We start from the raw sequence: 236,241 nt of genomic DNA, 5'->3' as shown, positions 1-236,241 counted from the left end.
CGGGCCCCACCAGAACATTCCCGTCTCGCCCCCTGGGCTGTGGCGCGCGCCCCCGCCTGCACCGACTGGCGCTCTTGCCGCCCCCGGACCCAAATTCACTGCTGTCCTTCCGAGTCTCTCCTCGGAGTCGCTCACACATCGATCGGTATTCAGGAGCTTCCTAACGCAACACTCAATGAATGAATCAATGAACTGTTGGATTCTGTTGGGGTGGGGGTGGGGGGCTGAAACTGTAGAAAGCCGCGCGGACATGAATGGCATTGTATGAATTAGTTTTGTTTATTCATCCGTTCATATATTGAAATCCTGCCTTTCCATGTAAGTGTTCAAAGCGGCTTCTGTATAATCGTACAAACACTAAGTACAGCAGCATTATAAACCAGTAGTCAGATCAGCCAATGAATTAACATAGCATCATTCGTGTATATGAGCTATGCTTTCATAGACTTTTTAAAAAATTGTTCTTCATATTAATCAATCCAAACTGAGAGCAAATTTCTTTAAATTTAATGGAACGTACTTCTAAGTAAGTATGCACAGGGATCAGGCTAAGTAACTGCAAACCTAGTCATGTTTATTGCAGAGTAAACAAAACCAGTGGTGATTTTCTTCTGAGTAAACATGCATAGGATTGAGGCATGCATGTCATCACTTCTCTACATCCATCTTCTTTGTAGTTGTTACAGTACAGAATTCAGTTCAGACCCGGCAGACTGGTTCACACATACATTAATATCCTAGATCCAGAGGAGTTAGCCGTGTTAGTCTGTAGTAGCAAAATCAAAAAGAGTCCAGTAGCACCTTTAAGACTAACCAATTTTATTTTATTGTAGCATAAGCTTTCGAGAATCAAGTTCTCTTCATCAGATGCCTGATCCGAACTGGTCAAATACAGAAGAGGAGGGGAGGGGAAAGAACAGGACATATATCACAAGAAGACAGAATGCAATTAGTGTGAAGGCAATCAAAACATTCCTTTGCTTGTAAATGTAAACATCTCCTTTTGGTGTGGAGTCAGTTTGCCGCAGTGAAGGTATACAATTCCTATGTAGTATAAGCCCTCGATAACCACAGCTCTCCCTGCCAGCTGCATCTGACAAAGAGAACTGCGGTCCCCGAAAGCCCACAGGCACTCAGGCTGAGATAATTGACAAACAAAGCCCACACCAGGCGTCTCTGGGCTCCCCCAGACCACGCCTCTGTAAAGGAAATCTGTTACCTGTGATAATGTGATAACCATTCATAGTCTCTATTCAGTCCCAGCTTGACAGAGTCAAATTTGCATATGAATTCCAATTCAGCAGCCTCCCGTTGGATTTTGTTTTTGAAGGGTTTCTGTTGAACCACAGCGACTTTTAAGTCTTTGGTGGAATGTCCTGGTAGATTGAAGTGCTCTCCCACTGGTTTTTGGACGTTTCCATTTCTAATGTCAGATTTGTGTCCATTTATTCTTTTGCGTAGAGGTTGGCTGGTTTGTCCAATGTACAGAGCAGAAGGACATTGTTGGCACATGAGGGCATATATCAGATTGGAGGATGAGCAGCTGTAAGAGCCAGAGACAGTGTAGTTGATGCCATTGGGTCCTGTAATTGTATTCCCTGGGTAGATATAGGGGCAGAGCTGGCATCTGGGTCTGTTGCAGGGCCTGGTACCTGTGCTGGTGGCCCTGCTGGCCGATTCATGATTGTAAGTGAGAAGTCGTTTAAGACTCTGTCAAGCTGGGACTGAATAGAGACTATGAATGGTTATCACATTATCACAGGTAACAGATTTCCTTTACAGAGGCGTGGTCTGGGGGAGCCCAGAGACGCCTGGTGTGGGCTTTGTTTGTCAATTATCTCAGCCTGAGTGCCTGTGGGCTTTCGGGGACCGCAGTTCTCTTTGTCAGATGCAGCTGGCAGGGAGAGCTGTGGTTATCGAGGGCTTATACTACATAGGAATTGTATACCTTCACTGCGGCAAACTGACTCCACACCAAAAGGAGATGTTTACATTTACAAGCAAAGGAATGTTTTGATTGCCTTCACACTAATTGCATTCTGTCTTCTTGTGATATATGTCCTGTTCTTTCCCCTCCCCTCCTCTTCTGTATTTGACCAGTTCGGATCAGGCATCTGATGAAGAGAACTTGATTCTCGAAAGCTTATGCTACAATAAAATAAAATTGGTTAGTCTTAAAGGTGCTACTGGACTCTTTTTGATTAATATCCTACAAAACTCATTGGATGGACAAGTCACTCTCTCAAACCATCCTCCCTACTGTGAGAATGAAGAGCTCAGATTTAAGTGGAAGTAATACATTCAAAAGTAAAGAAACTTTAGGTAGCAAATTATAATTTAAATAACCCATGGCCATTGAAAGTATGTATAGATTTAACATCCAATGACATGCTTTTTAAGAGAGATCCATATCTATAGTCAGTGGTGTATCACTTTTCATTTCAGTAAAGACAAGGCCTATTTAAAGACCCCTTTATCTACATTCAAAATAAAGTAGGCTGAATTCAGGAAATGTATGCAATTTAGAGCATGTGTTGTGATCAGTTTCTTTGTTTTATATGCTTCATAATAACTATGGTGTTACCCACACAAGGCAACCCCTTTTTAAAGGCAAATGGTTGCTTTGTAGAAATAGGATGTGTGTGCTTTTGGCATGCTTGCCTAAATGCATAGGCTTATCATTTGTAAATGGTTACATTATTTATTTACTGTATTTCTATACCTCTTCTTCTCATTGCTTAAAGCAACTCACAGTACAAGAACAAACTTATATCTCCCCTTCCCAAGCAACCATATTAGCCTCTCCTCCCAGGATTAGAGGTCTTTAAATCCTGAGAGCTCAGCAGGTAGAATGGCAGTTGCTTGGAAGCTGGCCTTTCTGGTACAAAAAGAAGTCTTTAATGTCCTGAGGACCAGTCCAGGAGGAGGCCAAATTGTATCCACATTCTTAGCCTAACAAGGCTCCTAAAGGGCTCACAATTAAAATGCAGCACTTAAGTCATATAAGTTCAATAAAATAAATGTCAACAACAAGCAGCAACCAGACTCATTAAACTATCAATAGTCAAAGTCAAAGTTAAATACCTTTAATGGCATAATAACTATCAATAAAGGAGCCACAACACCTATCCAGTAATCCAAGAGGTTGTTTTAAACAAACATGTCTTACTCTTCAGAAGAAAGCATGGTGGACTTGTCTGGGATAGAAATTTCCAGAGATAATCTGCCATCACAAAGAAAACCAACATATAGCAGCCCTCATATGTATTTGTATGAATGAGGAAATAACAAAGATCTCAGAACATGAAGAGAGCCTACAGTGTAGTGGTTAAGAGTGCAGGACTCTAATCTAGAGAGCTGGGTTTGATTCCCCACTCCTCCACTTGAAGCCAGCTGGGTGACCTTGGGTCCATCACAGTTTCTAGGAGCTCTCTCAGGCCCACCCACCTCACAGGGTGTTTTGTTGTGGGGATAATAATGACATACTTTGTAAACCACTCTGAGTGGGCATTTAGTAACCTGAAGCCAGTATATAAATCGAATGTTGTTGTTGTTATGGGAAGAGGTGTTTCTTTAGATATCCAGAAGCTAACCATTTAAGGTCAAGACCAAAACTTTGAATTGGGCCAGAAAACAAACCACTAACCAGTCCAGTTCCTCAGGGTAAATTGCATGTTATTTCTTCCAGATAGCCTCAACAGGATCTTAGCAGATTAGGCTTCTCAACACTTTCAAAGGCAGTCTTATGCAAATTGAAACATACAGTAGTCGGGTCTAAAATAATCGCAATCATGCACAGCCCCAGCTTTTAGAACAGAAGGATTCTACACCATCCCTGCTTTGATTTTCCAGTTCTATAGACTTTGAATCATCCACAGACAGTTTGCTTTACTCTGGAATGAGTTCTTTCATGCATCATATTATTATTACCCGTTGCTTTTCTTTCTCTGAAGCATAGAATGAACATCCAGAAAGATTTCGCCTTCTGCTGGTGGAGCTTGTCATAATTCTTGTGGCCTGATTAACAAAATCCACTGTGCTGCTAGTGTTAATCTCTAATGCCTGTTTCCAGCATGTAGCACACAAAGGGATTATATAGAGAATTTAATCCATCCCAAACAAAGCCTTCCCTCCCCCAAGCTCAGAAGACCGAAGGTACTGGAAGGGATAACGATGAATGTCAATGCTGCATTCATGGCCATTTTGCATATATGTTGCAAATATATGACTTCTCCTTGGCGCCATTCAACTGTATTGGCTTGCAAACTCAGAACAATGTTCTGGTCTCTGTCCCAGTCATGTCAGCACATCAAGCTTCCCACATCCTCCTGCACATAGACACTCTGCGGTTATTAATGTTTTGCTTACTGCAAGGTCATACATTAATCTCTAGTAGAGAAAATCTGTCATTGTCCTTTTAATTTAATTATTGATTGTGTGCTTGTGTCGAGTGACCCTTCCATTTACTGTAGCATGCATATAAGCAGATCAAAATACTTTACAGAGTCACATTTGTTAATTAATACAATTTAGTTGGGGAAAGTATTCGTATACTGTAAGAAGTTCACTAAACTAGCTTCTGGTATTCTGACCACATTCTGGATTTATTTATTTATTTAGACCTATAATTTCTTTCCCCAATAAAAGAAACAGACTTTGGACATGGCACCACAAGAGACACAGAAAAAGCAAATGTTTCAATTCACAAAGCCATCTTCTGCTCCTACCATCCTAGTTTACAGAGCCTGTTTATAGAAACATGTTAGGGCTAATACCTGGCTAAAGAAAATTCATTGGATATATAAGATTTAGCCCTTTAATTAACCAATTACATTTACAATAAAACAACATCTGAAGAAACCGAGTGGGCTTTAGGATCCAGCTACACAAAGAAATCTGCAGAACTGCAACCTTGAAAATGAGAAGACCCTACTGGATCAATCCAAAGGACCATCTAATTTAACATCATTTCCCACAATAGCCAGCCATATATACCAGGGGACAAAATGCAGCAGGGATATCTTGGTGATGGTGAAAACTAATGGGCTCCCCTGCCCCCAGCTCCTTCCTGACATAACATCAGAACCAGAATATGAGAGACATCTAAACTTCTGTTCCTCTTCCTCTGAGCCTCCTGTTACTTAAGAGAGGAGGGGAAAATAGCAGAAACTAATTTAGAAGGAGGGGGAGAAAAGAGAGGAGGAGTACAGCTCCTTTTAAGTGGTGGCCAATTAATCGGGAAGGAATTTCTAATTCTTTGGAAGGCTTTTGATCAAGTGTTTGGTTAACTGTTTGAACATTGCAGCTGTACAATAGCATCAAACAATAGCTTGCATATATGAATGAGCGACTGCAAATCATTTGTCATTAATGTTTGAGTCTCTTTAAACATTCAGCTGTGAACCATCAAAAACAATCAACAGGACAGGAGCCAGAAACCAAGAGATGTACAGTCAGTCCTGGAGCAAAATTTCCCCCTCTTACAATTTCAGATTTCCAGCTTTAGTTCTAACTGAGCTGTAGTCACTGTAAATGTAGTTATTACTGATATGTAGCTTCCTAGCCAGATTCATACTCCTGATGCCTATCTTGTAACTGAGAAAACATTATAAATACACATAGTTCATTCCCCAGATCATAATACAGAGGATTCAAATGTGTGTTAGTTTCCTTAAGCTTTTCTCTCTCCATTTTAGCGAAGAGCAGTCCCCTATAACCAACCCTCTACAAGAACATTTGATGCTGCAGAATAAGAAGTAGGCTCAGCTGCCATGTTTCACCCATGAATAGCTGGGATGTCCAATATTTCATAGGCAATTGTAAGAATGTGTTTGCAACACCACAGTTCTTATAGCAAAGATCACTGCTTGGATCCCCCCCAGCCTACAAATGATTCTCTGCTACTAAAGGCTTTTTTCCACCTGCTTTATTCGTGTACCCTACAACAGCCAGTCTTTCTAAGACAGCTGTAGCTTCAGTGTATGAAATGTCAGGTCATGTCTTAGAGTGCAATCCTGTGCATGTCTACCCAGAAGTAAGTCCCACTACATTCAGTAGGACAAACATCAGGTAAGTGTGTATAGGATTGCAGCCTTGGGTGTTCACATTGCAGTAATTGTCCTACAGGTGCACCTGAGCTGAGATGCACCCAATGATGCTTTTTAAGTTGAAGGGCAATTCCGAAAAACAATTTGGTCAATTTTTAGAGTTGCTTGCAAAAATAAAACCAATGATAAAAAATAATAATACAACACAGGAATATACTTCCAATGTTGCAAAAATAGCTATAGCGTGACTGGTACTGAAGGAGGAGGGCTGGACATAAGGCACTGTTACTGCAACAGCAATGCATTGTCTAGTTTGGCCTTTACTTCCAAGTGAGTATGCTGAGGCTGGCAAGAGGATCCAAGGTACATTTACTCAGTATTAAACCCAGTTGTGTTCAATAGGGCTTGCTCCTGGCAAGGATCATGACTCCAGTTGCACATGGTATCTTGTAAACAACATGAGGAGACGCCCTAAGAACGTATAGTAGGCAAAGTTGGTGGGATTTCCCTGACTGCATGATATACAACCATACATTTGTGGGTTGCTGCGTTAACTAGTTTAAAATAGTGCTGCCATTGTTAAAGTAATGAGACCTCCCTGGGGGCAGGTCTGAGTTCATGAATTGCTCATGCGGGAGAATGCAGTGTTTGTTTTATACGGTGCCTGTCTATCTGCATCGCCTCACAATAGCAAACAGCAGCCCTTCGGCTCTCCTGAATGTGCTCTAATTGGACTGTGTCAACACGAAACAACCTTTCATTATAGTGCAATCTTAGTCACTTCTTGTCATTGTGATCAATTATTCCAAGATAATGGCAACCTTACCCAGTACATGCCTCATTAAACAATGGTGTTGCTATAGTGATTAGGGTTCTAATAATGATTTTAAAATGGGCTTGATACGGTTTTGTTTTAAGCATGACTCGTATCCATAAGCCACCAAAGCAACACAGAGCTCAAAACATATTCATGGGTCCAGTGATAGGTGATGTTGTTGTTGTTGTTACTACTACTACTACTACTCTGCTCCTAAGCAAAGTTATTTCAGTCTGCTGGAGTCAAAACAACAAACAGTCTTATGGCACCTTGAAAACTAACATATATGTGGTGCCATCCTAAGCTGGGTTGTAGTTGGTGGTGACAGCCCTCAAGTCAGAGGTGGCCCTTGGTGGGTTTTCATGGCAAGAGAGTAACAGAGGTGGTTTGCTATTGCCTGCCTCTGCAACCCTGCTCTTCACTGGAAGCCTCCCATCCAGTTACTAACCAAGGCCAACCCTGCTTAGCTTCTCAGATTTGATAAGATCAGGCTCACCTGGACTATCCAGGTCAGGGCACTAAGCTGCATTACAGTCTTCTAATTCCATTCAATTCAATGGCTTTAGAAGGTTGTCATTGCTTTGGGATGGCAGCATTAGCAAGACATCAAGTTTTGTAAGCTCGATTCTACTACTAGGTACATAAAGTGTTACACTCAGGGTCAAATCAAACAAGAAACCAGTAAATCCATGAATGGATCTGTAGAACATTTTTAAAAAAACTAGTAAACAGCAGATGCAGGAGCCATTGATTTAGACCAGGAGTGGGTAGACATAATCCCTCCCCATTTGAAGCTGCTATTTGATCTGTTGGGGAAAACATATAAGCAACCTGTACATCCTATCCCTTCAGCCTCTATGTATCCTGTCCTACCTCCACCAACTTTAAGGTAGTATTCATAATCAGCATTGTGGATAGAGCTGCTGCAGCATAATGGTCGGGTTGCAAATCAGCACAGTGCTGGTTCAACTCCCACTACTGCCATGAGCTCAGCAGGTGGCCTTGGGTAAGCCACTCCTCTCAGCTCCTCAGCCGTATTGTGGGGATAATAACAACACTAACTTTGTTCACTGCTCTGAGTGGGGTACTCCTATGTCTAGAAGAGCCATATATAAGCACACTGTTGTTATTATTATCTCTACAACAACCCTGTGTGGTAAGTTAGGTTGAACCTAGGGTCACCCAATCCCAGCACTTTAAACTCTACACCACACTGGCTTAATGTTTTCCCCAAAGGGACAAGCAGCAATCCCCAGAGTATGTTTGAGGCAGAGAAAATAACACAGGAGAAAGTTCAACTTTTCTCCCTACAGTACCATGGTCCCAGACTGAATGTGGGGTGGGATGGAGGGGCTTGGATTTAATAATAAAAATGCCCAGAAGATCTGTTGATGAATCTTCCAGCATCTCATCTGGTGGGCAGAGATACGCATTTGAATATAAACAGAAGGAGGAAAGGGGATATTATTACAAAGTCAGGCTAGAAGGTCCAGCAATCCAAGAGAGAAGTGGTATTGCATCACTATTTAAAGCACAGATAAGAACAAGATCCCATCAAATTGGAAGTCAACAAAAGGGGGGGAAAGGGAGGGGGTTAGAATTGGAAAAATTAAAGGAAACTGATTGTAATGTACAATTTAATGATATCTAATCCAATAAAATTATTTAAAAAAAAAAAAGATCTAACCAGAATGAGTGTGGATAACTCCCAGTAGGTGGGGAACGACAAATGTGAATACTATGTTTAAGTATCGATTGTGCAACAATTATTTTCTGTAGCTATGATCCATTTCCAGTCTGTATCAAGCCAGTGTATGACAGCATTATATCTGCCTGTGAAGTCCAGCTCAATTGGTTAATGCTGGAGTTTGTTTTTCAAACTGGGTATGAGGTGTTTTACCTAACTTTACATAAGTAAAACAGGCAATTTCTGTACAGGTGAGCTTGCTTGTTTAGGTGGAGACATTAGAGTTGGCCAGATATCCTTTATGTATCCTTTTTCTGCACTGAGATGCAAGCTAAATTGAAACAAGGGTTCTACACAGCACTTATTATAAGCATTATATCCCTCCCCCCCAAAAACTGAACCCCTGAAATAACACTTGCTATTCTTCTATTCAGAAGTCTCCAGGTAGCAGTGTGTTCCCTTTTTAGTGTTATTTATGTCTTCCTTTAAAAAAAAAAAGATGACTGTCTTGCAACCCTTAAAAATCAGTAGTTAAATTTGAATTTTTTTCCCTTTAGTTGGAGGGAGGAATACTGCTTTTAACTTTGTATCCAAAGTCTCTGCTCATATTCCTATGTCATTATTTATGATCAAAACAGCAAAATTATTTTTTTTTAAATGAGCAATAACTTAGGCTGTTTGCAAAATAATAAACAGTACGTGGGCCCCATCTCCATAAACAAGACTTGATAATTGACCATTGACTAATGAATGCAAAAAGGGAGCCAGGTGACAGAGAAAGAAAGAACTAATTAATTGAACTGGAAGTGAAGGAAGGGAGGGAAATTTAAAGGGGCAGTAATTGTAGAAACTTCACGGGTGCATCAGCTGCCCATATAAAACAGGGCAGTGAACTATCTGCATTTTACATTATAAAAATGGCCCTATATTAAGTCTGAAAAAGATGTGGAAAATACAGAAAACATTGGACTATGATAGGGTTGCCAACTCCAGCTTGGGAAATTCCTGGAGATTTGAGAGTGGATCATGCAGATAGATCTCAGGGTATAATGCTTTAGAGCCCCCCCAAGCCCCCCCCCCCCGCCACTGCCGCCGCCAAAGATGCCATTTTCTCCTGGTGAACTGATCACTAAAGTTCTAATTCTGGGAGATCTCCAGGTGCCACCTGAAGGATGGCAACCTTGGCCTGTGTTGCCAGCAATATAATTTGGACTGTCTGTCAAAACCGAGCAAAATAATAATAGGAATAATAGGAATAGACTAATCTGATAGTGTGGAACCTCTCCTAAGCAAGGGTATCCTACTAGCTACTAGTAACATACTCTTAGGTTTCACTTCACTTGGTGACGAAGACTCTGAATTTGTCTAATCCCCTTTTTCAGCCATCTATACTACTTGCCACCCCTACATCACTGCCAGCGCCACAGGATCTATATATAGTTTAAAGGGGATTAGACAACTGCATGGTTAACTGAGACTGCCAAATGGAGCTCCCACATTCAGAAATAGTATACTTGTAAGTACTATTTGCTTGAGGTGCAGGCAACAAGAAGGTGATATTGTAGCTTTTCTAGGGGCAGTAAAGAAAAACAGGCAGACTAAAGGCTGCAATCCTAAAGACACTTTCCAGGGAGTGAACCCCATTGAACTTAATGGGATTTACTTCTGAGTATACATGCTTAAATTTGCATTGCATATGACTATATTAAGGAAATAGGAGAATTCTGTGCAGCTGGGAGTGGTGAAGAAGTAGGGTTGCCAGCTCCAGGTTTGGAAATTTCTGGAGATTTGAGGGGTGGGGAAGGTGGGGATTGGTGAGGGGAGAGACCTCGGCTGGATATAATGCTATATGGTCCAAAGCAGCCATTTTCTCCAGAGGAACTGCTCTTTGTTGCCTGGAGATAAGGAATATTCCACAAGATAACCTATGAGCTGTGAATGATTTGAGCAGTCAGGTTCTGAATGAAGGTGAAAGAACTGAGGGGAAACAAAGGTTCCTTTCTGGGAGTAAGCCCCCAGGGCTCATTTTGAGGGGGAACGCACAGGAACGCAGTTCTGGCAATTCCCCAAAGAGGTTACATATCAGGTGGCCATGCCCACCTGTCTCTCAGACATTTGGGCCTGTTTTGGCCTGGATTGGGCCTCTGATGGGTGGTGGATCACTCTCCCGCTCAGCAGTAGCCTGATCCTGACCATTTTGGGCCCCTTTTCAGCCATTTTCAGCCCCTTTTTGCCATTTTGGGCCCAATTTCAGCCCCGAATGTCCAGGATTGGGTCCAAAACAGCCAGGATAGGTGATGGCAAGGGACGTGGCATATGCAAATCAGTTATGCTAATGACACACTTCTGGTGATGGCAAGGGACGTGGCATATGCAAATCAGTTATGCTAATGAATACCCTGAGCTCTTTTTCTACAAAATGACCCCTGCCATTGACTAATCTGGAACTTATTTTTGAGTAGATCTGTTTAGGCCTGCTCTCACAGGAAGGAGGATCATAGATCTTTTCTCTTACTACAGTAGTTAAATGCTTGGAAAAAAAAATAGGGTTGCCAACCTCTAGATGAGGCCTGGAAATCTCCTGGAAGTACAACTGATCGTTCCACTACAAAGATCAGTTTCCTTTGGGAAAATGGTTGCTTTGGAGACATTTTACCCCACGGAGTTTCCTCCCCTCTCTAAATTCTGCTCTCACCAAGCTTCACTCCAGCGATTTCCCAACCCAGAGTTGGCAACGCTGATTTAAGAATGTCCTTTTCCTACACCTCTGAAGATGCCAGTCACAGCTGCTGGCGAAACGTCAGGAACTACAATGCCAAGACCACGGCAATACAGCCCGGAAAATCCACAACAACCATCGTTCTCTGGCCGTGAAAGCCTTCGACAATATATCGAACACCTCTACGGGGAGGAAACATTCCAACAGACCCGGAGATTGGAAACACTTCGGAACAAGAAAGCACATCTACTCTGTTCTTTAACCTTTCTCCTACGCTGCAGGGACACAAGAACCATTCCGTCTTTTCTCACAACAAAAAAGCTACACCTCTGAAGATGCCAGTCACAGCTGCTGGCGAAACGTCAGGAACTACAATGCCAAGACCATGGCAATACAGCCCGGAAAACCCACAACAACTGTCCTTTTCCTTTGATCACATCTGTGTGTGTCTGCTGTTCTCATGATACAATAGCTGTTTGGTGACAATCTCCTACACCTCCGGCTTAACCAAGAAATACTTTCTTTTTACATAAAGTGCTTGGAAGATCCAGAGCAAAATGCAGACATTGGAACAACAAACCATTATGTTACTGGAGTTTTTCATTTGGGCCAAACTCTTCCAGAGTGTTTTAGATAAAAACTAACCACTGCCAAGAAGCAGCGTGTGCCTTATTGAATCGTAGTGCTGCAGAAGTGCTGAAAAGCCAACAAAAAGTACACTCCTGAAAAATATTGCAAGACATAACAAAAAAAACCCATAAGAGTTTGTTAAAATGCCAGAGTAACTATCATTGGTTCCTTGCATCAGGAATGCAATGTCTTTTGGCTAATTACAGTGCAATTCTATGCAGAGTTGTTTCTTGGTAAACCAGTGGAAACGAGTAGCTCCGAACAGAGAGGCCTATAAATTTCTCTGCTGCTTCTATAAACAATGTAGTTATGTGGATTACAAAAACATCTAAATTAGTAACAATGTTTTGTGTTCTGTTAGTTTATTGGTAAATTCTTGAAGAAACCTTTCTCTTGGGTCTTTTATATAACAGGCAATAAAGAAGCTGATGACCAGAATTTCAATTCTGTTACAGCCGTAATGGAGATGCTCATTTTCAAGGATACTCTTGAATTTCCCATCTAGGGCATACTCAGGACATTGTTTTGAGATTGTGATTCCATGAAAGATTTCCTTGGAGGAGGGTAAGTTCCGGTAGAAATCTTGGCAGACAATGACCCATCATAATACTATCACAAGAAACTGGTGTTTTGGATATTTGTGAGATTTAAGCAGGGCTTTTTTATGGGAAAAGAGATGGTGGAACTTAGTGGGTTGTCCTTGGAGAAAATGGTCACATGGCTGGTGGCCCCACCCCCTGATTTCTAGACAGAGGGGAGTTTAGATTGCCCTCCGCACTGCTCGGTGGTGTAGAGGGCAATCTAAACTCCCCTCTGTCTGGAGATCAGGGGGCGGGGCCACCAGCCATGTGACCATTTTCAAGAGGTTCCAGAACTCTGTTCCACTGCGTTCCCGCGGAAAAAAAGCCTTGGATTTAAGTTAGTATTGTGTGTATCTTTGAATAGTTTCTTTCTCTGATCAATATTTGCAATGCTAATAGAATATACCAAAATACTTTATGACATCAGCATCTTCTACTGTCATAGGCTAATCATAAATGATCAATTGTTCCAGAAAACCCTCTCCCCGTCAAATTGCCACTCTTATGATGTAGGCCCCAGTTAGGGAAGATGCTGGGAGATCTGTGACAAGAACCACATAACAACAACCACTATTTGGATCTGGCGGTGGGTGGGTTGGGGGTATTTAACCTTTCCTTCTCTGCACAGTTTTGCAGATCACCTTCTTCCAGTAGTGTTGTTAGCCATGAAAAGGCGGGGGGAAGCCCACCAAATCCACATCTGTTTCCCCCCTTCAGAGTTTCAGCAATATAATGCAGAGTTAAAATGTCCAGTGTCCTCTCCCCCCTCATGCCATGGCCTTGATCCTGATAACTGTTTGCCTTTTAAAACCAGCTTTTGGAGTTCAGATCATACTCCAAAGGGATTGACTTTTATAGCCAGTGGTCTTAGCAGCAGCCAGCATTTGGGGAGGGGTGGCTGGGGCTTACAGTTTTGGTCCTCTAGTTCCTTGTCAATAGGCCCTATGCAAAAAACTTGTGGCTGACCACTTAATTGGCAGGCAGCTATTGTTGTCACCTTACTGTTTGCAAGACTAGCTACAGTAGCTAAGGTTGTCCAATGGCCTGGAGAAAAATGGGTTTTTAATAGAGGCTGAATGTGTGGGAAATGGACAGCTGAAGTTTTTTATGACAATCCCATTAAGCCTCTATTAAAAGAACAGGGCATTTTTGTCCAAGCAGTTCTTTGAAGATTGTCTAGAATCTCCAGTCAGTGGATGTAGAATGCAGCCACTCCTCTTCTCACAGGAGCTAGCTGTTTTCAACATACAACAGCTGTTTTTCAATATCTCCATTGGTTGCCCAAGGTTTAATTCAAGATGCTGGTGCATCCTGCCCTGGGAGGGTACCCACTTATCTGAAAGACTGCATCTCTCAATATGTACCAGTTGTGTCCTCCATCTGCCTGAAGTTTGGAGGGCTCCTTCTTAACTGGGTTTTAGATCTTATTTTCGATCTTATTGACTTCCACTGTGTAATCCACCTTGAGTCTTGGTGAGCATGTCGGATTATAAATAACATAAATAAAAATAAAAAATAAACTTCCCATCCATGTATAGACCGAAGCGACTCTGTCAAGGAAAAGCTTCTTTACAGCACCTTCCATGTGCATTGTGTTTTACAGAGTACAAGGAAGTTCAAGGACTTTACCATCTAAAACTTTACTGCAAGAGAAACAAGAGGGGAATAAGAGGGGGTGAGTGTAAAACAAAACACCCTGTGAGTTAGGATAGGCAGAGTGACTAGCCCAAGGTCATCTAGCGAGTGTCTGTGCCACAATGGCGATTTGAACCTTTAATGAATAATTTGGCAGTTTACTAAATGTTACAGTCATACATCCATACAAACTAATGTAAGGATTTCCTCCAGTAGGAATGTTTCAAAGACTGGCAACAAATTTCACAAACTGAATAACATTTGGGGCTCATTAATCTTGGGAAGAGAACAGGTTTGGTGGGGGAGTTCTGTGTAAAGTTCAATTATTTTCCAACTCTCAGTAATTAAAGAAAAAATAACTTTGAAGGTAAAAAGCTGTCTTTGTAAGTCTGTCTTTCCTCACCCACTGCATTACATTGTATACTTACAGATATTTTAGGAAGTGCGCAGACCTTGATTTATTATCACAGATATGTTCTATATCAATTATCTGTTTTGCCCCCCTTCTTGTGTGGGTGAGTGTTAGATTCAAAGACTTCCTCTCTGTGAGAGATTCTGCATTGATACCCTTAAGTTCACTTTGGTAAAAGCTTTGTATCAACAAAAATAACTGATTCTCCCAGTAAAACGGAATGCTCTAAGAAAACAGGTTGGTACTTTTTGACCCTTGTTCAGTAACTCAATATGTTTATTCCATACTGTAACACACATTCCACATTCACATATAAATATTGTTTACCTACAGCAGTGGCTTTCAAACTTTCTGCTGTCTTTCCACATCAGATTCTCTACATGCAATGCAGATTTCTGCATGCAATGCAATCCATGCACATTACAGGTGATGTGGAGTTGTTGAGGGCACACATTTAATTCATACAGCGTGTAGGCCTTGATCTTTTCTGGTGTGAACTAGGATTTCACTTTTTAGCTTTGCCCAATATTTGCTGTATGACAGAGGAAAGTAAGAGCAAGATGCCCGTTGGGAACATAGATTGGAAACTCCATGAGACTGTAAAATTTCATGGTTCAGGGTGAGGAATACACCTTTGAATACTCCCCCATGTGCAAAAATCCCTTGGCTGAGAAAAGCAAATGTGAAGGGGAAAGCCTTATATATTGGGCTAGCTTCAGGTAAAGCTAGGTTCCTCAGGCCTGAAATCCTATTGAGTAGTAAATTGGCAGCAGCCAATCGATTCTCTGGGATGTGGGCCAATTGCTGTTTGGTAAACAAGTTGTATTGTATTCAGGGTATGCAAATGAAGGATCCTAGTTGCATGTGTTCCTATTGGTGGGTCACTGAAAAGGGGTGTAGTTTGTGTGTATATATCTGGCTCTTTCGGGAACGTAGTAATCAATTGTACTTGCAATAAAGTTGTTCTGATGAGCTAAAATCACTGCCTGGCTGAAATCACTATGGGCCAAAATCACAAACTTAATAAAAAGATTCTGGTTTCATCTTGCCCTGATGGGCTAGTTTTCTCTGTGTAGGGAGTTTTAAATATTTTATCCAAACCTTCAATCTGCAATCTCAGCTGGTTCCATTTCAGAGTGCTGGCTCTGAGCTGCACTGTGCACAGCATGACACCAATCGCAACCAGCCAATGTCAGGGCTGACCACAGCCAGTATTCATACATCAGCCTCAGAGCAGCAGGGTGACTTCTAGAGCCCCATACTTCACCATGAACAAGTTCACAAGGACAGAGAGGGCTGCAGCATGAGGCAGAGTAAAATAGCTCTTCCTCAATGTAGGTAGGCAATTAGGCTGCACTGTACTTTTGCATCCTGATACCCTTCCTTGTAACACCTCACTCATCTTTTGCTTGAGATATAAAGGCTCTGGGATCTCCATTCCTACTAATATCTGAAGAAGGGAGCTTTCACTCTCAAAAGCTTATTAATCTTGTTGGTCTCTACCCTGTCACTGCACTCAAATCCCGCTGTTCTACTGGAGACCAACATGGCTACCCACCTAAAACAGAACCGAACATAGTATTCCAAATGAACCTGCATCATGAATCTATACAAGAGCATAATAGTATTTACTATCTTATTCTCAATCCCTTTCCTAATAACCCCCAGCATGGAGCCTGCATTTTTTTCATTATTATTAACAACAACAACAACCATCCTGTGAGGTGGGTGGAGCTGAGAGAGCTCCTAGAGCTGTGACTGACCCAAGGTCACCCAGCTGGCTTCAAGTGGAGGAGTGGGGATTCAAACCTGGTTGTCCAGATTACAGTCTCACACTCTTAACCACTACACCAAACTGGCTCTCATTGTTTCTGCATGATGAATTGACATTTTCATTAATCTATCCTCTATAATCCCAAGATCTCTTTCAATATTGGTCTCAGCAAGTTCAAAATCTATCAGAATATTATTTAGGATATTACATTTACCAACACTGAACTTCCTTTGCTTTTGAAGAGCTATAGGAGAATCTATAATGTGAGAAAGAGAGAGAGAGAATTCCAAAATGATTCAGCCAACTTCACAGCCCATAGATGTGCAGCAGTTCTGACAGTATGCATGCTGTGAGATTTGGAAAGCTATTGATACCTCATTTAATAAACAGCTAGAATCACAGAAATGGAAGGAGAATGGGAAATATGCTCCTTAGCCCATTACTGTGGTGAAAGTGGAGAATAAGTGGACAGGTGAGTGACAGTTATACAACTCAAGGAGCAGGTGTAATCCTAAGAATTTCTTCTGTGCAAGCCCTGTGGAAGTGGACAGGATTTCCCCGAGGTTATGACCATATGAAGCTGCCTTACACCAAGTTAAATTGGCGGTCCATCTAGCTCAGTATTACCTACTCTGACTGGCAGTGGTTTTCAGGGTTTCAGGTCCAGAAAGGTCTTTCCCAAGACCTGCATCTAGAACTCATTTCAACTGGGAGACAAGCTCTCTGTCAGTTTCACCTCCCCTTCTAAAAGGTGAAGAGGAAATAAACCTTCTGAGCAGGGATCTCCCTGGCTCTGTAGAGAGGGGAAATTGACAAAGCCTTCTGATCTCTTTTAAAACTCAGCTTCCCCAGCTAACATTGCAACTTCCTTCACCTGCTCCTCCTGGTGTAATTCATCTCTTGTAGCTTTGTTCTCAGATGCCTGGAATTGAAATTTGGACTTCCTGTACAAAATTCAGGTGTGCTCTTTTGCTCATCCATTTCTCTTCCCTTGAGTATAAAAAAAAGATCATTTGCTCATGTCAACAATACACTAAGGTCTGGAGGCTTTTGGGAAAGCCTCCTATGGCAGCCTGCATCCCCTGGAACAGGAGGGGTGTTCAGCCAGAGAATTCTCTCCTACTTTTTCTGGACTTCCTGGGAGCAAAGTAAATATGACAGCATTGTTGGGGCAGTGGGGCACAGCCCATTCTTTCTGCTCTCTGAAGTCAGTCCTGTAGTAGCAATGGCCCATGGAAAAGTCTAGTAGATTTTGTCCAGTGCAAGATATTTTTAGGCCTGGTTACTAAAAATAGTAACATCAAGTGATAGAGCTTTTCCTTGACTTTTCATGTGACAGAAGTTTCCCATCAGGCTGCAGGTGTCTTTTGCTTGTTTGAATGTTCTTCCATTAAAAAACAAACAAAAACAACCTTCCCTGCATGTAGAAAATGAACATCTCGGCCATTACATACTATTTTTGTCTGTGCAAGGAATTTTTATTTGTAGGGTCCGGGAAGAAAAATCTTTACTAGATTATTCTCATGACTGTACAGTTTGGTGTAGTTGTTAAGAGAGACAAAACTCTAATCTGGAGAACCAGGTTTGATTCCCCGCTCCTCCGCTTGAAGCCAGCTGGGTGACCTTGGTCAGTCATACCTCTCTCAGAGCTCTCTCAGCCCCACCCACCTCACAGGGTGATTGTCATGGGGATAATAATAACACACATTGTAAACAGCTCTGAATGGGTGTTAAGTTGTCCTGAAGGGTGGTATATAAATTGAATGTTGTTATTATTGTTGTTATTATTATTACAAACTGGCTATTAGAATTAAATGCTACCGTTAGGAAACTTGGAATTTTAATTGGATATAATTATTGAGGTGCTCTTAGCTATGCCTATTCCTGCAGCAGATTACCAGTAGAGGGCACTAGAGGGCTGGGTAGAAACAACCAGCAAGGACGAGTCACATTTAACATTTATAACCTTGTTGATATTCAACAGTTATCTCCTGTCAGAAGTGTTTCATTTGGGGAAGAACCATAGCACTTCAGAACAGAAGTAAATCTGAAATCCATTTTATATCCAAACCCCGTCCATCCCTGACAGACTGTGCCAAATCCCCCAGAAGTACTTGCGTGACCATAGATTTAATGTTTCGAGAGTGATGGAGGAGGCTTCTAAGCATCTCCTCTGCTCTCAGAATACATATAAATTTTCCTGTCATGGGATGAGTTAACTGCAAGTTCCCACTAAATAAGAAAAAAGTGAATAAGAAAAAAAGTAGCATGTAATGGGCACATCTTGGTGAGTGCTCATCAGCTGTATCGTCTCATGATTTTTAATCCAAGTCCGGTTGCATTGTTCATTAAATGACTTATGCTGACTGATTGCATTTTTAAAAATATTTTGTAACCCACCTTAGGTCTCAGTGAGAAATATGGACTACAAATAAAGTAAATAAATAAGAAATAAATTATCTCCTCTGAATACTCTATTTTTTAAATGTTTCGTTTTTAAAAAAATAAAGAATGAACACATATCTGCCCTAGCTTGTGCCTAGTGAAAAGCAAGAAAAACAACATGTACTAGACAAAAAGCAAGAGTAAAATCTCTAACTTGTTGGAACGTAGTGTATGTATATAAAGCAAGTTAAAAGTGGGTTTAGTCTGAGGTTCCTTATATTTCAGCTGGAGGAAGTATAATATAGCTACTTGGTTCAACTGGGAGGGGGAAGGATTTTCAAATTGTCAAAGGCTATAATCCTAAGAACACTTTCCTGGGAGTAAGTCTCATTGAATAAAATGGGATTTACTTCTGAGTAGACATCGTTAGGTTTACTCACAAAATCTAAGATGCCTAAAGTTTTCTTTCTTTTCTGCACATGAAATAGCTATCTAGAACTTCAAAAGTCTTTATTTACTTGGATTTCTGTCCCATTGCTGAGGATGGGTAGTGGGTGTTGGGTAACTTTTCCTGACTTATCTCAAACAACAGTTCAGACTTGGCCTCTGGTGGGTCTGCTCTGCAGTGGGAAGAAATTCCATTACTAGAGGACAACCACTGAGAAACATCTACATTTGTGAGCACTTTGAACTGAACTTGACAAGGTTGGTATATTATACCCGTTCTCTTGGTGGCGATCAGGGACAGCCACAGGGCTGCCTGGATCCTGGCTAAACGGGCAGTCTTCTCTGATTCCCCCTTCCTGCTGCAGATCCCTCCTTGTGACCTTCCTCAGGGTCTTCTATCCCCCAGAAGAAGTATTTTGTAGAGATCAGTGAGGCATAGTGGGTGGGAGGAGGCAAAGAAGTTCCATTCTGCCATTGGAAACAGTCTGGATCCAACCCTCAGGATACAAAGAAGGTGGCAGACTTTCAGGTGTAATATGCCTAAGGAACAAAGTTCATGTGAGTTGGTGGGAGATTGCTGAACAGATCTTCTCTAGCCTCCAAAGCCCTCTACCCCGTTCCATTTTGATCCTGGCTCCAGTATGGAGTGGAGTGGGGCTAAACCCTTTCTCCTCTGGTCATTTTTTCCTAATCTCAATCCATCTTCTCCTAGAGTTGCCATTTGCCAATGTGGAAGCCTCGTGGGGCACATAAAATTGCCAGTGGATTGGGAAAACTGAGTCCTGCGCTCCAGCACTTATTAAAATTGGGATTCCCTGAGGTTGCTATTCATACTTTAAAATAATGCTGGAGATTTTACCACAAATCTCTTGCCATCACGTCTAATTTGATCCTAGTTCAGCTATGAAGACTTTATAGGATACAACCAGCATTGTGAATTTTGCCAAGAAAGGAACAGGGAGTGAGTGCAGGCAGATGCAAGAGCCGAAGCTTCTGAACAGTTTTCAAGCCAAGTCTCATGTAAAATATGTGGTAGTAATCTAACAGTGCAATCCTAAGAAGAGTTTCACGAGTCTAAGCCCATTGAAAGCAATGGGCTTAGACTGGAGTAACTCTGCTTAGGATTGTGCTGTAAGTTTGAGATGACAGAGGCATGAGTGACAATCACCAGTTCCTCATCAGATAGAAAACCAGATTACCCTTCACCCCTGTGTTAATGCCATGATTGTTTAGTTTGGTGATCTGAGGTGCCAATCCCCCCCTCCCAGGCACTTGAAGAGCACTCCCATTTTCCTGATAACTAATAGCCCATATCTTTAATTCAGGTGACCTAGTTTTTCATTGGAAAGGAAATATTTACAACAAAAATTGCAATGTTTTAAATTTGTTTAATATTTTTCCAGTGTGTTGCTATCTACCCCCACCCTCCAGACACCCATCTACTGAGTTCTTGGGTTTATGGAACATACAGAACTACATTTCCCAGCATGCTCCAGAGATTTTATTATTCTATTTAAGTGTAGACATTATATTCTTTCCTACACCTTTTTTTACCACCCGAGTACTTTTCTCTCCCTCAGAAATGTGGTTTTGTGCTCCCCACAAAACATTTCAGTAAGGTTTCCATCTGACTCTGTACCTATCGCTGATCAAATATATTCCCAGGATTTTAGTACTTTATAATGTGTTTTCCTCCCTCCCCCAACTACTTCAGCTATGATTGTGTTTAGATTATGTACAAGTGGGTATTTATAAAACAGTTCACACAAATATCAGCGGGGAAAAATGGCTAGAAGAATAGGCCTAAACCAAGTATTTATTATTGCAGAAACAATAAAAAACATTTCAGGGCTGACTGTGACAAAGGCACTGGCACATAATTACTAATTTGGGGGCAAAATAAAGTAACATGTAGGAGGGCTCTGCCAAGCTTCCTGAGACAGAAATAAGCACAATGACTTGGAGAAAAAAAAATCTTTACTGTGCAGAGAACCAAAAACTGTGATTCAGAATACAAAGATGGGCCATCAGACATACTTCGTGCCGTTTTCTGGAGAAGAGTTTTTGCTGCATAATATACCTGTCAGTATTTATCTTGCCTGCACGAAAAATGAAACAACAGCATTAGTCACACACACAGGGGTTGTTTTGCGTGACTAGCCTTGAACATTGAAATGTGTAGACTTTATCCTCTATGGCCATTCTATATTTCAATTCAAACTCCAAGTTTTGTTTAAAAGTTGTTAGTCATTCAATTAACGTAGTATTAAGACATTGTGACTTCACTGTTCAGTGAACACGGCACCAGATTTATGCAACTTAAAAATTTATTTGCGTGTATTTATATAAATATTGATGCCTGCTTTCCACTCCATTAGGAATCCAGCTTGTAACATCAGAGCCCCCTCCTTCACTTTAGCTTCACAAAAACAACAACCTTGCGAGGTAGGTTAGGCTGTGATAGACTGGCCCAGGATCATATAGCCAGCTTCCACGGCAGAGTAGGGGATTCATAAGCCATGGTATTTCTGTCCCTTGGGAAAGAAATTTGCTGTACAAAATGCTTCATCACTGATTTTATGGCTGCAAATTTTAATCAATAAATTAATGAAGCTAAAGTTTTAGTTGATTAAACAATGGAGCAATTGGCAATGGGAGGAGCTGTAAGTTGAAAACATGAGGTGGACTTATACCAGTCAGACCACAGGTCTATCTAGTTCAATATTGTCTACTCCGATTGGAAGCAACTGTCCAAAGTAGAAGGCAAAGAAGAGACTTTCACATGCAACCCTTTCACTGAAGCTGATAGGATCCAAAACCCAGGAACTTCTGCATGCAAACCAGATGCTTTGTCCCTGACCCATAGCCCCTTTAAGGCTTATGGGATCCATTGAGAGCTTAGTTTTATTATTTTTAATGCGATTTGGGAGCTGTGTGTTAATGGAACCAGTATGGTGTATTCAGTACTGTGGTTATCCTCCAGGCAGGGAGAGCAGGCTTTCTACCCTTCTTCAGCCATAAATCTCATCACTATGTGGCCCTGGTTCCAGCACTCTTTATTAACCACTAATCTGCCTCATAGGTTTACTGTAAGGTTGAAATCAGGTGTCCCTTCTGTACATCTCCCTGGCTTGTTGAATTGAAAGGTAGATTATAAGTAAAATGTGTCCCATTTGAGAGAACCCATACTGGTATAGCACACATGTTCCATATAAAGAAGGCAGCTTATGTATCCAGTTACAATTCGCTTGGGCAGCATGGCTGGGAAAGACTTACCCTGCCAGTCGGGATAAGCAGAGCTGGACAATGAACATATGGTTTGTAGCTTTGTTTGCTATGGAGGGGCCATACCCTGTTCATATCTCTGCCATGTTTAGTTTAAAAAGAGGAGATCGTAGCAGCAATGATATCTGCCTGAGCCCTCATAGAGGCATTGTCATTCAGAGGATACAATCCTGCACTCAATAGTCCAGTGGTTTGACTTGAGATAAGGTTGTTTCATATCATATATGTTCAGTGAGCGAGAGAGAGAGAGATGCTCATATCTCGCTTTTCTGCTTCACCAGGGATTCAGAGTGGCTTTGCACATTGGTTTTTCCTTTCTCCACTTAATCTTCACAACAACCACCTTGTGAGGGCAGGTTAGGATGAGATATTGTGACGGGCCCAAGTTCGCCTGGTGGGCTTTCACAGTCCAGCAAGGGATTCTAACCCAGTAATCTCACCTAGTCTGACTCCTTAACCACTATACCTCACCAATGCCTTTATTAACTTTTACTGAGGGAATCAAAGAACTGGAATCTGCTACTTAGCTACTGAAACGCTGCCCACTGCATCTTTGCACAATTTGGCTTTGCCTCCATCTATTCCATTGTATTTAGTCTCAGTCCAGAGACATTTACTTCACTCTGGCCATTCATTAAATCTCTTGCTTCCAATAAGGAAGCATGCCCCAAACAGACTTGTGTTGTGCAGGAACTCAGGGTATGCATTATTTTTTAAAAACATGTAGTTCTTCTTCTTTCCTATGCTAGTCTACAAGGAAACCTTTTGGGTATAGGACTGAAGGGTGTCTCCAGTTTTGATTCAGAAAAAAAGTCATAAGTTATCGAGTGGTTTGGTTTTGTACTTGGTGCTCCAATCATGTTATTTCTCTTCCAGGACCTATAATATTTTGGGGGGGGGAGGGGGCAGTACCTTTTATAAAAACTATGGTTATATCCATGTTTGTATTCTTGTTAAGTGGAGTCTGCCCTTGTCCATTGCTCTCTTTCTGGTGGTGGGAAGTGCCGTCAAGTCATAGCTGAATTATGGCAACTCCTGCTGGGGTTTTCAAGGCAAGAGACTGACAGGGAAGGTTCGCCACTGCCTGCCTCTGCAACCCTGGTCTTCTTTGGATGTCTCTCAACCATTTACTAACCAGGGCTGAACTGGCTTAGCTTCCAAGATCTGATGAGATGGGGCTTGTCTGGACTATCCAGGTCAGGGTGCTCTTTCTAAAATCCTGAAATCTGTCATGGGGTCCCTTTCATACTCAAGCAGGGGGAAAACTAATTACAAACAATTGAAACACTTTTTCCTTCCCTTATCCAGTTGGATTAGAGACCACCTGGTAGAAATAGGTTCTAGAATAATGATTAAAAATAATGATTTTTAACCAGAGTAGCTTAATGATATATACTAAACAAAATAAGGCTGCAATCTCTTATATACCCTGAAATGTAAAAGGAGTTGTACATTAATTATTATGTAGTTGCTGCCCATAATTTTTCATTGGAAACAAATTATGCAATTTATATACATTTTTCTTATTTTACAAAAACTTGTTCTATATTCATCAATGGGCGTAGGTGTGCCTAACTTTACCTAAGCTTGAGCTATAAACCTTTCCATCATCTCTTTTCAATGCTGTGATAAAAAAACCTAACAAAATTAGGAAAAAGGAAAATGTATTCCCATCCATTAAAAAACTTTGCTTTCAATGACTAATCCTCTTTTGCAAAAAGATTACCAAGTTTGGCAGAAATCCTAAAACAGCCTACTCATTGATATAATCAAAGAGGCGCCCGATAAAATGTTTTCCTTTGCATTTACTCAAATTAAAAACCCACAAGCAGAAGACCTTTAACCATATTACAAACTGCTTTTAAAATTCCTCCAAATTTCAAAAAGTCTGCGTGGCAGGGTGGACGAGTGTCAGAGAAACAAGTCAAGAGGTGGAGCTAGCTGCATGATTTCTTTGAAAAAAGAGAGTGAAGTACTGCTTGATTAGTTATAGTCTAGTGTGCATTAATGTGCTTTGTGATGGCAATTGATTACATTTTTGTCTCACTTGGAAATTCTGGTAGTGTATGTACCTGGCTCTCTTCTCTGCAATTTCATCCTTATAGCCAGGGGTGGTCATTTCATAGAAAGAGCTGGAGGAATGTATTAGCATAGCTCATTAGCATAACTCATTAGCATATGCCACACCCCTTGCCATCACCGGAAGTGTGTCATTGCCATAACTGATTTGCGTATGCCACACCCCCTGACATCACCTATCCTGGATGTTTTGGACCCAATCCTGGACATTCAGGGCTGAAATTGGGCCCAAAATGGCAAAAAGGGGCTGAAAATGGCCAAAAAGGGGCCCAAAATGGTCAGGGCTGGGCCGCTACTGAGTGGGAGTGATCCACCACCCATCAGAGGTCCGATCCGGGCTGTTTCAGCCTCAATCCAGGCCGAAACGGGCCCAAAATGGCTGAGAGTCAGGTGGGCGGGGCCACCTGACATGTGACCTCTTTGGGGAACTGCTGGAACTGCGTGCCTGTGCGTTCCCCCTTGAAATGAGCCCTGCTTATAGCCCTGTGAGGTAAGTTAGGGTAAGAAAGCGAAACCAGCCCAAGGTCATGTCAGAACCTCCTGGCTGAATAGAGATTTGAACTTGTGGTCTCCCAAGTAAGATGTTTTATCCTCTACATTATACTGGTTCTCATGTAACTCTTGCTTGAGATCAGCTGAGTAGCCCTGATGTTGAGGAGAGGTGGAAGGCTGCCATTCTTTGAATTGTTCTGGTACAGAAGGGGAGAGGAGATAGAAGGGTCTAGAAGGAGCAGAAAAAGAAGGGACCTTGGACAGAGGAGGCAGCAGGACAGAAGAAGGGGGTGTGTTTTAGACTGCAGAGTTGGGAGTGGTTCAGAAGAGGAAGGAGGAGGCCAGATAGAGGCTATTTCTGTATTAATAACTGGCTGTCTATCATGATATACAATTTGATTAACTTTGAAAACACCACCTTTCCACTATATAAAACCTTCAGAGCAGGTTGAAGTATGAGAGTGGAAGGAAAAAGGAGAGAGAAAAAGTGTTATATATTTGAATTTGCAGTTATGTTTCACTTAGTAGCTGGCTATGTTGAATCTGATGGGGTTTTGTATCTACTAGTTTCACTTATTTAGTTCATTTACTTATTAAATATTTATTACTTAAGAACCTGGAGCTGGGTAGCCCAGACAAGCCTGATCTAATCAGATCTTGGAAGCTAAGCAAGGTTGGCTTTGGTTAGTAATTGGATGGGAGACCTCCAAAGAAAAACAGGATAGCTAGTCAGAGACAGGCAATGGCAAACCACCACTGTTAGTCTCTTGCCTTGAAAACCCGAGCAGGGGTTGCCATAAGTCAGCTATTCCTTAATGGCACTCTTCACCACCACCACTTAAGAACCCACTCTTGTCTGTGAATTTTACTGACTTAGTTATAATATAAACAGATAATACTTCACAGAAAGAGTAGAGAAAGAGCACATGGCCAGGAGCTGCATACTTATTAAAAACGTACAGATCACTATAAATTTACTAACTAAAAATGTCTTTATTATGGGGCCTGTCGTGAGGCCAATGCAGCTTCATAAACAGTGAGCAAGATTGGGCAATGTCAGTTATTGCTTCACAGAGCAGCATGGACTTTAATGTACTGAAACTATACAGATTAAAGCATCTGAATTAACATTAGTAGCTACACCATCCAGAGACCCTGCCACTCAGATGCCAAAGGTAAAACAGGGTAACACTAAACTGTAACATTCCCTTTTCCCAGCCTTTGTTTCTGTTGTAGGCCAGAATTTGGTTCTTTGTTACAGGAAGCATTACAATTCTCATCTTTGACATGAGTTATGATCTAAATGGTTTTAGTTTATGGCTTTAAATAAGTAGAGAGTATGACTTGGATGTATGGGCATGCGTGTGGAATGTTAAATAGTTGCATAGAAATATTTTTCTAACCTCATCCCCCTAAATGTAGAGTCTTTGGCCGTCACTGGGTTGGATCCAAGGTACCTTTCTGCATGGGGAAGGCATCTTCTGTCTTACACTAGAAGAAGCTTGACAACTGCTACACCACCTGCTATTACAACACTGCACAAGCATTTCTGCAATCTCTGATACAAGTGCTTGTGGAACGTGGTATGTTTGCTCCACTCCATTGCCTATATTTCCACCTCTACAAGTGTTAGAAAAAACTTAGCACAACCCTGAACATGTTACTATGATTATTTTTTATTTATACAGAACCATCAACGCTCACGCACATGTTACAAAGTACGGGACAGTTCCTTACCCTGAGTAGCTTACAACTGAAAATTTGACATGTGAGACAAGGGAAGGAAGAGGGAAATAGAGGTGGGGATAAACAAGGGAAGAATATGTATTTGTTCAGTTACATGTACTTAGCCATTGTCTCTGCAGGGGATGTGAAGCTAAAGGTTTCACAGAAAAAGTGGCCTTTGAGAGAGTTGATATTATTCAGGTGTCCCAGGAGGTAGTTCCGAGAAAAAACGGGCAGCAAGGGAGAAAGGGCAAAGTCAATTGTGGGAGCAGGAGTCTTTCTGAAGATGGTCATAGATCCAGGAGGAGTTAGCTGTCTTAGTCTATAGTAGCAAAATAGTAAAGAGTCCAGTAGCACCTTTAAGATGAACCAACTTTATTGTAGCATAAGCTTTCAAGAGCCACAGCTCTCTTCGTCAGATGCATCTGACGAAGAGAGCTGTGGCTCTTACCTGCATGATCAAAATGATGAGGTGGCCAGATTTACTAGCAGAGTGGTCCATAATGACCTAGCTAGTTCCTTTTCAAGCTCCATTGAAAGTGAATCATAAATTAGCCTATCTTTGCTATTCACTCTACAAAAAAAATTTATTGATGATCTTCCTTGATTTCTTTTCATGCCATTTGAAAGACCAAAGAACACAACTTATTGATAGGGTATGAATTATCATCTAGATTGCTTCTTTAGGCACCAGAATGGTTGAAAAGCATATCGTCGTACTGAGATGTCTTGTTCACTGTTGACAAATCAGAAGCAATGGATTTTAGAGGACTGTTTAAAGGGGCCAGGGCATGCTGGAATCCAATAGCATATTTCTGAAGGTCATTACTGAACCAGTTCACATTTCCTTCATGGAAGTAACTGTGTTTGAAAAGGCAGACAGATCCTTCAGTGTTAGTTGGATTTTTGTTGTTGTCTTTTATTATAAAGAGACCTTAGTTTAATCCATAAAGACAGTCACAATCACTGGACTGGCTACTGGATGCCTCAGTTTTCTGACCTGTATCTGTTGTATCAAGGCTGGAAATATTGACAAAGCAAACCAGTTTCCGGTCCTTATTGAATTTCTGTCTGTCACGGTTATAAAGGTTTACTTTACATGGTTGTGCCTGGCAGTGCAACCAGTCAATATCTTGAGACATCTCAATGACTTCAGCTCAGAATCCTCTTGCTATTGAACAGCTTCAATGACCATATTAGACTCAAGATGATGATTCTTCTTTCATCTTTGCATGCTCTCCAACTGGCAGATGGCACCTTCAGACAGGTGGACACATGTTTGCTGTGGCAGCAGTGATGTCACAAAGTATCAGCACAAATCACTGATGCTTGGGCTGTGCTTTAAAAAGAGACTATGCTTAACTCCATAACTGCACAACTGCATTAGGATGCTGATTGACTTGTCAATGCACGTGAAAGCCAAATCGGTGCCTTTGTATTACACCTTTAAATTGAGTCATGCTTACAAGACCTGCCTAACAGACCTCATCAAAGGTCCTTTCAGGAAGGCTTTAACCTTACTATTGAATGAATGGATCCCCACTGCAGTCTTAAGTGGTCATTACAAGGATTTCCCTTTAATCTACGAGTTTGTATTTGGTGCGAGGATGTAGCAGTGGATTTAGCTGTTGAGTTGCCTTGTTTAGAGAGAGATACTTTAATTTCTTGTTGGCAAATTAACAAAACTTTGAACCCTTCCTAGCTGACAGCAAAGTATGGCTTGATATGCCTTTGCTGGAAAGTGCGTATGTTGAAAGTTTCCTTCTGTGAATGTAGTTCTAATGATTCATGACTGTATAGATTGATATTTTGTTCTTTGGTGTTCTACTTCTTTGTATATTCATCTACAGTTTCAGTTATGACCTGTGATTCAAACAAAATACAATTCTGATTTTAAAACGTTAGGATGCACTGCTCCATGTTTACCATGCCCACTGATGGTTGTATAATCACATCAACATGAGTATATAATCCCATTTTCCATGTGTTATTGATAAAACAAAAAGTCAGAATCAAGGAGTCTTGTAAAGTGCATTGTGTGAAAGAATCAGAAAGGAACTACAAGTGACAAAAGACACAGGTTGGACACTTGTCAGCTTCCCTCAAGTTTTGATGGGAAGTGTAGGCATCCTTTTCTTGCAGCTTGGCTCTCTGACTGCTGTCCAATGGACTTTTCAACTGTCACTTGTCCAACATTCCGCCAAGCTGCCTACATTTCCCATCAAAACTTGAGGGAAGCTGACAAGTGTCCAACCTGTGCCTTTTGTCACTTGTAGTTCCGCTCTCAGTTAAATTAAAAAGGAAATGAGCCCCCCCCGCCCCAATACCACAGACAGTCTCATTTCACACACTGTCCCTGGACTCCACAATTCCCCATTTGGTAGAAAATTGGAGAAAAGGAACTGGCACTAACTACAGCTAACACTTCAGATACTTCCTTGATGTAGGCTGGACCTTGCAAACCAGAAGCATAGCAATGGTTATCTAAAAGTTCAAAGACACATTACAAAGTATTTTTTTATCCCATACTAACGTGGTTGTCTGCCAGCTCCCTAAGGCATCATCCTTTGACTCTTGTCATAGAATATGGGCATTTTTTTAGTTATGTGAAACACATTTGTGAAGCAGACAACGTTTACCAAAGATGAACTTTCCTAGAAATCGTTAGTTGATTCTAATTAAAACAGGATTGTTTTACCACCCCCTCACTTGCTCAGTTCCAGGGGCAGCTGCTACAGGATCCTTTTTCTTGTGAGACAAGAGAATTCTCATGGTTTATTGTGCTTTTGGAACATCTGTTTATCCACATATTTACGCGTTGAGCATAGGAAAGCAGATAAGCACTGGGACTGATGGTGGGAGCCTTCAAAGGGTACATCAGCTGGAGCTCAGTGGGACAGTGCATGCTTTGCATAAGATCACAGGTTCAGTCTCTAGGCTCTTGTTAAAAGGATCTCAGCTTGCAGGGCTGGGGGAAAACAACTCTGCCCAAGTCTTTAGATAGCTACTGCAAGTTGAACTAAACACAAGATGGCTTCATGAGTTCACAATATTATGAATTTGCTGTCTGATTAATGTGAATGGGTCTGCTATTATAGTTTTGCCTAAAGTCATCAGAGTGGAAGTCAGAGATTTTATAAAAGAGGGTTCAGGTTCTGTTAATGGCTATGAAGGTTTCTTTTTCCCCTGCAGAGGTAGTGATCACATTGCACATGACGTTGGTATTCCATGACTGAAATGGCAACCTGTCTTTTGGCTCTAAACAGTTTTAATTTTATTTTGCTTCATTTATTCCCTGCCTTTCTCCCCATTGGGAACCTAAAGTTGCCTACATCATTCACCTCTTTTATCATCTTAACAACCCTGTGAGGTAGGTTAGACTGCAAGTGAGTGACTGGCCCAGGGTCACTCAGTGAGCTTCCCTGGCAGATTGGGAATTTGGACCTAGGTCTCCCAGATTCTAGTCTGACACTTTCAGCACTATACCACACGGGATCTAATAAGCAGCCGTAAGAGGCATCCAGTATGGATCAGGGTCATAGCACTGGGGGAATTAGGCTTTTAACTGTTCTCTCGCACCATTTCCCTGACCAACCCCCCACCCCAATCATCTTCAACCACAATAAGGAAGAGACCCATATTATACCTGTCTTTTTAGTCCAGAAAAGCCACTGTGGTAAGAAATAGCATCTGGCTGTTTTGAAGACGCAGAGATGGAGGCAGAGTGAGAATTGTGGCTGAACAAAGAACATTTTGGGAGGCACAACATCTTTCTCTGGATGTCTAATGTCTTGTCAGAGTGCCTCTTTAGTTCCACTTATTGCTCAGCTTGTATATTTATTTGCTAATAAAACAAATATTACAAAGACCCTGATGGCTTCCATGTGGCAACATTTTCCTGCCTTTTGCTTGTTGCCAAAGTGGTTCCTGAAGTGCAGGTGTTCCACACATCATTTAGTACTGTGTGTCTTCTCCGTTCCTATGGTGAGTCTTTCCTTATACGCATTCCCGACTTGATGCCTTTATGTTTGTGCACTATAGCAATGTACTGGAATATGGCCAGCAAGGAAACCACTGAAAAGAATGATTTGTGCCCACAAAAAAAAGACTCTCTAATGAGTTGTTATTGCACTGTAGCAATGTATCACTGTTACACTAATATAAAAGAAAAAATGAGGATACCATTTTGTGACTGTGATTTTTTTGGTCTAAAAATTAAAGGACAGAACCAGATTGGTCCATTACCAACTATCCACTCTATGTCCCATGTGACTTGCATAGCAACACAAAAAAATTCAATATATAGATGGGAGACCTCCAATGAAGACCAGAGCTGCAGAGACAGGCAATGGCAAACCACCTCTGTTAGTCTCTTGCCATGAAACCCCTCCAAGGGTTGCCATAAGGCAGCTATGACTTAAGGGCACTCTCTGCCACCAAATGCCATGGAAGTGGTTTTGCGGAAAACATCAGATCAAAAAAGGTTTGACAAACTGGAAAAAACACAGGGAAAAAGTAGAACAAGTTTGTAACGGAAACTAAGTAGTGTGGAAGTTTGCAAAACAAAATTAGTTTGGGACTGCAACATTAAGGCCACGTGCTCTCTCATTCAAAAGAAACAAAGGCCGTTTCCACACGGCTTACCTTTGTTCATAAGGACCCGGAACATCGCACAAAAAATGCGGAAGATCACGTTTTCTCGCGCGAGATTTGTGCGAAGTTGCGCGACCGCACAAATCTTGCGCAAGAAAATGCAATCTTCCGCATTTTTTGCGCGATGTTCCGGGTCCTTACGAACAAAGGTAAGCCGTGTGGAAACAGCCAAAATCCAGTTTCATTGCTCCTGGAACATCACACTGACTGGGGAAGTGGGAAAAGTATAGCAATATGATAAAAGCCACATCAGTTCCTTAAAAATCATATCCTCTACCCCTGGGTCAGTGATGACTTGGTGCTTGCACCTTTACCTTTACCTACCCCTAGCCACTACAGATACTCTAGACCATGACTGGTAGATATATCTAGTATGTAGAACTGTCCAATCATAAAAAGCAATTGAACAAAATTCTCTAGTTTTTAGTACCCATGATGATCCATATTTAGCTGTTAACAAAAGAGTCAAGGTCTTCTCTGCAATAGTATTTAATTAGTACTAAATGCATTAATTTTGTTTATTTGAAGATTTTTTATTTCATCAGTCATCCGGCAGAAGGTTTTACTGTGTCTAACTGTAAATTGAAACAGATATAAAACACAATTAAAAATGAAATGCAGCTATCAAAACCACAAATACATGTAAATGACATCTGTCTTCTTAATTCAAAACACAATATAAAAGCTAATTGTATTACTTTGTTGTCATAGGGACTCTAGGTTGAGGGGGAAAAGAAATTAAACAAGTGGACATAGGAAGCTGCTTTATGCCAAGCTAGCTCATTGTTCCAAGATATCTTACTCTGTTCTCTAAGGACAGAGAGTCTCCTTTCCTAGCATAGTTACGGCTTCTTCAGACCTTTTTTTAACAAGACATATCAGGGACTGAATGAAGTTATACAACATAGATACAATACCTGTTCTGTACCCATTGAACTACCTTCCTTAGGTCAGTATTTTAATCCTTAACCACATTTTATCTAGCTGTTTCTCCAAGGAGCCCCTCCCATTTTGTCCCCTCAGTAATTTAATCTGATGAAGACAACTGTGGTTCTCGAAAGCTTATGCTACAGTAAAGTTGGTTAGTCTTAAAGGTACTTCTGGATTATTTACTATTCAACAATTTAATGTCATTCAATATTCCACACCCAAAACAGCTTATTCTGGCACTGAGGATTGTAGCCCAAGCTTTCCTTATCTGTTACGTATTGCTTGAAGGTTCTATTCCATTCATTCTAAAATAGTCTGGCCTGAAATGAAAAAGCCAAAAGATTGATTCTGGAATCTGTTATCATTTCCGATATAACCCTCACCTTCCTGACTCATTCTCACAGCCTCTACACTATAGCAGCTCTCATAGCAGCCAGTGCGGAGCAGTGGTTTGATTTGTGTTGGACTATGAATTGGTAGGCCTGGTTCTAGTCCTTCTGAAGAAAGATGGATTAAAAAAATGTTATACATAAAATAAATAACATAGTGAACTCTCTGGGGGTGACCTTGATCGAGTTGCTTCCTCTCAGCCTAATCTCCTTCACAGGGTTCGTGTACAAGGAAAATGAAGCGGAAGAACCATTGCACTTTGCACACCTGAGGAAGGGCAGGATTAATAATTTTTTTAAAAATTAATCCTGCATGCAGATATGCATGCAATTCTAGATGCTTTTCTACTTCTTCTACAGAGCCGGTGTAAAGTGGTGGTTAGAATGCTGGGCCAGAATCTGGAAGTTCAAGGTTTGAGTCCGCACTCTGCCATAGAAGCCCGCTGAAGCGGGGCGGGCGGAAAATAAATGTAATACATTAAATTAAATTAAACTAAGCTTGCTGGGTGACCTTGGGCCAGACACACACCCCAACCCTCCTCACAGGGTTGTTGTGAGGATAAAATAGAAGTGAGAGAAACAACGTAAGCCACTTTGTGTCTTCTTGGGAGGAACAGTGGGAATAAATGAAGTTAAATAAATGAATAAATAAGTACTCTCCTTAAACCCCGTAGACACAATAGGAACACGGAAAAACTTGTTTGTGACACGTGTGTTTCCGTGGGTCCTTTAGGGAACTAAACCCGAACCACAGCTTCCTTGCTGAAGGGACTGCAGCCACCTGCATAACACATTGAGGCAACAGTTTTAAGGGAATAGCCATGCTGGTCTGCGGGAGAACAGCAGGCTTTGAGTCCAGGGACTTTTCAAACTCAAAGATATCTGAGTAACTCCCGGAAGCTCATACCATGAAAATCTTAATAATCACTTCAAATCCTGCTGTTCTGTTGAAGGAGGAGATGACTTGGATATATAACTAACGACCGTTATGGCAGTTGGGCAGCTTTGGCCACGCCCCTTCCAGTGAGCGCTCATTTCTTGCAGTGAGAAATCCAAAGAGCGTGTAAAGGCAGCTGGGCGCCGCCCTCCTTCAATGACATCACCCTCTCAGCGGATTGGTGGAGATTTTAAGTCTCAGGTTCTCGGAAGGCGTGACGAGTTAGGGCGGTGACGTGTTTGCTTGTGGTTTCTGTTCGAACCGGATGGCGGGAAAGCGGGAGGCGCTGCTCTGAGCCGGTGGGTAGGTTCTGCTGCGAGAGCGGTGAGCGAGGGGGCTGGGGTTGTTCGCGTGGCCGAAGTCCACCTTTCACTGAGTAGGGCGCCTAAATGGACTGGGGAGCGGTCTAAGCAGTGTTTGGGAAAAGAGGGGCGGGAGCTAGTACTTGTCCCGTTGTAGGGTGGGCACTCGGGATGCTCTCATGTCATGAGCGCTCGCTGCCTATATTGTGACTCATGAGAGCCACTGTGCTGTCTTTGTCTAGGTTCAAATCCCTACCCAGCAACTGAGCTCGATTGAGATGGCTCCACAGGGTTGCCAACCTCCAGCTTGGCCCTGGAGCTCTCCTGGAATTACAACGGGTCTCCACACTACAGAAATCCATTCCCCTGGAGAAAATGCCTGCTTTGGAGGGTGGGCTCTTAGGGCATTGTACCCTGGTGAGGTCCCTTCCCAAGCTTCTTTTTCCCAGGTTCCACCCCCTAAATCTCCAGGAATTTCCCAACCCACAGCTGGCATGCCTACCCAGCCATGGTCTCTTAGCTTCCTCTAGCTAACAGGTTTTGTTGTAAGGCAGAAACAGAGGAGAACTGTGAAGCTCCTTAAAGGAACTGTGAGCTCAAAATATAACAGATCCCTGAATCCTAAAAAGCATAGGAAGGGCCTGTGCGCTGAAAAGCTGAATAGAGCAGAACGTAGAGAGGAATTTCTTAGTGTCTGCCCACCATCTCTTTTAAAAGTTCAAAAAACATAGGCTCGACAAGATTGAAGAACCCTTTGGTGGGGGAAGAAGATGGTCCCTGGTGGTTCAGGAGATAGAGTGTGGTGAACATGGGCTGACAGAGTGAATGCCAAAAGTTCTCACGCTAAACAGAATAGACTGGCTGCTTCTCTGGCATGTTGTTCTCTAAATAAAGAGGCTAAAACCCTGCAGCTGCAGGTAAGCCCCTGAGACTTGGCAGTCCAAGTTTATGTTATAGCTGGGTGTAGAATGAGGGGGAAAGTGCTTCTCCATCCCCTAGACTTTGGAATAAGAGTTAAAAACAAGACATGATTCGTACCTCTGGAGTGCATTTTCTATGTCTTCCTGGAAAATACGATAATGTCTATGAGCATATGCAGCATGTTTTTCCTGCACAATTGACATATACTACAATTGATTCTAGGCACTGTTCTCTGTGTCTAGTCACAGCTTTGAGATGGCAACAATCAGGGCTTTTTTCTGGGAAAAGAGGTGGTGGAACTCAAGACCGCACAATGATGTCACTTTGGGTCAGCTGAAACAAGGGGGGAATTTTTTTCAGTTTAAAATGCCCTTGGTGAAAATGGTCACACGGCTGGTGGCCCTGCCCCCTGATCTCCAGACAGGGGGGAGTTTAGATTGCCCTCTGTGCCACTCCAGCGGCATGGAGGGCAATCTAAACTCGCCTGTCTAGAGATTGGGGTGGGGCCACCGGCCATGTGATCATTTTTAAGAGGTGCTGGAACTCCGTTCCACTGCGTTCCTGCTGAAAAAAAGCCCTGGCAACAATAATAACATTCGATTTATATACCACCCTTCCGGACAACTTAAAGCCACACTCAGAGTGGTTTACAAAGTGTGTTATTCTTATCCCCACAACAATCACTGTGTGAGGTGGGTGGGGCTGAGAGAGCACTGAAAGAGCTGTGACTGAACCAAGGTCACTCAGCTGGCTTCAAGCGGAGGAGTGGGGAGTCAAACCCGGTTCTCCAGATTAGAGTCCTGCTGTTAACCACCACACAAAGTGCTGCTGATCCTCCTGTCTCTTCCAGCTGTAGTGTGGACTGGCTTCTTCCTTCAGGATTATTTAGGTACTCGTATTAAAAGAGGAGGAAAACGTGAAGGATAAGTGCCTGCACAGGGCCTCCCTTCACCAGGAAGTATGGAATATGGATGCATCCAACATGGTGGCTTAAGTTTTAAAGATGTGCTTTAGCTTCTTGAAGCAAGCTAGTGAACACCACCACATAGTGTGTAAATTGCTGATTTAAGCATGGCCAGTTAGTTTATGCCTCTTTTGAAGGGAAAGTGTAGGCTGCCAAGGAATGCCATAACAAGCTTTTCGGTATCTTGCCATACTGCTTAAACTCTACTTAGGAAATACATATTTTTAGTACATTGCCTGAATTTCTGAACACATGAAATTGCATTACAGTGTCATTTTGGTTTTTCTTGATTTATTTCATTGCGTTTTTATCATGCTCTTCCTCCAAGGACCTGGAGAACAGGGTTTCCCCTCCATTTTATCCTCAGAGTAATCCTGTGAGGTAGGTTAGGCTGAGAAAGAGCAACTAGCCCAAGGTCACTCAGTAAGATTTTTATGGCAAGCAGGGATTTGACCCCATATTTCCCAATTCTCATGCAATGCTGACGACACCAGCTACTCAGGTAGGTTAGCAGCTTTCCAGGGTTTTGGGCGCAGAAAGATGTTTTCAACCTCTGCTTTTGGAATTTTTTTTTTAAAAAACTGGAGATTCTGGGAATTTAATCTAGGACCTGCATCATGCAAAGCATGTGCTCTGCTTCTGAGCCATAGCTCCTCTCCCTTTAAAGGTATTTTGTAGAATTGTAGAACTGAAAGCCAGACGAAAGTTCTCAAAACTTGAATGTTAATTTTACAAAATTTATGTTATTTATAGTCTGCCTTTCTCACTGAGACTCATGGCAGATTACACAGTGTGAGTCAGGACAGTAAATTCCAAAGATATTTTAATAAACATGTAAATTGAGTATATACATGCAAATTTGCAAAGATTTAAACTAGCAGAAATCTAATACAGAGTACAAGAAACATTGAGACAGAGCATAAATAATTCTAAGACTGACATATTAAACAACATGGGAACTACCCTGTATGATCACACTTACAGCAATAGTAGTAAAGTCCGTAGTCTATCATACTTACAGCTTTCATTGCAGGTGGATTGCAGACATGCTGAAATTTAAATATGGTGTGCATAAAGGTGTCGAAACAGGCATCATGGAGCCAATTGCCAGTCGTGCTTCTCGACTTAACCTGCTCCTTCAGGTATGTTTTCCCCCCCTTCAAACTGTATAAATGTATTGGTTTCACATCACCAGCAGCCTGAATTGACAAGCTTAGCCCAAGCTTGGAAGCTAAGTATGGTTGGCTATAGTTAGTACTTGGAGGGGAGACCACAAGGAAAGACTGGAGTTGCTATGTGGAGGAAGGCAGTGGCAAACCACCTCTGCTTTTCTCTTGCCTGGAACACCATATGGATGGAGTCACCATGAGTCAGTTGCAACTCAATGGCACCTTCCTCTTCAAATTACCATCCTGCTGTATTAAAGGGGCAACCTCTCTTTTTGCTATCTGATTTCAAGGTTCTGTACTTCCCTAGAAATAAAGTGATTGGTGGTCATGGGACCAAATAAAGGCCACTGATTGGTATCTTGTGTCCTTCCACCTGCACTGTCAACTCCAGAGTCATGGATGGGGTAATGTCTGTGACAATGGGAATTCACAGGTCATTTTGAAGGATGGGGCATGGGACTTCGGTTAACTCTTTCCTGGAAAACCCGGTTGCCAGCTGAGTAGTAAAGTAACTCAGTGCAATCCTATGTGGAGTTTCTCCGCACAGTAGCCTAATGATTGATGTACAGTCAAACTTCAACATCTGTGACTTGAACATATTCCATAAACTTGGCCAATACATTAAAGCTCTGCCCCCCACCCCCACCCCCAACCAAGGGATGCATTTAATTTCTAAATCTTCAGTTAGTGTGGATGATCTGCTGGGGGAGCAAAAGAGGTGGTGATGACACAGCTTTTCCTTGTTTGCTTCTTTGTTTCTTCTTGTCACAGTGCTGTTGGTTTTAAAAGCCTGGTATGAGGGTGGAGGGCCCAATTGCAGCCACAGAAACAGCAACAGTTGAAGGTGACAGTAATAGGAGTTCTGCTTCTTCAGTGATTCACTGTAAAGTAGAGGGAAATACTTGGCATAAAGCAACCTTCTGTAATATTAATTTCTATAACATGTATATGGATGTTAACCTGGTCTTGTCTGAAGCTTATCCGTTCTTGCCTTTTTCACCAGGGGAAGCTACCTTCTGTGGCCCAAGACCAGATGTCTCCACTTTCCAGGGAGGGCATCTTGGACTCCCTAATGGTGCTTTTTGAACAATGCAGCAACCCTGTTTTAATGAAAATGAAGCATGTGGGCAACTTCATTAAAAAGTGTACGTTTTTTCACCTTTTTGAAATTTAAAGTGCAAGAACAAATTAGTTCTATGAAGGGCTTGTAGTAAAGAAAACTTAACAGTGTGTCCTGATCTCATGCATGCTCTCTTCTTGCCCTCTTTGTGTAGGAGTTGTGTTCTCAAATTGGAAGGAGTGTGTGTTTGTTGAAGGTGATTCCAGCTGGGCTCTGGTTAGAGGCGGAAGCCTGTATGTTGTAAACTGTAGTACTGTGACTTAGCCTGTATGGTTCGGCTTGTCTAAAACATAGAAAGAGATTCAAATATAATATAGCCTAAAGCAAATGCTTCAATATGATAAATAAAACCGTGGGTCTTGAAAGATTGCCTAAGCAAGATTATACTTCTCTTTCTGGCTTGCAAGGTGCACCTGTAATATCTAAGAAATTTACATATGTTTTCTTTGAAAGCATATCTTTTGGGACCCTGAATTGGGTGAAATGGTAGCATAGGGATGTAAACATCAACTCTGTGTTTAAGAAGGCACTCGTGTTACTCCAGAAGCAGCTATGGGGGCAGCTCAAACTAGGTTTCCTTAAAAAGAATTATGAATGGTGGTTTTCTGTTATTAACTAAACTATATTGGTGAAGTCCCTGTTGCTTAATTATTCACTTAACTACTCACTTCCTGTATAAAACTGAATGGTAAAGATTAATATTGGAGGACAGGCATTTGCAAAGTTTTTGTCAAGCCTAATTTCAAAGGTACAAATCTTACTGAGGCCCATTTTGATTGGAGTGGATGGAAACTCACTTTATGTGTTAATGCATCAAGTTTGCCCACTGTATTCTATTGGTCCTCATCAGCTAGCAGGTCAGGACCCAGAACTTGTTAGTGGCCCAACTGAAGGAGAGGTGCTCCAGGTATATCACTACCCCTTTCTTTTTTTATGTAAGATTTTTAAAAAGGAGATGTAGGAACATGGGATGCAGAGATGAAGTAATATTAAGAGGTGGTGGAAAAGAGAAGCCAAAAGATGTACTGCAGATTATATGCAATTGATGCTGCTGATGGAGGTTAAAAAGGCAGACTTTATCTCCTTCATCACTGTTGTCACAGTCTTCCTATGTGTTTTCAGTTAGACTTAAGATGTTGCAGGATGGCTGTGTACATGTGCTTTTCTCCAGTGTCGCTCAACATTTTTAACTTAGTTCCCTGTTACATCCCATTTTGAGGTGTCTTTAAAGTCTTCACCTCAAGACTGTTTATATAGCATCAGCAGTATATCTGAGTACACTGAGCTGGGCTGAGATGGTTACAGTCACAAAATTCTAGACTCCAAGCCCATTTTTATTCCCTAACATAAAATGCCTTCCCTTGTACAGTTTCAGATGCAATAGCAGAGTTCCGGGAACTTCAGCCAAGCGTGAAGGACTTTGAAGTCAGGAGTCTGGTGGGACATGGCCACTTTGCAGAAGTGCAGGTAGTGAGAGAGAAGGCAACTGGTGACATCTATGCCATGAAGGTGATGAGCAAGGAGACTTTGTTGGCGCAAGATCAAGTATGTTTCCTTCCTAATTTTATACCCTGCCAATCGCTCATAAGATTTTAGTAGCAGTGAGAATTCTTTCCCTTATCAGAATATGTAATTGCAGGGTAAATCACAGTGTTTCCTGATCTCATCTTGCATATGAAGCCTGTCTTATTATCTCACCATTTCCACTGGGGAAATGCGCATGGGAAAATAGAGGCTTTCTTCAGGCCCTCTAGCGATCTCATGTCTGACATGAATTTTCAGTCAGGGACTTTCCATTTCATACTCTTGCCACAGTGCTGCATTAGCCATTTTTACTTTTTAAAAAGCCTCTTTCGTTCTGCTTTTTTCCCATGTAACTATCTCTTTAATAATGGTTTGATGTGTATGTTATTGTTGCTCTTTGGGTTGTAGGCTTTTTGCCCTACTCTGTCTGGGTCTATAGGCAGAAAGCAAAAGTCAGGTACTGGAGCTTGTAGAGGTTCTCTGTTGCTAAAGTTGAGAAGGGCAGTAGATTTACTGGTCGGTGAAGTTCAGGCAGGATGTGAGATGAATGACTCTTTCTTTCACTGCCATGATAGAGCGTGGCATATTAAAAAAAAGATTAGGAAGTGCCTCTTGAAATAAGTCCTGTTAGAGGAAGAACACATCCAGTGGTCTGTCTCCTAGAACTGTCTTCCAGAAATTCTCCCCTGAGATTTGGAAGTAAATGTAAGTTGCCCTCTGATCAAAGAAGTGACTGAAGATAATTTACTGAAATGATTTGTCTGAAGTGCTAAACTGTATGTACTACAAAACTCTGCTTGTGCAAAATATTTTTGACTGCTGAATTCTTCAGGTTCATCATTAAAGAAATGTAATTTACAGAGAACTCATTATGAATTCAAATTATGCTGAGTAAGACAGTACATGCAAACTTCTCTCATGGATTTGTTTAGTTGATGTGTTGTCTGGTAACTGAAAAACTTCAAAATATGAGTTTTCCTTTTTGGTAGGGCACTAGTGGTGGTAGGAGAAAAGGCATTCTATGGGGAAGGGAGGAGCTGTCATAGTTATGGACAGGGGAACGTGACCAGAGGCTGTAAACACTGGTAGATTGTAAATATTACCTGCATGCTTTTCAAACTTAAATCCACAATGACAAGAAATTTATTTTTAAATATGTGTCAGAAATCTCTAGAGGTTCAAAACTTTTGCTGGTTACTGTGTTCAGAGTTGCTGAAAGGTGGTTGGTTGGACCAGCTGATTATTTCTACTAATGGAAGATGGGGGAATATTTTCTCCAATTTGCCTCTCATGCTGTTCCTGGAAGTGTTCTCTTGCCCCGCAAGGGCAGCGTTTTGGGGAGATCTACGTGCTACAGTGGAAGGGGTGGGGGAGGCTGGAAGTTCTGCTTGCTACCAGAAATGGCTTCCATTAATGGAAAGGACCTGTAGGATCCATTTCTTTGACTTTAGATGTAATTGTCTCTGCTGTAATTATAAAATGCTAAATCATACATTTTTTTTTACAAGGATGTACTAGAAAAAGTGGAAGGTAGTAGGAAAAGAGGAAGACCTAAAATGAGATGGCTTATCTCAGTTTCAGTTTATTTGTATTTTAAGTCAAATCAAGTCAGATTTATTGTACGGTCAAAGACCAGCATAGCTGAGGTACTAACGCAAAGTTAACATTATTAGTAAAAAACAGCAAAAATTAAAATAGGCAATAATATGAATAGACAGTAATATTAATGGGTGGTATTTACATAAACCCCAATAATGAAAGCAGCTGATAGATTTTATAGGCTGTTGCACAAAATTTTGCGACTGAGGCTATAGTTCTTGGATTTCTGTCTCCTAATAGTAGCCTAACATATTCCAAGCTCATTCTTCCAAGTATTCTATTGATCAAAGGGGTGATAGTCTTAATACGTAGAACAATGTGAGTCTCAATTTCTCCTTCACTGCAAGGGCAAAGCCTTTTCTTGTAGGGAATTCTATTAACCCCTCCCTCCATCTAAAACAGCAGAAGGGAGTGCAGCACACCTTGCAAGCGTAAAGGCCCTCCTGTGACTATGCACCTCCAAAAAGGACAGATAGGCAGCCAGCTTGACTATATATCTGGTGTTCGTAGGGGACAATAAAGTAGGAACCCTCTCTAAATCAAGCTGGTGTTCAGCGTCCAGTGTTTTATGGCCCGTTTTGCCTGATCAAAACTGATGATTAAAACCACGGAAGATGAAAAGCCGAGGCTCGCAAGTTTACAAAGTCTTAAGCCATTCAGATTGATGTTCATCCAGGAGAAGCAGTGGCGTCAGGACTTGCTGAAAATAGCCCGTAATTTAGGGAGGCAAGGCACACCTTAGCTTCCACTCTTGACAGTGCTGGTCTCCAGATGTAGCAACGCATTTGGTACACAATTAGGGACAAGTAAAGCTGCTCTTAGGAACTTTGATTGAACTTGCTCAAGGTAGGGGGAGCAAAAGAAGATCATGTTGCCCCTATCATAGTTCTATATAAGAGTTGGGCCAAGACTTTAGCTTGGAAGAGTTTTCGGGCAGCAGGGATGTATTGTCTGCCCTTAGTTCAAAGAAATCTAGTATATTGTGAGCTGACTTTTGTCCAATACCTGCTGCATGGGCAGTGTGCACTTTTTTTGAGCTGGAGGCATAGAATACTGCACCAAGATATTTGAAGGCCTGCACCTGTTCAGTCAAATGACCATCGGTGGTCCAGGTTCTAGACTTCAGTTTCTTACCGAAGGCCATTTTTTGGTGTGGGGGGGGGGGATAGTTTATGGTAAGAAAGTCTCTCTCTCTCTTTTTTTTTTGCAGTGCTGTACAAGAGCCTTTAGGGCTCTTCTGAGCAAAATTGGGTCCTTGACAGAATAACTGCATCATCTGCATATAAGAAGATTTGTAGTTTCGGAGGATGGAAGGCCTGGTCACTTAAAGATTTGACCAGGTCATTTATGTAAAAGTTGAAGAGAGCCAGTGCTAAAATACAGCCCTGTTTCTTCACGCCTCTCGGAGTGGGAACAGCATTTGAAAGGTGTCCCATCTTGCTGCACCTGACCTTTAGAGAGGTATTTTCATGTAGGGCATGGATCAGGAAGAGTAGCCTGCGATCAATATTAGTGGCCTCCAACTTACCCCAGAGCTTCATTCTGGAAATAGAGTCAAGTGCTGCCTTTAGATCAATATAGGCGACATATAAAGATACTTCTCTCGTTGAAGAGTATTTCTCTGTGAGGTGCTGGAGGATCATACAGTGATCTGTAGTACATCTACCTTCTCTGGATCCCACCTGTTCAACAGCAATCAGATTTTCCTGTTCAAGGATGGCTTGACTGAATAAAAGTAGCCACATCTTCCAGTTTGCAGGATCTGAGCAAATCTCTTAATGATAGGACATTTTGGAGGTCTTTCTTTCATAGGGTCGCCATAGGTCGGAGGTGACTTGATGGCGCATAACACAACACAGTGATTGGTATTTTCTCTTCCTAGGTAACATTCTTTGAAGAAGAGCGGAATATATTATCTCAGAGTACCAGCCTTTGGATTCCACTACTGCATTATGCATTTCAGGACAAAAAGAACCTTTATTTGGTGAGTTTTTAGGCTAGCAGGCCCATTTCAGGGGAGAGTGATAGTTTTCACCTTCACTATATGTAGCTGATTGCTGGGTACTCTTGACCAGTGTTCTGATTATGCGGCATTCACTTCAGAACAATGACAGAGAACAGTGCATACTTGAGTGCTTGAAGGAACTTGCATTTTTAGCCTTACTCTAGTTTAAATTGGCCTTTTTTTTTTTTGTAATAGACAAAAATTGGGAAAGAACTCCAGGCCTCAACAGATAATATTCCCTCCTGCCTCCCTCAGCTCTATGTGGTACAATTAAGAGTGGGATTTTGGTTTTGTGTACTTTGACTGTATCTTCTTGCTTACATAGAAGTGGAGAGTGGAAATTTTTGCATCGACATAAACACATTTCTGCATTGATATACTCCTGTTTGAGCATTGCCTGCAATGTGGGGGTGGGGCTGGAGAGGAGTAGGCCATTATGTAGTAGGACAATTTGTTTTGATGAGGGTCTTGTGAATTCATCTCAAAATAGCTTGAAGCAATATTTCAGGTAGCTGCGGTTTCTTTTTTGTTGCCCTTGTATTTCTAGGCAGGAAGCACCTAGTTAAGCAATTGGACTTCAGTTCATTTGTCTTTTAGTTATATGCATTGTCTGCTGGATGCCTTTTATTTGGGTTAGTTTTTATAGGAGGTAATAATATTCAGCAGTACTAGAGAAGCAACATATAAAAGTACAATGGCTGTGTTAAAAGACTAATCACAATGAAAACAAAATGTATATGTACCTGGTTTGTGCCAAGCTTGTGTAAATTCCTGGGGTTTTCCTCTCACCCTACCCGTGTGAAGTGTAATGAAGGAATGATGGTTTAAAACAACTTCTAGTTATCCTTGATGTACAAATACAGGTGCATGGCTTAGCTGGAGTTAGTTTTTCTTTCATTAACTAGCACCCTAAGTTCTGGTGAAGAATCTGGGAAGGTCCCAGGGTGGCTAACTAAAGTCTATATTTTTAGGTCATGGATAACTGAGTTCGTTTTATACCACCATCCCTTCATTGTGTTTTGTGGAAGAGGGAAGAGCCGGGTGTATTCATGAAACTAGTACAAACTAAGTTTGTGCACATTTTAGTTTAATTGCACTTAAGTTGCATATGAATACAACCAATGAGTCTACAATCCCATGCTTCAGCTTTAATTACTAGATTGCAAAAATATATATTTTCTGACCAAAACTGCCAGCTTTTGAGCCTTGTTTTGTGTCACTTGCATGTCAAATGCATACATTCTTCCACGGACACTTTTAATTCACTAAGTTGCAAGGTTTCTTACTCTACAGAGGTGTAGATATTTTAGTTTTCATATTGGTTGTCCATTAAGTTGAATATACTATGAACCCTGTCTACTTCTTAAGTTATAGTGCATTTGCTTACACTGTATGCCTGTGAAAGTCCTGGAGTTTCCACAGAGTTTAAGATGGTGTTTTTGTGTGTCAATTGTATGCAGGTTATGGAATATTGTCCTGGAGGAGACCTACTCTCGCTCTTAAACAGATATGAGGAACAGCTTGATGAAAACAGCGTTCAGTTTTATCTGGCAGAACTTGTTCTGGCTGTGCATAGTGTCCATCAAATGGGCTATGTTCACCGGTAAGTTCTGTTTTCCTCTGACCAGTTTAATTGAGGATTAGGAATAATAAATTGAGATCTATTTTTATTTTTGGATGACATGAGCAGTTTCGGAAAGCAATTGATATTCTTTTGTACGGGCTTTTGGAGGCAGTAGTCTTAATATAATTCTAGGATTTCTGTAGATCTTGGCTGGAACCCAAAGAGACACTTTAAGTATCAGAAAAGGTTTGAGCATGCCCCTTAGAACTATGGGTTTTGAATGCCATACCCTATTATTGTATCATCTTCATTGTTTTTGAAACTCTTGATTATAAAACCCACTTACAAGGGCACCAGCATGGAACTCTCAAGCTAATATATGTAGAAGATAATAAAAATAATTCTTCTGTGAGCTATTTCCAGTAGACATTGCATTATCGGGATAAAGGGGTCGGTGCAGTCTTAAAGCTCTTGATTCATTAACTATGGTTAATGAACTGAGACTAGGCCATTGGATTGTATGCATCACCATTCATACCCCACTGTTCTTTACAGTGATTAAGGCTTTCATCAGCATCATATATAGGTAGATAGAGTTTGCTATTCAACCAGTCTGTTCAAACCATCTTCAACCTCTGGTTGCAAAGCCTGGTTAGTGTTAGCAATGGTAGAGTGCTATGTGGAATGGGGATTTGCGGGCAGGAGTTTATCCTGAACTCCTGGCCTGTTCCCTCTGCAGCACTGAGCCTTGAAAACATCAAGCATTTTCCCCCAATTGTTACAAGTGTTTTCTGATACACATGCTTATTGAATGAAAGGTGAGAATAATAAAAAGTGTGCTTTATCTGTTCTCATTGTAATATTGGTTTACTGTTTCCTAATAGCTGCTTGTTGCTTTGTCCAGAGTTACGTAATGCAACAATGGCCCCTTTCTTTTTGTTTGGCTCATTATATGATACTGGCAGTGTTAACTTTAATGCTTGAGAATGAAGTAGGAAGAAGAAATACAGATGTACCAGCATAGAATGCTAAAACTCTTGGTAGAGTTGAAAGGTTGATCAGATGACTCAAGCTTAACTTGTTCAGTCTTCTGTACTTCCTTCAGTGGATAAGACTATTGTTATAGGTGTTATTACTTCTGCTTGCTTTGGAAGGTTATGTGCAAGTTATGTAGACAGGGTTTTGGCTTACCCTTCCCTGTGAAATGGGACCTTCCCACTTCTGGCCCTGCTTGCTCTGAAGCTCCAACAGCAAGAGGATGAATTCCGCAAGGCAGGACAGCCATCCTATGTCGTGTCTCTTCCCCTGCCATCACACTTTCCTTGTGGGCTTCCGGCTTGCTCTAGTGATTTCTGCAAGATGATGCAGGGCAGGGAAGAGGTTGTATATGGGTTAAGGGTGCTATATTGATTGCTTTCTGCTTACTTACAGAGATATTAAGCCAGAGAATATACTCATCGATAGAACAGGACACATCAAGTTGGTCGACTTTGGATCAGCTGCCAAAATAACAGGGAACAAAACGGTAATAAAAACTTTGGGTTGCTCAGATGGTATGCAGAAAATAAAAATGTCTAAGTCTGCTATTGTTGCCTCTTGTAATTGTCTCTAACTTTTATGTATGTTAGTATGAAGGCGCTAGTGTCTTTGAAAAATGTTTCTAATGTTAACTTGAGTCTTGTTCTTTTCTGTAGAAGACTATAGTCAATTGCTTACCAGTTCCTTGACTTTTCTTTTATGTAAGGGGAATTTTAATTTTTGTCTCCCTATATAGTGTAAATATATTAACTTATTCATGACAGAAAGACAATGCTCAGTCTGGTTCAGTAGGTTTTTTCTCTGATCAGGTTTTAGTTAATAAACACGCAAGTCTATGAGCAGTCCTTTTTCTGTCTTTGTGTTATAATGGTTAGAGTACTGCACAAGAGACGACAGTTTGAATGTCTACTTCACTAGGTGAACTTGGGCTAGTCTCTCAGACTAATGTACTTTACAGGGTGGTCATGCGGCCAAAACAAGGAAGGGAGAGCCATGTATGCTTCTCTAGCTCCTTGGAGAAGGGGTAGGGCAAAAGTATACTAGACAGATAGGAAATTTTGATGTAAAACTGTTTGTAGCCATTCCCAAATGGTGTCTTAAAAGAGCTGCTATAATGTTGTAAGAAATAAATAAAATGCTCCTATGATGCTGAAGTACCCATTCATAAAGGAGAGAGCCCACCATTTGTTTCTTAGATTAACTGCTCTTGTCTTGGCCTTTCCAAATGGCTTGCGGAGGGGGGGGGTCATTTTGCCACATTTCTGCACCAGGTGTGACTGGATGCAATGCAGAGTTTCAGTACAACCTCTGTGAGAAGAGGTTGCATGTTGCATCTCTACATGATTTGCTGCTCTGGGCTTCCAGCCTTCCAGTTAGAAGTCACACCTACAGTAGGGACTCATGAAGATGTATGGGGTGGATGTCTGCGGGCAGGTAGTATACAGTATAAAAGTATTTTGAGTAAAATATGTAGTGTCTGATCTTAATTTGTATAAAGGTATCCTTGGGCCCTTGGGAAACTCACTCATAAACTGAAGAGCGAGTGCTCTCATCTAGGGCAGTGGTGCCATGGTGCTCTCCAACACTTTTCGTGGTGCATGACAAGTGTTTTTAAAAAGAAGGCTGGGCCAGGTGAACCTTTTGCCCACCAGGGCTTCTGATTGGCAATGCAGATTTTTAAAAATGTTGCTTTGGCACAGCTGCCACCATAACACAAGGATCTTAACTGTGTGAGTGAAGGTAAGCTACAGCAACCACTTTATGGCTGGTTCCATCTCCTGCGGCATCTGTTTTCTGACTTGCATTTCCTCATGTGTCAGCTGTTTTGTGGCTGTGCCACCATGCTGTGTCAGAATTTCATAGGTGCCAGAAGGCTAAAAAGGGTTGGGGTGTCCTCATCTAGGGGCAAATAAACTACCCCTGACGTACATAAAATTATACAATAGCAAACATGAAAAAGCTATGCCGAAAACTTGGGCAGGCAGCAAATTTAATGATTAATAACTCTAGCAGAGGCTTTACTTAAAGTGCAAGCTTTCAAAATTCCTTACTACCATGTTAGAGAACATCTTAATTATTAGAAGGAATGCTCATTTTTGTTTTTGATTTGTTTTGAAACATACCAAAATGGTGTCATATATATAAATGTATATTCATGGCTATTTATGGATCAGATGAAAGAAGCAAATAGCAAATAAAACTAGCAGCTGCCCTAGTTCTTTAATGGCAACCCTGCTAAATTAGGAAGAAACCATAATGGATAATTAGATAGTTGAGATCTTGTGGCTGGTGAATAATGTTTTTGATTAGTGTTAGAATTTTGTCTTTTTTGATTGTGACAAGCACTTCTTGATTAAACTAATGCAATTGATATGATTTGATATAGGGATGAATATTATCTGATTGTTCTTTCAGTTTAATTTGAGTGTTCTGGCCTGAGTTTTTTGCAGTGCAAATTACAATTATGTATATTAAAACAGGGTACGTTATTAAATTCTTTTGACAGGTTTTCTTTTAGAAGGCTTTTTGGAAGTATTTTTTCAGTTACACTAACGACACACATCAATGTGGGAATTAAAGTTTTTCAAACTATTTCTAGGAACTATGGAGTTCTTTGGAAGCTTATCCAGAGTTTCTTAAAGAGAATTTGCACAAAGCCCTCTATTTCAGATATAAAGTAGCCTGGCAAGTGGCAACCAATCTTTTAATCTAACATATGTTTGAGCTGTATTTTTCTACTGTGGGTGAAGTAGGTTTAACTCAAGCAATTAATTAATATAAGCAATGAGAGAAACGAAAACATTAATTAAACCTAATCCTTTTGATTATGTCACAACAGTGTCAGCTATGTTAATTTAGATATTTATGTTTCACTTTTATTCCCCAAAGGACTCAAAATGGCTTACAACATCATTTTTCCCTCCTCAATTTTATCCTCCACAACAACAAACCTGGGCCTTTTCTGACACTCACCACTGCACCAGGCTGGACGGTATTCAGTCTCTGATGCAGACAGTTCTTTCCATTTGTTAATTTCTGTCACTCTTCTTCCTTTTGTGATGTCCTGTCCCTATCCCATTTCTTCTTTCAGTCCAGGGGTGGCCAGATGCTGTGCCAAACTTGAGTTTTTTTATTCATGTTTTTTATGACTCCATAGACTTGGGAAAGTGGTGCTTTCAGTTTAACACATGGTCTGATTTCAAGATGATGGCCCTAATTCAAAATGGCAGCTAAAATGTTCCAATAGTCACTTCTTAGGCCAATATCTTAGGAAGTAATGAGGATAGAACCCTGAAGCAGAAATAGAATTTTTTTTAGGTCCTTGTGAGTATTTTAATGGCACAGAAGTAGGATATCTAACTGTTTTACAAGAAAATACAAAGTTTAAGGGTAAAGTTAAAAATCATTTAGAAACTCGCCACCCCAGTTTTTAGACCCAATTGTTTTGCTGATACACATGGGTAGGTAACAACTGAAGACTGTCCTAATCTATTAAGCAGGCAGAAAATGAGAAACATTTAATATTATTGCTGAATCACTGACACTTAGTTTACACTTCTTGTATATGACTGTAATGATTTGAAGTTAAGTGTGTGTGTTTCTTTAAATGCTTGGTATGTTACAGAAGAAGGGGGGGGTGAAAGAGAGGGATGAGTGAGTGAGGTGATTAGTTGATGACTGAATGGGCAGAGCTGAGAAGTGTGTGTGGAGAGAGGCAGTTAGCTGTATGAGTCGGGAGTTAACAGAGTGTCTTCCAGTTAGAATCCAAAATAGTGCTGTGAAAAGCATTGGAATTCTAGGTGGGAGATAATATGCCCTCTTTGATTATTCTGACTAGAGACAGTCAGATCTTGATATTGCCAGAGTATTATGGGAGAGTGAGATGAATAAGCTGACAGAAATCTGAGTGAGAGGAGAGAGAAGAGATTGTGACACTTAAGCCAGAAGAATAAGATACCCAGTTTTATTTTCTGAGGAAGTATTATCCAACATCCTGAAACCAATATGCTTCATGTACTGATAAAAGGTTTATTTTGTTTTTTGTTCACCCCAGAGTTTTATGTGATTTCTATATACCAGTCTCATCCTTAGGGCCACATGGTCCCACAAAGGAGCCTTAATGCTTGGGCACAAATATTCAGGGAAAAAATGATCAACCAGATTAGAATTGTATTCCTGGTGGCAGCGTTACCTACCCAGAGGGTGAAATAACATAAGGCACCACATCTAACCGCGTGATAAAAAGGGAGTCGTGTGACAGTGACTCTCAGCTTTTGGGCTTAGTCAACCTGGCAACTATGTTTGACCAGCAAATGAGAGAGGTAGAGGTTGACAGAGTTTCAAACCCACACCTACAAATTTATTTTGAAGACATGCTTCTGAAAACTATTGGATGTTGGTTTGAGGTGGCTCAGATTAAGGTGTGCTCTAACGGATGAGTAATATACCCTGTACTGCTATTCAGTCATGGTTGAGCAGTTGCCAGGGGGACTCAAAATGTCGACAGCAAATCACTCCACTTGTTCAGCACATCAGTTGCACTGTAAACATCACCTAAATGTTTGAGGAACTGTAGTTCATGTACTGTAACAACCAGTTTAAGAGCTACATGGCCTGCTACAAATTCAAGTTTCACGCAGGAAATTAGCAGACACATGCTGTGATTAGATGAGATGAAGAGGTTCTCTTGTACCAGTAGCCAAGTAGATGACCGAGTGGCTTTCAACTCTATGAAGAAATAACATCTGTTTTGTCTTTCTTTCATCTTTCTTGATTGATAAATTATATCTGACTCCTAGTATGACAGTGTGGGACTCAGAAACGCCATTATATGCTGAAACAAATGACTGTAGAAGAGGGTTGGTAAAATCAGCTTTATTCTACAGTTACTCAAAGTGATTATGAACCGGAGCCATATCAGCTATGCAAACAGTTTTGCTGTGGTTCTAAATTGCTAGTAGCAAGCTTCACAGTCTTCCTGTCATGATTAACTGCTATGATGATGGGCTTCTTTAAGGAACCATCTGCATAGGCTAATGTAGGAGGGCATTCAAAGCTGAACAGTTTCTACATCTATCTTCTGTGTACCAGATGATTAGCTTGTGTAAAGTAGGTCTGGGATCTGTAATGTATCTGAAGAAAGACTTCATTCTGTATGTATATATGTTTTTTGAATATTTGTTTGGTAGATCAGAGCCAAGAGAGGCTTTGTTGTTTCCAGCAGTGCACTCAGTACAAGTTGTACTTACATATCCGAAACATTGGTGAAAATAACAAATCTGAGCTTAACTTTGGGAGACGTTGTAACAGACATGACAGTGGCATGTATCCAACCCCATAGTTCCTCTGATGGAACATTACCATTTCTGCAAGGGGAGGGAGCAGTCTACCAATTTTGCCTTCCCACTTTGCCCCATCTTGCTGCTTAGGGTTTGGTGATCCGAAGGAGAGAAATTTTAGCGGGCGAGGGCAAGTGGGAAAGGTTTTGCTAAATGCAGAGATGGTTTATATGCACCAACATTGTGAATTCTTCTATCGGTGTATCTAATGGGTTTTCTTGGTATTCAGTGAATTCCATGATCCGTTGGACTTCTGTTCATCTTTAGCTGGTCTACTTTTGGCCCATTCCTTGTGCCTGGTGGATAAATCTGTAGGCTGCATAAATGTGCATTCTGGTGACATAAAAAAAAATTCTCAAACTATACATGATTACATCTCATGTGATACTTCAGCTATCACGGGAGAACAGTTTTTGCCTTTATTTCAGGATACCACCTCTAATTTTTGATGAATAATATGTGCCCGTTGGTTGAATATTCTATAGGACTTCTAATGGAAAAAGTACAAGCATGGAGTTGAGTGTTTACATTTGGTGCCCTTTTAGAAAACATGCATATCTGTAAAATAAATTGTTGCCCAATAGAGAGAGAGAGTTCCAATAGCCAAATAAGAAGAAAACTGAGTTCAGCTTCTGCAGTAATGACAGATGTACATCAAATATTGTTACATTATTCTTGGTTAAAAATTAACACTGTTGCATCTAGAGATCTGCTTGACAAGGGTTTTATATCTTTACTCCCCCTGACATTCCCGACTGTGGGAAAGTTGACTTCAGGGCTTGTGAGACCTACATGGAGTAATAACTGTGGGTCAGTGGATTGCATTGAGAAGAGGAAAGGGGGTAAAGTTGCTCTCTGTATTGTCAGCAATGCTCTGCTCACAAAAGTAGCTCTGCTGTTGAAAGAGGCAAGAAGGGTGATTTGGTCTCTTTCCTGTCCTTAATGCAGCCTTCCAACCCATATGGCTATTATTCCATGAATCTGGGAATCCACTTTCCTGGAGGTGGAAATGGCTGCTGTGTGGAGGGCTGGAAAACAGGGGAGATCTATGACTGTCACTGCCTTCCATGGATGCATTGCTGGATCTAGCCTACTATCTTAATCATATCAAGATATATATTCCAAAATTGTTGGTATTGCAGGGGACTCTGTTCAGTAAATTGATCCAGTTGACCCATTAAAAATGTCACTTTCCCTGACAATATTTTATTTACTAAAATACTTATCCTGCATTTTGGCATGTAGCATTCCCTAGGAGAGCTACAAAAATGAGTCACGATTCAAGTAATAATTAAATACAGTAAACAATAACAGCACTGAATTAAAATGCAAACATTAAAGTTGACAGTCAGGAAAACAACACAAAATAGTTATCTAGAAACAGTTTATACTCCAACTCTAATAGGCCTCACAAAAAACGTGGTGGAAGAAGTACAACACTTTGCCTGCCTAAAACAGTGAAAGCTGAAATGGAAGCACCTCCCAGGAAACGATGTTTCATGATCTTAGTGAAATGGCCTGTCATGCATAGAGTTGAAGCTCTAACAATGCAAAGCAGGGGCGGGGCAGTCACTGATAGGACTTCTGTTCTGAGTTCTCGTGTTGAGCAAGATAGACATTCAAGTATCCTGATCCCAAACCATAAAGTCAAAGCTAACACTTTGATTTACACCTGGGAATTGCTGTGCCCATATACCTCTGTGAATGGTTCCTAAAGGCACACCTTGCCCCTCTTGCCGGGTATAGGGTTGCCGACAGACCTGGAAAAAATGCCCCATTCCTTTCATAGGGGCTTAATGGGATGATATTTACCAGGTGATGTCATGTTTATTATTACAGTCTGCGACTAGTACATATAAAACCATTTGCAAATCAGTTTAAAAACAGTTGAGACTGGATACAGGGGAAGAACAATGATTAAATATAAGAGTAAAAAAATATCATAAATTAGTTTGTTTAAAATCAGGTGATGTCATTTACCTTCATGACATGAAAAGCCATTTCCACATATTCAGCCTCTGATAAAAGGGCAGAATATTTTTTTCCAGGCATGTTGACAGCTTTAGCTGGGTAGCTCTCTTGGGCCTGTCTTAATGTCTCTGTTAGTTCTTTAAATGTTTTCAGAGACCAGAGCATGTAGCTTGTATTCTGAGTAGAAACATCTCAGCTCCATCATCACTTTTGCTAGGAACTTTTCTGCCCTTATTCCTCAATTGTATTGATTGCTGTTTAAAAACTGAGCAAAGCATATTCTGTTTATAACACTTCAGCTTAGTTGGAACAAGTGTTAGCAAAATGTACTGGTTTTAAATTTGTTGTGGTGGTGTGCTTTTGACTGGAAGGGAAGTATTTTGCTTATAATTCCCATCTTTAAACTTTTTGTGCACTTAATCTGTCAGCTAGACATTCTGTATTTGTTCCATTAGAATACTTTCACAGACTGATGATGCTGGGGATTGAACCTGGAACCATCAACCAGCATGATTGGTTAAACTAGGTTCTGGGAGACCCTGGTTTGGATCCCCCACCCTTCCATGCAAGCTTGTTGGATGACCTTGGGCTAGCTGCACGCATACTCAGCCTACCTCACAGGATTGTTGTGAGGATAAAATGGAGGAAAGGTAAACCGGTGTAAACTGCTTTGGGCCTCCAGTGGCATAAATGAAGTAAATTAATCTTCATGCAAAGCAGATGCGTTTGTCACCAAGCTATGTTCCCTTCCTTCCCTGAAGGAAGTGTCATGGCCCAGTCTGGACTCAGTGAGGATGAGGTCTCCTCTGGAGGAGAGAAGCCTCGTGTAGCCAGCCACGATTCCTCAGGAGAAGAGGAGTTCTGTGTAGCCAGCCCTAGCCCTGACTCAGCAGAAGCCGGTGATCAGGAACAACAGCTGCTGGCTGATCAGAGCTTACAGCCAGCAGCTGAGGCACCAGCACCCTCTGGCCCCAATACCACAGGGGAAGCTCAGCCAGGGACATCCAAGGCTACAGGTGCAGCGCAGCCAAGGGCCTCCACCCCCCCCCCCCAGGTTCACCCATGCCGAAAGAATGCCACAGACAACACCAGAGATTGGAACTGCAGGAGAGACGGTGCAGTGCTTGTCTCCTGAGCTAACGCCAGCTGCTGGAGAGCGATGATGAGTAGTGGCAGGATGGAGCCTCAGCAGCTGGCTGAAAACCACGCCTGGCTAGAAAAGCCAGTCTGGAGAAACTGCCAGGCGTGGAAGCACTGTGTTGATTACCTGCAACCATTTCCTGGAACCTTGCATCTTGTTCTTGCCTGCATCTTGACTTGATACTCTTGTGCTCTGACCTACGGAGTGGACTTGACTTGGCTTTTGGATTCTGGACACACCCCTGGTGTTTACCTTGTGCTCTGACTACAGACTGGATCTGGCTTTTGAATCTTGAACACTTCTTTGGCTTCATGTTAGTGCATGGACTATCAGCTTGAGCGGGCCCAGCTCATGACAGGAAGTATGCTCACAACCAGCTTTTGTATTATTTCACTGTTCTTCAGCTCCTTCTCAAACCATCACTAATCAAGCTCTGTTCCAGAAGCATTCTTCCTCCACCCTCCACTTGTCCCACATTTGGTAACTCTTTAAAGGTATAGAAATAAGCGCTACAGTAGACAGGCTTCTCTGAAGGAAACATGTCCGTCACTACTGATCTTCCCCTGCAGCTGCAGAACGGTGAGGGTTGTACAGGGGTTCCCGGATGTCCTTCAAACGAACTGATACTTGTTTCACAGAGGGAGTATAACGATATGGTAATGAGATGGGGGTGCCCTAAAGTAATAGAATGCGTTATACCCCTGCAGGTGGTGGATTCTAATTCCAAATGTTTTTATATTAAAAAAGCCCCCCAAACCTCCATGAAAATGTTTGTTTATAATATTGATTCCTTCCCTGTTTAGAAAAATGTAGCTGAAGCAGCTTGTAACACATTAAAAATACAATAACCAATTAAAAGCCTTAAAAACACCCTGCTCTAAAATCAAATGAATCAGCTAGTCCTCTGTAGAGACAAGTTATACCCCCTCTTTTTGTTTGCTGTGCTGGTTTTCTGTTTGCATGCCACTTCTCACATCTATGGGTGTTCTGAAAAGTGATCTTTCACCTGCAGTTGGAAGTGATGAACCCATTCTACCGCTATTATTCTTCATGCCTGAACAAGGCTTAATTTTAATTTGTAATGGAGAAATTGCTTTCAAACCAATCCTGTGAATAGTATGAAAAATGGCTGGTTGGAATATTATCACTGGCAGCAGTGGACTGGCCGTTAAGGCTGCTGGGTAAAGTCCTAATGGGCTTTCCTCTGAAGTGGGTGGAAGCCCACCATCACTATGAGATGTAGCTTCCACAAGCAGAGTGGGAGTTGATACCGCCTCACCCAAGGTGGATATGTATGAAGTGGGTAAGAGCAGCTGCAAGCTAGCAGCCCCTGTCCTGCGCAGTGTGGGCAAGCGTGAACTTGGTTAAAGCAAGTCTGCTCCTTCCACTCTTCCCTTTCTTGGGAGGGAATTAATTCTGGCAATTGTGTTTATATATTCTAGGTGAATGCCAAGCTGCCTGTGGGTACCCCAGATTATATGGCTCCGGAAGTACTAACGCTGCTGAACGGTGACGGCAAGGGTTCATATGGATCCGAATGTGACTGGTGGTCTTTGGGTGTGGTTGCTTATGAAATGATCTATGGGAAGTCTCCATTTACTGAAGGAACGTCATCTAAAACCTTCAATAATATTATGAATTTTCAGGTACGAATGATGACTGCTGATAGGCCCATAGAATCTGAATCCTTCCTTTAACTCAAATGGTGAAACCTGAGAAGCGAAATCTGTGACCAATGTAAACTATGCAAATCATTATTTGCTTTGTTATTTAAGTATAATTTATTCTGTTTCTGGTCTTTGGGAGAGGCAATGAGGTCCTGTCCCCTCCAATTATATACGATTTTTCCTGTGCATCCAAGAGACTTTGCTTTTCTTCTGAAAGGAATCCTGAATGCTCTGTGGCAAGCTGCATTTAAAACTAAGAAATTTTAAAAGCAGTTTATATGGCGTAGCATAGCGGCTGAAAGAATAAGTGGTGATCTGGAAGACTGCTGGTTCAGATTTCATGTCTGCCACAAACTCACGAGCACTGGGATTCTAAGCAGCCTTATGCCCTTCTGTCCATTGAAGCCAGCGGACTTCATAGGGTGTCAGTTGCGCTCTAGGTCACCTTGGCAAGCAAGCTACACCCTTTCAGCCTTGGTTCCCATCTGCAGTACCGAGAAATAATCCTGGATTTCCTTATATGGCTGCTGCAAGGATTTCTGTGATGATGTATGTGAAATGTTTGTAATTTTGAATGTGTTCTGTAAATGCTAAGTATTGCAATAAAACGTGCTTTTGACAAAGTTCCTCATCAAAGGCTCCTAAGTAAGCTCAGTAGCTATGGGATAAAGGGCCAAGTCCTCTTGTGGATCGAAAACTGGCTAATTAATAGGAAACAGAGAGTGAGTATAAACGGGCACTTCTCACAGTGGAGGGTGGTGAGCAGTGGGGTGCCACAGGGGTCGGTATTGGGTCCAATGCTTTTTAACTTGTTTATTAATGATTTGGAATTGGGATTAAGCAGTGAAGTGGCTAAATTTGCAGATGACACGAAATTGTTCAGGGTGGTGAAAGCCAGAGAGGATTGTGAGGCACTCCAAAGGGATCTGTCGAGGCTAGAAGAGTGGGCATCCATGTGGCAAATGAGGTTCAATGTAGCCAAGTGCAAAGTAATGCACATTGGAACCAAAAATCCAAAATATAAATACAAGTTGATGGGGTCTGAACTGGCGGAGACTGACCAAGAGAGAGATCTTGGAGTCATGATAGATAACTCACTAAAAACGTCAGCACAGTGTGCGACTGCCATAAAAAAAGCTAATGCTATGCTAGGGGTTATTAGGAAAGGGATTGAAAACAAATCAGCCGGTATCATAATGCCTCTGTATAAATCGATGGTGAGGCCTCATTTGGAGTACTGTGTACAGTTCTGGTCGCCACACCTTAAAAAAGATATCATAGCACTGGAAAAAGTACAGAGAAGGGCAACTAAAATGATTAAAGGGTTAGAACACTTTCCCTATGAGGAAAGATTGAGGCGCTTGGGGCTCTTTAGCCTGGAGAAAAGACGACTGAGGGGAGACATGATAGAGGTTTACAAGATAATGCACGGGTTAGAGAAGGTAGAGAAAGATGTGTTTTTCTCCCTTTCTCACAATACAAGAACTCGTGGGCACTCTATGAAATTATTGAGCAGTCGGGTTAGAACAGATAGAAGAAAATACTACTTTACACAAAGGGTGATAAACATATGGAATTCGTTGCCACAGGAGGTGGTGGCAGCTACAAGCATTGCCAGCTTCAAGAGGGGACTGGACAAATATATGGAGCAGAGGTCCATCAGTGGCTATTAGCCACAGGAGATAGATGGTATTCTCTTTGTGGGGAGGTGGTGCTCTGTTGTCTTGGTGCTGGAAGGAAGGCAGTGGGAGGGCTTCTGGTGTCCTGGCCTCACTGACAGTCCTTTAGATGGCACTGGATTTCTAGCCACTGTGTGTGACAGAATGTTGGACTGGATGGGCCACTGGCCTGATCCAACATGGCTTTGCTTATGTTCTTATGTTCTTATGAGGGAATGCTTTTCAGTTTTTTAAAAATAACCACATGTTGCACTGTGTGCATGTGAACTTTTGGTTTTGGCTAAAGTAGCTCTTTGGATATCAGCTGTTTGGCTTTTGGTTTCTTTCCTACGGAGTAAGATTTATTTTTGTTTCAATGGCAGAGATTCCTGAAGTTCCCTGAAGATGTGAAAGTCAGCAATGAATTCCTTGATCTGGTGCAGAGTTTATTGTGTGGGCAGAAAGAGAGACTAGATTATGAAGGCCTCTGCTGTCATCCATTTTTTTCAACAGTTGATTGGAATTGCATTCATAACTGTAAGTCGCGTGGTGCCATTAAAATTAGTCCCTTGATTTCTCTGCATTATAAGATAACTCAAAAAGGTAGTTTTGCTGAGGTTTTGCCATGTGTATGTGGTTGCGCAGCATCAGAATGAACCAAAACTGAGGATTGAAATACTCTGCATATTGTTGGGTTTAGCCCTTTTATGCAACTGACTTTGTGCAACTGACACTCAGGAAGTTGAAAGAGGAAAACCCTTCCCAAGTGCAGATACTATGAAACAAAAATGCGTAAGCCGTTCTTTGCAAAAAGTAAGCCCAGTAAACACTTTAAGAAAAACCTGTAACCCGTCTGCCCACATATATCTTTGTTAGTTGTTTGTGACTTAAAAGAGAGAAAAAGTCCATTTTTGTAAAATTTGTTTGCCTGGAAGACATTAACAGTCACCATAGGCAACCAATTGATTAGTTATGTACACAACTGGAACCAAGGGGATTTATAATTTGTAGCATAACTATATAATTAAGGAGCTGCCAACTGCTGCCCTCCAGGCATTGAACCCCTGTGATAATTGCCTTCATTCGCCTAAGTGTTCATAATGAGCAGAGTTTGTGGCCCTTGGGAAGGGTGAAGGGCTATGAAGCCATGAATGGAGAAGACATGTACTCTTTGAGCACCCTCCACTCATAGCAAACCCAGGCTCTTATAATATAGTGGTTAAAGTGTTGTATTAACATCTGAGAGACTCGGGTTCAAATCCCTATTCTGCTATGGAGGCTTGCTGGGTGACCTTGGGCCAGTTACAAATTCTCAGCCTAATCTACATCACAAGGTTATTGTGAGGATAAAATGGAGGACAGAGGAATGATGTAAGTCACTTTGGGACCCCTTTGACAAGAAAGGTGGGTATAAACAAAGTAAAGTAAATAAACAATATAGCATGGATAGGGCAAGCTTCAGTGACTCATTTGAGCTGGAGGAGTTAGCCGTGTTAGTCTGTAGTAGCAAAATCAAAAAGAGTCCAGTAGTCTTAAAGGTGCTACTGGACTCTTTTTCATTTGAGCTGGGTGTGCTAAAAAGAAGCTTAATATGTTGAGCAGTTGGGATGAAAGGGCTATAATACTGAGCACTGACTGCATTAACAATATTTGCCATGTAGGTTCAGCAACCAAAAAAGAGTACAATAATGTCTGCTATTCTCTGTAATGGGGCTAAGGGGTTGAAACTAGTGCCATCTAGTTTCCCTTGCAGTGTGCATGAAGCAACAAGTCTGAAGGCACTGTCTGTACAACCAGTTGTGGCCTTCTTATTGTACTCTGATGGAGCTGGTTAGGGACAATCCTGAATTGAAGCTAAATACCTTGGAGCTGCCAAGTTATTAACTCATTTTAGGACCAATGTTTTGCTGGTGGAGTAAACAATCTTGGGCTAGATATGCTCATGATTTCAGCATAGGGGAGCTTCATACATCTATAGAAGATAATTTTGAGGCTGATGAGCATCTTTGAGACATCACTGTTTTAAATTACAGGATAATTGGCTCAAGAAATTCATTTTGAGAGCTCTGTGGGGGAAAATCTTAATTAAAAATGCGTAACTCACTAATCCAGGTGTTACTGGAGCTTGCCTCTGAAAGATGTAGAAAATGTAGACTTCTAGCCTTCAGTACTTAGAACATGTTATCTGTGGATGCAGGTTTGAGTTTTAAACTGATGATCTTTGTTGTTTCACTTAAATTTATTTCATTTTTTTGCGGAAATATAACTTGTTCCGAAAATAATGTAGGTTTATTGATGCTCTAGATAAGCCAGGTGGTGGTGATCATGAATTTACTTAATTATGTAAGTAAAATGAGGGTGGTGTGTTTTGCTTATGTAATTGGAATGGGGATTTTGTGAATGATATGTTTCTTCTTGCTCTGATGATTTTTTGTTTCAACAATGATATGGCTTTGAGTGGTGGTTCTTGTATATTGACAAATCTTTCTCAACACTGGTGTAATAACAGATTTCTTTTTCAGTACAAAAGAAAGTAGTATAGACATAGGCACAAATCGAAATATGAAGCAAATTTTGTTACAAAACGGGCCGTTTCATGTGTCACGAAACAGTGTTTTGTGGGGTCACTGTTATAAAATTCACAACTTTTTGGCCTGTTTCGTTAGCTTCGTGAATGATTCATAATTGTAGACACGCTGGTGCTGATCCATTGATTCCCTAGGCAACAATGGGCCCAGACCTTTTGTTGCCATTGGAAACCCCAATCATAGCCCACTTACACTTGATTGGCAGCTCTACTAGCCATCTGGAGAGCTTCCATTCTGCCCTATACAGCCAGGAACTAGGGGTCAATCCCCTAGGCAACCAAAGAGGTGGGCCTTCTGTAGCCATGGGCACACCAATCTCACCCCTCCAAACCCTGTTAGGCAGGTCTGTCAGCCAACCACAGACCTCCTGTTCTGATCTATGTCAGCATTTTGCTGGAATTGGAGAGTGTGTGGAAGGATTTAGGATTGTGCTTTTGGCTGCTGCTGCTTTAAAGAGACTGTAAGAAGCTTCTTTTTTCCAGTTCTTGGCCTTGCTGTGGGAAGGTCTTTGGGTGAGGGTGCCTTTTTTCTTCCACCCCACCCCTCACTCTGTCTTCCCGGCCCAGCTCCACCACGGCTGAACCATTGTCCTCCTCTGATCCAGCACTCTGGCAGCACTTCCCTTCCTACCCTTCCCGATCAACGTATTGCATACTGGAAGGGTGAGTGGAGGGGAGCCTGCTGAAGTCTCCCTGCGAGTTTGGCATCTCCGGGTATGAAGGGGGCTGTTGAAATGCCCTAGGTTCTGGCAAATCATGAAGCTAATGAATTGTTTTGGCAAATGTGTCAATTTCGTGAAATTTCATGATTCGCGATTCGTGGATTGTGACGAAACATGAAACTCGTTTCGGGCTTTTTCCGTTTCATGCCCATGTCTAAGTAGTAATAAAAACTTGCTTCCCAAACATGGGCTGCTTTTCACTAATCATTTTACATGGTTTACTATTTGTAAGATTAATGCAAATGGATGCTTCGTATGTTAACACTTTTTTAAAATGGGTTTTCTTCTACAACCTGCTCCTTTAAGAAAACTATAGGCTTTGTGCTTATGGCTGTGAACGCTTTGGATGATTTGAGAATTTTTATTTTTATATTTAAATATTATGTGAGAAGCAACGTAAAATGGGTCCCATGGGGACTTCCTTGTAGCACAGTGGAATTTAACTAGCTGGCCCAGGTCTCAAGCTGCTAGATTCTAATGGGTTCATCTCTCCAGCTTTACCTCGCCCTCCAACTCAAGTAAGAATCTTTTTGCTTCTACCACCTGAGTTAGAGATATGCTTGTCTATTTGTCTGGACTTAGTCTCTTTTATTTTGCAGTGCAATCCTAAGCAGAGTTACTCCAGTCTAAGCCCATTGAAATCAATGGGCTTAGAGTGGAGTAACTGTTTAGGGTTGCACTGTTTGTCTCTTAATAGAATCTTCAGAATTAAGAACCTGGCAATGTGCGTCAAATCACCATAGAAATCAGAGAAACCTTGAGGATTGTACTTGCTAGAGTAGTTCAGATTTAGACAGGCATGGGCCAAGTTAGGCTTTTAGCTAGTGCAGACAGACCATCATAATACTAGTTTCAGAAAACTTTTAATTTTGCATTTTTACACTTCCAAGAGTAAATGAAGCTGCTGTTTCAAGGGGCACAGTCCTGTTAGGAAAGGAGAATCTGTATCTCAGTCAATCATCAATCAGAAAGAAAGGCTGATGCTACAAGAACAGAAACAACTTCGCCACGTACAGTTACATTGGACTAGATTAAGGACCCAAGAAAGAAGGGATAACTGAAAGGCCTTGGGAGTACCCAAGAGTAGAATTAATGGTAGTGTAATTGACAAACACAAAGAACTTGGTGATGTATACATCTTAAGGGTCCACATACAACTAAGTGCTCAAGAGTATGCATTAATACGTATTTTTTTCCCTTTACACGTTGTCCTGGCAGTGGAAAATGAGAGTAGACACCAGTTCATGGGATAAAATAGCAGTGTGTCAGGTGCTGTTAGGCCAAGAGTAAGGCAAGTATCTTAAAGGTTCACTAACTGTAGGCCAGAATTTCTCTTTCTGTCTATTGGTGGATTCAAAACTGAGCTTTCATTGCACTGGTTGACAATTTCTGTTTAAGTTGGACAGGGAACAGTTAACTCTGTTGATTCTGTTAGATCTCTCAGTAGCCTTTGATATAGCTGACCATTCCATTGTTACCCTAATGGGGGGGGTCTCCTTGTGAGTTAGGAGAGTTAGCATTCAAAGAGATGCAGCTGGGGGAATAACTGGGAAATCTTCTGTGTATACCAGGATTGTTCCCTTAGAGAATTCTCAAATAAACAGGCAGGTGGTCTACAGGAAAGGTTTCTTTTATTAACAGAGAAATAAAAGGCAAATGTACAGAGAACCACATACAACGTACACACAGAGCTAGCTAAGACAACATTGAGGAAAAGGGGAGAGCAAATCAGGGTAGGGTAGGATATTTACCAGTCCTGGAGAGGGGGAAGGTCCATGGGAACAGCAGCAAAACAACCAGTGCTTCATGGAAGAGGAGGGAAGGCTCAGACATAATCCGAGGTTGCGTGGATGGGTCCCAGAGCACACACACACACTGAACACATGGCTGGGCAGCCCAGTTATAGAGTGAAACGTGCCCTGGGGCAAGGCTAATGTCTTGCAGCCAAAAACAACAGCTTGATGATTGTCTCTGGAGGTGGAATAATGACTTAGGAAAGGTGTGATATGACTATTTTGGCTTGACTATAGATAAAAGTATTGCTTGATGACCTGGTAAGTGTTGGGTAGGAATGCTATCAGGTTGCTGAATAGCCTGATTAGGTTAGCTGGGTGAGGGGAAGAACAGAAGGGCATTAGAATTAAGCTGGGAGTCTCCTCAGGAAGCCTCGTTATCTCAGCTTCTTTCCTGGGCGTGGGGGCTGTTCAATTAGCCATTCTCCTATGACTCATCCTTTGGTAATTTTCCAATCTTCAGGCCAGCTGGCATCCACTCTACCTAGGGCCAAGCAGTGTCATATCCATAAACTGCCCTTCTGGTGTGAGGAAGGGGTCTGACTGCTAACACCGTCCTTCATCAGGTGGAATATAGAAGTGGTATTGGAGGAGTAGCTCTTTAGTAGATGTGGACTTGGTTTTTACTAGAGGAATACCAATCAAGTTGGGACCTGTCTTGTGGAATACATCAGTCTTCCGTTTTGTCACTCATTCTCCTAAATATTTGAGGCTATTGAATGAAGTTACCTGGTGTTTTACAGCTAGGTGTTATCATTAAGCGGATGAAACTCAGATCGAAGCCTTCTGTGTTCTGAACCAATACTTTGAAACTGTGGTCAATTGACAAGGAAGAACAAGCTGATGATAACAATAAAATAATAATGTTCTTATATGCTGCTCTTCTAGACAAATTAGTGCCCACTCAGTGGTGAACCAAGTAAGTGTTATTATCCCTACAATATAGCAGGGAAGCTGGGGCTGAGAGGAGTAGGTTACTCAAGGCCCACCTGCAGATCTCATGGCAGTAGTGGGATTTGAACCAGCAGAGTGCTGATTATTGGCCCAACTGTTTAACCAAAGAAAGAAAACTGCACTTATATACTGCTCTTCTAGACAGTTTAGCACTCCGCTCAGAACGGTAAACAAAATCAGTGTATTATTATTCCCACAATACAACTGGAGAACTGGGGCTGAGATGATTGGCTTACCCGAGGACACCTGCTGAGCTCATGGCAGTAGTAGGATTCAAACCAGCAGAGTCCTGGTTCGCAACCCGCCAAATTAACCATTATGCTGCTGCAGCTCTCTGCAGCATGGAGATAATGTTTTTGAGAAGGTTGATGTTTCAAAAGGACAAAATTTTACTTGCAGAGCTGGTTAAGAGTTTGGGGGAAGCACTCGTAGACCCATTCTTGTTGTTTTAAAAGCAAGTTGGTGCAGTAGCCAGAAGTGCTTTCCTGCTTATATGTTTGCTTTGCCAACTGGCCCCTTTCTTAGACTTTGCCTGCCTGGCCATGCTTTTGTAACCTCATGGCTGAATTGTAATGCACTATATGTGGGGCTGCCCTTAAAAGTAATCTAGAAACTGCAGCTAGCTGTAGCCTAATTATTATCGAGGGCTAGCTAATAGGAATAGGTCTTGTTTATTTTAAAACTGTTGCACTGGATGCCAGGGTTTTCCCCCAGTTCAGTTTAAGGCGCTAGTTATACCCTTTAAAGCTTCCATGACCTAGGACCTGCATATCTGAAGGACTGTCTCTCCCCATGTGTCCCTTTTCATCAGTTGCAACTCTCTATTGCAAGTTGCATCTTGTTGCAACTCTCTATTGCCCTGCTTAATGTTGTCTATTTGACATCTATTGGAGCCCAGTCCTTTTCAGTAGTGGGTTCCTCCCTTGTATAGCAGGCTTCCTGAGGGCTTGAGGGAGAGACTATTCTTTTAATGCTAATTTATTTGCTAGGGCTTTAAATGGGGTTTTGGCTGCAGACGTGGGTTTTCATTGTATCATGTAAGGTTTTTAACTTGGAATTGTAATCCACCTTGAGCTGCAAGGAAAAGCAGAGTTTAAATGTTTAAATTGAGTATAAATGTTTATATATATATGAGGATGCGGCCAGGGCTCAGTTGAAGAGTACCCAGGTCCCAGGTTCAGGCCCAGGCATTTCCATGAAAAGGACTAGACGATGTGAAAGACAGCAGACCCTGGAGAGCTGCTGCTAGAAAAGATAGTACTAGCCATGATGGACCAGTGTTCTGATTCCGCATAAGGCAGCTTCATGTGGAGATGTGTCAATAAACCCAGGTCCAGATGCAATGAGCAAGTGGCAGTCAGGACCATGGCTAGTCGAAGGCTTGGAATGCTGTGTGACTCCCCGGTCTTTTGATTATGATTTGAAACAACTCCTGTGGGATCGTGCCCCTTCTGCATGAATTCCCTTAATCCCTTTCCTTTTCAGTGTTAACCATGGTTGTAGCATCACCTCTTTTGTGATGCTAATGCCTAATTAGTTTTAAATCAAAGTTTGTAATTAAGATTTGAAATTGTTTTGGTAAACCTCAGACAAAGAAAAACCATCATCTTGTTTCTGCTATAATGCTAGAAAGAGAGTGGAGGGAGTATTCCCAATCACTTAACCTGTAGTTAAGAGATTAACAGTGCAATCCTAAAAATAGTTACTCCAATCTAAGCCCATTGAAGTCAATGGATTTAGACAAGAGTAACTGTGTTTAGGATTGCACTGTAGGAAGTGTTACATTTCCAATAGGGCTTGAAAAAAGTTCCAAAATCTGTTCTTAATGTATATTCCATATTGTGTTGGATCTAAAATTTGTTTTAATTTTTATATATGTTACTTTTTATGAATCTATGGGAAAATTTAAAATCCAGATTAAACCAAAGATTTAAGAAACCCACAATTAAACAATTAACTTATTGATACCCCACCCCACCCTGTCATTCAATATTAACTAAGAATAACCTCTGGGAACAGCATTTTTCTCCTTCCTTCCCTTTACCTAAAAGCAGTACTCACATTTGCTATTTGAAAAGCTGCCAATATGTCTTTGGGGTGATTTGAATTGGGAAGACACTTTTTTTAAAAAAAAATTATTAATTCTGGTCACTAGTGATGGCTTAAAATCAGCTGAGTAGAAAATTACAAGGTTAAAAACCTGGGCTGCAAAAGGCTCTAGCAGCCTAGAGGGAGCTCGCAATCTCCAGCAGTGACTCATTCTGCTTGTGGCAGTAAGATAAGTATCAGCATCTGTCAGGCGTGCAGGGAAGCCGTGTCAAACTCTGGAGCATGCACAGAGTAAGGAACAGGAGGTTTGCACTGCAGGGGCTGTAATACTTGTCCCCAGTTTCTAAGTTCCCATCATCCCTTCAGCTACAGGAGATCTATACGGAATCCATGGTAACAGCATTAGCACACTATACATCCATCAGCTTGTGACGATGAGCAAACCAGCTTGAAGGGATGTCTGTTTCATAGAGCAAAAGGAAACCTGATTGATTTGCATTTTATGAGGGCTTACATTGAAGAAATGCATACTCAGAAAAAAAAAGTCCAGTGAAGGTGCATAATTGTAATAGGGGAGATTCTTGCATTACAAACAGACTGTAGGCAATTCTGTTACTGAACATGGTTTAGGAAAACTTGCCTCTTTAGGGGGTTTGTTGCTTTATTTAGCTGCTGTAAAAGAAGGCTATAACTATGCTGCTGGATACCAGAAGCTTCAAGGGTGTCATTGGAGAATGGCTGAGAAAAAAAAATTGTTGCATTTTTGATAGAGTTGGTAGTATTGAAGCTAGATTGCAGTGGTGTCCCATCAGGTATTTAGCGAGCTGAGATTGAGGTAGGGTATATTAATTCCTAAAGGATGCTGAGATTTAGCAGCTGCAGCATTTCCAGAGACAAGATTAATTTAGCAACTGGAGGCAAAGGTCTGGGATCCGAACTGAGAACACTGCTGCTGTTCAGCACAGATCTTCCCCTAGGTACAGGGGAGCTGATTTATGTCATGTATTTTTGGTGCTTGTGATGGATCTTTCCTCTTGCAGAAAAAGTGCCCTGCAAATAGACAAGATTGAAACGTGACACTTAACACACACACACAAAAACTGTTTGAAAAAATTAAACCTGGCTCAGAAGCAGTGAGAGATGCTGTGCCTGCAGAATGGTAGCCATCTTGGTATCTGTAGGGTTAATCTCTTGTTGCTGTAATAGGTTGGAGAGCAGTGGCTCAGCCTGCTGGTGTTAGCAAGATTAAAAGCAGGAGCTGCAGTGCCATTGAAAATGCTGAACGAGAGGGACTTTGACAGCAAGCTGTAGCTAAAATTTTTTTGTCTCGTCTCTTTCTGTTTTTAAAAAATAACCAGCTCCTCCCCCCTTTGTGCCTACCATCAAGTCTGATGATGACACCTCAAATTTCGATGAACCAGAGAAGAATTCACGAATTGTATCCTCTCTGTGCCAGCTGAGCCCTGCAGGTTTCTCAGGAGAAGATTTGCCGTTTGTGGGGTTCTCTTTCGTCAAGGCGTTGGGGATCCTCAGATCAGAGTAAGTAGGAATTGCTGTCTGTAGAGGATGAATAAGAGAAAATCAGTGTATACTTATCAGGCTGGGGGAAAACCCTGATCTCCCTTCTGCTATAGGAAGATGATTCAGGCTTCTTTATAGCTGTGATTCATGTTGGTTCCCCCCTCTCTAATCTTACTACAGGAAAGGAAATGTCATTCTGAAAGTTACATTACTAGAATAAAGATAAGGCTTAGTTGGCTGAAATCTGTTCACTGCATCTTGGAGGGAAATGAATGGTTTGAATTCTCTCTCTCTCTCTCTCTCTCTCTCTCTCTCTCTCTGCAGGGATTTAGGAGAAACCTAGAGGAGTTTCAGAGGGTGGAGGTGTGTTCTATTGATATGAAATGGCTGAGATTGGGACATTGCTTTAAACCTTACAGATTTGTGAGGTTGTACCAGGGAGCCACAGAGGTGTAGAGTTCATTCATCTGGGAGTATGCCAGTGGTTCAGGTTAACCACAGAGACTGGGAACAGGGTATTGACAGAATTCATGGTCAAAAGAGGCATTGGAACTGCAGAATGGATGATGCAGAGGTCCATAGTGATTGGTTGTCTTTGGGGAAGACAGAAGATCCTGTAGAATAATATTGAGACTGAACAGTGAAGAGTATCAGTCGTATAATGATGCCCCTTCTGGTCTGGTGGGTCCTTGGTTCTTTGCTACTAGAGTTTATAAGGAAAGCATGGAGCGTAGTGCATCGAGCTGAAGAATACTCATTTTGAGTAACAATGTAAAAATGCAGAGGTTTAGTTGCTTGGTGATTCCATGTACTCAAGGTTTGGGGTGGGGGCGGCTGTGTGTCTTGTTACATATCAAAAATTTCTAGTGAGTGTGAAGGAGATGCTAACCAAATCTGTATTTCTAACGTGGACTTGAACGGACAGTATGCATGGATGATGATGTGCTTAAAAGTGAAGCCTGGAAACCAAATGAGTGTCTATACTGGCACCAATGATGGTTCCTGATGTTATGAGTCAGAGAGGAATCTTAAATAGGCCAGCAATTAGAAGGGAGCTTCTTGACTGCCTGTGGTGTCCTCCTACTCGCAGGTGCCGCTTTTTTGATGGGGGAGGAAGGCAAGGGAGTACTGAGCGGGAATTGGAAGGTGGCAGTGCTGCCTCTGCAGCAAGCCGATGATCTTCCCTAGAATTCTGAGTTGAGTTTTGGTACTGACTCTTCTTAAGAGCGCAACAGAACCCAGATTTTTAAAAAATGTTATAAGAAAATCTATTGGAATGGTTGCAAGTTTGGATATGTTTCCTTTATCATGAGTATCTTGAGACAATTGGTTGACTTATAAGTTCTTATCAATATGAGTAAAAATGGCTTGGGAAAAGATTAGAGAAATTCAAGGGGGATGGGTTCATTTGTGCTAGGGCTTCCATGTTCAGAGGCACTGTACCTCTGACTACTAGATCCTGGACAATGAACAGGGAGGAGCTGTTGCCATCCTACCATGCTTTTGGGCTTCTCAGAAGCACCTTGCCGGCTGTGGTTGGAAACAGAATGCTGGACTACATGGATGGTTTGAGCCAGCAGGGGCAGTTTCCACATTCTTACTGTTTCTTACAAAGATATTTTTGTTCTAATACATAAAGGTGTGTGTGTGTGTGTGCACGCTTGTATGTATGGCTGTAAATACTTATTGCTGAACATTAGCAATAAGCAGAACATTAATGAAGAAAATGTAAGTATGTGGAAAGGGTGTGTTGTAAATAATCCATCATATCTTTAACAGAAATATTGGACTAATTTAGGGAAAGTAATTTTTTCCAGCGTGGTCTTGTCCAGAAAGTTAGCTTAGACAATAATTTTTGATATTATAGATCTGGGATTGAGATCTGCAAGCCATCTTTGCCAGGGTACTTAAGCCATTTCTGTCACAGTGACACTAAAGCCACCTTAGCCAAATGCATGCTGTCAAGTGATTTGTGTATCACAGCGGGAGTCAGTGACAGCAGTTGATGAACGAGCTGTGATATACTCTTGGTGTCGTCATGGTATTCTTCATTTGTGCCTTCAATATATAACTTGGTGAAGATGATTCTGGGTGCTTCTCACAAAGGAGAATGGGGGCTAACTAGCTCTTTTCATGAATACTGTGGTTATAGGACAGTTTTGGTTGGATGATTTTCAATGGTAGACTGCTTTGGAAATGATTCAGTTGGCACGTAGGTTTAGTAACTGCAATGTTTGTTTGTAAGAGCTGAAATTAGCAAAGTTAAAATACACGCTGCACCAATTTCGTGTAGGTACTAATAGGATTCCAGTAGATTCTGTGTAGATTCTGTGAGTTTACGAACATTTGTAAGCAGAACAAGTCGATTAACTGTCTGTCTCTAGTTGGTGCTCAGCACCTCCAAATGACACTATTAAAACATAATTATAAAAGTAAGCAATGTAAGGTTAGTAAATTAGGGTAGAGCTGTTGGTTCCCTCAAAAACAGGAGAAACCTTTTTATATTCCAACGACGGTCACTGTGTATATTAAATAACTGGTTAATTGGCTAAGGGTGATGATTGAAACTGAATCCTGATAAGATGAAAGTAATGCTGGTCGGGAAGACTAAGGTTTTGAAGGACACTACTCTCTCCACTTATGATAGGTTCTGTTATTCAGTTAAGAGGCCAGGAGTTATACTGGACCCAGCATTACTGTTGGAGAAGCAAGCCAGCGCAGCTGCAGAAGTTTTCTGTCAGCTTCATCTAGCCCAGAAGTTGGCCCCCTACCTCGATGATCTAGCCATGTGGATCCAGACCATAGTTATCTTCAGGCTAGACTGCTGTAATGCATTCTACTTGGGTCTTCTCTTGAAGTCAACTCAGAAACTCCAGTAGATACAGAATGTGGCAGCCAGATTACTAGCAGATATCAGGCAGAACTCGCATGTCATACCCCTTCTGCAGTCACTCCATTAGCTACTGATTAATTATTGGGCTGAATTCAAGATATTGAATTCATGGCCTGGGTTCCACATACCTGTGGGTCTGCCTCTCCTACTGTGCTCTGCCACAACAGCTTCAGTTGTCTGAACACAACCTTTTGAAGGTTCCTTCATGCAAATTGGTTAGATTGGCAATCACCCACCTGTTCATGTACATTCTCTGTGATGGCTCCCACTCTGTTGAATGGCCTGCCACACTATCAATACAGAAATGTACAATGCAGTAATATTTAGTAGGGCATGCTTGTAGTAGGATCGATCTTAAGTGGGACCAAATGGTCCAGAAGGTCGCCTTCATATGGAAGTGGGAAGTGGATGCTGCATGGTCTTGCACCCTTGTAATCCCACACTCTTCCTATACAGTTTGCTATTCACATTGTCTTTTAATTTTGTATTCCTAGTTCTAGTACATTGGTACTGATGTTTTGTATTCCGAGTTCTATTGTATTGTTCCTTTACGTTGTTTATTGGATATCTTATACTCTATGACTACAAATTTGCTCACGTTGTCATTCAGGTTTGTACCCCTAGTCCTATTGCATCATTCATTTGATGTCCTGTACTGCATTAATACATTTTTTTTCTCTTTCTGTACTCTGTAATTTACCTTGAGACTCAGTGAGAAAGGCAGGCTTTAAATAAGATAAACTAATAAATAAGGGCATATCTACATTATAAATTTGGGCTGATTTTTTCATACCAGTTTTAAGTGAAATTGCTTCCACCAAAGAACCCTGGGATTGTAGTCTGGTGAGGTTGCTTTGAATCCTGTTGGAAATCCTTAGCTCTTCTCACAGAACCACAGTTCCCATGGTTCCCTACAGAAACATGATAACTGAAGTCTATATTAATTTTGTATTGAATTTTAATTTCTTTTTTTATTCCTGTAAGCCAAGGGCTAAACATATAATTATAGAAGATTACATGGATTGTATAGATGTGACCTATAGCTTGTGATGTGTGCGGCTGTAGTCAGGAAAGAATTTCTGATGCTGCAGTGGATCCTTCTGAATTGCCTGATTCTTCCAATTTCTGGGATGAACTAGAACATTATTCATAGAAAACATCTGATAAAGTTGCTCTTCAAAATAATGAGAACGTTTTTTATGGGGTGGTTATACATCTGGATGGAGTTAATTGCTCTACTTGTTTATGATTTGTGAATATGCTGCTGTTTTGTTTTAGTTTTATTAAGGAGGATTGTGCACTTTAGTTTGGAAAACAAACTGAATGTCATGAAGAATTTTTGTAGGTGTCGCCCTCTGTGGGCATTTGGGTAACTTGGAATTATAATTGAAACTGTTTTTCCATTGCCTTTTTGCTTGTTAGCAGACCCTTGCCACTATAATGCTTATCAACTAGAGTGGATAAACACTATTTTTTAAAGGATTAATTTTTATCAGATTTTCAATTTTTAAGTTTCAGCTATAAAAAAGTTTGCTCTTTTAAAATAACCTGAATTTAATGCACACATGAACTCTGAACTTAATGCACACATGTGGTTTCTTAAAATGGAGGTTGTGACCCTGTTATAAAAAGCAGCTTTTTTGTAAAGCAAGGAGTGAAAAGAACATTCTTTGTCAGATGTCATAAAGCATAATAGTTGATGTATTTATATTGTCACTTAGTTCTGAGGGCCAGGAACTGGCAAGTCACCACTGGTGTCGCCTACTGATCCATCTGTGTGACCTTTTATTCCTGATCTACCCAGTAACCACTACCCACTTTTGAATCTGGTTGAAATTAGCTTATATTGGGTGGGAGTGAGGTAAGGCAGATATGTGACGAAGCAGCAGACTAGAGCAAACTGCTGGAAGGAACACTTTTGGATGTTGATGCCTACCAATGTCGCCTACCTGGAAAAACTGCAGGTAGTTAAAGAGACCCAACTTGGAATCATGAGCACCAAGTTGAGGGGTGCAAGGCCTTGTTGCCTGTTACTGCTCCAAGTGTTGCCAGAAGAAAAAAATACTGCCAGTGTTGTGAGATGTTACTTCTGGGGGAACCCCAGCTGTAGGAATTTCCAGAATAAATACCATAGAGTTTCCAATGACTTCCAGAGCACTGTGACATCACCCCGCCCATGTTCCTACTCCCCCAAGTCACACCGATTGCCAGGTACAGCCTGGCAACCATAACTAAGTTGACTGCTGGAAATTTTTTTATTTGATTTAATAATTCAAAGATTTAAATTGTTTTTTCCCTTGATGATTCGGATCATGATTTAAATTGTGTTGATTTAAATAATCAATCACCCTGTGGTCTCCCTGAAATTCTTCAAATATAGCTGTTATGTTTTGTTGGTGATCAAAATTTGGGTATGAGCAGGTTGCTTTGGGGTTCTGATGCTTATGAGCAAACAGTAAGAACTGTTTATTTAGGAAATTTAGAGACTTGCTTGAGGCAGCTCACAAGTAAAAATGACAGAATAAAATCATAAAAACAAGCACCATAAGCTGACCAATAAAACCACAACAGGGCAGGGGCATAAAACAATATTAAACATCCTAATATGATATTCCTAAACTGCTTTTAGGCTAGATATAGACAAAAATGACCAGAATGCTGGTTTAATGCCAGTGTGTGCCCAGAAATGTTATAATATGCAAATTCATTGCATATAGAATAAAGTTTACAAATTTCATCTATGCACATGCCCTGATTTACTTTAAGAAAAAAAAGTCTCCCTTTTTAGCCTATGGACATATCCTGGCATCATCTGAAATGGCAAGAGTCAATGCAAGAGCAGACCACTCAGTCTACAGTGTGAAATGTGTTCTTCTAATTGCAAGTAGTTCAGTACTAGGAGCAGGGGACACTAGAATTGTGAGTTGCAATTAGCACTTAGTAAGGAACGAAGCAGTGACTCTCAACAGTAGAAGTTCCTTCTCGGCTGCTATAGTCTCAGGCCTAGTTCTCACTATGCCTATGCATTACAGATTGCAAATAGGAGTTCTTCCATACAAAAACAATTCCCTAATGTAAAAAGCTAGCCTGTCAAGGAGACTATGAAGCTAGAACACTTGTATCCTGCATGTGAACGGTCTTTGGGTAGGGCATCTGTATTTTGTTTTTGGTATGGAAGCCCATTTTGTAATAGAGTTCCCGTCTAAAGTCTCAAGTGGTACTTCTCAGATACAGCTTGATCACCTTGGTGATCAGTAGGCCATGGACTAGCTAGTAGTAGAAATGTGTGTTCACATGTATTGGTGAATTTTGCTTGCGAGTGAACCACCCTTGTTTCCCAATTCTAGCTCTGAAAATAATGCTATTACATCTGTTAATGACTGGCTGTAAACTACTCCTCCACATTTTGCATGGGCTGGACCCATTGAACTCACAACTTACATCGAAGTAAATAAGCTAAATTCCAGGCTGTAAATTCTTAAACTTCTGACTAGAGATGGGCACTAACTGGAAAAAGAATGAACCATGCGGTTCATGGTTTGTCGCATTTCATGAACCATGAACTTTCACGAACCTGCCCTGGTTCATGAATCGGCTCGTTTGGTCAGTAAATAGTCACTTCCAGGCCAGCAGAAGGTCTGCAGGAAGTCCATCCCCTGTTGCCTAGGAAACTGATTGATTGGCGCCAGGCTGTCTGCAGTGACGAACCAAAAAACGAACCAAACAAACCAGCCTAAAGTTCGTGGCAGTTCATCAGACATGGGCTCTGGCAAACTGCCGGTTCGCAAACCACGAACCGACCCGGTTTGTGCCAAACTTTGGTTTGTATTTCGGTTCGTGCCCATCTCTACTTCTGATTCTGACTATCATATTCACTCGTACTTTACACTATTTCTGTGTAACTATTGCAGCGCACCTTACAGCAGAGATTCCTAGCTGAAGATTGGGTGACTGTTCCACTTCAAAATGGGAGCTTGGATTCTGAAGAATCATTACTGGAATGCATTCTATACTGTAAACTTTCCGTTACCATGGTCATCAGGAAAACTAGCAAGAACACAGCCTAGATAAGAATATAAGAAGAGGCCAATCAAATGAATGTTTGAAGAAGTATCGTTTTTGTTAAGTAAACACTGAAAAATTTATATCCCACTTTTCTCTCCATTGGAACTCAAAGCAGCTTTTCACATAGTTCTCTCCTCCTCTGTTTAATCCTCATAACAACAACCCTATGAGGATAGGTTTGGCTGAGAAATTGACAGGGTCGGAGTCACTTGGTGAGCTTCCATAGCAGAGCAGATATTCAAACCTTATCATCCCAGGTCCAGATGTGATATTCTAACCACTATGACACACCAGCCCATGGTATAGTGAGATTAGCCCCTACCCCATGACTTGGTATTTTTATTTCTTTCCTTTATTTATACCACACCTTTCCCCCCAGGAAGGACCCAAAGTGGTCCACATCATTCTTCTCTCCTCCATTTTATCCTCACAACAACCCTGTGAGGTAGTTTAGGCCGTGTGTGCGTGTGTGTGTCTGGCTAAAAATCACCCAGTGAGCTTCCATGGCAGGATGGGGGTTCAAATCTAGACTTCCCAGATCCCATTCCAGCACCCTAACCACTACACTATACTGGCATATGCTTGTTAAATTCTGCGCACGAGTACAAAATGAATGGATGGGGCTGGCAGGTGATGTTATGCACTTCCACCCAGGATTTAATTTAAACACTTATGTGAATTTTAATAAATTTACATGTCTTGTGCTAATAGTGCTGGAGGATCAGCGTCCAGGCTGAAATTATGAAGTAGGTTCATATCTGAAAACCTCTGGCAGGATTCTGGGCAAATCTTTTAATTAGCTACCTCATTTATTTAATTTTTGTGTTAATTTTTTACACAGCCTTTCTGCCTCTAAACAGACTCATAAAGAAGCTTGTGAACAATCAAAACTATGTCATCTAAAAGCAATGCAACAATAAAAACAATTTATTCTAAACAGCTCAAATCCATTAAAAACGTAAGACTGCCAAGAAAAGCAAACAGAATCCAGACAATTTGCCAAAGGCCTGTTGAAACAAAATGGTTGCAACCAATTTCTAAACATGTGCAAGTAAGTCATCATTCGGAACTTTAAGGGAAAGAGCATATCATGTGCACTAGGTGCCACTACTGGAAAAACATTATTTGCTCATCCATCTAAAGACCTTAAAATCGGAGGCGGCATCCATAATGCATTCATTTGGACACTCTTTTTCATGTTGTCTGTTTCCACAAAGCTGAAGCTACTTATTTTGCAGAGACCTGAATTACCCATGAATAAAAGGTATTCCAGGTATGGAGAAGCAGCATTGAAGATGAGGGATAGGGAAGGAACCAAAGGTGAGCTTTTGTGGCTTGGCAGGAGTGATGAGGGGAGTGATGGATACAAGGGGATGATTAAGGCTAAAAAAATCTATAAAAGTAAAAATCCAAAGCTAGAGTTTGTTGGTGAGACCTTCCAAACAAAGACTGATGGATCAGAATGATAGAGGAGAGGTGGAAGAGGAGGTTAGTTGAGGCACTTTAAATCTATGAAGCAGAAAGTTCAGCAAACAGATAGTGGGAATAGCCTGTAGACTGGAAGTTACTTGATGGTGCAAGAGTTTTAATAGAAGATAAAAGAAATGGAGGGAGATATGTGTGGGAGGAGTCAAAGATTGTTGCTTGATTCCAAGTCTGTGAAAATGTGGGCAACCAATAAAAGTCAGAAGGACCTCCAGCAGTGCCAGAGAAGAGTGGGAGTAGAGACAGCTTGGGTGGAAATATTAGGAGCTATGTGCCCAGCTTTGAAATACAAACAGGACATTGGGATGGGGGGATATAAGTGATAGATGAGTTTAGGCGTAAGGTTGGAGGTTAAGAAGTAGATGTATAATTGTATGAAGATGAAAGAAGCAGCGGTAAGAGAAACTGAGGTCATTGAAAGATAGTGCCGGGTAGCAAGAGTTGTTGTTTTTTTAAGTTTACCTGATGCATTTTAAGCCGCTGCGCACTTTCATGGTGAGTAAATAGTAAGGATACAAAGATACCTTGAAGAGTGTTTTTTCCAGTTGTCATTTAAAAAGAATGCCACTTATACAAACTTTAAAAAAAAAATCTGTTATAACGTTGGCTGCTGTCCCAAGCCTTGACAAATTTTCTTTGGATCTAGGAGCCACCCCCAAAATGTAGGAGGATCCAGCTTTCAGGGTTTTGTATTTTCATCGACATGTTTTAAAATTATTGATAGCAGAAAACTTAGCCTTATTCCCTTTTCATATTTTTGTGTAATTTTTTTATGAATGTTGTGGGGAAAGTGCTATCTATCCATCCATCCATAGATAAGTGTCCTGACTGACTCATCAACACTCAGCCCAAACCCCTGGACCTACAAACATGAAATTTGGGGAGAACATTCCTTTCATGATGTAAACACACACTAAGAAGGGATTTTAAGAAATCCGCCTCCTAAGGGGGCAAAAAGGGGTAACGTGTTTTCTCAAAGGGATACATCTTCCGTGTGTATGTGTGTCTGGCAGGCCCACTGCCAGCTCAGCCACTCTTCCCTGATTGGGCCAGCCTTTCAAGGTCATTTGCATATGCAGGATGATTGGGGCTCACAACATTCCACACCTCCCCCCTCCCCAAGACCATTGGAACACAGAGGTCATTTGCGTATGCAGCCTGATTGGTCCTCACATCCCACATTCTAAACAGTATGCAGTTGCTATTGGGAGACATTGAATGTGTCCTGAAGTAAAATGCACCTCCCAATTTTCCCCTAAAGTTCACTAGGGTCACCAATCTCCCTGTGGGGCCTGGCTTTCCTGTGTGGCTAGCAGGCTTCTGCTTACTTGCACCCCCCTCTCTCTGATTGGTCAGCTGTGGAACTTTGTGTTCTGAGGTAAAAATCAAGTAAACAAAACTACAGACAGTTGAAGAAAGACAGAACAAGACTCGTGAATGGGATAACACGCTTTGCTTTATTCAAACACCTTTGTGAAGTTCGGGTACTATGCTATTATACTACAAAACCAACTCTAAAAAACCCCCAAAATGTTACATACCAGTAAGTATTACAACTGGATTTAAAGTAGTTAAATACTGTAGTGAAGCACAGGTATCAAGCTAGTAGTATATAGGGGTAACTGTTGCCATTACTACAATAGAAAGCTAATCTTTAACCATGATATAAAACATCCATTTATGAGGAACTGTTAGAAAACAAACAAGTGAGACCCAGAGGATAATTTACAGATAGTCCCAGGGGGCTGTTAGAAGCTCAGTGACACTGTTCTCAAGATATATACTATTCTCAGGGCTTCAGCTCCCATTACTTACGGTGCATGAATACAATATAAATACATATTATGGCTTTTCATTCCATGAATATCTGCTGTCCCCCTAACAATGAGGATGGGGCAGAAGTTTGCAAAGCTAATAAGGTCCTTCCAGTAGATGGGGAGAGGGACTGCAGGGAACTGTAGGGAGCAGTAGCAGTCAGCTAAGGGGCAAAGGGCTTTAAGAGACAATAAGAAATGAAGGGTTTACATCTGTCAAAAATGCTGGAAAGTATGGCAATCTGGTGCCCAGAAGTTGTCGAGTGCCCTTAAACATTTTTTCCATTTAAAAAAAGTTATGACTTACGGGGAGTTTATTCTCAAAGAACTCTGTAGGCATTTCCAGATGACAAACCCTTATTTACAACAGAAAGTAAGTGATTGATATACTGTTGAGCAGTAGAATTATATGAATAATTCTTTTCCCCGTCTTTATATAAGATGCAAGCGTTGTTCCCTTATGTGCTTTCCATCCTTAGAAATGTACTTTTCTCCCTTATATAATTACGGTTCTATGTCCTGCTTCCAACTGAGATGTCTAGAGTTATCTTTATAACAAAGGTTAGAGATTCAAAGACTCAACCCTTTGGATGAAATTCAGAAGGTTTCTCTTTTTAGAACATTCTTTTTCATCCTTATAAAATATATCTCTCTAACAGATTTTAACTTTTCAGCAGTGGATGCACCTGAAAAGTTTCAGTAAGGGCATACCTGTCCTATTGTCTTGGTTACTGCTTCTTTGTTTTTCCTATTCTTAATTTTATTCTTTTATATGAGTAAAACCTGTATAAAGCTTAGAACAGGGACATCAGATAACATAAATTTCGTATTTGTTATTGTATGTAGTGAAGAACTCAATTTTGCTGCTTTTAGAGTCTTACTAACAGCTCCTGTACTACTTGAGGGTAACAAGTAAGGGAAGGGGGCTTTTCTTGAAGTTTTGCTGTGCCTTGGAGATCATCTCTCTGCTTTCCAAAGCCTGCACAAGATCAGGAAGAGTTCTTCATTTTTCAGGAGGTACTCACATTTTTAAAAAAATGCTTGCCAAGTGGTGAGCAGTTAACCATTTTTGTGGACCTCTGCATTTGGCAAATTCCTTGTTCTTTTTTTAAATATGCAACCTCTTTGAGTAGCAAATGCTTGGTATTAAATCTGCCACAAGGTATTTATCTGCATGGCTAGCCCATCCCTCCTTGTTCCAGGGATCTACAAGCAGTTCACTAATTGCCTAGTTAAATAGGTTTGTGCTGCTGTGATTGAGTTTCTGTTCTTTTTTAAAAAATTATTTTGGACTGCAATTAAGTGTAGGGGGAGGAGGAAGCAAAGGCATACATTTGGACTTTCTAATGTGCCTTACAATGCATAGTTCATTTCTGAAAAGAACATTTCAAATTTCTTGAAGATGGGAATATTTATGTGCCAGTCTTGCAGAGAACCAAATAAGCTTTCATGTGCTTAGGCAGCTGCATTTATCAGGGCAACCAACTGCCGGGAATTTGTTTCCAGCAATTTATATCTTTGATTGTCCTTTTTATTTATATTAGATTTTGTAGCCAAAGGTTATAATCCAGGTAACTTTTTAAAATATTGTAAAATTATTTTTGTTCTCAAATGTTGAAGGTTGCTATTTTGCTGTTTTAGGATAAGGCTAGCATAAAGAACCTTCAAGGTATTTCTGTAATGTAGATCTTTTCCCTTTTGCAAATGGTATCTGAGTCTGATTATTTCCCAAGCCATGTAGTAAGTTTGTAGAGGACTCTCCTTTCCCAAGTACAAGAATGCCACTTTTCTAGTGCTTTATCAAACTGCATGCAACTTGGTAGAAAGGTCTTAAAGCTAGGTTTATGTAAAGTTCTCTGAGTGCAGTGTGTATTTAGTGCCTGTGAATCCCATCTGCTACTATTCTTATCAATAATTTTTCATATCTTTCCCACCCTTTCCTTTGTCTGGTTTCTATGTTATAGTTATTTTAAGGGATTCTTGTTTAGAAAATTAACATGTTGTGTACTTTCACAGCTCTTGTACGAATGATAACAACTTTCTCTAAAAGGGATTTCTAAGGGATGTTTTACAATGACACATTTTGGCTTGGATTTTTTGATGGTCTTTAGCTTGTCTTGGCTGGGTTCTGAAGGATGGTTTTACATGGACTGTTGCAGCTGCTAAGCCCATATTCATACATCCTTGTTTTGTTTTTTTTAGGTCAGCTTTGAACTTGGATTCTCCAGCCAAGGTTAACTCCATGGAAAAGAAACTGCTTTTTAAGAGCAAAGAGTTGCAAGATTCCCAGGATAAGTGCCACAAGGTATTTATTTACATGGTCGGCCTCCTTCCTTGCTCCAGGGATCTACAACCAGTGTATGCCAAAGGATCTGCCAGATGCAGCTGTTGAATTCAGAGCGTCGGTGGAGCAGTTTTCTCATCAGTTAAATGGAGATGAGTTTAGGCTGTGCCTTACTCTAGTTCAGTTAATGTTAACAAAAGGAAACTCTGGATTCTGTCTAGATCTTTTCTTGGCCTGGCATCAACGGTGGCAGCTTCCAACAGGTGGCATTTCTTCTTCATCAAATGCTCAGCTGCTCTGGTTCTATTTTGAGTGCTGCAAAGTCTCTCCTTTCCTAATTCTTCAGTTTCTGCTTTATGTAACTATTGCCACTTCATTGATTACAATGAACATGCTCTAACTGTTCCTCAAAGAGAACTCACGGGAATACATTTAAACTTTCAGACTTTTGAGGGACTTAGTGTGCAGTTATTTTTCTTTCTGTTCTGGACTTGACCTCTGCTTCCTCAGAAGGACATGGGGGAGAGCCCTCCTCTGGTCCAAGATGGATCTGGGATAAAGCTAAAGTGACACATCTCTGGAAAAAATCAGGTGAAAAAATGATTGTGGCTACTTTGCTAACTGGGGTTCGAAGAGTGACTGATTGTGAACAAGCGGCTTGAATGAATGGGGTGACTTAGACTTACTGCCTTTCCTTGCGAAGGAACTGTGAATTCCCAGGAGCAGAAACAATGGTATTTGAATTTTAAAGATTTTTAGCTTGGTCTCTCCTAGAGACATCTTTCCTACCAAGTCATACATTGAAAGTGTTGGCTGATACAACCGTGGAAAGCACTTTAAACCTTTCAATATTTGTTGCAGATGGAGCAGGAAATGACGCGCTTGCATCGCAGAGTGTCGGAGGTGGAGGCTGTACTTAGCCAAAAGGAGGTGGAACTGAAAGCCTCCGAGACCCAGCGCTCCCTCCTTGAACAGGACCTGGCTACCTACATCACAGAATGCAGTGTGAGCCTCTACCTGTTCTCCTGCAATTACCCACTGCTGTTGGGTTCTGTGGTTTTATCAGTGGGACATATGGCCGAGAGAATGTAAGAAGGAAGGCTGTCTCATTAAATAGGGAAGGTTAATTTGCAAAGCTCAGTAAGTCTGTTACGTGGTTTTAATTCATTAATTAGCTGTAGAGGTGACAGCATGACAGAGCAGGCAAAGGAAATTCCACTTGATTCTAGCAAGCTGAAGACAACAGTGAATATCGTGCTTGTATTGGTGACATTTGGAATTATCTTCTTGGTTGAATCCAAAGCAAGGTGGTAATTACTTTGAAGCAATTCTTTGGCTGCAGCATTGATAAATGGGTATAATTTATATAGATCACGTTGCTAGCATAGGATTAACACGTGTATCTAAACTGTCAAATAGTTTCAGGCCATTGGTTTATCTGCCTCAATGCTTTCTACTGTGAGTTAGCTATAGTCTCTCCAAAGTTTTGAGCAGAAGTCTCTGATACAGTTGGAAATGGCAAGGATTAAACTTGGGACCTTGTGCATGTAAAACATGCCTTCAGCTACTGAATTTTGGCCCATCTCCATTCTGCAGGCATAGTAGTTTTGCAGGCGTTCTCTTTCAAGTGGTTTTTATTTCCTTATCTATTTGTATGTTGCCTTTCTACCAAATAGGATCCTCAAGGTGGGGATCATTAAAAAATTTAAAACAACACTTTAACAATTTAAATCTAAAGTAACATTGAAAATAACATAAACATAGTTCAAGAAACACACACACACTACCAAAAACAGGGATGAGGGCCAATAACAGTTATTGCATAAATCTCATATTTTAAAACTGCGGTGCGAGCTGGCTAATGCTGTTGAGCAAGACTGTCAAAGGTTAACCTGCAGGCTTCGAAGGGATTGCAAGGTTGTTGTTTGTTTCATCCTTAACTGGAAATATTTTATGCGGTACAGCTTTATGCAAAGTGGTCTATGTATCAAACATTGCACTTTTGCAGAGTTTAAAGCGAAGTCTGGAGCAGGCTCGGATGGAAGTATCTCAAGAGGATGACAAGGCGCTGCAGCTTCTTCATGATATCAGAGAACAGAGCAGGAAGCTTCAAGAAATCAAAGAGCAGGTATGTGTGACTATTGCTGAGAAGCAGAATGGCTGGTGATAATCGACTAGTACTGCTAGCAATAAATCCAGGATATTTACTCAGTTTGCAGGCTCTTGGTGCTTTCTGTGTCTTTTTTTCCTAAAAGAAGACTTTTAAAGAAGGGACGTGGTAATCTGTGTTGGAAAATGCAGCCTATGAGCCTATGTTCTTTCTATATACATTTCCCTGTATACGGTGGGTGGTTCTTCTGTGTTTTTTGAACTGTGAGACAACCTTTTCCTTCCACAGGAATATCAAGCCCAGGTAGAAGAGATGAGGTTGATGATGAATCAGTTAGAAGAAGATCTTATTTCAGCTCGCAGACGGAGTGATCTTTATGAATCTGAGTTGAGAGAGTCTCGATTGGCTGCCGAAGATTTCAAACGTAAAGCTACGGAATGTCACAACAGGCTCCAGAAGGTAGTTAAGGTCAGGGGTCTAGAATTCTGTTTTGGAATTCATTTTAGAAATTCCACACATTTTGCAGTCAATGTATACAAATTAGAGAAATGTTGTATATGTTTACTTTGCATGAGCTCAGGCTGCAAAAAGTGGCTTTGGTGGGATTTACTCCCCCCCCAGTAATTAGTGGAATAATCAATCATAATGAGAGAGAAAATTAATCTGCGTGGTAGAGTTTTTAAAGTGAGAACTGACTAAATCTGACACTGCCATTTGAATCTATTCTACGAAAATATTCTACATTTTCCTTTTGTGTCCAGGCAGATTTCTTGGCCTGGTTATTATGGGGAAAGGGACAAATTTCTTTATTAAGCAATATACAAGTGGATCAGAACATTTGCCTTTATGCCAGATGCTCATATCCTTTATAGAGGGAACAAATCCATTCTAACCACTCTTGTCAGTTTCACCTCTTCCTCTGTTAATATGGCTCTACTAACAAGTTTTATTGGTGGTTTGTAACTGTAGCAGTTTTTATTTTGAATTTGTTAATTTGTTTTGAATGCAAGTAATTTAAAAAGCAGTTCATGACCCACTGCAAACTGTACTTTTAATGTTTATTTGAAGAACACAGATCGAGATACCTTTGAAGACTGTTTAGACTTCAGTACCTGAATCCTATTGCTGAATTCTATGTTTTGTTCAATTTTTATGTTAAAGGTTAAAGATCAAGGGAAAACTGAAGTAGGAGAGCTGTATTCCAAACTGGAGAAGGTATTGTTTTCTTTATATCATTCTTTTTCTGCAGGAAACTCCAGCATGGCCTATTTGTTTGATTGGTAATTTTGACTTTACAGTAGAACTAACCCATATGGGTCTTTTTTGAACTTGTGAATGTAAAATGTCAGGAGAAAATCTAGGCACTTATTTATTGCATTAGTAACAACACTTTTGGCTTCTATTGGCTGAGCTGATGCAGTATCATGAAACAATCAGAAACATTTTGTCTGTGAAGTATAAAAGCCAGTCTTAGAATGTTCATGACATTTCAAAGAGAAAAAAACTTAAAATATTTTGAAACAAATTCCTCCAGTCCTGAAGATGTCCAGTAGACAGAGAAGATGATGATCTTCCCAGGCAGCAGAAAGTAGAGCAGAGCAGCAACAGCAAGCAGCAGCGTACACCTCCAAAAAAAGCTAGCTCTGAAATGGAGTCAAACTGCTTTTATCCTCCTTTGCCCATGATCAGAGCCATGGAGGGATGTAAGAATCATCATAATTGGGCAGACAGGTCAAGTACTCCCACTAACAGCTGATCTTCTTGCCTGGGACAGCTGCCTTGCCAGGGGAACCCTGAGAAATAGGTGAAAAACAGTCCTGGGATATTTAAAATATCATCCCTAGATATTCCCAAAATATTTCTGGGATTTTTCTGGAATTGATATTTCTTATTCTGACCACTTTGGGTAACTGGAATATTCTTGAAAAATACCTTTTTGGTATTTTGAAAGGTATATTTTTGGATAGGAAACATCTGGCTGCACATCCCTAATAGAGAAAACTCTCTCCCCCCCCCCATGCCCCATACTAATTGGAACTCAAGGCATCCAATGAGGTTGATGGGTAATAGATTTAGGACAAGAAAAAGGAAGTATTTGTTTGGTCTGCAAGTAATTCAGTTCTTGAATCCATTGCTGTTGGATGTAGTGATGACTATGAACATAGATGACTTTAAAAGGGGATTAAACTGATCCATAGATGACAGGTCTACCAATGGCTGCTAGCCATGTTGACTGAAGGGAAGCAGCGAATTTCTGAATACCAGTGCTAGGAAGCAACATCTGCTACATTTCTGGGTCTCAGGTTGTCAAAGGCATACAACAAGTTTTTTTTTTAAAGAGGCCAATCTTTTATTGGAGGAAGGAGGCATAACAAAAAGTGGGTTGAAAAACAGGAATTGGGTTTGTTTTGAAATTAACTCAAATTACATGGGGCGCCGGTACACACAAATGTATTCCCACCCAGCTTGCTCTTCTGGCAACAGTTCTGTAATGCATGAAACAGTTTAGAACACTCACAGATCACTTTCCAGCTTAAAATGCAGTGCGGGGAGAGGATGAACCATTAAGCACAGGAGTTGGTTTAGTACGGTTGATGTCTCCTCCTTTAGCAGGGATTTCTTGTGCCTTTAAAAGCTGCATGGCAGGCAGAAATGGAATAGCTGCGGTTATTCCCAAGTATGCAGAGGCAACAGTGGGGGGAAAGCTGCACCAGTTAATCTTCTGATCATGGAGCTTTTAGAGGCTCTGGAGCCCCGCTGATAGTATAAGGAAATGGGAATTGTCCCTAGGAGCGAGTTAACGACAGGAAAGTGAGGAAGAGAAACTGATTCTTTCTTCAGATGTGTGCCTGTGGGCCTTGCAAAGAACAAGCAGCAAAGTGCAGTTTTGGCAGGAAGAGTTCTCTGTTCTGGCTCGTATGGCGTGAGCCCTGTCACCTTCCTCTTTACTAGAGCAATTCTTCATGCCATAACATAGACCAAATTGTTTATCTGTTTTATATGCTGTCTTTCTGTCCCATTCCATATATAAATTCTGACATGGTATAAAATCTTATCAACAATAAGAATAACAGCATGAAAAACTCCGACTCATTAAAAACTCATGCTAGGATTACAAAAGCATGGAGAGCTACAGTAAGTGATCTCTGCCTTTTTCCAGAAGAGGCCACAGCTGGCATATGAAATGGTGCTGTTCAGGCGATGTTGTTGGATGCTACTTGTGCATCCAAAAATGATCTGGGCTCCAACCACACCTCCAGACTGTGAAGTTGACCTTTTGGAAGATTGAAGCATTACTTGGATACCTCATCCTTTGAAGGGGTGTGTGCGCGCGCGCACACACACACACCAGTATTATTCAGGTCTGGGTATCTGGAATAACATATATATTTGGTATTCCAGATATTAGGGACCAAAAATATCTATTTAGTATTCAGATCTGGGTTTTATTTGGCAATCTGAATACATTTAGCTCCATTATTTCCTGTAGGAGGAAAATATCCAGGGTGCTGAGGGGGGGGCACATATCAAACAAACTACACTAAAATTGCAGGAAATCTAGTACTACTTGTTCATATAGATCCTCCACATTTCAAGAAGATTGGACTCCGGGGTCCAATTCTATAGCCCCCTGGACAAGTTGCCTCCACCACTCTCCATTATTCCCTATTGGGAGGATTCCAAGCTGGCATTGAGGCAAAATAACCTAAGCAAACACATATGGGCAACCACTGGCAAACGGCCCAGTCCCAAGGCAAGCTGAATCTTAGCAGAACCACTGACAAACTAGAGAACCTCAGCAGAACCATTGTCAGCAGAATCAAAGTGAAGGAAGGGACAACCGTTGCAAGCCCAACAGAACTGGTATAACTCACAGAAGCCGGGCAAAACCCAGGGCCAATATGGTAAAACCAAAGAACAGAACTAACAGCAGAACAACCAACCCAGCACTGGCAATGGCAAGCACACACAATAGTGACCTAGTATAAGTTCATTGTCTTATCTTTTTGTGCAGTCCCACATGGGACTGTGCATGCGCAGGCCTGTCAAATGGCACAGTTATACAGCTTTAAAGTCTAATGGCAACCCGTCTCCTCAGAGCGCATGCACAAGCATTTCCTGCCCGAAATGCCTGCCCTCTGTGGAGACAGTGCCCATTACCCTCAGTTCCTCCTTTGCCACTGGACAAAGAGGTTCTACAGCATACGTCACAGCTTGGAAATCAGCATTTCTTCTTTTACCGTGAACGGAGCTCTAACAATTCTAAATTGGCAGAAAAAGCATTATTTAAAAGGTGCACTAAGTGTTCCTTTAAAATGACCCACACCGATGGACACAATTTATGCCTTGCTTGTCTGGGCAAAGGCCACAATGTCCAGGCTTGTAAACTATGCCAGAAGTTTACCCCTTAGGCACGGGCGGAGACAGCTACCAAATTTAAAGCCCTATTGTGGGAACGGGCACTTTCTCATTTTACTAGTCCCGCTACTAAGACAGCAAAATCTTCCACTCTGTCGGAGCTGGCCATGCACTTGGATCTAAACCCTTCGGAACCATCGATGTCAAGGATAGACACTTCTCTGAATCCGACAAGGTCCTCTCAGAATTGAAAACACATCCCGACCGCAACTCCAGTGGCGGAGTCAGTGAGCCCTGCAGACCTGGCTCCATCTCAGTCCCTACACCCAACGCCAGAGATGCAGTGCTTGTTGGAGAGACATTGAAGCCGGCATTCCCACCCGACTCTGCTTTTGCCCAGCCAGTCGGAACAGGTCAGATCGAAGTTGAGGCATCACTCGCTATCAACTCTAAGGGTGGATCCGGGCAACGCTACAGAGTCGTTCACTAAACCTGATAACGAGAGGGACTCGCAGGCAAAAGACCTCACTGAACCTCCTAAGAAAAAGGCACAGTCAAAGTCGGAGTATGAACTTAAGAAGAAGGGAAAGACTAGACATCCCCTCGGCATCAAGATGGAACCGGAAGTGCAAATGGTAGACTCCCAAGATTCCGTCCATTCCAGATCTCAGTTGAGTTACTCTTCGGAGGAAGAGGGCGAGCTCCCCAAAGCCTCACCTGACAGATTCAGCTGGGAACTGGAGAGAGGTCATTCTCATCCTTGCTACTCTCATAGGTGCTTGCTGTGGTTTCAGCAGGATAATGCATCATCCCATGGAGTTTACCTGAGGGAACCATACAGAACAGAGTCAACCTCTTCTGTTTATGAGGAAATTAGCGCCCCTAAGAGACACATGAACCCGTATTACATCCCAAAAACTTGTATTACATCCCGCTTCCAGCAGCCTTACATCTGCCAGAATCGGGCCCGGAGCCATTCCAGGTGGAAGCGAGCCCGAGTATGTCCTCTGACCCCTCTCTGGAGGAGACGCTGGCGCCAGACCAATTGGTTTCACCAACAGATGAGTTTCGCTTATACACACAGCAGATGCTCCGAATGGCTAATGCTCTAGATATTGATGTCTCTGCCACCGAACCGAAGCCGAAGGATAAGATCCTCCGGTATTTATACTAATTCGTTCTCTAATTTGTTCTCTGAATTAGTCTAGGAACTTAACTCCCTGATAGAGAAAAGAGCTGTCCAGCATGTACTCATGCATGAGTCTAGATGGGGGTTTTACTCCAGGTTTTTTCTGGTTCAAAAAAAAGATGGGGAGGCTGAGACCTATACTGGACCTGAGAAACTCCTAGATTGCAGTTGTGGATCTGAAGGATGCATATTTTCATGTATCTACTCATTCTTGTAAAAAGTTTCTAAGGTTTACCCTTAATGGAGAGATATACTAGTACTGAGTATTACCTTTTGGATTGGCCACAGCAGCCAGAGTATTTACTAAGTGCATGGCACCCATTGTAGCATACTTAAGGCCTCAGGGCTGCTCCATTTACCCATACCTGGATGATTGGCTGGTTTCAGCACACTCCAGGGATGAACTGCAGCAGCAGGTAGAACTTGTAGTAGAAACATGTCTGAGGATTGGCCTAAGGCCTTATAAATTTCAAGAAGTCGAACCTCAACCCAACCAGGAGGGTCCAGTTCATCGGTACAGTCCTGGATGGGTCAGAAAACAAGGCCTCCCTCCCTCTAGAAAGAGCAAGAAAGATAAAAGGCTTGTTTACTCGGCAGAGGTTCCAGCCAGCCATTACTATTCAGACGTTTCTGGGACTCATGGCCGCCACCACTGTGGTGGTTTCACTTGCCAGATTACACATGAAGGAACTCCAGTTATGGTTCCTATCAGTCTATCGCCTGACAGTCCACTCCCAGAGGAAGAAGTTTACCATACCCAGAACAGTGACCAAGTCACTGGACTGGTGGATCCATGACTCCAATTTATTAACGGGCATGAGCTTTGGGTCACTGAACATAGACATTTCTATTACAATGGATGCATCATCATCCGGTTGGGGAGCGTGCTGTAGTGACAGATTTGCACATGGGCTATGATCAAAGTCTGAAAAGAAGTTACATATTAATGTATTAGAATTACGAGCTATACGTTATGCACTTACCTCGTTTACAGATATAGTATGTCCAGATACTTACCAACAATTTGACAGCAATGTTCTATTTGAACAAGCAGGGTGAAAGGACATTCAGAACACTATGGAGGGACGCCATATGGATGTGGGAGTGGGCTAATGAGCAAAACGTCACCCTACAGGCCATTCACATTCCAGGGGAAAGCAATGTTATTGCGAATACTTTAAGCAGAATAGGCTCATCCCAACACAAATGGTCCCTAAAGGAAGGATATAGAAAGCAGATCTTCCATCTGTGGGGTTTCCCAGAAGTAGACCTTTTTGCCACTGTAGAGAACAAGAAAGCCCCCGTATTCTGCTCCAGGTGAGGTCTAGACACGGAATCCATAGGGGATGCATTCCAGATCAAGTGGTCAGGGAATCTCTTCTATGTCTCCCCCCCTCCCCATTCCTCTCACAGCGAGAGTGGTCAGCAAATTACAAATGGACAGGACCAACATGATAGTAGTAATTCCCTTTTGGCCGCATCAGCCGTGGTTCGGTTGACACAACTCTCCAACAACACGTTTCTACACCTACCACTGGCTCCAGATCTCCTCAGTTTCAGAGGAGTTTGGCACTATGACATAGACTCAAGCTTACAGTTTGGCAAATTCTGCAGTAAGGAGGAATTCACTGACGGGGTGGCAGAGGTGTTATTGAATGCAAGGAAACTCACCACTAGGAGATCCTATTTGTACAAGTGGGGGAAGTTTACTGAATGGGATGTAAATTAGGGGGTTGACTCGTATGAATGCCCAGTGTCCTCTGTTTTAGAATTCTTGTTGCATTTAAAACACAAGAAACTCTAATTCATCTATCAAGGTTTATTTGGCAGCCATATCGTCATTTCATGCCCCCATAGACAAGAAGACCATATTTTCTCATTACATAGCCATACTTTTCCTTAAGGGATTACAGAACATGTACCCACCAGTGACAAGAACTGTGCCACAATGGTCTTTAGAGTTGGTTTTAGCCAAACTGATGTACCCACCTTTTGAACCATTGGCCACTTGCCACCTGAGATAGTTAACTATTAAGGTGGTCTTCTTAGTAGCAATCACCTCTGCAAGGAGAGTGAGCGAGTTGGCAGCCCTCCGTGCTGATATACCCTTCTTGAAAGTACATAAAGAAAAAGTGGTATTGAGGTCTAGCATAGAATTTCTACCTAAGGTGGTCACAAAATTCCACACCTCACGAGAAATAGTATTGCCAGTGTTCTTCCCATCACCGACATCGGAAGCAGAAAGGAAGCTTCGCTCCCTAGATGTTCGCAGAGCACTTGTTTTACTTGGACCGATCAAAACAATTCCAGAAAAACGATCAGTTGTTCCTTTGTTATTCAGGACCGAAAAAAGGCCACATAACAAACAATCGGGTCATTCAGAACATGTTATAGAAAGACTAACATACCTTGTCCATTAGAGATTCATGCTCATTCCACTAGATCACAAGCCTCATCAGCAGCAATCCTGAGAGGGATACTTATCCAGGACATTTGCCGGGCAGCCACATGGGCATCTCTGGACACGTTCATCAAACATTATGCTTTGGATGTGGGTAACAGGAAAGAGGCTACAGTGGGCCAAGCAGTGCTCCAATCATTGTTCCAGTGAGAACTTGCCCTCCTCCTTGGTGATCTCCCAAGTGGGACTGCACAAGAAGACCGACAATGAAAACAATGTTGCACTTAACTGTAACTGTTGTTTATTGAGGTCTTCTGTGCAGGAACATGTCAGAAGAGAGAACCCGCTAGGTTCTGTCTTCTGAAGGGAGACCGTTGGCTCAGGAGAAACTGAGGTTAATGAGTGCCGTCTCTGCAGAGGGCGGGCGTTTTGGTGGGAAATGCTCTGAGGAGACAGGCGCCCATTAATAGATTTTAAAGCTGTATAACTGCACCGTTCGGCAGGCCTGCGCATGCACAGTCCCATGTGTTCCCGCACAGAAGACCTCAATGAACAACAGTTACAGATAAGTGCAACACTGTTGCCCCTCCCAAGAAACACCACAGAAAGTGAGTGGGAGAGGTAATTTCGAGTAATCTAAGTTACTCCCTGCAGTCTGCAGCTACGCTGTCACTCACTGAGTCAGAGGAGCCTAGAGACAGAGCTGCAGAAGCTGTCCTTAATCACTGGCCCTTCTGTTCCTTCCCACCCTTGCAAAGAAGAAAGTTTAGTTAACACAACAACAATACAACAGCATGCTGCACTGGCTTCATTTTTGGTGCCAGAAGGGCTGAACACATGCCCAATGGCTTCCATCTCAATAAACATCTAGGGACTGGCCATGAGGGAACCCTGCTGAGAAGGAGATGTGTGGGGAACATCAGAATTGGTCTCCCCTTCCTCCCCCTGTGCTGGCAGGGTGCCCCTCCTGGCCTGTATCTGCTGCATCTCTCAAGCTGGTTTGCTTCCCAGCCCACTTAGCGATGCTGCCCTTGATGGCACAGGTTGCACATGATCACCAAGATGTATATCTTGTTCTCAGTGAGAGGCTGCAGGCGGTACTCAGTGCCCTCTTGCAGCTTTTTCATGAGTATGTGCACTGCTGAAACAAGGTCTGCACCTCCTGTTCCTGGGTCCAGAAAGGAGGCCATCTTCCTCTGAAATATTTGGATGAAAGGAATGACCAGACCCAGGGTTGCCGTTTCAGACGAGATCCTCATGGTGGCTTAAGGACCTCTGCTGTCTGAAAGATAGCCAGTCCTCTGGGTTGAACTGACTTTGATCTCTTCCAGTGTTGCTCTCTGAGAGCTGTATTGTGAGGGCGGCCTACTACTACACTAAATGCGCAAGCATGGCATGAGTGGAGCTCCAGCGAGTGCCTACATTGCTGGTCAGGTGATACTCTTGCACACTTGCCAGGACCTGCTTTTGGCATGGCTGATGGATACCTTCATACTGCGTGAGAAGTGACCCGTGATGAGACATTGGAACTCATGAGTCTCAGCATCCAGTCTGGAATCCTTAGGATTCACACCCAGACCCGGTGCGTTCCTCACCACAAGGTGAAGTTTGTGGGCCATGCAATAAATGAAATTGAGGCCCACTTTCACTGCTGCGGCCTGTATGTTTTTGCCACCATGGTGACGTCCCTGCCTACCCACTGCATTGCTTACCTCTCGATGGAGGTAGAGATGTTGTCTACCATATGTGCCTCTTCGAGAACCTCGCTATGGAGCAAACCCTGGCAGTGGTGGTCCTAGTGGCCCCTTCATCTTACCCTGTGTGACACTGCCCACGCAGAAGGTCGTTGGGTTGCTATCAGTGCACAGTCAGTGAGAGGTATGCATGCTGTGACTAAGAACAGGCCCAGATGTCAGATATGAAGTGTACATTTCTCCCAGCATCATGGAACAACTGTGCCTTCACATAGTCCTTGGCCACTCTGTAAAGGGAGAGCATTACAGTACTGCTCAGTTTGGTGCGAGCAAGCAGCATGTACCAAGGATAGGCATCCTGGAGCAGACGGCGAAAGCAGACGTCCTTGATTACAGAAAAGGGATGTCTGTCTAGAGTGATCATCTCGCTGATGAGGCGAGTGACTGTGTTCACTGCCCTCTGGATTCCCCCTCTTGGCACATCTTCATGAGATGACACCCCCCCCCCCCCCGGCTTGCAGGCAGTCATGCAGCATCAGCCTCCCTCTGAAAAAGTGTCACCTTCAAGTATGGTAGTCAAGAGATGGATTTTCCCTCGACTGATCCAAGTCCTACACATCTGGCACCATGCAGAGTGGAGGTCCTCTGTCTTCTAGAAGTGCTCCCAGGTGGCAGAGGTGTAGGGGAGGCCATGCTGTCCTGCAGGTGTGGGCACCCCAGGAACTGCCTTCTGTGAGGTGCTTAGGGCAGACATACCATGTCCAGGGGTGGCAGAATCCCCCCCCCCTGTTTTTTTGACACCTAGACAAATAACTTTAAAAACAACAACTTTGACTACCTACTCCAAAAGCTAGCTAATTGTTGTGGGCTTAACACGGTTATAGAAATATGTTCTCGTATTAAAAATCCTTATTTGGGTTGTCTTATTATTCTAACAGTACTAGCAAGAAGCTTAATTCCTCTTCAAGAATCAAGCAACTCCCTTCTTGAAACCCAGAGGCTAGTACAGGTCAGCCTATGGCTACAAACACTGCCTTTCTAAACAGCCTGGCCTTGCTTCACTGCTAAGAGGCCAAGAGGAAGGTGTGCAGTCTAGTTAATTTTTTTTTACTTTGGGGCTTTGCAGCAACACCTGAACCCTTAATGCCTGCAGAAGCTTCTTTAGAGGAAAACTCTGTTGGTCCTTAAGCTAGAAATTAATTTGTGTTTTTCTTAACAAGGCCCATACCTCATCTATGTTAAAAATCTTATGAAAAGTTTACATAGCGACAACAACTCGGAACAATCCAACAGGAGAGCACCCCAAAAGTCCACTAGAAGCAAAAACAACACCTGCAGTGCAGAAGAACAACTCTTAACACCTCATTCAGGCAAAAAGCAATCTGCCCCCCCCCACAGAACAGCAAACAACTCTTAATAATGTGTTAATAATGAACAAAAAAGCAGCTCTTTAAACCAACAAGAAAAAAGCAATCCCCCCTCCACTACATGAACAGCAACTCTTAACGGCAAGCAGCTCTTTAAAGCAACAAGCAAGCAGCAATCTCCTCCACACAAGAAAAGCAATTCTTAATAATAAAAGCAAGCAAAAGCAATTTCCCCTCCAACAACAGCAAGCAACAACAATGACCAGAAAACAAGCAAAGGCATGCACCCCCCAATAGTAACAGCAATTATTAAATAAATGTTTAAAAGAAAGTTAAGAAAACTTGTCCTTTTCCTCACTCTAACTGTAACCCCCCCCAAAACAGGAAAAAAAAGTTCATGACTCAAACCAGGAAGAAATTACTCAGGTTGGTCCTCTTGGTCAGCAGCAGTTACTTGGTCTTGGTCATCGTCTAGGCAGGCAGTAGCAGTAATCTAAAATCCAAAGGCAGTAAATCCAAAGACAGACTCACTTCAAGAGCAGCCAGATGCTAAAGAGCACTCACAGCAGTTTCCAGAAATCTCACTCAAAATGGAGTCTACGCTGATCCAGACCTGCCTTTATGCCCTTGCAAGAATTCAAAAAAAGGCTCTCCCATCAAAGAATCCTTGTGATTGGCCAGGCAAGTAGAGCTCCTCCATCCATTGGTCACTCCCCCTCCCTCCTGCCTCACTCCTCCATCCCCACTCCTGCCTGGGGCAGGAAGGGGGGAGCCCAGGAAAAAACAAAGGAGAAGCCTGCTAGCTTTAAAATGATCTGCACAGCAATTCCCCAGTAGACACAAATAATTCAGGTTTATTCGGGTATCCAGTATTTGGTATACCTGAATATATCCAGATTTTGGGTATGCCAAATGTAGCAAAATAATACTGGTAAGGTATTATTCAGGAATACTGAATTGCACACACCTAATCCTTTGTATCGGGCCCCCGCCCACCTCATGCGGTAACACAGTAGGTTTAACTATCATTGTACCAGGGGTCCCCAACTTTTCTGAGCCTGCAGGCACCTTTGGAATTCTGATACAGCATGATGGACACAGCAACAAAATGGCTGCTACAGCTTACCTTCAGTCAAACAGTGAAGATTCTTGTTTTGTGGTGGCAGCTGCTGCCAAAGGAATGTTTTCCAAAAACTGCACAGCTAATCAGAAGCCTTCCTGGGCAAAAGCCCCACCTGGCTCTGACAATTTCTAAAAAATATTAGGCAGGTGATAGGAAAGGTGTCAAAAATCACCATGGCTTCTACAGGCACCCCACTGAGGACCCATGGACAGTACTCACTGATACTCACATTATAGCAAAGCTATAGCAAAGCTGTAATGTTACCTGATTATGAAAATCACATTTTGAATTGATTGAAATGAACATGAAATAACATGCTGAACTGAATTGCAGTCTCCAGGATACGGTTGTGGTTTCCAGATCTGCTGCTAACTCAGCCTTAGTCCACTATTCAGATATTCAACGAGCTAAGAATTGCTGCTTAGGAAACATTGCTCTAGAAGATGGTGTGAAAGAGTAGAGGGCGGCTTAATCATTAGAATGACCTGGGAATGAAAGGAAATCTTTAGTGGGAAGAGACATCAAACTAAATCTGCCTCATAATTCCCATTTCCCCCCTCTTTCTTCCATTAATTCCTGTTGTAGATCAATGCAGAGCAACAGGTCAAAATCCAGGAGCTACAGGAGAAGCTGACAAAGGTAAAGTTTGATTATGAGTGGTTATGAAAATCAGTTGTTTCATTTTGAGGTTAAAAGTTAGAGTTGAATAAACTACATAAAAGATCTCTCCTTCTTAGACTTTCCTACAAGTCGTAATGCAGAGGAGGGAGGAACAGCGTTTCATGTTCCAAAACAGAGTTAGTCATGGTGCTGTGGATAGGAAAGAGAGAAGGGCGGGGGGCTGGAATCTGAAATCGTGATGATCTCAGTGCTTTCTCCTCTTCACAACATGTCATCCATGTTTATTTTTAAAAATGAAGCAGAGCCAGAATTGGAATATTCAATAGAGTTTTAATTTTAAAAGGCCAGATCGGGTATACTGCACAGGTGTGGGCTTTTCAGAACTGAGGGCTGCACATTGCAAAAATACATTGAACCCTGAGGCAGCAACAGATTGCGGCTGCCTAATTTGGATGTAGTTTTCATGAATGGGGTGGGTGCCAGATTGTGAATAATGTTGTGCATTTATTCTAGAACTGTGTATTGTGAAACCTCTAAGTTCAGCCCCTAAACATGAACAATCTTTGATGTATGCTTACCAGTAATGAAAGACTAAATTTGGACTTCATGAGACTTGAAGAGTGCCATTGTGATGGGAAATGGTTTAGGATACAGCCTAGGAGCACCTGGTGGGCCATGAAGCTCAAGTGAATTGGGAAGAGCCACTCATTTCTTCTCCTAATGTAATTGATGGAGCTGTTCTGTACAACAGGACAATTCCAACCTGATCTCCATAAAGAAAAAGTAGGGCCGGTGTGGTGTGGTGGCTAGAGTGTCAGACTCTGGTCTGGGAGACCCATGTTCAAATCCCTGCTCTGCCATGGAAGCCCACTGGGTGTTTTGTCACCTACCTCACGTGGCTTGTTGTGAGGATAAAATGGAGGAGAGGAGAATGATGTATGTTGCTTTGAGTCTATATTGGTAAGAAAGTTAATAAATGCAGTTAATAAAAATAAAATAGAGGGGGAAGAGAAGGCTGCCACACTGGGTCTGGCTCCAGCTCAGAGCCCCTTTCTCACAAGCTTCCATCAAGGCCAGAGGAGGAGAGCCAGAGACTTTTACTCACACACAGACCTTGCAGATAACATCCTCCCTGACCATCTTTATATTAACATTTGTTATGTATATTGATATAATCCGTTTTAGAAGCGGAAATGTTTTTCCTCATGGCTAGACTTTCCATATAAGCATGTAAGCTGAGATTCAGAAAGGACCTTGATACTCCTTGTCTCTTCTTTGGAAACAGACAATCACATCTTGCTGACTGGGTAGTAAAATTGTAGCCTAGGTTCTAATTGTCCCAGAATACTTCAGGCATGGCTTTTTTTTTAAATGTATATTTTAAAATATTCTATAATGACCCTTCTCAGGCTCAAGGTAGTTTACAAATACATACACAATGCCAAAAAATTAAAACCAACAACATCTACAATTAAAAAAAATCATAAGGTAAATAAAGCATTCAACTGGCCAAACAACAAAAAGGTGTGCTTTGTTTTTCACCCTGTTCTATAATGAATAGAGAAGCACTTATTTTCTATTGTTGCTTCCTGCTATATAGATACAAAGATGCAGTGTCATGATGTCAAAATTACTTTTTTATTATTATTTATTTATAGTCCTCCTTTCTGAGTAAAAGTGAAAATACAATATAATCAACAGTTAGGACATTAACTGAGCAAAGTACAGTAATGAACAACAGTAAGGACATTCAGTGAAAGAGAGACAATATGGTATGATAGATTCAGAGGAGTTAGCCATGTTAGTCTGTAGAAGCAAAATAGAAAAGAGTCCAGTAGCACCTTTAAGACTAACCAACTTTACTGTAGCATAAGCTTTCAAGACCCACAGTTCTCTTCATCAGATGCATCTGACAAAGAGAACTGTGATTCTCTAAAGCTTATGCTACACTAAAGTTGGTTAGTCTTACAGGTGCTACTGGACCCTTTTCTAATATGGTATGATAGCAGAACATTTTATAAACAAGCATAAAGCCAAGCACAGAAATGAAATCTTTCTGAAACAAAGCATAACTATTTTACATGGCATGTTTCACAATGTGAAAAGCTCCCTAGTAGGAGTTGGTCTGAATCAGCAGGCAGTATCCAACAGAGTAGCATACAGTCTCTGCACCTACCAATGCATGAATTGGAAAAAAAAACAGTCTCCGAAATGGCAAAGAGACCTCTTCTCTTAGTTATGGTGCTTTAGTCTTAATTACTAACCGAATGAATAATGCTTTGTCCTGATAATCCTTTGCCTACTGTGGAAATGTTGAATAGTGTATTAGATTATGGTAGGATTAAAGAGCAGGAGCAGAAGTTAATCTGTAATGAGAGGAGTAACAGCTCCTGTTACATTGATCAGCAATAAAATATTAGCATAGATGTGAAGAGGCTAATTTCTCCTGGCTGATGGCTGGGTAGTTCATGTCCATCTGAAAGTTTATGTAATCTCTCTAAGACAGAGCTTTCCCCTTTCCTATAAAACATTTGCTCTGAGTTGTTCCTTTGGAGTTTAGTAATATGGAAAAGGAAAATTAAAGTATGTTGATCGTGGGGACACACATTTCCTGTTGTGGTCAATCAACAAAAGGCTTGTCATGTTTAGTTTAAGACAAGCTAATCCTCTGGGCCATGGTCTACCAAACCACACTAAAGAGACTACCAATCATCCCTTCCCTCTCTGCAAATTCCTATTGGGCTGTTTCCACTGTACATGGTGGCTATTAGTCCTAAGCAAACTGGAGTAGCAGCAATCACCACAAACCACAGTGAGCATTCACAAATGAGGGTCTATTGTAAAACAAGTCAAAATATTTACTTGTCCTGCATTTGAACTGGCACTCCTTTAAGCTGTTGTTACCTAAATGTGTATATCTCTTGAATCTGTAAGTAATTAAGGGTGAGTTCAAGGTTTGGACAGCTGCTTGGAGTAGTATAAAGCAGTGGTGTTCTGGCGCATGGTTGAAACATGGAGCACAACATGGAGCAATGTGTTGAAGGTGGTTTTTTTTACATAATAGCAAATTCCCTGTTATGTGCAGAAAGCCTTCCATAGATTTGTTACCGAAATGCTGAGTATCATAGCTTAGTAACATATTAAATGTTGTCATTGACTGTTATTCTGTTTGTTCTTTATTAAAGGCTATGAAAGCCAGCTCAGAGGCCACTGAACTCCTTCAGAATATTCGCCAAGCAAAAGAGAGAGCAGAGAAGGAGTTGGAGAAATTGCAAAACCGAGAAGATTCTAATGAAGGAATGAAAAAGAAATTGCTTGAAGCAGAGGTCAGCAAAATCTTAACTTGAGGACAATTAAATAACCTAACTTATGTTAAATGAAATAATCATTTTAAAAGAACATCCAGTTGATTGATTTTTTTTTGTTTGACAACAAATAAAGTTTTTTTTAGAGTCCTTTATTCAAAACATTTTAATTGTTTATCAGAATTTGGCAGAGTTGTGTAATCTGGGAAGGATTTTTTAAAAATTATTTTATTAAAACAGAAAATAGCATTGGACTGTAGAAAGAATATCAAAAGCAGACTATAACGAAAAGTAACATTAGAAAGTCCACATAATATCAAAACAAAATATGTAACAAAGTATTAAAACTACATAATAATAACCAAAAGTAATATTAAAGAATAAACATAATATCAATAACAATGTATAGCAGATTACTAAAACTACATAACATTTCTCCTCTCCGTCCCTTCACTTATTTATATTAAAATACGTTATACTCACCATTTTATATTCAGCATATTAAAAAAACTTATCTTTCAGCAACATAATCAAAAAAGACGTTCCATTTTTCCTGAAATTGGTGTATTATGCATATAAGAAGTTAATTTAGCTATTGTCATGTAAACATACAATTTATTCATCCGTTCAGTTACATCTGGACAAAGTTCTACATTCCATTTTGTTGCATATACTGCTCTCACTGCTGTCATAGATTTGAAGAGTTTGCTGTGTTCTTTTGCAATACTACTTGGTAAAATATTTAATAACATTTTTTGTGTCTAGCACAAAGTGGAGCTTTAATACCTTTGCATCTCTTCATGTATTTTTATCCATATCTTTTAGCTTTCTCGCATGTCCAGTACACGTGATAGAATGTTGCATCCATATACTGACATTTCCAGCACCTTCCACTATATAGTCCTTACTGATTTTTGCAATTCCCTTAGGAGTAATATACCATCTAAAAAACATTTTATACCAATTCTCCCTTAACATTTGACAATTCATAAATTCAAGGATTTTTGAAGTATCTGAACTGTGACTATTTGTGTGAACATACTGACCTGTTTAGCTTCAATTACACTTTCCTGGTTGTTGGGCAGGAAAGGCGCCATTCTTTGGAGAACCAAGTAAAGCGTTTAGAGACTGTGGAACGCAGAGAGAACCGACTGAAAGAAGATATCCAGACTAAATCTCAACAGATCCAGCAGATGGCAGATAAAATTCTGGTGGGTAGTGATTTAAAAAATAAATAAATTGTGAGCTCTGAGATAGGAGTGCGGTGGTGGGAACAAGCATTGACTCCATAAGATGTGGTGGGAAGTGTTAAATACAAGAACCATTTGTTTGAAATTACTTCTGATGCTAAATGTTTACAACGGGAGAGAGATGAAAACTGCCAGAGATGCTTCATGCAGATAACTGTGTGCTTGAATTTGGGGCCTTGACCATCCAGTTCTTTGAGGTCTTTCTGCAGATGTAGATGACTCAGTTGCTACTATGGAGGAGAAAGTATCCAAACTTCCTTCTTTCTCAGTGGTTGCTAAAAGCAAATCACATATGCATGAAAACCTGTATTAATTATCAGGTTTTGGATGTTCTTGTATGAGTAACTCACAGCTGGTGATGCCAAAGAAGGAACAGAGGCCATCCTCCCTTCTTGTTCCCTCTAGTCTGACACATAATCAAAGTCCTATATTATTATTATACAAACCCCCGGATCATTTTTAACCCCTTGCAATTCAGTCAAGCTCAATGAAGTGGCCAACCTGTGTGTCCTGGCTGTACCACTTCAAACTGAAGGTGAGTGTTCACATGACTGAAAGATTCTCTATATAAAATCAGTTCCAAACTAGCATACCAGGCCTGGATTCATCTCTGTCTGCTATGGCTTTGGAGGGCACTCTTCCCTCTATGACATTCCAATGTGTTATCGTGCTCCTGCTTGCCATGCCAGGGAGATCAAAATTCCAGTTGCTTCAACAGAAGCTTTTCAAACCAAACACAAGCATGTTTCGTAAACTCCTTACCCATCATGTGTTCGAGTTTTGTGACAATAAAATCTGCAGAGCCCAGCTTGGGAAATCTTGGCAATCGTGCCTGTGTTCCAATGTCTGCTGTATCTTCTGTGTCATTAGTCATCTTAACTCTTCTCTAAAGATAATTGTTAGAGATCCATTCTCTCCCATGCATCTTTTCTACAAAATAGATGGAAATACTTGTTTGGTTTTGTAGTAATTTATTTAGTAGCCGAGCATCTATTGCTTGATCTTGAGTTTATGTAACTCTTTTCTAACCGATGGCTTCCAGAATTAAAGTCTGCTGAACAGAATTCTTAGAGGATTTACGTTTAGAAGGCCCTGACCTGCAGCACTTCAGGAGGTTGAGAGAACAAGCATATCTGAATACGCTGGGATATGAGCAGGCTCTTCTAAATGGGCATCTTATTTGCTTCTGTTATGACGGTGATGCTTAGTGGCTTGAGAAGCGCATGTGCAGGTCTTTGATGTGCCACGCATGGCTCTTCTGAGCACTGTTCCCAAGTGTGATACCTGCCCCGTGTTTCAGGAAGGCGGGTGAAGCCCTTGCCTCGTGGGTCTCATGGTTTGTAGGGGCACCTACCTAGAAACATCTGCTGCCAGAGGAACGGATAAGCTGCGAGCCTCCTTGAGGTTCATGCTGCGTATCAGGAGTGGAAGTCAATGTGACTCTCTACAAGCCACAGAATGAGTACCACTGGGTTAAGATATCCTTTCTCCTCCTAAGGTTTCATCATTCTCAGCTGCAAAGGTTGACAACAGAAAGGAGTAAAACTGGCTTTGCTATAGAGTAGCTGCTACTTAGATTAGGTTACCACAGTTGGCCTTCACATTTTTAAAAAGTATTTCAGTTCAGTGGATGGCCAAAACTGAAGCCAATATCAGGAACATTCTTGGTTGGAAGGACAGGGCTTGGCTAAGGATAGTCATGTACACCCTTTTTTCCCACCATAAGCCTCCATGGTTAAATAGTTAGTGCGTAAACTCCTTAAGGTTTGTAAATTGAGCTTTCCCAAGGAGACACTGTGAAAGTTTAAACACCCAGAGTATATTTATTTACAGCAGAAGTGGCTAATGTTAAGCATGCATTCCAGATCAAAACAAAACCTGTATCTTCCTGCAACTACAAGATCGTCTTCGTCCTTCTGTGCAGCCCCACATTGGGACTGCGCAGGCGCAGGCCAGCCGCGGAAAAGATTTTTCTAGCTTTTAGAGATGTGAAGGGGACGTTCGGATCCACCGCGCATGCGCGCCGGTGTTCCCGCCAATTTTGAATGCATATATATCCGAACGTCCCCGGCATTCCCTCAGTTCCTTTTTCGCCGCCGTCGAAAAGGTTCTTCTTCTCTAGCGTTATTTGTCTCTCAGCGTCTCTTCGGAGTTTCTTGGTCTTTTTCCTGTGCTGTTCGGTATTTTCTTGTGTCCATCTGTCGGGGAATACCGTTCAAAATGTCTCAGACGTCCTTATTTAAAAAGTGTCTGAAGTGCGGAACGAAAATGACACACTCGGATGGCCATGAGCTCTGTCTCATCTGCCTGGGCGAGGGGCACGTCGTGGAGCGTTGTGCGGTGTGCATGTCTTTCACCCCGAAAGCGAGGAGCGATAGGAAGGCCAGGCTCCGTGCCTTCTTGTGGGATGCCAACCTTCTCCCCCCCAAGCCATCGGGCTCTTCGGGAGATAGGCCCCGCTCCGCCGCTCCGTCACCGGCGCCGTCTCGTAAGTCGCCAGAGCCGCTTCCATCGGAACCGACGGGGCAACCCGTTCCGGAGGCCCGATCTGACTCCGGTTCCGGGGATCGTCCTTCGAGTCGGAAGGCCAAGAAACGTCCATCATCCAAATCGAAGCCCTCGTCCAAAACTTCGGCCACAGAGGCTTCTTCGGAGCCCCCGCCTAAAAAGGCCAAGGCCAAGTCAAAGGCCAAGGGCCGTGCTCCGTCCCCAGCTCCAACTGTGCTTCCCGGTACTCCGCCCAGACCGGTCCTGATAGCTGACGATGTGGTGAGTCTCCACACCCCGTCACCTCCTTGCACGCCTCCTCCGTCGGTTCCGGAGGAATTCCTGTCGTTCCCCGCCTTTTTCGGAACCATATCAGCCATTCGAGCGTTCCCTGCCGTCTGCCCCGGTGCCTTCGGAATCCTCCGTTCCGATGCCGTCCGCCTCGTCGGTTCCGGCAACATTCCGCTGGCCTGCCCCGGTACCTGCTCCTCTACCTCCTTGCCAGTCTGTCCCAGGAGTGGGGAATATGGCCTCCTGGCAGGATTTTGTGGCCTGGTTCCAGCAGTCCGTGCCCTTCCTGCAGCATCCTTCGGTTCCGCAGCCTTCCGTTCTGGCTCAGCCGATTGTGCACCCTGCGCCTGCTCCTCCTGCGGCTAGCGTGCTGGTCCATTCCTCGGTTCCTATGCCTCGTCCTTCAGCCCCAGTTGATCGCCGGACTTCGGTTCCGACGCAAACGCCGGCAGAATTTTCAGATTCCGAGGATGAGGAGGGCCTGGCTTCCCCGTCAGAGTACTCTTCGGATGCGGCTTCTGACCCTTCCCCGGATGACACCGTAGGTGGGTCCCGTTCGTCGTCCCCGAATGACGACTACAGGCTGTTCTCCGAGCAAATGATGCGGATGGCCGCCGCGCTGGAGATAGACGTCTCCTCCACGACCTCCAAGCCCAAGAGTAAGCTGCTGGAGGCACTGTATTCCGGGTCCCCCGCGTCGGTGGCGTTTCCCCCTGTGGAGGATTTCGTTGACAGCGCTCTCGCGCTCTGGCAAACACCGGCGTCCGTGTCCGCAACGGCAAAGAAGGTAGAGAGGTACTACCGTTTAAAGCAGGATGATTGCCCGTACCTCTTCAGTCATCCGAAACCCTCGTCTGTTCTGCTCCCGCTGTTCTGCTCCCGGGCCGGAGTTGGCCGTCACTCCCTAGGGGATGCTTTTCAGATACCCTGGTCCCCGGGGCTCTTTTATGCCTTCCCGCCCTTTCCACTCCTGCACAAGGTCCTCTCCAGGATAAGGGCCTTCAACACCCACTGTATCCTGATTGCCCCACGGTGGCCCCGCCAGGATTGGTTCCCGCTCTTACTCTCCCTTTCACGGGGACGGTGCCTAGCACTTCCGCCGGCCCCGGACCTACTGACCAGGGACGGGGTCAGACACCACAATGTGGCAGTTCTGAGCCTGGCTGCCTGGCTCCTGTGCGCTCCGGAGTAGGCCTCTCCTCGGAGGTTCTTAAAGTCATTCTAAATGCCCGGAAGCCATCCACCAGGCTGTCCTACCAGAGGAAGTGGTCACGTTTTTCCCAATGGCTGGCCTCAAAAGGGGTCTCTCCCTTTGATTGCCCTTTGCCTGTGATTCTCGACTACCTCCTATATTTGTGCTCACAGGGTCTTGCCTTCTCCAGCATTAAGGTCCACATGGCTGCGATCTCTGCTTTTCATAAGCAGATTGATGGAAAGACCGTTTTCACTCACTGGCTTTCCAAGCAGTTCCTAAAGGGCCTGTTTAAGACCTTCCCTCCTAGGGCCCCGCCGATTCCTCAGTGGAGTCTGTCCCTGGTACTCTCCCAACTGATGCTCCGGCCCTTCGAGCCCCTATCCACCTGTCCCCTGCCCTTGCTCACACAAAAGGTGGCCTTTCTGGTGGCGGTCACGTCCTCTAGGCGTGTTGGGGAGTTGTCTGCTCTGAGGTGTGACCCTCCCTTCCTGCAGTTTTTCCCTGGTACGGTCATGCTCCACACTAGCATGGAATTTCTGCCCAAAGTGGTCTCCAAATTTCACCTACAGCAAAAGGTGGTCCTCCCTTCCTTTTTTCCAACGCCCTCATCCCCAGGGGAACGAGCACTACACACATTGGATGTAAAGCGTGCTTTATTGTTTTATTTACATCGCACCAAATGCTTCAGGAAGTCTCCTGCCCTGTTTTTATGTTACTCTGGCCCTCGCAAGGGCTCACCTGCTTCTGCCCAGTCCATCTCTCGCTGGATTGTGTCTACGATTAAACTTTGCTATCAGCATGCTGGAGTCCAGTGTCCCTTGTTGGTTACCGCTCATTCCACTCGAGCGCAAGCTGCTTCTGCTGCCTTCCTGCGAGGAGTGCCGCTCCGGGACGTCTGCCAAGCTGCGACATGGTCCACTGCAGACACTTTCATCAAACACTATTCTGTGGACGTGAATGCACGGCGTGAATCAGCTGTTGGCACGGCTGTCCTGCATTCTTTGTTCCAGTAGACACTCACACCCGCCCCCATTGGTGAGATGCTAATTATTCTCCCAATGTGGGGCTGCACAGAAGGACGAAGACGATAAACAGGGTTTCTCACCTGTAACTGTTGATCGTCGAGTCTCTTCTGTGCAGACACACATTCCCTCCCACCTACCCCGCTGTGAGTGCTTGGTTTCTGAGTTTCTCCGGCGGCTCAGGTGAACTGAGGGAATGCCGGGGACGTTTGGATATATATGCATTCAAAATTGGCGGGAACACCGGCGCGCATGCGCGGTGGATCCGAACGTCCCCTTCACATCTCTAAAAGCTAGAAAAATCTTTTCCGCGGCTGGCCTGCGCCTGCGCAGTCCCAATGTGTGTCTGCACAGAAGAGACTCGACGATCAACAGTTACAGGTGAGAAACCCTGTTTTTCTTACGTAAATGGTCTAGGCTGAACAGGTGCTTTTTCTGTAGTAGAAGAACTTTTATTACTTTGCTTGGGCAGGGGTTGGATTACTTCTTCCTAACTCATGTGATTTGGTGAGATTCCATGTTAGATAGTTCAGGATGGCATTCATTTATATTCCTTTGTTGGATTGAAGAGAAAAGACACACTGAAGAATTTTTAAACCAACTGAGTGGGTGTAGGCTGGTTAAGGGGAACACAAGACTCCCTGGGGAAATCAAGTCAGTCCAGTCAATCTTGCAAGCTTCCCAGATTGAGTTTACTTGCACTGGAAAAATTATGAAGCCTCTTATGATATACAGAGCTTTAAGGGCTACTGCATGCAGTGATTTGCATGTGAATTCCTACTGTTGTCTACAAAGAAGCATTTTTTGTGTAGGAAATCTGTAGTGTTTGAAGTGGCCCTTGTAGAAAGATTAACATTACTTTTCATGTCAGAAAGGACACGAACAGATAAATGAAAGGCTCATCTTGCTTAATGAGCCAGTGAGTCAGTCAGACAAATCAGCTTCAGTGCTGCCTCATAACATAAAGCAATTTCTTCACTATATTCAGTTGGTGTTCACAGCATACTCATGTCCTGCAGGAGAGATGGAACACAGCAGTTGCTGATGGTCAAAATGAAATTCCGTTATAAAGCAGCCAAATTTCTGAAAGAAGCTGTGGCTGTGAGCAATATAAATTGACAAAGGAGCATTTCAAATTCTACAAGGGCTGCTAGGGGTTTAAAAAGAAAAAAACAATGGGACAACGCCCCCACCCCCCCCACCCCAGATTGAGGGATTCCTCCTCTGTAAGGCCTAATTTGACCAAGATGCTATGTGGTGAGTGTTAAGTCCTACAAGGAAACTCGCCTTTTTATCCTTCATAGCTGAATGGTGGTCCTTCACTTAGATCCTGTGGCACCAGGGCGCCTGAATCCTAACACAAGATGGCCTGGTTTCACTTGAGATGGACTCTGGCTCAGTGTTCATAGAATTATTGCAGATGGACAGAATGATGGACAGGTCCTCTCTATGCTGCTTCCTCTCACAAATACAGTTATTTCATTTGTAGTGGGGAGTTCAAGCTTATGTTGAAGTTGGCTTGTGTTCTTCAGCATGAGAAAAATGATGTGCGCTGAGTCTGTCCAGTCACCTTGCTGTGTTGTTGATCTCGGTTTGTTTGGCTGTGTTGTTTCTGAAAGCCTGGATGAAATGGGGTGAGCAGCAATATAGTGTGAGCCTACAGCACTGAACACTGAGGAGGAATCATATTCTTTAAATATGTTCCTGCATTTAGGAAGCTTGGAGACTTACTGTGGAATGGAATCTACAAAAAGAGAGACTGGGAATTATGCAGAGGGCAAAATGTTTCCTTCTGTCTCAGCTTGTTATCCATTCCTATAAATTGGTTAAAAATTGATAGCTCAGGATTCTATGCCATGAGTGGTGTTTTGTTAATACCACGCAGATTCCTGTTAAACTAGGAATGTGAGGAAACGTTATTCACCCTCCCTCAGTCAAATCCCAGTGAGTTTTCTGATTAGCCCTAAGAGACCCTGTATGATGTGGTTTTGGTGGGTTTTTTCCCCTCTTGGGATTTGTGACACAATGGAATTGCAGAGGAATTATGGTTTGTGTTGGTGTCCTGGAAGTATCTTGCAGGACTAGATAGACCATTTATGGCTGCTTTTACATTATTATAATCCTTTTCCATTCTTACGAGATCCAATGTGGTGTAGTGTTGGTTAGAGTGTTGGTTAGAGTGTTGCACTAAGATCTGGGAGACCTAGGTTAAAATTCAGTTCTGCTACAGGCATTTGCTCAGTGAGCTTGGGCAAGTCTTCCTTTCTCTCTGTCATGATGAGCAGGGAGCAGTGCGGATAAAATAGAGGAACACAGAAAAATGATATGCTGCCCTCAGATCCTTGGAAGAAGATTGGGCTGAAAATGCACCAAATAAATATGGTGGTGTAGGGGGGGAAGGAACAATGATATTGCATTACTAAAGAAACTGGCAATTTATTTTTCTAAAAGAAAGAAAAACCTTGCTTTGTTTAGGATCTGCATTTTTTTTTAAACAAGAAGAAAGAGTAATACTGAAAGAGAGAGAATCACCAAGTATGCATTGTCTGGGCTTTGGGGAGTGTAGGTGTATGCTGTGAGTGGCTATGGTAACAGCAGCAGGGACAGCTGAGTAGGAGCTACTGGTGAATGATCTATCTAGCAATTTATCTGTGTCCCCAAGTCTGTCATTTCAAAGTATGTGTCCTTGATGGAAGGCTCCTTGGTATATGTACAGGTGATATTTGTGCTCTTGGCACTTAACAGTTCTCAGAACTGTTACCATATGATTTCTGCAGGAACCAGTTTTAGCTTCTTGGGATTGTCTGAGACTTTTGCCTTACCAAAAAAGACGGTCTCATTCAGGGACATGGAACAAATCTGGTTTTAGAGATGGTAATGGTGCTGCTTGAACAGTAAAGGTGAAGTTGAACTGTGGTCTAGAAGCAGGTGTTCTGATGATTAAAGATGTGGAAGATCTAGGTATTGTAATGATGCCTTAACATTTTTAGGGCTCAGTTCTGAGGGTCCCACTGAGATGACTGACCGGTTCATTTGGTATGTTCTTGGGAAGGCAGCTAGATACCGTAGCATTCATACATTCATTGATGGATGCTCTTTTCAAAGGCCTGGCAGTGACACATGGGTGTCCTCTTTCTTTTTTGGCAGCACAGCTCTTCCTAATTTGTGAAGCTGGCCAAATCAGGATGGTGACATGTGGTCCTTGCCTTGTCTTAGGAACAAATGATTGTGGTATAAGTCATAGTTTTAAACCAAAAGTTAAGTTGAGATGATGAAGGCAGGGGGGAAAGTGTGTGGCTGCTGCAGATCTAAAAAGAATTATCTAGTGTAGCCTCCTCTTCTAATGAGGAATGGCTTGAAATCTGTCTCTGTGTGAACAGCTCTATTCTTACTCCCTCTGAGTTTCCCATCCACTCTACAGATAACTGTACTGTAATCAGCACCCCTTTGAGCCATTAGCTTGGCAAGAGAATGGGAAACCAGACTTGACAATTTTTAATATCCACTCCAACCATTAGGTATAAGGTACAAGGCTGCTGGAGTTTCTCTGGTTCCTCTTGGGCACGGATATTCCAGCTGAAAGTAAATGTAATTAGACTTTGAATAACATGACGGCATTGTTGTTACTGTGTAGAAACTCTTGTTTATATACAAAGGTCCTGCTAGATGGGTCCCCCTTGATGGCCTTGATTGGCCTGGGAAGCAGGATATAAATTGTATAAATAAATAAAATAAATATGGGAATTGATCCAAGTCGGAAATTGGAGGAGAGCACCCAAATCAGCCCATGCAAGTTTAAACAGGTTTCTCCCATTTTCCTTCCTTACTAGGACAGGGCACTGATATGTGACAGAACGCATCTTCAGCAATCCACCTCCTTTGCTGGGATCATGAGCTTTCAGGATCAGGGATGTGCTTGCTTGCTAGGAGTGGGTCTTCAGGCACCCAAGAACTTTGGGTTAATTTAAGTTATGTTGTCTAAGATGTTCATGGTGGATGTCCTCAGACAAGGATGGACTATCTTCACACTAGCAGTGTTGCTAAGTAAATAGCTTGGTGAGGTTTCCTACATTACCATCGAGCAAAGAAGGCTGTGTGACAGTTTTTAAAATCTTTTGTTGTTTGGTCTCAGCTTCCTGTGTAATCTAAGATTTATGATTGGACAACTTTGTATTTTACACTTTGCAGCTGATGACCCAGCCATTGTACATTGGTAAGTGGTAGCATGTGTATGTTTCATGGGTGTTTTCTTTTGTTTTTGCATTTTCCTTTTCCTTATTCTTAGATGTGCTTACATCTTTTACATCTAGGAGCTAGAAGAGAAGCATCGGGAGGCACAGCTTGCAGCACAGCACCTAGAGTTGCACCTGAAACAGAAGGAGCAGATGTATGAAGAAAGGATCAAAGTAAAGATGCCTTTTATCTTCAGATGTAAAAAATTCATAGTGTTCAGGTGTGGTTTTGGAGATGTGTAAGATGTAACTATTTTTTCACAGGTCAGAATGATAAGAAACCAGTTCTACGTACTGATGCTACTAATAAATCATAACTGTTTCTTGGAGAAAATTGGAGGATTTTTTTTTTCATTTTACATGAATGGAACTGATACCGACTTTGATGCCATTAGATACCATACATATCAAAAGCATTTCCAAAATGCTGCTTCTTTTAAAATATGGTATAATAATTATATTTACAATCTATGGATTGGGTCCAACCAGCTTTTTCATTGGTCATAAAGAGTGGAGGAGATTGTCTTTGACCACCAAAAATGTTATGGCGGGTATCATGGGACCTAAATGGAGAAAAGCCATGTGGGATGGAGGCTGCAGTGGGGACAAAAATTAAGTGATATTGAGTGGGAAAGTTGGTTGGATCCCTCTCTGTATGCTGTAGTCTAAAAGCCAGAAAATTGGTGGCCGGGGCGGGTGGGTGGGGGAGTGAGCGAATAAAGCTTGGAAAGGGAAACAAAGAAAAGAGCTGACGTGTTTTTCAAAATTAATTTCTCAGAGCAGCAGCATCTGCTAATGAATCTGGTTGCTGCTATTGGGAACCATCTTGATGATCTGAAATTATGGGCATCTCCTAAATTTTAGTAAACCAGAGTAAAACAAAGGCCATTCTTTATATCAAAAAAATCTTTCGTGTGTTATCCATCAAGTTTGCTGTAGAAGTATCTATCCTCTACCATCCTTCCTTCTTGTTATTGATAACGTGCTGTTGTAAAGCTTTATAGCATTTTGGAATGTGAAGAAGCTCAATGGGACTGTGGGGAGGGAGGCACAAAACTCTTCGCTCTAAACTGTGAGTCAGGATTTTTAAAGATGATCATTAGGAAAAGAAAGTTGTCATGAAAAGAATGAATGGCTGCTTGGAGAACAGCATAAGGAGCACTGTGACCCATTTGAAAATGCAAGATGTCTTATTGTAAGGTAGTGAAAGAAAGATAAAATAGTCAGATGGGGGGGGGGTGATATAAAATATCAATGTGACAGATACTTGACAAGTAGTGGGGTTTAATGGAGAAAAAATGGCATCTGGCGTTTGCAGAATACTGAGCAGTTAGACTTCAGCTTCTCTGTCATCTTTCAGTAGGGAAACAACTATTTCCTTTTCAGTTTTTCAATAAATGTTATTTTTGTAGTATAAATTTACCTGCTTAAGTTATAACCTGCTTAGGTATAATGACAATTTGCCTCTATATCAACATGCCAGAGGAATACTCAAGCTCTTCAATGTCCACCTCTCCTGGCACACTGCCAGCCAATTGGAGATTCTTGTTGGTGTAGCAAACTAGGGATGTGCACTTCGGGCTTCCAATTCGGGTAGATTTGGTATTTTCAAATCAGCTCCAGCATTGCTGAGCTGATTCAGAAATATTGAAGCAAAGGTTTCTGAAAGCTTTGGAGCATTTTGGAAAGCTTCGGGCAGCAGCCACAGCACTTTTCTTGCCGTTTGCAAATGGGCAAGAAAAGTGTTTTTAACTTCGGTGTTCTCTGTAAATATTCCTGAGTCTTTATGGAGCATACTGAAGTGGTTTAAACATCCAAAATCCGAAGTGAGAAACCTGATTCTTTTTCAAGTGCACACCCCTATAGCAAACCATAGTTTACTGATGTATCTGAATCAACAAACTGTGGTTTGAACTTTACTCATAAACAAGCATTCCAAACTGAGAATGGACTTTGGTTTGGAATCTTTGTTTGCAGGGCAAGTACAAACTATAGTTTGCCAGTTCAGATGGAACAACATATGGCTTATCAACACAAAAATGTTTAATGATTTTCCTACATGGGAGGAGGGGGGAAGGGGCGTGTAAGCATCATAGTCCTTGTTCACCTCTACTGCATCTGAACGTAGCCTATGTGAAAATGGGGGAAAGATTGCTCTCCGCCCTGAGCCTGCTGGAAATGTGGGGAGGGCGGAATAAAAGTCAAAAATAAATAAATAAAAATCAAGCTATAATGAATATTTGCCAGTGGGAGAAAAATTGCAACAACATCTTGCAAATTAAAAATAATAATAAACAACTGGTGTTGAGTTTTCTCATATGTGCACTCAGAACTCTGAGAGTCAAGCTACAAGTGACGCCTGACACAGGTTGGACACTTGTCAGCTTCCCTCAAGTTTTGATGGGAAATGTAGGCATCCTGGTCTTGCAGCTGTAATGGAGAGCCAAGCTGTAAAACCAAGATGCCTACATTTCCCATCAAAACTTGAGGAAAGCTGACAAGTGTCCAACCTGTGTAAGGCGTCACTTGTAGCTTGGCTCTGAGTCAGGAGTTTCCTAGGCGATTCTAAAATGCAACAAAAAGGCAATCTTGTATTTTGTATTGCTTAGCCCATGGTTGTCCGTCCCCTGGCTTTTAAAAAGAATCTCTTGGTTGATGTTGCTTTACTCCCAGCGATTACAGACTTTTAGGGTGCATTCGCTTAGGCAAACCTGCAATTAAATGAACACAGACTGTTTAGTAGAGGTGGGCACGAATCAAATTACGACCCAAAAAAACACATGAACCGGGTCGGTTTGTGGTTCATTAACACATGGTTCGTGGAGCTGCGTGTTAACGAACCCTCACGACTTTTCAGGCCCAGTTTGTGCGGGTTGTGAGCGTTGTGACCACAGACAAGCTGGCGCTGCTGAGGGGTGTGTGAAATTGAGAGCCCTGTTCTCCTGCCACCAGTGAGCGGCAGGAGAAGGGGGCTGTCAGTTTCCCACACACTGCGCAGGGTTCAGCCCATGAGCTGAAGCCAGTGCGGGGTCTGTGAAGCTGACAGCCCCCTTCTCCTGCCTCCGGGGAGCGGCAGGAGACTGGGGTTGTCAGTCTGACAGACCCGGTGCTGGGTTCAGCCCATGGGCTGAAGCTGGCGTGGGGTCTGTGAAACAGAGAGCCCCTGTTCTCTTTCCGCCCAGTGTGGCAGGAAAATGCGGGCTGTCAGTTTGACAGAGCCCACGCTGGCCTCAGCCCATGGGCTGAACCCAGCACCAGGTCTGTCAAACAGACAGCTCTCGTTTTCCTGCTACCCTGGGCGAGAGGAGAATGAGAGCTGCCAGTTTAACTCACCCTGTACTGGGTTCAGCCCATGGGCTGAGGCCAGCGCGGGCTCAGTCAAACTGACAGCCCCCGTTCTCTTTCCGCCCAGGGTTGCAGGAAAACAGGAGCTGTCACTTTGAGAGACCCTGCGCTGTCCTCCGCCCATGGGCTGAACCCAGCGCTGGGTCTGTCAAACTGACAGCTCTTGTTCTCCTCCCATCCTGGACTGGAGGAAAACGAGACCTGTCAGTTTAACCCACCCCATGCTGGGTTTAGCCCCTGGGCTGAAGCCAGTGCGGGGTCTTGTGAACCTGACAGCCGCTGTTCTCTTTCTGCGCAGGGCGGCAGGAGAAGGGGGCTGTCAGTTTCAAACACTTTGCACTGGCTTCATAAGCCGGTGCCAGGCGTTTGAATTCCACGAACTACAAACCACAAACTGATTCGTGAACTTGTACAAGTTCGTGGATTTTGTGGTTTGTAGTTTGTGGAACAGCGACGAACCACGAATCAGGTGGTTAGGATTTTTTTCGGTTCGTGCCCGTGTCTACTGTTTAGTCTAAGTGTTCGTACTCATACTCAGTCTGGGTATATTGTAATCTGTGTCTAGTGATCTCAGATCATGTGCCGTGGAACAGAGGCTGCCAGTCTGCAAGGCAAGAAAAAGTGTATTTCATATAAGATGGTGTAGTAGCAAAATGATTCTGACATGGCACATAATCTAGTGATAGATTTTTTTAGCAGTTCTTCATTTCAGTTAGGCTTGTGCAGGGGACCATCTTGGCTGATTGTTTTTCATGGGTCAGACCTGTCACTCACTCCAGCGTGCATTAGTAAAAAAGCATGGCATTTACATATGGCGCAGCCTTAAGCTGAGTCAGACCATCAGCTTGTACTGGTAGCAGCTCCCCAAGCTCTTTTCCAGTGCTGCAGCTTGTGACAGTTTATTTCAGAAATTTATATCTCACCTTGACAATAGTTGAGGAGCCCCCACTGAGAAGGCTCTGTTTTTGATAACCACCCACTGTGACTTTGCAGTGTACAACAGCATTATCTTGGTGGGAAGGATCTCAATTGACTGGCAGGACCGTGTAACAGCAAATCGTACTTTAACTGGCAGTGACAAGGACTGAATTTCTGCATGCAAACCATCTATTCAATCCTTGTTATGATACCCTCCTCTTAACAATTTTCTACTGTCAATGTGAAAATACTTAAGGGGTTAGCCTTGCTCTAGAACAGTACCCTTTACTTACCATGCTTCTTGATGAAACAGATATGAACTAAGGAATATTGTTTCTTTTATTTAGGTGCTGGACAATCAGATGAAAAAAGATCTTGCAGACAAAGATGCGCTAGAGAATGTGTTGAGGAAACATGAAGAGGAAGCTCGTGAAAAATGCCAGATTCTTTCAGAACAGAAAGCAGTATGTGAATTGCCGTTAGACATCAAGAACTGGGGTCAATTTGGATAGCCAAATGGATCATAGTGATAATATATATAGATTTGAGGGTACACAATAATGGTTTGCATTAACTTGGCAAGTCTGTCCAGCAAGCAAGTTGAGGGTTGTAATTCCATTACACAGTGCGGGGGAACTGTCCCCAGTAAGAAGCGCCCTTCCGGATCAGACTAAAGGGTCATCTGGTTCAGCATTTTTTCTGTAGCAGTAGCCAACAGGATGCGTCTTTTTGGCCACCAGTCAGCAACTGGTTCTTGATGCCATATTGCTTCTGACTTTTAGGGTTTTTAGATGCTGAAGTTAATAGACCAATTTTCTGTCAATTTGTGTAATAACATTAATTGAGTTGCCCTGAAGTGCATGATAATTTAAGGCTTATATACGCCAGTCCCAGGTGAATTAGGGCATGTGTGCATGCATGTTTGCCTTGGAGCAGAGCAGTTTTCAAATACCCTTTATCGTATATAGTGATGTAAGTTTCTTTGGGTCCCATGGGGTGGGGGAAGCAGGGCATAAATATCTAAATAAATAATATAGCAATGATTTTGGGGTTTTTTTTTTTGTTTGTTTTAAATTGTTTTCTTTTAAAAAACATTTTGCTGAAAAAGCTTTACAGAATTCGATTATCACATTACAGAGCATGTAAAGATTATGACATCAGGTAATGGGCAGAGTAAACAATTCAGAAAGGTGGGTTTCTAACATCTACATCAGCAGCTGCCTTCTCTAGCCAGGCACCTCAACAGGACCTTGCCTAACAGTCTGGCTTGCAACTGCATTCAAGGTCAGAAAAATTGCCGCAGACCAATTCTAAGACACATTTTAAAAAAATCCCAAGATATATTCAAATACATTACAGGAAACAAAATAAACAGATGTTCTCTTTTTAAAATTAGCACCTGAATATTGCAATGATTTGTTATTTTGTTTGCCGTTGGTTAGAACTCCTCCAATAATCCTAAAATGTATGCTCAGTTTACACAGGACGTTTTGGGTTTTCTGTATCATCCTTTATGAATTGGAAATTTGCCCTGCCTGCAACGTGACCTGTCCCTTCCCATCATCTGTTCATTTCAGAGAAGATCAATAGTGCTAGGCAAGCTGTCTTTCAGGGAACCTTGTCTACCACTACTCACCTTATTACAGACCCTCTGATAAGCTTCCAAAGAACCTCGGGGTTCATCAAAACATTTTGAATGCTACTGTTGTAAAGTATTGATAAAGGATATCTGTCTTTCAGATGATCAATGCTATGGACTCAAAGATTAGGTCCCTGGAACAGAGAATAGTGGAATTGTCTGAAGCTAATAAGCTTGCAGCAAATAGCAGCTTGTTTACACAGAGGAACATGTAAGTATGAGACATGCTTTTAAGCTGTCTTTTGGTTTACCCTGCTCTGCCGAAGTGTTGAGTTTCTGATTCTGAAATATTTTATTTATTTGTCATTTATAGTCTGCCTTTCTCACTGAGACTCAAAGCGGATTACATAGTGTGAGATTAGTACAATCAGTATTAAAGACGTTTCCATACAGTGTCAGGACATTTCCATAGACAATGTCATAGGGTAAATAAATACAGTTTACAAAGACACAGCATTAGCGAGGATCCAATACAGAGTTGAAGAATTCCTGAAACAGAACGTAATCAATTCGAGGACAGACATTAAATAACATGAAGCACAGGTGATATATAGGAGTACAAATTTAAAGCAGCAGATAATATGTAAGACAACACAGCGGTGAAGTCTATGCTCCCTAACACATTAGCGAAGCATCTGAGACCCCCTCCCTACAATACTGCCCTCCTATCTAAATAAAAAGACTTTTTGAATAATTCAGTTTTGCATCGTTTTTGGAAAGCCAGGAGAATGGGGTCTTTTCTGACCTCCTCAGGCAGGCCGTTCCACAGGGTAGGGGCCACCACAGAGAAAGCCCGTGTACTGGCTGCTCTTGATTTCGCCCATGTACAGACTGGCACCTGCAAGAGACCCTGTTCAGATGAGCGTAGCTGCCATGGAGGGACATAGGGAGGGAGGCGGTCCCGTAAACAGTCGAGCTGCTGCATTTTGCACCAATTGGAGCCTCCTAGTTAACTTAGATGGGAGACCAATGTATAGTGTATTACAGTAGTCAAGTTTTGATGTTACCATAGCATAGATCCAAGTGGCCAGGTCAGCTGTGTTGAAGTAAGAAGCCATCTTCCAGGCTAGTGTGAGATTGTAGTAAGCATTTTTTGTGACAGCCTTAACTTGTTTTCCTAGTAGCTGCGCTCGATCCAGTATAACCCCAAGGCTCTTAACTGAGTCTGCAAGGATCAGACAAACTCCATCGAAATAATAAAGTAGCTCCTTTTCACAAAGAAGCCCTTTTTCACATGAGCTTGCTGCCTTGTATGTGATCGGCTGCTTCACCAGTGTTAATTGCCAATCGGCATTATTACTTTGCCCTGAGGTGCCTTCACAAGTTGGTAGTATTTCCCCTTCTTTGGTGTTGTTTTCATTTGGTAACTTTCATTTTGAGGGTTTTGGCGGGGTGTGTGTGTGTGAGATCCTGAATTTTTAAAATTCTGAAGCCTTTTTGAAGGGGGGGGGGGCGGTAATGAGGATTGAACAAAGTTCACATAATTGCATAATTCTAGCTTGAGTTGGGAAATAATAACTTTTCTGAATGTAACAGAATATAATGGTTATATGGGATGGGAGAAGACGACAAGCTGATATTACTCTCGCTGGGCTTGTTTTCAGCTATGGGATGTGCTTGGTTTTTCTGGAGTGTTATGGGCCCAGTGCTACTGGTCTTTTAACTGTGGAAATAGGTTGTAGCCCCCTGCAGATTCTCCTTGCTAGTTACACTGTGGTTAATGTTTATACGGTCAATAGTTGTTAATACAATTCAAGCTTCCCTCTCAGCCAGCTAACCAGCAAGCACTGGTTAAGGTGACTGCCGATGTAAATGTTAATTGCATCAGGAAACAGAGTGCCCCTGCTGTCAATCAATTCTTGCAGTTCATGACCAGCACATCAGTTTACACAGATTAAACAAAATCAGAAAGATTCTGAGAAATAAACAATAATAGAATTTACAAAAATGAGCATAAAAACTTCATTAATTTAAAAGCAAGGCTCATTTTTAGCAGCGCAAAGACCAGGAGGACTCCTAAATTCATAAATCGAATACCATCTGTAATTGTTCCTTGCAAATTCTATAGACAAGGAATCTGGCGCAGGCAAATGAAAGCTGAGAACCAGATAAAAACGTATTAATAATTTCTGATGCAGGACGTATAGAAAACTTCCTAAGCAAAGGTTGAAAGATCTTCACTTGAGCTTCTTGATAAAAGCTGCAGTAAAGCATAATATGCTCAGCTGTCTCAATCATGCTTGCTCCACAAGGACAGACCTTCTCTGCCATTGGGATCTTTTTATAACGACCCTTGTCAACTGCAGAGGGGAAGATATTCCATCTGGCCAGGGAGAAAGCCCTACAATGAGATGGAATCATCAACAATGACAAATAGGCTGCTGGAGTTACAACAACATATCTTGTTTTCATAGGCGCCTCTGCTGTTCTGAATCGCTTAATCTGCATTATGTTTACAGTTTCAAAGCAATGAGGAGTAATTGCTTCAGGAAGTCATGTGATCTTTCATATTCTGATTTCAGAAGCCTCAGGTTGCTGAAAATTTCATGTGTTAGAGAGGTTAAAAGAGGCAAATTCAGCTCCTCTAGAGCAGAGCATCATTTTTAATTACATGTTCAATACCTCCTTGTTCAGTTGTAGAATTAACTAATTTTTAGAATTATTTTGCAATTATTTGAGGGAAACCTATTCAATAAGCATGGGTAGACCCTGCCAATGCAGCAGCAGTTCCTGGCTTCAGAATGATCCTTTCCCATTGCATCCCAGTGAAATACTAGGCTTTTGGGGCTAGGGTTCGAATACATCTTTCTCCCCCTTCTCAGGAAAGCCCAAGAAGAAATGATTTCTGAGCTCAGACAACAGAAGTTTTATTTGGAAACTCAAGCTGGAAAGTTAGAGGCCCAGAACAGTAAATTGGAAGAACAGTTGGAGAAAATCAGCCACCAGGATCACACAGACAAGACACGCTTGTTGGAGCTGGAGACTCGGTTGCGAGAGGTACAGCCTTACTTGAATACTTGCTGCTGTTACTGTTGTTGCAGCTTCTGCTTAGCAATATTTAACAGCTGTATAGAACCAGGAGTGTGGTGGCCCTAAAATTCTCGAATGCTGTCATAATATCCCACAGGCCAGTGTCCTTTCCAGACCCAGGATCTATGCTAAGAGGAATAACATAGTGAGGAACAAGCCAAGGGCAAGAGCCACATAGGAATTCAATCCACCACTGTGTGACCTTGCCCTGTCATCTTTGCAGCTTTTCCTAGCAAGCATGCAAAAAGAGGCACCACTGTTCTTTATGCAGCAGGTCCTTCCAGAAGTCAGGCCACTCTAGAGGGGCTCATGATTTAATAAGAAGTTTCTGATTGGTGGGTTGGAAACCACTTCCCTAAGCACATGAAGATAAGAAGTCACAACAGACTCATGGGAACCTCATCTACAGGGTTTTCCAGGCAAGAGAGGAGAGTAGGTGGTTTACCATTGCCTTTCACTGTGTAGCAGCCTCAGTCTTCCTTGGTGGTCTCCCATCCAAGTACTGACTGTGGCCAACCCAGCATAGGTCTCAATGTGGGCTACTTGCATGAAGATAAAGCTGAATTCCCTAAGCTCTGAATCCACAGCCACAGCGTAGGACTGCTCTGACTATGAAAAAAGCCTGGGAGGATATTTGAAGAGGTGCAGGAAGTACTTGTAGCCCCCACGGTTCATCAGTATACCAGAGTAAAGTAAAGTATCAGTATACCATAGTAAAATATCTGCCCCCTGTGTCAATCTCTATAGGGCCACCCACAGACAAATTAGGGGGCTCTAGAATTTGGGGGGTTCCCCATGCACGAAGAAAACGTCAGAAGAAAAAACACTCCCTTCCCCCACCTGCCTGATGAGAACTGAATATGGTCCAGGAACACTGAATGTTATGATTTAAGTTAAAAGAAATGGGATGGGGGTGAGAAAATTAGCTTGCTCAATCATTTGAGAGCTTAGAGGATTCTGGAGGGGGAGCAGGAACATTTAAAAATTGTTCCTTCCTCCTGTAATTGCTCATGGACTCCCAGCTTGTCAGTTTCTGATACAAGTCTGGAGAGCAACTTGCCAAAATAAGCATTTGTCTGTATCAGGTTTTTTAATGTTTTGCCTCAGTTGGCCTCAATCCTGTTAAAATCCCTTCTATTTTTATTTTGTACAAGGTTGAAAATAAATTCTATTCTATGGCTTGTGAGGCTGAATAGTGGCACCCAGTTTAGGAAAGTTTTCTGGGCCTGTGTTCCTTTTGCTGTCTTTAGCCGTCGTGCAGAATTAGGGCACTAACTGTGGATGGGGGGCCTGGTCAGTTTGGCATTTCTTTGCGTTTTTGACCTTAATGCTATAATGGGCTTCTATTGCTAGAGAATTATATCTGGAATTACTTTTCTGAGGCTAATGCAAAAAAAAACAAACCCAAGTTAATTATCTTTCATGTTTTGAAAACACACACACACACACACACACACACACACACACACACACACACACACACACACACACACACACACACACACACACACACACACACACACAGTCTTTCTCTCTCTCTCCCTGTATATATACAGGGAAATATATGTATATTCCTGTACAAGCCTGGCCATGTGGCATTGAGTTGTGATGCTTTTCTAGAATTACACTGTTAAGCAACGTTACCCTTTTGAAGTACAATAGGTATCAATAGTGTAATTAACTCTTCAGGTTAGCCTGGAACACGAAGAACAAAAATTGGAACTGAAACGACAGCTAACAGAACTGCAGCTCACCCTCCAGGAGAGGGAATCTCAGATTTCAGGGCTGCAGGCAGCACGCGCAGCCCTGGAAAGTCAACTCCGGGAAGCGAAAACTGAGCTGGAGGAAACGACAGCTGAGGCAGAAGAGGAGATTCAAGCGCTGACGGTAAGCTCTAGCATTCTGGGTTGGCACAGAATCTGTGCCTGTGGAAGTGATGCTCTGGATCAGTTTGAAAATGCAATAGTGAAATAATGTAACCCATAACAAACTTCTATGATATTAGAAAATCCCATTAGACCTGGTATTTTTCCTCACCAAGTTTTGTCTCTTTAAGGTAATAGAATATGCCTGAGCAGGTGATATGGTGACTTTCTCTTAAGAACTAGTAGAAAGTAGCCCGCACCCCTTACCATGGTACCTGAAATTTGAGGTGGATCCATTTCCCAGATTCCTTCAATTCACTTTATTGCATGCAGAAAGGGACCCCAACTATAAATGGCCGCTTGGTTTCCACAATTTCTAAGGCAGTCTTTTCAAATAGACATGCAGCTAAGGTGTCTTGGAACAAGAGAGAATTCCATACCAGTTGCTATTTCTGATCATAAGCAGGCAAGGAGTTTTTATAGCCTGTCCTCAAAGGGCAAAGAAATGTTCTATTGGTGAGTGATGATATGAAAGAGCCTACTCGGTGTGATACTGGATGTTGTTTTAACCAAAAGTTCTTGTGCGATCTCAGAGTAAGTATTTCAGTTCTGAAGAACAAGCTCAGAAAACCTGAATAGTCAAACTCCTAAAGGGGAAGAATGGTCTTACCCAGAAGAGCAAGTTTCTCTGTATTCTGAGTCAGACCTTGACTTCAGAATATAACCTGGTGCTGAGATCTTTTAAGGTGCAGTCTCACTGCAAGTTTCCCTGCATTCTAAAACTCCGTACTCTCTGATGCCTTTTGTACCTTCCTTAGAATTGCAAAAATAAATTTGTCCCCTGAGTTGACAGCTGGAGCATCATGCCAGTTAGAGGCCATAGCTCAAAACAATATGACTGTCTTGTAACCCTACTAATCTTTAATAGATCAGTAGCTTGGTGAATGAATGCCAATTGATGTAGGGATTTTCCTTGTGGAAATCCAAGATGTAGGCATCAGCCTCCCTCCTAAATATAGCATCTCACTGAGTCAAATATTTTTAATTTTGTGTACATTCCCCAACAACAATTTTCTGCTCATATATTAATGGCCAGCTTAGTTACATGTAAGTAACAAAACTTTCTCATATTGTTGTTCCAGAAGATATGTAAAGGAATATGGATGGTATATTGTGTGCTTTATCTATACCGTACTCTTTTTTTTCTAACGTGATATCCAGTTTTAAGCAATGAAAGGAGTGCTGCCTTAAATTTGTCAGTTTTTATGTCATGCTGTGTGTGGCAAGTGTGTAACTCATTAAGACAACAGTTCCTCTTGTTACTCTGAACTGAACCTCAATGTATACCGTATACTACTGACTATTTTAGTATTGTCCTGCAAAAAAAGTGCTTGAAGAAGTTGGGTCTTTACTTCAAACATTTTGTCAAATGTGTTGGTGGTAGAGGTTGTCGGCTGTTTCTCACTCAAGCACCAGTCTTCGGTGGTGCTTGCATCCAGCTATATTGGAAGTGGGTTGTGTGTCTCAGCAGAATGTTATGAAAGGAACGGTACTTGTCTGTCATTGGGGACTCCCTTTGTACCTCTACCGCTTTTCCTTAGGGCTTGGGAATTTAGCAGGAGACTTGTGCATGTTTCATTCATGATGTTGATACTATGGAACAGTAGATATTATCTCTCCAGTTTTCTAAAATGCATCTAAGCTGACTGTTACCCATTGGGAAGAGCAACATCAGTATGGAAAATTTGCAAGTAATGGATGTTGTGCTGTACTTAGTTGGTGGCCAACCTGAAGCAAGGGTGCCATAAGCAGCACAGGCAGAGGCGATGTGTGGCTCAGCTGCAGCTTAAGATGACTTTACATGAGTGGTTGTGCTGCTGCTTACAGCAACACGACTGAAAATGACTGTCCAGAATGCATAATCTTCCTTGTGCTTTAGAAGTCTCATGTAAAACACCATAAAAGAAGTTCACATGTGTTAGAAAGTCTTGTGTGAAAACACCCATGGATTCAAGTTTGCAGGCTTGCCAGCTCTCTCATACTGTGATGCTGGTTGCTGCTCAGTTCAGTAAATAAACCTGAGACAAAACTCCCACAGGCAGAGGTGGCAGCAACATTGGGGGGAGAGCCTGCATATAAACTAGACTGTCACTTTGGACTTCTGACACACTTGCCAAAAAGATTAGCCCCTGCTTTTTTGCCCAGTCTCGTCAAGTGCAAATCAAATCTTTTTTGCTCTGTGCTGAAACGGTGTTTCGGAGACATCTGGCTTCTTGGCCAATAGGAGAGGGACACATTTGAGTTTATATTCTACTTTGCAATGCAATGGTGAATGAGTAAAATCTTATACCCTCAAAGAGCTGCTGTTTTGGTCTGTGGACTAAACCACTTAAAGTTTGGATGTTAAATCCAGTCCAAGGATGGGGTTGGGGATGAAAAGTCTTGTTTGAGCCTCTTTTAAGTTGATTGGTAGTGGAAACAGTCTCTGTGTTTTCTATTTAAGCACTTTTGACTTTGGCTGAATGGGTTTTCCTTTTGTTTATTTTTGAGCATTTTTGGTACAAAGCTTGAATAAAGACAGAATGTCCTATGAGTCCCTACGGTCTGGACTGTGACTGTCAGTCACATTGATTGGGGAGGTCCTGTTTGCCGGAAGATGAGCCTTGCTTTTGTCCTGCTTTCTTTGTAAAACATAAAAATGATGCATGCCTTATAGCAGCTGTCTTAAAATGAAATGCTTAATGTTTTTGAATGGGTTGGGCTTCCCTTTTCCAAAGATTTCATTAGTCAGCTTTGTTGCTGCTTGGGATGGGATGAGATTGCTAGGTAGGCTTAATGACAGACTGACAGAAGTGTTTGGAGGAAGCCAATCTAATTCATTCTCTCTCTCTCTCTCTCTCTCTCTCTCTCTCTCGTTTTGTAAGAATTAAAGCATTCTGGGAAGTATTAGTTCAGATATGAAAATAATGCATATGGCAGACTGTTTTAAGAGCGTTGATATTAAGAGGCCACTGTCTTCTGTGGATCACTTAAAAGGAATATTTTGTTAACATGTGGCATTTGCCAGAAAGCAGTGCATAGAATTGTACATTTAGCTGCAGTAGCTGAGAATTTCGGATCTCAAGGATGCCTCAAGTCAATACAACTTCTGGTTCTTTTTGTCCTCTTTGTAGTCATAGCCCGCAGCATCTGGCTTCTAAACTTTGCTTGCTGGTAGACTGTTCTGCAGTTCATTTAGAAACAGCTGTTGGATTCTGTTGTAAGTCTAATATATGAAAAAATTGATGATCAACTTCTTACCTCCTTTAGGCGCATAGAGATGAAATCCAGCGTAAATTTGAAGCCCTTCGTAATAGCTGCACAGTGAGTATTAAATACAGATCATTGAATTATTTTGAAATTTAGGATGAGGAAGGAAACTAATTTTACTCCTTGAAGACAAGGGTTCGTGATGGAGGCTTTTTGCCTTCAAGGAGTTAGCAGGACTAAGATTGATTGGATTGCTTCTTTAGACTTCAGGTGAATCTCAGCTTGGAGGTTTTAACCTGATTTTAAATTTGGCAGCGTTCCTTAAGTTTTTGAAGAAGTGAATCTGAAAATCTCATTGTAGTGCAGCTAATAAGAATGGTGAAGCAGCTGCAGCAAATGATGTATATTTAACATCCCCTTCCTTACAGGTAGAGGGAACTATCATAGTATTGTATTGTAGAAAAATAATGGCGGGCATCCAGACGTACCCAAACTTGGCTGTGGAAAGGCTTGTAGGCTATGATAACCTTAGTCTTTCATCTCCTTATAGGAAAATGCTCATATATTTGCATATATACATAAGTGTGTGTGTCGCCACACTGGACAGTTGCTGCAGTTTTCCCTTACAGAAATCCCCTGGATAGGAAAAATACAATGAATGAACCCACCCTAACATTTCCGTGGAAGAATCATGTATGCAAACTCTTGTACCTAATTTTCTTTCTCTGCCATCAGCATTTTAGTGACTCTCTTTAAGATTCTTTTAAGGGCATTCAATACTAGCTACATCAGGTGCTGAAGCGGAAGGTATCAGATATAATAGATAAGAGTTGCTACATTCACAGAGAACTTTCTCTAATTGAATGCCTTCAGGACAATCCAGAGTGTAGGCTGCCTTGAAAGGAACAGTTTGCCATTTTAGCTTGTTGTTATACTTCATATAAGTTACCAGCTTATGGCTGAATGCTCTCTGTAACGAAGAGAAGCGAATGTTCCAAAAAACTCTGTGGTTATCGTTCTACTTGAGATCCCCTTCATTGTCCCAAGATGGGTTAGCACCAGACAATCTTACATCTTTTTGAAGACTGGTGATTACAGAACCTTTTCTTCCTCTGCCATCTTGCTGCTTCATGTTTCGTGCTCCTTCCTTGATATGAGCACGTGGAAAAGGCCAAGGATGCTCTTTTGACATATCATTTAGTGTGGCAGAGAGAACCACTCTACCACATATTTGACTCAAAGATTATCTGCTAGCTTGCCTGTAATCATTAACTGTTTTTGAAGCTAGCATTGATTTGCATGCGACTGCAACAAGTGATGACTTGCATGTATTAATAAGCCATCATTACTGCTGCATCATAGATCGAATTGCCATCTTATCTCACATGTAATGCTTTTCAAAGAAGTCTGTGCACACATTCAGCTACCAGTTGTCTAGTACACAAAAAGAAACAGTGTATATATGCATGTATGATCCAGCCAATTGCATATTGGTGGAAAGAGTAGCCACTGTTTTAAAATATGTTAAAGAGCTTGGAAGGACAACTTATTGAGCCAAAGGATGATTGGAAAGTCCCCTTCCCCACTTTGCTTGGTGCTATTATGATTAGTCAGAGGTACTAGGTAGGCTCTGTGTGTGTCTATTACGTAAGAAGGGCACTGCTGGATCAGTCTAGTAGTCCATCTAGTCCACAGTCCTGTTTCACACAGTGGCCAAAGAGTTGCACTGGAGGGCGAACAAACAGGGCATAGAAACAAAGGCCTTCCTCTGACATTTCCTCTTAGCACTGGTATTCAGAGGTTTAGTGCTTCTGAATGTGCCCTTTAGTGACCAAGCCTAATAATTACTGATGGATCTTTCTTCCATGAATCTAATTCTTCCTTAAAGCCATCTAAGATGTAAGTAGGAAAGATGGGAGAATCTGCATGGATAAGGCAAAAGGAAGAAGGAAGGATCTGGCCCAAAGTATAGTTTCCTAAGGCTGCCTTGGAAGATGCCAAGACTGGAAGTAGAAACCCATTTCTGACACCAAATTTCACTGCTGCTTTTTTTTTTTTATAATGGGAGTTAGAGGATCCATTCTCTGTATAGTTGAGTGCTTTTGTGTCTTTATTGATAATCAGCACTCACTCTGTAATTTGTCTAAAGAACTCTTAAAGGGCAAGAGCAAGTGAGGGAAATAAATCAGTGGGAAGTCTGTTAAAATAAATAAGGACTTCTCCTGAATGTGAGTCAGTTCTCTAGTGAACAGCAAGGCAAGGAACTCTCCAGGGGAGATGGTGATTCTGATATTGCACATGGAGCCTTCCTTCCATGACCCTCCCACTCTCTGAAGAAGTTGAAAAAGCTTCCTGTTGTTTAAAAGGGGCCTGTGGATTGCATTGTGAACAGAAATATCATCCCTTTCTTTTGAGAGCCTGTTTTCTTCTGGCCCCCTGGTTCCTCAATCTCATCCGGCCTCTCATCAGCTGTTGCGACTCCTAGCTACTGTATTCCGTTTGGCGTTGAGACCTACCTGCTACCCTTTTACCTGCTTCTTCTAATTACCTGTGTGGCTGGATTTGATGCTTGATAATGAACAATGTTGGTTGCTTTTTTCTGATTTGTTGTTGTTCCCTTGCATGTTGCTTCTGATTGGATCCTGGCTAGAAGCCAGCTTCCATCTTGGTGCATCCACCCTTCAGCTGTCATCTCAGGTGCTTATCCCTACTCTACCCCTGTTTTTTTCCACTAGGCATGCACAGAATACATACCTGCAGGTAACCTGAAAACAAAGTTGCATAATTTCTTCTGTCTTTATATGGGAGTTATGTGTCATTTTGTCAGCTGCAGAGAATAACCAGGAGTTTATTTTTCTATACAGTTCACTTGAACCCAGAGCCAAATCTGTATGACAATGCCAAGTGCCTCACTGGCATGCAGTCTTGCAAGCTGAGAAACAGGATATAGATGATATATAAAAGCTTAGAAAGTAGCGACTGTGTTTTAAACTATTAGATAAGACCTTTCGCAAGCCAGATATGAACTCCTGTTATCACAAGTCTTTCATTGCTTTTGATACATGCTCATTCCAGCTATATAAGCTGTTGCTTGTTGTCAGTCCGGCTAATATAGAAAGGCTTGGACACTCCCCATTAAGAATGGTCTCGCTGTTTTATTTGCCGTGCCTAAACTGCTGATGCATTGACACTGTCAACCTGGCTTCCAAACTCCACTGTTGTTTCTTGATTAGAGAACAGGAGGTAGCATTTTTTTAGTTCTTTTCATAGAAGAAGGATTTTAATAAAAAGCAAGAGTGAATTTGGGGTTGGGTTAGGTTACATAAGCTTCCCTATAATATAATGTCTCTGCGTATATAATGTTTCTACTGCATTAGGGAGTTCTAAACACTGTTATCACCCACTGGATAATATGTCTGCTGTGGTAAAGTGTAGTACATCTCCCCCAGAGAGTGGAGGAGAAGATAGTGTGTCCTCTTTTAGCTTAAAAAAAACAATTTGCTGGTGGTTCCACCTTATTTTTCTCCTTTTATGGAGTCAATGTGGTGTAGTGGTTACAGCGTTGGACTAAGATCTGGGAGACCCAAGTTTGAATCCCCACTGTGCCATAGAAGTTTGCTGGGTGACTTGGGCCAATCACACGCTCTCAGCATAATCTACCTCATGGGACCATGGTGTGGATAAAATGGAGGATAATGTAAGTTACTTTGGGTCCCCATGGAGAGAAATGAAGCAAGAAAATTCCACATGTGTGTTCAAAAGCCCAACGATTATGTGGTCTACCTCCAGTTCACTTATATGTCTTGGGGTTGCGGGGTGAATGCTGTTGGTTTTCTGCTTCAGTCTAATGTGCTTTAGAGTTTTGTGGTCTCTTAAACCTTTCCTAGCTTTCTGACAGACAGGAGTTTGTGGGGCAGGATAAATGAGTAGTATTTTGAAAGGGAAATCATAGACACCTTAGCTTTGTCCTTTAAACTTAAATGTATGGTTCTAATGCTTTGAGATACTTTCATGATTATGGCAGTGCAGAGTTAAAGCCTCCCATAATTATTTGTAGTTTCTGTGAAAAATTGAAATGTTCTCCTGGTGCTTTATGGGTTTTATTTTACCCTCATATAATCAGCAAAAGCTATTAGCACGTTAGAGTCTTTTTTTACTAGTCTCACCTTTAAGTTAATTATTTCTGGCCTGAAAGCAAAGAACATTCAGCTGTCTTGCCTTGTTTCTGATAGATAATTCCTGGGCAAGTGATTATTTATAAAACAGCAACGAAAACAGCAATGTGTGCCTCCTAAATATCTTGTCCTCCAATACATTGGCTATGGAAGATGAAGTATGTTGGTTCTGTTTTGTTACCAACAGTGCTTTCTCCAACCCAATATTTGTGTCTTGGTTTTTCTGCAGTCATTTAAACATGCTCTTCCACAATCTCGAATTTATATCATTTAAGCTATCTGTTTTTATTATTCAGTCCTAGAAGAAACAGAATGAAATAGAATCTTTGGTTTCTCTTGTTGTTTCTGGAGAACTGGACTAACGCTGCCTATCAGTTTTGCCAAGTTTCTGCTGAGATGGTTACTTCCCCTAAAAGCAAAGCAGTCATTTTGCCCTAGTGATACAGGATTCTGAGCTAATTCGAGTATGCCCAAGTGGCTGGGGGCTCTGGAGAAGGAATTCTGGCTTTTCCTTTAGCAGACCTGCATCTCAAACTGCTTTTGAAACTCCTCTGAGACATTTTTAAATCGTTTTGATGTGCTTGATGGGAAGCTGCAGGTGAAGAGTCAAAAATCCATGGCCCCTTTGGGTTTGGAAATACCTGCAAGGTGGTTTGGGTCCTCCATTTTAAATACTATTTGTCTAATTCTCTTCTATATTGTCATGGCAAGAAATGATAAAGTTACTTTCCTCATGGATGTGCGAGGGTAATACTTTTAAGAACCATGCCTTCCATTTTTTCTTGGGCTGTGAATGTAACCAGCTGGTGCTTATTTTGCCTTTTAAAACTTGATAACCTGTCTTTCTGCTAGGTCTGTCAAGGCAGTATATCAATATAAGCAATGTAGATGAGAGAGCTTAAAAGAACTTAAAATCAGTAAACACCCAGCAAAGTAGCGAAATATTAGGAAAAGAAGCACTACGACTAGTAATAACATTAAGGAGCCAGTGCCCTGAGTGAATGAGCAACCTATATGAGCCTGTTAAAACTATGTAGGGAGGAACTCTGGTAGCTTCCCTGGGGAGACGTCCCAGAGCCGTTACCCTAAAGTTTTACATTGGGATACTACGTTGTCCTGTTGGTAAGTATTTTCTTTATGCTGATTTACAAAAGTAATTTTGGTTCATATAATCAGCTCCAAAGCTCTTCTGTAGGTTCCAAATCTGTTAATCCCCAAAGTGGGATCCCACTTCCACTTCCTATGATCTAGAATGTGTCCTTTTTAAAAACTATCTGTCTACCATTTCCCCAATTTCTTCATATACCTCTACATGTCTTTTCTCAGTTGCAATTACTTGATTATATATCACTGAAAGACTTCTTGATGAGGAATATAAACCCTACATAGAAAATTACATTTAATAGTTATATATATATTATAATAGGTTAGATGATCAATTAAGGATTTGTAATCAAAAAGCCATCCTGGTGGATCAAATGAAACATTCATTTAGTGGATCAAATGAAACATTCATTAGTGGTGAGTGACAAGACACAGGCATCCAGGAAGAAGGACACGGTGGTGGTTGTCAGCTGCTGTTTTTGTCCCTGGCATCTGTGAATCAGAGATGTGGTAGCTTTGAGTATAAGAGTTCTCATGTTAGTTACGAGTGATAGCCATTGATAGACCTATCCTCTTATCTAGTCACCATGACAACATCTTTTAATGAATTCCATAAGCTAATTATGTACTGCATTATTTCTTTTTGTATGCTGTACACCTACTGCCTATCAGTTTTGCCAAGTGATTTAGAGTTCTGGTGTTCTGAGAATGATATTTTAAAAACAAAACCTTACTGTTCTTGATGTTTCATATCCCTTTTTAACTGGGTACCAACTTAGGTGTGTCTACCAAGGACCTATTGACATTTTTAGTCTAAGCTATTTTTGAACTGAATAAAATCTGGATCTATACATAAAGGAACGTGCATAAAAGAGTCCCAGGAAGCAAGTGCTTAATTTGCTATAGTTTTTCCTGTTGACAATCATGCTGCAATAATATTCTTGGCTGGTAATTTCAAAATGATAATGTGAATCACCAAGTGAGTTGACGCTAACAGAAATCCCCATTACCTAGGAGGGGAGCCATTTTCAATCAACTGTTTTGTTAACCTTTGAAAGCCTCAAGCAATTGGTATAAATTGAGGAGGAGCAGAAGAAAAAGCATTGCACTCTGTAGAAAAAAATACGTGTCATTGTTTTCCTCCAATTACTGGAAGTTTCTACTCGGTTTTTATGTATTTATGAGGAATACGAGCTTTCCTCTATCCTCTCACCTTCTAGCTCTGATTTTTTCATTGCATAAATGAGTCATCACATCTGACTGGTTAAGTACAGTAAGAACAGTGGCTGGCATTCAGTCTTTTCAGATTGGAAACTTACTTTTTACCAGTAACATTGAAACCACTTAATGATTTTTACCATTTAAGTCCATTGTTCTGCTGTCTTTCTACCTCTTCGCCTCCCTGCCCCCTTTTAAATTCCTACAAAAAAGGAAAGAAAAAAAGATGCACATGCTGCTAATGTTGAATCTTAACTCACCAGTTGAAGACCAAAGTGTTAGAACAAGTTTTTTAAAGCATTCTTCTAATTACACCTAGTGTTAATTTATGTATGTTTGAATTGTGTGATTAGATATTAAAATTGTTTATTATTTTGATGGGTTTTGATATTAGAATTTACCTTTTGTCTTTATGTGAGCCAGCCTGAGTGCATGGAACAGCAGGATACAGATCCTTAAATCAAAAAGAGTCCAGTAGCACCTTTAAGACTAACCAACTTTATTGTAGCATAAGCTTTCGAGAATCACAGTTCTCTTCGTCAGATGCATGAACTGTGATTCTCGAAAGCTTATGCTACAATAAAGTTGGTTAGTCTTAAAGGTGGGTGCTACTGGACTCTTTTTGATTTTGCTACTACAGACTAACACGGCTAACTCCTCTGCATCTAGATCCTTAAATAAATGCATTCTGGAATTAATGCGTTTTCAACTTTAAAATTATATGCTTTTGTTTGACCCCCTTCCTTCAGTTTTTGTGGATTTTTGCACCAGTTGGTATGGCAGAATGATTATTTATGAGGTAGGGTGCATTACCACAGCTGCATCACTGCTTTAAGTAATGGGCACTTCTGTTTTCATACAAGTGATACTATCCTGTTCTTTTATCTTTCATTTTCAACAGCTTATATTGGCTTTTTCTGTATAAACTGTTTTGCTGCAATACATTTATTCACACATCTCATCTTGCTATCCCTAGCTGTACTGAGTCAATAAAATCAGCTGTTCTTAAAGCCGAGCACCTTTTTCCTGTCAACTTACGGTTTTCTTGTTGATTTAAACCATCCTAAATAAGGGGCATTCCAGATAATGTACCTCAGTATTACCTCTCTTCAGAGTTCTCTGGGAGCCGTTATTATGAGAGTTCCTTTCTACAAGCTAGCTTCTCCTTTTGTTAGCGTAATTTAAGGTTTAAAGAGGAAAATCAAATTTTGCATATGATCGAACCACAATGTAACAGACCTACGGTGAAGACCGTTAACTGCTGTTGCCATGCAGAAATGTTCTTTCAAAAACTCATGCATGCTAACTAAAATGTTTTGCAATGAGCCGTTGTTCATTTTGGTTAATTAAGTCCAGCTCTACTGAAGGTGACAGATCTTCAGGCTAAGTACTGTATTGTATATCTTCAGCATGTTCCAGTCTGGAAGACTGCATGATGAATTTTAACAAAAAGTAATTGGTTTGGGTCTGGGGTGGTTCAACAAAATAGCAAGACAGAGATTGATTCTTTTCTGGATTATTTGTTTAGGTGATTACAGACTTGGAAGAGCAGTTGAACCAGCTGACTGAGGATAATGCTGAGCTGAACAACCAGAATTTTTTCCTGTCAAAACAGCTAGATGAGGCTTCAGGAGCAAGTGATGAGGTGGTCCAACTGCGAAGCGAGGTTGACCATCTTCGTCGTGAAATCACAGAAAGGGAGATGCAACTCACAAGTCAGAAACAAGTAAGTATTCAGGAATTAATCAATTTGTAAAGATTTTGTCCAAATGAAGGCTGGTGTAATAAAATATAATTTCTTTAACTATAAGAGAGTTTGCCTCCTTGTTGGAGAGAATGAGTGACTGACTGTACAAAGTTATTGCTAGCCAGAGTTTCTGTCCTAAACCTCCAATATATCTCCCCAGCTCCCAAAAGTTCAAAACTGCCTTGGTAGAACAGCTTAAGACTGCTGAGGGCATCAGAATGCCTTATTCTTCTAAAAGGGCCTACGAACTACAGTATTGCCCTGGGAACAAACTGGTAAATGTGAGCTAAAGCTGAGCAGGGTAAGCAGTGTGCAAGAAAAGCCAAAGTAAAAATGTTACATTGAAGTTAGTACAAAGAAGAACAGTTGACATAATTTTAAAAGGGCAAAAAGCAGAGCCCCAAGATGGGAGGAGCTGTATGGTGTCTTCCATAAAAAGTAACAAGACAAAATAAGAAGTCCAAACCCTGCTTATAGAATCAACTCCTATTTGAATCATCCTGCAGGATGAAAAACTTGTCTGATTGGAACGGGCAGCTAGGACTTGTCCAATGAAGCAGAGGATTGCGAAACTAGCTAATCACAAAGAGTATGTAAATCTTTTGAAACCTGTCACAAAGGCAGAAAGAGGTGGTCACCATTAAGATTGCCCTAGAACATGCATTTCACTACCTGGGCAGAGACAGAAAAATTATGTATGTATGCATTCACATGCGCTCTCAGATACTTTCAGCAGATAAGTTAGAAACAAGGAGGAGAGTATAATTTTGAAACTTGTGCTGTGAGAGACAGGCATAAAGGAACTTGTGCACAACAATGGGAGTTTCTCTGATTTTAGCAGTTTGGGAACTGGTCAAGTTGTCAGCCAGACTTTAAAGTTCCTCCCATATAGGTCTCTTTTGTCACAACCCATGACTTCAAGCAGAACTGTCTATGTGCCTGCTCACGTTCTCCTGATGGAATACACATGTGTGCCGAAACTGGAAGACAGAAGCCATAAGCCTAAATTTGCTTTGTTGGATCAGACTAAGGTATCTGTAGCCCAACATTGTTCTTTCAGCTGTAGTTGACTGGCCAGCTCAATTTCCTTGACGACATGCAAACAGGATGGGCATCCATTGTTTGTCCCCATCAGTTGGTATTCAGTGGGATACTGTCTCAGTATAAGGAAGTTCTATTTATCACGATAAATACATAGAAGCCTATCCTCTGAATTTAACTTAACTCTGGTTTTTAAAGCCTTCAAAGCTAAAGACCACAACTACAGCTTATGATACTGAGTTACAGGCTGCGTGGCAAGAAAGGGTTTTCTTTCATCAGTTCGTAACCCATTGCCAACCAGCTTCATTGGGTTATTCTGTTATAACGAGAGAGGTGGAGAAATGAATAAGTTTTCCAAAACCTTCGGAGTAAACATCTATTATAGTATCTCTCAAACTATTTGTCAGTTTTTTAAATTAAAGAGGCTCAAGCTCTTAAGACTTTTCCTGTAGGAAAGGTGCCTTAGCCCTTTGATTGTTACTCCTATCCTTGTGTCTTTTTCAGTTCTGACTTCCTTTCAAGATAGAGCAACCAGAAATATAACGAGCATTCCCAGAAATATAACGAGCATTCCAAGTACTTCCACACCATACAGCAGTGGTCCCCAATCTTTTCGAGCTTCCAGACACCTTTGTCATTCTGATACAGAGGGTGGAGCCAACCACAAGTGGCTGACATGGGGTGATGGAGCCAACCGCCAAATTGTTGGAAGCAAGGCTATGCATAACTCTAATAGTAACTACAACACATCAGACAGCACTCTTTGCAAAGGATGTCTTTTAAAATGAACATATGTTTTAAAATATTTTTTTATACACACAGCTTACCGTTAGTCACAATATGAAGCTTCTTGTGCTGTGGGGGCACCTGCTGCTGAATCCGCTTTTTGCTCTTCTGGGCAAAAGCCCCAGTTGGCCTCACCCGCTTTCTAAACACAATTGACAGATACCAGGAAAGGCGCCAGTGGCTGTCATGGTGCCCATGAGCACACTTTGGGGACCCCTGTCATAGAGAGCGCATTCACACAATAAAGGTGGCTTCAGAGGAATGAAGTGAGTGATCAAGTCCCCATGCCCCATGAAAGGCAACATCCGTTGCTTCGTCTCTCCCCTCAGTTTACTAGGCAAATCTGACCTGCAGAAACAATTCTTCCCAACTCCAGGAAAGCAAGCCCACTTTTTTCCTCTTCCCTTTGACTTTTTATTACAGTTTGAGAGAGACTGGGTTGGATCCCGCCAGCCTTTTCACTCAGTGTTACCTCCTTACATACAGGAGTAGTACAGAGGAGTACATCTCGTTACCTACACCTCACCTTACTACAGCCCCTGTCCCCAGTGGCCTTTGTCCGTACAGGTCCCAAGATCCCCAGGGTAGCCTTTTTGGTTATCAAAAGGTACTTCTCCTCCCTTTTTAACCAGCAGAAAAGTAGGTGGCGTTCAACCCACTGTGGTCTGATGGGCAGGATATTTAGAACAGAAAAATTCACAGTCCATCATGAATTTTACTGGCCATATAAAAATCTCTTTCTTAACTTAATCTTCCTCTAATGCAGTTTGTGAGAGTAAATTGAGACAACTCCGTATGTGCTGCCCTGATGTCTCTGAAAGATGAGTGGGATTCAAACATGTAAAATAAAGTTCCAAAAACTCCTACTCCAATTATGTTTTCTTGTAGCAGCCCCAGATAAACAATAGTGGAAATCCCCAAAATCTCAGTTCAGCCTGAAGGGGGTTTTGTTTACCCTTTCACAGAGGTGTTTCCTGAAGTCATTTGATATTCCATTTCCACCAATTTTGTTTTTCAATTTTTCTACCACTGAGGACCCCTTCCCACCCTGGCTCATCTGCAGAGGAACTTGGTGTACTGCAGACGATTTGGGGACATACTCTGGAGTGCACATTCAGTGACTACGGCGTGCTGGACCGGCTTGTTTGCGATCGTTTTCATCTTACTTGAACTGAGGGCGTTTTCTATAACAATCCAGCACTCATCTTCAGTTGTGTATTGCAGGAAATGTGCAGTCGCAATGGGCAGGCTTGTTTGCCATTATTGAGACTCTCACTGAGAAACCCCATAGTTCTCTGGAATGCAGTTTGAAAAAACTCATCATGTGGTGGTCCTGCTATTCTGACATATAAAAGTAATTGGGATTTCAGTGAGAGATACTGCAGTACCCAGCATGTGTTATTTCTGACTTGTGCACTGTCACCTACTCCAAAAGTATTTGCATCATAGAACTTCTTTTTAAAAAGAGGCTTGAACGTTTGCTACGAGGAATGTCTCAGTTGATCTAGGAGTTGGGGACGTTGCTATCATCTTGCATCAATTCCTCCATAGTCTGGTTGCCTCCATGACATCCTTTCTCTTTCAACCTCAAAGAGTTCCACAGTCCCAAATATCCCTGATCCTTCCTTTTCCTTTGTTTTAGCTGCCTATTGGCCCAGGACATGAGTGAGTACCACCAGCCAAACTTTCTTGTCTGTGTTCTTGTATATTTGGAGAGGATCAGACTGTGTGTTCCCTCCCCTTTGATTCCCTCCTTTCTTTTTTCCCTGCGTCTAGGAAGGCTAAGCGTGATAAATGTTAAGAGATGCATCGTAACGACTACGAGGGAGTTTTGCTTTAGAATGGTACAATGGTTTTGAGGTGGAAATTGGAAAAATGATTAAAGGGATTTGTTTTTAGACAATGGAGGCCTTAAAGACAACCTGCACAATGCTGGAAGAGCAAGTGATGGATCTGGAGGCTCTGAATGATGAACTCCTAGAGAAGGAGCGCCAGTGGGAGGCATGGCGAAGTGTGCTAGGAGATGAGAAGACCCAGTTTGAATGCCGGGTTCGAGAATTGCAGAGAATGTTGGATACGGAGAAACAAAGCAGGTATGGGTTTTCGCTTTGGGGAGTTAGCAATGTGGAAAAAATGCAAGGGGCTGGGGCAAGGTGGTCTGACATCAGGGCAACCCTGATCTGCCGAACTGTGCGATTGCTTGGCATCATCTTTGAGGAGCTCTCCACTGGGCTGTGTCCCTGCTGTTAGGTACAGAGACTTCCCCAAGACCTCTTCCAGGGATTGGGCTGGCCCGTGACTGCAGAAAAAGCCTGTACGCAGGTGAGATGCTGCAGCTACTGTCTTCCGCTGCCCTTTTGGATACTGTCTGCTGGTGGTGCTGAAGTAGTGGAGGGGGAGACTAAGCATGCCAGTGGCTTCCAGCACAACTTTCGCTTTCGCTTTCCTCATTTTTCTTAACCCGTACTGAACCACAGGATCCTGAGGAAGCAGGTGGTCAAGCAGTGGGCTGTCTGGCAAAAACTTCATGATCATTTAGAGCTTCTGTTCATTGTCGTATCTTCTGTGCAGTCCCATGCGTTCCTGCACAGAAGAACTCTCGATGAACAACAGCTACAGGTAGGTGCAACCCTGTTTTCTTAAAGAAGAAAGCTAGACAGATCAAATGCAACTTGGAGCACCATTATGCCTTCCCCTGCTGCCTACATTTCTCGGTATTGTTGCCCTGTGTGGTTGGGAAGACAAGCCTGTGCTTGACTCCTGTCTGTGTGTATGAGCCTCTTTTCTAGTCTTCTCCAAGTTCACTCTAAGGGAGTGAAGTATAAAAGAGATCTAATATCTCTCACTCCTGTTCTAAAAGGAGCTACAGTCCTAGGTTTTACCCTGAGTGTGCAGGAGATATCTCACACACATTCTAAGTGATTGTGTTGGCAAAGGGATGAAGTTCCTAAGCAAGTTTGAAAGAGAGAATTGAGATCTGGATATATTGAAATCAGAGAGAGTTTGGGTAGAAAATAAGATACATTCAAGCAATCGGAGTAATATTGAGCAGATAAATAGCACTAAATACTAGAATGCCCACAATTATATGTAAATATTCCAAATGCCCACATATTGAGGGAACAGAAGTAAAAGAAAAAGTTTATATTGCCCTTCCTGGTAGGATCCTTAGCGATGATTTGTCTGGAGCCATTCCCAAGCACCTAGAGAGCTGATAATCTAAAAAGGAACCGAAACCGGAAGAGTTTGGGCCAAACTCCTCTGCCATGTGACTTCTGCCCTTTGAAAAGGGGGGAAGTTGATTCTGTCCCCATTCCTAGGAAACTGAGAAGGCTCTATTTTCACATGAGCCAGGTGGGCTTGCTCTCTGTCCTTACAAAGGACTCGCAGACCACTGAGGTCCCTTCGCTTTTAGAAACAAAGGAGATTTTCCTATGATTCCCAGGACTTCAGTGAGGTGTAGTTTAAGGTAAGTCCTGTGGGTTTTTTTTTAATTTAACAAAATTTATACCCCCCCCTTTTGCCCTCATAAGGGCCACCAAGACAGCTGAAAAGTTAACATATGCATAATAAAATGACATTTTAAAGCCAACCAAAACAATCGCATCACATCATTGAAACAGTTAAACCAGAGCTAAAAACATACAAAGGCATAAGATCAAAATTAAAATATTTAAAACAATTAAACATTGGGCACAATCCCATCACTGAAGGGATCACTGAGGGAATGCCAAACAAAACAGAAAGGTCTTCACCCACTGGTGGAAAATGTGGCAACAGAAGGAGACCGATGACTCTCCCTGGAGAAAGAGTTCCAGAGCTTTGGTGCCTGACTGAAAAGGCCCTCTCTTGGGTTGCCACCTGCCTAATCTCAGAAAGTGGAGTGGGGGCACCCAAAGCAGGAGCTCCAAAATGACAGCAGTGGTTGGGTAGGTTCATAAGAGAGTAGGCAGTCCTTCAGGTATGTTGGTCCCAAGCCACATAGGGCTTTGCAGGTCAATGCCAGCACCTTGAATTGTGCCCAGAAACAAACTGGGAGCCAGTATAGATGGGGCAAGACCCACTCCAGTCAGCATCCTGGCCAGCCCCATGTAGAGTGTATTGTAGTAATTTAATCTAGATGTAACCAGGCCATGCACCACAGTGGCCAGGTCTTTCCTGCCCAGGAAAGACCACAGCGGGCTAACCAGATGAAGCTGGTTAGCCAGGTGCTTCTGACCACAGCTGCCATCTGCTTATCCAGCAGTAGCCGTGGGTCCAACAGCACACACTATGGGCCTGCTTCTCCAAGGAAAGTGCAACGCCATCCAGAAGAGGTGACACCTTACATCTCGGGTCAGACCTTTAGGTTAGTAGCAGTTCCATCTTTTTGGGATTAAGCTTCAGTTTATTAGCCCACATCCACTCCAAAACTGCCTCCAGGTGGTTTCTACAGCCTCCCGGAGATCAGCCAGAGAGAGAGAGAGAGAGCTGAGTGTCTTCTGCCCATAGGTGATAATCCAGCCCACATCTCCTGATGACCTCACCCCCAGTGTGGATGTTAAATAGATAATATGGAACCTCAGGCAAGGGCAAAGGTCAAGGGGCTGAACAGCAGTCCCTCAGCACCACATTTTGAAACCTACCTTCCAAGTAGGGCTGGAACCACTACGGAATGGTGCCCAGCAGTCCAGAAGGAGACCATGAATAATGGTATTGAAAATTGCTGAGTGGTCCAGGAGAATCAACAGAATTGCACTTCCTTTGTCCGTCTCCCGGTGCAGGTCATCCACCAGGGCAACCAAGGCTGTTTTGGACCCATATCCAGGCCTAAAAACAGATTGTCAGGGATCTAAGCAATTTGCCTCATCTAGGAAAGCCTGAAGCTGTCCAGCTACCACCTGTTCGATCACCTTGCTCAGGAACAGATTGTCTCTGTTCTATACTCTACTTTTTCTATTGAGTTGTTCAGTGATATCTCTTCCTTTCCCAGTCAGAGTTTGCTTGTGGTGTTAACAGTTCAAGGTCTAGTTGTCTTTTTATTGTCCCAGAATTGGGACATGAAGACTTCTTCTACTGGAAAGACCCTAATTTGCAGACAGGAAAAATAACCCTCCAATATGTCCTCCAGACACCAGCGGAAAGAAGATGCACAGTAAATCAATGTTCTTTCCTTCTTTCTTCCATCTGAGCTCCTTTGCTGCCCACCAGCATTGTTTCTTCATAATTTGATTTCAGTTTAGCCTCTTCTTTAAGTGCACTGTGAGTTTTTTCTGCCTCCCCAACAATTGGTTTCCCTTCTCACACTCACACACACACACACACACACACACAATTCTTGAAACTTTTGTCTCTGGTACCTATTCTTCTCATAGGTCTCCATAGGGTAGTCCACTGCTGACTGGCCTTTCCTTCTAGACTCCTTCCCTTCACTTGCCTGTCCCTTAGCTCCTCACTCAGCCCCTCTGCTTCGCTTGTACAACTCTGTTGTCCCTTGTGCTTATCAGTGTGCTCTTTTTAGTCCCCAGCAAAGCTGACTGCTAACAAAAAGCTCTGAACGTTCAGTTTCACTGCTTGGAATGTTCTTGAGCATTCCAAGACATGATATCAGTTTGGCCTATCAATCCAGAGATTTTACCACTGCTCCCGATCTGCAAATGTGTTACAGATTGTGTCAAGCTACAATTCTTGCTTATTCCTGTGCCAAAGGCCATGAATTCAAAATATAGCAACTCTGAGTCTTTGCTAGCTGTTTTATTAAAACATGGTTTCTTATTCTGTACCACCATATGGTACTAAGCTTTGATTCCAAATTCTTGCTGTGGAATCTACTCTCTCAGCACAGCCAGTTTGAATAAATTGCATAAAATAGGGGAGGGACATTGCAGAATACTGGCATTCTTAAAGCGGAACTTTGGAAGTCTGAATTGGCTCCCTTCTGTTGATTTCCTCTGTTATCTTGGGATCCTTGGAAGATGTCAATCCCCGAAAATACTAGCAAGAAATGTATTTCTCATTTTTTGTATTAGGGTACGAGCAGATCAGCGCATTACTGAATCCCGCCAAGTGGTAGAACTTGCCGTTAAAGAACACAAGGCAGAGATCTTGGCTTTGCAGCAAGCATTAAAGGAACAAAAACTCAAGGCTGAGAGTCTTTCTGACAAGGTCAGTAATGTTTAACCTTTAAAGCACTCACCATAATTTGGTTGTAATTCAGATGAACCACAGTGAATGGAAGTAATGATCTTTGCAAGCTAATTTTCAGAATAAATACGTTTTCATAACCTTCTTTGGAAGGTGCACTTTTTGCACAGTTAATTTAAAAGTTAAAGCTTTTGTTGCCACTTTCTGTCATGATGGCATGGAATAATAATAATATTCGATTTATATACTGCCCTTCAGGACAACTTAACACCCACTCAGAGTGGTTTACAAAGTGTGGTGTTATTATCCTCACAGCAATTGCCCTTTGAGGTGGGTGGGGCTGAGAGAGCTCCGAGAAGCTGTGACTGACCCAAGGTCACCCACCTGGCTTCAAGCGGAGGAGTGGGGAATCTAACCTGGTTCTCCAGATTAGAGCCCTGCCACTCTTCACCACAACACCAAACTGGCATCCCTGTTGTGGCATTTGCTTGTAGATGCAGTTATATGTTGTTAGACCTTGTTTCAGCTGGAGATGAGTTAAAATGAAGGCTTCCCAAAGGTAGGATCTGAGGACAGACTTGTAGGAGGAGAGGAAGCTTTGGCTGGGTTTTTCAGGCATAAGGGGCAGTAAGGAAGAAAGAGTGGCCTTTTGATATAGCTGAGGGTAGGGGAGTTAGTTAAAGAGAGGTACATGGATGAAGCTGCAGGCAGCTTTAAAGAACAGGCATTTGCACTAGTTAAGCTGGAGTGAGCTTTGTCTCACATGATTGCATTTTACATCTATACCCTTTTTAATGTGTCCGTATATGCATTCTATTTAGCTTAATGACCTGGAGAAGAAGCATGCCATGCTGGAGATGAATGCTCGTAGTTTGCAGCAGAAGCTTGAGACAGAACGTGAGCTCAAGCAGAGGCTTCTGGAAGAGGTAATTCCTAATCCATCGTGAGTCACCAGACTCCCTTGTTGAAAGATATGAGGAAATTGTAAAATAGTGCTGTGAAGTTAGGCTTCTACATGTTAGACTGCGGAGTAGTAACTACTTTAACGTTTACGAGCCATTAAAGAAGTTTTGGAAAATAGGTAATTCTGTTCAAAACATAGGCTGTATGGGAAGGTTAAGATCAAGAAGTCTGGAGTACTAACAATAATAATAAATAACATTTGATTTATATACTGCCCTTCAGGGCAAGTTAACACCCACTCAGAGCGGTTTACAAATTATGTTGTTATTATCCCCACAACAAACACCCTGCAAGGTGGGTTGGGCTGAGAGAACTCAGAGGGCTGTGACTGATCCAGGGTCTCCCAGCTGGCTTCAAGTGGAGGAGTGGGGAATCAAACCTGGTTCTCCAGATTAGAGTCCCAGCACTCTTAACCACTACACCAAACTGATGTATTACTACCAGATTCTATCACTGAAACATATTATTATGCTTAGTAAATTAATTATACACAAATGTACTTACAGTGTTTTTTGGGGAAGGGGGGGATTCGTATAGCATTTTTAAGACTAATGGATTTATTGAAGCAATTAATACTAATAAGTGCTTATCTACCTCACGTCTAGACAGATTAGTGCCCTACTCAGAGCAGTAAACAAAGTCAGTGTATTATCCCCACAATATAGGCGGGGAGCCAGGGCTGAGAGGAGTGGCTTATCCAAGGTCACCTAGTGAGCTCATGGCAGTAGTGGGATTCAGACTAACAAGAGTGCTGATTCACAGCCCAACCAATTAACCACAATGCTCTAGCAGCTCTGCTAATTAATATTAGACTCCAATGTATTTATTGAAGATTTAAATTTGCTTTATTTAGGCACACTTAACCCTGCTTTTCTCCCCAACCCCTAAAGTGGGTTTAAAATATCAAAATGCTATTTAAAGAAAACACCTTAATTAAAAAAACCAAAGATGCTGCAGATTTTTTCTTTCTTTTTTTAAGAAGAGATATGTTGTATTCAAAGCAAATACAAGAAACAAATTCAAGAAAGGTGGCCATGTAAGTAAAGGCCAAAAGTCTCCAGAGCCCTCCCCGTGGCAACCTGAGGCCCTCGAACATGGCACAGCAGCTTAAAACCAGGCTCCACAAGTCCACAGTCTTAAAACCACAACTCCACAGTCCAGGAGGGGGGAGCAAAGTCTCCAGTCAAGCTGGTGGTGATCTCTTAGGTCACTAGATCTCTCAACCCATAGGAGGTGGCTTTGACTGGAGAAACTGGTGCTGGAGATTAAGCCTCTTTTCCCCTGAGCCCCATTCCAAGTAAGGGGCCTGCACAGCTGCTTCTCAGCCTTTTGGCTATGATCAAGTGTAGTGTAGTCTTAATGAGCCCTTCAGTTTAACAAGATGATACTGCCCACACCTGCTGTGTGAGGTAGTGAAAAGGTACAGTCCAAAATATTACTTTATTTTATTTATCCTATTGATAGTCTACTTTTCTCACTGAAACTCAAGGCAGATTACACAGGGCAAGTGTTACCACATTCTGCATAATGCATAGAACATCTGAGACCAATCCAAGAAAAGACCCACAGCATTTCAAGGACCGTAGTTAAGAGCCAAAACAGCCCTGTTATGTAAGAGAATATTGTTTCTGGCAGCCAAACATGACACTGAATGGCTTTAAGGATCTTTGGAATTTGCTTTCTTACCAACAGCAAGCAAAGCTGCAGCAACAGATGGATTTGCAGAAAAATCATATATTTCGCTTGACTCAAGGCCTGCAAGAGGCTTTGGATAGAGCAGACCTTTTGAAAACTGAAAGAAGTGACTTGGAGTACCAGTTAGAGAATATCCAGGTGAGGGAAAAGCAACAACTAAAGGCTTTTGGAGTTCGGCCTTGGATACCTTCCGGTCCTACTGGGACTGTTTTGGTGTTTGAATGACCATCTCTCGCTATATCTCTGCTTTTCATTTTTTTCCTATTTCAAAGGTTCTCTATTCCCATGAAAAGGTGAAAATGGAGGGCACTATTTCTCAGCAAACCAAACTCATTGACTTCCTGCAAGCAAAGATGGACCAGCCCGCCAAGAAAAAAAAGGTGAGTAAAACAAAGATTAACCAGCCAGTTATGCATAGTGTTTTAAAAAAAATATCTATGACTGAAATGCGAAGAACCCTTCCAACCAGTTCTTTGTGTCAAAGGCAGCTTTGGGCATGTGTTTTTGGAACAGCAGGTCCCTGTGCCTTAAGCTGTTTCTGAAATAGGGGTAAGCATCAAAAGGCTGTTTGCAATAGTCCATGGATAGTGAGTAGTTTGAATCTGCTGTTCCAAAGAGAAAAGAATCCATTGGGTGGGTGCAATCCCCTGAGAGTATCTAAAGCAGGTCTTTGGATCCTGACCTAACAGATTAAGCATGGTGCCTTTTATAGTTAGCCACACTGAATGACAAACATGCCCTAGCTTGAGAGAATATTATAAAGATAGCATAAGGTCTTCAGTTAGGCTGTGTGACGTCATAGTATTTGGCCTTCTTTTATTTGAGCTGGCTGCTTGCAAAAATTAGGGAAGCATGTAGAATTTTCCTTGCCTCAGTTGGAAATGCACACAGCACACGAGTGGCAGTTCAGGATTTGTTGGGTCCTTATCCTTACTTAATGACTTGGAAACAGCTTAACTGTTGCAATGCTGTTTAAACAGAGAAGAAACAGCAGTGGAGACTGAATTTCACTTTCTGTGCTGGTGGATGAATTTCTCCAGAGAGAAAAGCAGATGCTTCTTTAAAACAAACTGGGGAGGGGGGGGGGACCTTAAGGGTTCCCTCCCCCTTTTCTTTACTAAGGTGAGGAATACTATCAGACCCTCTGGTCTGAAGTTAGTTAGATTTCCCTTACTCTAGTTGAAACCATCACTTACTAGGAGTTAGGAGCTGTCTGTGTGTTTCTGTTGCTAGGGCCTGTTTAGTCGACGGAAAGAGGACCCTTCTTTACCCACACAGGTTCCTCTGCAATACAATGAGCTGAAAGTGGCACTGGAGAAGGAGAAGGCCCGTTCGGCTGAGCTGGAGGAGGCCCTTCAGAAAACACGCATTGAGCTCAGATCTGCTCGAGAGGAAGGTAGGGGGCCGCTGAAAAGTTGCATCTGAAGAGGAGGGTCATTTTTAGCCCAAACATGTCTCATATTTATGTGTTCTGTAGCGGTGAAATGTTTTTTCCTCTTTCCCCCCTTTGTTTGCTGTTGAGGATCCAATATAGCAACACCCTTGCCGCAGGCTCTAACTCTTAAGGTTACATAGAACCACTGCTGCTCCTCATGCTGGGAGGAGTTAACTAACTATTTATGTGTATCTGTAGCTGCCCATAGGAAAATTACAGACCACCCTCACCCATCCACTCCTGCCACGGCCAGGCAGCAGATCATCATGTCTGCCATAGTCCGGTCACCAGAACATCAGCCCACGCCCATCAGCCTGCTTGCTCCTCCCTCAAGCCGCAGAAAGGAGTCCTCCACACCAGAGGGTAAGGCTCTGAAAGGTGGGGTGGGGTTACGAAGAGTATCTTATGGAAAACACTGCCTCGTCTCATTCAGTTCTCACCCTGCTTTTTAGATGGGCACATCGTAATCAAGTAGGTTCACAAGTGTGGCAAACCAAAGGGTTGGCTGGTAAACTCATTTGAGAGTATGTAGAGTAGTAATCAGTATGAGCACAGAACCATTCTTTTCCATCACTTCCTCTTCTCTCGTGCCAGAAGTCTTGTATGCTTCTTACTTTTCAGCATGAAATGCTGCTTTGACCAAGATTAAAGACTACTTTTTGTAAAATGCTGGTCAACTGAAAACAATGACGTCAAGGCAGCTTCTGAATCGGCAGATTTTCCCACTGCTCCCCAGAAAGAAAGTGAGTGAGGGTCACAGTGGCAGAATACATGCGTTGCATGCCCAGGGTAATAGATTTGGTCCTTGGCATGTTCACTAGCACAACTTTCTTGCCCAAGTTGAGGCACATCTTTGGATTTAGTTTCTCTTTTTTTTCCATGCAAGGTTCAGATTCAAAATGTAAAAATGGCCCTTCATTATTCTCAGTAGTGTAGTAAGTGACCCTTACTGTTCAGTACAACATGATGTGCCATTTAATATAGCTCATTGCTAGAGATAAATCCATCTTTAGTATTATCTTCATAGAACATAGAATGTGAAAAGCATAAACTGAAGGTTCTTTAGTATTGCGGAAGCTGGATTCTGCTGGTAGAAGAGTCTTTTACATCAGCTGAAGGCTCCTTTCACCAAAGGAAAGTGATGCTATTATAATTGGTGGAATGGATCGGTCAGATGCAGCCTTAGGTGTAAAATACAGATTTCAGTTGAACGCTATCCACTTAGTGCCAGTGGTTTTTACCGTTAGAAAATCGTAACAGATTCTTACTGAAATAACAAACAGTATGCTCCCTCTCAGTACAAACTAGAAGGAAAAATACTCTTTTCCACAATGTCTGGTTTGCTTGAAAGTGAATCAATTTTTTTTTTTTTTTACATTTTAAACCTTTTCTCCAAGGATTCTGAAAACACTGAAGAAATTTCTTTTTGTGACAGATACTTTGTCTGGGGAGCCTGCTTGCAGCTAAGTTTTCCTCGGTCTGATATACTCTAAGGAAGAATTTGCATTTTCAGTGCCTTTTTAACATTCTGTGAGCAGCATATCTCATACTGAAAATCTGGTTTCATTACAATCGGATGTGACAGAGTTCTGAATTCAGAGGGCTTTAATGTGCCGCACATGGTATAGCAACGATGATAGAGGATGCACAAATGATTTGCCCACTTTCCTGTATTTCTGATGTCTTGTGCAAAGCAAGAACTCACAAAAGGGATAAAAGGAAGCAAATAAATGAGCACAAAAAGGAGAGAAAACCTTTTATAAAGGAAAGGATTTACAGGGGAGGGGTGAAGAATGTTGACCTGGAAGCCAGTGGCTTATTAAAGCAGGTCTCTTACAGATGGCATGCCAGTGACTGGACTGTCAGAGGACAGATTCCTCTGCTCATGGCAACTTGTGTGTGTATGCTTGCAGCAGCTGGGGACCTGCTGATGGGGCAAGAGTTGGTGCCCTGACAGGTCCGCTGGTAACAAGCAATTGAAGGGTGGCGAGTTGGGAAATAAGGGGTGACATCCCCGTAGAGATACAGAATGTCCTGGAAATGGCGAGGCGAGAGAAATTGCAAGGTATCACCAAAGCAATAGTGACCCCAAAGGAAATGGGGAGGTGGCGGGGGAGAGGGGGAGAGAGAGGCAAACCTTGATGTTTCTCAAGATTTCTCCATGAGACAAAGGGCACAGGTAGACTGCAGAGATGTATTTAAACCCTTGCTTTCAGGGTGCCAAAAAGGAATTGCCTAAGGGAGTAAATCTAAGTGCAGGATCATCCCAGAGAGCAGAAAGAGAACTTGAGTGCTGTAAACCCTACCTCTTCCATTGATTTTGATTAAGGGGGTAACATTTCTGGAAATTTTGAAGCCACAAAATCCCCCTTCCCCAAGAAAAGGGAATTTTGGGGGGGGAGGGGAATTATTTTTCTATCCAACCTGAACTGTTTTCACTGATATAAGAAAGTAAAATGCATAATTTATAACTTAGCATATAAAATTGTACTATTGGTCATATATTTAGGTTATTTAAAAGTATAAACATCTTGTTCCCTGTAAGAAAAATTACCAGCATACCCAAATATTTGAGGAAGTGTTGCAGTATGCTGCACCATATTCTACCATAACTCACGTATGTTAATTTTTTGCCATGAGAGATATAGGAAAAAATAAAAGTTGAATACAGATGACAAATTCTGTAGCGAGCAAAAGAAAGTGTATTGTTTGGATAGAAATATTCTCACTACCTTCACAGTAGATTGAACAAACAGCATATTTGGATATTGAATTAAACATTGTACTAATGAAAATACTGAACTCTTATTATTAGTATATTAATTGCATCTGCACAGTGTAATCCACTTTAGAGCTCAGTGAAAAGGGTGGACTATACATAAATAGTTGTCATTTTTTATTTAAATAAAAATATTCTTGAAAATGTTGCATATGTTTGCAGTTTACATAGGAACTATCGTTGAATAATGCTGTAGAATACATGAAATGTTCATACTACACAGTTTGAGTAAAACCTCGTCTTTCATTTTACTCATCCAAAAGGGGGGGGAATCATAGATTTTCCTGAGCTGCCTCAAATATCCCATTGGAAAAATATATTTTGAATAAGAAAAACCTTGCTTTTCTAAAAGAGAATATTTCATAAGGGTTTTTTTCCCAGTGCTCCTCCAAATTTTCCAATTTTTTGTTGGAAAAATTGAATAAAAAATCAGGGGAAGTACATTTTCCCCTGGTTTTAAAAAAATTATTATTTCTGGACTTTTACATCTCTAGGATGGAAAGAAGAGTCTAAATGAAAGTTACCTTAAAAGGCTGCTGCCTCTAGTAGAAATCTCATCACACCAGGTTCTGAATAAAATTTGAATTCCCACCCTTCTCAGCTGTAATTTAAATTAGAGGTTAGAGTGGGGAAGAGGGGGCAGTTTGCTCTCATGGAAATGTGTTGGTACAGTTAGAAGTCTTAGTCAGTCTTCAAATCAGAAATGAGTGAACACAGAAATTGTGCTCAATCCTCTGCCATCCTTTTTCACGGTCCCTGTATATCTTTCCCCATCTCTGAGGTTTTTCCTTTCCTCATTCAATGTTTTACAAGAAGGTTTGAAAATATTTCCCATTACTTCCATTGGTAATTTTTTTCCAGTTATTAGTGGTGAGTTTGATAAAAGACTTTCCTGTCTTTACCTTTGCATCCTCCTATTCTTCTTGGTCAGAACTTACACAACTTATACAAGTAGCAATCTTTGCTACTTTTATCCAAAGGATCAACATTTAAACCATGGAAGACACATTCTGGTGGCTCGACAACTTCCTCATTGAACCATATGTTCTGAAGTGGACTTGGCTGTGCTAGTGTGAGATGACTTTCAGGTATCCCCATGTTTCTATAGCTAGTGTGGATCTTGCATTGTCTTCCTTGACTGTCCAATAGTCAAAACCATAAAAGGGAGTTAGATTTAGCAATGCTCTCTTTAGATATCTTTGGCTTTCCAGGCCCGTCAAAAATCTGCCGGTGGAAGCTAAGCCCTGTACCATCTAAAATGCTACCTACAACAGTAATTCCTAGTCAAAGATATTGATTTGCCAAAGTTTTCTGCTTTTCAGTGTTTCACTGTAGTGGTTGTCTTCATTTTATGGATGTCTGCTGTTAGTGTAGGTATGTTCTTGTATTTGTCCATGTGATGTAGTCATGTGGTCTAGAGGTGGTGTCATGTTGTGGCCAACAGTGTGAACTGTAAGCTGCAAGAGCCCTTGGTTCAAACCTCACTTCACTGATGAATTTACTGTATGACTTGAGACACCTGCCCCTGGATCTCAGACCTAGGTCTTCATATTTGCAATATTCAAATGATAAAACTAACCTGCCTTACAGGGGTATGGCAAGCAACACTGAGATAATTGTAGGAAATGCTGAACACCCAGAAATACTGTACAAGCTCTAAGGGGTAGTGGTCTTTTTATTTATTTATTTATTTTATTTATTTTATTTGTCTGCACACCCCGAAAAGTTTTTTTTAATTGGCTGTTGCATAATGTGACAATACTTCCTGCATATCTGCTCTCCCTTCAAATCCTGAATATATACCAAGGATAAACAGCCAAGCTGGCAGAGTTATAGTGTTTAAATGGCTACCCTTTTGATTTTTATTGTCTAAAACAACTTCATTTAACAATCATTTTGGCTGGATCTCGCTTTTTTACGATTTGGCACAATATTTGTCAGATTTGGATGAATATTGCTCTGGTGAATAATGAGTTGGAAACAGCTATTACAATTATTGCCGCCTTATCAGAATCAATTATTGAAATTTACTTACTTGTGTTAGGGGTGGCCATAGCTTAAGCTGAGGGGCTGATATTAGATTTGATTTCCTTGCTCATCACCCATGAGTGCTGCCCTAAAGATCTTATATATGGTGCTGCTGACATGTGCAGAAATGAAAAGCTGCACCTTGCATGAATTAATGACCTTACGCTACCGTTGCTGCCACTGGCAATATACTTTTGTGGGCATGTGGCCATACGAGCCTCAAACAGGATTTAATAGCTACAACTTTCATGTTCAGGGGTGCCACAGATAAGGGCTTTTTAGTAGATATAAGTAAGTCACACCGTCTAAACTAGCACAGGGATAGTGAACTTGGAAATACACAAAGTTCTTTGTGCTGCTTTGATAACATTTTGGCACTTGCTCATTTCTCCAGAGTTCAATCGGCGGCTGAAAGAAAGGATGCATCATAATATTCCTCATCGCTTCAATGTGGGTCTGAACATGAGAGCAACAAAATGCGCGGTGTGCTTGGATACCGTGCACTTTGGTCGGCAGGCATCAAAATGTCTTGGTAAGAATTTCATATGGGAGGAAAAAAGAACAAGGATGAAATAATTGTTCTTCTCTCACCGAGTGCTCTGCTCGTGTTTTGTACCTGAAACCGTGTTTCCTAGCCAGGATTCCAGAAGACATTGTTAAGGGTCCTCTGAGGAATCATACCAATTTGATTTGGTATTTTGGTATTTGAAAAAAAAAAATAGGTTTTTTTCCAAATATGCTTCAGTTTTTTTCTTATAATGTAATATTACAAATAAATTTTCTTTACAATAATTTAGCAGTAATTGAATTGCACTCCCCGCCATCAACTTTTATTGCCCTGTAAATGTTTCTATACATACGGGTTCCTTGGAATTTGAAAATTAATTTAGGGGTTTCTCCATGGGAAAAAAAGTTGGGAAACACTGATCTAAAGCTTGATCTGGGATGCAATGGAATGAGTTGGCAATGAGGTGGTAGAATGCTGAGACAGTAGAATTTCCCATACCATTTCAGATTGCAGGGAAGGGATTCTTTTTTTAATAACTCCCTGTAAGTAGAAAATGAGTACAGTATGCAGTGAAATGAGGTGGTAGAATTCTGAGATAGTAGAATGAGCTAAACCATTTCAAACACAGATAGAGAGTTCAAATTCTTAATACTCCCCATGTAAAAACTCCCTACAAATAAAAATGGAGCCCATCATGGAGGAAGGTACTAGGCAAGTCTTTCACATAATGTGCTAGTTTTCTTCTTAGAGGGACTAAGGCAGTGAGGGAGGAGGGACTGAGCCTGTTCTACCGATTGTCTTTGGCCACCTATCTGAAAGCCTTTCCTTTCCTTTTACTCAAGTTGTAGAGCTGTCTTTCCTAGTTCCCGCTGCCTTTTACTGTGAGGAGATGCAACAGGCTGGATTCTTTTAAAGCTGATCATGGGGGCATCTGTCATTGGCAGTCTGGGAGGAGAAGGAATCTGCCACTTAGCAATTCCTTTAATACCTGGTTTGCAACTATAAAGGGAGAGAGCCCCAAGAACTCTGTCAGTGTTGTTGTCCTGGAACCTTCAACCTAAGCTGATGACATCCCAACTTAGCCTTAACAAGAGGCGAACCTATCTTGCAGGGCCTCATCAGCCCAAGGTTCCAGTGCAGCTTTCTCTTTTATACGTACAAATGAAGAGCTGCATACTCTTCAGGATCCTTGGAAATTATTTAAATTCACAGTAATGGAAACTCAAATAAGATACATACTGCAAATCAGAGGAAGTACTACCAAATCTAAAAGGATGTCTGTATAGTTAATGAGCAAAGTCAAGGAAACCGTAAAAGTTAAGGTTTTCTTTAAAAAGCTGAAGTTTGTCCAAAGAAGGAGCATCATGGTTTCTGGCAAAGCAATTGTAAGTTGATGATAAGAGAGGCAAAAAAGAAGGGCCGAAAAAGAATGTGAGGAACATATTGTTAAAAACATTAACATGGATGATAAGAAGTTCTGTACACTTAAGATTACGGAACTCGGAAATCAGCCGGAGAGGTGATGGCAGCCTTGGATGACAAAGGGTTAAAAGAATTACTAAAGGAAGGGGGGGATGCAATTAGTTTTCACTAGGGAAAATATAGGATAGTTACCCACATCAGATCCACGATTTTAGGAATAGCGTTGGAAGAACTGAGCTAAATAGAGGAGATCAGAGATGAAATTTAAAAGCTAGCAAATCATGCCGTCTGGGTGGCATATACCTGAAGGTTCTTGAGGACCTCAAATGTAAAAGTGTTGATTTCATAAAACAAATATGTATGTGGTCATTGAAATTGGCTTGTCTGCTGGAGAACTGGAAGGTAGCAAACCTAATGCCAGCTTTTAATATGGGAAACTGAAGCAAGTCAGAAATGGTGGAAACTGTTATTAAAAATAGAATTATTAAGCAGATAGAGGAACAAGCTCTGTTGAGGAAGAATCAGTACAGTTTCTGTAAAGGGAAGTCTTCTCACTCTCCATCCTTTTTGGAGTTCTTTGAGAGGATTAAAAAACATGTAGAAAAAGGGGTCATCCAAGAGACAGAGGAGTAAATGAACAGTTCTTGCAGTGAAGGAAAGAGTGGTGTGGAGTTCCACAGAGGTTTGTGTGCTTCTTAATTTGTTCATGAATAATCTGAAATTGGGAGGTGAGCAGTGAGTTGGCCAATTTTTTAGGGGACATCGAATTATTCAGGATGACAAGGACCAGAATAGATTGTGAACTGCCCCAGAAGGATCTCTCCAAACTGAGTGAGTGGGCAACAACTTGGCAGATGAGGTTCACTGTGATTAAGTGCAAAGAGTTGCACATTGAGTTCAAAAATCCTAACTTTAAATATATGTTGATGAGCTCTGAACTGACAGCAACTGGTCAGGAAAGAGATCTTGAGGTTGTGATGGACCCCTTGATGACAGTGTTGACTCTGTGTGCATCAGCAGTAGAAAAAGAAAGATGCGGAAGAGAACCAAAATGATCAAGGGGTTAGACCTCTTCTCTCCAAGCAACATATTTGTGGCTTTTTAGTTGAAAAATAACGGGGGGGGGGGCACAATTTTATAAAATTATTCATGGGGTGGAGAAAGTGGATTGAGAGAACATTTTCCTCTCTCACACAATACTAGAACTCACAAACATCCATTTAAGTTGATGGGTAGTACTCTCAGGGCAGAGAAAAAGTAGTACTTCAGGCAAAGAATAATTACATTGTAAAATACACTGCCACAGAATGTAGTAATGGGCTGTACTTTAATTGACTTTAAAATGGGGTTAAACAGACGTTCATTCAAAATGACATATCCCACTGTATCTCTTTATAATCAAAGTGGCTAAAAAGGCAACAATTTGAGAATGCACAAAAGTGGTATATCCATCAGTTAACAAGATAAAAACAATACTAATATTTTATTTCCATGTTTAAAGCAGTGATATGGATTTTCTGGAATTATTTCATCTGGAAACTTTTCCAGTGCTTTAAATTGTGTGATTTAATTTAACATGTTTATTTAGATATAAATTAAAATAATTTAGTAAAATTTTAAAAAGTACCCCAGGTTAATTTTTGTTGCCGTAGAAAGAAATATGTAAACTGAAATATTTGATTGAAGTATGGCTTAAATGTCCTATTCAGACAAATCCAAAGGTCCATGTGGAAATTATTTTATTGGAATAAAATTTGTAAATATTTAAAGACAGTATAGCAAGTAGCTCCCTTACACTGCTGACATGTAAGTCATGAAAACCATTGACCTTCTTTCAGAATGCCAAATGATGTGTCACCCAAAATGCTCCACATGCTTGCCAGCTACTTGTGGCTTGCCTACAGAATATGCCACTCATTTCTCTGAAGCTTTTTGCCGGGACAAATTGAATTCTCCAGGTCTGCAGCTGAAAGAGCCAAGCAGCAGTTTACGGCTGGAAGGATGGATGAAGGTGCCAAGGTACAAACGTGAGTCTCTGTGCTAAAACGCCAGCCCAGCGCTGGTGCGGCTGCAAGAGGAACGTTCCGTAGACTTAGACGAATCTGCTGAGGCCATTTCTGTTGTTGCTGGTGAAAGCCCCACGGGGTTGGCTGATGGCACTAATTCTCAGAACCCTGACAGAACCCTCTAGTACAACTTTATCCCTTCTTTCTTCTGTATTTTCAGAAATAATAAGCGTGGACAGCAGGGCTGGGACAGGAAATACATAGTTCTGGAAGGAACTAAAGTGCTTGTCTATGACACAGAAGCACGAGAAGGTAACCTGTTCCATCTGATTCGTTTTCCTGTCTTCTCTGACATGCGCACTCTGCCTCTTAATGCATAGTTTGTCTTTTGCACAAGTTTGAACTCTGTGAAACAAAGAAATGGTTTAATCTTCTAGTTCCCTTGATTTCAAACTTATTTTCAAGGGAGTCATTCCGCATGTAATCTCCAGAGAAAGCCACTGCGCATTTCAAATGAACCTCTGTGCTTGGCAAAGGATTCTGGGACATAGTTGCAATAGGCAACCAGGACTGAGGTAGATGTCTTTCCAGAGACAATGAGGTGTAGTTGTCAGAGTGTCAGACTAGGCATGGGTGGACTGGCAGGTCAAAATAACCCTGAAAAGAGCACATTCTGAAAACTTCTGGTTTCATTCAAGCCCTCACAATGTGAAGTTCTGTTTTCCCTTTGCTCTCCCCTCCCCCTGCACTGCCACTGTCTTCTTTCTCACCTGTGTTTTCATTTCCTTTTCATGTTTGTCTTCCACTTTTAACTTGGCCAAAGCTGGACAAAGACCTGTGGAAGAGTTTGAGCTGTGTCTTCCTGATGGAGATGTTACTGTCCATGGAGCTGTGGGAGCCACTGAACTGCTAAATACAGCTAAGACAGGTGAGGCTATTCAAAATTTCACCTGATGGATAAGAATGCCTAAAGCATCAGTTTCCAAATGGTTGCAGCAGAACCAGATTTTCCAGCAGCTACCCCTTTAAAAATGGATGATCTTGTAAAATATAGACAGGGAACTTGAGGCTAGATTTTACTTCCCAGCGCATCTTTATTTTGCCTCCACTAGCTTGCTTATGTATACTATCAGTTTGATATGCGTAACCCTGCCTTTGGCCTGATCCGAAATCTCATCTCCATGGGCCATACTGGGAATATGTATGTGGAGGTGGGACCTGAGGTGGTTTTTCAAAGTAGTATATTTCATATGCAAAGGGCTCCTGTATATAGCAGAAAACATTAAAGCTATATTTGGGTTGCAATATATGTTTGTGGTTTGGGGGCATCATTTTTTTTTGCTGTTATAAACTTGCACTTACATTTTTAAAAAATTAAATGAATGACACTCTTCTGTGTGTAGGCGCGGGAGGGGGGGGAGCCTGAATTCTTAAGTATATTTGGTGTTTTCCTCTGAAAGTTTGTATTTTTAAAACTTTTTTTCCAACATTGGTTTACAGTAGGGGTCCCCAACATGGTGCCCATTGACACCTTTCCTGGCACCCACAAAGTGTTTTTAGAAAGTGGGTAGGGTACATGGGGCTCTTGGCCAGCAGGGCTTCTGATTGGCCACTGGAGACCTAAGTGGCTGTGCAGATTAAATGAATGTTGTCTCAGTGGCATCTGCCACCAAAGCATTTGTTTTATACTCTCTCGCTCTACTTTCCCAGTATATTTTTAAAATTTACCCTTCTCCTCTGCACTTGGGCTTCCTCTGTGTGTTTGGCTCCGCCTCCTGTGGCAGCCATTTTGTGCCCACTACCCTGTGTCAGAATTTTAAAGGTGCCCAAAGGCTCAAAAGGTTTGGGGACCCCTAGCAAATTATTGTCATTACCACTCAACGCATTGTCACTTTTGTTAAACCATCTCTCGTTTAAAAGAACAAATTAAATGTGCACACCAAAATATGGAATGATGTCCTTTTCCTAATGCAGTCACAGCTCCATTTGGCTTGGCTTCAGCCGGGGGCTAAGCTAAAGGCTTCACTGACTGTGTGAGTTCATTAGAGAGAAATCCTGTTCAGTAGTGGCAAGAACATGCAGCTCAAGGGTGTTTTTTTAATGGCTACTGCTTCTGGTTCTTCCCCTCAATCAGAAGAGTCTCTAGGATATAAAAATACTGTCAATTTCTATCTTTAATGAGTGGTCCTATTTATGGGGATCTTTCGATCTGAGTATATTTTCCTTTGTGTATAATGCTAATTCTGGAGTTGCATGTGGCTGGAAGCATGTCAGCAGGGAAAGGAGGTGGTGTTACCTGTCCTAGTTAGTGTGTGAGTTCTTGCCTGCAGGTTGGAGTGCTACTTGATTCATAATTTAAGGGGATGGTTAGCATTCTTTTAATCCATTTTCAGATCATGGAAGGTTCCTGTTCTGACAGCGCCCTCGCTAAAAGCAGAGAAATGGTCTAATGAAGCAGTTTGGAGCACTAGCCCAGTTCATGTTTGTTATTTTTTTTTCTTTTTTCTTTTTAAATGTAACATCTTAGATGTGCCATATATCTTAAAGTTGGAGTCTCATCCCCATACCACTTGTTGGCCTGGTCGGACCCTCTATTTACTAGCACCCACTTTTCCTGATAAGCAACGCTGGGTCAGTGCGCTGGAGTCCATAGTCGCTGGAGGCAGAGTTTCCAGGGAAAAAGCAGAAGCTGATGCTGTAAGTATAAGCAGGCATATAACCGGGGAGGATCAGATGGGACAGGAAGGAAGCGGTCGCCACTCAGTGACATTCCGTACCATTTTTAAAAAATAAAAATTTACCATTTTAGCTTACAAGAGATGTGAAGCAGCATTCTAGCCCACTGCTGAGTTTTGTAGTCAACCTGCTCAGGCTAACGTATTGTAAAGTAATCAACTACACTGACAAGCACTTTTAGTGAATATTGCAGTTACAATAAGAAGCATGATTTTACTTTTATTTACGTGCTTGTAGTTTAATTTATGACGCTGTCTCAGTGCATCACTGGACAGCTCCTGTCTAGTGATGCTCCTTCTCTTTCCTCCCTCCCACAGTATGCACTATAACATTTCTGGCTATAGGTCTGAGTATAAGAATGCTTCGTTCTAACCAGACAGAATTTTCTCTAAACACCAAAACGGATTTTTAAAAAAAATTATAGGAGTTTTTTTTTACATGTGCACATAAATGTACATGTAGAAGCTTACTCATTAAATTTCAGGCACTGTAGAAGGCACTGACCGCATCTGCTCAGATGAACATCAAGGGAACAATCCATGCTCTTCTGGTTTGCAGCTGAGAAGGCTGTTCAGAGGCTGTTCCCTCCTCCTTTCTTGCAGTGGTATTCAACTGTGAATGAATGAATGAATGAAAATTTATTTGCAGTCAGAGACCAATGGCAATACATCCTTAACAGTCAATAAAATAGTTAAATCCAGTGTAAAAGTGTAAAGGACATAGAAAAATACATTTAGCATTTAAAATTTTATCTTAAAATGTATATAGTTCAACTGTGGAAAAAAAGATTTTTAAAAAATAAATAAAACATCGAACAAATATTTAAATAGCTAAAGGTTCTTGAGTGCACGCATTCTTGAAAATTCATGAGTGCACGTGGCACATGTGCAAAGCTTAGAAAGAGGGCTAAAAATTCTTGTGTCAAATGTTGTTTGAGGGTCAAAGAAAGGAGGGAGCAGAACTCCTCTTACACTTGTTCCTATCCACTGGTACACCTGAATGCAATCTGCCTTACTGTGTTAATAGTCTCACTCATTACAAAAATTAATGCTTAGCAACTGGCTTTGGGTGATAGGGAAAGCAAATTTGTCCTCAGTGTGGTAGCGTAGAAGGGGCCCATGCACTCATGTATCTTTACCTTTGAACAATGGGAAATTTGCTGTCACAGAATAAAGTAGTTTTAGACTTCATACCGAGAGCTCTGAGGAGAAGGAAGAAGAGGTAAATCCTTGTCCCTTAGCAGCCATGTGGAGTTGCAGGCACATATTGGACAGGCTTGGATCATGGCAAAGTAGACAGGATAAAGGTTGCATTTGCTATCTGAGCCATCTGTTCCATAAAAACATGTAGCCAGCTTTAGGCATGGGTGGAATTAATAAAATAAGTTTACTTCCAGTAATTTCTGACTTGGCCTCCCCCCCCTGGCTTTTACTTTTTTATACACAGAAGCTACTTGGAAATTCTTTGCTGAAGTTAGAGGGAGAAGACCGTTTGGATATCAATTGTACATTGCCCTTCAGTGATCAGGTAATTGTCTTGATGCTATGCCACCCTGGAGAATAAGCAGTCTAATTTCTTAGACAGAGAATGAGATTAGTTTTGGATCTCCTGCTGAAGTTTTCTTCTTCCACTAGCTGGCGATTGCATTTGTATTTAGAGCACCTTCGCAGCATCTTTCTGCATTTGTTGACTAGTGGATTCATAAATTTCATTTGTAGGTAGTTCTGGTGGGTGCCGAGGAAGGTCTTTATGCCCTGAACGTGTTGAAAAACTCCTTAACGCATGTCCCTGGGATAGGTGCTGTCTTCCAAGTGCACCTCATCAAGGATCTGGAGAAATTGCTCATGATAGCAGGTAGGGATCAGGAAGACACATTTCCTTTTTAATGGCAAGCTCTTACAAGTTTATCTGCTAGTGGATCCCACCACCCCACCTTGCCTTGTGTCTACTACAGTAAATGTTACTCACCAATTCCTCTGGTTCCTAAGATTGCACTGCCCTCGTATGCTTTCAACCATATCTTTACATTTACACAATAAGGGTAGAAACTTGCCTTTTTCTTTAAAAAGATGGTTTTGATGTTAGGAAACAGAATTCTACAGCCAATGCCACTTTCCACAGTTTTTCTGCACTCTTTTGGAATTGCTGCACACACAGAGCTCTGGTTGTCCCGGAATGTTAGGCTGATTTTTTTAATAGCACTCATTCCTTTGCATTTAACCCCACAGAATTTCATCTGCAGGACATATTGTTTGGTGTTGGAATTGTGCTACTTTTTGTAAGACACTTCTGTAGCTTTTGGATGTAACTGTCTTGACCTCTCTTTTCATATCTGATTCTTCAGCCTCTAACTGTTGCTACCTCCTTAAGTTTTTAATTAATATAATGAGTTCCAGTACTAATGCCGGCTCCAAATTAAGGTTCATCTTGCAGCCCAAACCATAACGATATGGGCAGAAGGGGCCAGGGAGTGGGAAGAGCTTTGACTTTGACTCCTTTGCTCCTCACTTTAGCTGTTTGGACAGTTTCTTTTTTCTCCTTGTTTAGCTTAGATATTGTTAAAGTTTCTGTGGTGCTGTTCTTACTCAGGAGAAGAGAGGGCTCTGTGTCTCGTTGACGTGAAGAAAGTGAAGCAATCTCTGGCCCAGTCTCACCTGCCAGCTCAGCCTGATGTTTCGCCAAATATTTTTGAGGCTGTCAAAGGGTGCCATCTTTTCGCTTGTGGCAAGGTAGGCTCCCCAGGCTCTGTGTTCATCTGTTAACAGAACGATCCCAAGAAATTTTGGGTGTCATACCAGAGGGGGGGTTACCAAGCCTATTCTCGGATCATTCATTGCACTGAACAGCCAGCAGGCACGTTTGCCCTTGCAGGGCCTGTGTGGAAGGGTGCAGAGGGTCTGCTCGTGGGGAATAAGTAGGAGGACTGGAGCATCTACTGATGCTTGTTAATGTTGATATCAGCAGCAATAAATGTTGATATTCAGTCCAATCCAATGTACTTTATTGCTTCAGCACAGCCATAGCAAATAACAAAAAAGTACAATACTATTAATACAAATTACTACATCCTAAAATTTAAACCGAAGTTAACAAAACTCCATCTAGAAATCTAAATCCATAAAATCCATACAGCATATAATATAGTGTAATAAGTCCTACTAAGAGGAACTTATTGTTACCTTTAGAATAAAACTTACTTCAATAGTCTTAACTGTATTTTGTTTACCAATGTTACGAACTTTGCCACTTGCATTGTAATCCATTTATCTTTATCTGCCAGCAGCACCACTAATTTGTCTTGCTCTGACCTCCCTGGCGCTCATTGCAGAATATTTCTAAGATACTTCTCCCGAATAGTTGCAAATCTCAGGCATCGAAACATAACATGGGGCATATCTTCAGTGGATTTATGATCACAGGGGCACACGCAGTCAACAAGTGGGGTCTTGTTATAACAGCCTTTCAGTACTGCCAAATGAAGTATATTAATCCTAGCTCTAGTAAACAACGTCCTATATTCTGTGACTGTTAGGTCATCAAAATAAGCTGCCCGGGCTATAGGATGAGATATAAGGTGTTTATATAAAGTTGCTGAACTCATAATACCAAGCACCCCCTGGTCTTGTTGTGCACTTATGTCCAGTAATCTTTGTTTAATTAGACATCTAGCAGCTATATAGTCATAGCTCCTTAAATAATCTTCAGATAGTCCTAATTTAGCCAATAGAGACAATACCTGGGATTTCCATGATGTATCTTTCCAATGTTGATATTAGTAGTAAATGTTGATATTAGCAGTAGCATATTAACAAGTAGGTTTTATGTGAAATGATACCTTGGTCGGCTCTGCTGTGTTCAGCTAGAAAGCAAATTTTGCCTTCCCTGCAATGGTGTCCCTTTTCTCACACAGGTGTGAATGGCAGCCTTTCTCAAGTACAGGGCCAACTCAATACCCCAATGGCCTTAGCTGTTGGGAGTTCCTGCTCCGATCTGCTGCATTGGGCTGTCCTGGATCTTGGCAGAATTTGAGTGTGGCAGGATGTTGGAAGACTATTAACACTTGCAGAAAAATGTTGTACATTTGGGGGGCAGGAAAAATATACAAGGGGCCTACGTTGCTTACAGTGGTAAAGATGCTGGAAATGTAATGAAGGGGGAACAAAGGAAAGCTGGAACAACAGATTGTTTAACTGAGACTTCAGTTGAAGTATTATTTTAAATAAATTTAGATTTGTCCAGAATTTTTTCAGTTTGTGTAAAAACAAAGCTTCTGGGGACAAGAGCAACAGCAGTGACCAAAACAAATAGTCACTTTACAAATGAATGCCAACTTTTTAATCCTCTCTCTTTCTCTCTCTCTCTCTCATGTAGATTGAGAATGGGCTGTGCATCTGTGCAGCCATGCCCAACAAAGTGGTTGTTCTGCGCTACAATGAGAGCCTCAGCAAGTTCTGCATCCGGAAGGTAACGTTCACCAAGTCTAACCCATCTGTGAGAGCTGATCCAAGCCCTGGAATGATGTATAGGGTCCTGGCTAGCGGACTTCCATTACTCCACTGCCTGGCTTCCTTCTCCCAACCATTTTTATCCTTGCAGTGGTGCAATCATGACAGTGCAAGGACATCATCCTACCTCCACGTCTTAATGTATCACAACACAAGAACTTTGTGATACAGGAGTACGTAAAAGTGACCTTTTAGGTTATCTTCCCACCAGTATAGTGTGAAGGCTGCCTTTTTGTACTTTTCTTTTGTGGTGGGTCTGTGGCTCAGTAGTAGAGCATCTGTTTTGTAAGCAGCAGGCCCCAGGTCAATCCCTGTGCTAACTCCAGTTAAAAGGAGCAGATAGTAAATGATGTGAAAAACGTCTGCTTGAGACCCTGGAAAGCTGCTGCCAGTCAGAGCAGACACTACTGACCTAGTATAAGGCAACTTCATGTGTTCATCTTTTTTGGTTTTTAAATAGTATTCCAGAGAACCTTGGATTTCCTCAGAAGCTAACCAGAGATCCCTCTATGAGTAGTTCAGTAATGGTAGACAACCGTCCCTGATACATAGCTTGCCTGTCCAGTCATTTTATTTCTGCTGCAGAGGAAAGTGTCTTCTAGAAGACGAACTTGTTTAAAGCAGAGCAGTGAAGAGACAGGGTAGGTTTGACCAGCTCTCCACATGTAGCCAGAATCCTTGGGAATGGGTAGAGTTTCTGTGTCCAAAGCATTGGATGCAGAAAGATTTCCTTAAATTAATTAAAGTATAACCACTGATCCCCGGTAGCAAATTGTACCAGTGTCCACATCAGCACAATTCAAATTCTGTCATTAGATTTAGTTGTTTAGTTTATTCAACTCTTAGCCCGCCTGCCCGCCCTACAAGCAGGCTCAGGGTGGGGTTTAATTATTTAAGTTCCTGACCATCATTACGCAGAGTAGCATATGAATTGCTAGCTAAAACTCTTGAGCAGTTGTTAATGAGAAACAAGATTCTCCTGAAGTTATAAAAAGCATGAATGAAGGTTCTGGATCAATTGAAATGCTTCATGGTTCTGTCTGTGTGGCACCTTCATTTAATATACCTTACTTGGAGTATTGTGATATGTTCTGGGCATGAAATTCAAGAAGAATATTGCCATTAGAAGGATAAAGTGGATGGCTGCATCATTAAAGAGCAAGGATTTGAAATATTCCTTTCTCAACATTTAATGAGATTTTATTTCCAGTAGCAACCCTGAAGCTTGTTCCTAAAAGTGAAATCAAATCAACCTTAATGCCAGTCGAGAAATCCCAAATCAATGTTGCGTTAAGTGACAGAAACCAAACAGATTCCTAGGGCGGCCACCAATACTAGCCAACAGGCAAAATACTGTATCAAATTAACCTGCCTAACTTAAGCTTGTATTCCTTTACTTTATCTTTTCTCTTGCAGGAGATTGAAACTTCAGAGCCCTGCAGCTGTATTCATTTCACCAATTACAGCATCATCATTGGAACCAACAAATTTTATGAAATTGAGATGAAGCAGTATACCCTTGAGGGTAGGATTTGCTTGCTATGTCTAAGTTCATTTTCAGAGGGAACGCTTATAGTGGGGTAATTAGCAGGGGATGGCTGTCACCTTCATACCTGCCTTTTCTGGATCAGTTGAAGCCCATGGGGCAAGACAGGGGATTGGTGGAACCATACAGGTCAAAACTGGAGGCCATAGACAATGCTGACTCAAAGATAAGGATCTAGGCTAGAACTGGTTGAGATCCAAAAAGGAAGGCAGCAGGTATACCTTTCCTCCCCTGAGCCATGTCCCCATCCCAGATGTTTTTATTGTGAAAAGTGGCAACAGTGTGGTATACCCTGCTTTTTCCTTCTCTAATGGACTTCTTGCTGAATAATACATATGGAGGATTCGATTATTTGAAGTGGGGCTGTGACTTAGTGGTAGAGGTCTATTCCGTGAGCAGGAAATCTCAGTTCAATCCACTTTCTGTTTATAGGTGATGTGAAAGACCTCTGCCTGAGACCTGAAAGAGCTGCTGCCAGTTAAATTAGATAACATTGACCTCACATAGACCAGTAACCTGACTTAGTATAAGGCAGCTTCATGTATTCAAGTGGGTGTTTGGGTGGGTTTAATTAAATTGATTTACACTGAGTTAGGAGAAGAGGTGACTGTGTTCCCAATCAACCTTCCCTGAGCTAAGAAGAAGGGAATTTGAGAACAACGGCAACTTTTTTCTAATGACGATTTTAGAAGAGGGTCAGAGATGTCCAGAGGTGCTGCCAGTCCTGGACAAATGTCTCAGTATTCACATCCTTGCACACACAACTGTACGTGAGGATTTGTGTGTTCTCACCAACTGAGACAACAGTAGAAGGGACTGTGGGGAGGGGGGAGGGAGCATAGCCAGTCTGGTTTTATAAAGTGCGAAATTCCAAGCTAGCAATTAATCAGTTTTATAATGTGGAGACTGATCTTACGTTTCTTCCTGTGATTTTAGAATTCCTAGATAAGAATGACCATACCTTGGCTTCTGCTGTGTTTGCATCATCCACCAACAGCTTTCCAATCAATATCATCCAGGTGAATCCTACCGGGCAGAGGGAAGAGTATCTGCTTTGTTTTCATGGTAAGCCCGGCATGCTGCTCTTGGCCTGACCTATGTTTGTCATGCGCAGTGAGGGATTCTGTTGGCACTGATTTTGGAGGAGTGATTTGTTCATCGTTGTGTGGATCAAAACCTTGTTAGTAGCCAACTGGTGAGATTGTCGCAGTAAAGGATGTTGCCGACGCAGCTGTTCCTTCTGTTGGGTCTGATCAGGATTTTGTAGTAGTTGTTGGGTAGTATTACACTTGCTATTCAGATGCTGGATGGCAGCAGTTAAAGAGTAGGGTGGTATCTCCAAGCCCTGTGTTCTAAAATCTCACTAATCTTTTAGTTAGGGCAGCAATGGAGATGTTTCCTGAGTGTCAAACAGCAGTGGGAAGTAAGGGCATAAATTGTGCCCCTCTATGGACAGAAAAGGCAGTGTGTTCTATCCAGTGAATCCTGAATCTATTTCCTTCCCTGCTGCCCCCTAGCACTGACTACAGGAAAGCCAAGTAAAAAGTGCACCTCCCAGGTAACACAATTCTTCCTTGAAAGGTGTGAAGTATGCCACACTTCCCTCCTGGTGGTGTATCTCCTGGTTAAGTGGCTCAAAGGAGGCTAAAATGAAAATGGGGATTTGGCAATCTGTGGTTCTGTTTGAACGCTCTGAATGTTCCTTCAGTTTACGGGGGCAGTGGTGTGGGGGGGGCGCTGTCAAGTCACATCCAACTTAAGGCAACCCCAGAAGATTTTAAAAGTAAGGGACAAACAGAGGTGGTTTGCCATTGTCTGCTTCTGCATAGCGACCTTGGACTTCTTTGGTGGTCTCCCATCCAAGTGCTAACCAAGGCTGGCCCTGCTTAGATTCCAAGCTTGGGCTAGCTTGGAGCATCCAGGTCAGGGCACTGTTGTTGATACTAGATTGGAAATAGCTTAAGGGGAATTTTATTGGACAGTGCAGCTTGGACACAATGTTGAACTCTTTAGAACCTACATTGCTTTGTTAAAATTCTTTCATTTCTGGAGTTCAGAGTTCATACACGGGCTTTTCTTGGGTGCCCAGACCTGCTAGATTTTGAAAATGAAACTATATCAAGCATATTTTGGTCCGTGCTCTAAGCCTTTCAAAAGTATATTATTCCTCTGTCCAACATAATTTGCAATTGCTTTTTCATTAAGGATAGATGACCTTAGAGGTCCCTTCCAACCCTATGATTATATGATAACTGAACTCATGACTCTTGGTAGAAGCCATCTGTATTTATTTCTTCTAAAAAATAACCGCTTCATACTGAAGGGAGTCTTGTGAATATTTTAGAGATGTAACAGATCTGCAGGTATCCCACTAACCCATGAGCTTTGTGGAGCAGCCCATTTACTCCACCCTCCCCAGTTTTGTTCCTGGAGCTAGCAGACCCTCAGGAACAGCATAGGGGGCAAAGTTGGGGGTCTGTAATTGGAGGAAGGAATTGATGGAAGTTGCCACTCCATCTTCTGAAGACTTAAGTGTGTTTAACTCTTCAGAACTCCATAGTTGAATAGATGCCATGGTGGCCTGGTAGTCTATAAGATGCCACAAATGTTCTTAAATCTTTTGTTGCAACAGACAAGAGCAGTAGCTGCGTTATAACTTGAAACAGAATTGGGGCAGCTGCACCACAAGGCAGACTGAGCAAGTTTCCTAAGGCACTAGTTTTGGGGATCAGCATCTTCTGCCTTATCACCTACTACTTTCTCTTACTGCCCAAGAGGCAGAGCAAGTCCATTTCCTTCTGTCCTGTCCCAAAAAACTAACAAAAATGCAGTAAACTAAACTCTTGCAAGAGGAAGAAACATTACAGGGGGTTAGAAAGCCCTATAAGGGCATGAATCAGGGCTCTTTGGCTCTTTGGGTGTGGTGGATCCTCAAAATGACGTAAGATGGCACTGAACAGAAAGCTCGCTTCTCTGCAGAGTTTGGTGTCTTTGTCGACTCATATGGGAGAAGGAGTCGCTCAGATGACCTGAAATGGAGTCGCCTGCCTTTAGCCTTTGGTAAGTGCTATGTGATTTCTTTATTGGTTTCATTGTTCTGTATACCCCATTCTGGGTTCTGAAGTGCTGTAGAAATCATTGATGAAATAATCTCACCTTTTCTGGAAAAAGCTTCAGCACAGTTTTTTAAAAAAGAGAACATTGAGTCTAAATGGACACATTGACCTTTCCAGATTAAGACCCAAAAGTGATAGGCTGTGAAAAATTAATTGGAGACTTTATACCAGTAGAATGTTTTACTGTACCTTGAATTTATCAGAAACTCCTGAACACTTGACCTTTTCGTGCCAGAGGAAAAGTGAGAACTTTTTGCATTTCATAATGGGTTTTGTAACTTGCTTGTCTTTGATACTTAATGCTATGGGTATTAGCACAAAATTATAGCAGCACATGCACAAAAATTGTGAGGCATTTTCAAGGAAGAGGAATCTAGTGGAGACCCTAGGGCCAAGTCTGCTTCCTAACTGAAATTACCAACTCCTATTATGTCAAGAATGTTTAGTTCACCTTTATTTTGTTTAGAACATCAGTGAAATTTATAATCTCGGGATGACAGCATCTGGAGTATAGGGCAAAGGCTTTGGTAACGGGGCTTCTTTTGGCCCACCAGCAGCCATCTCTTCCTCAAAGGCATCATCTATAAAACTATTTAGGATGCCAAACTTTTTTGAATAGTTGAGTCTTAAAATAGAATGCTTAATATGAATGGATTTTATTGGGGCTTGAGCTGCCAGAAGCTGTAGAAAGAGGCGACAGAAAAAAATCATATCGAATATTGGATTCAGAATTTAGTAAGCAAGCTAAGAACCTTCTGCAAACAGCAAGGTTGCTTGTATAAGGCTTGATTTGCATAATTCATTTTTGAATGTAGGCTCTAGATTTCCTTTGAGGACATTGATGTATTTTAGTGCAGAGTTGACAGACCTCCAGCTAAGCAACTTTCTTACTTTTGATAAAAGTGGATAGGATGGCAAGAAATGATTTGGCTAAAAGTGGACATGGAAACAAACAGAGAGCGATTTAGGTCCAAAGGTCCCCCTGCAAACAGCAAAGCAGTCAGAAATAGAGCTCAACAACCAAGAGGCATAGGAACTAGATTTTTATTTACATGCATGCCACCCTTCAGTGAGAGTCTCTGTCTCTGTCTCTACATAATACAGAGATATATACACATATAAATATATTTTCAAAGATGCCATCCGGAATCCATTCTGTATTAATCGAATGTCATGTGGAGATAACATACCTGGTCATACATTATGTTATCTTTGGTCTCCTCTGGCTTCTGGTAGGCATTCTCAATTCTTCAGGAAAAAAATCTCTTTGGCAGGGATTGTTTCTACCCCACTCACTGTCACTGTCTCATAGCCAAGAAGCAGAGCCTGCACACAGTTTATATCTCTGGTGGCTTTATAGGATTTTTCGTTTGCCTCTCTCTTCTCCTCCGAACACGTTCCCGCTGAAGAGCCCTTCATACAGGCTGGAAGGGAAGAGTTTGGCAGTATCACATCCCTGTAGCTGAGCCTTTCATTAGGGCTGGGCCCTGAGCCAAAGGATGTGACAAGATGCTGAAAAACCCAGCAGCAGGATGGCAGAAGATCTGGAGACAACGTCATTTGTCCTAGTCCTCACTCTTCTCCCATCCCAGGAAGAAGGAGACAAAGTTGCAGTATTTCCAGCTAATCCTTTCTTCCAGGGATGCACCAAGATGCCTGGCCTGCTAACAATAGTGTTAACGCCCAACACTTCTTTCAACTTTTCCTTGCCACTGCAGGATGAGATGATAGCATCACACCCCACCTTTTTTCCAGTTCATGAACTTGAGGGGCTTTTCTGGTCTGATTTGTAGGCCAGGGAGCCCCCTCCCTCAGAGCAATCAGCCTAAGAGTTGGTTCCTGCTCCAGGAGGAAGGGGATTTAGAATGTCTTCCAGAAGCCACAAGGAGCAAGAATTTACAGGAAGAGATGTCTTTTTCTTCCTTTTGGTCTGGAGCCAGGCAGGTAATGTTCTACTGCAAGTTCCTTGACTAGGATCCACTAACATTTGCACTTGGTGCTGTTGCAGCCTACAGGGAGCCTTATCTCTTTGTGACACACTTCAACTCTCTCGAAGTGATTGAGATTCAAGCACGTGCTTCCCTTGGGTAAGTAGATGCCCAGCTTGCACTTGCCTTCCCATAACTAGGGAGGGGGAAATCAGTACTGGATCTATAAGGGCTAGCAGTCTAAAGCCTCGGTATCATTCTCTCCTCCTGTCAGCACTCCAGCCCGAGCCCACTTGGATATTCCAAGCCCTCGTTATCTGGGGCCAGCGATTTCATCAGGGGCAATTTATCTGGCCTCTTCCTATCAGGATAAACTGAGAGTTATTTGCTGTAAGGGGAATCTAGTAAAGGAATCGAACAATGAACACCATCGAGGATCCTCTACTACACGCAGGTAGGAAATCTTTCCTATATGAGTAATATAGATGGGAAGCATTTAAAACGTGTGTAGTATGCTCACAGCTTAAGGAGAAATTCTGAGTCCATGCCCCAAGGAGCCAGTAAGTTAAAGTTTGGCAGTAGGGAAAACAGCAAAGTCAGGAGAATGAATAACAACTGATGCTGCATCTACTTTGTTGCAGGTGGGTAGCCACACTGGTGTCTGATAAAGAATCTTGATTCTCATGTTTATACCCTGAAAATCTTGATGGTCTTTAAAGTGCTCCTGGACTTGAATCCTGCATGTACTTTAGCTTTTAGTGTGAATGGGAAGAAAGGTTTGAGAGGGCTTTTATAGAAAAGGGCTTTGAGAAAGGATATTGAAGGAAGAAGCCATGCTACAGAAGTTCTGGACAGGAAGAGTTCCAGGCATAATAAACAACAAGGGAGAATAGTCAAAGTCACTGAAAAGAGCAAGAGATCTCTTCAGTAGAATGATGAGAAGAGCTGGAGAAGTGTTTGCCATAAATATGAACACAATAGGAAAGTAGGAAGATTGAGCGAGGGCTAAAAAAACCTGAAGTGATGGGTGAAGAATCTGTATACAGAAGCAGGTGAGAAACCATAACAGGATGACATAGAATTCAGGATATATTATCTTTTGGAGTAGAGGTTGAGGTGTAATAAGAGGAGACTCTTGGAAGAAGACCAGTGCATAGATCTGAATTTTAGTTTCAGGGAATGGGAAGACCTAGGTTCAGTTTCCCACTTACTGTGAAGCTTGCTGGTTGATCTTGGGCCAGTCCCTTTCTCTCAGCCTCACCTGCCTCACAGGGTTGTTGTGAGGATCAAGCAGGGGAGGGGAGAGAACCACCCAGAGGTATTTGCAGAAGGACAGGATCTAAATAAACCAGTTTAGGAGGCCAGATGAGTTTAGTCTTGGACAGGCTGAGTTTGAAACAGTCACAAGATATCCAAGAAGTAGTATCAAGAGAGTATTGAGAAAGGAGTCTGGGGTAGAAAGAGCAAGTGAGCTGGGTGTTGTCATGAAAGTGACCCCTGAAAACTGGGATTTGATATCACCCAGTGGTCAGAGGAAATAATAGTTGCTCAACAACAGAGCCCTTTGGAATACCCGCAGTAGAGCAAGGCTGAGGAAGACCTGCAATGGAAACAGTGGAGGATAAACGAGACAAGTACAAACTGAGAGCGGGACCACAAGTGACGCCTGACACAGGTTGGACACTTGCCAGCTTCCCTCAAGTTTTGATGGGAAATGAAGGCAGCTTGGCGGAATGTTGGACAAGTGACAGTTGAAAAGTCCATTGGACAGCAGTCAGAGAGCCAAGCTGCAAGACCAGGATGCCTACATTTCCCATCAAAACTTGAGGGAAGCTGACAAGTGTCCAACCTGTGTCAGGCGTCACTTGTGGTCCCGCTCTGAGAAATCCTACGATCTGAGAGACGTCAGTTAAAAGCACACAATGGATTCTTATCAAGGTGAGGGCTGAGTGAGGACAGTTTCAGTGGAGGGCTGAGAGTGGAAGCCTCTTGTCAAAATAAAAGAGAAAGGGGAGATATTGGGAGTAAATTGTAAATCTGGAAAGGTGAAGGTACAAGGAATCAACGTGAAGATAGAAGGCAGAGTTTTATGAGATTGGGGCCCTATTTATGTTTGGAAGGAAGGAAGTTGGTGAAGAGGATGATGCTGGTATAGTGGGGAGTGCATAATGGTGGCCAGACGACAACCAGGTAGCACAGCGGGGCAAGCTCTAAAGGGCATATGGTGGGACTTTCCATCTACAAAAAAGCAATCTGTTTATCATTCTCAAACACAACTTTTACAGAAGATAAATTATACAACGAGTTCATTTTATTACTAAAGTCCATGGTTAATCTAGATTGCTTAGTAAAGCACTTTTTGGCAAAGGAAGGCAGGGGAATTTTACTCCTGTAAATAAAAACATAACTTTAAGGTTTTTGTCACTCAGCTGTCCGCGTCCATTGTTTTTGAATGACAGCAGCCCGAACAAGAGAGGTCCCCCAACATATAACGAGCACATAACCAAGCGGGTAGCATCAAGCCCTGGGCCTCCGGAAGGTCCAAGCCACCCTCGAGAGCCAAGCACACCCCATCGCTATCGAGAGGGGAGGACGGAGCTGCGTAGGGACAAGTCTCCTGGGCGTCCACTAGAGAGAGAGAAATCTCCTGGCAGGGTTCTGAGCACCCGCAGGGAAAGGTCCCCTGGGAGGCTGTTTGAAGAGAGCAGCAGGGGACGAATGCAAGTGGGGGGTGCAAGGACTCCCCTCTCCCAAGTCAACAAGGTAAGTTGTGGATTTGGATGAAGTCATCCTGCAAGGGGAGAAGGGCTTTCCTCTGTTGCATATTTGAGTCTCTAAACCTTAAATTGTACCATGTGCCAAAGGGTGAGGCTATACCACCCAATGAAAGATCTGTTCCATGCAGAACAATATATTGTGGTCTTATGGACAGTGGGGGCTATGGCCAGAGGGACAGAAGAACCTTTGTAAGGAATGAGGAGGCTGGGAAAAATCACACTCTGGAAATCCACATCATCTGTCCCAGAGAACTCAAAATGTTGCTGAAATAGTAGCCTTTTATACTCCTGGGCAGAGCGGGCATTAAATCCCAAACTAAGGCTCCTGAAAATAATGCATCTTCTAGAAACTGCAGGGTCCATCTCCTAAAGTGCCTGTCTTTTCCTCCCAAAAAAACGCCAGGTCTGGGACCAATCGTCAGTATAAGCTACACAAGCCACCCCTCAACCTTGAACTGCAGGAAGAACCAAGGAAATGTACTGAGTCCACGCACCTTCGTACTTGGCAGTCCGACTGTCCAACCCAACCAAACTGCGCCCAAGACAGATCTGGCAGCAGGATCCAATCCATCAGGACTCGAGTTGCTTGCACGGATTCTCTCTCTCTCTCTCTCTCAGTTTATTTTCCTGCAGCTTCCTGCAGTTGGATTCTCCTTTTTCCCCTCAACCCCCCCCCCTCCTTTTGGGCACTTTGTACTACTGTTGCTCTTTCAGGCAGTTCATGAACTTTTTATACTTCGCTTTTAGCCTTTTACCAGCCCCATCGAGGAAGTCGGACGGGATGAGGATCTCTCCCCAAGTCTGAAAGTGGCTATCAGCATTTAGGAAAGATGCTGGAATTCTGAGAAGGCCTTGTGCACAGGCCATAGCAATTGTGTCTCGGTACCCAGCATCACTGGCTTCTGCTGCAGAGCTTTAGAGAAATCCTGATCAATTTTATCCATCTGCCGCTTCCAAAGCCTTTTGGAATTTTAGTATTCCCAGAGAAATAGCCCTAAGTGCAGCTCTGTGGTCAGCTGGGTCATGGGGAAGGGAATGTCCTGTAGCTGCATCCCCAAACATCCCCTGATCCCACAGGAAGTGGTCACACTCCAGTCCCCTCTCCCACTGCATTAAAGCAGTACTGAGGCATAAGACTTCCCCCTACCCAGGTTTTCTGCATGGCAGCTCCCTGCATGCTTACTGCAACACCATCATCCTGGCTGCGGTCTCCTTTTCAGTTGCTTCGCTAGATATTGTATCTTGTACCTCCCGTGTTAACAAAACTGAAGCCTTTATAGATTATGCTGCAACAATAACCATCATTGTTTACTGGGGAAACTGGCACTGAAGGAGAGCAACTGAGCTACAGTTCTTGATCACATGACACAGAACTTTTAAGAGGCATGATGACATTTCCATCCCCAGCCAGCGCTCGACAGGATCCTGTTTACAAACTGGATACTGGCCAAGGCAAAGCTATGCCACCTTGCTCCAGTGGCATTACCAGCGCTCAATCACTGTTAGTAAGCAACCACTCTTTTAAAAAGAGCAAGAGCAGGAAAAAAAAAACTCACGCCATGCCAAAAAGCCTTTCATGGTGTGAGCCATATCTTTTTATACACCATAACGAATCACCCTCTCCTGGCAGTAGAGGGCACAGGCAACTCAATAGCTTTGGCAGATTCCAAATATCTCTCCATCTGTTTTTGCCTCCGGTTGCAAGCCCTTTATTGCTTCTCGCTCTTGGGTGTTGAGCGCACCAAGCCAAATTTACTTCCAAGTTAGGCTTTGGCCATTCAAATTTGCTTTAGCCACATTTCTCTCCAAGTTGGCAAGAGCAAGCTGGCCCTTCTCTCCTGCTTGTTCCTTTTTGCCAGCTGGTGCTGCCCTACTGGAGAGATGCCTAAATCTCCTCTGCTTTCATCAATGCCCTTCTGGAGGGTCTTGTGGATAACAGGGTCTGGTCTGTTGCGTATCGTGCTATTTTATATCAGATGGTTTGTCAGGAAACATGCTGAGATGTCTGCCTCCGGGTCTGGGTGTCCTGAAAGGTATTTAGGTCTTTGCATCTCATGGAAAAGTCCCTTGTGACCTGAAAACTCGGCTTGTCGAGTCCTGAGAGTGTATATCTTGTGTCTTGTTTGTGAAATGCTTCCTGCTATAGAATAGCTCAAAGGACTGTACATATTTACAAGAAACTTTATATTCGTAAAAAAAAAAAAAAAAGAAATCGAATCAGTTTCTACTTTTTTATTGTAAAGTGTGCATTTTTTTCAAACCGCTAGCCCTTTGTTTTAACGGTGGTTGCGGAAAGGCGTCCCCAGGCACTGGAGGGGCCTTGCCCTAATCCTCCACAATCCCATGAAGAAATAGTGTTAACATTTTAAATTCGCAAGCAGGCGCTTGTTAGCATTAAGGAGGTCTTAGGCATTATCACAGTGCAGGATTTGTCTTCATTACCTTTTTATTGCAGACAAGACAAAGAAACAGGAATAATTCACACTCCTCCTGGAAAATACTGAACTTGTTGTTGACAAATAACCAAATAAAAAATTAATTCACTCTACTGACCAGCTATTGTGCAATGGTCTTTTCCTTCACTCTTGACTGCCAAAAGTTACTCTTGTGTGGGCTCTACTTCAGCTGTTGTTGTCTGAAGGCATATGGTAAACTAAGCATCAAAACGGCCTCCCCCTTAACTACACAACAAAGCTGTGTATGGTCTTCTAAAATGTAGCAGCAGTAACGGCAGAACTTCAAACTCTTCTCCCCTGAGCCAGTCACCTAACGCTGAATGAACAAACAGACTCACTGGCTCGCTGGGCACATGTTGACTCAACAGCACTAAGAATTGCGGCCGGACCAGCCAATTACCTCATCGTTTTCACACTTGAGGCTGCAAAACCCCAAAGCTGCTACTTTTTGCTAATACAATTTAGGCTGGCCACCTCAAAACAACACTTGTCAGAGAGATGGCAAGCTCAGACTACAATGTAAATACTTCAGTTCTTAAACCCAGATACGTTTTATATAGGGTCTGATATATTCTTTCACTGGGTTTACCAATTACCAGCTTGCAGGAGCTCAAGTCTGGCTCCTGCTGCATCCGATCTCTCAAGCTGCTTTGGGCAGGTTGCCAGTGAGCCAAGTCCTCTGCCCCCACCCCCGTCTACCTATAGCTGCTTAATGATGCTCTGCATAATAAATGCTTTGATTTATGTCATGCCTAATCTTGAATGTATAAATGAACTGCAAGCTTGTTTACAAATGTTCCTTTATTTTTCTTTTAATGTGCATAAAAATATACTACTTTAAGATTCGTTGCTTCAGTCCTGTGCATGGGAGTTTGTAACCAATTACCTGAAAACCAGAGAATTTACATAAGCATTCACTCCTCCTTTCTACAAAGTGCCCAAAGCTTACCAGTTATCTCTTTCTCCTCTTGAGTGATCCAAAATATATTTTGAAAATGGTGGGGCAAGGATGGAATGAGCAGGGCTGTGTGTACTTGGCTGGGAAAAAACTACAATTATGCATCCTTTATCAGTTTGCATTGATGTGCAAAATTTCTGTGTATACCTCTACAGTTTAAACTAGTTTACATCATTTTGTTTAGTTGGGAGTGGGAAGGGGCGCAATGCCCAATATCGAGTCCTTACATTTCATTCAGTTATCTCTTTGGCGTCTGAATCTTCATCAGACAGCGCTCATAGAATGTCAAGTCCATCTTTGAATTTTTAAGAATTAGAAACTTGTGTTTTTATCTTCAAATGAAAGCTAAATTACCATTGAAAACACTGCATCGTATCCCTACTATATTTTCCCTTCTGCTGCCCAGTTTAAACTTATTTAAACTACACCCTGCTGTCCCAGTCAAGGTTCTTGTAGCAGCAAGCAGGGTAAAATTTATAAAACTGTAATAAACCAGCAATATAGAATTTCATCAACCAACAGTGTTAAGTCATAAAAGCAGTAAAAACAGACCATTAAACATTTACAGGCCACAGCTGGTAAAATTAGTATCTGCAACTCTGCTAATGTTGCTTTATTTTAGCTTTTACTAAGACACCAAGGAAATAAACACTGTTGAAAGGCCCGGGTGCAAATACCTTAAACTACTGCCCCATCTTTCTACTTCTGAAGATTAGGGCACACAGTGAAGTCTGTCAGAAGGTGCAACCCCCCCCCCCTTCACATTTTATGGCTCGTGCCAACTCCTGGTATATTAGATTCTCAGTATATTCAGATGGGACCACATGTTTATTGTTGTAAAGATAAGGCAAAGCCCTTAGAACTCTACCTGGGAGTAAATGTGTAACCTGTAACACAGGCCCACTTTCAGCTGCATTCTGAACCAAATGAAACTCCCGGCCTATCTTTGACCAGCAGCCCCGTCTGAGACACGTTGCAGGAATTTAACAATGAAAATCTTGCTTTTTCAGAAAGGGATACATAAATGCCAAACAGCATAACCTTCTTGTGTTGAATATTTAGGGAAATCAACAGGCGTATACTTCCTCTTCTATGGGCATGTCATCAGTCAGGGTAACCAATGAAACTTTAGTGCCAAAGCTGGGTTGTAAGCGGCAATGAAATGGTCTGAGAAAAATAGTCTGATGCAGGAAAGTCTACATAGCCGCCACCTGTGAAAAACACTTTGGCCAAGAAACAGGTCTTTGCAACTGGTCCTTACCCAAGTTCTTTCAGGTCCAGGTCTCAGCTACCTCCTTCAAGATATAATAAAGCAAGGTGAACATAACCTGCTGGATCAGACACTGCTCTACCTACTCCATCATCTTGTTTCACACAGTGGCCAACCAGTTGCCAGAGAGAGCCAAGAAACCGGACACAGAAGCAACTGCTTGGTCAGTGTTAAATGGGATGCAGAATTAGACCATAAAGGTAGGTGTGGTTTGAGCATGGAGGTAGCAGGCCAAACCCTTTCCGAGCAACTTGGCTCTCTCCAAGCTGCAACAATTGCAACCATTCAAGTCAGAGCAGAGAAAGGTCTTACAAATAAATCAAGTGTACCCTCGCCCTGTCTTTATGCCTACATTCTTGAAGGCTTTGATTCAGAAAGCCTCTTTACATGCTAAAGTCATTCATGAAGCAATAATAGTGAAGAAGTGAACTGTACTTTGATATAACTACCACAAGGGTGTGTTCTGTGTTGCTGTAGTTCTCAAATCCCAAATGGTTGTAGAGGAGCACCATAAAACATCCTAATTCGCTTACTACAAGGGGCTGGGGGCTTTTATGATAAACATGTAGGGAGAGGGATAGTAGGAAAACAAATAGCAATATTAATGGATGTAGTTCTTTGTCTAAATCAGTTTTCTTAACTTCAGGCAGGTCAGGCAAGCCTGCCTCCCCTGCCAATTGAGAGCATGCTATACCTGCAAAAGGTTTACTTTTAGTGTGAATTAGCAGCCTTGAGGGTCCCATTGGGTATTCAGAGAGAGATTAAACTGAGCTTAGTGTAGCTGTGCAGTGGTACATCACCCCTGCTACACTGATGTAGCAGGAGGAGGCAAAGCCAAAGCAGAGAGGTTTCCTCTGAGTTGGTGTTCTGGACTTACAGGAAACGAATCTATTCCTCACAGAACACTAGAGCAGCTTAGCCCCATTGTTTGGGAGGAATCATTAGCTTACACAGCAAGCATATATAGCAGGTTTTGTTGCAACATGTAGCTACCCAATCAAAGTCCCTTTGCTGCCCCTGATTGGTATGATCTGAGTACTGTTGGCAAGTATCCATCTTTTTATACTTGCTAGTTTAGCTAGCTCTGCCCCCCCCCCCCTGCATGACATTCCATCATCTTCAAACAGTAGCCAAGAACACCTTCCAGCAACTGGCCAGTTGTGGCATTGCCATGCATCCCACACCAGTTTCTCTGCGGTCTTTTCTTTAAAGAGATGTGAACTTTTACCACCAACCTTTATACAGCAACGGGGGCAAAAGGTATAGATTATAATCTTAGCTCGAATAACAGGTGTTCAGTGGGCAGGGTGGGGGGAGAATAGATCCTAATTTGAAAACCTTTGACGTATACGGTGCAAATGAACATTCGTTATTCATACCACAAATGCTTTATTGTCAACATTTCTGAAGAGGGCTAATAATACAACAGAAGACAAGACTGGGTATGAAATACCATTCCCAACAGCAGTGCGTGTGTAGCCATATACCCATTAAAGCAAAACATACAAAGTCTAAGATCAGTGGGGCTGCTACAGAATCATGATGCTACATGGCCTCGCTTGGCTAAAAGGCACAAGCCGGCTCCTTAGCAGTGTCTGCACCTTAAGTGCTCCAGCACATTAACTGGAATTAAACAAGAGGCAGGTGTGGTTTTTTCCTGTCCTTTTGACTTCAGGCTGAGGTGGTCCTTCGGACAGTTCTCTGCCACGTACTGCAGCAAAGGAACACATCAACTATTTTAGAGGAGAGACATCCTCCTGTTGGAGTACAACAGCACCATCTCCATGGGTGACAATCTTTGGGGAAGAGATGGACTGTGTTTCTTGCCAATATACAGAATGGCTTGGGATACATGAGTGATTAATAGCCCAGGTGGCAGGGGGCACGCTTGTAGAGAACTAAGGGGTTTGGTCCTAGAACTCTGCAGTAACTCGGACCCCTTCCGGCCATTGTGGTGAGTGCTGCTATGAGAAAATCAGATCCACCAACTTACAGCTGTCAGTTTTGTTACTGGATTAAGATTGCTGGGCAGCACTTACTGAAAAATGTAGCAGAAACTAGTTGTCTCTGCCAGCACTTTGAAGCTTGGCAAAGATTTGGATGACAAAGGCAGCTATCTGGGGAAGAGAGCAGAACAAGTGAATGTATCTGAATTTAACCCCAAGAATTTTTAGCAGAAAAGGCTTCTCTCGTACACCTAAAAAAAGAACCAGAGAAAGTGCTTTGGGGGACCTCAGTGTTCATGAATAAAGTACACCCATTGACAGCCCCTAAAATTGGCAGAGCTCATCCGGGTGAGCTATTCAACTGAAGGGCTCCCCCCACCCCAAATACCATAAACAAAATGTTCTCAGCAGTTTGTGCGTATGTTTTCTTTGAAAGAACAGGCAATTAGGGATTATGGTCTGTTTTTGAAATCCCACTGGCAGGACCACAGTGGGTCTGTTGGTTGATCTGAAGAACATCCACAGCAGGAGGGAGAGAGGAAGGCAACTATGCAACAGGTCTGGACTCTTTAAAAAAAATGGTACGACTTGAGAGCAAGTCTGCTACTGCTTCACCAAAGTGCACATTTTTTGGTTTGTTCCCTCTGCTACTCCACAGATTAGGCAACCCAGAACCCGCTTCATATGGGTTTATACAGCAATGTAGTCACATATTTCTTCTTGTAACGGTGGGTGGCACTGAGAACCATCACCCCATCCTAGAAAAATCAGAGAGATGTATAAATACAGACTGGAATGTTGAATGAGAGACAGCTGGCCGTATTGACCCCCTACACTCACCTTGATGGACAGGGCATACAAGTGATTCAACATGACATGGTTCGGTTCCGGAAGTAGAGCTGGATCACACTAAAGAGGATCACAGAGCAGACGGCCATTATTTAGGAGCTGAATTCAAGAACAGAGAAACCGTGAAATTCACCAAGGGAACCCCCTGTGCTTCTGCCAGAAACTTTTTTGTACAGATTTCTAACGTTCATGGTTGCAGCAAAAACGCTCATGCCTTCTCGCAAAATTAAGCTGCCTTTATTTTCAGGGTAGGAATGCCACATCAAAATAAGCTTCCACTTCATGGATGACACCAGTTTAAATTGCTTTCCAAACAAGAGATGCCCCACAACCATCCATGAGATTACTATACCATGTTAACTATCAAGGCTTTGCAGTCTAAAGAATTCATCTCGCTACTCACCGAAATGCCAGTGTCTTTGTTTAAGATAACCTGCAGCAGATGTGGAGGAAGGATAGGGGGAGACTTGAAACGCTCCTCTGGCTTACAGATGTAGGGCTCCTGGTGATAGGGCCCTGGAGGTGAACTTGACAGCTCTGCACCAAGAACAGGCAATACGTTTAACTTTGACTATTTGTCAACTTACAAATACTTCCATTTCACTGCAATAGTTCGAAGCACAAGAAGGTTTCGAGTCAACAGCGTAAAACAGGGTGACAAACTGAAAGGTGTGGCTGGTACTTTAATTAGAAGTTTTTGTCCCTATCAAGCCCAGAACTCTCCAGCAGGAAGGCCAGGAACAGGTGAAAAAACCCCTGGTGGTGATTCCAAAAGGCATCTTCTGCTTGTTTTGGATAAGGCATGAGCATCCGGTCATGGCACAAGTCAGTAACCCTTAAAAGGTAGCATCTGAGCTGGCAACTATACTTAAGTCTGGCACCATGGCAACTCACTGATGTCTGGTACTTCCTGCCCGCTGGGACCATTCCTGTTTAGAACCTGCAGACTGGGAAGGCATATGGAATCCATGCAAAAGGATGCCTCGTCCTCTTCTTTCTTGAGGTCAGGATTTTTTTTTTAAAAAATAGTCCCTTTGCCCTACTGCCAGTCTCCTTTATTTGTAAGTCGGCTTCATAATTCCTATGCATGGTTTCTTAATAGAGCAGCCATCAGCCTTGCAGTTTCTTACTCAGTTCGATGGCAAGTTAGTAAACAAATAATGCACCAGCCTGCCCAACTATCTGTCCACAACTTACCCACTCCTGGCAGTCACCCTGCAAACACAGAACGGGCCACAAGCTTTGCTCTCGTCAACTAGAGGGAATCCAAGGGAAGCACCAGTGATAATAGTCCTGCTGCATTCCCTCAGTCAGATAAAGTGGCTGCTGTTTCTACTGAGCTTGTAAAAGCGGTGGGTGGGTGGGGAGGATGCCAAGCAACTGAAGCACAGAAGGGGCACCTGGCTGCCCTCTTTTTTTCTTTTTTGCAAATCTAGCATACATGAAGGCCAGAAGGCAAAAAAAAAAAAAAAAAAAGGATGTCTCTTGGCTGGCAACTGGATATGCAACTTGAAGAGGCTCTTTCCTGCAACTTACTATGTATGTAATAAGTCTCAAGCTTATTTGCCCAGAGACTCCCATGTCAACCCTGCATGTAGACCTCACTGCTAGAAAAACTACTTGTATTTAGGGATACCAGTCCCTCAAGCGGCAGGGCTAGCTGTCAAGTCTTAGAACAGGGGTAAGCAACCCCAAAGCTGAACGGTAGCATGCTGGATGGCTTTACTTGGCACCCAGGTCTGGTCCTCTGCCCAAGTTCTACTGAAATTAGCATCTCGGGTGCTGGCAGCATGACAGAAGGCAATGGACATACTTTATGCCTGTTGCCTTATCCTGGACCTCTGCAGCCACTAGTTGGGTACAAGACAAGCTTCTGAGGTGCTGGGGCTCAGTGGGTCCCAACAGGCTTGGCCCTTGTCAAGTGCAACTGCTTCCCCCACCCCTAATTTTTGTCTGCCAGCACCTCAACAGCTTCACAGGTGGAGAGTACTTTGTGGGGGAACTTGGCCAAAAAGGTTGCCTACCCTGTCCTAGAGCATAGCAGATATGAAATGCTGATCCATGGAAATTAAAAAGCATGAAGACAAGATGCACAAGCATACGCTGTATTATTGCAGATACATTCTAAAAAATTAGATATATTCCTACCAGACATGTCAGAGCACTTTTGGGAGTCCACCATTAAAGCATCAAATACTTCAAAATCTGTTTTCTTCACCTGAATAACATTGTTGAGAGTCCCCAGTTGGCTGGTTACTACAGGCTAGGAAGAAGCAGATAGGCAGGCCTTAGGACACAAGAACCACATTCACAGTCCAACTCAATGGGGAACTCAACTGCCTCGACACAAGCTTATTGGAGTTTTTATGTTTAGCCTTGGGGCCGGACATGCCAAGGATGTAGGAGGGGTTCAAGAAAAGATTCAGTCAAATATTCCATGGGTTCATTACAGAAGGAGAAGCTAAGTAATGTCAGTTGTTAAGAGCAGGTTCACCCAGGCATGAAAGTTACTTTATGATGTGGCATCACTTTACGGCTGGTACAAGCCACCTTCGGATGTATCTATAACTTCCGTGCCACACAAATCACAAAGGGCTGGCTTCAACAATTCACAAACAGAATGTTCCTGATGGAATGGAACTTTTGCACCTCCTTCCACACACTGTAGTATATTGCATCTGCCAAAGCATTAAGCCTGGAGGGTTCTGGGGTTCCTAGAAACAGCATTATATACGATCCAGTGGTCTGCAGTGGGACAGGGGATTAGCAAACTTTGTCCCACACATACCTCCTCTTCTGGGGGAAGTATTCTTGCAACACAAGAAAATGACAGAAGTATACTGCCAGATGCTTTTCCATGGAAGGAGTTCACACATTCAGCTTGCCAAATCTCAAGTGATGTTCATGCATGCAGGAAATTAGGCCTTAATAATACAAGACTACTAAAAAGAAACTATTACCTCTGAAGGATCATGTGTCCACTGACCATCCACATAGAACTTGTACTGGTGTTCACCTTCTGGGAGGTCTAAGATGGCTACGAAATTATTGTGGCTATGATATAAAGACCAATAATACTGTTTAAAAAGAGGATCAGCTGCAGAAACTGAATGCAGTACAAAGGCCAGGAAAGGGTCACATTCTACAGCCAACATTTCATTTTGTGCATTTTCTGCTCTTCAAAGAACTGCAGTGTCCTGCCTACACTTACAGCAATTGGTCCCAACAAGGTGATGTGCCAGAGAATCACTGAAACTGCTACAAAGACGCTTACCTCCGCGTAAGTGGAAGTTTGCTCCAGTTGTTAAATGAGCCTGATAAATAAACTTCTTTGCCTCCTCCAGTCCAGCGGAAGACAGTGGGCCGAGCTTGGGTTGGAGCTTTATCGTTCACTTCCACATCATGCTGCCAAGCCAAGAATTCTTCTTTCTCCAAGGGAGCCTAGAAAACAACAGACTTTCCTCAATGGGAATTGTATAATAATTCCTGAACAGCAAAGGGAATAAAAGGATGCCTTGTGACTTCAGGGGCTACTTCTCAGTTTCCAAAGGGACAGGGTACCTACAAATTTCTTGAGGCTAGGGGTCAAGATTGCCACGCTTCTGGGGAGAGGAAATGTGCCACAGTGGCATAGTTAGAAGGCACGGGATGAAGCTGGCCATCTCCAATTTAGAGGAGAGATGCTATGAAAAGACTTAAGCTATGAATCAGGAAGTACCCAGGTTTCAATTCTGCTACAAATTCATTAGCCTACCCATCTATAATATGTGAATATTACTAACATACTCGATATTCAAAAGGGTCATATAACTATATAAATACTAAATTTTACTTCTAATATTAGAGTAAGAAGCCTACAACAGATAGGAGAGAAACCAGAACAAATGTTCTGCCAGAAACCAGGCAGCTGCTTGCATTTCATAAGGACTAGATACATAGCTGTCTCAATCTTCCTCCTCATCTCAGCTTTGCTTCCTTGGACCCTTCCCCCCTGGGTAAAAAGGGTTGATGGACTTGGACTAGAAGAAATGACATTGCGGTGGAAAGAATGAGTTTTCATTAAAACATGAAAAGATTGGAGAGCAGGGGTAATCTTTCAAAAAAAATATTTGCATTAATGTATTGGTAGGACTATCAGATTTTCATCCCAACTTTTCTCCAAGCAACTTAGTGTGGTTTCCTCCGTTTCCTCCATACTTGGTTTTCCTCCGTTTTATTCTCATAACAACCCCATTAGGCAGGTCAGGCTGATGGACAGAGAAGAATTAGCCCTAAAATAGCAATCTGAGTGGCAATCTGAACTCAGGTGTCCCCTCACCTAGCCTGACACTAACCATACCATACTCATTTTCAATGTCCTGAATGTATGCAGCTCACACAACTCTATTAAATAAATGAAATACGTCTCCATTCTCCGAAACCTGCACAAAAACATCCCCAGAGGAAGTAACTCCCAAACATAATTCAAAAACTAAATTAAAAGGTTCTCCGACAGTAAACTGCTCTCTCAGATGCTCAAGAAACAGGATCCCTGAAATTTTGGCTAACTTTCTTAGCAAGCCAGCACTCATTCTCACCTACCTTGATTTCTTCCCCGTGGAACAAGTCAGCATCTTCAGGGCTGTCCATCAAGATCTTGGGCCTGTCCCCTTCCTTTCCAGAGCCATCCCTTCGAGGAGTCTTGTGCCCTCCTTGGCGCTCCACTCCAGCACGTTCACTGCTTGTGTTGCCCATTTTAAGGTTCTGAAGAGAAAGACAAATTGCTACTTCCAGTTAAGTGCTTATACAACCAGGCGCCATACAATCAATAAAGATAGCCACTGGTCCGGCCCACAGACTCAAGTCTTGATTTAAACATAATGCTGACTGAAGCAACAGAACTCACCTGTGAGATTTGGCAAAGTGTCCTGCTTAAACCTGGATACTCCTTGTGCAAAGCAGCTATGTTAGTGCGAAGTTCCACAGGTGAACTCTTCTGCTTCAACCAGCAATGCCTCTAAAATCTAGCCCTGCAAGCTAACAAACACTGAGAAGGAAAACAAGGAAGAGAAATGGAAGACTGATGATGATGACTTTACAACTAGCAATGAGCCAGGTAAAAGAATTTTAAAAAGAAATAACCCAGGTTGATTAACACAGAAGAAATTCATAGTAACAGCAAATGTTCAGCGAGGAAGTTTTTTTAAAAGATGAATTATAGTAATGGCATAAATCACTGCTGATGGACATAAATCAGGATAAATCATTGTTGATGGGCTAGTTCCACATAAAATGATTCAAGCCAAACACAGTGACAGTGTCCAAGCAGCTACCAAAAGGAAGGGACCCTTCAGCATATTCCCAGGAGCTTTATACTGCATGCTGTTTTTAGAAGGCAGTTGAAAAGCCCTTGAACGCAGGTAAAGCAAACCCCCTTATCCCCCCCTTACCTCCTTGTTCCACAAAAGAGCCCGCTCCCAAAACTGCATCATCCTCTAGCATGACAAACAGAATAGATGGAACTGGTTCAGCACATAATCAGAACAGCGGGGGTGGCGGGGGGGGTAGCCACCACGCCAACTGTGTCCCTAATTTAGCCCTTCAGTGGTGAAGGAAAGTGCCATCAAGCCATAGCTGACTCATGGAGGACACCCCTCGCCCCCACTGAAGTTTTCAAGGCAAGAGACTGATAGAGGTGGTTTGCCTTTGTTTGCCTTGGCATAGCAACCCTGGTCTTCTCTGGAGCTCTCCCATCCAATTACTAACCAAGGCCAACCCTGCTTAGCTTCCAAGATCAGGCTTGTCTGTACATGTCACTGAGTCGCAACTGACTTGTAGCTAGTCCATCCACAAGGTATACCAGACAAGAGTCAAGCAGAGGTGGTTTGCCACTGCCTTCCTCTGCACAGCACTCCAGTATAGCACCCAAGTTCTATTTACTTTGTAGGAACAGCTAAAAGGTAGGCACCTCTCCAAGTCATTGAAAAATATTGCAGATATCAAGAAACCAGCCTTAGGATATAAATGAATTTCAAATTCCTATATTTCTTGTGCACAACAGGGTCCTAATACAAATCACAAACAAGATACAAATTTAACAGTTTCAGGTGGGTAGCTGTGTTGGACTGCAGTACAAGGGCAAGATCTGAGTCCAGTCACACCCTTAAAAGACCAACACGATTTCCAGGGTATAAGCTTCTGAGAGTCACTGCTTCCTTTGTCAGGTATCTAATAAAGGGAACTTTGATTCTCAAAAGCTTGCACTCTGAAATTTAACAGTGTCAGCCTAAGCAACAGTAAACCCATTGAATTCAGCTCTGCTTAGGATATCACTGTAAGGCACTGTGTAAGTTGTGCCCTGCAATCATCAGTCTGATGGGAGAGGGGTTCTTTTCTTTTGCTTACTGATAGAAAACTTGATGATCCAATGTCTATAAGAAAGTGCTGTTAAGTCACAGTATCAGAAAGTGCTGTCAAGTCACAGCTGACTTATGGCAACCATGTAGGGTTTTTAAGGGAAGAGGTGGATTGCCATTGCCTACCCCTGCATAGCAACCCTGGACTTTCTCAGTCTCCCATCCAAGTACAAGCAGGGGTGACCCTGCTCAGCATCTGAGATTTGATGAAATGAGTACATACAATCTAGAAATCGTACAAGAGCAGAGGCTGGGATGATCACCAGGGAATTCCAGAACGAACAGATTTTCTGCCAGAGCTGGGGAGGAATTGCAAACATAGATTTGCATGCGAACCACTGCTGTTCTTGGTGGTTAACTTCTACAGCTAATCTACTGGTAAGAACAGGAAAAAAATAAAACTTGCCCTGCTGAATCAACACCCACCAGTAGCCAACCAGATGCCTCCAAGGCATAACCCTCCCATATTGTCTGTCTCCTACATCTGATGCTCAGAGGTAGACTACCTCTGTATATGGTGGTCCCATTTAATTATCATGGCTTACAGTAGTTGACAAACATAGCCTCCATTAATTTAACTAATAAGTTTAAAAGTCACTTTAAGTTAGCATTCATCACCATATCCTGGGATTATTCTTACTAATTATGTGATCAACACAAAATTATTCACCCTTAATATATTTTATTCCATCCTTCCTCTGAGGAGCTCGGGGATCCCACTCCCTTTTTATCCTAACCCGCCTCATCTGAGATAGTATAAACTGAGAGAAGGAAACTGACCCAAGATTGCCCAGTCTGCTGAACAAGGAAAGATAAATCCACCACCAAGTCTACTTTATCAGACAATTTATTGGGGGGGGGGGTGAGGAAAGTGTCCATCACCTCCTCCCTTAATCATTTTAAGTAACCAACTTCCAGCACATCTTCCCAGGCTATTTCTTTTCATGTCCCCAGTCATTTTAAACTGTGGTTTTAAACTCCCCTAGAGAATGCAGCTTTATCTGTACTTTGCTGCCCACATTTGTTTTTAACATCCCCTTATGGTTTTCTTGCTGTGATGTTTTTAATTCTGTTTTTCAGACTCTTGAGTTTATTGAATTTTTTAACGCTGTTTTAATTAGCTTTTGCTTTCCTTTATCATTATATCGCTGTACTTCACCTTCAGCAATTTTCGTCTGAAAGTGCACCGCATACAAATGATTTAAATAAACAAGGCAACAGACAGGAAGAGCCCAATCACCACACACCCCACCCCAATGGGTGACCTTGCCTCTCGGGACACCACCTAAGAACCACCTAGGAAAGAACCACCTAAACCGGTCTGAACGTGTTGAAAGAAAAGTAGCACAGAATGGGACAAAATAGAAAAGAGTCCAGTAGCTTCTGATAATACTGACTGCATCTACTCCCCCCTCCTCTCTCCACCTGTGTATCTGACCAGTTTCTTACCCTCCATGCATCTGACGAAGAGAACTGTGATTCTCACAAGCTTATGCTACAGTAAACTTGGTTAGTCTTAAAGGTGCTACCGGACTCTTTTCTATTTTGCTACTACAGACTAACACGGCTAACGCCTCTGGACAGATGACAAAACAGATCCAGGATGGCACTTTCACGCATTGCGTTTTACCTTTAAAGACGCGCCGAGGCGAGACTGAGCTGGGAATATTTGCTATATAAGGTGGTGAAGAAAATGCACTCTGCCTATGCCCAAGAGCACTCTTGCCGCGCCTGAAACTGATGCAGGGTCTAACCCCGCCCTCCCCGCGAAAGAAAGCTCCAGGGTTCCAGGCTAAGACCGTGCCAACTTTCTTCCCTCCCTCACCGACCCCACGGCAACAGCCACAGCCCTCGAACCACGGCGCCCCTCACCGCCTGAGTTGCTGCTTGTGCAAAGCTACAGTCCAGCTTCCTCCTCCCGGGCGGCCTCAGAAGCCACTTCCGGCGGACTCCCTCGCGCCCTATTGACTTCCTGTCCTTAGTACGCACGCGCGGATTGAAGGCTGTGACCGGCGGGGGCGTGCGCTAGAGCCGGCGGGGTTTAAAGGGGCTGCGAATGTGTGCGCGGATTGAGGGCGTTTTACTTTTAACCTGGGAGTTCCTGCCTTCCTCCTGGTCATTCTCTTTTCTGCTCTGAAAAATGTTCGCTAAATAATCCCAGGTCTAGGTGGGGAGATTCAGTGGAGTGGGGAATGCACTCTGGACATGCTCCGAGCCTCTCCTTGCACAGACCTATGCCTTTCGACTTGGATGTTGATCAGATTGTCCCTTTGGGTTTCCAACTCCAAATTGAAAAATTCCTGGAGCGCGAGAAGGTGGGGGTTTGGAGAGAAGAAGGTCCTCAAAAGGGTGTAATGCCATCCTCCAAAACAGCCATTTTCTCAAGGGGCTCTGATCTCTGGCCTGCAGATGCCAGGAGATCTCCAGGCACCACCTGGAGGCTGGCAACTCCTGACATTATAAAAGTGAATAGCATTGCAGTCTGCCTAATAATTGCTTATTTCAGGGCTGTTCCCTTGGCAAGCTGACATTGAGGAATGGGGTTCAGTCCTATCCACTTGTGGATGTGCAACGGCCCCCAGGAGGATGCATACTGCTGCTTTCACACATTCTGAATAATGCACTTTCAGTCCAGTTTCAGTGCACTTTGCAACTGGATTTTACTGTGTGAAATGAGAACATCCACTTGCAAACGATTGCTAAAGTCGATTGAAAGTGCATTATCCAGCGTGTGTGTAAACAGACTGCTCCACCCTCCCCTTGCACAGTGGACCCAATTCACATCTGATGGCCTAATAAATAATTTTTTTTAAGTAGGTTTCTGTTCTGGCTGATGAGAGTTAATGTTAGAAGGTTGCACAATAGTTCTTTTCAGTTCTCAATGTAATTTTACTAATTAATAATAATAACAGCATGCTTATATGCCCCCCTTGGACAGATTTGTGCCTCATTCAGAGCTGTGAAGAATGTTAATGTTATTAGCATCCACACAATATAGCTGGGAAGCTGGGGCTGAAAGGAGTGGCTCACCCAAGGCCACCTGCTGAGCTCATGGCAGAACTGGGATTCAAACCAGCAGAGTGCTGATTTAACAGCCCAGCCACTTAACCGCAATGGTGCAGCAGCCTGAGGTAGAGCTGTGCTGGTTGGCTTTTTAGGATGTTTTTGGAATTTTGTTTTTTTTGGGATTGCAGATTTATGAATAATATGTAAATTGTTGTTGGGGGTTTTCCGGGCTGTATTGCCGTGGTCTTGGCAATTGTAGTTCCTGACGTTTCGCCAGCAGCTGTGGCTGGCATCTTCAGAGGTGTAGCACCAAAAGACAGAGATCTCTCAGTCTTTTGGTGCTACACCTCTGAAGATGCCAGCCACAGCTGCTGGCGAAACGTCAGGAACTACAATGCCAAGACCACGGCAATACAGCCCGGAAAACCCCCAACAACCATCGTTCTCCGGCCGTGAAAGCCTTCGACAATACATCAATATGTAAATTGTCTGTGCCATTTTGCGTGAGAGCTTTTTAGGATGTTTTTGGGATTTGCTTTTTAGGATATTTTTTGGGTTTGAGTTGTTTTGAGATTGCAGATTTATGGATAATATGTAAATTGTATGTGCCATTTTGTGTGAGAGCTTTGTTTTTAAAATGACCAGTGAGAAATAATACAAAAATAGAAATTGGCCCTTCACTCCGCTATTGTGACTGATCAGGTCACCGGCATCTGCTGGAAAAACAATCAATCAGGGAGCAGCATGTTCATTTCCCACAGAATAGCCGCCCGGAAGCCCATACCCCGCGGGTTCCCTGCGCCTTTTAACTTCTGCACAACAGGTAGAAATTAAAGTGGAGAACTTCTCCTTGCCTAGAAAAAGTAGTGACAATTTCTGATGATGGACACAATTTACAGTCTAAAAGAAGACCATACCATTGGAAACAAAAACTTTTACTTCCTGGACTTCTTTGTGACTTAACACTGTTAAAGGCTTAGGAGCCCTGCCAGGAAAAAATAGTGGTAGACCAGATTGGGGCAGGAGGTTCTTGAATGATTTTTAGACTATTTCTTGCAGTCACAGATTTTTCTGGTTTCGTTTTTTATTATTTTGTTGCTGTTGTTTTAAACAGGATGACAAATCATTTAGCAAAGAAGCCAAACCACACCAACAGGCACCAGAAGAAAAGAGTAAAGGCAGAGAGTCTGCGCGAATATCTCTTTTAACTCCTGGCTAGCTTGGTCCCTGAAGGTAGGTAAGGTTAGCCCTGGTTAGTACTGGGATGGGAGACCACCAAAGAAGTCCAGGTTCTCTACACACTGGCAGGCAATGGCTAAGGTTCCCAACTCCAGCTTTGGAAATTCCTGGAGATTTGGGGGTAGAGCTTGTGGAGAGCAGAGTTTGGTGAGGGGAGGAACCTCTGCAGGGTATAGTGGCATAGAGTCCACCTCCAAAGCAGACATTTTCTCGGGGGGAACTGATTAGTGTGGTCTGGAAATCGGTATAATTCTGGAAGATCTCCAGGTCTCACCTGGCAGTTGGCAACCCTAACAATGGCAAAGCACCTCTGCCTCTTGCCTTGAAAACATCTTGAGGGGGCGGTCACCATAAGTTGGCTGTGACTTGACAGCACTTTACACTGCTGTGTTCAACAGCAGAGACAGCCCCATTGCCACAGAATTGCAAACCAACACTCAGTGGATCGTGGTATGGAAGCAGCTGATCCCTTTTAAAAGACAAGCTGTGTCTCCTCTTCTGTTGCCTTCATTTTACAGTTTCCCAAGCATCCGGATGACATTTCACCCCTTAAATGCCTCATCCACCAGCAGGATGGGAGCTGCTACACTGAGCCGGAAATGAAGAGGGTGACTGATTTCTCCAGCAGAAGTTTAATATCTGCAGTGGCTTTTGGCATTGAGCCACTCAGGGTATAATTAGAGACTTCCAAAGTCACTCTCGTTGGCCAGAAGTAGTCCACAGCCTCTGCTCAGTGAAGACTTTTGCTTACTTTGGGGGTCAGCTGCTGCCTAAGGGCAACAGGAAGCTTCGAATATTCCACCTGAACCTGGCCCAAGACAGAGAGTGCAATCCTAAGCCTTTGAAGTTCATTGACGTCAGTGGGCTTAGAAGGGTGTATATCTGCTTCAGATGGATTGCATTGCCAACAGCACCTAGGAGGGGAGCATCTTCAGTACCCCTGCTGCCCCCTTCCCCTCCCCCCCCCACCTCATATTCAGCTTTTGCCTATCTCGTGTTTTGATTGCATTTGCAGCCTATTTCACAGTTTGTTTGCGTGGTTTGCATGATTTTTATCCTAGGCAAAAAAATGAATGCTGTGTGGGTTTGCTCCTTAATAGTTTCATGAGGTTCTCTTATATTTATAAATCCAGAGGAGTTAGCCGTGTTCGTCTGTAGTCGCAAAATAGTAAAGAGTCCAGTAGCACCTTTAAGACTAACCAACTTTATTGCATTCATCTGACGAAGAGAGCTGTGGTTCTCGAAAGCTTATGCTACAATCCAGTTGGTTAGTCTTAAAGGTGCTACTGGACTCCTTATATTTATGGTACTGCCAATACCACAGTCACTCGACTCACATGCCATTTGTTGAATGGGCACAATGTAGATTTTCCCACAGTGATAAGGGAAATGGCTATACTGTTTAATACTTCCAGCGTTTCAAATAAAAATGAACTCTTTCCTCTCTTTGTTTCAACTGCTGAATGGCTATAGCCTCTTGGCAGGCCCCTCCAGGTTTTCATCACTTTTCAGAGGCAGCACTTCAGATGTCACAGAGAGTTATGAGTTGAAGATCATGTAGTCCAGCCCCCGGATTGCATCCTTGATAGATGGCTATCTAGCTTCTGACTAAAGACCCTACATAATCTCCATGGAGTATACATGTAACAGTATTCTTGCAGCAAAACACCTGCCTGAAGAAGCCACAATGATATACCTATTATACCACAAATATTATCTGTAAACCTAGACCAAAGTCTCCCAGGGCATACTGCAGCCACTGGGAAACCATTCTTCAGTGCCAAAACCCTCCTGTTCATTGAACTCTGTGTGGAAACTCTGTGGAGACAGAGAAGCTCAGAGGCTGCAGGACTGCATTGTTAGGCTGCTAAGGAAATTAACTCATTAAAATTTGAAGCAAGTTTCAAGCTCTTAGGCTTAGGGGGAATACCTGAGGGAATCTCAGAAGCCAGAGATCTTGCAGAATAAAATTCCCCATGGCCAAATGGTGGTGTTTTACTTTAATCATATCTATAGCTCTTGCCACCCCCACCCCCAGGACTACAGGAGCAGAACAAAGAGCCAACGTGGTGTAGTGGTTAAGAGCAGTGGGACTCTAATCTGGAGATCCGGGTTTGATTTCCCACTCCACCGCTTGAGGCCAGCTGGGTGACCTTGGGTCAGTCACAGCTCTTCCAGAGCTCTCTCAGCCCCACCCACCTCACAGGGTGGTGGTGTAGGGATAATAATGACATACTTTGTAAACTGAGTGGGTGTTAAATCATCCTGCAGGTGGTATATAAATCGAATGTTATTATTATTAACAAATTATGCAAAATAAGAGACTCCAGACATATTTACTTAATTTTGATAATATGCACAGGTAACAGCGTTTAACTCCTTTTTGCTGAATTTTGATTTTATTTAATTTTATTTTGTAGAATGGCATATATGTATACTAAGAACATGTTGGCCAAGTTTCCAGTTCAGAAATAACTATTCCCTTGAAGAAATATAGCATGCAAATAAATTCAAGTGAGAGAGATATTTGTAACAAAAAAATTCGTAAGTCTCTTGATGAGGGTATGAGTAGGTAGAAATTGTGGCATGTCACTGGTGAAGTTGTGATTGGTGATGTCCCAAGTACTGTCAAATAGATGCCTATGACATGCAACCAGATGCTGGACAGCACCCAAAATTGAAACAGTCCATCCACTGGAGGGAAAAAAACTCATTCTTTCCCAGCAATAATATATTGCAATTGCTGTGAAAATGCCACAGACTCAAAACAGAGCTTACTCCTGCAAAACAGATCCAGAGGAGTTAGCCGTGTTAGTCTGTAGTTGCAAAATAGAAGAGTCTGGTAGCACCTTTAACCAACTTACTTGTAGCATAAGCTTTCGAGAACCACAGCTCTCTTCATCAGATGCATCTGATGAAGAGAGCTGTGGTTCTCGAAAGCTTATGCTACAAATAAGTTGGTTAGTCTTAAAGGTGCTACTGGACTCTTTATTATCCTGCAAAAGAAATAACTGTGTGTTCATTGTATTCCATTATGCCAGTATGAATATACTCCAGCTGCTAAGGAAGTGATGGTCTGAGAAAGAAGAGGCAGGAGTTATTACAGGTCAGAACTGCAGAAATTCCCCAGTGACTTCAAGTCTCTTGCACTAACGCTCACAAATGTGACTGAGCCTTTTCCTTTTCTTTCGTGATGGCATAAGCGTTTATACTAGTGCAGAAAACTAGTTCAAAGCTCAGTGGCAGAGCACCTGCTTTGTATGTAAATGATCTCAAATTGAATTCCTATTATCTCTGCTCTGAAAGATCTGGGAAAGCAGAGCTGAGAAGGACCCTTGCCTGAGGCCCTAGGTAACTGCTGCACAGTAAATACTGAACTAAATAAACAAACACAAGTCCAGTGGCACGTTAAAGAATAACATTTATCTTAGAGACAGCTTGCTGCTGTAATGTGCATGAAGTGTAAATCCATTTGTGTACAAACATGTAAATGCATCTAATAAGGTGAGCTCTGACTCTCAAAAGCACTTGCTGGAACACCTGTTAGTCTTTAAGTGGAAATATGTCAGTGTTATCTCACGAACGAGGCAGCTTCATATACAGAATGTGACCTCCAGAATGTGCAATGTTTATGAACACCACTGACATAAGAAAGGATCCAAAGATCGTTCTACAGTATGCTTCCTGGCTCTTTCTATAATCCTTCAGAAGGAATTGGACACTGACTAGTTCATACAGAGAGCAGAGGAGATGATTTAAGCTCTTCTTGGACTAGAAGACACATTCAAATGCATTTCCCCCTCCTGCAGTCTGCAATGGTACAGTCAGGATCAGTTTCACCATATCATCTACGCAAACTAGGCTTCAGGAACAAGATGATATGATGCTTGGGAGACAGTGATGTTGCCAGCACACAGTCTGCTAGATAGCACCTGCTGCAGTAGTTTTACCACCCCCTTCAAAATGAAGTGAGTTTCTGAAACCAGAAAAGACAGCTACATGGTGGCCCAGGAGGACTGGATGCACACTGAAAGCATGGCTGGTTTTTCTCAAAACAGTTTGTTCTGACAGACATGCCTTTGGCCAAGAACCTATTGGACAGTGCTTGTAACGTCATGCAGTGACGTGGGATGTCTGTGATTTCCCATGAGCCACATGCCCCCCGTGCTTCTATTGTTTTGCAAAATGTACAAAATGTAATTGTTCAGTAGGCCATTCTTGTCAAGGGAGTAGAGCTGCATGATATAATGGATCCGCTCCTGAGGTGACTTCTGGTTCTTTAACTCCAGTTCCAATGAATTATGCTGTTTTACTAAGAATCTTGGCTATTATATTCAAATGGTAATTGAAATGTTTTGTAACTGGCTTACTGACTGACTGAATAGTACCATCTTATTTGCAATTTGCCTTAAGTCCCAGTGAGAAAAGTGGATCGTAAATGAAAATAAATTCATCTAAAGACACTACATGAGTAGGAAAAAGCAAGAACAGGGAGTCAGTCCTGTCACTCCTTAAAGATGAAGAAATTTTAATTCTAGAGTAAGAATTATTAAAAAACATGCCATGGGGCTGGTTATGTTTCCTGCAAGAGACTAACACGGTGATCCACCTAGAACATTTTTGCACGAGTAGAAGAATGAAGTCTAGCATTGCTGGATCACACCAAAGGTCTATTCAGTTCAGCACAGTATTTCCAGCCGGGAGCAGCCAGATGCCTCTAAGAGAAACTCACAAGCTGGACTTGAAGACAATAGCCCATCTCCACTGTTAATTCTCCAGCATCTCATATTCTGTCTTTCTCCTTGGAGATTCCATTTAACTTTCACAGCTAATGGATATACAAAGACCTTTTGTCCATGAACCCATCCGATTCATTTTAAAAAACTAAGCTAGCAGCGGCCAGCAATTATATCTTGTAGCAATTAATTCCGTTCTATTGTGAACCTAAGAGATGCTTTATAGGCAGGCAGGGTGGCTGGTAGGATTGGGATTACACACCATGATTAAATTGCCCCATTAACACCAGAAAATACTGCAAGCAATTGCTCCCAATTGCAGAGAACAACAGGAAGGGGGGTTTGCCTGTGGTTTTGTCTGACTGATGACAATTTGCAGGCTGTTTGGAGGAAAGTGTCTGCAGGCTGTTGCTTAAATGCCCATCAGCCGTTCTCTGCAGAGCCACCTCTTATATTTAGCTGCCCTGTTCTAGGGTTACATATCAGGATTACACATACATTGCTGTTTTGCAGAACCCAGCTGTCCTGAAGACCTGAAAGATGCTAATCCAATCCAGGAGCTGAGGACAGCAATTTCAATCTCCATCTGTTTCTGCCCATAATGCATGCAAGGAGGTGGGAACTTGGCTGCTGGGTGCAGAGAATGGCCAAGTAGAACTAGGAAGGGGGAGGCTATTGCAAGACAGTTGAAGTCAGAGGAAGAAATATGGTCCTGTTCTTCTAAGCTGAAGCTTTTTCACTTTATCCCAGTAGTATTGGAACTCAGGAGGCACTGAACAAAGTAAATTCAGGACAGACCAAAGTAAATACTTCTTTACTCTGTGAATAATTAACTTGTGGAACTCATTGCCAAAAGATGTGTTAATGGACAGTATCTTAGAGAAATTCAGACATGGGTGGATCTATCAATGGTCATAGTTGCTCAATGCTCAGAGATACCAATTTCTTGGGGGGGGGGACAGGGAGAGACTGTGGCCTCTGTGCTCCTGGAAAGTCTCCGAGTGAGGCTTAGAGAAGAGTCACCCAGGTGTTGTCCCCTCCCAGCATCTAGTTTGGTGGTATACTGCCTGTGAAGATGGAGGCTTCAGTTACATATTTGCATCCTTTGGAAATCTTAACCTAAACCACATGGATAGGCAACTGATCCCCCACAGGCAAAACCCAGCCCTGATCAGGTTCCACATAGTCCTTAAAATGGTCTCAAGGACCCTGATCTCTTATGCACGCCATCCTGCTGATTCCAAACAGAAACAGAGAACTCTTGGGCTGCCTCCTCCCCAGAGTGAACCAATACACAGGCTCAGTCAGTGTTCATTATACACCTTAGCGATTCACGCCCATGAGCCAGCCAAGGCAATGGGAGAGAGCAGGCGTGCAAAAGGTGGAGGGCTTAACTCAAGCCTCTGTTGCTTCTTATGCTGGGGAGAAGATGGGTAAAGACTCCTTGGTCCACGAATTTACTCCAGGTGGCCCAACCTGGTGGGCAGGGCCAATGTTGCTGCCCCTTTAGGCCTTGCTCAGTTCAAAATACATTAAAAATTGGCTGCAAAACAGCCGCTTGACCCTTAGCAGAAGTCTTATAATAGCTAGCATTTGTGTGGCTTCTGCTTTACAGTCAGCTGCCTTACTTAACGTTTCCAGCAAACCTATCATACAGATAAATTGGTTCCCATTTCACAGATGAAAAGCTGAGGTTTAGCAAGACAGGTGGCTGTTTCCAAGAGCAATCTGGGAGGTTCTCTAATGATGGTCTGTAAATCTTGGATGACACCAGCACTTCTTCCGATGATTTGTGATGTGGTCATCAGGCCAGGAAGGTGACCTAGGTCAGGATTTGTTTTTCAGATGCTTTCAGGATGTTCTTAAGCAGGACATGCAAATATCAGCTCCCTTCTCCTAATTTCATGGAATACTTCATGCTAAAAGATTCATTGTCGCTGAACTAGTGGCTATCACTACTCCTTGTGGCAAAGAATTCCATAAGCTCTGTTTCTGCCTTCCCCTGTTCTAAAGACTGTCACACTCTCCTCCCTTTTGACTCGCTGCAGAAATGGTATTAATAATATTTAGCATTTATATAGTACAGTAGAATGATCAAAGCATTTCACAAACATTATTTTTTGTAATCCTTATGACCACCATGCAGGGTAAATCATCTTACTTTCCCCACTTTGAGGCTGAGAATGCCTTGTCTAAGGGCCAAGCTACAAGTGATGAATGACACTTGCCTGGCAAGTGGACAGACTCACGTGTATTCCTCCCTGTTCACTTGCCATTCAAGTGGAGCGCAAGTGAATGACAAGTGAACAAGGAGGAATACACGTGAGTCTGTTCACTTGCCAGGCAAGTGTCATTCTTCACTTGTAGCTTGGCCCTAAGTCCATCTACCGAGTTCATGGCACAAGTGAGATTCACACTCAGGACTTCCTGATTTGTAACTCAGTCACTTATCCACTAGGAAACACTGACTCTCCAGCGGGCTAGTAGAAGAGTCCTGCGCTTCCTTAGACTAAAACCACATATGCCTTATAAAATATGGAGAAGTTGAAATGTAGTTATATGTCAACCTTCCTACATGAGACCACCAGTTGATTCAGTCACCTGGTAGTATCTTACGGAAAGATGCCTTTCCATTTATTTGCAAGTGCATACCAACAGTGTTAAGTGGCTTGTGTGTAGGATTGTAGGCTTCTAGCTGTCTCTTTAATAGCACTTTAATCTGCAGCAATTATCAGGTGATTTTGTTTAGCTCCTTTTCATAAAAAGCTTTAATCCATATTTTTACATATTAAACTTCTGTTAAAGGCATCTCCCCTGGCCAGCTGGCAACCTTAGTGGGCTGTGTTTTGTATGCCAGGACGCAGTTGTACATGTTTAGGCTTCTCCTATGTAGGGAATGGAGCACAGGTGACTAGATGCCATACAGATACAAAGAACGCATACTCCTGTTTCCCAGGAACAACCTATGTTTTCTGGTCCTTGTACCTGATAAACTGAGTTACTAATTTATCTCTGTTTTGGGGCTTTGGGGGAATTCCTTGTAAAAAAATTAGAAGGGAACATCTTTTTTTTTCCCTTCAAAGTTTGGTCCTGCACCAAGGTGTTTAGAAATTAATTGGCAGAATACAATGTATGATAGATACAGTAGTATTGAAATATTGTTAAGAAGTCAGCACTACAATACTGCTAAGAAATATAAAAGTACAAGGCAATGATAAAGGAAATAGTATTTCAATTTTCCTAAGATGAGTAGAAGTAGGTTTGAATTGTGAACGTGTTATTTGAAAATAGTTATCTCAAGCATTCTCAAAATATTATTCTGACGTTTTCAAACACGTTTGTACTGTACTTTGATAATCCTTGTAACACATAGCGCTGTGTTTTTTCTCTTAATTTTTGTCCCCCTCCCCTTTTCTGTACCTTTTCTATTTTAAAAAAGAAATTTGAAAAAAGAAATTAACTCTGCATTCCTAAACACCGCTATATCCTTCTAAGTTAGGTCAGTAGGGCTTAGCAAGATTTTGCTTTGTTTAGGATTGCACAGTCAAATCTGAGTGTTCACATGTATGCCAATGCAGGCACATGACTGTAAGGATTCCACTGTCTTTGGTTATGCACCCTACAGCTACAGAGGTCTATTTTGAATTGTTGGTAGCCGATTGTAGGATGTTATTCATCTATGTATGTTGGGGGAGGCCTTGGGATAGGAATTCGGGTATTAAAAGCTTGTCCTTTTTTGTATCTGTGTGATTTTTGAAGAGTATGACAAGGAATCTCAGCCTCATAGAAACAGAGCTGATAGGGAATCAGGTGGTATTGAGTCGGGGGGGGCGCTTATTCTGGCTCACAGATGACACCGAATGAAGTAGAAGACTTCTGGTTAGTATCCTTTCAGGCTGAAAGGTGGGAGTTGCATTTGTGCTTTTTTTCTGTAAAAGATTTCATGCAGGTTAGTAACTAGTACCCCAGGGAGAAACATTTAGCATTGCCCTCTCATTGGTGTGCTAACTTACTTACCTGTAGGGCATTTGTTTTAAAATGGAGGAAATCATTCACCAGTTACCAATCATTTTGCAGTGGAGATGGGGAGATGATGGTTCAGACAACAACAGAAAGGCCAGCAGGCTACAAATTAATCCTACAACATCGGAACCAGTGACATGTTTACATGGAAAACAGAAGCTCCGCCTCCTGGCTGCTGAAACCCCACATTCTGAAGTGATAAGCCACACCTCCTTCTATATCCCCTAAGATGGAGAACAGTTCATCCACAGAAACCCCATAAACGTTTTAGTTATTTGAACCACGAAAATATACAAACAAATACAATTTTATTGTGTTTTTTTTTCCAAGCAAGACTTAATTTGTTTAAATAAATTATCAGGCATGGGTGGCTACCAGTATTACGCTTCCTCCCTTTATGAGAGGTTTTTTCCTGTCCGTGATTTCTCCGAAGAGATTAAGGGGGATGAAACTATTCATCTTTCCTCACTTGTAGAAATTGGGAATATATTTTCCCAAGTCTCCCCCCTAAAATTCTTATTCCAACCAGGATCCAATGTGTGATTTTTGTATTTCCTCCATGACACCAAAATGCCAAGCTTAATTGAATTTCACCTCAATTGTCAACCATTCTAACGGCTGCCAACTTTCCAGCAACCACTGTTAATTATGCCGATCACAGCCTCTTAATACACAGAACTTAGCAGGCAATCGTTATTTTCCATTTTGGGGAAAGCTTTTAACTACTGACTTAGGTAACTCAGGAAGTCATAGGAGCGGCCAGGCTGTTATTCCCCCCCCTGGTCAGTTGGCAACCACCACTACCATCTGAACTCATTCCTGACTTTCAGTTGTCCACTGTAACATATGCAGTCATAGAATGGGACCAACACAAACATTCACCGAAGCACAGTCAAGCCAACTGTTGCGCTACAAGTTTCATAAGAGATTTGCAAAAGCGCTGTAGCAAAATAAGAGTGCATGCATGTGGAAACAATTGCCTTGCCTTTGGGCTGGAGGGAAGTCAACATGAGAAGGAAAAATAATTGAATGTTGGATTAAGTAATGGAAGAGGAAAGACTACAGATCTGATGCAAGCCCCCTCCCTATCAAAAACGACACGATGCAAATCATCCTTTAAGAATGTGGTGAAAACTCGGAAGGGGTGACCTGCAGAGAGGGTGGTGCAGACGTCCATAACACAGTACAAACATGGAATTATTTTCATTTTGCATTCTGAGAGATGTTAATACAGCTAAAGAGCCATGACGGTCCAAACTGGCATTGAGGAACAAAAGGGGAAATTGTCTGACACGTTGCAGTTCTGTTCTTCCAACGGTCACTAGTCCAGAAAGTTCAGCCAGTGAAAGCCTCCAGCCTGGGAGACTTTCCACATGGGAAAGGGTGAACATACTGCAGTACAGTGCATTACGGACACAGGTTGCATCTGACATACATTAAAATGGAGGGGGAGTGTTGCTCTAGAATAGCATTATTTAAGAATACCATTTACTTATCACAGTACGCTGTGACTGGCAATAACGACCAGTATGTTCACTTGTGACATGCCTCCACGTTACTTGATCGGTCTGGACTGGAGGATCCCTCCTTTTTCGCTTCGTTGGGGATTTGCTTTTCTTGAAGACGGCAACCCTTCATATCCACTCTTGGTCTTCAGATGGCATGCTGCATTAGCGTAGAAATAATGATTGGCGTGTATGTTTGTTTCAAAGAGAGGTGAAGGGAAGGGGAGGTGGGAGAGAGAGACAGAGAGAGAAAGTTTGATTTCAGATTTAAATTATTCATCTTGAAGTCCTAATGGATGCTTTACTTAATGGCCCTTGAGCCTATTAAACAAACAAGCCATTGCATTAGTGGTTCGATGCGCTTTTGAATCGGGAGCATTAAGCCTGCATCAGCGGCTGTCATCTTGCTGCCCACCAGGTCTGAACGGCACATCGGGGAGATCAGGGGCTACTGAAAAACTGAAAAGATTCCTGATTGTCAGGAAATGACTTGATGTTTGCTAATGGGTTTTTTGTTAGTCTCTTTTATTTTCTTTTTTACCTTTTACATAAAGCCAAGGGAGCTCTCCCTTCTTTAATCACGGAAGAAACCATCTCACATATTCTGTCTGGACCATTAGCAAAGGTGCTAGTCTTTGACCTTGTGGCACCAGAACGTGGACCAGCGCCCAGTCTGATGGGGAATCTGTACAGCCATTCAGGATGCAGCAGGAAAAAAAATACCCCACCATGTACTAAAAACTCCAGCTGCTGATTTCTACACAGTAAAGCATGACAGTAGGCTGGGTCCCATTTTTTTCCAGGCAGTTGGCGACTCTGCATCTGGTCTCCTGTCAAGAAAACCTTTGCCTCTGTCAAGAATCTAAATCCTACAAAGTTTTAAATAATACTACAGGCTCGACATGATACCCGTCCCTTCTCTCTTCACTATTCCACTCTCTTACCCTCCAAAATTCCAAATTCTAACATTGGATTTAGAACAAAACAGGTGACTTGAGAGAAGTCTGGGCAAAAATAAGCAATTTTACATAGATCTACATGGCTTGCAGAATTTGGACACAGCACACGGAATTTCCTTGGTACCAAGCCTTGATTCTTTTTGGTTGCTAAGAAAATCCAGGATCTAAAGCTATGGCAGTGTTTGTGGAATAAGCTGAGCAGAGAACGCAAAGCTCTCCCCCCACTTCCACTGGCATGACCTCATTTCACTGGCTGTGGAACAGAATACGTTTAAGACTCATGGGAAGTTGATCTGCTTTGCTAACTTGGAAGCGCTGAATTGGAGGAGGTGTTAGGGGAGCAGTGCTGTTGTGCCAGTGAGACAGCTGCAGCCCCATGCCTCCTTGTGAGCTGCAGATTGGCCTTTGCTTTGCTTTGCCATGGCGTGGAGGGCAATCTAAACTCCTGTCTGGAGATCAGGGGGTGGGGCCATCAGCCATGTGACCATTTTCTCCGAGGGCAACCCACTGAGTTCCACCACCTCTTTTCCCAGAAAAAAAGCCCTGGTCAATAACAGGAATCAGGGTATAGAAAGAAACCCCCTGTGCCAGCCACTTTCAGTTATGCCTGCCTGCTTGAGGGCACAGGCAGGCACTGAATTTGGTTTTGCCTAGTGCAGGACAGTTAACTCAGAGGTTTCTGTGGGGAGAACACATTTTAAGGGGTTTGAGGTAAAGGAATTTCAGCCAGTGTAAACTGCCATGTCACCGTTATAAAAACCCTTTACAAGTTGACTCTCCTGAAAGTTCTTTACAAATGTTGGGGTTGAATATTCCCTAGATGATCTGTGAACCTCTTGCTTATTCTCTGCATACATAATTCCCGTGATATCTGACAATAGAAATTTTGCAGTGTTTGAGAGGGTACTCGGCCAGTGGAAAACACTGATGGCAAGTATGTATCACTTTCTATCACAGAGCTGTTTGAATTTTCAACCTGAGGAGTTGTCAGACACAGAACTATAGCATGCTGCAAAGGATTCTGGGCCATTTCCTGAGCTGCACAATCAGTTCACACAGGACAGCACTGGGCCTCGATTCTTGTCAAGTCACCTCCTTAGTTCTCGTTTCTTGTCAAGTCACCTCCTTAGATTCCTCCAGAGGATGCAATATAGTAAAGAGTCGAGTAGCACTTTTAAGACTAACCAATTTTATTGTGGCATCAGCTTTCAAGAACCACAGTTCTCTTCATCAGATGCAAGAGAACTGACGAAAAGAACTGTGGTTCTCGAAAGCTTATGCTACAATAAAGTTGGTTAGTCTTAAAGGTGCTACTGGACTCTTTACTATTTTGCAACTACAGACTAACACAGCTAACTCCTCTGGATCTCCAGAGGATGCATTCTAGTCATGGGCAGGCTATGTTTCAGCTCTTCTTCCTAAGGAATCCTGAATAAGTTTCCAAAGAATCCAGGATTCCCTACAAGACAGCTGGAAAAAAATGGTGTATGACATTTGACAGATGGCCATCATGCCACAGTATTTAATTTTGGATAATATTTAATAGTTGACAAGTGAAGTATTTTTACTATAGCACGCCACATGCAGTGATACTTGACCTACAACAGCATTAGCCAGATAACATGCCGTGGTGACTGTATAATTGATGAATCTCATATTTTGAGCCTGCTGAACTCAAAACCAGTTGAAAAAATGGATGGTGTGACCATAATAATAATATTTGATTTATATACTGCCCTTCAGGATGACTTAACACCCACTCAGAGCAGTTTACAAAGTATGCCATTATTATCCCTACAACAAAACACCCTGTGAGGTGGGTGGGGCTGAGAGAGCTGTGACTGACCCAAGGTCACCCAGCTGGCTTCAAGTGGAGGAGTGGGGAATCAAACCCGGTTCTCCAGATTAGAGTCTCGCGCTCTTAACCACTACACCAAACTGGCTCAAGATTTATTTAGTCATTATGGGTTAGGTCCAGCCAGCTTTTTTACTCAATTTCAACCAACTTCTCTTCTTACTGCAGCATCCGTTCCTCATAGCTTTTGTCCAAGCAGGTCCCAGGATCTCTGGAATAAACTTTCTAGTGGTCAAAGGGGACCCCTCTTCCATTTTTCACCAACAGAAAAGCTGGCTGGATTCAACCTAATATTTATATTCGCAGGGCCTTACAAAACAGAAAGACATGCAGAAGAAATTAAGTGGAGGGGAAAATGTTGAGGAAGGCGTTCACATTTATCTACCTATTTATCACATTTCCATTCGGTCCTTTTTGCTGGAAGCTCAGGGTAGCAGACATAGTTCTCTCCTCCATTTTATCTTAGGTTAGGTTAGGAATTATTTGCTTACTTCATTTATACCCCCCTTTTCTCCCCATGGGGACCCAAAGGACCTTACATCATTTGGTTCCCCTGCATTTTATTATCACAACTGTCCTGTGAGGTAGGTTAGGCCAAGAGTGTGTTACTGGCCTAAGGTTTTCCAGCAAGCTTCCCTGGCAGATTGGGGATTTGAACCTGGGTCTCTCAAATCCTAGCTGGACACTCTAGCCTCTACACCACACCAGCTCCGGATAAGCAACAGTGACTGGCCCACAGCCCAGTGAAGTCGACTGTGTCAAAATAAAGTGGGCAATTCTATGCAGCTGAGGATGGGGTCTTCATTTTCTGGGAGGTAAGAGATGAAGTCTTTCAATGGCCCTCAGATTACTGCCTGATGGCTCGGCTGTTCTTCCTTGTTTATGCAGTCCAGAGCTACTGGGAACAGGTAGGAGGGGGGAGCATTCTAATGCTCCTTACTCTAGTGTGGAATGGTAACAAATGGGATAGCTACGGTCAACTAGGAATGCAGGAAATTCCTGCTTCTCAGGGGTAGGAGCTCAGGCCACAAACCAGTATTCTAGCTGGGAGGGAAAGTGAACAGAAAATGGGGGTTGGGAGGAGAAGCAATCTGAAATGGGCCAGAGAAACAAGCTTTAGTTTCTCTGGCTGGCTTGCCATAAGCAGTGTGAATGAGAAGTTTTGCTTTTGAGACTCATGTTACTTCAAGCCAAGCCTCCTGTATCATGTCTCTGGGTCTTTGCTTGCATTCAACTTTCAGAATTTGTCAATAAGCAGCTATGACTCCCCAGACACAACACAAAAATTAGCAAGACTAATATCTGCCCTATACTGATGACCGAAGGGAGATTTCAAACAGGCAGCTCAGACTTCTTTAACCAGTATGCCATGCTAATCCCTTGATTAATAATACACACTTATAGAAATCGCATAAAATATTAAAAACATTAGTACATTTGGGCTGCTATTTACATTGCTGCTTCATTCTGCTGTTTTAGTGTGCTATATATGTATATTTTAAAATTTACAGATTGTTTTCCTCCCAAAATTCATGGTGGCTAATGAAGTTCAAAACTCATGAAAACATTACAGCTCTGGCTCCCAGGAATTAAGCAAGAGCACTTCAGCTGCATGAAACTTCTCAAAGGTGGTATGATACTGCCCGTGCCCTGCCACAAATACTTGGTATTGGTGCTTCTGAAGATTGACAGGGAAATGTGGCCCAACGGTGCTTACCGTAGTGAAATGGACTGTACAGTACAACGCTATGATCACAATGCCAATAATAATCGATGCGATGGCCACCCAGAATGCATTGTGGGCCAGCCTTTTCGATCCTTCCACATCTCCATCGTTGTAACTGTTCACAGCCTATGAAATAAAAATTTTAAAAAATTATGACTAAAAACAAGCAAACAGTGCTGATCCTATTTTCAGAACTGGGAAGGGGAAGCCCAATTTCACACGGAATCTCCTCTTAAAAAGGGACCTGAAAACAGGTACCAAATTTGCTACTGCAAATTTGACACTGAACTCACCACCTTTTAAACTCACCCCAAGTTACAAAACCTGCAATATAAACAAACAGGAGTTCAAATATGTATCAAAATATTGTGATTTAAGAAATTAAAGGGACTGTTGAAATCATTTTAAATTCTGTATTGTTCGCTATGTATACAGGCTTTATTAACTTTATGGGGATAGGCAAATGACAGCCAGTGAGAGAGACAGTGTGGTGCAGTGTTTAGAGTTTCACACTAGGATCTTGTCCCTAGTTGGCTCCTACCTTGAAACAGCTGCTGCCAGGGATGTAAATATGAATCTTTGGATATTTATGTTATCAGAAGACAGGAGCTCTGACTTTCAAAAGCTTACACCCTGAAAACCTTGTTGGTCTCTGAGGGCCAACCTACAAGTGACGAATAACACTTGAATGGCAAGTGGATTGAGTGGAGGGCAAGTGAACAGGGAGAAATACACTTGCCGTTCAAGTGTCATTCGTCACTTGTAGCTTGGCCCTGAGGTGCTGTAACGAGCTTTTGCCCGTGTCTGAAACTAAGCTTCTACTAGCCAAAAGAAAGATGTATCTTTTCTCTTGGAAAGCTTTCAGCAATTAGTTCTCAGACCTGTCAAACAGATAAGTTCTTTGAACCACCTGTTTGTCAGTACATTTATTTATATAGGGTTCAATATTGCTTTGCAACTGTTTATCAAACACACAGGCACTTGTCTAGAGTTTATTTCACTTTATTGAAAATACACCCTAGTTTTTTAATGAAGCAAGTAATCAAAATATAAATGGTTATTAATATAAATCCTATAAAAAGATCACAGAAAGGCAGTAAGAAATGTTTGCTAACATTTCCTAATAAATTCCAAGTTTAACATAATTAAAGTTTATATGAAATACATAGGTAAAAATAAGTTCTCACCTAAATTCTCTCAAGAGATTTCTTCCGTCAGAGCTCTGCCATTCTATCTGAATTTGCAATTTTTTAAGTCATCATATGCAAATATTTAAGGTCTATTCACATGATAGCACAAACAAATGATAACTGGTCTGATGCTTCATTGAATATTCATAATTTCTATTGTACAACCTTACAATTAGTAAAAAATTACTCAAACTTGCAAAACAAAACTATAAATCTCTGAGAAGTGTCAGAAAAAGTTAAGTTGAGAGATCACTATTGGTTGAATCTCTGATAGAGGAACATTAATCTCGATAGAGTGTACTATTTTAATTAACTGTCAAAAGATTAAAGCACACCTGTTAGAATTACCTAACACATAGAAAAAACACACAGATGGTTCATGCAAAGTCTGAAAGTTCATCTAGAATACAAGTGCTTGGCCTAGTATTGCTCAGTATTGATTATTTCATGTGCTTTTATCTATATTGGTGCAACAGTGCCACTGGACCCAAATCCTGCTGTTCTACTGCAGACCTACATGGCTACACACCTAAGCAAATTAAACACTGCTGAAGAAAATATAAGTTAACAATGGTAGTAATTGTAAATGAGACCCACAGAATGACTACTGCTGTATTGTCGAAGGCTTTCACGGCCGGAGAACGATGGCTGTTGTGGGTTTTCCAGGCTGTATTGCCGTGGTCTTGGCATAGTAGTTCCTGACGTTTCGCCAGCAGCTGTGGCTGGCATCTTCAGAGGTGTAGCACCTCTGAAGATGCCAGCCACAGCTGCTGGCGAAACGTCAGGAACTACTATGCCAAGACCACGGCAATACAGCCCGGAAAACCCACAACAGCCATCAATGACTACTGCTGTTTTAAACTATTCTGCGTTCTGGTAATCGTCATGTGTGAATCCAGAATTATTACACTGGGTCTCTGTGTTAGTTAAATTACCGGAATACTGTCGTGGCCAAGTTAGAGAAGCTGTTATAACACCAGGTATAGCAACAACGTTGAAGAGGAAGGATTATCATAGCTGAAGAATTCCAGTTATCGATTGCGCCTAAAAAATTGGTCTCAGCTTTTGGGTTGCTGAAGAGAGCAGACTGGTTGATAGCTAACTTAGAGGGCTTTTTGGACCCATGACATCTAGGCTATATTGCACAGTATCCCAGCACAACAGTTTAATCTTCCACTTAAAAAAATCTTCTTCCAGCAGCCAACAGTTCTCAGGAACTTACAAATCCTTTAAAAACAGTTGGTCAACTTAGTGTCTCTAGAAATAGAGCGTGCAGATTAACATTTTCTTCCAGAAAAGAATTTGGGTCCACATGGTACATGTTGGATATACAGAAAGATGAAAGAAGTGGACATTCAAGCAATCCAGGTCATGCAGGAATACTTGTGGCTCAGTGGCAGAGCATTTGCTTTGCATACCGGTTTAATCCCCGGCATCTCCAATCCCCTTTGCTACTTGAGATTTTTTTTTTTTTTAGCCAGAGTGCCTGGGCATTGGAACTGGGACCGTTCATGTGCAAAGCAGGTGCTCTTCTATTGAGCTGTGGGCCGCTCCGCGTAAACATTATATCCCTGAAGTCAGCCCTGCATGCTTTAATCCACCAAAGAAGACAACCTGTTTCTTCCCAGGCACACTGGAGAAATCCTTGGCCCATTGATGTCTAATTAGAGCAGACTGGATATCCAATATTGAAGCTTGCCTTCGGCTCCCAAAGGATATCAAAGTCCTAATCTTGGATCTCTCTTGCAGTTGTCAGCATTCAGCCTCAAAGAACAGCAGCGTCAGGAGGAAAAGCTTGCCAAATCCTTTATCTTGGCTTCTGATTGGTCAGGAGCCATTTCAATGTCAAAAAAAGTTCTCTCCTGGTGCATGTCTGCCTAGTTTGCTTGGTCTCTAAGGTGCTACTGGACACAAATCTTTCTCTTCTATTACAGAGCAACACAGCTACCCAGCTGAATCTAGATTGCTGGAGTGTCAGAGGCTTCACAGCACCCCTTGCAATGCTGCAAATTAAAATAGTTCTACTTAAAATACCCAAATCCCCAATCTGCCACAATGTTCACTAGGGGGTTTTCCGCATGGTTTTTTTCCCCAATTGGTTCTGGCTCCATAGTGCTTCGATTCATCCTTTGATTTCCGCACACATTTTTTTGGCGTTAGTTTTTTCCCAGGTCCTCCCCCCCCATACTTTTATGAGACCACTTTTACTCCAATCATTTTCTGGAACCTGATTTTGAGTTGACTTTTTCCATGTGACCAATGTTCCTTTTGATTTTGTTTGTCCTGCCCACGCCCACCCACCTCCAATCCACTTTTTGACCATCGTCAAACCACTCTTCCATCCACTTTCCTTCTCCCCTCCTGGTTTTATATCTTTTTTTAAATCATCATTTTCATAGCATCACATCAGCCAACCATTGTAACAATATATGCAGCAGATTCTCTGCATCCCCAGGTTTCATTTTCCAAAAAAGTAAGTTGGTAGCCCATTCCATTGTAAAGATATGCCCTTTTCCTTATATCTCTATAAGGGAAGGGGCCAAAGACTTACTTTTTAAAAAATAATAAATCTAGGAATCAAGAGAATCTGCTTCATGCATTATTACAACAGTAGGCTGATATAATGCTATGAAAATGACAATTTAAAAAAAAATCCAAAAGCCCTGAGGGGCAGGAAGATGGCCGCTTCTGGCTCCAGAAAAAGCAGCATGGTTTGAAAAGCAGGTAACCACTGCTTCTCTGGTCTCCATCCCATCTGAGGTGAGCTTGCTTCACCAGTGCTGGCCTTCACCTGCTAGCTCTGGGTCAGCCCAGGCAGGGATCTCCAGTTTGGACTGTGGGGAGGAGCTTAGGTCTGGGGGGTAGAGCTGCTCCCCTTTTAGGCTTCCCCATGTAGTCATTTTCAGTCTTTAAAAAAAAGCAGTCCTTGTTATCAATACAAGGTTATAAGAACGAGCAAAAAAATAAAAGAGGGGGGCGCTCTGATGTCACTGATGATGTCCCTTGAAAATCCTGATTATTTAAGGCACGTGCAGAACAAAATAAATTGACTCCACAACTGTAAAAAAGCAAAGGGAGGGCAGACATGCAGAAGGCTTGGAGATCAACTGCTAAGAAAATCAGGAATAAGCTGAGTGTGCGGGAAAGCCCTGGGTTATCTTGGGCCAGGCACTCCTGCTGAGCCTACCCTACCTCACAGGATTGTTGTGGGGCTTAAATTGTGGAGAGACAAGCATGTATGCTACCCTGAGTTCCTTGGAGCTGGTGTGGGATAAAAATGTAGTAGACAGAAACAAAATGGAGTCTTGTGACACCTTAAAAAACTATTTTCTAGTAGCAGAAGCTCTCAGGGGCTAGAGCTTATCAGATGAATGATGTATTAACCTTAGTTGGCAGCTGTATATAACACAGAGAGATATAATGTATAAAATGGGATCTCCACTTCTGTCACGATAAATCGGTTGGTCTTTATGACAATACTAGCTTGATTCCTGTGCTTTGCTACAGTATTTAACTACTTTAAATCCAGTTATAATACTTACGAGTATGTAACGTTTTTTTTGTTTGTGTGGGTGGGTGGGTGTTGCAGTATAATAGCATAGTACCCGAGCTTCCCAAAGGTGTTTGAAAAAAGTGAAGCTTGTTGATGCCGAAAACCAAATAAGTAAATTTTGAAATGTAACATTTATTGAAGAGATTTTAAAAGGAAAAGATTGTGGTGCAATAAAGTGAAAAATATGTATAATCGGGGTTTTTTTTCCTACTGAAGGACCTCTTTGTAGACCACACGGGTGGTTATCCCCTCAGGTGCTAGGATCACCTAGGATATTGTGAGCCCCAATCAGCCCGCATATGCAAATAACCTTGAAAAGCTGGCCCAATCAGGGAAGAGTGGCCGAGTGGGCAGGGGCGCAAGCAGGCAGCAGCCTGCTAGCCAACACAGGGAAGCAGTATCCCTTTTTAATCTCCTTAGGGGGTGAATTTCTTAAAATCCCTTCTTAATGGGTGTTTACATCATGAAAGGAATGTTCTCCCCAAAATCCATGTTTCTAGGTCCAGGAGTTTGGGCTGGGCATTGATGAGTCAGTCAGGACACTTGTCTTTAGATATAGATATAGATATAGATATAGATATAGATATAGATATAGATATAGATATAGATATAGATATAGAGGTTTTTTTGTGGCAGTACTTGCTGGTATTGAGTTGGGGCACCTTTGTGGGGGGTCTCCCAAATCCTGAAGGGGGAGGATATGTGGAAATCAGTGAAACCATATATAGGAATACTGGCACTTTTTTAAAAAAGGCCCAGACAACACAAGACTCTTTTTTTCTTTTTGCTGCATCAGGCTGCATGGTTCCCCCTCTGGAATTTCTCACTGTAGCAGACAGTGTTCACTGAATCACAGGTCTGCAGAGATATAACAGGGGATCAGGTTTCTCTCTGAATGCTTTCAGAAGCAATGCAAGAAATGAAAGAAAAGTAACTGGGTTTTGACAGGCATTCCTCTGGTGGTCATTCCAGGTGGGCTACCACATCAGTTGGATGACAAACGTACAAAAAAATTAATACAACATACAATGTGGAGGAGGGTACAAACAACTGTTAACCATTTTCTTAACAATCTACTCCTGAGCCAGTGTGGAAGAGTGGTTGAAACATCAGACACTGGAGACCCATGTTCAAATCAGCCATGAAGGTCACCAGCTAACTTTGGGCCAGTCAGGTTCTCTCGGCCTAGCCTACCTTGCAGGATTGTCAGGAAGAGAGCATGGAGAGGGGCAGAACTATGTATACTTCCTTGAGTCCCTTAGAGGAAAGGGCAGTATAAAAATGAGATAGGTTTTTGAAGCACCAGCTCCCTTTTTCCATCTCCTATTGAAAACAAACCACATTTTCAACAAATGAAAAACCAACATGTATATCCAGTTGTCACTCATTTGTATCCTGTCAGGAGCTCAGGGTGATATAGATCTTTTTCTGGCTGTGAGGGAATTTGAACCCAGGCCTCTCCAGTCATAGTTCACCTCTCTAACCAGTGGCTGTTGAAGAATTAATCATTGTTCACTATAATGCATAGACTAAATTAGACAGGATGATGAAAAATCTCTGAAGAGAGCTCTCCGTATTCTCAAAGCGATCGAGCCAATCAGTCACTTTCAGCCTATCCTACCTCATAGGGTTGGAGGAGGCATACTGGTGACTCTACAACCCACATTTCTGGACCACCTCCCTCAGTGGCTTCCTGTAGATATTAAATAGTAGAAGGAGACCAAATAGAACCTTGCAGAACCTCATAGCCTCCAGTCACTTTCTTCTGGAATCTACCCTCCCAGAAAGAGAAGGAACTCTCCCATTCCCATCCTGGCCAGGTAATTTATTTATTTTAGTTATTTATATTCCACCTTTCTCACTGAGACTCAAGGCGGATTACATAGTGTGAGATTAGTACAATTAGTGGCAAGGACAAGGACAGGCATTTCCATGCAGTTTTATTGTTTATTTCCATAAACAATGTCATGGGGTAAAAGAATATAGGTTTACATAGTATTAGCAAGGATCCAGTATGGGGTTGAGGAATTGCTGAAACAGAACATAATCAATTCTAGGACTTACACTGAACAACATAAAGCACAGGTAGGATATAGGAGTACATATTTAAAGCAACAGTTAATATGTAACAACAACAACATTCGATTTATATACCGCCTTTCAGGACAACATAAAGCCTAGTCAGAGCGGTTTACAAAGTATGCCATTATTTTCCTCACAACAAAACAACCTGTGAGGTGGGTGGGGCTGAGAGAGCTCCAGAGAACTGTGACTAGCCCAAGGTCACCCAGCTGGCTTCAAGTGGAGGAGTGGGGAATCAAACCCGGCTCTCCAGATTAGAGTCCTGTGCTCTTAACCACTACACTAAACTGGCTCTCTAGGCAACATAATGGTGAAATCTATGGTTTCTAACTCATTAATGAAACATCTGGGATCCCTTTCCTACAATACCACCCTCTTAGCTGAGAAAAAAGGCCTTTTGGAATAATTTAGTTTTGCATCGTTTGTAGAAAGCCAGGAGGGTGGGGGCTCTCCTGACCTCCTCATGCAGGTCGTTCCACAGGGTAGGGGCCACCACAGAGAAAGCCCATGTACGGGCCACGGTTGATTTCACCCATGTACGGGCTGGCACCTGCAAGAGACCCTGTTCAGATGAGCGAAGCTGCCGTGGAGGGACATAGGAAGAAAGCTACCAATAGGTCCTAAGGAGCCAACGAAACACACTCCCTCTGTCCATTTCCTGGTGAAAGCCATTCACTAATACAATCAAAACATTGAATCTCAAGGCTGGATCAAATGTCAGACTGAAAAGATCCCAGAGATTGTCAGGTCCAGTGTATATCTAAACTGTACTGACTCCATTTTCTAATGCTTCTAGTGTTTGAGTGTTCTCTTCCCAGGTGCACCAGTTCCCATGCAGCATTCCCACCGGAGAAGACTGTTTTGTCTAACACCGTCCTACCAAGCATTGGCCTTGAAGGAGAGCAGCTTCCCAGGACTGAGAGATGTTGTTTTGAGAACTGTGGGGGGAGGCTGATCCAGATGGGTATTGTTACTCTGTATCTTATGCTTGCTCTTCATTGGTAACAATGATCATGTACCATCCTGATTCTCCTATTCAGGACAGTGGACTATAATGGACCTTTTCTGCAGTAAAGTTTCCTTTTCCAAACAATGGACTTGTGTTTGCTTCTAAAGGGAACCCTGTAGTGAGTGCCTTATTTAGCCACAGTCTGACATTTTGTTACCAATCATGTCTAAGTCGGGCCCAACGGAATCCAAGGTTGTCCCGGACAGGGATCCTTTGTTTGATCCGTATGCGTCTCCCGACAATCAACCCGTGCAAGCCCAAGACTCCCAGGAGCTGGGAGCAGCCGGGAACGGAACCGGAGCCTCCACTTCCACCCCGCCTCTCATCGATCTCAATACTCGGGACGAGACCAAAGCTGACCTCGGGGCAAGGCCGAAAGCGACTGCTCTCCCTTTGATTTCGGTACCCACCCCGTCGGAGTGGGGAGCCAGACCCCGAGAAACCAGAGAGCGTCGGGCAGGTGGACTCCATCCACTAATTTCGATGGAAGGGCGCCGAAGCCTAGGAACCGTCCCGGAGCTAGACAGCAGCCAACCATGGAGATATTGGAACAGGACGTCCGAGCAGGCGGAGGGGGACACGTCTCGCCGCGGCGCCCTGAGTTGGGATTACTCCGAACTCGTTTCATGGAAAGAGCCAACGGAGGTCCCTGAACAAAGTTGGGAGCAGATACAAGGTCGCACCTATGCGGTGGATACCAGCATCTCGGCCGTGACGGGTATGGCCAAGGGAATCCTAGCTGCGAGATCGAGAGTCGTCCAAGGGGACCCTCCTCCTTGGGGCCCCTTGTCCCCGGTGAGTGCAACGAATGAAGCTTCAATAAGCGAGCAACCGGGGGCAAGTCGAATGCAACAGTTAGAAGCTAAACTGATGGATATGGAAGAAAGTTTGGCTCATGCCATCCATTTAATTTCGGCAATGGGAGCAGGGGAAAGACTGTCCCCTGAAGAGATGGCGATACAGATAGCTACCCTTCAAAGTGTTATCTCCTATCCGATGGAGGATGTCCAGCAGCGGCCGTCACCTACCGGCGAGGGGGACACCCATTCGGGCGAAGCGGGAGAGCAACCCAAGGAACTTCCAGCACAGCAGGAAATTCCACCGAGCAAGGAAGACCCGGTTGAACCACCCGGAGAGACCCCCACCGAACTTCCTAACCAGACAGGGGAGGCGCCGCCAGACGAAACTCCCGTTGAGAGGCCTACGGAAGGGGAAGAAAAGCCCAGTGATACACCGGTGAGACCCCCTCTTACTTCTCCTATAACGGTCCGGCCGGACCAAGCGGGAGCACACGCGGCTCCATCCGAAGAGGGAGCCCCTCGTCAACCGCGAGACCTTGTCCCCGTCGGGCAACCTACGGGGGACGGCCTAACAGCGCCAAGAAGCCAGCAGCTGCTTCCCAGATTAACAACACCCGGAGGGGCAAGCCCGCGCGGCCTTCCACCTGTTCAACCCTCGCCGCTGCGGCCCCTCTCACCTCGACCGCAGCTCATACTGTTGCAGCAGCACCAAGACCAACCCCGACACAGCAACCACGGCAACCTCCGCCCGCACAACCAGCCCAACCCCAGCCGGCAATGCCGGTTCAACCGCCACCCGTACAGCCGGCACCGTTGCCCCGACCGAGACTTCAGTTACCTCCTCCTGTGCCTCAGGCGCAACTAAGACTGCCGATGGACTTTTACCCAGCGCCTGCTCCGAGACAGGAACTCCCGATGGGCTGGGTGAAGCTGGAAGCCACCTTCGATGGGGATCCATCTAAATTGGGATTTTTCTTAGTCCAAGTGGTACAGTTTTTCAACCGGTGGGGGCACCTCTTCGGCAGTGAGGCCAGTCAAATCGAACATCTTGGATCTCGTTTACAGGGCAAAGCAGCAGACTGGTATGTAGGACTATACAATGTCGGGGCCCCAGAACTCGATACTCTTCAGGGGTTAGTGGATGCTATCCGAGCGCAATATGAAGACCCCTTAGAAGAAACCCGGGCCCGAACAGAATTGCAAGCCATCAAACAAGGCAGCATGTCAGCAAGAGACTATGTCACAAAATTCCGGCAATTAGCAGCCAAGTGCCCTAGGTGTGAGGAGTCCACCAAGATTATCCTGTTCAAGCAAGGCCTTAACCCGAGACTTTTGGACAGAGCCCTCATGCAAGACAATCCCCCCACGTTGTTAGGGTGGATCCAACTTGCTTGCGAAGTAGAAAATCGCATTTTGGAAGTCCGTTTGGTTGAACAACAACAACAAACGGGACAAAGAAGAGCATTGACCTTACAGAGGGGAACACGGGGAGCTAGCTATGCCACCCGTGGAGCGAGAGATGCTAGATGGCAACAAGGGCTGTGTTTGCATTGCGGACAGGCTGGTCACTTTGCAGCACAATGCCCTTACCGGCCTGTGCAAAGACCTCCGCTCCAATTACGGCGTCCAACCCTTGCTCCATTTCCTACGCTCCAACGCCCGACTCCAGCACCACGAACAAATAGAGGCCGCGGCGCTTCCCAAAGGCCAGCCTCGGAGAGAGGGCTGGAAGCGGAAGAAGTCATGGAATATGATCCCGCTTCCCCAACCGCAGAAGCTAATCCAGAAAGTCCCCAGTCGGGAAACGAAATGGATCTGTCGTAAAAGGACCCAAGCGACAGATCCGCCCTAAGCCCGTCCCTGCACGGAACCGGCCGCCTGGGTCCATCTTATTCATGCCAGTGACTCTAATCAACCCAGAGAGGAAGATGCATATTCGGGTGCAAGCTCTTATTGACTCGGGCTGCTCAAGAGACATCATTGCCCCTGCTCTAGTCAATGGACTAGTCCTACCAACTCGGGATCTACAAAATCCAGTAATCTTTGAGCAAATGGATGGTACCAACATGAATCCTGTAACAACTGAAACCATCCCAGTGATCACAGGCATGGGACAACATTGGGAAAAGAGGTCCTTTGTCATCAGCTCGACTGCCAAGTACCCGTTAATTCTAGGCAGCAAATGGCTATGTGATCACAATCCCTACATAGACTGGGCACAAGGATGTATTACCTTCAGTCATACCAACTGCAAAAATCACCGTTGGAATCAAAACTGGGGCGAAGATCCAACTCATAAGGAAAAGGCCCTCCTCACCCAAGAAGAAGTCAACCAAATACCCGAACCGTACTGGCCTTTTCTAAATGCTTTCTCTGAAGAGGAAGCAGATACTCTACTCCCGCACCGACGAACGGACTGTGCGGTAGAAATTTTACCCGGAGCCTCACTGCCCAAAGGACGACTTTATCCCATGAGTCTCCATGAACGCGAAGAGCTCCGGAAATTCATCGACACCAACCTCCAACGAGGGTTCATCCGCCCAGCCGCTAGCCCCCACGCCGCCCCAGTCCTCTTCGTGAAAAAAAAGGATGGGGGACTTCGACTGTGCACAGATTTCCGAGGCTTGAATGCAGTGTCCACCAACAACGCCTATCCTATACCGCTCATCCGAGACCTTCTCAACGTCGTGGCCCAAGGTAAGATCTTTACGAAATTAGATCTCAAAGATGCTTACTTCCACGTTCGTATCAAGGCAGGGGATGAGTGGAAAACCGCTTTCAATACGCCCCTCGGACAATATGAATACTTAGTTATGCCTTTTGGTTTGACGGGAGCCCCGTCCGTATTCATGTCCATGATAAACGAAGTTCTACACGAATTTCTGTACAAAGGGGTGGTAGTGTACCTTGATGATGTGTTAATTTACTCGGACACCGAGGAAGAACATATTCAAACGGTACAAAAAGTTTTAGCCACCCTGATGAAGAATAAACTGCCCATCAAACTGTCCAAATGTGAATTCCATAAAACCGAACTCACTTACCTCGGCTACTGTATCTCCCAAGAAGGTCTGAAAATGGATCCAGCCAAAATACAGGCGATCCAGGATTGGCAGAAACCCACCACCCGTAAAGAACTACAATCCTTCCTGGGGTTTGCCAACTTCTATAGAGACTTCATAGCAAATTTCGCCCATATCACGCTCCCTTTAACAGACTTGCTGAAAACCAAAGATAAAGGGGACCAAGCTAAAAAACCCTCTACCAAACTGCAATGGACCCCCGATTGCCAAACGGCCTTCGATTGTCTAAAAAAGCAATTTGTAACAGAACCCATCCTCTCCCACCCCAACGAACACTCCCCTTTCATAGTACAGGTTGACGCCAGCGATGCGGCGATAGGGGGGGTTTTACTGCAGAAGGGGGAGGATGGTAGGCTGCGGCCGTGTGCTTTCTTGTCTAGAAAATTTTCGGAGGCGGAAAGAAATTGGAATGTGTGGGAGAAGGAGGCCTTTGCAGTAAAAGCGGCCCTTTCTAACTGGAGACATTGGCTGGAGGGGGCGCGATACCCTTTCGAGGTCTGGACGGATCATAAAAATCTGGAGGCCCTCCGAAGCCCACGCAGACTGAATGCCAAGCAATTGCGCTGGGCGGAATTCTTTTCCAAATTCAACTTCACTCTAAATTATCTCCCGGGCAAAACTAACTTTTTGGCAGACGCCCTATCGCGCATGCCCCAACATAAGAGCAAACGGGAGGAGACTGTCGACACTGTCTTCTCACCTACGCAACTTGGGGGCGTGGTGACTACTCGCAGCCATGCCAAGCAGCCCCTCCCGGCCAACCAAGAGTGGAAATCGAAACTCAAAACTGAGGTTGAGAAGGAGGGGGATAGGGCTCCGCGAAGCAAACTGACCCAATCCCCACAAGGGGATTGGTTAGCCGGGAGCAAATTTTATGTCCCAGACAGCCTCCGACTGGAAGTTTTGCAGCGCTGTCATGATGCTCCCACTGCTGGACATTATGGGTATCTGAAAACTTTGCACCTCATCCAAAGACAATTCTGGTGGCCGGGCATGCGCAAAGACATTTCCCAATACGTTAGTTCCTGTCCTATTTGCCTCAGCGCCAAAACCAGAAAAGGGAAGCCTCCGGGTCTCCTGCAACCATTGGAAACGCCAAACAGACCCTGGGAAATAATATCTATGGACTTTATCACTGATCTACCTATCTCAAAAGGACATAATTGCATTTTAGTGGTGGTAGATCTGTTCTCCAAACAAGCTCATTTTATCCCTTGTACTACTATACCCTCCGCTCGAAAACTAGCAGATTTGTTTCTGAAACACATCGTAAAATTACATTCTTTTCCGTCCAAGGTGATTTCGGATCGCGGCGGACAGTTCGTTGCCAACTTCTGGCGGGAGCTTTTGAAAATGTTGAATATTGAACAAGGCCTCAGTTCAAGCCACCACCCACAAACCGACGGGCAATCCGAAAAAACAAACCAAATATTAGAACAGTTTCTTCGTTGCTACATTAATTTTCAACAAGATAATTGGGTGGACCTTCTCCCTCTGGCCGAGTTCTCATATAACAACAGTGTACACGCTTCAACGGGGGAGGCCCCCTTCAAAATTGTCTACGGAACTCACTTCAATCCCTTCCCGTTGGATGCCCCCCCTCTCCATTCCTCTAAATTGCCAGATGTATCTTCGTGGTGGGGGGAGGCGGCGCAGCAATGGACTCTTATTAAGAAGCACCTTGACAAAGCCAAACTGGATTACAAAAAATACGCAGACCGCCATCGTGCGGCCGAATGGGAATTACAACCCGGTGATCATGTGTATATTTCCACAAAAAATCTAAAACTTGCTCAGACCAGCCGCAAACTCGCTCTGAAATTCCTAGGACCTTTTCCTGTGCGCAAGATAATAAATAAAGTGACTGTTGCTGTAACTTTGCCCAAGAACCTGCGCCATGTGCATGACACGTTCCATGTCAGTCTTCTAAAGAAAGCTCCCACCGACAACAAATGGCACGTCAAAGCTCCACCCATTCCAACTTTAATTGACGACCAAATACACTATGAGGTACAGCAAATCTTGGACTCTAAACTCAAACGAAATCAGCTTTTTTACCTCATTAGATGGAAGGACTTTGATTCTGGTTACGATGAATGGGTGCACTCTGCACATGTTCATGCTCCTAGACTAACCAAAGCTTTTCATACTCGCTACCCATATAAGCCGGGGGGGGATCTGTTTTAAGGGGGGCAGAATGTCAGGTCCAGTGTATATCTAAACTGTACTGACTCCATTTTCTAATGCTTCTAGTGTTTGAGTGTTCTCTTCCCAGGTGCACCAGTTCCCATGCAGCATTCCCACCGGAGAAGACTGTTTTGTCTAACACCGTCCTACCAAGCATTGGCCTTGAAGGAGAGCAGCTTCCCAGGACTGAGAGATGTTGTTTTGAGAACTGTGGGGGGAGGCTGATCCAGATGGGTATTGTTACTCTGTATCTTATGCTTGCTCTTCATTGGTAACAATGATCATGTACCATCCTGATTCTCCTATTCAGGACAGTGGACTATAATGGACCTTTTCTGCAGTAAAGTTTCCTTTTCCAAACAATGGACTTGTGTTTGCTTCTAAAGGGAACCCTGTAGTGAGTGCCTTATTTAGCCACAGTCTGACAGAGATAAGACAACTCTACTCACTCTAGCACCTTGTCTCCTAACCTACAGGTTTTGACGAGGCCTCCTCAGAGATAGCCTTACTGTGGCTTCCTTCAAAACTGTGCAAACCATGCTGACCCTCAAGGAAGCACTGACTGCTTCCATTATTTATGTATTGTTCATCAATTCTAATCTGCTCTCTCTCTCTCTCTCTCGCTATCAAAGGCACTCAAGGTGCTGACAGGCAATTATTTATTAATTCGAAAGATCTATGTGCAGTTTCTACAGACATTTGCTCAAAACAGTTCATAAACTCAAAACATGGTAAAACCATAAAAACAACCACCATAAAAGTTGCAATATTAAAACAAACCAAGAACCTACCAGAGGCATAAAAACAATATTAAGCAGCCTCAACTGATAACCCTAAAACAGCCCTTAAGCTAGAAGTGGACTATAAAATCAGCTTAAAAGAGGGAATCTTTTGGTCAAAAGCCTGGATAAAGAGAAATATTTCAGCCTGATGTCTAAAAATAGTCAAGAAGGGATCAGGTGAACCTCCAGGTGGAGTGGTTAAAAGGGGAGGTAAAACCCACCTCTGCTTGCTCAACAAAGAGCAAGACTTGGGAAAAGGAGGAAGTGCTGGGCCTTCAGATACTCCAAACCCAAGCCTCTTAGATCCTTAAAGGTCAGAACCAGCACTCTGAACTGTGCTTGGAAACAAACAGGAAGCCAGTGCAAATCTCTCAGTGCAGATGTGATACAATCCTGGTATCCAGCCCCCAACAATAGCCCTGAATCCTGCATTTTGGACCAACTATAATTTCCATAGTTCTGAAAGCCAGTCCCGTGTCAAGCATATCACAGTAATCTATTCTGAATTGATCAGAGCATGAATCACCATGGCCTGATCATGTTTTTCAAGGAATGGCTGTGGGGGGATGAATGCAAGTCCCTCCAGGAGCGAGTGATTCCTCAGTCCTTGAGCAGCTCATTCTTGTCTGGGTAGTGCTCAGTTTATTGCCCCTCATCCATCCAATTACCTTCTCCAGACATAGGCCATTTTCACACTGCTTACCTTCCCTTGGAACGACCTGGAACGTCATGCAAAAAACATGGAAGATTGTGTTTTCTTGCGCAAGATTTGCGCGATGTCGCACAAATCTCGCACAAGAAAACGCAATCTTCCCCGTTTTTTGTGCAACATTCCACGTCGTTCCGAGGGAAGGTAAGCAGTGTGAAAACAGCCATACACTGAGGATTTCCACAGACCCACCTGACTCAGCTGTTAAGGAGAAGTCGCACTGAGCATCAGTAACATATTGATGGCTCCTTGCTCTACATCCCCATACAATCTCTTCCAGAAATTCCATGTAAATGTTTAAAAAAACATGGGAAATAGTATATATGCCATAGGGGACAAGCAGGCATTCCCCAGTACCACCTGGCTGGCCAGGTAAACATAGATCCATGAAAGTATGGTGATCCCCACTACCAACCCAGCCAACCTCTTCAGAAGGATACCATAGTCAATGGTATCAAAACCTACTGAGAGATCCGATAGAATCACTCTTCCAGCAAAGATCATCAGTCAAGGCAACTAGTGCTTTCTGTTAGGGGAATTTTTTTCATAGTACTCTGCTGCAAATTATAAGTCCCCTACTACCACTTACCCGCATATTTCAAGATACTAAACTCAGTGATTACAGAAGAAAAATGGGTTTACTGAATAAGCCTAGACACATTCTCCATTAGGGGGAGACATGTGTAAAGACCAGTAGCATTGGAGGGCCTTATAGATTCTTCAGTACTGATTGTTTACAGAATAATTGCTATTTGTTTACAAAATAAAAAATCAGGTTAGGATGAAACCCTGTTAAAATGACACAAGTTCCAAGAGAAGATGACGTGATAAGCTTGAGTGTCAAATGATTTATACAGACATTTGAGAAGCTGGAGCCATAAGTCTGACTTTTCTTGAGAAAAGAATACAATCAAGGTTAAATCTTACTTGTCTAATTAGAATAACCCAAAACAAGAAAAATGTTTATTAGTTGCTCAGTGACCTGTCTCACCCAGAAGCAGGATTTTGACATTGGAACAATGCCTTCTTACTTGTTTACATATTTTTGTGTGCTGGTAGCTTAAATGTATGCTCAGAATAAGATTTTATGAAATGGGGCCTAAAAATTCCTTAACACTTTCCAGCCCAACTGAAAGGCGATATGGTTTGAAATGGGTGCAGATAAAATCATTTAAAAATAAAATAATCACATTTTAAAATAATCATCAGAAAAATAATCCAGAGAAAGCCTAGATAAACAAGTACTACTTTTGCTGGCATCAGAAACTTAGTACACTCAGTGCTAGTTCTACACCCTCTGTCAGGAGGGCGTTCATAATCAAAGTGCTGCCACAGAAAAAGCCCTGCCTCATGTGGCCTTATCTCAAGTAAGGACAGCAGGTAGAACAGGGCTTCAGTTTATGACAGCCCTTCAGTGAAGCAGGCGGTCCTTGAAATACCCATTACCCAATAAGCCAGCCCCTGCCTGACAGACTGAATTAGTCAAGAGTCAGACTGGCAAGAAACTGGAATTCAGATGCTTGGCCTCACATCTCCAGGGGTCTTGTCCGCATCATCAGGTTGCACCAACTGAAAGGTATGCATAGTAACAGGGCAAATGGAATCCCTAAACCCATTCTATCCAGTAATCAGTGTGGCATCTGATCCAGGAAGAATGAGAGCAATTAGCCCCCAAGTTGAGCTCCCTGATAAAAACACTGCTCTCTCACAGCAAGACCCAGAAGTAGACACAGTAAACTTCTTGACCTCATCAGGAATCTTCTCAAGCATTCCCCAGGGGACTGAGGAAGATGGCTCATCTCTCCCTAAAAAGAATGACTCAAAGGAGTAATGGGTCTGCTGACAGCTAGAGATCTCTCTTGCGTGCTTCTGAAGGATATGCCATCAAGTTTGGAGATGCTTTGCACACATACATACACAGGCTGAAAGAAAAGAGATGTGTTTATGTGTGTGTGTATATGTGAGTGTTAAAAATAGCAACTGGTAGTTTGGAAACACGGGGAGAGAGACAGACAGAGAGCTGCAAACTGGCTGAAAGTGAAGCACCTCTTTTTCTGGATCTGACACGGAGCAGCGGATGAAACTTTGTAGGAATGCTTCAGTGATGCCCTACAAATATAAATAAAGCAAATAATAATAAAAACCCATAAGTCTCCAACCCTTTCACACATGAAGAAAATCTGGATCGCACTGTCCCCAGACCTCTGCATCTCTCAGGACGCTGAGTAACACAGGACAACATGTTCCTGTGAGAACCAAAACAGATGTGAAGAAGATAACATAGACCATTCCCACTTATAAGGGAATGGCTATCATCAAATGGGACTAAAGGATTGCTTAGTGATGCTTCGCAAAAAGGGAAACAATCGAGGTGAAAAGTTCTAGTAATCAAAGTGCAAGCCACACACAGATGTATTCCAGTGCACTAAAACAATCATGCAAAGTGCTCCAGTGTAGATTTGTTACTTCTTGTGAGATCTCTTCCTGATAAAGCGCTTACACAACAACCAGCGTTCGGGCGGCAGAAGCTTTACAGATTATTAATTGATATGCCAATTATTAGAAATGTTAAGTTGTTTGCTTTTCTTTATACAAATGGGATTCTCTTATACTGGCTGCTTGTTGATCTCTTGCTCTGAAATCTGACGTCGTTTCCTGCTTTAATTGTAAAAGGTTGCTGATCTCAGCCCTGAGTGAAATGGGGTAGGGGGTTTACAAGCAGGGGGGTTCTGTCAAGGAGCAGGGGCCGTCTTTGCACTAGGCCATACAAGCTTTCAGGTGTTTGAGCCATTCGGCCCATTAACTCTCACTTCAAGCAGATGATAAACAGATTTGGAGGGCAGCTCATTCAATCATCTGTACACTTGATGCAGGCACCGCTGAGTGCTTTAACGCGGCACCCCAGAGGAGTGGGGAGAAAAGCATTTCCTGTTAGCTAATATCTTCTGACTCCATACCCTCATTGCTCCACTCAAAGACTCTGGCACATCCCCAAACCACTTCCAGTCTCCCAGAGCTTATAAAGATCCATCCATTTCTCCTGCTATCCCAAGTAATACGCCAGACCACAGTCCATTAAGCTTGCAAAACGGCTTCTTTTGAAACCAAAGTCGTCGTCCTCCTCCATTTCTCTCCCCACTCAGCAACCCCACTCCAATCTTTTACATTTATAATCAATAACAAGAGTTATTTGCTGCAGGAAGAATTCAACCACATTTGCCCACAGCCTGATGCGCCTCCTGCAAAACAGTTAAACGTGGGAAGCGTTCGTGGAGTCCAGGTGGCTGCATTAATATCTCATGCCCTGGTGGGGATCCGAATTGTGTAAAAGGTCACAGGAAAGTTAGCAGAGTGGAAAAAATTGGCCAGGATAGAGAAACCAAGATGGCATCAACACCACGTCCAAGGATAGGTCAATCCAGGCAAAACAGCCAGGGAGGAGATAAGACAGGACTGGGCTTTATCAAGGCTAGGAGTAGCAACAACCAAGTTTCAACCCGGAAATTTTGCTTTCCACCTCCCTGAGGTCAGGAACTTCAAGCTAGAGCCTTGTTCACTGGGCAATGACAAGAGGCTGGGATCCTGGTATTTATCTAGAAACTTTGCACCGCCCATGACAGAGACTGATGCTGGCTACACTTCTGTGCCTTAAAGAGTGCTTTCCACAGTAATTCCAGTCACAACCAGATTGGGGCATAGCTTTAACCCATGGAGTCCCCAACAGACTTCTGATAAGTAACCCAGGAGGCCATTTTCTAGTACAAATCATAGCTGGTGATAAAGATATTCAAGAACACAGGACCAGAGTGTAGCACCATGCAACAGTAAAAGACCAGACTAGAGGTGACACACAGAGCCCCCAATATCTGTTTTCTGATGCTTTCATATGTCTGTGTAGACAAGCTCTCTGTTTCTGGCATTAGTTACCATGCAAATGACTACACTTAATCAAACTACATTGGACCGGGACCAACACAGGCAGACCTGATTCCTGCCTTTATACTATCTTGACCTGTCAACAATAGATCAAACAAATTGTAGTTAATACTATGGTTTCAGCAAGGTAGAGCTGGAGAAAACAACCAAGAGGACTCCACAGTGGTCAGATGTGCAGCCAGATAAAAGGAGAGGGAAATTTAAAACAGGCTTTGTGATGTAGGGGTTCAACCAGCACTGGGGAGACCCAAGTTCAAACCCTCAATTTATTTTTTATTTTACAAAATGCACACCCTGACTTTCTGCCCTTTTAAGGGCTTTCAAGGAGGCTAACAAATTACAAACATAATAAAAATCATGTTTCAAAAATCATTAAAACCAGCAAAACCCATCATTAAAACAATTAAAACCAGAGCTAAAATACACACACAACATAAAAGCAATGATTAAAACACTGGGCAGGAAGAAGAGATCACTGAGGGAACCTCAAATTTAAAAAAAAACACTTTTCACAGAAGCTCCCTAGATGATCAGTCACTTTCTCTCAGCCTAATCAATTTCGCAGGGTTGTTGTGATGATAAAATGGAAGACAGAACCATGTATGCTTAGCTCTTACCCGTAGCTCTTTGGAGGAAGGATGAGATTAAACAGAGTGTGAAAATCAAAACAAAAGTACTATAAACAGCTGTGAAGACCCAAACAATAAAAGTCCTAATGTGCAGTAAACACCAGTCTTGCTCCAAGCAAAATATTACTATCTTGAAACACCCATGGTCCATTTTCATAGCACACTTTATCCCACTTTATATTGTTTTCTAGCTGTGCATAGCTTTCCAGGGTATGAGCTGACAGTCAAAACTCTCTTCTTCAGATACATTTAGAAGTGGGAGTATGTAGGGTTAACCATATTCCCACATCTAAATGTATCTGAAGAAGGGAGCTTTGACTTTCAAAAGGTCTTTAAGGTGCTCTTCAACTGCAGTCCAACATGGCTACCCACCTAAAACTACCTGTCCATATTGAGTCAACTTCTTTCCCCCTTTAGCACAATATTTGATTCTCGTGTGTGTGTGTGTGTGTGTGTGTGTGTGAGAGAGAGAGAGAGAGAGTGAGTGTGAGAGAGAGACAGAGACAGAGAGAGACAGAGTGGAACAGAACACCAAGGGGGTGACAGCCTACCCCCTGGGCCTGAGGAACTGGCTGAAATGAAACCGAGTAAGAACTCTGTGTGTGTCAGGAGAAAACTTTTTCATTTCTCGAATCCCGCTAAAGGAAATCAGCTGGCCATAAGCTCATAAGGAGACCTCCAGGGAGAATGGCTCTCTCTGATCCATCAAAGACACAACAGCTATGAGAATGGTCTACATTACAGCAGAGACAGAAAAATAATAGCCTGGGCTGAACAGTGCAGCTTGCTGGTGCTTCTCACCTGGTCCCCATACCCTCCAATCCTACAAAATGTAAAGAAACCCTCAGGGGCTCAGAGGAACATGGCAGTCTCTATTAACCGGGCAGTGGGCTGCTAGCCCACCTTTCTGTCCTGCCAAAGAAAAGTATGATCTCACTGAGGAGGGATATGGGATGGGATATATAGATTTGATGGGTGCCACTAGAGATGTAGTTGAAAAGTGGGATGCTGGACTTGCAAGACCCATTGAATGCAGGGTCTGTGGCAGCTGCCAGATCAAATTACATTTTTACCCCCCCCTTTCCTCCAAAGAGCTCATGGGGACAGTATTTCTCCCCTTCTCATTTATATTGTCACAATGGCCTTGGTCAGGAAGGTAGGCTGAGAAAGAGTACCTAGCCCAAGGTCAACAAATTGACTTCATGGTAAAACAGGGATTTGAACCCAGATCCTCTCGTAGATTGACTCAAAAGGCCAATTCACACAGTAAAATGTCCTCATGTCTGCCATGACTCTGTATTATATTTGCAAGGGTGTTTTTCCCTTTGCAGACACACACAGGCCTGATTCTGATCACACTGGCAGCATGCATAAACTGGCTTCAACCCCATGCGCCCCCACACGCCATTTTCACATCCTGGAATCACCCTGGGGAACCACTATTTAGTCCATTGCTAAAATTCTGTGATGTACATGTAAAACATGCAAACAGGAGCTCTCCAGGGCAATTTCAGGACACAAAACCAGTATAAGGCCTGGGGGACAAAAGAACCAGGAAATCCAAAACGCTCCTTCCCTTGTTCTATACAATCCCATATCAATTTATTCCCTGGTTCTGTACAATCCCATATGGATAGTAAAAAAAAGTACAATTAGATTAAAACCCCATCTAAGCCCACATCAAACGCAACAAAGAACAAGATGACCCATTAAAATTAACTTTAAAACAACTGCCACCACAACTCAAAGAAAAGGAAGAAGGATATGCAGAAAACAAATGAATTAAAAACATGAGCAGAGCAAATGAATCACCATAAACAACGGACCTGAGGTACTGCCAGAGAGGGGAAAAAAACTACCACATCAGAGCAAACAGAAGAAATAAACTCCAGGAGAAACCACATTTCACAAAAAGCCCATGTAGCTTGGGGAAAGTTGTTCCAGAATCAAAATGCCACAATTAAGAAGACCCTGCTTTTGACAGCAGTCTGTCTCACCTCCATTACCAAGGAAAGATGAAGCGTCACCTGTGATGCAGACCTTAAAGCTCCACGGAAGAACCAGTTGGTCCAGATATGGTTCCAAGCTATTTAGGGCTTTACAGGCCAGAGGTGGCACACAAAAGCAAACTGGCACCCACTGCAATTGTTTTACAACCAGCACAGTATGTTTTTTTTTAATACAAGGCACAAGTCAGCAAACTGCACCTTCCAAATAGTCTTCCAGTCCTGCCCCATGTAATGTGCATTACAGTAGTCTAACTAAGATATAATCAGCAGATGAACAACTGTGGCCAAATCACACCACTCAAGCCTACAGTGGGAGTACAGTGGAATAAAAGGGAAAAATCTGCCTCCAACTATAGATCAAGATTGAGCATCATATTTGGCATGGGTAAACTGCCTTAGTCTTTGGAACCTGTTCAAGCTGCCGTGAAATTTCTCCAGTCACTCTTGATAGATCTTCAGCACTCAGATGTCATTCAGCTTCACTCAAAGCTAACATCAATGCCATTTAGGCCAATTTTGTGCCAATTTTTAACAAAAGAATATGCACCAACTCCATCCAATGATGTCTGGAGACTGGAGACAGCAACTAGTTATACAAAATTTTGCAAGCACAGGAGGGGAATCTCTTGCCAGATATTGTCGTGCCCCCCCTTCTCCTTTAACCACACCCACTGCTGAGCGTGCCACTTGTTTGAAGAAAGCCCATTTAATTCTTGTAAGTTCAAACCTGGGAGTGCAATGGTGCTACACTTTGCTCTAACCACAGAGGAAAATGTCACCCCGACAAAAGCCACAACATTCATCCAACCTTCTAAAGTTTATAGGAGGATTTCGCTATCACCACAGAATCATTCCTTGCTGAGCTGCTGCTAACTCACTTTTGCTCCGGATTATACAGCACTTTTCGTAGACAGCTGCCAGGCAAGTAGCAACATTACAGTACTCAGCTGTGGGGGAATAAATAAACTCCCCAGCTCAGAGGCTTCTGCACCTTAAAGATGAGCAGGTTCGTTGCGGCAGAAGCTCTAAGTGGTTCGATGTATTGTCGAAGGCTTTCATGGCCGGAGAACGATGGTTGTTGTGGGTTTTCCGGGCTGTATTGCCGTGGTCTTGGCATTGTAGTTCCTGACGTTTCGCCAGCAGCTGTGGCTGGCATCTTCAGAGGTGTAGCACCAAAAGACAGAGATCTCTGTCTTTTGGTGCTACACCTCTGAAGATGCCAGCCACAGCTGCTGGCGAAACGTCAGGAACTACAATGCCAAGACCACGGCAATACAGCCCGGAAAACCCACAACAACCATAGCTCTAAGTGGCCTAGAACCTACCTTGAGCAGATGCATCAAATATATATAGAGAGAGAAGCAAAAAAGCTGGGGGGGAAGGCAAAAAGGCACAGCACTTCTGCGTCAACTGTGAACAGATGGGAGTGTTTTTTATTCACAACAGCATATAGCTTGGTAATCTTTTATTGAACACATGAAGCTGCTTCATACTGAGTCAGACCCTTGGGTCAGTATTGTCTACTCTGACTGGCAGCAGCTCTCCAGGGTCTCAGGCCAAGGTCTTTGACTTCATCTACTACCTAATCATTTTAACTGGAGGTGCTGGAGACTGGACCTGCGACCTTCTACGTGCAAAGCAGATGCTCTACCACTAAGCCACAGCTCCTCACTTGGCTTTTTCAGGGCAGTGCCCCCGACTGACTGTACCGCCTACATTTCATGGCCTTTTGTCCCCCATCCCTTTGCATTTTTCCTTTGTATTTATGCGTATCTTTCTGCCCACCGATATAGAATAAATGCTTCATCCATCTGCCAAAGTGGGGTCTTCAAAGCGACAGAGAGCTCTGTGATCCTTCTTCCAACACCTACTTCAGAGGAAGGTTCCTTTTTGATCATCTGGATGCTCAAATGTTGCGAGGAAAAAGCTGAAGGTTTTGACTGAAACCAAGGCTCTCAGCTGATACCAGCAGCTCCACTCAGCAGCATTCGGGACAGGGGAAGCAGAGAAAGGTGTAGAGAATCCATTTAAATGGAAACGGCACTAACTGCATGCAACTGGTGGGTGCTCATGGAGACACTCTTAACAATGACTCAGGGCAGACAAATTACTCCTTTTGCTATTCCTTAGGCCTGGCTAACATATAGGAGCAGGGCTTTTTTTCTGGGAAAAGAGGTGGTGGAACTCAGTGGGTTGCCCTCGGAGAAAATGGTCACATGGCTGGTGGCCCCACCCCCTGATCTCCAGACAGAGGGGAGTTGAGATTGAGAGGGCAATCTAAACTCCCCTCTGTCTGGAGATCAGGGGGCGGGGCCACCAGCCATGTGACCATTTTCAAGAGGTTCCGGAACTCCTTTCCCCCGCATTCCCCCTGAAAAAAAACCCTGTATAAGAGAATGAACTGGAATATCAAGCAGTAGAATGGACTGTGCTACTTCAGACTGTAGGAAGTCCTCCTATGTTCAAAAATCTCTGTGAACAGCACAGCAAGCAAAACAAGGGGACTGAACCTCTCTCTCTCATGAGCTGGCTTTATCTTTGCTTGAGTCTTTTTTTTAAAATATGAAGGAAGCAGGAATATAGCCCCTGGAGCAAACGTAGGTGTAGCAATTTCTCCCATCTCAAGGTTTTGCCACCTCATGAGCATCTTGTTTTTCTGCATATGTGAACCAGACTTGATATTTGATTGATGAAAGGATAGAGTTTCCTTACACTGCAGGGAATGCTTCAGCGGATGCTAGAACCAGCGATTTAACAGAGGAAAAGTGAGCTTTTGGGTTCATGTCAAACAAGAAGCAATTTCATATGGTCAGTTAGGCTTTTAAGATTCACCAACAACACTATTAATGAGACTGATTCAAGTGGCGGGGTCTTCCCTTCCTACTTTAGTAATAGTTTATAGATTGGTTTAAATCCTGTTAGTGATTACCAGCAGCGAACCAGTGGATGAGAAGTGCTCGTTCAAGGTTATTTCATTCATCTGGAGCAAAAAGTGCTCTTGATTATTCAGTTGCACAAAAGGAGAAGAAAGTGCAATTCAGGTAACGATCAGCTCTGTATGCTTGTGTCTCCCTGGTCAAATCTGTCCAGGTATCTTTGGAAAGTAAGCTCAGATTCAAAAAATTGAAAAGATCCTCCGGCTTCTTTTACAGACCTTCTGCACTGAACCTGTATCTGGGAGTGTACAGCAAGATTCAGGTCCAGCAGCACCTTAAAGACCAACTAGATTTCTTCTAAGGTATGTGCTTTCGAGCATCAGAGCTCCCTTTGTCAGATTCCAGAAAGCTCTGAATCTCAAAAGCTCATACCCTGGAAATTTAGTTGGTCTCTAAGGTCCTATGGGACCTGAATCTTTCTCTTTTACTACAGACCAATACAGCTACCCACCTGAAACTATCTTCTGAGAACAAAGTGTAGGATCATCCCAGAGTTCAAAGGACATTCATGAACCCTGAATGCTGATTACTCCTTTCAACTGTGCTTTTTGTACACAGAACTAAAAGGAAGTTCAAGGTGTGGGTTTTTATTTTCTCCTGTTTTCATAGCATGTTAGGTGTGTAAACGGCTTCCAAAGTTGGGAATGCAGACAAAGAAGTGGGAAGCTATAGCAGAATTTTTTAAAAATATCGGTACGAACCCCAAGTCCGTTAACTGCCTGGTACCAGAAATGTCTGTCTTCAAGCAAGACTTGGCAAACTTGCAAAAATTCTATGTTCCCCAAAAGTAAAAATTGGTCTTGTACGCAATGATACTGGATGTATTACAAGCAAAAAGCAAAAACTGCCCCCAGGGATAGATCCTACAGTTGGGGGAGGAGACCTCCAAGGACGACACCCCCACTTCCTTTCTGAAACCCTCTCCAAGGAACCTAAATCTGTCATGGAAGAGATGGCTTCTGTTCCAAGTCCGAGGTCTTCAAATACTGTTCTGAAGGAACACACACCCACTTAAAGGGGGAGGGAAGCTTCCCATAAAGTGGCCAGGTAAGGTTCATGTCTTTCTCGTCTACAGTTCATACCTGGCACACTGGCATAGGAGGAACTGGGGGAGAGGCTGGTCTTGGTGCTGGCTGAATCGTTGGTGTGTGGGGGGCAGTAAGGCAAGTCTTGCTTCAGGGGGAAAACCAAGGGATGTCATTAAAGGAATCAATTATTTGGCTTATCTGTACTATGGGAGTGGGAAATGCTGTCTGCATTTTCTGCCATGAGCTCTGAATGTCTCGAGGTCTTTTCTTGCAGTATCACTGCTTTGTAACATTCCTGCCTACCATCTACCATCCCGGCTTTATACAGGACCACAGTAATCCTTCAGACACGATTGGCAACTCTTTTTATTAAAGAGAGAGAAATAAAATCATCTGTGCATGTAGCAATTTAATACCCACATCACACTGCTGTGAAGCGTCATTTTGTGTGTGGGGGTAAGAGAGAGAGGGGGGGGGGCAGTCAAGATCCAGAAACCTTAAAACTTGCATGCAACTGAGAGAGAGGGTAAAGCAGGGGTGGGCAAATTGCGGCCCGCTACAGAGTTTTTTGTGGACCGCCAAGACAGTAGAAAAGTGTGATAGGGTACATTTGCCTCATTAAACTGATTCTAAAATTAAATGTGCTTGCAGCTATAGATGATATGAAATTAGCACAATAAATAAATTGAATAAAACTACCACTATTTTATTTAATTTATATTTATTGATTTTTATGATACAATTTATACCTTTTCTGAAATGCAAAGTTAACTAATGAACGCAATCATTTTAAAAGGTGCGGCCCTCCGCTAACCTCCGCTCCCACAAAGTGGCCCCGAGCCAAAACAATTGCCCACCCCTGGGGTAAAGCAATGTTTTACCTAACAGAAGTGATACTTGGACAAATGAGACTGAAGAAGTTTCTCAGTTCTTTACCCTGACATCCTAAACACACTCTTCTAAGACAATTGGCTTCAATGGAGATGGAAGTGGTAACTCTACTCCAGGCTACACTGGCATGCACAGTCCTATTTCCTTTGGGGTGGTCCAATACTTTATTTTTGGGTGCAGCCACCCACAGTTTTTTTTTTTAATTTTCAGCAAGCACCCTGCTTTGGAGAATTTAGCACTAAAGCCAGGCTTTGGACTGGGAAAATAGGATATATCTCCTTGCAGAGTCTGGGAGATGTATGATTTTGAGTGGTCCAAAGTTTATTTCTAGGTGCGGTGCTGTTTAAGTATCTTTAATACCTGTGCTTTCCATGGTCATAGATCCAGAGGAGATAGCCGTGTTAGTATGTAGTAGCAAAATCAAAAAGAGTCCAGTAGCTCCTTTAAGACTAAAGGTGCTACTGGACTCTTTTTGATTTTAATACCTGTGTTTGAATTGGTGAATATGGCATTAGGATGTGGGAACTAAAGATTTGGGGCTGGAAGCCAACTTCAGTCTCATCTTAAACTCAACAGATGGGGAAATCTCAGTCTGTGCACTGAGAGGAAGCCCCCCCAGTGCAAACGGTTGAGTTTACTTCCAAATAAAAACGCATACGACATTGACTTCGCCTCTGCATTTCTACTCTCAGTTGCTGAAGTGGGACTTTTGAGCAAGCACACAAAAAATAGGGTTTAAAAGAGGATGGGGTGGGGGACAAGAAAGAGGGGAGCAGTAGTAATTGGAACCTCACAGCCTTTCCCCGCCAGGAATGGTCTAGGGCGAGGAGGGCTGCAATCTCTGTCTCCCCAGCGCCCCGGGTTCTGGTCTTAGGGCGGCCAACTCCTGGTTGGAAAATTCCTGGGGATTTGGAGATGAAGTGAGGTGTAGGCAGTATGAGGAGGGCAAAGTCCTCAGCGAAGTATAATGCCACACAGCTCACCCGCCAAAGCAGCCATTTCCTCTAGGGGAACTGATCTCTGTAGTTGGGGGATCAGTTAGAATTCCGGGAGATCTCCAGATCCCACCTGGAGGCTGGCAACGCCAAACAGGAGCTGCCCGGGGAGAAGGGCTCCCCCTGGCGGTCAGGCCGGGCCCGGGCGACCGGTTTGCAAAACCGCAGCCTCGAGCCGGCAGGGCATGCAGGGCAGAGACCCCCCGGGCTCCTCTCTCTTGGCTGCGCCCGTCCCGTCCCGTCCCGTCCCGGGGCTCACCCAGATGGAGAAGACGAAGGCGACGATGTTGATGGGGTACGCGGGGCAGAAGCAGGACAGGATGCTGAGCCACAGGTAGTTCTTGGGCATGGGCGCCTCTTCCTCGGGCCCCGCCGCCTCCTCATCCTCGCCGCCCAGCTGGAACTCGGCGCCGTTGCTGCTGTTGCCCAAGGCCCGCTTGAGGTCGGAGTCGGAGGAGGGCAGCGACGAGCCCTCCATGAGCGGCCGCCGCAGGGAAGTTCGACGGGACGCGACGGGACGGCGAGGAGGCGCGCTGCGGAGAGGGCTGCGCTGCGCAGGGAGACGCCGCGCCGCGCTCAGCCCCTCATCGCGCCGCCTTCGCTCGCGCCCGGCCGTTCGGGGACAGCGGCCAAGCCACAGCCCAGCCCAGCCCAGCCGGGGCAAACGCTCAGGTTTCGCTCCCAAGTCCCGGCGAGGCGCTTGGAGGAGGCGCGACTTGGCACTGGCGGCCCTCGGAGACCCGCCGCGGCAGCCCGTCGGGGGCTTGGCTTTTCAGGAGGAGGCGCGGTGGGGGGGGGCTTCGGGGCGGGGGAGGGACACGGAGCTCTTCCCCTCCCGGCCGCCACGTTTAAGCCCCAAACGCTGCCGGGCGTCGCTTTTGAATGGCTGGCGCAGGACGCGCGCGGGGCTTTGGCGTCGAACCGCGCTTTCCCCCCGCTCAGGCACGTCTGAACAGAAGCGGGCGCTTCGAGCAGTCTGGCCCTTCGGAGCGTCGGGGATGGTAAAATGTGATGCACAGATCCTCCCCACTGCCTCATTGTCACGTCGCCTGGCTACTAGGAAGACTCTCAACAGGGTGCAGTGGGGACCCTGCGAAAAATTAGGAGTTTTTCAGTGACGTCTCCGTGCCTGTTTTCCCTGCGGATATCCTAACCTCCCTTCTCTGTCACGCACACACCCTATTTACACAAACGTGTTTTTCTCCTAATTTATATGCATGGTCGAGAAAACTGGTTTGATCCTGCGGAGCGCCGGTTTTACATGCAAGATCCAAGTCCGATAGCACCTTAAAGAACAACTAGATTTCCCAGGTAGGAGCTAAGGGAGCTTTCATTCTCGAAAGCTCGTACCTTGCAATGTAATCCTAAACAGAGTTACTCCAGTCTAAACCCATTGGAATCAATGGGCTTAGACTGGTCTAACTACTTAGCATTGCACAGTTGGAAATCTAGTTGGTCTTTAAGGTGCTATTGGAGCCGGATCTTGCTCTTCAACTGCAGACCAACAGGGCTACCCACCTGGAAATGCATGCGGAAGACCCCCAGTTCAAATCCTGGCACCTCCAGTAAGAGATTTCAAATGATGCGTGATGGAAAAGATCATTCTTTACTTGGATCTTCATAGGGCAGTTTGGATCTTCCAAGGGTAGTTTGTGGACCAAAGGTCTGATGTGACATGTGTATTTTTGCATGCAAGAAGTATTTGCATTCTATCAAGTGATCTGTGATTTATTAGGAGGATTCCTCTCATCTTCCAGCGCGGAATAAAGCAATTTCATAGAAATGGGCGGAGTCAATGCTACTAAGTCTGGCCTATTGTCCTCACATAAAGCTGCAACTCTGTGCACTTTTGGGAGGAAGCCCCATAGAACTCAATGGGACTTATTTCTGAGAAAATGAGCCCAGGATCAGGCTGCATGCCTCTCTGTCTGGGCTCTCTGGCTTTTCAGCAACTGTCTTAAGAATATGTCTGATATACCACAGTGAAAACAGTACAAAATATATTATTTTGGTAAATGGCAGACAAAGTTATGCATTTTTGCATCCTTAATGAATAATCATGTGCATCCTTTAGGCTTTCATTGGAATGAATGGGACATGAAAGGGCATCATTTTTGGTTGGATAATGTCCAATATGAGATCCATTTTGTACCTGTTTCAAGGTGGTGCTCAGAGTTTACTTGCCATACACGCAATCCGATACTTTGCTAGAAACTGCTAATCCATTTATCAAGGGATTTCAGAGAGAACTCACATATGTGGCTGAGAGAGCACTTTGGGAAGCCAAGGCTGTGGCCAGATAGCAGGAAATTGATCGATTTCTAAATAGCATCCATTTGTCTCCACTTACTGATGGGCACAAGGGAGAAGATGAATGGCTGTGTTGCATCATAGAGGAGGTGATACATTCTGTTTACCAGCTGGGCAATCCTGCTGTATCACAAAGGAAGCTTGCACTTCTAGAGAGAAGCCTGGATGTAGGTTTTGGTGGTTCAGAGTGTCAGGCTAGGACCCAGAAGAGCTGACTTCAAGCCCTGCTCTGCTTCAGGATTACTGGGGTAAGTGGGCCAAATGCTGTCTCTTGGCCTAACCCCCAAGGCTGTTGTGGAGATAAAATGCTATGTTGTCCTGAGCTTTTTGGAGGAAGCATGAGGTGAAAATCAAATACTTGGAACTGGATGAGAGTTAAAGACAAGCAAGTAAGGGCCACGTAAACGGACCATAGAGCGGAGAAAATAGACAAGAAGATCCAAAGTGTTCTGTGAGGGAAATAAAATCAACAGGAGGCTTGCAGCATTTCAGAAGTTGTTTCCAGAGGGACTTTTTATTTTACTTCATTTGTACCCTGTCTTTCTCCCCACTGAACCCAAAGCAGTCTACATCCTTCTCCTGTCCTCCACTGTCTCCTCACAACAACAGTCCTGTGAGGTAGGTCTGGTAGAGTGTCTGTGTCTGGCCCAGAGGTCATCCAGCAAGCTACCAGCAGGGTGGGGGTTCTCCCACATCCTAGTCTGGCAACCTAGGCACTACACCATGCAGGCTGTCAGCATTTGCTCCTCCCCCTGCAAAAAAACAGCATGTTTTGGGGCCACCTCCAGTCCTTGCGCTTTGAACGTTCTGAAAGTGTGGTTGGGATCCATGTGGACAGGAAGGTGCAGATTTCCTCACCTCCCCATCCACCTACCTTTCCCTTGTTGCTGGGGGGGCGGGATTTAAAAATCAGCAGAAGATGCATTGTTACAGCATCATTTCCCAATAGTGATATCCATACATACATACATATATGCACACGCGCACACACTTGCAATAGCAATGAGAGCACAACCAGGAATCACTCCCATCTAGATGCAACTTCTTGCAAAATGTTATTCCAGCATAAGCTTCTATGGATTAGAGCCCACTTCCTCAGATGCAGGGGCTATTTAACCAAGAGACTGCTGAGCCTATGAGGCCGACCTCTCAGTCTATTTAACAATGTAAGGTGCTTTGTCATCTGCTGGCAGGTGAAGACTTTGCCATTTTGTTTGGTATTCCCTCGCTGATTTCTGACCACCACCTTGGGGACCCTAAACTAGGTGGAAAGGTGGCCTACAGTCTTTGTCAGAGAGCTTTAACTCTTGGAAGCTCATACCCTGGTAATCTAGTTGGTTTTACTGGACCCAAATCTTGCTCTTCTACTACTGACCAACAGGGCTACCCACTGAAAATAAAATTTAGACTTCCATGGACTTAGAAGGAGGTAACAGCTTAGAATTGACCTGTGAGGCTCTTAGACATCTGTATGCATAATTTTCTACCATGGGATTCATGCACCCCATTTTTCTAATGTATAAATCATATTGCTAGAGTCTACCTGCCTATGCCACTATGCAGACATCCTCATAACCAAAGCTACATGGAGTGGATACAGCCCGCTTGAAAGATTAGCTAAAAGGAACAACTGCAGAGAAATGAAGTGCTGTAACCTTCAAAACTGCTTCTGGTCGCTAGGTGGCAGCAGATGACACTTCTTTTGAAAAGCAGCTGAGCCTGAAGTGGGGTGGTCTAAAGCTAACAAGGTTTTTTTTTAAAAAAATTAATTTTGTATTTTATTTTTTCTTAACTATACTAATATAATGCAGAGGAGTTAGTCGTGTTAGTCTGTAGTTGCAAAATAGTAAAAAGTCCGGTAGCACCTTTAAGACTAACCAATTTTATTGAGGCATAAGCTTTCAGGAACCACAGCTGTCTTGCATCTGACAAAGTGAGCTGTGGTTTTCGAAAGCTTATGTCTCAATAAAGTTGGTTAGTCTTAAAGGTGCTACTGGACTTTATTAATATCATGAATAACATGGGTGGGCTATAAATCAAATAAATAAGTTAGCATCATTAAATGTAAAAAAGGGATAAAGGTGAAGAGTTGAAAGAAGAGAGAAACGTCACCTGCCGGATTTCTGTCTGTCGTACAGTTTGTTAAATGCACTGGAGTTGTGTCTAAAAATGCTGTGTGTGCGTGTCTGCATGTGTGTCTGTGCGTCTGTCTGTCAGTGCAGTCTCCTGGTTCTCTCTCCTAAGGTTGCCAACAGCTTGGAGGAAAAAAGTCTTATCCCTTTAATAGAAGTTTAAGGGAATGTCTCCCTCCCTGCCATAACAAGCCTCAGCTGCCTATTGCCACCCAATTTCATGTTGGCAACCCTAACCACTCTGGGTTTGGCCTGAATTGTTAGGAGCTGGTCCCCTGATAGACCTATTACAGGTGAAGGAGGTGACCCCTCCCAGCTGAGGGGAAGGCGCAGGTGTTTATGTGGAGAAATACTCTTTCTCCTGCTAAATAACAGCCCATGAAGCCTCCATTAAAGGGATGGGACATTTTTTCTCCCGGCAGTGGGTGATCCTACTAGTGGCGGTCCCGTTCACAATAACTGAACAGCAAAGTTACAACATTATATCACTGAGAGCCAGTTTGGTGTAGTGGTTAAAAGCATGGGACTTTAATCTGGAGAATGGAGTTTGATTCCCCTCTCTTCCACTTGAAGCCAGCTGGGTGACCTTGGGTGTGTCACAGCTTCTAGGAGCTCTCTCAGCCCCAACCGCCTCACAGGGTGTTTGTTGTGGGGATAATATTGGCATATTTTGTAAACCGCTCTGAATGGGCGTTAAGTTGTCCTGAAGGGCAGTATATAAATTGAATGTTGTTGTTGTGTGTGCATTTTTTCATCTGTCAGACAAAATTCACTTCCAGTTACTATAATTGTAATATAATTTCAGGTGGATAGCTATGTTGGTCTGTAGTAGAAGAGCAAGTTTTCGGTCCAGTAGCACCTTAGAGACTGACTAGATTTCCAGGGTGTGAGCTTTTGAGAATCAAAGCTCCGTTCACATGGAGTGGAAAAGGGTAGGAGCCTTTGAACTCTGGGTAGGGGGTGGGAGGGGTATTGCAAAATAGATTGTAAGGAAGCTGGCTATAATACATGTGATAGACAGATAGACAGATTTGGACATAGGATTTTTCTTACATTACAGATGCTAATTTTACACCCTTTGCACCCATGTTCTATCTAGCTAATTACGACATGTATGAAAGACAACTTCCTTACAGTCCAATTTGCAATACCCCCCCACCCTCTCTGCCTGAACTTTAAAGACTCCAACACTTTTCCAATCTGTGTGTCTGATGAATGGAGCTTCGACACCCTGAGAATCTAGTTGAGCTCTAAGGTGCCACTGGACCCAAGTTTTGCTCTTCTATCATTGTAAGGGTTTCAGACTGTCAAAACTGACGTCAGATTTCCAAGTATTCCTATCTGATATCAAGGCAAGGAAACGGAGTGTACTACCAATGGAAGAGGAGCAGTTTGAACACGGGCTGCTGTACTGCTGAAGAATTTGCAGTGCCATCCTAAGTGGAGTTACACCTTTCTAAACCCTCTCGACTTCAGTGGTTAGTGCTAAGAGAGAAGCTGGAAACATTGCAGAGGGAAGTTATAGCGTCATAAATTCAGATATTTGTGAGAGGCACTTATGGGGGGGGGGGTGCCAGAGAAAATGCCATTTCATTTGGGGTGCTTTGACTCTGGATCACTGGTCACTATTACTGACCTGGCTCCTCTTTCTTTTCTTTTTTAGGTGATAGGCGAAAAAAGTTTCTGTGGATTTTGATTTTGCTGATTATGGATTAAGGCAATCCATAATCTTGGTGTTGCTGCTACTGAAAAGGCCCTGAAGCATCCCATTCCACTTAACCTTGATCAGTGGTGGGGTTTGTGCCGTTCTGGGTTGGTATTAGTCAGCCAGTGGGTTTGGATTTGTTTTTATGGGCCAGCATAGCAGCCTACAATTTTTGTCTAAAGGAATAGTTTCAGGCAGGCAAAGGAGATCTTTCAGCAGCCTGCAATAGCAGGTCTTTTGAAAGAGTGCATTCTGTAAATACATTTAAAATAGTAAATAAATCAGAGGGGCTGTATTTATTTATTATTTATTTATTTAATTTGACTTATATCCCGCCCTCCCCATGAATGGGCTCAGGGCGGCTCACATCATCATCAAAACACAGTAAATTAATAGTCAACTTTAAAAACAGATTTAAAAACTTATATTAAAATACTCTGGTGCCATTATACATAGGCTACTTTGGATACTAATAAAAGACCTGCATAGGTCATCACTGTGGGTAAAACGCATAGCCGATCTTAGATAGGATAAGGGGGGACACCCGCTGGTCCTCAACCAAAGGCCTGGTGGAACATCTACATTTTACAGGCGGAACTGTAATAGGTCCCGCAGAGCTCGGATCTCCAGTGGGATAGTGTTCCACCAGGCTGGGGCCAGGGCAGAAAAATTTCTGGCCCTGGTGGAGGCCAGCGGGATGTCCCTTGGGCTGGGGACCACCAGGAGTTGTTTATCTGCAGAGCATAGCACCCTGCAAGGGACATAATGGGAGAGGCGGTCCTGCAGGTATGCCAATCCGAGTCCTTGGAGGGCTTTAAACACCAAAGTTAATACCTTAAACCGGATCTGGAACTCCACTGGAAGCCAGTCTTTACTCTAGAGGAGTTAGCCGTGTTAGTCTGTAGGAGCAAAACCAAAAAGAGTCCAGTAGCACTTTTAAGACTAACCAACTTTATTGTAGCATAAGCTTTCGAGAATCACAACTGTACGTATGGCTAGGCTGCTCGCTGGTCCCTCTGCACACGGTCTGAACTCTTGTATTGCACTGACTGAGCTGAAGTTTTAGCACTGGGATCTTGTTTTTTATTTATTTATTGTGTTTACTTCGTATGCTCCAAAATTCCAAAGTATACAAACTAAGCACAATGCTGCCCTAGTACAAATGCCTCTGAATCACACACCCCGCCCCCCGCTGGACACTTTAGAGTGCAATCCTAAAAAGATTTACTCCAGTCTAAACCCACTAATT

At 42.7% G+C, this 236,241-nt stretch overlaps 3 protein-coding genes across 5 annotated transcripts; 1 reads left to right on the top strand and 2 right to left on the bottom strand.

Annotated features, from left to right (window-relative positions):
- The first annotated feature begins 33,899 nt into the window (after positions 1-33,899).
- On the top strand, positions 33,900-171,370 carry CIT (citron rho-interacting serine/threonine kinase). The gene is made up of 48 exons (XM_054996247.1): positions 33,900-33,923; positions 36,856-36,953; positions 37,984-38,125; positions 39,470-39,645; positions 43,106-43,207; positions 44,689-44,831; positions 46,224-46,317; positions 55,724-55,927; positions 57,990-58,143; positions 67,070-67,250; positions 79,692-79,794; positions 80,635-80,778; positions 81,782-81,901; positions 82,172-82,342; positions 83,045-83,098; positions 94,602-94,655; positions 97,823-97,963; positions 99,028-99,153; positions 108,498-108,593; positions 113,030-113,146; positions 114,423-114,532; positions 117,144-117,318; positions 119,041-119,238; positions 122,526-122,579; positions 130,491-130,688; positions 134,436-134,629; positions 138,545-138,680; positions 139,481-139,585; positions 141,315-141,455; positions 141,590-141,697; positions 142,551-142,713; positions 142,951-143,115; positions 147,954-148,091; positions 151,328-151,508; positions 151,716-151,807; positions 152,319-152,423; positions 154,023-154,192; positions 155,678-155,758; positions 155,950-156,085; positions 156,821-156,960; positions 158,603-158,695; positions 160,153-160,261; positions 161,219-161,347; positions 163,262-163,342; positions 165,407-165,485; positions 165,601-165,780; positions 167,786-168,089; positions 168,507-171,370. Exons 2-48 carry the CDS (start codon positions 36,858-36,860, stop codon positions 168,528-168,530), a joined length of 6,207 nt encoding a protein of 2,068 aa, XP_054852222.1. The 5' UTR covers positions 33,900-33,923; positions 36,856-36,857; the 3' UTR covers positions 168,531-171,370.
- Positions 171,371-174,156: 2,786 nt separating this feature from the next.
- On the bottom strand, positions 174,157-183,934 carry PRKAB1 (protein kinase AMP-activated non-catalytic subunit beta 1). Of its 3 annotated transcripts, XM_054996742.1 has the most exons (10): positions 183,850-183,904; positions 182,201-182,276; positions 180,468-180,608; positions 180,164-180,325; positions 178,857-179,023; positions 178,543-178,636; positions 177,731-177,845; positions 175,986-176,119; positions 175,574-175,642; positions 174,157-175,491 (listed from the first exon to the last, which is right to left on the bottom strand). In XM_054996742.1, exons 4-10 carry the CDS (start codon positions 180,314-180,316, stop codon positions 175,414-175,416), a joined length of 810 nt encoding a protein of 269 aa, XP_054852717.1. In that variant the 5' UTR covers positions 180,317-180,325; positions 180,468-180,608; positions 182,201-182,276; positions 183,850-183,904; the 3' UTR covers positions 174,157-175,413. The 3 variants fall into 3 exon arrangements, with proteins under 3 accessions (XP_054852717.1, XP_054852718.1, XP_054852719.1); XM_054996743.1 differs by lacking the exon at positions 182,201-182,276 and having other exon boundaries at positions 183,850-183,934; XM_054996744.1 differs by lacking the exons at positions 182,201-182,276; positions 183,850-183,904 and adding an exon at positions 183,608-183,828.
- An 11,338-nt stretch (positions 183,935-195,272) lies between these two features.
- On the bottom strand, positions 195,273-229,595 carry TMEM233 (transmembrane protein 233). Its single transcript, XM_054996505.1, has 3 exons — positions 229,105-229,595; positions 201,018-201,152; positions 195,273-196,646 (listed from the first exon to the last, which is right to left on the bottom strand). Exons 1-3 carry the CDS (start codon positions 229,321-229,323, stop codon positions 196,635-196,637), a joined length of 366 nt encoding a protein of 121 aa, XP_054852480.1. The 5' UTR covers positions 229,324-229,595; the 3' UTR covers positions 195,273-196,634.
- Positions 229,596-236,241: the final 6,646 nt, after the last annotated feature.

This window comes from Eublepharis macularius, chromosome 13 (assembly GCF_028583425.1).
Source record: "Eublepharis macularius isolate TG4126 chromosome 13, MPM_Emac_v1.0, whole genome shotgun sequence".
Classification (NCBI taxonomy): Eukaryota; Metazoa; Chordata; class Lepidosauria; order Squamata; family Eublepharidae; genus Eublepharis; species Eublepharis macularius.
This window is presented reverse-complemented; position numbering and strand designations above follow the sequence as displayed.

Bases quoted from the DNA above. Each gene is read 5' to 3' on its own strand.
- CIT (XM_054996247.1), top strand. From the start codon at position 36,858: ATGCTGAAATTTAAATATGGTGTGCATAAAGGTGTCGAAACAGGCATC. The intron at 139,586-141,314 runs GTAATTCCTAAT...TCTTACCAACAG, and splicing joins AGCAGAGGCTTCTGGAAGAG to CAAGCAAAGCTGCAGCAACA. The intron at 156,086-156,820 runs GTAGGGATCAGG...GTTCTTACTCAG, and splicing joins GAAATTGCTCATGATAGCAG to GAGAAGAGAGGGCTCTGTGT.
- PRKAB1 (XM_054996743.1), bottom strand. From the start codon at position 180,316: ATGGGCAACACAAGCAGTGAACGTGCTGGAGTGGAGCGCCAAGGAGGG. The intron at 178,637-178,856 runs GTAAGCGTCTTT...TTTATATCATAG, and splicing joins AAACTTCCACTTACGCGGAG to CCACAATAATTTCGTAGCCA. The intron at 176,120-177,730 runs GTAGGAATATAT...TTCTTGGTGCAG, and splicing joins AAAGTGCTCTGACATGTCTG to AGCTGTCAAGTTCACCTCCA.
- TMEM233 (XM_054996505.1), bottom strand. From the start codon at position 229,323: ATGGAGGGCTCGTCGCTGCCCTCCTCCGACTCCGACCTCAAGCGGGCC. The intron at 201,153-229,104 runs GTGAGCCCCGGG...TTTATTTCATAG, and splicing joins CCTTCGTCTTCTCCATCTGG to GCTGTGAACAGTTACAACGA.